This window comes from Electrona antarctica, assembly GCF_951216825.1.
Source record: "Electrona antarctica genome assembly, chromosome: 14".
Taxonomy (NCBI): domain Eukaryota; kingdom Metazoa; phylum Chordata; class Actinopteri; order Myctophiformes; family Myctophidae; genus Electrona; species Electrona antarctica.
Window position 1 is genome coordinate 8,683,056 of NC_136795.1, and position 280,000 is coordinate 8,963,055.

The 280,000-nt window shown below is 43.0% G+C and overlaps 11 protein-coding genes, 1 long non-coding RNA gene and 1 pseudogene across 19 annotated transcripts in view; 6 read left to right on the top strand and 7 right to left on the bottom strand.

The window, feature by feature from the left end:
- Positions 1-37,997: 37,997 nt before the first annotated feature.
- Positions 37,998-39,789, top strand: LOC306936309 (E3 ubiquitin/ISG15 ligase TRIM25-like; annotated as a pseudogene). The gene is made up of 2 exons: positions 37,998-38,247; positions 38,590-39,789. The product of its transcript is annotated as an E3 ubiquitin/ISG15 ligase TRIM25-like (transcript).
- Positions 39,790-51,526: 11,737 nt separating this feature from the next.
- Positions 51,527-83,019, bottom strand: LOC306937300 (ladderlectin-like). Its single transcript, XM_079520971.1, has 4 exons — positions 82,909-83,019; positions 80,324-80,540; positions 52,802-53,049; positions 51,527-51,969 (listed from the first exon to the last, which is right to left on the bottom strand). Exon 4 carries the CDS (start codon positions 51,927-51,929, stop codon positions 51,546-51,548), a length of 384 nt encoding a protein of 127 aa, XP_079377097.1. The 5' UTR covers positions 51,930-51,969; positions 52,802-53,049; positions 80,324-80,540; positions 82,909-83,019; the 3' UTR covers positions 51,527-51,545.
- LOC306936310 (ubiquitin carboxyl-terminal hydrolase 32-like) lies at positions 65,760-70,406 on the bottom strand (the record flags this gene model as incomplete). The annotated part of the gene is made up of 1 exon (XM_079519799.1): positions 65,760-70,406. One exon carries the CDS (start codon positions 70,404-70,406, stop codon positions 65,760-65,762), a length of 4,647 nt encoding a protein of 1,548 aa, XP_079375925.1.
- Positions 83,020-86,939: 3,920 nt separating the features above from the next.
- Positions 86,940-100,911, bottom strand: LOC306936019 (uncharacterized protein). Of its 3 annotated transcripts, none has more exons than XM_079519432.1 (13): positions 100,769-100,911; positions 98,496-98,665; positions 96,461-96,539; positions 96,287-96,370; positions 95,836-95,928; positions 95,185-95,222; positions 94,985-95,053; positions 94,469-94,503; positions 94,295-94,363; positions 91,513-91,607; positions 90,985-91,104; positions 89,527-89,708; positions 86,940-88,506 (listed from the first exon to the last, which is right to left on the bottom strand). In XM_079519432.1, the coding sequence occupies exons 3-13, from the start codon at positions 96,536-96,538 to the stop codon at positions 88,278-88,280; spliced, it is 1,092 nt and encodes a 363-aa protein (XP_079375558.1). In that variant the 5' UTR covers position 96,539; positions 98,496-98,665; positions 100,769-100,911; the 3' UTR covers positions 86,940-88,277. The 3 variants fall into 3 exon arrangements, with proteins under 3 accessions (XP_079375558.1, XP_079375557.1, XP_079375559.1); XM_079519431.1 differs by lacking the exon at positions 100,769-100,911 and adding an exon at positions 99,293-99,393; XM_079519433.1 differs by lacking the exons at positions 98,496-98,665; positions 100,769-100,911 and adding an exon at positions 99,293-99,377.
- Positions 100,912-103,294: 2,383 nt separating this feature from the next.
- On the bottom strand, positions 103,295-118,276 carry LOC306937012 (uncharacterized protein). 4 transcript variants are annotated; one of them, XM_079520688.1, is made up of 13 exons: positions 117,996-118,276; positions 117,665-117,688; positions 116,777-116,864; positions 114,753-114,836; positions 114,100-114,195; positions 111,684-111,730; positions 110,113-110,153; positions 109,925-109,974; positions 107,623-107,668; positions 107,356-107,465; positions 106,761-106,898; positions 105,454-105,638; positions 103,295-104,011 (listed from the first exon to the last, which is right to left on the bottom strand). In XM_079520688.1, exons 1-13 carry the CDS (start codon positions 118,019-118,021, stop codon positions 103,798-103,800), a joined length of 1,149 nt encoding a protein of 382 aa, XP_079376814.1. In that variant the 5' UTR covers positions 118,022-118,276; the 3' UTR covers positions 103,295-103,797. The 4 variants fall into 4 exon arrangements, with proteins under 4 accessions (XP_079376814.1, XP_079376813.1, XP_079376815.1 ...); XM_079520687.1 differs by having other exon boundaries at positions 110,113-110,156; positions 117,996-118,275; XM_079520689.1 differs by lacking the exon at positions 117,665-117,688 and having other exon boundaries at positions 110,113-110,156; positions 117,996-118,275.
- A 355-nt stretch (positions 118,277-118,631) lies between these two features.
- On the top strand, positions 118,632-120,170 carry LOC306936311 (DDB1- and CUL4-associated factor 15-like; the record flags this gene model as incomplete). The annotated part of the gene is made up of 1 exon (XM_079519800.1): positions 118,632-120,170. One exon carries the CDS (start codon positions 118,632-118,634, stop codon positions 120,168-120,170), a length of 1,539 nt encoding a protein of 512 aa, XP_079375926.1.
- A 3,108-nt stretch (positions 120,171-123,278) lies between these two features.
- LOC306936312 (receptor-interacting serine/threonine-protein kinase 3-like) lies at positions 123,279-158,658 on the bottom strand (the record flags this gene model as incomplete). The annotated part of the gene is made up of 15 exons (XM_079519801.1): positions 158,444-158,658; positions 155,387-155,550; positions 154,817-154,985; positions 154,036-154,185; positions 152,189-152,328; positions 151,728-151,756; positions 151,012-151,167; positions 149,232-149,314; positions 148,628-148,694; positions 147,284-147,383; positions 144,915-145,008; positions 143,843-143,944; positions 143,193-143,363; positions 142,288-142,461; positions 123,279-123,413 (listed from the first exon to the last, which is right to left on the bottom strand). The coding sequence occupies exons 2-15, from the start codon at positions 155,542-155,544 to the stop codon at positions 123,279-123,281; spliced, it is 1,728 nt and encodes a 575-aa protein (XP_079375927.1). The 5' UTR covers positions 155,545-155,550; positions 158,444-158,658.
- LOC306936214 (E3 ubiquitin-protein ligase pellino homolog 1-like) lies at positions 124,122-126,311 on the bottom strand (the record flags this gene model as incomplete). Its single annotated transcript, XM_079519707.1, has 4 exons — positions 126,217-126,311; positions 125,793-125,951; positions 124,535-124,699; positions 124,122-124,265 (listed from the first exon to the last, which is right to left on the bottom strand). The coding sequence occupies exons 1-4, from the start codon at positions 126,223-126,225 to the stop codon at positions 124,122-124,124; spliced, it is 477 nt and encodes a 158-aa protein (XP_079375833.1). The 5' UTR covers positions 126,226-126,311.
- Positions 158,659-170,781: 12,123 nt separating the features above from the next.
- On the top strand, positions 170,782-176,930 carry LOC306936049 (E3 ubiquitin-protein ligase pellino homolog 1-like). The gene is made up of 5 exons (XM_079519470.1): positions 170,782-171,372; positions 171,658-171,819; positions 174,409-174,576; positions 176,086-176,207; positions 176,872-176,930. The coding sequence occupies exons 1-5, from the start codon at positions 171,283-171,285 to the stop codon at positions 176,876-176,878; spliced, it is 549 nt and encodes a 182-aa protein (XP_079375596.1). The 5' UTR covers positions 170,782-171,282; the 3' UTR covers positions 176,879-176,930.
- Positions 176,931-181,453: 4,523 nt separating this feature from the next.
- Positions 181,454-192,734, top strand: LOC306936043 (guanylate-binding protein 1-like). Its single transcript, XM_079519464.1, has 11 exons — positions 181,454-181,485; positions 182,311-182,502; positions 182,996-183,123; positions 183,795-183,904; positions 184,336-184,523; positions 184,646-184,879; positions 186,921-187,198; positions 188,831-189,043; positions 190,436-190,538; positions 190,693-190,874; positions 192,290-192,734. The coding sequence occupies exons 2-11, from the start codon at positions 182,322-182,324 to the stop codon at positions 192,449-192,451; spliced, it is 1,779 nt and encodes a 592-aa protein (XP_079375590.1). The 5' UTR covers positions 181,454-181,485; positions 182,311-182,321; the 3' UTR covers positions 192,452-192,734.
- A 9,849-nt stretch (positions 192,735-202,583) lies between these two features.
- On the top strand, positions 202,584-205,140 carry LOC306936913 (uncharacterized protein). Its single transcript, XM_079520578.1, has 2 exons — positions 202,584-202,819; positions 204,192-205,140. Exons 1-2 carry the CDS (start codon positions 202,601-202,603, stop codon positions 204,324-204,326), a joined length of 354 nt encoding a protein of 117 aa, XP_079376704.1. The 5' UTR covers positions 202,584-202,600; the 3' UTR covers positions 204,327-205,140.
- A 4,479-nt stretch (positions 205,141-209,619) lies between these two features.
- Positions 209,620-211,825, top strand: LOC306935960. Its single transcript, XR_013791449.1, has 2 exons — positions 209,620-210,523; positions 210,910-211,825. It is a non-coding gene; the product is annotated as an uncharacterized lncRNA (long non-coding RNA).
- A 150-nt stretch (positions 211,826-211,975) lies between these two features.
- The window catches only part of arhgdig (Rho GDP dissociation inhibitor (GDI) gamma), a 70,736-nt gene continuing 2,711 nt past the window's right edge, over positions 211,976-280,000 (bottom strand). Inside the window, exons 1-6 of one of the 2 annotated variants that reach the window (XM_079519337.1) lie at positions 262,630-262,725; positions 239,341-239,514; positions 235,717-235,800; positions 220,455-220,534; positions 215,743-215,806; positions 211,976-212,717 (exon numbers count right to left, since the gene is read on the bottom strand). In XM_079519337.1, the coding sequence (XP_079375463.1) occupies positions 212,518-212,717; positions 215,743-215,806; positions 220,455-220,534; positions 235,717-235,800; positions 239,341-239,514; positions 262,630-262,702 (675 nt within the window). In that variant the 5' untranslated portion in view covers positions 262,703-262,725 and the 3' untranslated portion in view covers positions 211,976-212,517. Of the gene's footprint in view, positions 212,718-215,742; positions 215,807-220,454; positions 220,535-235,716; positions 235,801-239,340; positions 239,515-262,629; positions 262,726-280,000 lie in introns of those variants that run through there. The other variant, XM_079519338.1, reaches the window with a different exon arrangement.

Genomic DNA, 280,000 nt, shown 5'->3' on the forward strand with positions numbered 1-280,000 from the left:
AGATGGAAGAAGTATAGGGAACTGAAGAGATAATGTGATGGACAGGGAACGTTTGTCACTCAGTGTTTTGCATTGGTACTGTATAATGATCTCGAGACAAGAGAGGAAAACAGGAGGATGAGGTAAGAGAGAGAGAGAGGGAGAGAGAGAGGGAGAGAGAGGGAGAGAGAGAGAAAGGGAGGGAGAGAGGGGGAAGATGGGATCCTAGGAGTAGGAGGAGGAATCAGGAGACAGGAGAATCAGGAGTGTGTATCTTGTCCCTGTTTAGTACAGGGGACAAGATACCTTTTTCAGGATGGGACAGTGAGTATAAATAACTGCGTGCACTGTGCAGCCTATTCACATACGCGTTTGCGTGCGCGCACACTTGCTGTGTACACGCGCGTGCCGGCGTGCACACAGTTGCAGAGGGAGGTTATGGGTGAGCTATAGTCGGTCCATGACATGACCCAGTTGGAGAAAAGCAGGCTATAAAAAAACTTGAGAAACACATGCACACACTGCATTAGGTCTTTGTCCTCAGCAGGTAGTTCAGTTGGTATTTTATGGCTGACTCGGGACAGTTAAGAGTTAGCATGCTGTGGCCATACTTCTCTCAAAAGAAAATGAGCTTCCATTTACATTTGAAACATTTAATTGTCCAGAGTGATTTACGAGTGCATGAATAAGCCCTCCGTGTTTCCTCCAAACCATTTGAGGCTGCTATTATCATCGCAATCATTACGCTTACAGTGGACGGATTCTAAATGAGAAGTCGACCATGTCACATTCAAGATTTTCAAGATTGAGATATTTTAACTTCACACCTTGTATAACTACAAACTCATACTCTTATGTCCTCCTATCTGGGATTCCAATCCGGGTCTCAAGAGGCAATCCCTTGGCCAGGAGAACTTGCAGTTATGAGATCCAGGCAATGCCACTTGTAAACCAGTAGCTGTCCTACCCGACACCATGGGGTCTGATTTCTCAATGGAAGAGTAGACCTGTCACCACCTAGACTAGAGTGCAGGGTGTGGCCACATAAAACATCATTTTAACACTTTCTGTACACTTTTTTTGAAAAAGAAAAAAATCTTCCTCCTAGTATAATCATACCTGATTATAATGTTTTAGGGGCGGGGGGGGGGGGGGGGGGGGGAGAATACGGCACTCCATCTTTAAAATAAGTTCAGTTTTAACATGAGTTGATAATATGGCAGGAAAGAAAAACATTGTAGTTTACATGAATACTGTAAAAACTGCACAAGTTAATTTAACTATTTGTTGTTGTTAAATTAAAGTGGTAAAATCTATAGGGTTAAGGTTAGCTACAGACAGTATCCACCAGATCTGGTCATGTCATATCTTGTGGATATGACAGAGATCTATGACGAGTTGTTGCTGGAAACTATACGTGAAGCGCACCAGGTCACGTGCTCTCCTGTTGCGTATACTTGGGTTTGTTACTATAAAAATAGGAAATAAGGAATTGGTGTGTGTGTGTCTGATGAAAGTAGGTCACAGCTGAGCTTGGGGTGGTGTTGTAAAAAAAAAAGAAGAAAAAAACGGTAATCCATTATCGCTCCATGGTTTGCAGGATCTCGTCCAACTGCCCTGAAGCATTGGACAACCTCGCCGTCTCGTTCTGCTTCTACCTCACTGTGACTCTTCAACTCAACTTGTCTTCATCTGTCTGTCTGTCTGTCTGTCTGTCTGTCTGTCTGTCTGTTTGCAGAATTACAGTACATTTCAAGCACAAACTCAATACAAAGGCTGTTAACTGTGAGTGGACGACCCAATTAAGCATTACACTTGTTTACAAGAGGGTCCACCATGTTCAATTCATCAAAACATTTAGAGACGTACAAATACACTTCTATATGAAGAACAGAACAGGAATTCATCATAATGTCTGTCTGTCTGTCTGTCTGTCTGTCTGCATGACAGTCTTATCTAACTCTCAGTTTGTACATTGAGGTGTTTCGCTCTGTCTTTCCATCTCACACTCATAAAACACGTGCTCACACGCACACGCACACGCGCACACACACACACACACACACACACACACACACACACACACACACACACACACACACACACACACACACAAGTTTGGCTGTACAGTTCACCTTGGAGTAGCCCTTTCATTTCAACCATGTCAGTCAGTATTCCTTCTCCACTGGGAGCTTACAGTCTTATTTGTCTAGCCTCTGATGGAGTCACTGTAGACCCCCACCTCTCTCTCTCTCTCTCTCTCTCTGCAGTGCTGCCTCTTCGAAAGAAAGAAAGAAATAGCAATAACAATTGCCATCTGCTGGTCAAAGTGTAACACTGCATCTCTGCAGCCGCCACTGTTAAAAGCAGTGATTTACAATGAGGTAACATTGCCTTAATGAAAGCTTCAGGCAGCATGTCATCTATTTCCCTGGCTTGTTGATCATCAACAAATATCATACAATGCAGCTGTAAATGCATTAGTAACTAATGGTGACCATGTGTCAACACAGAAATAATGTTTAACTACTGCTTTTCTCTTGAATAGGTAGCACCATGTTCTTCATAGAACTTCCTACCTAATATATTTGCCAGATCTTTCATACTGTAGGCCCCCTCCTTGTATCGCTCTACACTAAATACTTCCGCTGAAAATAACCAATAGAAGCTCACAACGCGTTGCAACATATGACACAATATTTTTGACTTTATCTATTTTTTTGTAATTGTTATGCATTATTTGTTGGATATAGGATAGTGCAGAAAGACAGGACGTCAAGGGCAGAGAGAGAGAGAGAGAGAGAGAGAGAGAGAGAGAGAGAGAGAGAGAGAGAGAGAGAGAGACATGCCAGAGACATGACAGTCATATTTGCAGTGGTGGAAAAAGTACTCACATTTCTTACTTAAGTAAAAGTATCAATACTGCAATGTAGATGTAGGCCTACTCTGTTACAAGTAGAAGTCCCGTATTCAAAATGGACTCCAGTAAAAGCACAATGAGTACTAAAAGTACTCATTGTGCAGAATGTTCCGTTTGAAGTTTTCAAATGTATAAAAATCTTTTGAAAATAACAGATCTACAAGCTCACAATGCGTCGCATCGCGGCGCATTGTTGAGCTTGTAGATCGGCTATTTGTTAGCTTGTAGATCGGCTATTTGTTGAGCTTGTAGATCGGCTATTTTCAAATGGCCAAAATGTATATAGGGCTGAAGTGGTTACCGTTAATGTATGTTTTGCAATAATAATCAAAATCTACAAAGTAATTAGTAACTAAAGTTTTCAAACAATATTTGCCTCTGAAATGTAGTGGAGTAGAAGTAGTCGCAATTGGAAATACTAAAGTAGGCATACATATACCTCAAAATTGTACTTAAGTACAGTGCTTGAGTAAAAGTAATAAGCTATACTTCCACCACTGCATATTTGAACACGGGTACACAGGCTATACCTCATGTCTCAAAAGGAGCACGTGGTCTGTGCACTATAACTGGCTGAGACTGCAGGTGTAACGACCGGGATTCAAACTCGGGTCTCCCACGTGAAAGTCAAATATCTTAACCACTAGACCAAAGGGATATCCCATATGGACCATGAGATATTAGACTTTTGAGGCCATCAGGCAGAGGCTCAGAGCCACTCTGCTACACTCACCCCCCCTTTTGACCTCCTCCCACGGGGAAACCCGATCCGGGTCACAGCACCAATGTAACGCCCGGGATTCGAACTCAGGTCTCCCACGTGAAAGGCCAATATCTTAACCACTAGACCAAAGGGATATCCCATATGGACTGGGGGAGATATTAGACTTTTGAGGCCATCAGGCAGAGGCTCAGAGCCACTCTGCTACACAGGCGCCCCACACACACCGAGGCATCGTGATAATACATACTGTATTATCATCCTCAAGAAAACCTCGAATGAATAAACAATATGAAATGGCTTTGTAGGGCATTTTCACACTCGCTGGGTTAAGTGAACGGAGCAAAATGTCACCGTACGGTTTGCGTGAAAGCCTTTTGAACCAACACAACACCTACGGTACACAGAACAGGTTGATTCAACCGCGGATCTGCAGCGACTTTGCGAGCGAGCTGGTTTCGGGAAGAAAAATGTAATAAATGCTTCCAAATACAGTATGTCTTGTTGCCAAACAAGAGAATACATCCTGCGAAATACAATATAATTTGTCCAGAATGTGTATAGGCAGTGTGCCAACAGTGCAGAAGAATTATGTGCATATATTTGCTAATTTGCACATACTATACCAGGTAAAAGTACGTTGTCGTCTTTAAGTTGTCTCCCAATATGATTGAATAACTCATGATGCACTCATGTGTGCATCTGCTCTATAAACCTGACAATGGGGATAGACAAAGTTCTCTGTATTCTAATCTGACAGTGTTTTGACTTCTGAGATATCTAATTATCTCTAATTACTATTACTATTACTATCTAATTATCCTGACTTCCTGCAATGGATGGATGAAGGCTATATGTTGTCGTACCTCATCTGATCTTATCCAAGTGCATACTATTTAATCTAATCTAATTTGATCCTACTGTACCTAAAAATGTCAGTCCAATTAATGCTATTGTATCTCTTCTCCTCTCATCCTAATTAAATTTTATCTCATCCCAACTAATATTATCTAATTTAATATCAACATAACTAATCCTATTTTACCTAATAACCCTAATCTAATCCTATCTCTCATCCAAAATTGCATGGGTTATGAGTTATGACATGCCAAAGACGCCACTAAACGGCAGGTTAAAAGAACAGCTGAGTCTAGTATTGTCTCTGCATCGGGGAAGAGTGGGTGGGTATAGTGGGTGGACGGGTGGGAAATGAGGGGTATCTAATATCTATGTATTACAAATGTACACAAATGTATGTTGACATGAACAAGGACCCCACATGGGAGGGGAAAAAATGTAAAAAAAACAAACAATAAAAAGATTTATTAAAAACAAAAACAAAACAAAAAAAGAACAGCGGAGTACAAAAGGGCATAAAAAAGAGAAAAGGCGCATGGCGACGCTTGGGAATGACTGGGTCATGTTTTGTGGACCCGGACTGGTCATGGGCAGGAGGAATATGACGCAGTAGGTGCTGTGATGTAAGGTGAAAGAAATGGGGTTTGTGGGGGTGGGGGAGACTATGGATTAGACAATACAGAAAAGACGAAGAAATGGATGTTGAATCAAGTATGGTAGAGAGCTTTCGTCGAGGGAAGAAAAATCGTTCCCTTCCTTTCTCTGTATGTGCTCTCTCAGTCTATACTCTGTCTCTCTCTCTCCTGAATTCTCTTCTGCTTTACAGAACAAACATGTTACACACACATCACATCTCTTTGCTCACTGAAACCACTCACTGGTGCGGAAACCCATTCTCGTGTGGACATAACTAGCGTGTGTGCGTCCGTGTGCGTGTGTGCATGAGAGTGTGAGCGTGCGTGTGCGTGAGCACTGCAAGACAACACTTGACGCAATCAAACACATTATCTTTTCCTCACCTCCCTGTGTGTAGTCACTCACACACACCCACACGCACGCACGAACGCAGAATACATTATCTACACTTTCTACACACAAACAGGAATTTAAAACGGAATATCTCAAACCAGAAGTCACAACAAACTCACCAGGGGGTTTGAAACTGAAAGGCTACTCAGAAGCAAAATACTGTACATTTTGGCCCAAAGCCTTCGTCTCCGTATGTGGATTTGTGCATATTCCAGACAATCACCGTCCCTGCTTGCTATTCAGAAATGCATCTACATATGCAAGCAGCCTTTCAATCTGATGCATATAATATATGTATCACATTGAAATATGATGTTATACATTATACATATTCTATTAGTACACGTACACACTCAAAGGTATATACGCATCAAGGTTGAATTACTTTCAGGAAATTTGTATTCACGGCAATGCTACAAAAGTGAGATTAAAAGTGGACATGACAGATAGATCGATGACCAAATAAAGTAAACACCTTTCTGCCATTCCTTTACTTTACTAGCTACCAGTGAAAGACAACCATGCACGGTACTCTGGAAACATGTACAGTATATTGTAAAGTGTCTTATTTATTAAACATACATAAATAGATAGAATAAGACCTGGATGTATAACCGGGATAGGATATGAGTCAGCCTTCTGGAAATTGCATTTGCTTGTACACATGGACAGAACACGTGGACAGAACACACTCTCTCTGCACTGAATCTGCGCACACACTCCCTCTTTCTGTCCGACGGAATTCTTAGCCACGTGAACTCTACCATTCCTGTTCAAATGTCAAAAAAGCTTAAAGGACCACTTCACCACTTTTCAACATCTCTTCATATAATTGGTCCTCACTAATGTTCATGATAAAACACAACCATTTTGTTCTACTCGGTCTGTGTCTCATAGGAGGGCTGTGGGCAGTTCAGACACCCGTCCACCAGTGACATCATCGTTAGGCAGATTTTTTTTTAAACAAGATTTGTTTTAAAATATATTTAGATTTGTATTATCGTGAGAACGATGGCTTCCATTTTTGCATTGCAACTTTTCAGGAAAAGAAAGCCTGCAGTTTCTATTAGCTTGAATTCCCCATCGATGATGTCAGTGGTGGACGGGTTTCTGAACTGCCCACAGCATTCCTATGAGACACAGACTGAGTAGAAAGAAATTGTGGTATTTTATCATGAACATTAGTGAGGACCAATTATAGGAAGAGGAGTTGAAAAGTGGTGAAGTGGTCCTTTAACATTGGCAATATACAGTAGCCGATCTACAAGCTCGCACTGTGTCGTAACGACAATGCAACACAGTGAACACACTGTGAGTCTGAGCCCAGCAGCAATTTTCGGCGAGGGGATTTGGACACCTGGTTTAAGAGTATTTAATATTCATGTGTCCTTCATTAGATAAGCTTTGACCTAGCATTACTGTACGTGCAGGCATAATGTTTCACACATGGTGAAATATTGATAAACGAGGTCTTATAAGCGGAAGCCACGGTGAATCTGTAAATGAGCTAGATGTTGGACTGAGTGACCACATTATCAATTGATAATGTGGTCACTCACTCAGTCCAACATCTAAAAACGTTCCATCTGAAAGAATATATATTCATAGATTTGCACCGCATTTTCATGATTTTTCAAAAATAGCAGATCTACAAGCTCGTAGTGCGGCACTCGGTGCCGCGCTATATGAGCTTGTATAGATCTGCTATTTTTCAATAGCTTAAGTATAACATAATCCTTAAAACACCAAAAGGGGTTCCCGTACTGAATGGGTTAAGATGGTATAAATATAAGCAACACTTTTAAAAGCAATTTTAAAATCAACCATGACCAAATCATGGGTAATTTCAGTCATAAAAACCTTGATTCTGTTTTGACCACCCAGGCAAGCATTTATAATCTGTTGTAATTAATTCAAATAAACGTGTATATCAAAGAGGAAAGAAATTCTCACAAAGAAGACTTAACTCACTCAATTCCCTCCCAGGCCGCCAGGCTCCGCAGATCTTTCAGTAGTTTGAATGGCCTCAGTACTTTGCACCATGATGAACTCGCCCTTTTCCCATTCTGACCTGAAAATTCAGAACATTTCATTAACCCATTTAGACCTGACGTCGAAATTAAAAAAATGTCTTCTAAATCCTAACAGTTTTCTGAAATACGCAGCATGTTTCTATGTCAGTGGTGCTCAATATTTCATGTCAAGGACCACAAAAATTATATGTAATTGGCCACCGACCCGCATCTGAAAATATGTTGTTCCAGGAACCACTCAGAAGCAAAGATTTGAGTTAAAAACGTTCGTTCTGAAAGAATATACAGTTTATTCAAAGATTTGCGGCACATTTTCACGATTTTTCAAAAATCGTGAAAATGGGCTGTTTTTCCAATAGCTGTATAACAAAGTACAACATGTACCAGCTCAGTGACCTTGTGGTTAGAGTGTCTGCCCTGAGACTGGGAGGTCGGGGTTCGATCCCCGGCCGGGTCATACCAAAGACTCTAAAAATGGGACCCAGTGCCTCCCTGCTTGACACTCAGCATCAAGGGTTGGATTGGGGGTAAGTCCCTGCGTCATGTCCAGGGGGTGTACTTGTACATCAAGCTGCCTCACTCTACAGAAACAGGAGATAGGCTCCTGCCCTATGGGCCTCATGGCTCGACAAGGCTACTTTAGTACTTACAAAAGGGGTTGATACTTGTTCTTTTGGCCCCTAAAATGCATCCGGCGTCATCATTACACCCTCCACCTGGCAAAAGTAGGCCTATAAAACATTTAAAGTGGTATTATTTGACTTTTCAAGATGGCGGCAAGCTAGACGGACGTGTGTCTCTCAACTCCGCAGCTTGTTACAAATTATTTAACAAAAAAAACAGACTAATGGAAAAGTGAGCAGTTTTATTTAAGCAACCTGATGATGAATAACAAAAGAATGCCCAAACGAGGTGGCAAAAACCAAGCCAAGTTGAGCTTTGGTTCTGCTGGGTCCAAGGAAAGCGGGGAAGCTAATGCTAGCAACATGGCTGGGGCTGAGAGCTCGGGAGCTGAGGGGGAAGACACGGGCCGTCGCTCAGAGAGTGCAAGTTGCTCTATTCTCGAGGCTATCAAGGAGATGAAATCCGAATTCTCACAAAAGTTAGATTCAGTCATGTCGGCGATTGAAGGTATGAAGAAAGAGGTCGGAGATTGCAAAGAACGAGTCAAGGGTGCGGAGACTCGCATCTCTGGCACTGAGGACATTGTTGCTAGCTTACAGGCTAAGGTCCAGGACCTGGAAAAGAAGTACAAGCAAATGGAGCTAAAGGTTCTGAGCGGAGAAACAAGGTCCAGAAGATCCAATGTGAGATTGGTAAATTTGCCAGAGAAGACAGAGGGTTCTGATGCTTGTGACTTTCTCGAGCAGTGGCTGGTAAAAACATTGGACTTAACGTCGAAGCTAACCATTGAAGTGGCCCACAGGATTGGGCCGAGAAGAGAAGACAACGCTCCTCCGAGGACTCTCATCATGAAATTCCTGGACAATAGAGACAAGGTGAAGGTGATGAGGGCTGCTCGAACCAAGGGCCAAATCAAGCACGGGGATACATCTATAAAACTTTATCCCGATTTAACCGATGAGGTGCGCAAGCAGCAAAAAGTTTTTGACTCTGTCCGACAAAAACTTCGAGAGATCCCTGGGCTACGTCAAGGAATAATGTTTCCAGCTAGGTTATTGGTGACATATAAAAACAAAACTCAGTCCTTTGACAAACCAGCGGACGTGGATGACTTTATTCGACGAATAAAAGACGTGTCTGGAGCAGTCAGCAGTGGAGCCGCGGAGAAGTGAGGATGTGAGGTAGGCTGGCTAGCTAGCTAGCCCGAGGCAGCTAAACCAACACGGGGCACAGAACTTTTTATATATCCCTTTAATGTATTTTTTTCTATACAGTAAACCGTGATATAATTTTGATATGTTCAGATCATAGTTGTGCTCGGCACGCGATATTATTTTATACTGAGTTGTACTCTGAATGACGTTAAATGTTTTGGTTTTAGTGTCTCGATTTGTTTTGAATGATATGCTAGCTTGTTGTTATCTTGGAGCTACTGTTAGCTGAAGGCTAATATGTTGGGGGCCGTGGGGGTTCTTTTTTTCTCCCCGTCTTTGTTTATGGTTCAGGCTGATGTTGTTTTTTGGTTGGGGAAGCTTTATATTATTATTATCCTATAACTAGATCGTGTGGTTTGTACTTATTATAGTAATTGGGGATAAATGATGACACTATAGTACCGTGTCTCGGCACGGGACTCAATTTCCCATGATGCATCTGGGTCCCGGTTTTGTATTTCAGTTCCGGATCATTGTACAGACCTAAGGGTCATCTTAATTTTGAGGGAGCACCACTGCTGGTACCCTCCGGTACTACACCCGGATTTATAGTATAGCATTTTGTGTAGTGTCCCCTGCCACAGGGCTTTCATGGCACAACTTTGAAGGGATAGATTGCAGAATAGTGTACTCTTTTGGTACACATTTATATTTCGTTTTACATTAAATACACAATCTAAATTTAAAAGAAGGCAATGGGTGGGGGGGGGGGGATTTAATAAAACCAGGAAAACTATGTTTTTGGATAGTTCACTACTAAGGGTTGTGTGTGCACATGTATGTATATGCATGCATGTGCGTGTATGTGCATGTGTATATACGGTATTATTATACAAAAAATAATTTATTAAAAAATAAAGTATAATTATATTATATATTTAAAAAAAAAAAAAGAGAGATGGGGGAAGGGAAAAGATTAAACATCGGTTGTAAAAAAAAAATATATATATTTTTTTTATTTATTTTTTATTTTCTGCTCAAGGTCTAATACTATGGTTTAAATTCTGTTTTCACTTATATTGGGGGAGGGAGAGTTTATCACGAGGCGAATGGTGATGCTGGGTCATTCCTCACATTGTGTGGAGTGGTCTTTAACCTTTTTGAAGTGGGAAGCAGGGGGGGGGGGCAAGCCTACTCGATGGGCTCAGGGGTTTTGGGGTTTTTGTTTTTCAGGCTCACTGTCGCAGCCTTTGTTTTCATGTTATGTGTTTATTTGTTTGTTGAAGGCACTGCTCTAAATTCAGGTTCAGAAAAGTCATTTGAGATATGTGATTATGGCTAGAGAATTGGAGGTTAAATTCACTTCATGGAATTGTAGGGGTTTACAAAAAATCAAAAAGGTTAAGCAGGTGATGGGAAGGTTAAAAGATATCCACTCGAGTATTGTCTTTCTCCAGGAAACGCATTTGATACTGAATGAGGATATTAGGATTAGGAAAAGATGGCGAGGGGAGGTGTTTTCAGCACCTTTCACTTCCCAGGCTAGGGGGGTCATGACTCTTATACACAAATCTATCCCATTTAATGTTACTAAGGTAATTGCCGATAAAATGGGGCGATATTTGATAATTCAAGGTAATCTTTTTGCAGAGTGTCTTATTTTGGTAAATATCTACGCACCGAACAATGATGACCCAAAGTTTTTCAGTAACTTATTTATATTATTGACATCTCTTGGGGGTCATTATCTGATAGCGGGGGACTGGAATGTGACCCCTAATCCTACTGAAGATAGATCTACTCATTCAGACAAAACTCACTCTAAAAGTAGGGAAGTTATTCACCAGTTTTCCAAAGACTTAAATCTTAGAGACATATGGAGAGATAGAAACCCTGGTGTATCTGCATACTCATGCTATTCTAGTACATACAAAACGTACAGTAGAATTGATTTATTTCTGGTTTCTGCAAGTCTTGTAAATAGAGTTAAGGACTGTGTGTATGATAGTATCCTAATTTCAGATCATGCTCCTAATAGTTTGATTTATGTAGACCCAGGTCGGATGCGGGACCCCCCTAAGTGGAGGTTTGAGCAGAGATGGCTCCAGGACCCTGAGCTGATAACTTTTTTGGAAGAACAAATAGACACCTATTTTGCTACAAATACGGATGAAACATCGGCAACTATAAGGTGGGAAGCATTTAAGGCTTTTATTAGGGGACAGATTATAAATTTTACGAGCTCCAAAACAAAGAAAAACAAACAAAAAGTTATATTACTGGAATCAAAAATTAAAGCTATGGAAGGTTCTTACTTTAAGAAGCCTTGTCCTAAATTACATCAGGAAATATTATTATTACGTGCACAATATAATGAAATATCCGCTTCCAAAGCAGCAGCTAATTTGTTAAAGCTCAAACAAACTATCTTTGACCAGGGTGAGAAGTCTGGCAGGGTTCTAGCCTGGCGCATTAAACAAATGCAAACTGAAAGAGCAATCAACATGTTAAAAAATGATGTTGGGGAGACGATAGAAGACCCTATCCAAATTTGCGAGGCATTTAGAGATTATTATGGTAAATTATATAGCTCCGAGACAAATCAAGAAGATGTAGTTGAGAGCTCCTTTTTGGATGGAATTAATATTCCTAAAATTCGAGAGGAAGACAGTAAAAAGCTGGGGGCAGATGTGAGTATTGGTGAGATTTTGGAGGCAATGAGTAATATGAAGTCTGGAAAAGCTGCAGGGCCTGATGGTCTGCCGATGGACATTTATAAAAGATTTGCGGGCAGATTGGCGAGACCCCTCTTGGACATGTATACTGAATCTTTTGAAGAGGGAGTATTGCCTCCCACTTTGAGAGGAGCCCTCATTATACTTTTGCCAAAACCTGGTAAATCAAATGATAGATGCGAAAATATGCGTCCAATCAGCCTCTTAAATTCTGATCTTAAGATACTTTGCAAAATACTTGCAAAGAGACTAGAACTTATTCTACCTGAAATTATAGATGAGGACCAGAATGGGTTCATGGTGGCCCGCCAGGGTTTTCACAATGTAAGGAGAGTATTGGATTTATTGCATGTCCAGGAGGGGGCGCCAGATACAGCCTTTTTATCTCTCGATGGGGAAAAAGCTTTCGACCGCGTAGAGTGGCCGTTTCTATTCGAGCTTCTTGGTCGATTTGGCTTGGGGGAGAACTTTTGTAAATGGGTAAGACTGTTGTATAACGATCCATATGCAGAAATACTAACCAACAATAATATATCTAGACCGATTAGGATCCATAGAGGCTGTAGACAGGGATGCCCTTTATCACCACTCTTATTTTTGATCGCAATTGAACCATTTGCAATTGCTGTAAGGGAACATACACTAATTACAGGTATTAATATAGAAAATCTAGAGCACCGCATATCTTTATATGCTGATGATGTAATATTATTCCTGAAAAATTTGGAGATATCTGTCCCAGCTATTCTGGATCTAATAACTTCGTATGGTCGCATATCTGGCTACAAAGTAAACAACTCTAAGTCATCCATTATGCTTCTGAACTCGGAAGAAAGATCAAACCCTCCCGGTCATGTTCGTCACTTCAGACCAGTAAATGCCTTTACTTATTTGGGAATCCAAATCGTGCCAAGGTTGGAAGAGGTTGTGAATGCCAATTATGACCCAATTTTAGCCACAATCGAAAATTCAATTAATAGATGGTCAAGTCTTTCAATATCTTTGATCGGCAGAATTAATATACTCAAAATGAATGTACTTCCCAAGCTATTGTATTTATTTCAGAACGTACCCTTGTCACCTCCACCAAACTTCTTTTCTAGAACCAGGAAATTGTTTACCAACTTTATTTGGAACAATAGACGTCCTAGACTTAGATTGTCCTTACTTTATCTACCCTATGATAGGGGAGGATTACAGTGTCCTAACTTGCTGTGGTATTTTTGGGCAGCTCAATTGAGAACACTAATGTTCTACTTTACAACGGATGCGGCGCCGGCATGGAAAGATGTGGAATCAAGCTCCTTGAAGTTACCACTCCCCCTTTATATTTACTCAGATACTTATAAAAACCTAAAAAGAATTACAAGCAATCCTATAGTTAAAACAATGATTGAAGTCTGGCATGAGGTTAATATATTTTTGGGAGAACATCCACGTCTCTCTCGCTTCAGCCCAATATGGGGTAATAATCAATTTGTGCCAGGTAGAGCTGATGGGGGGTTTAAATTGTGGGCTGATAGGGGAATAGGTCAATTAAGGGATGTATTTGAGAGGGGTCGGGGGAGTATGCTCTCGTTTGAGGAACTGGTCATTAAATATGATATCCCTCGCAAACACTTCTTTAAATATCTGCAACTGAGGGACTTTATTAGAACTAATCTGGGGCAATCCATGCTGGCCCCATCCATGTCTGTGCTGGAGAAAGCTTTGGTTAATGACCCATTCGGAAGGGGGTTAATATCAGATTTCTACGCCCTATTGGTTGACTTTTCTCCGGAATCCTCGGAAGATAGGCTTAATGCCTGGAGAACAGATATTCAGGAGGATTTAACAGTGGAACAATGGAGTACGGCTTGTGCACAAGCTCAATCCCAGACTGGGAATACTCGTCTAAAACTTCTACAATACAATTGGCTTATGAGAGTGTACATTACACCAGTGAAACTTAATAAGTATAATTGTAATATTCCAGATGTATGCACCAGATGCGGTGAAGATAGAGGCACATTGTTCCACTGTCTATGGTCCTGTCCAAAATTGATTGAGTTTTGGGGGAAGGTCGGGCAGGAAATACAGAAGATTTTGTCAATAAATATTGTACCAGAACCAAAGTTCTTCCTGCTCGGTCTATATCCGGAGGGACACAAGATAAAGCGTAATGAACAAATGTTTATAGATATATGTCTTTTACAAGCTAAGAGAGTGATAGCATTGACCTGGAAGAGGCCGGACAAACCAAGTATTACACAGTGGTTCAGAGAATTGTCTTTATGTCTACCTTTGGAAAAGATTGCATACATTCTTAAGGACAAACAAGAAATGTTTCAGGAGGTGTGGGGCCGTTTTATGAGATACATAAAGAACAATAATTTGTCACATCTAATGGATGGAGCTGAAGAGGAGTAGTGCTGTTGTTGTTGTTGTTTTTTGTTTTGTTTTGTTGTTTTTGGTTATTGTTGTTTTGCTTTCTTTATATCAGTAATTGTCTTGTACTGTTCATTGTTGTTTTTTGTATATGTGTATTGTCATTTGTGTGTAAAAAGGAAAATAAATATATTGTTGAAAAAAAAAGTGGTATTATTTACAGTATCCAGGTAATCATGACCACTAATCCAGATTGACTCCAAAACAAATTGAGCCACTAGCTTGACTCATACTCCTTTGCCACCTCAGAGGGATATCTTGCTTCCATGCCAAATATTAAATAGAACCGATTATGCTGGGTCGTTTTATGGTCCTGAGGCCAAACATAGTGGCCTGGAGGTATTCTATTGTTTGGCATTTTATGGGCAAGTGCTTTCAGGGACCTTACACTTTTCAATTTAGATAACAGCAGCAGGCATTTTAGGTCTTAAATTTAGTATACTAGAGCGGTGCCCATTGTGGGCACTGGCCTACTTGGAACGATGCCCCACACAGTTATTATGGCTGTGTCCCTTTTATGCCCATATATGGAGTTCTTTGTCAGGCATGCCCAAATATGGAGTCTATATATGCAGATGTCAGAACATCATTGTGATGTCAGAACATGGCCAGCTCCATATATGGAGATCGAGGGGTGATCAGGTGTGATCAATTGGATAAATTGGGTCCTGTCCAGAGCCTGGGCAGGGGCTTTTGTGGCGGTTCTGGACAACCGTGGGTCCGAGCACTGCACTCCCTGTGGTGGTGTGGAACGCGCGTGTGTCGAATTTGAAGTCGGTGGGGCGAACGGTTCTCGAGTTACATGGATTACAGATGTACGTACAGACATACAGAGATGTGGTGCATTTATAGACAGATAGCATTTTGTCTTATCTGCCAATTTAACAATATTATTAAATTGGCAGTTGTGTATAATATTATACAGCTTATCTCTGGTTCTCAACCAAGCCAATTGGTTTGAGGGAGATACGGTGCAGAAAAGCTTCGATGAATGTCAAGGGCTTATTTCACAGAGTCTAGCATTCACTGCAAATTCCATTTAGCATTCAACACGTCAGTATTTACCACCAACCTAAAAGCCATGAACCACTCCCAACTCTAAGTGTATGCAAGCAGGCTGGAATGTTTTAGACTAAGATGGATACTGAGAGTAGCTTATCAGGACCAGAAGACTGAATGTGCCTACACAACACAGACATATGAATTCTAATAGTTCCAAAGAAAAGCATGCATACAGTATGAACATGACAGGATGAGAGACTACAGAAACTAGTCCATACCCGTTCGGGTATATATACCATACTGTACCCAATCCCTATCCCTCTCTCCCTTCTGGACTCCTATTGGTTAGATGTGCAGAAGTGCACTTTTAGGACTTTGGTGAGAGAGAGAGAGAGAGAGAGAGAGAGAGAGAGAGAGAGAGAGAGAGAGAGAGAGAGAGAGAGAGAGAGAGAGAGAGAGAGAGAGAGAGAGAGAGAGAGAGAGATAGAGAGATGAGAAGCAACTGGGAATGGAGGACAAGCTTGAAGTCATAATGTAATACACACTGAAATATTGAAGTGGCCCTCAGGGCCCACACACACACACACCACACTCTTGTTCTCTTCCATATTGAAAGAGAACAAGAAAACAAAATTCCTAACCAAAACTGTGCGTGCGTGCGTGCGTGCGTGCGCTTGCCTGGGTGCTTGGATTCAAAAACTATATGCATGTTCACTTACTATAGCATGTGGAGGAACAGATGGCCTGTGAGTTAGGTTAAACGCCTTTTATCCTGCTCTCACATATATAAACAGAAAGGAAACTGTCTTGCCATGACTTTACAGAACTCCAAACTGAATTTAAATGGTTGGTTTAAGTGGTTCATTGAACTTGAAGTATTAGGTTATTTTCAGTCATTAAAAAGAGAGGAAAATAAGTGACTAGGTCACATGATCACAAACACATGGGGAGACTTATTATATATACAGTACATTTGCAATTTAACTTAATTTGGAATATGTACAAAGCTTGTCCCCGAAACAAAATATTTACAGATAGTCCTTGGACAAATGAATACACAGGGGTTCTTTACATGAAAATGTGTGAGAAAAAAAACAGCAACTACGCAACAACAAACAAGCCCCAAAACAACCCAATATCTATATTAAAGGTGACTTCATAGAAAAATAAGCACATATCATAATAAGTGGACATGACAACACTGCTTTCTTTCTGATAATCTAGAGCTCCCACACCCCATACATAGCTCTCGCTCTATAATAAGTCAAAAATAGGCTATGCACATCAGCTATATTATTGGAAAGAAATTGGGCCTCTCCTTACTTCCTTCATAGGTGTTAGTAACTAATTAAGTCTCTGTTCCATTCCAGTCAAATGGGTCATGGGTGCTGATATTGCTGATATTGTGCATGTTGGCTCACTGGAAACGCTCTGGGTGCATGCACACAGTAGAGTCACAAAGATGCTTCTTGCCGCCAGCGGCAGGAGTCTCTTTCTGGTTTTTAGACAGCTGGTGGATGGAATTGAAGCGTTTCCATCCAAAGGAGTTTTCGGTTTTCTGGTCGACGCGTCAAGTTGCAGCGTGGGTGGAGCTTCATTTCCATCCACCAGCTGTTTAACAACCAGGAAGAGACTCCTGCCGCTCGCGGTAAGAAGCATCTTCGTGACGCGACTGTCTGGATACAGTCTCTGCTACACCAGTGGGTTCTCAAATTGGGGTTCAGGGACCCTCCTGGTCCCTTAAGTGGTTTTCAAATGGCCCCTTTACTGGTGTGTAACTCTGAGACTGTGCAAGTGGAACCAAATGGACCCATGCAGGGTCAATTTGTACACTTAGAGTTATGGAGGTCCTTAAAAAGCGGCACAGTGGTACAGTCGGTGTCTCACAGCTAGAAGGACCTGCATTTGATTCCCGCTGGGGGTGTGTCCTCTCCTCCGCGTCATCAGTGCCCATATAGTCTATAGGTGGGGTTGGCGAAAGGGACTTTCTTTGTGTAGTTTGAGTGTTCCCTATAGGGTATACCCTTGTGTGTGTGTGTGTGTGTGTGTGTGTGTGTGTGTGTGTGTGTGTGTGTGTGTGTGTGTGTGTGTGTGTGTGTGTGTGTACCCATATACTGTATGCCTACTTTCCTATCCTTTAAGCCTATATACTTAATTTACTGGGATACCCCAGAGGTCTATACATGGTCCCTTTCTTTTCTCGCTACACCAAATCTTTTCGCCGAAAATAGCCAATCTACAATAAAGCTCTTGCTTTGTCCCTTGTAGACCTGATTTTCGCAGAATGTTCACCTACGTGGAGAATAAGGACGCAGGACGCTAGTGTTCATGTGAATCCTGTGCATACAGTTGGAGGCCATCGATATTGTCCTTTTCTTTTTGCTGAGGTTTGCATGATCTGCGCAAAAGGACAGTTAACCCATTTTGGGCGGGAACCCCTTTTGGTGTTTTAAACATTATGTTATAATTTAGCTATTGAAAAATAGCAGATCTACAAGCTCATAGCGCGCCACCGAGTGGCGCGCTACGAGCTTGTAGGTCTGCTATTTTTGAAAAATCGTGAAAATATTTATTTCAGAAAACTGGAGGATTTAGAAGGATTTTTAAATGTTGAGGTCAGGCCTAAATGGGTCAAATAATAAGGGACAATATCGGTGGCACCCAACTGTATGACTCCAAACATTTGACAGCTTTATAACAGCTTTGTAAATGCATGATGTCCCACCAGCCTCGCTGAAGGAAAGCTCTGAGCACTCACCTAGCAGATGGCTAAAGATATGGGAATTAAAGGCAACCAGCCTCGCAGAATGTCCATATGGCAGTATTAAACTATATTAAGCAGACAGACTCAAACCAAAGAAGGCCTTGAAATACAATGCACTCATTAGCACTTCCATGCACAAATGAATCAAGGGACAGAAAAGGTGCAAATATAATGGAATAAGAAATGACTCGAGTCATATCAGCGTGCATTCCATTCTCTTGCATAGTGTACCTTAGTGGGGCTTTCTGTAGTCGCGTTTGCATGCAGTCTATAGTCATGGTGCGGTGGGGGAGACTGGGAGAGGAGAGCGGGCTTAGTTTCCCATTGGTCGTGGGGCTAGTGTCCCATTGGCTTAGAGGCCGGCCAATCATGAAAATCTTGCTTTCTTTCATTTTAGCTATTTTTGACAGGGGGGCGGGGGCATTCGAACATGGGGCTAAATATGTGAGCAATATCCACCGCTTAGATTATCCTGTGGCTACTACGACTCCTGATTAAGCCTCAAGGTCGACTGGTGGACAAAGGACGTAGGCTATAGCTGAATATGTCAGTTTGTCACATTCAATAGATCTCGTGATCTTTTGTGGCCAGGTATAATTTCTTGGGGTCTAGTAGGACTATAGTAAATCATTTTAAAAAATCACAGTGGGGTGCACGTTGGCACAATCGCTAGTGCTGTCACCTCACAGCTACAGAAGGTCCTGGGTTTGATTCCCGCTGGGGACGCTGTGGGCGCTGGGGGCGTGTTCCCTCCTCCGCGTCATCAGTACCCATACCCGAGGCGGGGTTGGCGAAAGGGCCTTTCTGTGTGGAGTTAGCATGTTCTCCCCGTGTCCCTTAGGGTATAGGTATACCTCACAAAAACATGCAGTAATCCTGGTCTCTAAACTGCCTCCCCCTGGCCAGCCAGGGTGCCTGATGGAGGGGAAAGGAACTGGTCGGAATAACGTGTTCCTTCCCCTGTCAGGTGAAAACAAGCAGCTTGGAGTCCTCCTGCATAGAAGGAAGCATGAGGCCAGTCCGCGCCCAGGATTACATTAGATAATTGACACTGGGTGAAACAAATGGGTTGCAAAATAAAAAATGGGATTAAAAAAAAGAAAAGAGAAAAAGCACCATATTTTTGGTAAAAAAAGTACAGTACATACAGTATTTTGGACCATGTTCAAATGCCCCCGCCCCCCTGACAAAAATAGCAAAAATCGCTAAAATGAAAGAAAGCAGCAAATAAATAAAAAATAACACTCATCTTTTACTTTCTCTAATAACAACCTAAATGAACCTTGGTTGAAAAAAACTAGAGTTGTCCTTTAAGCTAGCGGACTCAACTGCTGTGTTCCAAAATGTCCGGTCAGTGCTGAGATTCCCGAGCACTGTGAGCCGTGAGCCGTGCAAGTGGTGTTTCTGATGTGGGTGTGTCAGCAATATATCTTGCTGACAAGGTGCAGGTTTGACTAATGACAGCCAAATCTAACCACCAAACAAATATTTCATCCAAACTGGATAGGGTGCACAGACTGATACCCTGACAAGGGTAAATAAAATGCAATAAAAGCCAGAGTTCTCGTAGTGGTGTTTTGATGGATGGGGGAGAAGGGTTGTACAATGTTCTGGATATTAACTCTTGTATAAAGCTGCAGATACAACGAGGGCAGTGTGCAATGGCTTACCAAATAAGATTTGGTTTGAATGAACTGCACTGTATCACCATTACATATTGTGGAATGTAAAAGAACAATTATGATTTATTAGTTGTGGAAATTATCCGTTTTTCTTGTGCATTATCATATGACATGTACAGTATGTAACGGATGCCCATGGGTTGCCAAACCAAATGGCAAAAGGACGATTGTACACACAAAGAATCACACCTGTGTGAAGTGAGCGGTGCAACTGTACCATGTGGGGGTCCGCGGGGGGTCCCGACAACATCGATACCCCCAGGAACGCGCCCAGGGGGGGGCGGCCCGGTTCTGGCGAGCCACCCCGGGGGGGGGTGTACTGTTATGTACAGTACATGTATGGTGGAGCCTCGCCTAAATACCCCCGATCAGGTGAGAGGTTATACAGGGTGAATAGAGCCCAGCACCTTGCACAACGCCACTGTGTCCTTGATGGAAGGTATTCCCACATTTCATTCTCGCTCAGTTGGATGTATTGACTGACACCCATGGGCTGCCTGATGAGCCAAACGCAGCTGCATCGAATTTCGTGATCAATTTGTTGGAGACAAAATGACAGGGCTCTGATCGTCACTGTGTGGCTGCATGGCTCTCCTTGCGGAAGGACCTCTCCACTCATCGGGCGGTAATCGATTATTCTCCACTCTTTCCCTGTCGAACATTTGTTGTATTTTGATAAGGTATACCTGATATGTCTCCTTTGTAGGCAACCTATATGTGAGCGCCTGAAAAATCGACGTTACAAATCACTTGTTTGTCAAAAGCCCTGTCTTGGGAAGACATGAAGCCTGCGATAGTTCATATAGGGGCATGTTAGTCTGAATGCCTCAGCTGTAATCAGGTGTCAGCAGGGACGTGCAGAGAGTGTTAGAGGCAGGGGCTGACATCCCATAAGAAATGGCGTGCGTGCGTGCGTGCGTGCGTGCGTGCGTGCGTGCGTGCGTGCGTGCGTGCGTGCGTGCGTGCGTGTGTGCGTGCGTGCGTGCGTGCGTGAGTGTTTTGTGTGTGTTTTGTGAATTTTGTGAAATGGGTTGAGGACATGGAAGCAAAACAAATGTTTGTGTTAGTTTTAAGAAAATGAAATTATACAGTATACATTTAAATGGGAATGTCCATCAGACTTTATAGGGACCCTAGCATGACGTAAAGTAAGCATCCACACCTCTCCTCTGCTCTCTCCCTTTGTCTAAATCTCTTTAGGAATCCCATTGAGCAATTACAGAGAGGTGCAGAGGTGCACTTTTACCTGATGACTTTGGTCTCAACTCGTTCCTCTTTGTTCCAAGTGGTCGAGAGAGAGAGAGAGAGAGAGAGAGAGAGAGAGAGAGAGAGAGAGAGAGAGAGAGAGAGAGAGAGAGAGAGAGAGAGAGAGAGAGAGAGAGATTAGAGTTAGAGTATAGCACTTAAAGTTAAGTTTAAAGTTAAGTTTCTTATTTCTGATATCCCCTGACCACAAACTGCTGCCTTGGCTCTTTCTGAAAGAGGGAATGAAGGGAACAGAGTATGGTAGTGAACTCACACAGAGAGACTGATAGAGAGAGAGAGAGAGAGGGAGAGAGGGAGAGAGGGAGAGAGGGAGAGAGGGAGAGGGAGAGGAGAGAGAGAGAGAGAGAGAGAGAGAGAGAGAGAGAGAGAGGGGGAGAGAGGGAGAGAGAGAGAGAGAGAGAGAGAGAGAGAGAGAGAGAGAGAGAGAGAGAGAGAGAGAGAGAGAGAGAGGGAGAAGAGCAGTGTACTGTATGTATAGGTTGGTGACTCACAGCCACCTCCTTCTTGTTTCTCTCTCTCTCTCTCTCTCTCTCTCTCTCTCTCTCTCTCTCTCTCTCTCTATCTCTCTCTGCTCCTTCAGGACCCATAACCTAATAAGAGCAGTGGGAGGTTGGTGTTAATGACAGCAGGGGTTGAAGTCTAGCTGACCACATTAAGGCTTATCAGGCTGTAATGTCTCTCTGTGATTCTGAGGCTGAGGCCCAGTGATAACAGCACGCACACGCACAGAATGCAGATGTGAGAATGTATTCGGACACATAAAAGTGTGTCCGACTGTGCGTCCGCACGCACGCACGCACGCACGCACGCACGCACGCACGCACGCACGCACGCACGCGCGCGCACACACACACAGCTGTGAGAATGTATTTCCATAAAAACAAAAAAGTGTGTCTGACTGTGCGTCCACACGCATGCACGCACACATGCATGCACACACACACGCACGCGCACACACACGCATGCACATGAACACGCACACACACGCATACACACCTGAACACAAGTGATTTCCCTATAGGAAGTGTGTGTGTGGGGGGGGGGGGGGGGAGAAACAGCTTGTCCATGCAGAACAGACTTATTACGGGAAACGCTAGCTTCAAACGAGAGAAAGGGGAACGGTGGGATGACAAGGACACGGAGGGATGGGAGAGGATTTTGGTGAGCGCAATAACGGTCTTAATGGCGAGGAGAATATTAACAGGGCGTGGAGTCAGTCTCAAGGGCGATGAAGCCAAAACAGAGAGCGCTGTACTGTAGGTGGACAGATTCGCCCTGTGCGTGTGCAGGGTTGAGTCGTGCAGGCTACACGACAGGCTATACACGACTCAACTGTGTATATGCCCACAAATAAGTGCCTGCATAGTGGATGTTATAACAGTATGTCTGTGTACTGTATAAATTCAAGTCCCCCTGGGGCCTGGGGTGTAATGTGACTACGTAGATTTACTCTTGTGCTGTACAGTACAGTAAACATTTTTGCTTAAATTGTACTTAAGTACTACTTAAACTATAATTTGGAGGTATTTTTTTAATACATTTTTACTATAGAGTATTTTCAATTTACAGTTCTTTTACTCCACTACATATCTCAGAGGCAAATATTGTATGTAAAAAAGAAAAGAAAAGAAAAAAAAATACTAGTTACTTTGTAGATTTTGATTATTATTACAAAACATACATTAACTACTTCAGCCCTATATACAGTACATTTCGGCCATTTGAACATAGCCAATCTACAAGGTCGTTCTGCGACGCATTGTGAGCTTGAAGATCTGCTAAGTTCAAAAGATTTTTATACATTTGAAAACGTGTGAAATGGGACATATTCTGCATAATACTTTTGTACTTTTACTCAAGTAACATTTTTATTCCAACTTAAGTAAAAATAAAGTGAGTGGTGCAGCTCCGTGTGGGGGTCCCCGGGGGGGACCCACCACACGACTCACCATATATACTCATATGACTCACCATACAGTTGGGTGCCACCGATATTGTCCCTTATCATTTGACCCATTTAGGCCTGACCTCAACATTTTAAAAAATCCTTCTAAATCCTCCAGTTTTCTGAAATAAATATTTTCACGATTTTTCAAAAATAGCAGACCTACAAGCTCGTAGCGCGCCACCCGGTGGCGCGCTATGAGCTTGTAGATCTGCTATTTTTCAATAGCTAAATTATAACATAATGTTTAAAACACCAAAAGGGGTACCCACCCAAAATGGGTTAACTGTCCTTTTGCGCAGATCACGCAAAAAGAAAAGGACAATATCGATGGCCTCCAACTGTATATACAGTTAAAATGTGCGTGTTTATTTGTTTATTTGGATCCCCATTAGCTACTACCTTAGTAGCAGCTACTCTTCCTGGGGTCCACACATAAAATACATTACAATCAATACAGTCATATGAAATACATTTTACAAGACTGTAAGAAACAGTTAAAAAAAATAAAATACAACTAAATATAAAACAAGTGATTAATAACATTGCATATATATACAATTTCAGTTTGAGTAGCCTACCGTTACAGTATGAAATATTTTAAACAGTGCTCAATGACTCAAAAAGCAAGTGACATGAGATATTTCTTTAACTTATTTTTAAAATCTGATTTACTTGTTGCCTGTCTGATTTGTGATGGAAGACTATGCAGCTCTTTCATTGCTCTATATATTACTGTGTGTTGCATTGCATTAGTTTTTGAGATGGGAAACGTAAAAAGACCTTGTGCTGAATGTCTAGTATTGTAGGTGTGTTCGTCAGAGCTGAACTTCAGCCTGCAATACAGGACAGCCGGAACTTTAGATGTAATAATACCTTTGACAAAAGACAGCAGGGAAATATGAAGTCTGTCCTCAATCAGTGGCCATCCCAAAGTGGCGTGCATTCTGTTGGTGTTTGTTCTTTTTGTACAGCACAGAGCAATACGTGCAGCTCTGTTTTGGACCAATTGTAATTTCACTAAGTCCTTTTTTGCAGCACTAGACCATACCATTGGACAATAATCCAAATGAGTGAGTGCCAGTGTTTGCACAATTTGGGGAATGCATTGTTGTGGTATATATTTGGAACATCTCTTAATAACAGACAGACTTCTTCCCATTGCTGCAACAGTCTTATCAACCTGCTTTGACCATGTTAATTTACTATCTAAAATGATGCCTAGCAATTTTGTCTCCTCTACCTGTTGGATTGGCATACTCCGTGTGTGTGTTTGTGTGTGTGTTAGGTTGCGCACAGGTGGTGAAAAACAACCACACATAGCTCCGTAAGGGAGTGGTTGCACCAATCAAAAATGTGAGTACCGTTTCCACCACTGCAAGTCCCCCCTGTGTTTTGAGCCAATTATTTCACATGGTTGGGCAGGGGGTTGTGAATCTATCATCATTTTAACATTAATTTACACAGTGTTGACGGTACTTAATTTGCCTTGTGGGTTTAACGAGATATGCAGGAAAAGATTCGACACTTTACTCTTTGGCACAGTGAGCTGGCCTACTGTAGCCTATACGTGTTATAGCTAACTGTCCCGCATAAAAAAGGTCCCAGGTTTAAACCCTAATGCAGCCATAGTGTCCCCTCTAGCAAGACAATGAATCCCACTCGTTCATTGTTATGGATAAAACCAATTATAGTACTGTAGCACAGAGTAGCATTTAGTGGAGGTTTTGATGACTCAGGCCCCTTGCTTGAAAATGTATAAAACCTCTGGGCTTAACGGTAATGAGATCAGCAGAGAAATACACCATCTACTGTACTTGTTTTCCAGGCAAACTACACGGAAAATGTTAATTTCACCGGCTTATGTAAAGCACTTCGGGCTGCATTTGATGTCATGAAAGGTGGCTATACAAATAAAGTTTATTATTATTGGTTTATTGTAAATATGAATCCTTTATAATTCACTGACCGAAGTCCCCCAGGAGCAGAGATTAAAATAGGGTGCATTTTGCATCCCAAAACGCAGTTTATAAGGGACGCTTTTTTATTCTAGTTTATTTTGCTAGCTTTAGTTATAATTCTACATGAATATAACTACATATAACCATATAAAATGAAATGGGAGTTAAATTGTAAAAAAGGCAAAATATGACTCCTAACGTTGTTGAAGTGGGAATCATCAAATGTCCCTGGGACTCATCTAAAAGACCATCCCTGCATCCCGGGACTCATTACATTGAAAACCTATTTACATCACTGCAGGAGTCTACACTATACTATAGTATACTATAGGACCCCTAATCATTTCCTTGTAAGTCAAATCTCTTCAAGCTGCTCAGAAGCTCACAATGTGTCGCTTAGCAACACATTGTGAGTTACTGTAGGAACTGCTATTTTCACTGAATGTTTGCCCCCACAATAAAGGGACATTATGGTTCATGTGGAGTTCATGGAGTGTAAATGTTACATGTGTTACATTTTACACTCCTTTTTTTTTTTGAGTGGTGTAAACCACTCCTACAACTGGCTTTTTTGTGCAGAAAAAATGAGCATGGTTGCTATGTTCACCCGGGTGCTATGTTCACTCCTACAACTGGCTTTGTTAGTCTGTGCAGAAAAAATGAGCATGGTTGCTATGTTCACCCTGTTCACCCGGGTGTGATTTCATTACGTCAGACATGATTTCATTACGTCAGACAGGCTATATAAGACCTTACACCACTCAGTTCACACGGGTGTGATTTTTTTAAATACATTTTATTCAAAGAGTATGACATCATATTATGCAAGTTTCACATGCAGAAAGAAAATACAACTCTTTGTTTTTATATTTTCTCCCACAACTCCTTTCCCAATCCTCCCCACCCACCCACCCACCATCTTTCCCCACGAGGCCAGACATACAAACAACATAAATTATATACAGGTATAAAACCAATAAGTTGAGTACATAACTAAGATACACACAACATATATACAGGTATAAAACCAATAAGTTGAGTACATAACTAAGATACACACAACATATATACAGGTATAAAACCAATAGGTTGAGTACATAACTAAGATACACACAACATATATACAGGTATAAAACCAATAAGTTGAGTACATAACTAAGATACACACAACATATATACAGGTATAAAACCAATAGGTTGAGTACATAACTAAGATACAAAGAAAGGGATCACATGGTTATGTTCACATTTTACACTCCTTCCCTGCACACTGCTGCGTTTTTCGGATTTCTTGCTGCGTTTTTCCGTTTCTTTTTTGGTCTGCAAGGACCTTTTAGTGTTACAAATGGGTAAATGAATAGAGGATTTTACTTACGCTGCCAAATGTGACATTGAAATGTGACATTGGTATTGCAACGTGCATTTCCAGATGTCCTGACCACTTACTAAATTATTCATCAAGCTACAGTCTAAGGTTATTAACCCATTTTGGGCGGGAACCCCTTTTGGTGTTTTAAACATTATGTTATAATTTAGCTATTGAAAAATAGCTATCTACAAGCTCATAGCGCGCCACCGAGTGGCGCGCTACGAACTTGTAGGTCTGCTATTTTTGAAAAATCGTTAAAATGTGCCTCAAATCTTTCAGAAAATTGTCATGATTTAGAAAACTTTTTTTTTTTAATTTCGACATCAGGCCTGAATGGGTAACCGTTAAAACAATATGAATATTGTTCATATTGTGATTGGACTTTTACTCCCTATACAATAATCTCTCAAAACAGATTCTGCAGTTAGCAGAATATGCCAGCACTAACATGAAATGTTGTTGTTAGTACAAATAAATGAGCCTGGGAAGCATTCCCTTTTCCGGTTTATGATCCGTTCGGAAGCGGATGGTAACTTATGTCAAGTTGTAGTCACATAGGGCAGTATTATGCGTGTCTTAAGTACCAGGTCTTATTACTTAACTTAAGACCTGGAGGCGTGATCAATGCTGTTTGGCCACTCAGAATAGCCAAATGGCATTGATCACGCCTCCAGGTCTTAAGTTAAGTCATAAGACCTGGTACTTAAGACACGCATAATACTGCCTTTAGAGTCATCAGGCAGCCCTAGCCTAGCCCCTTAGATAGCACACTATGTAGACTTAGATAGTATTTTAAACAGACTTATAGCTTGTTACGTAGACAGCTCTAGAACTGCACTTTATGTAGTCATAGCACTTTATAGTACACATGTATAATATATTATATAGTATAGTATGTATAGTTTACATAGATACTCCACTGTTACGTTCTTAGTTTACGCATGATTCATGATAACTACTTTTTATATATGTGATGTATGCCATGCTTTTGTTATTGCTTAATGTAAGTCGCTCTGGATTAAGAGCGTCTGCTAAATGCCTAAATTGTAAATTGTAGGCAGGAAACCACTAACTGGAATCAGAAGTATACGGTACCCCAAATTCCCCGTGATCAAGGGCATCATAATTTTAGGGCCTAGTTTGTACCGACCCAATAAAAGCCTTGCTGCGGCACATGAATCCAACACGTTTCTTCAAGTATATGTCTTGGAATAGTTTGTTATCCATATTCTATTCCAACTTGTAGCGACTGGCGAGACTAAACACAAACAGGGGGACAAAAACAAAGTGACTACACCGAAAAAGCTGGAAACCACAAACGGGAAAACAAGTTTTTTTATTTTACCATCCGGTCTAGATCAGATCACACAGCGATTTAGAAACACTGACCAGGCTTTTTATTTTACCATCCGGTCTAGATCAGATCACACAGCGATTTAGAAACACTGACCAGGCTTTTTATTTTACCATCCGGTCTAGATCAGATCACACAGCGATTTAGAAACACTGACCAGGCTTTTTATTTTACCATCCGGTCTAGATCAGATCACACAGCGATTTAGAAACACTGACCAGGCTTTTTATTTTACCATCCGGTCTAGATCAGATCACACAGCGATTTAGAAACACTGACCAGGCTTTTTATTTTACCATCCGGTCTAGATCAGATCACACAGCGATTTAGAAACACTGACCAGGCTTTTTATTTTACCATCCGGTCTAGATCAGATCACACAGCGATTTAGAAACACTGACCAGGCTTTTTATTTTACCATCCGGTCTAGATCAGATCACACAGCGATTTAGAAACACTGACCAGGCTTTTTATTTTACCATCCGGTCTAGATCAGATCACACAGCGATTTAGAAACACTGACCAGGCTTTTTATTTTACCATCCGGTCTAGATCAGATCACACAGCGATTTAGAAACACTGACCAGGCTTTTTATTTTACCATCCGGTCTAGATCAGATCACACAGCGATTTAGAAACACTGACCAGGCTTTCCTCCGAGGTTACAAATAAATAAAGAAGCACCCAGGAGGAAGTGGACTACAAAGGGGGAGGAGCCAAACCCAAGTACTCACATTTTCAGAGAAAAATAAATAAAAAAAATGGCTTCCCAGATTACCTACATATCCACAGATAACATATAGTTTAAGAAATGTAGTTGTCATACAACTACATTTACATCTTTAAATCATTGGCAAGTCTGAGAAATTTGTAACATAAGAGGCTCTTCACAAAAGTGTTGCACAAAGTTTATGCTACATATAGTCTGCGCGCGTTTGTTCGTACAAACACGCCTGTGAATAACCTTTTGACAGTAGATAATGGAACACTTCTCACTTCTATTTCTATCAAGGAGTGAGAACAGTTTTTGATTGAACAATGAAAGTGTCATCAGCATTTGCATGGGAACCTTAAACTGGGCCTCTTGATGATCAATAAATATTGATGACGGCAGCGTCAATCATTTATTAAATCCTGGAGAAGTGACAGACAACGTAAACCTTCAGAGGTAACAAAAAAAAATCAATTCTGCTATGTCTGTTTCTCTCTCTCTCTCTCTCTCTCGCTCGCTCTCTCTAATGAAACACATCCTGTTTTTGTGCGTTACGAGTCTTCACGTTGACTGACTGGCACCTTGATAATCTCGCGTAGCCAGACAACTATTCCACAATCTCTGAATGCTTCTCTGGAACTACACCTCCTGGAAGTTTATCTGTTGCACAGAGATAACTCAAGCATGTGCCACTGCCACACATAGACAAGAATACGCACCACACACTGTGGTAAATGATCGACATGGCATAGCCTGAGCCATATACTGTACGGTATAGCCTCGGAAACCCAGACTTTTATTATATGTGACCAGATTTGACTGAGAGACTGCCATCGCGCAAATTACAGCTTTTCAACAGAGGAGAAAAACTTTCTTTTTTTTTCCAAAATGAGTTAATAGCACAGGCAGACTCTTCACATACTAGAGCAGTACAGTATGTGTTGTTTGTTGTTGTTGCTTTTGAACAGACTGTGAAGACAAATATCCCTTTGGGGACAATAAAGATTATTATTATTATTAGTAGTATTATTAGTATCATTAGTATTTAGTATTATTAGTATTATTACAGTAGGCAAGGGCTGATTCAGCTGTGCCCAAAGAATAATGAGCGAAATGGGCCAACACGTCCCATACTATCAATGTGCCAACACATCCCATAATATCACTGTAAAGACATCCCATAATCTCTTCCCATAAGCCCCTAGCGCAGGGCCCATGTTCATGTGTGTTGCAAGCTGTGCCTTTGTGTTTAATTAGTGTAATTAGTTGCAGCGTAATGTTGCAATCAGCTGCAGCTCTTTATGCCATGCTCATATGGACAGACAGACAGACAGACAGACAGACAGACAGACTCACAAAGTCACTTGAAGAAGTGTTGTATCCATCCATCCATCTTCAACCGCTTATGCGGAGTCGGGTCGCGGGGGAAGTGTTGCAGGCACCGCTTAAAAAGAAGAATAAAGGCACTTTCAGACGGACATCGGTTAACGCACACATTGTCACCTGGATCAACTCCAGGTCTGCTCCAGGTCTGCTCATGAGGGGCGCAGCAACGCAAGCGTAATATTAAAAAAAATAATAATTCAGGTCTAGCCCCTCGACTTCTCCGCACATACTGTACAGAAAAAAAACGCAGGTCTCATTGAAAATGAATTACTATACTCGTTAATCGCCCATTTTAAAAGACCCTTAGAGGGAGTGATCAGTTGGTAACTTTTTGTCAGAATTCTCTATCCCCAGAATCAATCTACCCGTGTGTGTGTGTGTGTGTGTGTGTGTGTGTGTGTGTGTGTGTGTGTGTGTGTGTGTGTGTGTGTGTGTGTGTGTGTGTGCGCGTGCGTGCGTGCGTGCGTGAATGAAAAGAGACATGCATGCTTCTCCCAGTTACCCACAACCAAAACCATCCACCACTGGACATGACAGCTTTTATTAATAGCTATGTCATGTATTTCTGTGGAGAGTTCATAGATGCATGCTCATATGTGCTCATGGCGCCTTCTCCAACCTCCTATACATTGTAAGGATAAGAGCATGATAAATTGTAAATTGCGTACTGTACATAGGGAATACTGTATGAGTCATGTAGTAGTGGGAGCCCAATTTAAAACCTGGTCTTTCACTTTGCTTACCTTGCAGCTGTTAAAACATATAGATAAGGAGTTGAGTTTCTTACAAGTGCCAAGCCTCTGACTCTGGCATTAAAATTCAACAGTTAAGTCATCCGTGGCACATTTACATCCTCAACTTCTAATACCTTCATTGTGTGCTGTGCAGCGGTGGTGGTTGTGCGTGCGTGTGTGCGTGCGTGTGGGTGAGAGAGTGCACATGGATGCGCGCACGCGCGGGTGTGTGTGGGTGTGTGTGTGTGCTGTTTACTATTCTGTAGAAAAATCTATTATCCTGATGCTGTCAGCATTATGTCATTGTCATTATGCCCCAGTCCCCAGCAGTCACCTCGGACATAATAGATGTATGTGCGTGTGCGCGCGCGCGTGAGAGAGAGAGAGAGAGAGACAGAGTGAGAGAGAGAGAGAGAGAGAGAGAGAGAGAGAGAGAGAGAATGAGAGAGAGAGAGAGAGAGAGAGAGAGAGAGAGAGAGAGATGGGTCTCCCGCAGCATTCCTTACCTTGGATGACCTGACATCAAAGTGATGTAATGAGATGGAAGATGTATTATAATATATCAGTCAGAATAGTGTTCGCTGTTCTCTTGCTCTCTGCATTTCTGTGCATGTTTTTTCTTTTAATCATGGATATAATTTAGTTTAGTTTTGTCATTTTCTCCCAATGTAGTCATTGCCAATTCACCCCATGTTAACCTGTCACTGCCAAGCACTACTTTGGTACACGAGTAAGTTGTTTTGTTCTGATTTCACAGACAGAAACATTAATGTAGAAACATTAATAATAATAATAATAATAATAATAATCATAAAATAATGTCTTCAATGATTGCAAACACTTGGACCTCCAAGTATTGCTTTGTGAAAACATGAACACTGAAAACAGCCATATTGATAGGTAAATTGAACAAATGTTGCGTTCACACAGGCAGATGCAAATTTCCATTTCCAAGATTCCATTTTCAATGGAAGCCAGCAACATGAAGATACAAAGCTACAAATATGCTGTGTAGTTTTGTATCTTTGAATCTTTTACATCTGCCAGTGTGAACTAGGCCTAACACTGGGCATGACCACGGTATTATAATGGCCGAACTCGACTCGTTTCAACTTAACTATAGCCGTTGGTATGAGCTCTGCTGTTTTCAACTGATTGAATTGAATAATCCTCAATGTAGCTAGCCGTAAGACTCGATCTAAACCCTCTGCGTAGCAGACCGCTAAAAGTTCAATAGTGACTTATCAGGAAACAAGCTCAATTTCACTTCAGTACAGTACAACACAAACACTTTCGGATAACAGTTGCTCGATTCATTTCACATTCACAACGTCCGTCATGATGCAACAATAAGCCTATCTCACAGAATTTCCCCGCCCCCCTTAATACGCCCCCTTTCGGGGTTAGTGGTGATAGCGTGACGTCACTCCATAGACGCTACATGTTAACAGAGGTAATTTAAGAAGTATACAACTTTTGTTTTCTCAAGGTAAGGTTTGTTCTATCTGTTCGAGCTGATTTACCATCTTGTTTGCTTCATAATAATATTGGTCTGTCACATTTTTACATTAGAAAATGTACTTAGATTCTCCAGAGAAAAAAACGTGTAAATGCTAATGTTAAAGACACCACTATTTACCGGAAGTGGGCGTGGAAAGCGGGTTGTGAGATAGGCCTATTCTTTCTGACCTGTACGTACTCTACGGTTGGTATCACTGTAGCTACCTGGGAAGCTCGACGGAGGTGATACCAAAAGGTCATTGGTTCCAGGTACTAGGTAAGGGACCAGGTACTAGGTAAAGGTAATTGGTTCCAGGTACTAGGTAAGGGACCAGGTACTAGGTAAAGGTAATTGGTTCCAGGTACTAGGGAAGCTCGACGGAGGTGATACCAAAAGGTCATTGGTTCCAGGTACTAGGCACAACTTATTTTCCCCGATGGGAAACCAAAAAAGCCCATGCATGCAGTCAAATCAATGTGAGCTAATTCTATGCAGTGGAGAAGCATCTTAACACTTAAGCCGCTATCATTTATTGAAAAATTAGGATCTAATTCACGCCAGCATTTTTTTAATTTGAGCTCTTATTTTGAAAAGGAATAGGAGATACAGGCGATTGAAAGAAATGGATAGAATGGATTATTATGGCGACGACGATCTAAGATGGGCGATCCCGTGCTGTGCTAACAACACAGCTAGCTAACCGGCTAACGTGAGTAGCATTATGGCTCGAGCAATCGAACGCGCCATAAAAGCGCAATTGCCAAAGGCCGTCGGCAATGGCGTTAAGAGTCAGTATCAAAATTAGGCGTCAATTGACTTTAATCGTCGGCAATGGTGCTGAAAGTATTAACAATACGGATTTCACAGAGTAGGATGGCCCAGAACGGATGGTCCATCATGTCATTAAGAGGTCTCCTGGTCCGTGAACCATCTTGCCCTTCAGCGCATAGCTTCTCCGGCACACACTGTTCTCTGGGCCAATTCTCCCTCCCCACACTGTCCACCATCGATTCCACACTTGCAGGAAATGGAAAATATGTTTTATCTTCCGACCATATGTTTTTTTTAATGGGAATAAATTGCCCCACTGGTCCCACCTCATAGTACTTTATAAGAAATGCTGTGAGGACAGTTTGGTTAGTTCAGCAGCACAGAAGAAAGCCTCGCTTCAGTAATGAATCATAAGGGGTGTGCGTGTGTGTATGTGTGTGTGTGTGTGCGACGTGCGTGCGTGTGTGTGTCATTACATCCCCATTCCTTCCATGATCTATCCATTTTATTTTCATTTTATTTTCACTATCCATCTCTCTCTTGGTCTATATCTGTCTCTCAACGGTACCTCTCTCTCTCTGTTTGAGCTGCAGTAGAGGAAATGACAGTTGCGATTGAAAAAAAAATCAGTTTAGTGCAGCAGTAGATGGCTGAGCTCATTCTGCATAATGGTTCAGGTACACCCCTCGGTGACTCATTCTAACAGAGAGAAATTGAGTATAGAGGGGCTACTCAATAAGCACTTACACCACAGGACGACGACATATTCTCTGGGGTTAAAGTAGGTAGACTTGCACGCACACACGCACGCACACACGCACACACGCACACACACACACGCAAATGATTCACACATTGCTGATGAATGTAATTGCAGGGGAGGGTTCAATTGCTGCATTTATGAGTGGAACAAAGGTCCTCCACGGCACATAACATATTACACTTGACGTGCTATTAGCACCGTCTCTCTCCCTCTCATTGTTTCACGGACTCTAACACACTCCTACCGCTGTTTGCATATCAACTCTTTTCCCTCAATGAGTCGTTCGGTGTGAGAAGTGAGGACACTGGTGTCAATGGTATGAACCATTGTAAAGGCTTTCAGCACTTGGAAAAGTGCTACAAAATGCCATTCATTATTTCTCCTAAACAGACATTACGCATTACACACCGGTCACAGATGGAGAGCCCAGTTAAAACCTTTACACTGTCTCGTCTCTACATTTCTGTTTCTTATGGCGTCCAGTAGCCATTGCATTGATAGTTAAGAGATGGGGGGGAGGCACTACTTTTAATTCTGGTGGCTGTACAGGCTAACAATGCAATCTGTGAAATCTGGTACTATACCAGTGAAAACTGATGCTAAATGACCAGTGAAAACTGCTAGAAGCCTAAATAAATATGAGACCAGTGAAACAAGTAGTCAGGGAGTTGATAGTATTGGTAATTGAGCTCATCTACATATTTTTTCCATATAGATAATGTGCAGGCTATCAAGGCTCGGCCTTAACTGGATCTGTAAAATCTTTTAGGTGAAAATCTTTTAAGTCGAAACAAAATCTATGTAGTCCCTCACTCATTGAACAATTTGGTTTTGGTTTCAGACACCTACTGTATAGGCTATATTGTTGAAAACTATTATGTTGTCAATGGGGACACACAACCCATGAATGTGGGGGAGGAGGATTCATATTTGGAGGATAGTATACTCATCGCTGATGATCCTTAACTGGAACCTCTAATGTGCCCACATTAGAGCAACAGTTTTCACATTTAGCCTCACCCTCTCAATTACTGTACTTGACTTTTTTTCATTACCATTTTGTTTGGGATGAGAAAAATCCATCTCCTTCAATAATCTGACTCATAAAAGTATATTAGCATTCATATCCTGTGGAGGCCCATATCAGAAACAGGCTTGCTGTCCATTTTTGGATCCTGGTCCTGGTGGTAGTCATTATAATTATCTGCCGATGGTAATTATATGAATTTTGACACAATACATTATAAATTCAGCTTAGTTTCAGAGAGAGAGAGAGAGAGAGAAACAGACGGACAGATGGACGACGGACGGATAGAGTTTGGCATTGAATGTTTAACACATTCTGTGCGTTATAGCCTAATTAACATGGCACGGTCACTGCCAGTATTGTTTAATTACCTTCGGAGTAGACGCCGAAGTATTTTGCGCCTTTGATGAAAATCCCCCTGAAAATAGTCCCATGGTTTGTTGCCTTGCCGGAAAATAATCCACCGTCTTGATGCGGAAAAACAACAATGGATCCAAGCGTAAAACCCTGTTCACTTGCATTGAACTCATTTTCCCACAAGGCCTTGCAGCCCAGTGCATGGTTCGATTTCCGGTTACGTCATCATAACGCGTCGGCCTCGTCACGTTGTCCGTGACAAAGACGTTTTTTTCAGTCATTACAAAGCGGCGAATTAAACATACTAGCCCTTACCCGTTGTGAGATATTGCCCCCCCCCCCTTGTGGACGCCGGGGGTACTGCACCCTGGGTGCGTTTTCGCATTTTTAATTCACTAATAAATTCATTATTAATCTATAATTTGTTAAATTGAAAAAAGGGCTTCGTTAAGACCTCCATATTGTTATGGTCAATGCCTGTGTGAAAAGTGGGAGTGATTGGTGCAGGCAGTGAGGAGCTACGGCGGTGTTTCTGACACACATTCAGACATTCAGACACACATTCAGACATTTGGTTAATTATAGTATGATGATATGATGATGATGATGATAAAACAAATAGCGGGTTTAGCATATTACACAATAGACAATGGAATAAAAGGTGTGAATAGTGGGTTACGCAGGGAAACTGTTAACAGTCGATTATCGTGGTTAATGCATGTACTGCACTGTGTCCAATCTTGTTTCTGTCCTTGTTAAAGTCTGTCCCCATTTGTCCAGACTTGATCCTCAGCTTGATACTTCTGTCTTTCTTTGTCTCACTCTTGTTTTCTCACTCTCTCTTCCTGTGTTGTCATGGTGATTGATTGAGACCTTACGTCCACAGTAGGGAGCAACAGCAGCGATTAGTTGAGACTTTACTTGTCAAGCGCGCGCACACACTGTCTGTGTGTGTGTGTGTGTGTGTGTGTGTGTGTGTGTGTGTGTGTGTGTGGGGGGGGGGGGGGCAATGGCAATGGTGCTGATAAGGATAAGGCTTTGATCTTGTGGGTTTGTGTAGGGAGTGTGCGTGTGTGTGCGGGGCGGAGGGGGTTCTGGTCACACATGCTTTCACATTTATAAAGACCTAGATTTAATTTGTACGTCAAGTTCCTTGCAGATAGCCTGTTTTATTATCCATTATAGTTGGACGTGGGTTATGTTTTCACCCAATTCCATCCGTTTTCCGATGCTAAATAGATAGGGCAACAGATGGAATTGGGTAAACAGCAGAATATCTCCAACAGATAGGAATAGGATTAAGGATTTGCTTAAAACACTGTGGAAAGGGGGAAACGATGTGGAAAAGGGGAAGGAAGAACAAATTAACTTCATACTGGTTGGCCCAAAAGGGCCAGATTGATGGCAGCACTCTGTCAACCTCTCTGAGCCACAGCCACTTGTCACTGTCTCCTTCAACAGTGTTTATCAGATTATTAGTCTTGGAGATGTACTGTACACGTTTTTGGGAATGTGTCCGGAAGGGGCCTGTAGAGTGTCATCAAACTCGACTCGGAACTATATTGACTTGCAGGTTTCGAATCTGAGCAAATTCTTCAAGTTTTCATGTTCTCTGTCATATACAGCACACACGTGTGCACGCGCGCGTGCGCGTGCGTGCGTGTGCGTGTGTCTCTGTGTGTGTGTGAGATAGATAGACAGATTATTCCATGCAGTGAAGATGGATCTCTGTTCCTTAGAGGTGAATCTCTATGATCCGTATAGGATCCTATACATCTACGCCTTAATGAGCCATCGACCGACATGCTCTGTGACTGCACCACCTGCACCGTCCGCGCCCTGCTGTGTGTGTGTGTGCTATACGCTATACGCTAATGTTCGCGCCGGAAGCATGAATGGGAGGAGAGAAGACTGAAAGATAGAAGTATAATACAAATGAAATGCTTTTTAAAGGGACAGAGAGGGCTGGTAAAGAAGGCGCGGGATCATGTTGTGCTCCTCTGTAGGGGAAAGAGTGGGAGGGCGGAGTATCTAATTAAGGATAAGAGTCTCTCTCTCTCTCTCTCCTTTTGTGTGCCTCAGCATCTTTTACAGCTCCTTTCTCTCTCATCTTTCTTTTTTTTCTACCCTGTCGTTTACTGCAGTGGCAAGCACATTCCCCCACTCTCTGTTCACAGCCTGCAGCACTATAGAGTGACACACAGACACACACACGCGCACACACACACACACACACAATCGGTTGTCGGTGTATATAAGTGTAACCAACTGACAGTCTGTCGCTGACAGAAATCCTTTCCTGGTGGAGTCATGTCTGTGGTGTATATGTGTGTGTGTGTGTGTGTGTGTGTGTGTGTGTGTGTGTGTGTGTGTGTGTGTGTGTGTGTGTGTGTGTGTGTGTGTGTGTGTGCGCGTGCGTGCGTGCGTGCGTGCGTGCGTGCGTGCGTGCGAGAGAGAGAGAGAGAGAGAGAGCAACAGTGGCTCAAGAGATACAGAGGTGTATGCTTTGGCACCACCTGTAGCATTCGCTAATAATAGCATACAGAGGCCATCTGGAAACCTAAAGGTTTGTGTCCAAGTGTCCTTGAACAAGATTCAAGATTCCTCAGATGTTGCAACAGTAATAACATAAGCAGTAACAAAGAAACTTCAGAACTTCAGAACATCAGAACTAACCCTTTAATCTCATGTACAGTACCTGAACCCAAGACATAATAAATATGTTAATAAAGACAAACCGAGTGTCAGCAAATTCCTGCCAAGCCTTTTCTTATCAGCCCAATAATTCAAGGGACAAGGTTGGCTTTGTCTGTACGAACCAATCTGAAAGGATCTCTCATATCATGTCATCTCTAAGGAAATTAAACCAACCTTAACTCAATCTGTTAGTGAGTCAGACAGACAGACAGACAGTCATACTGAAATGGCGCAGCAGGGAGTTCAACTGGATCAGGAACAGTTCTGCTGTTCTATCTGTCTGTATCTACTGAAGGATCCTGTGACTGTTCCCTGTGGACACAGCTACTGCAGGAGGTGTATCGAGAGATACTGGAACCAGGATGATCAGAGAGGGAGGTTCAGCTGTCCACAGTGCAGACACACATTCACCCCAATACCTGTTCTGAAGAAAAACACCATGTTGGTTGAGGTGGTGGAGAGCCTGAAGAAAACAGGTTAGAGACCGTGAGACCAGTTCTCTTGTACTGTAAATACAGCTGTCTGTCTGTCTGTCTGTCTGTCTGTCTGTCTGTCTGTCTGATATTATAAAACAATAAAGAGATGAAACATCTCTTTATTTTATACAAGAATATAAAAAGGTGGCAGGCTATTTTGAGAGGAAACAAAGTTAGTCCAACACAGATTGGTGGTATGGCAGATAGACGGTAAAAAAAACAATAGTTATCAGGCAGTCGAGACATGCTGGCTCCTATTAGGCTACCAAATGTGAGGGTACAGGCACATACAAATTAAATCATTTATCAGATTGATAAATGCATGTATCAATCTATCAACAGGACTCCAAGCTGCTCATCCTGCTCACTGCTACGCTGGACCTGGAGATGTGGCCTGTGATTTCTGCGCTGGGAGGAGATTGAAAGCTATGAAGACTTGTCTTCAGTGTCTGGTCTCTTACATTTGTGACACTAATCTCCAGCCTCACTATCAGTCTCCTGCCTTTAAGAAACACAAGCTGGTCAAAGCCTCCGGCGAGCTTCAGGAGAACATCTGCTCTCGCCACAACAGGGTGAGTGAGCTTTTCTTTCGCACGGATCAACAGTGTATCTGTTCTCTGTGCTCCGTGGACGAACACAAAGGTCATGACACGATCTCAGCTGCAGCAGAACGGACTGAGAGACAGAAAGAGCTCGGTACGAGTCAGCAGAAAATGCAGCACAGAATCCAGGAGAGAGAGAAAGACATGAAGGTGCTTCACCAGGAGGTGGAGTCCATTAATCACGGTGCTGACAGAGCAGTGGAGGACAGTGACACCATCTTTACTGAGCTCATCTCTTCCATGGAGAGAAGATGATCTGAGGTGAGGGAGCTGATCCAAGACCAGCAGAAACGTGAACTGAGTCGTGCTGAAGAACTGAGGAGGCGTGTGGAGCAGGAGGTCACTGAACTGAGGAGGAGACATTCTGAGCTGGAGCAGCTCTCACTCACAGAGACAGTGAACAGAGTGGATGTTTCACTGTCAACACCACCAGAACCCAAGACCAGAGCTGAATTCTTACAATATGCATGTCCAATCACACTGGATCCAAACACAGCACATCAACTACTGTCTCTGTCTAAAGGGAACAGAAAAGTAAAACTGATGGACAAACCACAATCTTATCCTGATCACCCAGAGAGATTCACTGGAATGAGAGGGTCTGGCTGGACGCTGTTACTGGGAGGTAGAGTGGAGTGGACGCTGGGCTTTTATAGCAGTCTCAGATAAAGATATCAGCAGAACAGGGTTTGGTGATGAATGTAGATTTGGCTACAATGATAAATCATGGTCTTTGCAGTGTACGTGCACGTTCATTCACAGGGGTATTTATACTCGCATCTCAGGCCATGTGTCCTCCAGAGTGCAGGTACTCTGTCCTATGTCTGACACCATGACTCTCCTCCACACAGTCCACACCACATTCACACACAACCTCCATGCTGGATTTGAGCTTTGTTTATCACCTGAAGACACTGCTGAGTTGTGTGACCTCAAGTAGACCACACTTGTGTTTTGTCTCTCGTGTCACGAGTGGAGCATAATTTCATTATAATGGTCCTTGTTTTTCTCTCAGCCTGAGCTTAGTAGATCAGCTATTTTGCTCTGCGTCTTAAAGTGGTTAATAATCTGTTTTTAATATACACACTCTTGCCAACATTTGTCTTGTTTTGATGCAATCATCAATTTATGTATTTGATATATTCCATGTGAAATATTGATATAATTGCTTTCCAGATGTTTTATTCTAATTAATTTTAATGTCATAAAGTGTAACTAAACATGATATTAGTATAATACATTTGATTAATAGTGTGTATATTACTGTTTCATGAGAGCACTAAATGTCTTTGTATCTGTCACTGGACACTGGAATACAACAGAGAGGTGTTGTGTGCTTGTAGATCGGCTATTTAAAAAACTTTCTTAGTCAATATAAACTATTTGGCCAATGTTATAGTTTGTTGATTACCTTTGACTCAGTAATGGACCTATGCCCACTTTAGAAACGGGCAGATATGGCCTGTATGCACTCGCGTGTATGAGTTTGGACCAGATGGCGTCAAAAGACGATCTCTGCGGTAAATGAGTTCAAATGATGTTTGGTCTGGCACAGTCAGAGCACAGCACACTGCGCTATCTTACAGTCAGGACACAGCACACTGCTATCTTGTTCAGACTAGTCAAAGACTACTTAAAACTCTCATATTGCAACAGACTAGCATTTTTTTATCTGCACGAAGCCAGTCTGCCGACGAAACATTATTTTCCCCCATGCAAATTGCAGAACTTTCGCAGCCAGTAGAGCTGGTGTTGCCAGGTCTGATTATTATAAGCGACTTTGGGCTAGTTGTCCTGTAACATAGCTTAATATTCATAGTTGCCCGTTGCTTTATAGTTTGGGCTTATTTCTGAAGTGTATTTGCTTATTTGGGCTTGCTTTCATGATTCTTTAAAAAAAATAGCTGATGTCATAGGGCTCAAGTAGTGAAACTGGTTGCTTCTTTTGGATTTGTTGTTTTCATAGACCTGGTCGCTTGTTTCACTCACAGAATCTGGCAACATGGAGCTTCACACCAAAACAAACAAAGATAGCATTATTTTCGCTAGAGAATATGGTATCTATAGTTCACACACTACACCAGTAGTCAGCCCTGAAACATGACGAGTACTAGAAAAAGTGCCCTTCTGGGCACAGGTCTCCACCAGGAGGATAGGACTGTGTGAGATGTTTGGCAAAATGTTTTTGAGGCATTTTGTTCCAAAAATGTGTTTTGCAAAAATCAACCTGTTGGTGGCGCTATAACAGGCCAATGTGAAAAGGGTGGGATATATTCCTCAGCCTAGTAAGAAAATGTGTGAAAGATTTCACGTAAATTGCATGCTGCGTTCATGATTTGAGGCTTTTGTTCAAAACGGGGCAATCTTGCAAACTGTGAAAGCTAATTATAGCCAATTAGGATGGAATATGAAATATCGGACACATCCGACTTGAGCACATGACCATAGAGATAGTGTGGAACGATTTGTGAGATTTTTGGACAGAATCTGGAGGAGTAATATCAAAAAATGTGTTTTACAAAAGTCGGCCTCCTGGTGGCGCTATAAAAGGCAGATGCGGAAAATGCAGGTCAACGGTTTGTCCTTGGCCTCTAGGGAGTGTGCATGCAACGTTTCACGCAGATCGGTGCAGTTTTAGGTAAAACATGTGAAAAGCTGCCTCATGGTGGCGCTATAACAGGCCGTTCTGGAAAATGTGGGGCAGAGGTTCATCGTTGGCATCCAGGGAGTGTGTGTGCAAAGTGTGGCATCGACCGGGTTAACGGTGCCGGAGATTAGCTGGTAACGGACGGACGGAAGGACACACACACACACGGACACACGGACGGACACACACACGGACGGAGTGCAAAACATACTCTCTCCCCATGCCTTCGGCCTGGTGGAGACAATAACTACAAGTCAGGAGTAATTTACCCCCCCTCATCACAACATGGATAGGGTCACCCCCGACATCGGCAACCGACCGGACATGTTCGGTTCTTCATCAACGGGTTCCGATGCGTCGATAAGGTGATATGGACAGCAAGCGACGGGAGCTTCTCGTCGGGAGACTCCTGCCGACAAGCTCGCGACGCTTTCAAACTGGCCGACAGCCGACCGTCGGTGCAATGTGGAGGTAGCTTTACAGTCAGGGCACAGCACACTGCTATCTTAAGCACAGACTCTGCACTCTTCACTAAGACCAACTTCGAGGTAGACTTACAGATATTTCCTTACTATTTAGACAGCAAGATTAAGTGTGCAGCAGCGCCTAGGTGGGTTCACAATGCACACACACTGATTGCTATCAAACTGTTTTTCTCTCAGAAATGGCACTTAAATTGTTTTGTGGACATCTGAGGGACTTTGATAATCAAAGACCCTCAGATGTCCACAAAACAATTTAAGTGCCATTTTTTAGAGAAATACTTTAATGAACACACATGACAGTCTGTTGCTGACAGAAATCCTTTCCTGGTGGAATCATGTCTGTGGTGTATGTGTGCGTGCGCGCGTGCGTGCGCGCGTGCGTGCGTGCGTGCGTGCGTGCGTGCGTGCGTGCTCATGATTGCAATCAGCCAATTTGCTATATCCTTTTTTGTGCTCAAACGGCAGATAAACCATTTTTCAAGTAGGGCCTACTGTACTTGATTCTTCACTAATCCTAAATCAAACAAAGCATTACCGTTGTTAAGCATCTTCTCCATAGGCAAGTGAGGAAAGAGAGGGAGAGAAACCAAATGGAAATGTACAGGTCTGTAACACGTAGTGTCCATTTGTACACTCTCGGAGTTAACACTGAGGCCTAGTTCACACCTACACAACAAATGTTCGGTTCGATTTTCAATGGGAGTCACATGGTTTGACCAAACATTTTTGTTTGATGAGAGGGGAGCAATCAGCGATCAAACACAAATGTTTGATCAAACCATGTGACTCCCATTGGAAAAGCATTGTGGTGGCCCAAAAAAACAAAAAAACGACCAAACATTGCTTGATTGGTGTTTGGTACGTGTGAATGAGGGCTGAGGATTTTACCGTAAACGAGGGAAAAGTAGGAGAGGAATGGAGGGGGTGGCGGTGAAGAGACGGAGACAAAGAGGAGAAGGGGAGGTGATGTCATGTGAGCTTATAGAGGAGAACATTAGCATTCACTCCATGACACCTCCCCGTGTTCTCCCACCTTCACCACTACCGTACCTCCCCTCTGTCCATCACCTCCTATTTGGGCACATGTCTCATATGCACACAACAACTCACACACCATCACACACACCATCACACACACACACGCACACAATGTGCGCACGCATCAATTGCACATATGCAGACATTTTCTTCCATACATTATGTTAATCCGGCATAGTATAGTTGTGCACACACGCACGCACACACACACACTATTAACTCAACCCTCGTGACCTCCATTCTTATCGTTACCCTATAACCCTATGACCTCTCTTCTCTTCGCACGCGCGCACGCACGCACGCACACACACACACACACACACACACACACACACACACACACACACACACACACACACACACACACACACACACACACACACACACACACACACACACACACACACACACACACACACACACACACACACACACACACACAGTTTACAGCTGATTTACGGCTAATTGATACTAATCGCATAACGAGTGTCATTAATGGCGGCTTCTAATCAGGGTTAGGCATGTATTAACTCTGCTTCTAATTAACAGCACACTTACATTTTGTTATCAGCAGAAGTCAATCAACACATGACCTTGTGTCCAGGGAGGGGCATGTTGGCTGTGTTCAAAGGTTCAATAGTCGCCTCATTATGTTTAATTGATTTTTGTGTATAGAAATACAGATAGCACTACACAAACATTAGCATTGAACACAATTAAGTCATTGAACTTAGCGTAGGCTGCACTGTGCAACACATTCTCAGTAGTTCTCATAGGTTAGCTACATTAGCTTTCCATAATATATCTCACAGTTGGCCTCAAAGTGGGGTCCAGGGACCATCAGGGTTCATTGAGGGGCTTCCAAAGGGATCCTTACAGGTCTGTAACTCGGAGTGTACCAATTAACCAAATGGTCTGGACGCATACGGGTTCATTTGGTTACATTTACTGTACACAGTAAATGTCAAGAGTTTGAGAACCACTGATCTACCTCATCCATTTATGGGAACTATAAGGACTTGATCTCCAGTGGCGTGCACAGATACACTAGGGGGTGCTAGAGCACCCCCTGCCCTTTTGGCAATGTGCCCTTTTGAAAAAAAAAAAAAAAAAAGAAACTTTTTTTTCTTCTTTTTTTTTAGATTTTTCAAAAATAGCAGACCTACAAGTTCATAGCGCGCCACTCGGTGGCGCGCTATGAGCTTGTAGATCTGCTATTTTTCAATAGCTAAAGCATAACATAATGCTAACACCAAAAGGGGTTCCCGCCCAAAATAGATTAAGGCAACCGGCCGGTTCCACGCGCTGCACAAGGTGTCCTTTTTTAACTTGAGCACCTGCCCCTCTAAATGTCTGTGCACGCCACTGGTTGTTAATGAGATTAAAGAGTCAGTTCATCTCTGCAGGGCTGCCTTTTCTTTCAAGCGGGTTGAGAGGAAATGGACGCTTTCAAGAAAGGAGAAGCTTATATTCAAAGAGCTCAAAACAATAGTCACTCTTACCACAGATGAATGCAAATATTGCCACTGAGGCATACTTGGGCATCTATATTAATGAAGACTGGGAGGGAGCAGCATATAGCCTGACCACAATGCCACTTGAATACTAACCACAAGCTGCTCAAAATATTGCTGCTTGGATGGAAAAAGCAGCAGAGAAATGTGATATAATGATTATATCATCGTGACTAGCTAGCTGAGCTTCTAGCTCTGGTATTTTCAGCGAGCCAAATTATTTGTATGTATACTACAGTATGCAAAGTCATTATTTTGAGAAAGCATCTCATTATTATAACGTTTCTCATTAGTTGCAAATTCAGTATGTTCTTCACATTAAAATACATTCTTTATGTTGCGATACTTAAGCTGGCAGTATACTTTGAAGTCAAAAGTTTTATACAGACAAACAACATTTTATACTTGATGCAACTCTGTGTTGAATGCTGAAAGTTAACCCTGCCACCTGGATCACTGGACAAATGTAATGTATGTCACTGTATCTCTCAATGTATTCAATGCCTTTTGGTTGGGTTTGTCACTCAGAAAGGGATTGTACTGTGAAGGATTATGCCTACTAACCTCCTCAGACAACTTATTTTAATGATTGTCACGATTACCAAATTTAAGTTGACGATTAATTGTACATACTTACTATACTTAACATACTGAAGAGTTGAGATGAAGAACGATTTAAGTCCATAATAATAAAGAATCAGGACAGATGGAACTTTTTGGGGAAGTAAAGGGTTAGAATAAATTATGGACTTAAATGGTTCTTCGTCTCAACTCTTCATTATTGCGATTAACAATTTAATTGTGTTTTTTGGCATTGAACATATTTGGAACATATGAATACAAAAACAATGTCCGTTTGCCTTTTAGTTAGGCTTCGAAAATAAAAATTGCACAGGGCAGATATGACGAATAACTTAAATATATATATATATATATCGAGTTATAAAGGATAGAGAGCAGACTGGGAGCAGCTATTCATTTCAATGGAAGTTGCTCGGTGGCGTTTTGAATCACCCGGAAGAACGCTCTACTTCCAGCTGGTTTACTCCTGCTAAATGCACGGGCCTGCCTGCAGTTACAGCTTTGACCAGTAGGGGCGACGGCTTCAACGTTGGCCAGCTGTTCTGGGGGCTGGCTTAAATATACAAAGAAATGACTGACATATTTAATAATTAAAACTTTATACAGTACTATACAAATGTAAAAATAGCAGAAAATATTTGAAAATGTATGAAAATCTTGTGACAAAATAATTGCAATTATCTCAAATAATTGCGAGTATAGGCGATTGTAAAGAGCCTAGTTGCCGGCAGATAGCGGAAATAAAACCACATAAATAAGGAGCACCAGCTTGGTTTTCTGAACATTCACATTGGTGTCATCTGTGGTGATGTTCAGCTAGGAAATCCTGGAGGTGCGAGAACTGCCAAGACAAGACAATGTTTTCCCCAAAATAATGTCACGTTGTTCTAATTACCTACAGTAGTTTAAGGCAGCAAGATGCATGCTGCAGCAATAAGTCATTACTGAGAGAGACTTTCTCATTATAGATATTTCTTTTATCACAGTGGTGTAAAAGGGCTTCCATAGAAGTCAGAGGAAGAAAGAGATAGAAGGAAATAATTGAGACAGAAGAGAAACAGAAAGGAAGGAGCACTGAAGGGAGGCGCTGGGGAAGAATTGATAAAACAAAAAGAATATATAATATATAAAGAATTGGCAGTAAAAAGAGGATAAAACTGTGAGAAAGAAGGGAAGAGAGAAGAGGAAAACGAAAAGAAATGAAAAGCTAAGTGAATAGGAAGGGCTGGGAGAGAGGATAGATCTACACACTAAATGGGGTACAGTCAAAAGGGTTAGAGAGGGAGAGAGACAGAGAGAGGGAGGGAGAGAGAGAGAGGGAGAGAGACAGAGAGAGAGGGAGAGAGAGAGAGGGAGAGAGAGAGGGAGAGAGAGACACAGAGAGGGAGAGGGAGAGAGAGAGAGGGAGAGAGACAGAGAGAGAGAGAGAGGGAGAGAGAGAGAGGGAGAGAGAGAGCCTGCAGGAGAAATCAATAGACACAATGTTGACATAACCTTCTGTTCATCCTACATTAATGACACCCTTATGACCTTTATCTGGGGTCACACACACACACACACACACACACACACACACACACACACACACACACACACACAGTAACAAAAGCCTCAGCATATGTCCCCTCTTAACCTGCAACAATCCCCTGTGAACTATATCCATTACTGAGCACCCCTACAATTGATGTGTGTGAGTGAGTGCCCATGCATTTATGTCCACGTGTGCGTGCGTGGTGCGTGCACAAGTTTGTGCACGTGTGTATTACAGTATATATGCGTGCTTCAGCTCTTTTTCACTATAAATCTGGCATCTCTCTCTCCATCCTCACTCCTATCCCTTTCTTTTCACCAATTCCTTTTTGCCTTCCTTCTTTCCATCGCTATACCTTCCTTCCTCCCCTTTTTTCCCCATTTAGTAGTAATTTGCCTTCGCCTTCCTGATCCTGCACGCACGCACGCACGCACGCACGCACGCACGCACGCACGCACGCACGCACGCACGCACGCACGCACGCACGCACGCACGCACGCACGCACGCACGCACGCACGCACGCACGCACGCACGCACGCACGCACGCACGCACGCACGCACGCACGCACGCACGCACGCACGCACGCACGCACGCACGCACGCACACACACACACACACACACACACACACACACACACACACACACACACACACACACACACACACACACACACACACACACACACACACACACACACACACACACACACACACACACACACACACACACACACACACACACACACACACACACACACACACACACACACACACACACACCTCCCTCTGACCTTGTTGACTAAATCATATGTTGGCATCAGCAGTTTTATGCATTATTAAGTATATAACCATGGCATGTTGCTTTTCTATAATGTTAACGTTAAACATACGCACACATTAAATCATGCATGCCTTTAGTGCTTTAAGTACTTACATATATGGACTGTACTGTATATAACTCACACACATGCGCGCAGCACACACACGTAGCAGCATACGCTACACAAACACCACATGTGTCTCACCTCCTACTAGGTCCCATGACAGAGGGAGAGTGTACATCAAAGTGCATGCTTGCTGCATTCATTGGGCTGTACATGTGGAGTGCGTGTGTGTGTTTTGGTAAATACTTGTGTTTTACCGTCTACTGTCGGTGGTCATATTCTGCTCTATTACACAACTGGGAAAACAATGTCACAATGTCCATCCATCCATCCATCTTCAACCGCTTATCCGTAGTCGGGTCGCTGGGGCAACAGCTCCACCAGAGAGCTCCAGACTTCCCTCTACAACATTAGTAACTTCCTCCTGGGGGATCCCGAGGCGTTCCAAGGCCAGTGAGTCGATGTAATCCCTCCATCTCATCCTTGGTCTGCCCCGGGGTCTCCTCCCAGTGGAACGTGCATGGAGGACCTCCCTAAGGAGACGCTCGAGAGGCATCCTAACCAGATGGCTGAACCACCTAAGCTGGCTCTTTTCCAGGCGAAGAAGCAGCGACTCTGCATGTGGCTGAACTTCTCATCCTATCTCTAAGGGAGATCATGATGCCAGCACTCCGTCGGATAAAACTCATTTCGGCCGTTTGTATTCGCGACCTTATTCTTTTGGTCATGACCCCATGACCATAGGTGTTTACCGAGCAATCTTCGTTCGTACTCTCAGAGAGCTTTGCCTTCTGGCTCAGCTGTCTTTTCGTCACAACAGTGCGGTACAGTGGTGTCTGCCCATAGATCGGACTGCCCATAGATCCGAGTCCGAACGCCCCCGGAGGAAAAATATTCTCTATGAGGGTTTTCTCTGGGCAATATCAGTAGAGGGCGCAGCGGAGTAACAAAGTATTTTTTTCCCGGTGGAAACAAAATCCCTTTCTGGCCAAAAAGTACCGTTTATACGTGTGGTGGGGGGCTCAGAGTGCTTCCACTAAGGAAAGTAGGCTTTCTAATGGCACAACCCGCCTTTGTTTTAGTGAGTAGCAAAAACTTATTTTTATTTACGCATTCATGCGAGCCCCGGAAGTCATCGGTAACATATAGCTCTAAATGCAACGAATTGGAGCTATGGACCAGAGCTATATTGGTACATTGGTAGATCATTATATTTCCTGAGGTTGTGGGGCTGCTCTCAGCTACTGAGCACACAGTTGTTGGTGACAGCTAGAAGGTTAGCGCTCCATTACGGACCTGCAGTATGGGTTCCATCCACTCAGACTGTCCCATGTAAAGCCTGGTCTCGTCTGACTGAGTGGTGACAGGCAGCAGTGTTAGACGATGCTGTTGCTTTAATTAACAACAGCTGCTTGAGTCTTCTATAATGAGGGCTTCACTCTACTCAGCCCGAATTATTCTGTTTCACTGCCACACACTTTCAGTAGGCTACTGTATGTGTGTACTGTACTGTACTGTACTGTACGGGCGTCGGGCACATACTGTACGTGCGTGAACACAGACACTCACAATACAGTTCTAAACACACACAGTCACCCCTCCCCCCCATACACTGAGCCGTTTTCAGGACAATTGAGAAACGCACGCACACACGCGCACACACACACACACACACACACACACACACACACACACACACACACACACACACACACACACACACACACACACACACACACACACACACACACACACACACACACACCAGCAATAGGGAGATTACAAAGGAATTGTTTATATCAAAAAGTGAAGGATTATTACATTAATAACATCACTGTAGTGTGATTTACAGCTGTCGGTGTTTAAACACATTTAATAAATGTGTCTTGACTCTTGTGTGAGTAACTGTCCAGTTGAATAAATAAACGTCCTCTTGGATAGCTAGCTACTCTATAACTTTGCTGTCAGGCAGGAGACACCGATCCCCATATTTTAACTGTATATTATTTTTCCGTAAAACAATGTCCAACTTCATCATACAGCATGTATCACACACAGTGAGACTAGCTGATCTAAGCTTGTAAGCGTATAGACCAGGGTTCCCCAATTAATTTTCCTCAAGGGCCATATTTTGACTAGGGTACCAGGCTGGGGGCAGAGTCCGCACGCATAAGGGCGAGGTCTTGCCCTGAAAATTCATTTTCAGGGCAAGACCCCATTTGAAAAGGTTGCCCAGTTTGACATGCATAGGCTACTGACCCCCATTTAATGCCATTTATATCTGGGACCCCCTCCAAAAAACCTTTTGGAGGGGGTCTTTTTTTGTAATTCTTCCAGGGGCCACAAGGGGGCGCTCTGCTGGCCGCAAATGGCCGGCGGGCCGCCTATTGGGGAACCCTGTTGTAGACTGGCATTTTATATTAAAAAAGAGATAATAAATACAACTCGATAATAGATTTTGGAAATACAAGGTTTCCATCCGACAGAGACGACATGCTAGTGGTTCATTAATCTAGCACCTGTGGAGTTCACATTGCCAAGTGCACGCGCACACACACACACACACACACACACACACACGCACGTGCACACACACACACGCGCACACACGCACGCGCGCGCACACACACACTCCAATCCAGTACTTTGACTGACTCTACAATTACACCCATACTTATACTCCAGTACTTTTACTCTACACATTATATGCCCACACTTATACTCTAGTACTTTTGCTGAAAGTATGTGGAGTTGAGTACCCTGTCCACCACTGCCTGTAATCGTGACAACACAAACAAACGGTTGCAGACGGCGGGCATATGGCATGCATGCACTGTAGCAGGTTTAGGATGGCACTATGAGGATGTAATTGCAACATGGACCCCCAAACACTTGGCAAAAAGCAGTATTATTTTGTATGTAATGTGTGATATAATGTAATGTAACATTACAATTACAAAAATAATGTAAAAGCATATGGCATGGTGTTCCCCCCCCCGTATACAGTATGTCATGTCCACCATAGCTATTATAGTTGTCTCCAACAGGCCGAAGGCATGGGGAGAGAGTATGTTTTGCACTCCGTCCGTGTGTCCGTCCGTCCGTCCGTCCGTCCGTCCGTTACCAGCTAATCTCCGGCACCGTTAACCCGGTCGATGCCAAACTTTGCACACACACTCCCTGGATGCCAACGATGAACCTCTGCCCCACATTTTCCAGAACGGCCTGTTATAGCGCCACCATGAGGCAGCTTTTCACATTTACCTAAAACTGCACCGATCTGCGTGAAACGTTGCATGCACACTCCCTAGAGGCCAAGGACAAACCTTTGACCTGCATTTTCCGCATCTGCCTTTTATAGCGCCACCAGGAGGCCGACTTTTGTAAAACACATTTTTTGATATTACTCCTCCAGATTCTGTCCAAAAATCTCACAAATCGTTACACAGTATCTCTATGGTCATGTGATCAAGTCGGATCTGTCCGATATTTTCATATTCCATCCTAATTGGCTATAATTGGCTTTCACAGTTTGCAAGATTGCCCCATTTTGAACAAAAGCCTCAAATCATGAACGCAGCATGCAATTTACGTGAAATCTTTCACACATTTTCTTACTAGGCTGAGCACCCTTTTCACATTGGCCTGTTATAGCGCCACCAACAGGTTGATTTTTGCAAAACACATTTTTGGAACGATGCTATGAGTGATCTGGCTCTGCATTTCCTCAACAAAATTAAGAAATTTGTTGCAAAAAACAAATAAAACAAAAAAACATGTTTATATTACTCCTAAACATTTTGCCAAACATCTCACACAGTCCCATCCTCCTGGTGGAGACCTGTGCCCAGAAGGGCACTTTTTCTAGTTCTAAGTCTTTAAATGTGCTTCACAGGAGACAAGAGACTGAAATGATGGCACCAGTTAAACACATATTTCATGCTCTTTTATTGTGGAGACTCAGTACAAATCAGCATTTTGAATCACACATTCCACTCAACAAAAGGACATGTTCAGCATGCGCGAAGTACACACACGGAGGGCAATCCGTCACGACACGGGTAGTCACACCATTGACCTTCACTGGAGCAGCGGGTCACCACACAGTTACCGCCCGAACCGTTTGGCTCGCCGCTCATCCACGTGGTGTAGGTCACCCCGGAGCCATCGGTCCACGACCATCCGCCGTCGAAGAAGAGGTCGTGCAGTCCGATCCAGGTCACCGTCTGCTGCGGCTGCTCGTTCTGGGTCAGTTTCAGGAGGAACTGGTGCTCCTGTCCGCTGTGGACGGATGCCAGGTTGGCACCTTGAGACTGGCAGTTCTTCTCTGCGTCACGCCAGCCCAGGTGTGGTTTGATGTACTTGTAGCAGCGGCCGTTGAAGCTGAACCAGAACATTGGACAGCTCCCACGCTCCAGCTTCAGCTCAGCGGAGGGACTGGCGTGCAATACCGTGCACGCACGCACGCACACGCACACGCACACGCACACACACACACACAGACACACACACACACACACACACACACACACACACACGAGTCAGAAGAATTTTTTTTTTGTTCGAGAAATACAAATGTTCAGCCAAGGTTCCCAAACCTTTCAGCTAAATTATTTATAGTTAAGAACCACATGGACCTGCACTTCTGTGACTCTGAGTGTGTCTACAGTGATTGGATTCAGAGGGCTTGGGCTAATGTACAGTACGTCAATCTGGGGTCTTTAAAGGACAACTTTAGTTTTTTTCAACCAAGGTTCATGTTTTAGAGAAAGTAAAAGGTGAGTGTTAATTTATTTTCATTTGCTGCTTTCTTTCGTTTTAGAGATTTTAGCAAATTTTGACAGGGGGGCAGGGGCATTCGAACAAGGTCCTAAATATGTATTTTTTTACAAAAACAAATATGGTGATTTGTTTTTAATGTTTTAAATTGTTGTGACAAACCGACACATTAAACCTACAACACACTGTATGGTATCCCCCCCTAGTACCTCTACCTTCACATTCATGTTCTTTTGTGGCCAGATGTACTTTCCTGGGGTCTAGTAGGACTATAGTAAAAATTAATAAAGAAATCGCAGTAACATTTTGTAAAAAAGTTGTTCGAATGCCCCTGCCCCCTGTCAAAAATAGCTAAAATCACTAAAACGAAAGAAAGCAGCAAATGAAATAAAAAAAACCTAAAACATGAACCTTGGTTAAAGAAAAAAACTAAAGTTGTCCTTTAAACCATATGGAACCATATAAAACAATAAAAGAACAATTCTATTACCTAGTGCCATGAGGCCCAGCAAGCACAGGAGGTGAGGACTCGGCAGCATGTCAGCCTGAGGTGGTCTCTGTGTCGGTGGAGCTTGGGTTCGGGTCTCCTTGAAGGGTGTGTGTCGGTGGAGCTTGGGTCCGGGGTCTCCTTGAAGGGTGTGTGTCGGTGGAGCTTGGGTCCGGGGTCTCCTTGAAGGGTGTGTTGCTGTCTGCCTGTGTCTGTCTTTTTATGTGCTCCACACGAGGGTGTCTTCAGAGCTGGCATCATTTGATTACATGATACATTAGCAGCTGTGACAGTTCTCATGATGCCATGATGTCAGCTGAAAACCTCATATTATATGTCCAAAACTGTTGCTTTTCAGGATTCAGATTCTAATTCCACAAAAATAGCAGATCTGCAATGCGACATGGTTTGAGTTTGTATATATCGGCTATTCTTTGCTACTCTTGTATATGAATGACCGCCATATAGTGTGATCTAGGAGCGCATTCATTTATTTAAAAAATGAAGTAAAAGAGTTAGTTTTAATATGGAGATATGAGGATTCTGCCCGATACCTACGATACTCGTTTGACCAACCTTTTCACACACACACACACACACACACACACACACACACACACACACACACACACACACACACACACACACACACACACACACACACACACACACACACACACACACACACACACACACACACACACACACACACACACACACACACACACACACACACACACACACACACACACACACACACAGAGAGCGGGGGATGATATGACGCAATACATTCTTCAAATGCAGTTTACATATTCATGTCACATTTAATACATAAGTAAGTAATCATAAACATGTTTAATGTACTTTTATCATGCTGACCAGCCTGCGTGGGGGCATACTGACGTGTAGTTAGGCAGCTGATGCTCATTACATTTAAAGTATTAAAAATCACTCCAGTAAATCATCATTATACCCGGACGTTATGCAGGAAAGTCCTATATATGATTGCATTAAACAACGTTAAACTCGACTTTGCCATGTATAGTTGATCACTTTGATCAACTATACATGCATACCATCTATGACTGCATTGCCTGGCTATTGCACAGTTCACACTCACATACTGAGAGAGAGAGAGAGAGAGAGAGAGAGAGAGAGAGAGAGAGAGAGAGATACACTAGCACATACATGGGCAACTGGCGGCCCGGGGGCCACATGCGGCTCCCACCTTCACTTAATGCGGCCCTCAGGTTAATATCAGAATACTGACATACTATAGATTTCAGCTGTTAAAATTCCAAACATGCAAACATGACCCGCTTTCGTATGTCCAATGTGTTTGGATTTAGTTCATAAAGTTAACAGGATTCAGGATTTCAATTCAAATATAGCAAAAAATAGCTGATCTACAAGCTCAAAACACGTCGCATTGCGAAGCGTTTTGAGCTTGTAGATCGGCTATTTTTTGCTACGACAGTAATATGCAACGTGGCCCTCTGGAGTGAGTGTGGAAATATAGTGGCCCGCTCCATCGTCAAAGTTGCCCACCCCTGCACTAGCAGCTGTGGAGTTCACACACAGTGCCATGATGTCAGGTGAAAACCTCATATTGAATGTCCCAAACTGTTGCTTTTCAGATTTAGAAAAGGGGGAAAAAAATGCAGATGTGCAATGCAATGCGTTTTGAGCTTGTATATCTTCTATGTTTTGCTACTCTTGTGCATGTGACCACTGTAGTATGATTAAGGAGGGCGTTCATTTATGGAGAAAAAAATGGAATATATGTGGATATGGAGATATGAGGATTCTGCCCGACAGCAAAGTTACCCATTTGCCCCACCTCTCTCTCTCTCTCTCTCTGCACAACCTGATAGTCATAAGTTAAAAACAAGTAAGTCGCAGTATACAGTAAGCCACATATAATAAACACAGTAAAAGTGATCATTATAATATGCAGTATACTGTATGTCCATCTGAACTGATTGGTGCTGTACTGTACTCCTGCTATACGGTACAAGTCCTCCTCCCTGGCCTGTGTGTGTGTGTGTGCGCGCGTGCATGTGTGTGTGTGTGTGTGTGTGTGTGTGTGTGTGTGTGTGTGTGTGTGTGTGTGTGACGCTGTGCAACAGTGCCATACAGTGGTATTGCTGAGGTGTTGTCCGTGTTCAGACACAGGGCCACGCATACATAGGGAGGGACGGACACACATAGCCACGCAATGGAGAGGCTGCACCACTCAAAAATCGACTTTGTCAGCCCCTGCCTGGAAAAAGACAATGACTCCTCAATGCTCTATACAGTATGTGCAATTTCAGATTGATTGTCCAATCCATTGAGGTGAAAAATGGATACAGAAGGATAGAAGGACAGCGTTTTCTCAATTTTACTGTAGGATTTTTCAGAGGTCATAAAAGTTTATGACGCCAGTGTTTCCGTGCGCTGTGCACGGAAACACTGATTTGTTTTTACGGCTGCTGAAGGTCAGACCCATTCATACTCATGCATAAATATAGCCCTCTAGATCTTTGTTTAGGCTCCTGATATTTAAGGGGCTAATGGACTGAACAACTCATACATAGTCAGATAGGATGTTTACGGAAAAGACCGCTTGACCTTTTTGTATTTTTCTTTAAAATAAATTAGAAATACAAATGAAGACAGGAAACAACCAGGAAAACGACTAGGTAATAAATTGCTTTGGAGTGCACACTTCACACACTGCAAAAATACTCTTGTTACTTTAGCTCAAAGGATTTACATGTTTACACTCCGAGTTTAATATTCTGATTGTAAAAGTCCAAAGGCTGAACTGCTCATCTAAACCGGAGCCAAGGCCCACTGGCTAGTACACGGTAGGCTCTCAGGGAGAGCTTTGAGGATGTGGGACGGGGCTCTGTAGTCAACAGCGTATCTGGGTTGTAAGGCCAGTTAGGCCAGAGATAGAACATGGTAAGCTCATGGGGAGAGGTTTGAGTAGCGTCTCTGGGGTCCTCGTTGCATCTCCACTAGCCTCGGAAACCCAGACGTTTTTATTTCCAGGGAGAAAAAAAAAGTCTGGGTCCGAGTCCACTTCAATTCGGCAGAGTAGCGCAAACGTCGATCACTCTCTGCTGATTTCTGATCGTCTGCACCTTTGTTAAATTGACGCACACACGCACACCCGTACACACACACACTCCTCTCTCTCTCTGTCGCTCTAATTAATTAGTCTCATGTCCAGCAGCTGCGCACAGTTTCTGCCGACAGATCCTGCCGGGAGCTGCCTATGTCATAGAAAGCATAGGTGAGTTCCAGGCTACATCTCCACTAACTCCAAGATTCCCTTGCCTTATCGTTGGCTTCGCTTCGACACCGCTATGTATGAGTCAGTCATATGCATTTAACCAGTAAGTTACATTGAGAATAAACCTATTTTTACCAGTGAGAAGCTAAAAGAAAAATGTGTTTATTTTAACCACCATCTTTGAAATATATTTTTTTTACATTTGAAAGTTGCACTTAAATATGGGTCTGTAGCTTAATTCAGGTCAAACCGGGAGCACTTCCTTGGAATGAAAATGGTTGAAAATCACTGCTAGAGCTGTTAAAATCTTCTCTTATGGGGCTCCTTGGCATATATTTTCAAATAGGGGGTCCACAGGCTAATTATTTTGGGGGTCCTTGACATGAAAAAGTTTGGGAACCCATGCCTCTAGTGTGAGGGCAGTAAATGTGTGTATTTATTGTCAGCACAGCAGACGGGTTTGCGTGTTTTACCACACAGCAGAACCAATACGGCCTGGCACTTAAACTGACATTTCAGCCCCTGAAATGTCCATTTTCATTTCAGGGTCTGAAATGAGAATGGACAGCCCACGTACTGCCCACCGCAAGCCAAGATAACTGGCTTTTATAGCAATTTATACCACCATTTTATTATCGGTTTGTGGTCCCTATCTAGACTGCATGGTTCTTCCAAATAAACTGGAAGAGGAACATTATATTAGTTAGGTAGATTTGGCTTGGCTGTCATCCTATATAAAAATCGCACCTGTGCGAACTGAGCGGTGAAACTACAGCCTACTTGTATTGTTATAGTCACTGTGTGTTATAGTTACATATAGTGACCGTGTGCTATAATACTGTGTTATAGTGCGTGTGGTTCCTTGGAGTGCCTTGGAGCCAAACACAGTTGTTGACTTATATTAAGCAGCTGCAGGTCCCACTCAGACAGGGGTCAAAGATCCTACTCATACAATTCATTCCGTACTCAAACGGACGGACGGACACACTTAGCTGTGCAATGGATATGGTGTGCTACCACTCAAAAACAAATTAAGGGTGGATAGGCCTGCGGACCGGCCGGATACAGGTATCTTCATATATGGGCATAATGTACAATGCTTGACAAAATATACTGCCTTACAAAGCCAAAGTGAAGCAAATACAGGGGGACGATAATGGGTTTAAAAGTTTTTCAACTGGTCAGCCAAATGAGATATCGGCAAATATTGTGATATTTCATTATTGTAAATATGTTCTTTTTATCCCCCAAAATCACGAAGGCTAATTTGACCTTTGGGATACACAAAGAAGATATACTGATGACATATGGGCAAAAAAGGGACAAGAACTGACAGATACAGAGATATCCATATATGGGCATATCAGTCAGTTCGGTGGAGAGACGTATATGTGAGGGGTGCAAATCCGAACTTAGCGGATTTGTCGCGTTTAGCGCGTTGTCCGACTACTAACCTCATTTATAACCCTAACCTTCAGTCTTAACCGGCCACGTAAGTAAACATAAAACAAAGTTGTTGTTTCACAGCTTCGAGATGACTTTGCTCTGCCATTGCGTATGTGTGACGTACCATTCGAGTCACAATACTTGCCACGGTTTCAGTAGCGTCTGTGTGGAACTCAAAGAAAAAACTGTGCAGTGTATTCTGTCTACTCTAAAATCCCCCTAGATTATGGTGAAATATTAGGTTGTATAGGTCACATTCACATACTGAGTAGACTGGGGACCACCTATGCTTTCTATGGCATAGGCAGCTCCCGGCAGGATCCGCCGGGAGAATCTAGACGCAGCTGCGCGACATGACAAATTAATTAGAGCGACAGAGAGGGAGAGGAGTGTGTGTGTGTGTGTGTGTACGTGTATGCGTGTGTGCGTCAATTTAACAAAGGTGCAGACGATCAGAAATCAGCAGAGAGTGATCGACGTTTGCGCTACTGTATGCCGCATTGAAGTGGACTCGGCCCCAGACTTTTATTTTCTCCCTGGAAATAAAAACGTCCGAGGCTACGTACTGAGAGATAACGTGCAAGTTACAACAATGACACGTTACAAAAGCGGCGCGTCTCTCCCCTATATTCCAATACAATACAAGTCGGTTTATATATGTTCAAATCAGTACCATGGAAGAGCACAAGCCCTTCCACAAGAAAATCTGGTAAAATCCACTCTGGTAAGAGAAAAGATTTAGCTATTTGCTGCTATTCAGTTTTATTTTTGAGCCTATATTCAGCTATTAGTTAATGGGAATGTAATGTTTGTGTATGACGAATATAGCCAATTTGCTCAGACAAATAATGCCATAAATTCTCCATTCATTGTCAATAGAAATGTACGATGATAAGAGCACCCCTCACTTAAATGGTAAATGGTGCATTTATATAGCGCCTTTATCCAAGGCGCTTTACATAGATTGTGCATTACATTCACCCATTCACACACACATTCATACACCGATTGCGGCAGAAGCCATGCAAGGTACCAACCAGCACATCGGGAGCAATTTGGGGTTCAGTGTCTTGCCCAAGGACACTTCGACATGTAGCCAGGAGGAGCCGGGATTCAAACCACCGACCCATGGATCATTGGACGACCTGCTCTACCTCCTGAGCCAACATTTTTGCCCTTTCTGGGTCGGGCTCTAAAGTGAAAAGAAACTAGAAATAAAAAAATCATAGTCACCTGACACAGGGCGAGTGGAGGAGGCACAATGGGCATGTGAAGGGAGAGGAAGAGGTTGGAAGGGTGGGAGAGAGTGTCGAGAGCAAATTAAAAGGTAAAGGGGAAGGGAGCGAGGGATGAAAGGAGAATAGAGCTGTGGGGGGGGGGGGGGGGGTAGGGAGGAGGGAGATGGATGGATAAAGTGAGGGAGAGGACGCAGAGAGGGGAGGGAGGTACAGAGAACATTGCCTCATCTGTATGCATCAAAACACAGCTCCCTGTTTGGAAAAGTCACATTTGTGCATAATGTAATGCCTGCCTCTTATCCCCATTAAACCTCTCCTACCAGTCTCTCTCTCTCCCTCTGTCTCTCTCACCCTCCCATACACCCACACACACACGATCGACAGTTCAGAAAGGACTGTTTCAATTATCATCATCATCAATCATCCCCTCTTCTATTTCCTTTACTTAACTTTTCTAAAAAACAGTTCGGGGTGCTCCACAGAATGTGGTTTAAGGACAGGTTTTTGTTCCAATTAATCCACTTTCTCTGCCCTATCTTTCAAACCCATTGAAATATCAAAGCCTTTTCTTGAAGCATCTCCGCACAGAAGCGCACGCACGCACACACACACAATCCTCATTAAATACTCCGGCCTCTACATCTCTTTGTTTCCCACATTCCTGACAGGTTTTTGCCACCAATTGAAATGACTAACGACGAGTAGACCAACACACAGAGAAACGTGTAAATGACTGACAAGAACACAGTCATCAGACTCCATCTGCAATCCTGAATGCTCCATCTAGAACTTGGAGCCGTCCAAATGTTGTGCAAAACCCAACAAAAGACAATATGAATCAGTGTCTGTTTCCATCAACCATTACTGAACAACATGTGCTGTAGTGACAAATCGGCAGCAAATTGTCCAAAGCAACTTTAGCAGTGTTGTTCTGGTATAAAGCAGCATTGTAACTGGAAATGTAACGTACTGTACGTAGATTTTATTTTTGTGTAATGCCTAATATACACAATTACACATACAACCACCCATACAACAACCCAGCTGTATCAGAGCACTGTCTTGCAGTTTTGTGTGTGTGATGTGTGGGGTGGGAGGGCATTTAAATAAGAAATACAATTTACAACAGCGGCCCTTTTTTGTAGATTCAAGTAATGTGATTGCGTTTCTATGTTTTTAGGTGTTTCTATTTGTGTAGCAAGTGGCTCTACAAGAATGCATCCCAAAGTAATGGGATTGAAATGTATTGTCAGAACAATACAGCAATGCATTGATATTAAAGAAAATACAGATTTTGAACCTCAAATACTCAAGTACTTTAAAGGTGTAGTGAAATGAAAAATACGTTTTTCACACTTTTAGACCATATCCGTGGTCATCATATGGGCATACCTAACAATAGATGCCAAAAAAACGGGAAAATTCTCATTTTTGTGTGTTTTTATATCAAACGTCCATAAAAATATTTTTTTTATTACTTCCTGAAAACAGAAACGTGCTGCGTGATGACGTGTCGAGGCCAACATCGATAAAAGCCAATAAAAATGAAGCTCACCCGTTTAATTCCCCATATCTCCGCATCCGTCCAGCACAGGCTGCACAGCTGCTACTGATTACAGACATCTTCCGTTTTTATTCCCATTCAAGATAACATCCAGGGAGTGTATTACTCGGTTTCAACTTAATCATCACGCTAAAAAATGTATCTGAAAACATTATAGGGTAGAAATAAGCCACATAAGAGTAAACTGGTAAAGCTGGACGACTCTCTGATTTGTAAACAAACATCCACACGCTGTCCTGCGTAGCATAGCAGCAGCATAGCTACGGCCCCTAGCTACCGTCCCATCCCCTGAAGGGATGCGACGCTCTGATTGGTTCAGAAACTTCATGGCGGTGTTTCAACTTGAAACTTCACAATAAATGTCCACCATTTCCGTTTCACTAAACCTTTAACGCACTTTAAAGCCTATTGCCCATTTGCAAACCGCGGCCATGTTTCCATCAGAGTTTGGAAGCACTCTTTTTCAGTAAAGTAATGTCCTGCTGCCTCTTGCATTATGTGATAATTCAAAACAGGTGGTACACATGGTCAGTTGAGTGATATCTAACGATATCAAACTCCAGCACTTAGACACAAAGTAGCTCATAACATGTCTGCAGTGGATTTTTATGAAACAAACACCTTGAGGATAGAAAGAGAATAATTCAAGCTTTCCGTACAGCTGCAATGTTGGTGAGTTTGACGTTGTTTAATACAATTAGATGGGACTTTTCTGTTTGGATGAATGGGCTGCCATTGGAAGTTGCACCTAGGTAGCACCTTGCCATAAACTTAAGATGGCCGCTGTCTGCATATGGAGAATAGACTCCATGCATTCCGTAAACTTCCGGTTCAGGCCTTTGTCACTGTTCGCCAATGTAGAAGGAAAAACGAATGTATTTGTTTCCTTTGTAATTCTGTTTCTTTTGTTTCTTCTTTCCTTAAAAGGCTAGGCAAAAAAAAAACTTCCGCTTCAGACGTAAAAGCAAAAGGAAAATAAATGGATTGAAGTAACCAAGGACTAACAGTTACCTCAATAGGGCTGATTTCCTGTGCTCCATTAGAGCATATCATTGTTTTCTGGATGAGTATGACGGGCTCTGTCATCATAATGATGACATCAATATGATATCATCATTATGACACCCAGTGGACAATATACTCAGTACTTGAGTCAATATAAGTTATTTGTATTGAACAACAGTTTGACTAAACTGCAAGTGAAAGGTGCAAGTCTATACTTTGAGGTAAAGGTTAGTAGGCCTATACTGCTTTTAGAAATAATATATAATCACACCTGTGTGAAGTGAGGGGCGATCTTATCTTATATCAACATACATCATCTCATTCTGGCCAATCAGAATTTGCGTCCTCACCTTCATCTTCAATGTTTGTGTGTTTTACATACTAATGGAATTTAAAGGTGTGGTGCAATGAACAATACGGGCCTTTTATTTTGAAGTTTCACCCTGAAACAGCAAACTCAATGATTTTGAACCAATCAGAATGTCGCATCCCTCCAGGCTATGGGACGTAGTTCTGCTGCACGCACATACATCTGTTTGTAAACAAAACAAAGTCACAGAACGACAGGGAGCAAAGCTCATGGATTATTTCTACCGTATAATGTTTTCAGATACATATTTTAGCGTGCTGCTGAAGTTTAAACGAGTAATACACTGGATCTTGAATGGGATTCAAAACCAGAGGATTCTTCTGTAATCAGTAGCAGCTGTGTTTGGACGGACGCGCAGATATGGGAAAACAGGTGAATTTAATCAAGCTTCATGTGTACCTCTACACGTCCTCACACATCACGTTTTTGTTTAAAGGAAGTAATTAAAATTAGATTTTTATGGACCTTTCATATAATACATCACACATGTGTGAAGTGAGGGGCGCTAATATATTAAAGTCTAAAGGTCTCCACACACCGGGCGCGAATCGGATGCAAATTCGTATTTTTAGCGGCGTTTCTCCATCGGTTCTCCGAAAAACGCGGCCGGTGTGCAACCACCTTCACTCATGTTGATTAGGTGATGTAATGGTGATGTAAAACAAATGGTGCAAACACAAACATTAAACGCCATTAACAATAAAGAGACAATATGACGTTTTCCTTTTTTTTGGCATCCATTGTTACTAACAATGGATGCCAAAAAAAAGGAAAATATCAATTTGTGTTAGGTATGCCCATATGATGACTCCGGATATGGTCTAAAAGTGTGAAAAACATATTCTCTTACGTAAGTAAGTAAGTCTTTAATGTTTGTGTAGGACAAAGTTTGTGTTAGCACATACACTAAAAGCCGGACATAGGACTATCGCCCCTCAAAAATAATAGTTACAACCCCTGCAAGTTAGTGTAGTGATGCGCAAGAGCAGGGATTGAACCCTAGTCTTCTACTCGCCAGACCGACACACAACCTATGCCAACCTGTGCCAATTGGGCTGAGCACGATTGTCAGGGCTGTTGTTGGCCGCGTCTACAATCACCCCCCTCCCCCAGTCTTTCGAGTGAGTCCATGCGCTTCACACGTCACGTCGCGGACCACCGCACACGACATCCCTCATGTCCCTCACGCAAGGATCCCCACGCTGCCAGTCCTGCCGACTATGCCAGATTTTAGTGATGTGCAAGAGCGGGGATTGAACCCCAGTCTCCTACTCACCGGATCGACACACAACCTGTCGTGCCAATAGGGCTGAACCCTACATTAGCTATCTGCTATATTAAAATCATTAACACTAATATTACACACAGGACATTTATGTAAACAGCCACGCTATACCTGTAGCTAAGATTATCTTCGCCACCGGCAGCCCTAACCATCATGCAAATAAACTTTGAAGTCTATTAAGTGTTAAAATATGTAACACTTATTTTAGCAAAACAATAACCAGGTGGTTTATCCTTGGCCTATAATGATGATTTATTATAGGCCCTCTGGGACGTTTGGCCCGTCGTGCTTGGCATAAATATAACTGCAAGCAGCGATAAGACAGGGTCAAGCCATATACAGTAAGTAAAGCAATAAAGAAAAAGATCATGAAGTGAGGGGCGCTCTTATCATCGTACATCATCTTATTCCGGCACACTATGATGTAAAATTGTCCATTCATTGTCAATGGGAATTTAATGTTTGTGTAGGACAGTTTGTGCACATACATCAAAAGCCTAAAAAAAACTATGCGCAATGCCTGACTTAGTAACGGAATACTATACTTGATAGGCTACTCAATACAATGATAACTAGAACTGAACTCTGTCGAGTGCCTACTTGCACGTTACACACAAGTAGGCAAGTACTGTCGACCGCTACGAACTTTCAAATCTCAGCCTCTGTAAAACATTGAAATTAAATACTAAAGTCGGGTTATAACTGGCTGTCAATGGTGACGTAATTACGATATGTTTCAATATAGGTTAGGTAACAGGTAGCCTCGGAAACCCAGACGTTTTTTTTTTCAGGGAGAAAAAAAAAGTATGGGTCCGAGTCCACTTCAATTCGGCATAGAGTAGCGCAAACATCTCTCACTCTCTGCTGATTTCTGATCGTCTGCACCCTTGTTAAATTGACACACACGCACACATGTACACACACACACACACTCCTCTCTCTCTCTCTCTGTCGCTCTAAGTAATTAGTCTCATGTCACGCAGCTGCGCATAGTTTCTCCCGGTGGATCCTGCCGGGAGCTGCCTATGCCATAAAAAGCATAGGTGAGTTCCAGGCTTGGTAACAGGTAACGTATGCATGTAAGTTGTAAGTTGAAAGTACTATGCTGTGGTCGGCTGGCTTTTTTATGCGTATGCTCGGAGGTATATACTAGATGTTGATGGTGACGTAATTAAGATATGTATCAATGCCGGGTTATAAGTGGCTTTTGATGGTGACGTAATAAAGATAGGTTTCAGATTACAAACATACAATCTGTAATCTGAAGTAGGCACTCGACAGAGTGCAGTTCTAGTTATAACGGTATAGTGGACTTGCTAATCGAGCTCACAATTATTATTGTGTGAACCAATAGGAAGACAGAGGAAGGGGTTGTGATGTGGGTCAATACATCATCATCAAGTAGAAAGCTACTCGAGCCCACACTGTTTCTTCAGGAACACTATTGTCTTATTATTATATCATCATTATTATAGGCCACTGACATAATGTTAATGTTTTGTTAAAATAAGTGTTAAATATTTACACTTTAACACTATTGACACTTTATTAGGCTAAACACTTTATTTGCACGCTGTTTAAGGCTGCCGGTGGCGAAGATCATTTTAGCCCTTTATGTAAATGTCATGTGTGTAATGTTAGTGTTAATGATTTCAATAGAGCAGATAGCTAGATAACTTGCAGTAATTGCAGGGGTTGTAACATGTGGGGTGGGTGAATGCCCATATCCAGGTTCCTGAGAGAATGTAGAAGAATTGTCGTTTTAATCGTTTGCCTGTCATCTCCAAGTTTTAGGTCTGCATGGCTAAATGCCATCAAATGGTGGTCCGTGGCTCAAATGCAGAATAAATAATGGGCCGTCATATGAAAAGTGTTGAAAACCACTGATATACATTAATATCTTCAAACCAAATTCATAGTGAAATATTTTGTGTTATAGCAGAGCTTGCTATCCCAACAAGGACCAGAAATACCTCTACGAGTCTGCATACAGTATAGAATGGAATATCATAACAATTGTACTTTCCTCATATGACAAAGTATGCTTTGAGACAATTGTGTAAACTGTAAATAATGCTCATATGATATGAGTAATGATAACTTCTCTGAAATCAGAGCAGTTTCTCAACACATTTTACAAGAATAGGGCATGTTGTTGTTTTTTTGACACTATGCTACTGATGATGAGAAGTACAAGTCAAACCTTGGAGAATTGTATAGGGATTCTATACTATCTCAATATGAGGTAAGCACAATGCCAATACTCAGGGTACTTCAACCTTTCCTTTCATTCAGACAAAACTATGTTTATGAGAAAGCAAAAGAGTTTGACCAGACTGTTTTGCTTTCATGGGCTCATCAATGTGTGCCACTTTTAATTTGTTTATTGGGGAGAGAGATTGTTCCCTTAATAGAGATATTGTTCTCTTGGCAAATTTGTTTGATTTTTCATCAAAAAAAACGTTCTGTATGTCGCCAAATTTGGTCAAGGTTTCAGCCCGATCCAAGCCCCATATCACTTCTGTTATAAAATCTAAGTAAAATCTTTCAAAAAATATAAAACATTATTGAAAATGGGGAATGAGGAATTTACTACTGGAAGTGAGCACAAGAAATCTGGCAGCGTTTTGCAAGATTAGCTGTGGACAAATAGGCCTACACATGTTTTGGCATAGTATGGCATATGCCAACAGCCAGCCTAAGAAGTAGGCACAAGTCTGACCCAGGACCAGCGCCTTTTCAGCGTTGTCTGGTGGAAGACAAAGTGTGATTACTGGAGGGAACAGAAAGATTTCATCCATCCGAAGCCTTCATCCATGCTACTGGTGTCGGCCATCTTCCTGAATTTGAAAGGCTCGAAGTCATCCATGCTACTGGCGTCTATCTTCCTGCCAACCGTCTTTGGCAGGAACTGGGAGTAGTCGACCCCCTGCTGCTGGTAGAAGAGGATATAGGCAGAGTCCGTGTCAATCTCCTCAGAGTGCACCTCCTTGCAGCTGCTGTCATTGTAATAGTACCATTTGTCATTGGGGTTCTTTGCGTAGGTCACATAGTGACCTCCTCCCATGAATCCTGAATGACAAGAGATTGCATAGAGATCGTACATGGCCTCCTGACATCCGTTGTCCCTGTGCTGCGGTGACGAGTTGTCAGGATCCATGCTGCTCTCTGTGGTGCAGTCTGAGGTCTGCCCGTCGCTCTGACAGCTTTCCACGCTGTCTCCATTAGTTAGGATCACATCACAGTGGCTACTGGATACCATCAAGGACTCGGAAGGCAGCCTCAATACCCCTGCTGCATTCTCGTCGGCCTTTGTTGTGCCTTCTCTAGGTTCGTACTCTGGGTTAGTGGCCCCCTCCTTGGCACTGCTGTCCAGGTTCTCCTTGCTGTTGGAGAGGTGGTGTCTGCTGTTCAGCTTCCAAAAGCAGCCTCCTGTTCCACTTTTGGGAGAGCTGCTTGAAGGGCTGCTGTTCCCACTACGCAAAGGAGACAACTTTGTACTTGAGGGTGGCGAGGGTTTGGGGATGTTGTTGAGGTCAGCTAGGGTGGAGATGGATGACATGTCGTCTTCCTTGACAGTCAGTAGCTCCTCCCCCCCACTGCGTGAGTGGAGATTGTATTGTTCCAGGTCCCTGGGAGCCAAGAAGGCGGTGGGGTCGAAACTCCCACGGGGAAACTTGACAATCTTCTGGGATTTTATCCAGCCACCATTCACAAATTGGAAGCGCTTCAGGTGGACTATCAGGATGGGAGGGAGCCTCCAGAGGTCCAGCTTCTTGGTGGCCAATCGATGGGTCTTGCATTTGGAGCAGCAGTAGAGCTCATCCTCACCCAGTTCCTCCTCACTGGTGAACGACTTCAGACAGCTGTCCAGGCTCATGGGCTTGGCATGTGCCCGACGAGACTCCTGCACACTGCAGTGTTTCTCCACAGTCCTCTCCTGAGAGGTCTGGTAGCGGAGGAGCAGTGCAGTGGGGTCCCAGTCCACAGCGATATAGGAGTCCTCAGTGCACTCTTTAGCACAGCCCTGACAGAACTTGTACAAGCGACACCGGGCACACAAGATGGCTCTGTCCTCAGTGCACTCTATAGCACAGCCTCGACAGAACTTGTACCAGGGACACCAGGCACATGAGATGCCGTCCTTGCCTACCACTCTTAGCGTGAAGGGGTACTGGAAGCCCTTACTATCAGCATAGTCCGGGGTGTGGTTACCGGCCTCCTGTGGTGGAAGAGGGCTAACTAGTCTAGACACCTGGATCCATACAGCATCATAGAGGTCTTTCTTACTGGTGTGCATGGTGCAGGGGACAATCAGCGGCATTCCGAAGAGACCTAGCCGATTCTTCTGTGATGACAGGAAATAAAGTTCTGCCTGCGTCATTTTCCTGTGCATGGCAATAATGTAAGCTCTCTCCAGGACCAGTGTGATGTGTCCATCGGGTATGCCATTAGCCAGAGGCATGCCTGGGCTACAGGATTCCACAGTGCTGGGCACATCATTGGGGCTGAGGACAGGTTTTGTGCCAATGTCACCATTAGCTGGCATGTCGTTGCATATTGGGCTGATGTTTAACACTGTAGGTGAGCCAGTCACAGGGATCTCGAATGCACAGAGAAAGCTGAGTGCCACTTTATGGTTGTCCTGTGGTTTTCTCTTGATACGGCAGTTGTCGACCTCAGCCAGCAGGATCCGATCTGGATTCAGGCAGCAGAGTTCACTCAGCTGTTTCTTCAGACCATTGTACTTCTCATCCATGTTCAACCTCAGGCCGTATCTTACCGGGGTGGAGCCATCTAGCTTAATGACAATGATCTCCAGGTGCATGGATCTGTCCATGGGCAGGGGCAGGGACAGGACACTGAAGGGGTCAAATCGGGCACTGATGTGACCACACGTTTTACACTTCACCTGGGACCTGAGCTGTCCATGGAACAGGTCCACCACGATAGAACGGTTCCTATGCAGGTGGTTCTCCCACGCCTCGGAGGCAACGGAGCTGTCAGGTCTGCCATCGCTGTCCTTCAGCTTTATGTATGGTTTGTCATGGCCACGGTTCAGGTCTTCATGCAGACCGTCCAGGAGGAAGGCCAGTAGCTCCTGGGAATCATGCTCCTGGAAACCACTGAACCGTGGTTCATACTTTGCTATCATCTGCTTAAGTTTGAATGGAGCTACACTTTTTTGTGTCCCACTCCACAACTCCATCACCAGGTCACCGTAACACTTGGCCATGTGACCTCGCATCCCATTGGGATTGGTTCTGTTGAGCTCATACAAGTGTCTCCCTGAGGTGAAATAGTCAGTGAGAGGCTTAGTGTTGCTCAAACACTGGATACTCGAGTTCATAAAGCAGGTGTTACCGAGGTTACTGAGGCCTGTGGCTCCTTTCTCTGTGTGGGCTTTGTGTCTATACATCTGACCGCTATTGCCAATGAAGGACAGCTCTTCTGGCCAGCTCATATCTTTGTTTCTGATCTCAATAAATAAAGACTGTTCATCCGTGATCCTCAGATTATCCAGTGTGTGGTCTTCATCCTCCAGGAGGGTGTTGATACGCTCGCTCTTGTACAGCCACAGTCTCATGTCTTCCTCAGTGATGCCGAGTCTCTGGGACAGGCAGAGATGGATGTCCTTAATTGTGGCCATGCAGCTGAAACTGCCTGAACAGATTACCCGTTTACTCCCTACCCGACCCTGGTAAGGGTACTCTGGGTATTGCATGGCCGGCTGCTGCCTCAGGAACAGCAGGTAGCGTGGGAAGAGCTCCAGATGCATTTGGCCTGTCTTACTCTGCTGAATCACAGTTCGTGGCAGGCTAAGGTTGGCACCGTACCAGTCATGCAGTGCCTTCCACAAAGGTTTTGGGACCTTCACAAAGTCTTGGCCTGGCTCCAGCCTCCCACCCTCCTTGGTTATAGTGTGGGCGGCCATAGCCTTCACCAGAGGCTGGTTGTCGATGGCTCCAGGTCTCTGTGCTACGAGATGGGATGGCAGGTAGCTGTTGGCCTCAGAGAAACACGAGCTCCCCGTGGCTGAGAGGGATTTGTGGAGGCTCAGAGCAGTCTCTGTTGTCCCAGAAGAACTGGACATGGTGTCTGAGGACCAGTCAGAGGGGCCGCCCAGGTTGAGGTCACTCACAATGGATGGCGGCTCCACCACAATGCCCTTGTTCTCATATTTGACAAACTCCTTCCACTGTTGCCACCAGGGCATAGAGATAAGGAACCATTCCTGACCTAGCTGGAACCCATGTCTGTTCTCTCTCTCCAACCAGCCCCTGATTATCTGGCCCTCCTCCTCAGGGGTTGCAGGCCTCAACCCCAGGGCTATATGGCAAACTTTAAAGAGTAGGTTGAGGAACTCATTGGCCAGAGGGCTATTCACACTCCAGATCTGGTAGTCCTCAAGGGTCAGGTAATCCAACTTGGTGGTGTCATACATCTTCAGAATGCCTTCAACTATGTCCGACACACTGCTGTGCGATTCAGGCAGAGCGTCCGTGCGATTGTCTTTCCATATCTCCAGTAGTGCCACAGCCATCTTGCAGAGCTCTTCTCGAGACAGAGCCCCGTCTCTGTCCACATCAAACACTTTGAAACAAAATGTCTGCCTTTCAGCGATGGTCCCCCTGCAGCAAGCATACAGACCACAAGCGACCTCTTTCAGATCAATGTGATTGTCCTGATTCTCATCAAAGGCATTAAACAAACCTTCAGCCATTGAGGCGTGGATGGGTGGAGAGACCAGTGGAATGAAGGTTTCCAAGTCAAAGTGACCAGTCCTTGACTGGGCTTTCAGTTGCCAGTAGTGCTTTTCCAAGACACTTATATCTGACTCCTTCAAGTGTGTGACACCGGCTAGGGTCTGGTAGATTGTGGGTGTGTTGTTGTCAGCCGTCAGAGTGGCAAATGAACCTCCTGACAGCAGCCATCTGGAGAAGGTGAAGGCTTCCTTGTTTTGCAGGAGCCAGTTTCTGAACCGCTCATAGTTCACCTTCTCCCTCGCAGAGAAGAACTTCCTGAATGAGGGCGGGACGTCCCCATCCACATCCTTGAGAACTTTTTCCATGACATCCCTGGTTGTATAGCCGCCTGGTTCGCTGGTAAACAGACTGAAGAGATATCGGGCCTTCTCATCCTCTCGCCCCTTGGTCAGCAGCACCAGACCAACGATCAGATTGTTGACGCGCAGGCCTTTGTTTGAGCCTACAAATGATGTGTAAATCACCTCTGCGACATTAGCTGGAACTCCAGCTCCCAGCACTTCATTGTAGAACAGCTCCTGGCTCATGTACTCGGAAAGGCCACAGGTTCGCTTGAAGGCATCCTTCAGCCTCTTCAGCTCCACATCTTTGACTCTCTTGACAGCTTCATCATACGTCAGGGGGCCTATAGTTGACCCGTGGGCCCCCATGATGCTCATTACATTGCAAGGTGAATGGCGTTGTAGAGCAAAATAACAATGTAGTGTATTGGGAGAGCCGTTCTTGATGATGTGTGAAGCAGGAACGTCTGTCCTGGCTGTGTGTGTACCTGTGTGAGCCGTTGTTATTTGGCGCGCGTGATGAATGTAGTTGCTGGCAGAGAGTTCTGTCTTGTCTTTCCAGCCATTGTGACCACCTTGGTTTTATGCCCAAATATTGAGATGACTGATGTCACAGTGCTGAGGTCATGGTGCTGATAAGTGCTTTGTGGAACTCTGTAATACTGTACATGCATACTGATGTTTGGGTTTCCTTCTGAACTTATTGTAGAGACTAGAGGTTCTGGCCGATACACCGGCCTCACATATAAGGACCATATGTTGTGCTGCGGCACTTGTTTGTTACTATTTAAAAAAACACATTTTAAAGTAGTTCAAATAGCTGTTCTACAAGAAAGAAGTAAAAAAGCGACAATGTTTCGATGTATCGGTCACATCTTCGTCAGGTCATAGACATATAGCCGTTCTACAAGCTCACAACGTGTCGAATTACATGGGCAGATAGTTGAACTATTTTAAAATGTTTTTCAAAATAGTAAAATATGGCTAACTACAGGTACATCTAGCAACCTAGGCCTGCACATCCCACTACGCATCCTCTCTTCCCCCCCTCTCCTCCCTCTCTCTCTCTTTCTCAATCTCCTCTTTCTTACTCCCTCCCTATACCTCTCCCACCTTATCTCACTCATTTGAACAACCAAAATGGCTAACGCATCCTCTCTCTCCCTCCCTCTCTCTATTTCTCTCTCACTTCCCTCTTTCTCTCTCCCTTCCTACCTCTCCCCCTTATCTCACTCTTTTGAACAACCAAAATGGCCAAAGGTGAGTTTGGGGGCCGCTACGTGGCCCTAAATCCTATACGTCACTCTGACTACTATGCCCATATATGGATATCCCTCTTTCAGTCCTTGTCCCTTTCTTGCCCATATATGGAGATCTCTGATGCCATGATGACACATTGAGGTGACTCTGCATCCTAATGAATAATCGGCAGTAGCCAATATAATCGGGGTACTTAATTTCGCCAAAGCGACGCCACCAAAGACAATACACAATCCCTGATTGGCCAAAGGAGTCACGGACATACGCGAAAACAGTACTTGCGCAGCTCGCACAAGTAATAACTGGGTGGGGCATGCATTTCCAACTTGCATCGTTCTAAGTAGGCCAGTGCCCAACGTGCACCGCTCTAGTTTATTAAATTCTACTACGATGCTTGTGGGGACAATTGGCGCGCGCGCGCGCACACACACACACACACACACACACACACACACACACACACACACACACACACACACACACACACACACACACACACACACACACACACACACACACACACACACACACACACACACACACACACACACACACACACACACACACACACACACACACACACACACACACACACACACACACACACACACACACACACACACACACACACACACACACACACACACACACACACACGATAAACCATTGTCGACAAGAGCCCATGCCCTCTCACACCCTCAGTGGTTCTTTGACATGCCTCGCTCCATCTTTCTCCGCTCCCCACATCCTCCCCATCCTGGCTCTATATTTGTCTCAGCCCTCCTTTAAAACCGCACTTGCTTGACAGACCAATTTGTACTTTAACAGCAAACCTGCCTCCCATTGGCACACATTATGTTCGCTGGTAGAGCGTCTTAAGCTTCCACTGAACCTTGCATTTACCTCCCTGTGAGACGCACACGGTAACAAAGCTCACTGTTCATTTCACTCCTGGAGCTGCAAATGGATGATTGAACCAGATTTGACTGTGCAGGGTTTAGACCTGCTCATATCCATATCCATATCCTACACAGCAGCTAGTTCGGACTGTGCAGGGTTTAGACCTGCTCATATCCATATCCATATCCTACACAGCAGCTAGTTCTGACTGTGCAGGGTTTAGACCTGCTCATATCCATATCCATATCCTACACAGCAGCTGGTTTAGACCTGCTCATATCCATATCCTACACAGCAGCTAGTTCTCAACCTGTGCAGGGTTTAGACCTGCTAATATCCATATCCTACACAGCAGGGTTTAGACCTGCTCATATCCATATCCTACACAGCAGGGTTTAGACCTGCTCATATCCATATCCTACACAGCAGGGTTTAGACCTGCTCATATCCATATCCTATACAGCAGGGTTTAGACCTGCTCATATCCATATCACTGTGCAGGGTTTAGACCTGCTCATATCCATATCCATATCCTATACAGCAGCTAGTTCTCAACCTGTGGGCAGTGAGAATGATTTTACATATAAAATAACAAGCAAGCAAGCAAGCAAGCAAGCAAGCAAGCAAGAAAGAAAGAAAGAAAGAAAAAGAGAAGAAAGAAAGAAAGAAAGAAAGAAAGAAAGAAAGAAAGAAAGAAAGAAAGAAAGGATAAGATGTTATGGTATTTGTTTTCTTTAAAACCTTGAAAAGTGGGTTTTCATTGTAACACTGCTTAAATAGGAACTTACAGTATTGTACTACGGTATGTCAGTTTCATTGATCCAAGCTGGAATACAATCGATTGCTCAAAACATGCTCCGAGTCTGAAAACTGAAAACAGAGGTTTTTGCCCTCTACACCTAGATATCTTTGCCAAAAATAGCTGATCTTGTGAACTTGTAGCCATTTTTGCAGAATGCCCCCCCCCTAAAATAGGAATGGAAAAGCCACAAGGGTCAACAAAAGCAGTAGGGTTCATCCATGTTATACAACATGATATTGTGACAGAGGGTTGGTTTTTTGGCCAATGCGTTCATCTTCTGGGGAGCTTGATGTGCTCATCAAGCTTCATGGCAATTTGTCAAATGTCATTTGAGACTAGCAGTACGTACTAACAAATGTCTCCGCCAGCTCAGGTATGTTGGGCCAGCAATGTTCAGAATGCATCAGGATGGAATATGAAAAATCAGACAAATCCGTCTTGATCACATGTTCCGATTTGCATGATGTTTGGTCAAAATCTGTAGGAGTAATATAAAAAAAATCTATTGCAAAAATCTGCCTCCTGGTGGCGCTATAAAAGGCGTGCAAAGTTTCATGCCGATCAGTGCAGTTATAGGTAAAACACGAATCAGCCTGTTTTAGCGCCACCATGAGGCTGATTTAAAATGTTAGGGTTCCTTGGCCTAGTGAGAATGTAAACAAAGACATGTTTTGCAAAAAAAACTAAACGTTTTGGGCAGAGGTTCTGACCTGTCATCCAGGTAGTGTGTGCACACTTTCACGTTTATCCAACAGTGCCGGATATAAGCTGTTCACAGACGGACGGACGGATGGGGTGCAAAACTTGGCCACGCCTTCGGCCTGGCGGGGACAATAACTTGGTACAAGTGGAACGTTTTGACCTTTGTGTGGTGCGTATGGGTCACACACATAGGGTTTATCGTTGCTGAGCATATTAAGTGGCATGGCAATCTGCCAATTAGGTTTCAAGACACCTTTTGTCTGCAGTTTGTGTGCAGTTTGGGCATAATGCTGGAGAGGAAAGGTCATGTGGTCATCTAAAATTCTAAATCAGCAAGGTTCATCCACTGGGGTTAATGAGGGTGCCCAGAAAATGCCATGGCAATCCAGCCAGCAAGTTTCTAGATATGCTGCGGTGGACAGACTCACAGTTTCCAGAGCAGTCGTTCCCAACCTTTTTGATATGCATTTGGCTGTGGACCCCCATCTTAAAGAAAATAATGTGTGCCAGGGACCGCCAGAAGCAAAGATTTGAGTTAAAAATGTTTGCTTTAAAGAACAAAAATGTATTCAAAGATTTGCTCGAATTGTCATGATCTTTCGAAAATAGCAGATCTACAAGCTCATATAGCGTGGCACGAAGTGATGCGCTATGAGCTTGTATATCTGCCACTCTGGCAGATATAATATGCTTGGAGTGGTTAAAATAAACACACACACACACTCTCTCTCTCTTTATGGGCCCCCCTTTGAAAACCACTGAGCTAGCCCATCCCAGACTAGAGGATCAAAGATCTTAAAATGTCAAATTGACACTGAAGTGTCATGTCATGGTGTGTTATGCATGTATATCGGTTATCTGATCTCCCACTGAAAATGTATGCCAACCTGTCTGCCCTCTGTGACCCCTGATGTGGATGCAACTGGGGAACAATGACAGAGACACGCACGCGCGCGCACACACACACACACACACACACACACACACACACACACACACACACACACACACACACACACACACACACACACACACACACACACACACACACACACACACACACACACACACACACACACACACACACACACACACACACACACACACACACACACACACACACACACACACACACACACACACACACACACACACACACACACACACACACACAAAAGTGCCTTTTCTGTTTAAAAGCAGAAATGAAGTGAGAGGGAAAAGTGAGAGAAAAACATGCCAAAAAGAAGCAAGGGAGATAGCGGAGCTGAAAGAAGAGCAGAAGGGATGTGGAGAGAGTGGAGATAAGAGCGGCAGAACAAAAAGTAGTAAAATGCATGCAGAGTGGAGTCATTAATCTTTGAGATGCCCCTTCCTTCCTTACTTGTTCTAAATTGCCTTCTATTTATAGGCTGTCACTGTGGCAGCACTGGGGTGTTTGGGATGTTCTCATTGGTCCAGAGAAGGGTCAAAGGTGAAGTGATTTAACTCCAATTGGAGCCTGTGTGTCTCCGTCTCTCGTGTGTGTGTGTGTGTGTGTGTGTGTGTGTGTGTGTGTGTGTGTGTGTGTGTGTGTGTGTGTAATGATTTAACTGTGGTCTTGAGAGTGTGTCTCCAGCGACTTCATTATCCAAGCCAAAGCATCACACACTGAGGCAGCAGAATCGCCTATTTAATGGGACTATATTCTCAACAACAGCGAAAGGAAGAGAACGTAGGGCCCACTCACACACTCATTAACACACATGGCGCGCACACACACACGCACACACACACACACACACACACACACATAGCAAATCTACTTGGCGAAGTTATTTGATGTAAAGGGAATATAAGGGGTAGTGATCTGTATGGAAGCAAATATTGAATGTTCTCTAGAACAGACGGGTCCCCAAATTATTGTTTTGGGGGTCCCCACAGAGGATTAGGTCAACGTGCAACATTGATTTCTCATGTATATGATACACTGTCCCAACCCAGTCTCACCCAAACACACATACACTACTAGAATACCCCAAAATCTGTCGTCTCTAACCCAACTTGAGCCACGAACGTGTTGAACGTTGCGAAGTTCGGTAGAGCCGACCGACTCAGCCCTGTCCGAGTTGCAACCCAATAGCACAGAATCGCAAATAATGTCAAACCCGATCTCACCCAAACACGGTGAAATAACACGGATTGGGTGAAAGCCACACGTCCGTCAGTCAGAAAACAGTAGTAGTGTAATATGTACGGATTTTGGAGGTTTCTACTAGTGCAGGGGTGGGCAACTGGCGGCCCAGGGGCCACATGCGGCCCCCACCTTCACTTAATGTGGCCCTTAATGTGGCCCTGATATAATATTGGTTTCAGCTGTTACAATTCCACAACATGCAAACATGAGTGACCCGCTTTAATTACTTCAGTCTAAATTAGTAGCTCATTGCTCAACACAAGTATAATTAAAGGCATTTTGAAATGACATAAAAATGTTAATTTTCAGGATTCCAATGCAAAAATAGCAAAAAATAATTCAAGATTTCAATTTGAATATAGCAAAAATAGCCGAAAATAGATCAGCTATTTTTGCTACGACAGTAATTTATGGCCCTAGGGAGTGAGTGTGGAAATATAGTGGCCCTCTCCATCATCAAAGTTGCCCAGCCCTGTACTAGTGTATATGAAGGGAATTGCCAATTTGTGTTATTTCGGTGAGCACTGTCCTCAAGCAAAAAAAAAACAAGTACTGTCCCTATTACTGGAGTTGTATTGTAGTTGTACAAAACTACAGTTATTGCATTCCTTGAATTGGTCTACTCTGTAGTTGTACTGCAGCTATGCACCTCATCATCCGAGTTTTGACTGCTATATTTATACAGTGCAATCAATGTCTGCTGTCTATCTTGAAACAGCATGCTCAGTATTACCATTCCCACCCTAACATCTTGGCAATGGTGCAGGCACTCTCTCAGGCACTCCTGGGACAATGTGGGCCCTCGTTTACTGCATCAATCCAACACGGAAAGCAGTGCAGATCCAAGCACAGAAATCAGCTCATGACAGGGTTCAAAATTTCTCGGTTTAGAGGCCTCGCCCCTAGAGTTTACGACATTGAGATGTGTAATTCATCAAAGAAAAGAAACTTCTCCAACCTCGAAATAGAAACCAACGTCACAGGTCCAACTGGCAGCCTGGAAAGTGGCATCAAAGGACGTCAGAAGAATGCAGTATGGAATTGGGAAAGAATCTTGCTGCTGCAGTCAACAATCAAGATTTAATTTATGCATCCGTGATATGTACTGTATAGAGCGTTGCAGTCCCGCCCCCTCGAGAGACCCGTAAAAGGATTCCCCATTCATTTTCCTCATAGACTTTTCAAAAAGTATTTATTTAAAGACGTTTACGCCGCGGACAAAGCCAACTCTTGTCGTGACAAATCATGACAATGAACACAATGTTTTGGGCCAAACAAAGAATTAGAAAGAAGAAAAAAATGGCAGGTTACAACACCTTTTTTGTTGTTTTCTTCTTGTAATTAATTGTTTGGTCCAAAATATTGTGTTTGTTGTCATGATTTGTCACGACTCGAGTTGGCTTCGTACGACGCTAAATAAATACTTTTTGAAATGTCTATGGGAAAAATGCATTGGGAATTATTTCCTGGGCCTGCCGTCGTCATGGAAGGGGGCGGGACTGCGACGCTCTATAGCATAGGGATGTTAATAGTTTAACCGTGTATGATGTTGTCCATGTTATCCTGCAAAATCTATGTTCTGCAACACAGTATGATGACACTATACATCATCTGTATTATGCATGCAGGGTTGTCACTGCACCATATCGTCCCTGTCGGGTCCAAAACTGTGACTTTTCAGGATTAAAAGTCAAAAACATCAAAAGTAGCAGATTGACAAGCTAAAAAAAAACATGCGAACTTGTGGATCTGCTACTTTTGATACTTTTGGAGATAAGAGGTTTATCCCCAACAGAAACGATATGCATTTTGAATTGAAAACAAAGTAAGTCTCAGCCGTTTGCGTAATTTGAAGCCTTACTTCATACTCGAGGGGAAAGCCCACCTGAGAGCATGAAGTAGGAGCTGCCATGTGATTATGCTCTCTCCCTCTCTTTGTGTCAGAACTCCAGTAAAGTAGGAGCTGCCATGTGATTATGCTCTCTCCCTCTCTGTGTGTCAGAACTCCATGTGATTATGCTCTCTCCCTCTCTGTGTGTCAGAACTCCATGTGATTATGCTCTCTCCCTCTCTGTGTGTCAGAACTCCATGTGATTATGCTCTCTCCCTCTCTGTGTGTCAGAACTCCAGTAAAGTAGGAGCTGCCATGTGATTATGCTCTCTCCCTCTCTGTGTGTCAGAACTCCAGTAAAGTAGGAGCTGCCATGTGATTATGCTCTCTCCCTCTCTGTGTGTCAGAACTCCAGTAAAGTAGGAGCTGCCATGTGATTATGCTCTCTCCCTCTCTGTGTGTCAGAACTCCAGTAAAGTAGGAGCTGCCATGTGATTATGCTCTCTCCCTCTCTGTGTGTCAGAACTCCAGTAAAGTAGGAGCTGCCATGTGATTATGCTCTCTCCCTCTCTGTGTGTCAGAACTCCAGTAAAGTAGGAGCTGCCATGTGATTATGCTCTCTCCCTCTCTGTGTGTCAGAACTCCAGTAAAGTAGGAGCTGCCATGTGATTATGCTCTCTCCCTCTCTGTGTGTCAGAACTCCAGGAAATACAGTAAATACAGAATAGATGTAGGGAATGCTGAACTCATACAATGGATAGTGGATAGTTACCACTGCATGTTGAAGAAGTACTAACTACAATGACCATAATGCTTTGCTGCCCGTCCTTGTGGTTTTTTTGTGGACAAACTTTGGTCATGAACATGGCACAATGGGGGGAAAAAACATATTGCACACATAAAAACCCCAGGAAAGTGATGTGTGTGTCCTAAACGTCTTAAGTTCCCGTCATCCCGTACAAAAGAAGTACTGTACTCAAGTAAATTTTGCACGTACTTTTACTATACACTGACATCACGGCGCGTAAACAGCGCCTCAAACTGTGACTCCACCCACAAACGAGGGAAGTTGTGATTTTCGCTCGTTCACTGCAATGCAATTTGCGGCATTTTCAAAACAATATTGAGCAGAGTAGCGATTATCAAACGTATTTGCAATGCCATACGTTGAAAGATCTGTTGCCCGTGGACAAGGCACGCTACCTCCGCAAGTTAGATAGCATCGGCATAGATGTTTGTCCGTATGTGATTAAGGATTGGACCAAGTTGCATTGGCAGCCATAGAAAATTCTGGGGTAAATTCTTACCCCGGATGTGACGTTTTTGGGCGTTCCTGTCTAGCGTGGTGTCAGTGTATAGCCTACTTTAGTATGTCAATATTCCCAATACATTATACTCTGCTTCATCTCAGAGGTAAACAAACATTAACATTTGTATTCCACTACAATATTTTTGACAGCTTTAGTTAAAGTTAATTTGTGGATTTTAATTATTACAAAACATACTAATTAAGCCCGGCCTATTTTATACTTTGTTGTCTATTTTCTGTTAAGTTTGACACATTATCCAAGATGTTAGTACTTTTACGTTGGTACTTCTACGTGCATTTTGATGCAAATACACAAGCCTGATTTTTTTAATGAAAACGGTTTGAGCATCACAGAAGATGGTAGAATCGGCCTCAGGTCTTAACCCATTTAGGCCTGACGTCAAAATTAAAAGAATGTCTTTTTAAAATGTATTTTTTTCTGAAAAAAACGTTTCTATATCAGTGGTTCTCAATATTTCAAAATATGTTGTTCCAGGGACACCCCAGAAGCAAAGATTTGAGTTAAAAACTGAAACTCTGAAAGAATATATATTCAAAGATTTCAGGCACATTTTCACGATTTTTCAAAAATAGCAGACCTACAAGCTTGTAGATCTGCTATTTTTCAATAGCTAAAGTTAAAACACCAAAAGGGGTTCCCGGGGTTCCCGCCCAAAATGGCTTTAGTGTAACATGGGAGTACTTCTTACACCACTGGGGAGCTGTGTGCTGCTGGCATATTGCATTAGTGCATGTTGTGTGAAACGTGAGTGGCAGTGTGTCTACATATGGGTGCTTCTCATTGTTGTTTTCCATTATGTGGATGATGTTGTTTTAATTGCAGCTGTGACAAACGCAACATGACAACATAACCAATCTGCTTCTATAATATCAATTAAACATGTGCTGGGCAAATAAAATATGGATTGTTTGTACTGTGTGTGTGTGTGTGTGTGTGTGTGTGTGTGTGTGTGTGTTTACTATTACTATCTACGACAACCACAAAAAAACAGACAAACTGACATTGTTCTAGTCCCCTTGAGGGAAATGGTCTAAGATTGCAACTAAAATATTCAGGTTGAGGTCAGGGTTAGGACAATCCCACATCGCATGATAATAACAATGTTCAAGAATCGGTCACATCACAATTTGTCACATCACAGTTGTAATGCATGTAAGGCAGCGGGTGACATTCTTTTTTCGGGGCAAACTCCATAATTTTTGTAGTACTTTGTGAGAATAGAGAGGATAGAGGTAGAGTGAGAGCAAAGGTTAACAAGTTAAATAGAACAAATAAAAAGATACATACAGTGTATGTGAAAGCAGATTGTGGGATTCAGTGAGGCAGGCAGCAGCCGCAGCACAGCATGGATCAGATGTAATCTCTCACCACCAGCCTTTCAAAGCATTTGCTGACGGCAAATGACGGTAACAGGTCTCCAGTTGTTCAGTTACGTTGCAGTGCTTGAGAATGGCCTGGGCAACATTTTTAAGCCTGTGCTAGATTTAGGAGAATTCCTCCTTTGCTGGAACAGGAGAGAGAGAGAGAGAGAGAGAGAGAGAGAGAGATCAATGATATATGATATGATATCATGATAATGAGAGTGAGGTAGATGCAGGTGAACTCAAAATACTACACAACAGCCTGGGGGAACACTTAAATAAATGACTGATAGCTGGGGTCGCACTTGGAAAGATTCAGCTTTTGGTGACTAGTTTTTGAGTTTTGGCGTGGTGTTAGGTATGGGTATAATGATTTCAAAAAGCTGTGCAAACGTATTGGGAGCGCCCCCTAGTGGTCTGTTTACACAGACTCAAATATTAGACACTTAGGATAAAATAGATTTTATCTCTTTCTGTTACTACTGGGTGTGCTAAATAACAACAACAAAAACGAACCAGAAAGGCATCGTTTTCAAGATGGTGTCCACGGTGGCTAAAATGAGCTAAAATGCCTATAAATTGGGATTTAATATGTACAAAATCATAACAATTATGCACTTGGTAACTACTTTTTGAATTTTGGCATGGTGTTAGGTATGGGCATAAGGTTTTCAAAAACCCTCGCAAACTAATTTGGCTCGCCCCCTAGTGGTCGGTTTGCAATGAAACCACTATTAGATATGTCAGTTTATGGTTGAAAACTCAAATAATTGATAGAAGAGATTTTTCAATGGATTATGTTACTAGTGGGTGTGCTAAATAACATACAAAATTCTTACGAAAAACAAACATCTAGAAAGGCATCGTTTTCAAGATGGCGTCCACGATGGAGCTGCCGGGAGCTTAAAATGCCTATGGTTTCATTGCAAACCGATCACTAGGGGGCAGGCAAAATTAATTTGCAATGGTTTTTGAAAACCTTATGACCATACCTAACAGCATGCCAAAATTCAAAAAGCAGTTACCAAGTGCATAATTGTTATGATTTTGTACGTGTTGCTGCCAGGAGCTAAAATGCCTATAAACTGTATAAACTGTGATTAATGTAAAAAAAATTAACAATTATGCACTTGGTAACTGCTCTTTGAATTTTGGCATGCTGTTAGGTATGGTCATAAGGTTTTCAAAAAACATCGCAAACTAATTTGGCTCACCCCCTAGTGGTCGGTTTGCAACTTTGGAATGAAGCAGGCATTTTAAGCTCCCGGCAGCCATCGTGGACGCCATCTTGAAAACGATGCCTTTCAAGTTGTTCGTTTTCCGTACAAATTTAGTATGTTATTTAGCACACCCAATGGTAACAGAATCTCTTCTATCAATTATTTGGGGTTCCAACCATATACTGACATATCTAATAGTGGTTTCATTGTAAACCGACCACTAGGGGGCGAGCCAAATTAGTTTGCATATGGTTTTTGAAAACCATATGCCCATACCTAACACCATGCCAAAATTCAAAAAGTAGTTACAAAGTGCATAATTGTTGTGATTTTTTACATATTAAATCCCAGTTTATAGGCATTTTAGCTCATTTTAGCCACCGTGGACGCCATCTTGAAACCGATGCCTTCCTTTGTTCGTTTTCTTACATTTTTAATGTTATTTAGCACACCCAATAGTAACAGAATCCATTGAAAAATCTATTTTATCAATTGTTTGGGTTTACAACCATAGCTATAGCCTACGTACCTAATATTTGAGTCTGTGCAAACAGCCCACTAGGGGGCGCGCCCAACGTGTTTGCACAGCTTTTTGAAAACCTTATACCCATACCTAACACCACGCCAAAATTCAAAAACTAGTCGCCAAAAGCCAAATTGTGGTGATTTTTTACGAGTCTGCCCCCAGCTATGAGTCCATATCAGTGTGGTTTGATTTGTTCCTTTTACTGGACCTTCTGCAACAAGACAGTTAAACACATAGGGTAGGGTAAGCTAAGAACCGTTTCTGTCCAGCGCATCATCATTCACAATGCATGCAGGATGTAATTGGCTTCCTCGTTGACTGACAGCTATAGCCTATACTGTTTGAAATTCTTTATTTAGGAATACCCCATTGAGATATAGTATCTCGTTTTCGAGAGGGTCCTAAAACTGGGACTTGACATAAACAGGATAATACATAGGCCTAACAACACACATTTGTTTTAAACCATGTAACAAAAATACATTACACCAAATAGTTCTGTTTCCAAAATAGCATTTTACTATTACAGTGAGTTGGGAATATTGCATTAATAGCAAATAGCATCATAGTCAAGTCACACATAGTAGCAGCTGCATGTGGGTCTCAGTTTGCAGTCACCACGTTAGCTTTAGCTGCTAAGCTAAACCACTAAGCAGGACATTACTACACCAAACTTTGTGGAGACACACAGCCAACTTTTCCACTATCAACCCCCTGGCTATACTACTTCATGTGTCTATGTGAACCCACTTCATGATATCTCACCTGTGTTATGACCCTGGGCCATATCGTGTAGTTGTAGTATGTGTAGTTTTCCTATGTATGTTTCTTCCCTCATTGTGTGTGTGTGTGTGTGTGCACTGATTGGTAGGTGAAACCTCACAGGTGATTGGCTCCTGGCATCAGGGAGAGTATAAAGCGGCCTGTCTGCTCATCATCAGATGTCTTGTCTTCCTCCTAGCCAGCCTCCAACAACACTGTTGTGTTGTGCATTTCAGTGTTTTTAGATTTACCCAATGTTTTTAGAGGTGTCACTGTTAACATAAGGCCCAGTCTGGGTAGTGTAGGGGTGGGTGTCCTTTCGTTTGTGTTATTTGTTTGATCCTGTGTTTTTAGGCGATGTTGGGTAAGATAGCTGTACTTTTTGGGGGGGGGCTTGGTAAAGGTAAGAATAGGGTTTTGTTTATTTAATGATTTATTGTTCAGGAGCCCCACCCCTGAGGTAATTTACCTAGGCCTCAAAATAAAACACTGTACTTTAGATTTTATACTGATGTTGGCTGGATTACATTTGGGGACTGGGTAGATTTGGGTGAAATATTTAACATTTGCGAGACCTGCCTTTTTTCTTCCTGTTAATTTCACACCTACGACGCACCGCCGATACAACCAATATTATGGTCCCCAAGGGGCGTATCAGAGTCAGTCACCCAGGGGACAAATAGGTGTTGTTCATTATTATCGTCATCTTTTCCTTTTTTGGCTTTTGTGGTTTTCTTTAAGACAACTCCGATAGATGGATAGAGATACAACATAGAACAAAACCGTTATAGGTGAAGGCACGCTCTACTCAGGGAGTCAGGTTGATAGTCTCTGTAGCTGATGGTTTTGGCACGCAGGCCTTTCCTCAGCGTTTCAAACAGTTTGAGTTTTGAAACGCTGAGGAAGGCCTGCGTGCCGAAACGCGTTCGTTTCTCTAGGTGGACTGCTGCTGCATGTGTTTTCATGAATTAAAGAAACTCAAACTTTATACAAGAGTGCGTATATCCCCTTTTTCTAGAGATACATGACATGGGTGCATGCTCACGTGCACACACATCAGACTAGATTGATGGAGGTATTTGCTGCTGTTGGTGTCATTTTAGATTTCATTTGAATGCAAGCATCTGCAGTTGGTGACCTGAATCAAATATTCATGATGCCATGGAATGGAAACTAAACTGCACAACCAACCCAACCACACAGCTCCAACCAGCATCAAACAGCACGTGTGTGTGTGTGTGTGTGTGTGTGTGTGTGTGTGTGTGTGTGTGTGTGTGTGTGTGTGTGTGTGTGTGTGTGTGTGTGTGTGTGTGTGCAAATGATTACTATTGGAAGTATTCCAAGCAAAAACTTTTCAATGCACGTGAAGCTTTGAGATGATATGAAACATGATGTGGAAAGAGAGGGAAAATGCTTTAGTTTATTTAGTGCTGACATTGGGAAAGAGTCAGGCTGGTGCATTTTCATTTGTTTTCTTTCCATTCCAATGTATCTGATTTGGTGTACAATGGTCTGCAATGGTGCAATGGTCTGAGTCATCCAGAACAATCTAACCCTTCTCACAGGACAAGAACGGTTTCCAAATGGTGAGGGATAGCAGTTCCAGTGTTGGATTTGCTACAAAATCAAAATGCTATTTTTATAGCAAAAAACCAGCAACAATGTCTATGCAGCAGCATAATGCTTGGCAGCATGTTGCATAGCATTAGATAAAATGCCATTACGGTGTATTCCAGTTATTTACGTTTACCATATAGGCCTACAATCATCTGAGTTTTATTTTTTTTTGTATACCGTACCGTTACTGTTGGAAATATACAGTGAATAGCAGTGGTGGAAAAAGTGCTCGTTATTTACTGCAATAATTATAGAACTACTCCGTTACAAGTAAAAGTCCGGAATTCAACATGTACTTGAGTAAATGTACAAAAGTGTGCATCAAAAAATGTAAAGTACCAAAAGTAGAAAGTACTCACTATGCAGAATGATTTCAAATGTATAAAAATATATTGAAAATAGCAGATCTACAAGCTCATAGATCTGCTATTTTCAAATGCCCAAAATGTATATATTGCTGAATCTTTTATAATGATGGTTCGAGTTCTAGTAACTTTTAACTGAAGATTTCAACTAGTGGAGTAAAAGTACATTTGCCTCTGAGATGTAGTGGAGAAGAAGTGAAAATATTGGAAATCGGAAATACTTAAGTAAAGTACAAATACCTCAGTACTTATGTAAATGTACTTTTTAATGTAGTTTCCACCACTGGTGAATAGTTTAAATAATAAAATTCCATATTGTGGCTGGTTCTCATCCATGTTGGCTGTGGTTCTGCACATGATACACAACATTGCACCCACACATCCTTCCACTTGTGCATTTACTTAGACTAAAGTTGTTAATTGCTTTGGTTGAGTGAATCTCCCTCTTTTGTAATGGCCGTGCAGCTAAGTTTGTGAAATCATAGAATCATAGAATGCTGAAAATAGCTATAGCTTGCTATACAAAGATCCAGACTGAATTGAACGCAGTAAACCATCATAGCCACTAGAGGTCACTCAATGGACGCAGTATTTCCAATACATGCTGTAATTATACCATTCTGTATCATTGATTGATTGATTGAATTTATTAACAGATTGGAGAATTACAGTACATTTCAAGCACAACTCAATACAAAAACTGTTAACTGTGGACTACACCACAAAGTATTACACTTGTTTACAATAAGGCCCACCATATTCAATTCATCATAGCATTCATCATAACACCTGGCATGCCGCATGCCTGGTGTTGCAGACTGGCATAATTACAGCATGACTTTTGATGACATCATAGTGACGTCAGATTCTCAAAATCAGTGGTTCCCAAACGTTTTCATGTCAAGGACCCCCAGATTGACACTAATAATCCTGCGGACCTCCATTAGAAATGATATGTCAAGGACACCCATAAGAGAAGATTTTTTACGGCTCCAGCAGTGATTCTCAACCATTTTCATTTGACCTGAATTAGGCTGCGGTCTCCCATTTCTATCCCTGGGACCCCAATGTATATTGTAAAATTAAAAGTTAATTTAACTCCCGAGTCTACAAATGGACCCATTAGGTACAGAGTAGACCCATAAGGGTCCATTTGGTTCCTAACTATCATTTAGCTGGGGACCCCCTGGAACTCCCTCAAGGACCCCTAGGGGTCCCCGGAACTCACTTTGGGAACCACTGCTCTACATAACCTATGCTCGGCTGCACCGCGCCTGTGACTTATAAGGGCACCGTAGACACTGGACTCTTTTAACCCATTCAGGCCTGACGTTGAAAAATAAAAAATGTTGGCTCTGAAAGAATATATATTCAAAGATTTGTGCCGCATTTTTACGATTTTTCAAAAATAGCAGACCTACAAGTTCATAGCGCGCCACTCGGTGGCGCGCTATGAGCTTGTAGATCTGCTATTTTTCAATAGCTAAAGTATAACATAATGCTTAGTTAAAACACCAAAAGGGGTTCCCGCCCAAAATGGGTTAAAAGCTATAATATGACACAGATGCGTCCTCAGGTCTAAATGGGTTAACCCATTTAGACCTGAGGACGATTCTACAACAAAAAACATGTTTCTATGTCAGTGGTTCTCAAACATTTTCATGTCAAGGACCCCTAAACATTATATGTAATTGGCCGCCGACCCCCCATCTGAAAATATGATATTCCAGGAACCACTCAAGCAAAGATTTGAGTTAAAAAACGTTCGCTCTGAAAGAATATATATTCAAAGATTTGCACCACATTTTCACGATTTTTCAAAAATAGCAGATCTACAAGCTCGTAGCGCGCCACTTGGTGGCGCGCTATGAGCTTGTAGATCGGCTATTTTTTAACAGCTAAATGATAACATAATGCTTAACACCAAAAGGGGTTCCCGCCCAGTATGGGTTAAGACAGGCCTAAATACCTTTCTATTTTAGGAAGGCCTTTTCATGAAACATTTTGTGTGAGCAATAACCTTTTGTGCTTGAAACCCGTTTTTTTATTTTTATTTTTACCTTTTGCACTCTGAGCTTACTTGTGAACAAAGAGAGCAATACAAATGAAATGCATTATTATTATTTATCGTGTATAAAAGGAGACCATGAGAGATCAAGCCTTTACACTACAGACTACAGTAATGTAATTTGACTTCCGATCCAATACACTGTATGAGCTAAAAGTCAGAAAACAGCTAAAAACACAGTAAAAAATAAACAAAAGGAGACATCACTGAAGAATACAAAAGACAGCAGCATCAGCGGACAGTGAAACAAAACCAGAGACCACAGAAAGTCTCAAACGGAATTAAAAGCCAAGTTACAGTATAATGGTGGGCCTTTCTTTTTTTTTCTTTTACTATTATCCCACGATTTTGTAACATTTCTTTCACCCAGTGTCAATTATCTAATGTAATCCTGGGCTCTACACTCTCTCCGCCAACCTGGGAAGAGCAACGGAATGACTTCATGCTTCCTTCTATGCATGAGCGTCAAAGCCACTTCTTTTTCCCCGGTTGGATGTAGCGCGTGGAAGGAACATGTTATTCCAACCAGTTCCTTTCCCTTCCATCAGGCGCCAGGGGGAGGCAGTATAGAGATCAGGATTACTTCATGGCACCTACCCTAAGGGACATGAGGACACATGCAAACTCCACACAGAAAGACCCTTTGACCAAGCCCACCTAGGGTATGGGCACTGATGACGCAGAGGAGAGAACACGGCCCCAGTGCCCACAGCGGGAATCGAACCCAGGACCTTCTAGCTGTGAGATGACATCGCTACCGACTGCGCCACCGTGCCCCCAATGGTGGGTGTTAAGGCGAGATTTAATTCTCGATGGTGGGGGCCAGTTTGATATTCCATATTTCATTCCATATTTTTACTTACAGGAGCGTTAAAAGTAACGACAGAAAGGATCAAACTTTAAGACTTATTGAACAACATGGTTCCACAACATGGTGTTCGATGGCAAGATAAAACTATTAAATCAAAAATTGGGTCGCATTATTACATAGACGAATTAAGATTTTATAAAATATTCCAAATATTACACATCTATTCATTTGGTGATACCTCATTTATACATTTATTCGCTGTGAAAAATCAACCTAGATTCGAAAAATGACACACACACACACACACACACACACACACACACACACACACACACACACACACACACACACACACACACACACACACACACACACACACACACACACACACACACACACACACACACACACACACACACACACACACACACACACACACACACACACACACACACACACACACACACACACACACACACACACACACAGAGAGAGGGGGGGGGGTAGATATTTAGGGAGCCACTGCCGGATGTGTTTCGAATATAATGTTGCTGAAAGGTCCATAGCGTCCAAACCTGTCTTTGCCAACCACGGTGAAGCCGACCTTGTAGTCAGGTCTACATGTTAAGAGTTTAGTTTGACTGAGATACATGGGCACGTCTCTAGCTGCCACCTCCTTCACTTTTTCCCATTCCTTGAAGACGCCGCTGCCCTTCGCATCCTCTACTGTCCTGAAGACACTGCACAGCAAGGAGAGAGGAGAGAGAAGAAACATCAAAAGATAAGATAATTGATGATGATGAGGAGGAGGGAGAAGAAGGACAAGAGATGTAAAGAGGGAGGAAAAAGATAATAATAATAAACTTTATTTATATAGCACCTTTCATACATAAAATGCAACCCAAAGTGCTTCACATAAAACAAGTAACATACAGTAGTCCCAATTTTTAGATCTCTGGGTTCTGTTGGCTGTGCCTTTTGGGTACCAGCCTACTCGGGAGCAAAGCAAGTGGGGAACGATGCAAGTTGGAAACTTGGAAATCCATGCCCCACCCAGTTATGCACACCCATTGTATCGTCTGTCTGTGTCCCCATTATGTCCCCATTATTACCATATATGGAGTTCCGTGTTAGGCATGCCTGGAGTCCAGGCCAAACTATGATCATATTGATCACATCAGGGTAACTTCATAAATGGGGATTTAGGTACATTGAAAAAGCATTTTTGCACAATCAAATGCAATCAGAGCCTGAAGGATCAATGTCTCTGCCATGGCATTCATAGTACTTTCTCTCAATAAAAAAGGAAAAATGCAATTTGTTTGGAATATTTCATTGGTTGAAACTTGGGTTTCACCTTCAAAGATATGACGACAACGACGGGGCAATCATGTCTCTGCCAATACCTGTAGCAGTCTATAGTGAGTGTGTCCTTCTCCTCTATACCTGTAGCAGTCTATAGTGAGTGTGTCCTTCTCCTCTATACCTGTAGCAGTCTATAGTGAGTGCGTCCTTCTCCTCTATACCTGTAGCAGTCTATAGTGAGTGCGTCCTTCTCCTCTATACCTGTAGCAGTCTATAGTGAGTGCGTCCTTCTCCTCTACTGTAGCAGTCTATAGTGAGTGCGTCCTTCTCCTCTATACCTGTAGCAGTCTATAGTGAGTGCGTCCTTCTCCTCTATACCTGTAGCAGTCTATAGTGAGTGTGTCCTTCTCCTCTACTGTAGCAGTCTATAGTGAGTGCGTCCTTCTCCTCTATACCTGTAGCAGTCTATAGTGAGTGCGTCCTTCTCCTCTATGCTCCAGTAAATGTTCAGGCCAGCGGGGTTGTTGATGATGGCCGCCTGTATGGCGGGTGCCTGGGGGATGTTGTAGGAGGCTGCCTCCCAATTCAGAGCCAACGGAAACGGTGTGTCCGGGAAAGGAGGGTAGTTGTAGTCATCCTGTGAAAAAAAGATGAGGCACAGGGTAAGAAATATGAATCAGAAATACAAGGAATGGATTGTGTGTGTGTGTGTGTGTGTGTGTGTGTGTGTGTGTGTGTGTGTGTGTGTGTGTGTGTGTGTGTGTGTGTGTGTGTGTCTGCATACATAATGAAAAAAAACTGCCACGATGAATATATTGCTGTGTGCGTGTCTGTCTGTGGCTAATCTCATAAACTAGTAAAACTACTATACCGTTATATTTCTTGTGCACACTGACTCAATTCTCTATTTTCTGTTTCCTATCAGACAACATGCGCACATGTGTGCATTTTTACACCATACAGCACACATATAGAAAGGGAGAGACACACATTAGTAAGGTGTGCTGGACACGGACAGAGAGAATTTGAGAGAAACATGCAGTTTGACGTTACTGTGTCATACAGTGTAAGCAGTAGACTTATTATCGGGGCGTGCCTCCTGCAGAGATTTGTTCCCCTTTCATGTTTGTGGTGTGTGTGTGCGTGCGTGCGTGCGTGCTCATGGAGAAAATCCATGCAGGAAGGAGCAACACATGAGATGGAACTCCAGTGCTCCACTGTGTCGCAGAGACAAAGCGACAGCATCGCTCCACCACCACCACCAACAACCAACCACCTCCACTTTTCTCTGCCCACACTGCACCAAAATATGTGGGTCATCGATCGGCCTCTACAGCCATCTCAGAACCCACAAATAGACGACCCCACGCAGGCCAATCATACTCGTTTAGAGTGACCGCTGATGATGATGGTGGTGTGTCTACTATCCTGACTCGGTATCTTTAGGAGTCATCATTTATTTGCGCGTTGTTAATAAATGTGACTAAATTTGACTGAGGGACTGCCATTGGATTTTTTTGAATTTTCGTTTTTTCATGTCATATGAAAGCAGGGAATCATAGGTTCAAATTGACACATTGGTTGTTCAGTTTGACCCACCAGTTTTGGAGATATGGCTTATAGAGTAATGTCTTGCAAAAAAAAGCAAGTTGAGAGAACAGGCTTGAAAGGTTCACTTCTGTGGTCTCTAACATTACACCCAGCTACATGTTCAAGCATTTATTTCATATTTATATGTCGATTTCAGCCCTGACACTTATTTCAGACATGCTCTAGTATGTGAAGAGTCTGCCTGTGCTATAAACTCATTTTGGGGAAAAAAAATATTTTTCTCTGGAATTTGCGCGATGGCAGTCTCTCAGTCAAATCTGGTCACAAATGTGCATGTGTGTGGCGTGCATGAATACTAGTACCCTCTGTGCTGAATGTTGCTGAATCCAGAGAGGTTTGCGGTCCTCGCCCTCAACCTGCATCTCGTCGTGGGTTGGTGAATGTCCTGGAGACGGGTTTTCTGTCTTTATCCAGCCCTGAAACTAACAACAAACCAAACAACGGATGGAGAGGTAGGTGAAAATGGTAAAGCTTAATGTGATATAATGACAAGAAAGCCACCACTACAAAACATCTACAGTAAATCTACAACTAGCATAATATAAATTATTTTATTCTACAATACATTACGGAGATAATCCTACAGGCAGCTTTAAAAGGAGGATTGTTGTGCAGCTTTAAAGTTGGCCAGGCTGTAAACAATAACAGCTGCCCTATAGATGTTACAAAATGTGTGAACTTAGAATAACCGTTGCCCTGGGAAACAACAAATGATTGACGGAACAACTCTTAGTTTTCTAGTTAGCTGTTATGCCGGAAAGCTTATTATGTACAAAACATGTCATTTATATGCGTTTATGAAGTGTCACTTTGACTGAAGGGGTTCCTACGTTGCTCTGCGGAGAATGGGAAGTATCAGAAAGGGTGGACTGTTTTGTAGGCGAGAGAGGCTCTTCCTTCAGTTTGCGTATGATGCTCTTCATGGCTTTGGTAAACAGGAGGGAGGAAAACAAGAACAATTTGTCAATTATTCACAACAGAACTGGATGCCTGCATCCCTATGGGGAAATGAATAGTTAGAGCAGATGGTGTAGGTCTGCACTTTTGCTCCCTTTACACAGCTACTGTATGGCTCCTGTCTGGGGCAAGGGTTCCCACATTTTCTTTTTCAAGTCCTTAAATAGTGGCTTTATAAATGTGCAGAGACCCCGTATACACTGAAACTGTACCGTATGTTGGTTTGTTGACTGGAGTAAGAAAACAATGTTGCACATTAAGCTAATGATCTGGGGACCCCCAAAATAATTTGGGCACCCCCCCCTGGGGTTCCCGACCCCCAGTTTGGGAAGCACTGGTCTAGAGCAACTGGCATGCAACAGTAGAATAATTAAATGCATTCATCATCAATCAGCTGTAATGAATGCAAGGATCAAGAACATAGTGCCATGGTTGTTATAGAAGACAGACACCATTAAAGAAAAATAATGTCTAAAAGTACACATGATATAGCGTACTTGAAACTCAGGCTGATTTTGTATTGTGCTCTTTTTTCCTGTTCAGGTTAAAAACACCAAAGTCCTTAAAGTTGTGCCGGGCCACAGGAGAATAAACTGAAGAGGGAATCTTGAAAAAAAACACTGATAGCCAAAGTAATATTTTATTAGGACGCAGAGAAAGACATGAATCCAACGTTTCTGCGGTTAAGCCTTCATCAAGGAATTAACTGATGAACAGGTTAAAAACAAAAGCAAACAAATGGCAGGCTAGTAAGGAACACAGCCAAAGAAGATTGTTCATTTAGGAAGATAGTCCATCCCGATTGGAGCCACTAGAGGCGACATGCTACACAAATCCTACAAGTGGCCTAAAGTGGGAGACGGAGTCAGACGGCAAATCTCTCAAACGTCCTATGGTTCCTTGTGCTAGATCCCGCGAGAGTGTGTTGCTGGGACAGAGAAAGGTCTCCTAATTTTTGTGGCGATCGGATCAGATCCCAAATTTAGTTCAGTGACCATGGAGATAAAGAATGATTCAGAAGCTGTGTTCACTCTCACTCATCCATTGGAACGCATAGACTCCAACCTGCTTCCCATCTCCTAAAACGGTGTCCGCCCACTTCACACAGATACAGGAAGCAGACCGGATATGGTATATCTTGCTATTTCCGTCTTGCACACAGCTGCATTTAACCCATTTTGACCTGAGATCAGATTCTATAAATGTCTTCTACATCCCGACAGTTTTCTGAAAAAGCTATGTTTCTATGTCAGTGGTTCTTCGATTTTTCAAAAATAGCAGACCTACAAGCTCGTAGCGCGCCACTCGGTGGCGTGCTATGAGCTTGTAGATCTGCTATTTTTCAATAGCTAAAGCATAACATAATGCTAACACCAAAAGGGGTTCCCGCCCAAAATGGGTCAATAACAAAATTAATAATGCGAGTGTTGTATTTAGGTGTGCCACTGCCCAGGGTTAGTTATAATGGGGCCAGTCGAACCAACGGGACATCGGAATAAATTGTGTGTGTGCATTTAACACATCAAAATCTAGCAGTATTAATGTTATATTGGTTGCAGCTGTGTTGCTTACATCACAGAAATCTTGCAGACTGTCATCCTATATACACTAAAATTGGCTAATGGGCAGGCCGACCATGGCCACGACCAGATGGAGTGCAGTGCCCGCCGCGTATTGATCCGATCAATATGCCCATAGATAGGGGCACAGTGGCACAGTCGGTAGAGCTGTCGCCTCACAGCTAGAAGGTCCTGGGTTAAATTCCCGCTGGGGACGCTGTGGGCGTTGGAGGCGTGTTCCCTCCTCCAGTGGCCATACCCGAGGCGGGGTTGGCGAAAGGGCCTTTCTGTGTGGAGTTTGCATGTTCTCCCTGTGTCCCCTAGGGTAGGTACCCTCACAAGAATGGCTCAGGGCAGGCGGGTTCTCATGCTTTGATCCTGGAACACTGGGTTTGATGGGTGCAAACATGCAGTAAAACTACCTCCCCCTGACCAGCCGGGGCGCCTGATGGAGGGGAACGGAACTGGTCGGAATAACGTGTTCCTTCCACACGCTACGTCCGGCTGGGGAAATTCTCCCCCGTCAGGTGAAAAGAAGCAGCTTGGACTCCTCATGCCCCCCCCCCCCCCCCCCCCCCCCCCCCCCGCAGGTTGGCAGAGGAAGTGTAGAGCCCAGGATTACATTGGGTGAAAGAAAATGGGTTGCAAAATCTTGGGATAAAAAAAAGAGAAAGAAAAAGAAATGCCCATAGATAAGCATATGGATAGGCCTGTCCAGTTGTCCAGAACTGCCGATCCGACTGATATGTCAATATGCATGCCAATGCAGGGTATGACCATACTGATGATATTAGGGATTCTCTATACAGTATATGGGCACAAAAGACACGCACACACATACAGACAGGTACAGTACGACTACTCTGACAAAGCCCCCAACACTACGACTCAGACATATGTCAGATCGGCAGTGCAACATACTCTAGTCTAGGTGACTGTGAGGGCCACGTAGCGGCTCAAACCTGGAGTATTTTTTATCTGCAATAGTTTTATAGTTTTAACCCGCACTGGAAAACAAACAAAACAGAATCTGCCTCGTATCTCATCACCCTTTAAGCGTTCAGTTGGCCGTGTTGGATATACAAAGACACCTTACCTTCAGTATCTGCTTCCATTTCTTGTATTGATTCTGTTCTGTCTTCTAGGATCTTTATGTGTTTCTTGTCTGAAATAAATTATATTATATTATATTATATACTGTTCACTAACAAGAAATGTGTGTCCACAAACAAAATATACACATACAGACCGAAAGAGGTCAGGCCCTTACCATGTAACTCCATTTTCATGGGGTCATCCTCTGACCTGAAGATAGAAATATCACACTGCATTAAAATGTTACAGCAGTATCACCCCCAGTATCACAAATGCCTGCTGCTGGGACACATCTGACTCTGTCATCCGAGTTCTTGAGCTTGAGAAAACCTTCAAATGAATAGACAGACTTCTAGAAGACAAAGGCATGAACACGTTTCTATGTGGTTTAATGTTTTTAATAAGCCTCGTTAATTAACCCACTTGTCACATTGAAGCAGCAGGCATTAGTGTTGAAATGACCACTGGTCTAAACGGGGTCCGCACGTAATTCCGACGGAGCATTAGTCCGACATGCACTGCTCCCGTGCTTGCAGTTATGGTTAGGTTAGGGTTTGAGGTAGGTTGTCGTTTGTCGGGCCAATGACTAGTCTGAACTAAGTACTACACCCGTCTAAACGTCCGCTGAGAAGGGGGGACATGTATTATAGCGTAACTGCTTCCAGACGTAAAGAAGTCCAAAAATGTTTACCTTTTAGTGCAGAATTCCGAGGAGTCTGGGAAGGTGGGGAGGTGGAGAGGCAGGGGGCACAGCACACTTCTGAGACACAGAATGGGTAGAGAAATAGTACCATAATATATTGAACATTAGCACGATAATAATACTATAAAACTAAACTCATTTTCTCTATTCATTAGTTGAAGGGAATTTGATGGTTTGAGTAAACATACCGGTCCACCTTGACGTCCACTGCAGGAGATGGCAACTGCTGTAAGACACCACAAGTCTGCTTACAAATCTGTCTGCTTTTATTTCAATTCTATGGGCTCTAGTTTGAGGGCGGTAAACAATGTTTATCCGCATCACAAATGAGGGCTTTGCGTTAAGGGTCCAGCTGGTGCTGATAAAGGTGGGCCTAATGAATGGCAACCCACAAATTCACCAATAGCATTTCCTTTAGCACTGATGGGATATTTTGTTAGTGCCCACCCTCAAACTAGAGGCCTACATGTTTGAAGTGAATGTGTACAGATAAATAAATAAAAAACTAATATGTGTTAAGTTCATCTAAAGAAGGACGCTCTTTAGTGGTGCTCAATATTTCATGTCAAGGACCCCAAACATGATATGTTATTGGCCGCAGACCCCCATCTGAAAATATGTTATTCCAGGAACCCCTCAGAAGCAAAGATTTGAGTTAAAAACATTCGCTCTGAAAGAATATTCAAAGATCTGTGCCGCATTTTCACGATTTTTCTAAAATAGCAGACCTACAAGCTCATGAGCTTGTAGATCTAATAATTTTCAATAGCCAAAGTATAACATAATGCTTAAAACACCCACCCAGAATGGGTTAAGAATAATATGTGCATGTGACCAACCTCCTGTTTGTTGCCTAGATCGCCGCTGATTCCCAGCTTCCTAATATATGCAAAAGCAGCATTCCCCCTCCTCTTCACCTTCTTAATGTGCTCCTAACAGAAAGGAGAGAGAATGCAGACATTAGTCCAACAATAAATATGCTTCAATTTTATGTAATGATTCAAATGGCTTCAACCTGGTGTCCCCGTAGAATGTTAAACATTTTTAAATATTAAAAATAGTCCCGACCTACAAGCTCACAACACACTGCGATTTGAGGCAGCAAAGCACCAATTATTGTCTTGATACCGCTACATTTTATATACAGTATCACTCTGCTTAGCTAGCTAACATACCGCTGTGATTTACAAAATAACACAAAAAAGATGGAATATGGCGATAAGAGGTTTCTACTTTCTGCCCGACAGCAATGATGTACCACAATGGTACAAATAGACAATAATCACACACCTCTAGTTTGTACAGGGCAGATTCATAGCGTTCCTCACGAGCATTCCCTGCACTGAGGACTGCTTCTTCGATCATCTTCTTCAACTGGTGACATATATAAATATGTTATACAGTTATACACACATGCATAAATGCACGCACATAAATGCACAGACACACACACACACCCCTTACCTCTGATCTGGAAAAAGTCAACTTCTCTATATCACTGTCTCCATGAGGAGATGGGCAAGGGGACCTCCTTCTCTTCATTCTTTAATTTGACACAAAAAAAAGTATTTAGATCCAGACAGGATAACTAGCAGACAGCCATGGAGACAGTTCATGTGTGCTACAATGCTACTGACCCTGAGGTCACATCTGGCCCCATTCTCTCTCTCTCACACACACACACCTAACTCTGTGCACAGCCAACATACATGCATACATATATGGCAGTACATGCACACTAATTCCACCAAAAGAGATTGGCCCTGTTACCCTGTCCCTCGCATCACCGGACAAATCATGTAACAGCAAGACTGCAGCGACTAATAATGTAATAATGCCTCATAATGTAATAGCGGCTCATAATATTATTACATTATAGAAAAATATGTTATTACATTATGCGCTATTTTTTATTACATTATGAGTTCATTATTACATTTTGAGTTTTTAATTACACTTCATGTATTACATTATGAGCCGTTATTACATAATGAGGCATTATTACATTATGAGTTGCTACAAGCCAGAGTGGTCTGTAACTTCTAATAAACTAGGTTTACTGAAGAGAAGTTATGACCCGAGTCTCACATTTGTCTCATTCTGCTTACTACAGTGGACTAATGGAGATTTCATTCATGTAGAGGTTTATTCATTCATTCATTCTGGTAAAGTAATACTATGAATTTAGCGTTTGTTATGTTAAATGACAATGTGTTCCTTCTGAATGGTGTAATGTTATCATGATTATGTGATGCAGCCAGTTAACAGTAGACCAGGATCATCATTAGAACAAGGCTGTTAACACAGGGAGAGATGACCCCAGTGCACCATGTAGGCTACACATGTGTTGTCATGTTAAATGAGAGATGTTAAATGTCCCTCTACCCCAGTGCACCATGCCCCCTGTAGAGCTGTAGGCTACACATGTGTTGTCATGTTAAATTCAGTTACCCATCATTTCCACCTGGCTGTGGAGTTAGGAAGTGCATGGTTGAAGTGGTATTAGCACACACAAAAACAGGGTTATGCTGGTCAAAGGAATTTCTTCTATGTGTCAGTTATAGAGTGTTGTAGTCCCGCCCCCTTTCATGACAACGCTAGAACCAGAAGTGAATTTCTCATTAATTTTCCTCGTGGACTTTTCAAAAAGTATTTATTTAAAGACGATTACGCCACGGACAAAGACAACTCGAGTTGTGACACATCATGACAATAAACACAATGTTTTTCGCTGATCAAATAATTTGTAAGAAGAAAAACAAAACAAAAATCGATGTATCCTGCCATGTTTTTCTTCTTACAAATTATTTGATCGGCCCAAAACATTGTGTTTACTGTCATTTGCGAAGCTCTATAACCGTTATGTCAAAGCAAATGTATCCAGGTCTAAAACTATATAACATACATATTTGTTATTTGTCAATGTATAAGACCAATCAGTGTTAGCTAGTATTAAGATTTTCTCAAAAATGGTTTACATGGAGAACCAAATGCTGTGGGGTACATTTAGCCAATGGTTCAACTTCCCCAGTATTTATCGTGATTCGTGGGTGCCTTGAAAATTCAGTGCACCACTTTCTAGGTGCACCTGCCCAGAGTCAGATAGCCGGGTTGTCCAGTCTGTTTGACTGACTCCAAACAAACACTGATGAAAACAATGCTGCATCTGCAACGGAGCTTGGAGGGAATGTGACGGCAGCCAGCTCAGTTTATTTAAGGTGAATGTATTATTTGTCAAATGTCTTCTTGACAAATGCCATGGGTGTTGAGCAGGCCTTGAAAAGGTTACTTCAGGGCCAAAAGGGTAGGTGCTCAACACCCCCCACCCCCCTCCTCTGTCCCAAGACTCCAAGTATGCAACATTATAGTACTGTGACTGTATGACATATTACTTAGAATGTTCTAAAGCACATCAAATCAACACTAATAACAACCACCGGTAGTTTACCAAAAACATGAAAAGTCAATAAATTACACGATTAACATATAGGCGTTTTACCTTTTTGTCCGTGGAAACAATGCAGCACAAATGCAATGGTGTTAATGTTTGAGTAGTAGCCTATCGTGGTGCCTGTGTGAAACCAAAGCGAAACCGATGAGGGCAGAGAGGGAAGTCTGATTCCTGTGGGCGGTCCCAGGACTTGGCAGTAGTGGTGCAGTAAGTTGTAACTGGATTGTGCAAAAGACAGAGAGATCCTCTTAAGTTTCAGTGTTATCTTTATGACGTTTTATTATGGGTTATCTATATGCACACAGATGTGTGTGTGTGTGTGTGTGTGTGTGTGTGTGTGTGTGTGTGTGTGTGTGAAGTGAAAGTCATGCAGGTTCAAAGAATGGGAAGTTAATTGCACAATGGTATGCGTATGTTAGTATCAATGGTGAATGAATGGTATCTGGAATACTGGAATAGTAGGATAATGAGAAGATGTCCTATGATAACTAGTGTACGTACAGCACAAGTAGCACAGTAGTTGCATTTAGCACATTTGTACTATTAGACTGGACTCAATGAATGTACTTGTATATTACTACTAGCGTAGACAGTGCACACAACTGCACAGTACACATAATATGCCTAGTGCGTTCAAACTTTAGTTTAAGACCACCTCAATCAATGAACTATAAAGAATTAAACGGCACTATTTGTATGGGAATGATCGAGTCATAGATTCAAACCCCATTGACTTGAGCTAACGTAGCATGCTAACACAGTCCCTGCAGAATTCTGCATGGCAAATGCAGGCAAAGAAACCGCATGAATTCATATTACACTATTTAAACCGAAAATGAACTTACTTGCTCAAGAACTCTTTCTGAATGTATGCTGTCTGGCTACTGTAGCTCCATACAGTGGACTACACTGCACAACAACTGCAGCTTATATGTCTCGCGTGCACAATGAATGGCAATGCTGCACAGTGTGCACACCAACTCGCAGTTGCAGCCATGGGGGGGGGGGGGGGGGGGGGGGGGGGGTTGCAGCACAACAACTGGGGTCCTGTAGCACTAGGAGTGCCCAAACAGAAGCCTAAACTAAAGTGCAAAAACGGGGCCCTCTAAACTAAAGCAGGGGTGGGGGTTCCCACATTTTTTCACGTCAAGGACCCCCAAATTGACACTCATTAGCCCGAGGACCCCCGTTTGAAAATATGACCTCCATAAGAGAAGATCTTTGCAGCTCTAGCAGTGATTTTCAACCATTTTCATTTCAATGGCCCCTGGTTTTACCTGAATTAGGCCACGGTCCCCTATTGAATGGTATTTCTATCTCTGGGACCCCAATTTATATTGTAAATCAAAGTTAATTTATCTCTGAGAGTGTACAAATGGAACCAAATAGGGTCCATTTGGTTCCTAACTATCATTTAGTTGGTGAAACTCCCTTAAGTACCCCTGGGGGTCCCCGGACCCCACCTTGGGAAACCACTGCTCTAAAGCAGTGGTTCCCCTAGCTCTGGTCCATAGCTCTAATGCCGTTGCATTTAGAACGGCATTAGAGCTATGGTTCCCCGCCGGTTCCCAAACTTTTTTCATATCAAGGACCCCCAACCAAATTGACACTAATTATCCCACGGACCCCCATTTGAAAAGATATGCCAAAAGATACGATTTTTTTTTTTACAGCTCTATAGTGATATAGATTTTCATTTCAAGGACCCCCAGTTTTACATGCATTAGGCTACAGACCCCCAATTAATGGCATTTCTATCTCTGGAACCCCAATTTATATTGTAAAATCAATGTTAATTTAACTCTGAGTGTACAAATGGAACCATTTTTTTTACAGACCCAAAAGGGTCCATTTGGTTCCAAACTATCATTTACCTGGGGACCCCCTGGAACTGCCTCAAGGACCCCTTTGTGAACCACTGCTTTAGCCTACCATCACTGTCGGGTGGATTCCTTTTAGGTCCAAAACCGTTACTTCTCAGGAGGAGGAAAAAGAGAGAAAAAAGAAAATAACTTCAATGTTTTAAAGGCCAAGGACCCCTTAGTTGAAATGAAGCCATGGATGAATCACATAGCTGATAGCTAGCCTACTCTACTGTATTGTCTAATATTTCACATTTACAATTTTGCATTTTACCAGTGGCAGAGGAAACTAGCCTAGTAAAGGCATTTCATGTGAATTCTGCGACCGGGGTTGTTTACCAGGCTAGGAGGAAACCATGCAAGGCAACAACATGCTCATCACAAACAGTTTGGGGTTCAGTGTCTTGCTCAAGGAAGGACACTTAAACGCATGCACATCCAGGAGAAAACCGCACTCACCTGTTAAAAATGCTTTTCCATAGGCTCTTGTTTTAGTTTTACCGTTTTTATTCTTGTACTTTTTTCCTTCCCTCCTTATGTAAAGCGTCTTTCAGTAGTAGGCCTACTTAGAAAAGCTGAGGTATTATGATGCAATGGCGTTTCTACACACTGGTGTGTACTCACATGAGAGGCAGGCCAAGGCCACTTACAATCCTGGCATGCTCATATTTTTACACGGGACACTACACTAGACACAACACAAAAGTTCACACACAATGTTTACATTCTTGACATCGACAATCTAGGATAAAGAACTTTAGAGAACCTTAGAGCTCTAGACTGTTCCTTTCCTGTAACTGATGTATGATACCAGAGTGCTGCTGAACAAATGTTATGCCGTTGGTGCATAAATCATGTTGACTACTGTCATTTGCTTTTTCTTTCCGTCGTTTGCCGCTTCGTTTCGCCTTTTCTTTCATTACTTTGATTATCTATGCTGCTGCAATGCCTGAAGGAAGCCGGACAAAAATAACTTTTATGTAACTCTTATCAATATTATTCTGCACACATGATTTAACAATAAAGAAAAGCCTTGAACATTGAGACAGTTATACCTGTAGAGATGCACAATATTGGAATTTTGGCCCATATCAATATCCGATAATATGCAGGGTCAAATCAACCGATACCAATGTATAATAGCTTATTCGTTGCTGTCGGGAGGAAACCACCTAACTATTTCTTTTTTTGCATGAATCAGTGATATTGGACACCCTTTACGTCTGTGTGTTGGTTAAGAAAATATCGAACCAATGAAAAGTAGTAAAAAGAGCTTCGGACAAAACCTCAACTCCATTGGACCCTCAAACTGTCTGCTAAAGCAGCTAGCTCCACCACCTCTCCCCCTTTCATGCAAGCAATTGACAATATATAAAGTTACAATACCAACTTTGATGAGGCAGTATGCTTTTGTTTTTTTGCATTTCCTAAAGAATGAACATTTTGGAGTTACAGGAGGTTAACAAACATCATTATTATTGAGTCAATATCTGAAATATTGGTCAATATCGGAGGGGGAAAAAGTCAATAAAAGGTGAAAACTATCAGAATTATTTTGATAACTGTCAATCGATTTAATGAAATATCGGCCGACGCTACCAATATTTTTGTGCATCACTAAGTCCTGTACAGACAGGCCAGCATCTAAATGAGTATGTGAAGCAAGCAAGTAGCAATGCAATGCTCAGGAGCACCCAGACAAATACACACAAATACACCCTCTGTCCAGAAATATGCAATACACTAAACACATGATTCAAAAGCACTTCAAATCAATTAATAAGTTACATTACCAAAAACATAAAGTCCATAAAGTCTATAAAGTAGCCTAAATACTACCACAGAATGTTTTCAGGCAACTGGCCTTCATAGGAGACACACTGAAATGGCATAACATGGAGAATTACTGTTATTTATACTTTATACATTCAACCAAAACAAATCACAGATGCGTTTCAGATGAGATTCTCAACCCATTGAAGGATGACACTATGGGCTTAAGATTGGACCAATGAAGCCATTTCACAACTACAGAGAAAATTGTGTCAATTAAAAATAAAGCATATTTTTCCCTGACTTTTTAAAAGCATTTTACTGCCATGTACTGTAAACTTTTCTAAAGCCAAGTTCAACTGGTAAACGGCCCGTTTTATTGATGGCTTCTGAATGGTCACAAGAGTTACATTTGTATCAAGCGCTCTTTCCTGTTACATTTGCTGCTTATTAATCTGACATATCTGCTTCATGAGCCGTGATAAATTGATCATGCATAATACATTGTCGTTTGACACTTTATAACAGACATCATTTGACTAACGAAACGTTCGCGTTTCATTGACTCTTGACTGACTCTGTAAGGTAATAGTTGTGCTAAATGAAAGCTAAAAATAAACTATTTTTTTTTCAACCAAGGTTCATGTTTTAGGTTATTAGAGAGGGCAAGTTGCTAAATATGTTTTTTTTTACTGACTTTATTTACTATGGTCCTACTAGACCCCAGGAAATTACATCTGGACACAAAAGATCACGGGATCTATTGAATGTGAAGAGGGAGGTACTAGGGGGCTGCCATAGGCTCAATCGTCAGTTTATCACATTCAATAACAATCCTGTGATCATTTGTGGACTTTTTTTAAATTTGAATAAATATTTGAAGTATTTCAGAAAGGTTGGACAGTTTCTTTGTAATGCTGTGCAATGCCTCCTATTGATGTACAATGTGTTAAGTTGCCAAATGTTTTTACAAGTCACTCTTTTGATGTAGTTTTTCTGACATGGATTAAACATAACCCAGCACAGATTTTAAAAGAAAGTAGCAATATCAACATCTCAAAAAATCTTTCCTTGATACACGAGTCAAATACATACTTTTCATTGCAATTTGATTGTAGTGAACACTTAGGCCTGCGCAGAACACAGTATGCCTTTTAGAACCACATCCAAGCACAATGGCATGGAGGACAGAGCGGAGCATAAGTTAACAAGTAAATCAGACAGAATTTTATTTCATATAAATGAGCTGGTGTAATGATGTACAAAAATGGTACAAAATCAAAGAATACATTACACAAACACACTGGACAGACTAAAGCAATATTACATTGGGTAAAAGTCATCGAGATGAGAAGAAAGCAAGAAACAAATGGTAGGAATAGTGGGGGTTGCAAAGAAAAGGGGAGAGACAGAGTATATAGATGTATAAAGATCTAAACACATTTACAGTATATATTTATTATTTAGGGAATTGGTTCTCAAGGTGGGGTCGGGGGACCGCCAAGAGGTCCTTGGAGGGGTTCCAGGGGGTCAAAAATTGTTAACATGGCTATTTAAAAATAGCAGCTTCACGGTGCTGTGCTGCAAGCTTGTACATCTGGTAATTTTGAACATTTTTAGAAAAATTGTAAGTATGTTGAAAAACTTGAAATGATTTAACACAAATCTTCTCTGCTGGGGGTCCTTGGCACGGAAAAGGTTCGAGAACGACAAATTTAGGAAGCCGGAGGTGTTGCGGTTGCAACTTTGCTGTAGTTTCCGTAGCGTCCAAAAGTGTCTTTACCCACCACAGTGAAACACACCTTGTATTCAGGTCTATACTTGTTGACCAACACACACATGGGCAGCTCTCTGGCTTTCACCTCGCCCAGGGATTTCCATTCCTTGAAGACGCCGCTACCCTTCGCATCCTCTACCGTCATGTAGACACTGCAGAGGGGAGAGGGGAGAGAGAAGAAATAGTTAAGATAGAAGTGGACAAGGGAGGTAAAGATGGAGATGGGGGAAAGAAACGTAGGAAGGTAGAGAATTAAGGCCAATACGTGTGCCTTCCGATGTAAAAAGATTCGGACAGGCTTTCCAAACTAGTTTGGGCAGGACATCTGGGATGCACAAGTTCTGAGAAGAATTTCTGTGAATTTCCCATGCTACTCAAAACATGGTTAGAATCTTCTCACCATCTCCAGGTGAATGGAGATGGTTGTTGAAAGCCTGTGCTGGTTCCATCTGGTGGCCATGAGAGGAAGCAGCAACCTCCCTGTGCCCACTACACAATATACATCATTGACTGGAAAGATTTGGCACCCTGCCTGTAGTAATTGGCGTCATTCAAACCCCCGATAGGGTTCCGTAAAGACCCACCCCCACCTGCCTCTTTGCTCCGTGGTTACCAGACAGTCCAGACTGTCCCCCGAGGTGGAAAGTCTGGTGACACAGTCAATGACGCGAGCTTACTACGAGTCCGTGGTGGGAAATATTGCTCTGTGTTGGCTCTTAATTCAAGATTAATTAACTAAACCTAACCTTAAATCAATAACAAACACTAATCCTACCAAACATGAAGAATTATTGTTACATTATGATGCCCTGCCCTGACCAAAAGACGTTTACAAAAAGCAAGCTCCCATACTCTACTTTGTAACATTATCATCATTATGTAACATTATCACTACTGAGGCAGAGAAATATCTACAACTCGGGGTGTTCCAAACTTTTAGAGTCCCAGAGTTTTGACACGGCAGCAGCCCCCTGGACAGCGTGTGCAGTGCACACAGTACAGACAGGCAGGGGCGGATCTTTATATGCAACCCTATAAATGACGATTGTTCTCCTTTTTGAAGACCCATGCACTAGCTTTAAATAACTGAAGCTATTATTATCATACCAGACCTTGAAACAACAATAAGTTGACATTGAAATGGTCTGATCTTTTAAGTTGAACTTGAGTTGTAATCGGTTCATTATGTTTTATAAACTATAATTTATGTCCAAGTTAAAAAAAAATATATTTTTTTCCTCAATCAGAAGAGTTTCTCATTTTATATGGAAGTAGAGCACAGTAATTCGATGTCAATTCTGTATAGCATACCTAATACTTTGTCTCACTAAAAAAGGAAACAAAATGCCTATTTCTTAGTTCTAAGTTAGAACCTTGGTTTCACAGGTAGCCTTCAAAGAGATCCCTAAATAAAAGACAGGACAACTATTGTGTCTGTAAATGGTAGATGGTGCTTTTAAGCGCTTTTATCCAAGGCGCTTTACAATGATTGTACATTACATTCATACACCGATGACAGAGGGGGGGGGGGGTTGGGATCGTCCTAAGCGGCCACTCTACCTCCTGAGCCACTGCCACCCCTGTGTTGTCATACCTGTAGAGGTCCATTGGGGGAGCTGATGGGTCCTTCTCCATGTTCCAGAGCACAGAGAGGCCAGGGGGATGCTTGATTCTGGCCAGCTGTATGGTCGGCGCCTGGGGGATGTTGTAGGAGGCTGCCCCAATATCAAATTCCAATGGAAACGGTGTTGGGGGGAAAGGAGGGTAGTTGCAGTCATCCTGTGACAATAAGAGCACAAGCCCAGAATGGATGAGACACAGGGTCAGAAATATAAAATCAGAGATACAAGGCATCCGCTGCACTGATAATACAAAATGTGTTGTGGTTGTTGATGTTTTGTTTAGGGCTGTCAAAATAACTCAGTTAACCCATTTTGGGCAGGAACCCCTTTTGGAGTTAGCATTATGATATGCTTTAGCTATTGAAAAATAGCAGATCTACAACCTCATAGCACGCCACCGAGTGGCGCGCTACGAGCTTGTAGGTCTGCTATTTTTGAAAAAAAAAATAAAAAAATATATAGAATCTGATCTCAGGTCAAAATGGGTTAACAGAGTTAATTAAATTGTGAAATTAAAGCAGATTAAATTTTTTAACGCAATGAATCCATGCTTGGACGACCCGCCCCATACATCCCATCCACTATCTAGTCCTATCTGGATGAGGAAAAAACACAAGTTGGTTATTGCCATAAAAGGCTGCACAAATCACATCACGACAACGGGGTGACAGGCAGAGACACGTCCTGTCACACTTTTTTTGTTATATATAGAATGTAAACATACATGCATGCATACGCATGTTAAACGTATACTATATATCCGCCTTCTTTCCATAATACACAACAATATACAGAAAAGCATGGCATATTTTGGACATTCGAATGGTGATTAATTATGATTAATGAATTTTTAAGCTGTGATTAATCTGATTAATCGTTTGACAGTCCTAGTTTTGTTATCTCTGCCAGGCTAGGGCCAGAGTTATTGTGGTTGCTCCTGCCTGTGTGTTTTCCTTCTGTCCGTGGCTAATCACAGATCAGTGTCAACTTTCTTATGAGTATTAATTAGACCAGAGAACTAAATTACAGAATATTTAATATTTTCTCATGTGTTCCACGCAGTGCAACACACCTGCAACCTGTTTACATGTGTACCATACATAAAGGGAGAGACTGAGAGATACACAGAGAAACAGCATAGCTAAGACGCCGGCATGCAGATGCATGTACGCACACTCGACAGACTGAGATAGAGACGGAGAGACATGCAGTTTGGCGTTGCTGTGTCAGAAACGTGCATGCGTGCATGTGTTTATGCATGCGTGTGTGCGAATAGTACCATATGTGAGTCTGGGTCTTCGGAAACAGGATGTTGCTGCACTTGATTCCTGAGAGTTTTGCGTTCCTCGTCCTCAACCTTCATCTTCTCATGGGTTGGTGAATGTCCTGGAGACACTATTTCTTTCTTTATCCAATTCTGGATATAAGAACAAACGGAAGAATGGATGGAGGTAGGTGAAAATGGCAACTCCGTGACTCAAGGTTCATTTATGCTTTGGGTGTGTTGACTCTTGCGCCAACACTTTATATAGTTTTATAGTATTGCCCAAAATTAGGATTAATGTTAAAGGTAAAAAGACAGCGAGATTATATAAAAACCCTGGGAAACAAAACACGCTCTTTATAGGCTAGTTCTAGCCTATACAATAATTCAATAACATTGTTTACCCATTATTCAGGCTCAGGTTTACTTTGAGCCATCCCAGTGGTGTAAACGGCTGACTGAAGTTGACAATGGGTTGTCTATATACAAGCCGTTACTAGCCACTGTAACAAGCCAATTTCCCCTCGGGAATCAGTACAACTTTATTTTCCCATTTTGGACGATGTAGGGGCTAATGTACAAAACATTTCTATTTTCAAGTGTCACTTACAGGACTGGATCCTACTTTGCTCTGCAGAGATTGGGGAGTATGATAAAGGGGGGACTCTTTTGTAGGCGAGAGAGGCTCTTCCTTCACTTTACGTATGATGGTCTTCATGGCTTTGGAATACGGGAGGGAGGAAAACAAGAGTAGAGAATTATATGTAAATTATTCACAACAGTGATTGTAAGGGAGGCAATAGCTATAACTGGCCATAAGTGCAACATGCAATCAGTTGGCAGTGTACAAAGAACATGTACAAAGAAGACACCTTACCTTCAGCATCTACTTGCATTGCATGCACAGAGTTTTGTATGTTTACCTGGGGAGAGTAGCAAGAAACGTTCTGTCATTAATGGAGAGTTCTTCACAACTCTGGTGCTGTGATGCAATGTAATTACATTAGACCTGATGCACCAGGTCAATTCCTTTGTTTCAATCATCTATCCCATAGGCGGCAATTCCATGGCTGCTCATATGCGCCTACGGCCGTGACCAAATTTACTTTCACTTGATCGCAATCTCCACCCAACAGCAGTCTCGCATAAGTGGCGTGGCATGGCATGGTCCACACTGGTAATGTGATTGGAAATAGGTTATATGTGCACTACGCAATCAAGTCAAATCAACCGCTAAGGGCGATAGCACGGCAGGAATTCTAGTCTTGAGGAGTACTTCAAGATATTGTGCACTTTCTGAAAAACGACCAGGGAGCATTTCAGAACCATGTTGACTCCGACTCTGACCAAACTAGTACTCACTCAGTCAAAAAAAACTTCTACTCAGTCAAATCAACATGGTACAGTCACGGCAAAACAACAAATGATTCTCTCCCCACCAAACTTTCTCTCTTCTCCTCCTCCCACTCTCTTCACTTCCTCTCCTCTTGCTCCCCCTACTGTTCTCCCTAGAAACTGTTCAGTCTTACAATCACTCCCCCTCCCATCAAGAAATGTCCACATTTCACAGTGACTATAACAGCAAAATTACAACCAAACACATTAACCTTAGCACCTACAGGTTAGCCTGTGCAAAACAAAATTGCAAAATAGAAAAAAAAGCCGCAGTAGCAAGAAAGCAGTAACTTTTTTTCCCGTCTTTTTTTGTTTTCGTATACCACCTAAAACGACTCAGTAACCCCTGCCTAAACTAGAGAGTACTACAGACACCCATCATGCATAGCGGGGTTGCATTTCCTTTTGTTTTATCATAGGTGTCTTTCACGCCTCTGAGTGTGACAAGTCTTTGTTTGATGATCTCTGACTGGAACCAAAAGGAAAACTAGCATAAACACAACAGTTTTTACAAAATCTCATTGCTTATACATCTTTCTTTGAGATTTACATTAGACAATTAAAAATCCGACCTTTTCTTCCCGATTCCGATCTTTTGAAAATCATGTGATCGGAGCCGATTTCCAATCTCCCGATCCGATCGGGACAACCCTAGTTTGCGTGGCCGTGCTGTAATATAGGTCTGGAACGTTGCCAAAACCTGCACCCGGCCAAACACTGCAGCTAGACGTTCCTTAATTCTCACATAATCATCGTTGATGTCAGTAGGGAGGCTCTGCCAATAGGCGAATGCAGGTCCACACAATTTAGCTGGTAATAGTTTTGCCTTATTTACCTGCGCTGAGGACACATTGACCGCCACCTCGAAGCGTGTAATCCAGTTGTTAAATGATTCCTCTCCTTCCCCCGTAAAAGCGGCAGGTAATTCCAGCCTAAACGGCAAATCTGCTCTTGCTTGAACAGCCTGGTTTCGGTCCGGGCTTGACATTGTAGCTTCTTGTCGCTTTCCTTCTTTCTTTCTTTTCTTTTTTTAGCCGGCAAACTTGCTGCGGAGTAGCCTACCTAGTGTTTCTAAACAACAGTAAGCACTCACAAGTCCTTTTCCTGACGACGTTGAAACAGAGTTCAAATATTCCTTTGGGCTGGTCCTTTAGCACCGCTGCCACCAGTATAACACTTGGGTGCTATCACAAGAACGAGACGTCAGTTTAGAACAAACTTTTACTCAGTCAAATCAACGTGGTACAGTCACGGCAAAAGAACAACAATGAATCTCTCCCCACCAAACGTTCTCTTTCTCTCTTCCCCTCCTCCCCCAACTGTTCTGTTCTCCTTAAGAACTGTTCAGTCTTACACTAGTCAAACTCATACTTACTGTCCCCATCACCACCTGCAGTAATTGCAGCATCTTAAAGCTTATCGGTGGTGCACATTGGTAAGACAGGACTATGTTGCTGTACCAGAAGGATTCAAAAAATGTGAGCTTGCATGTGATCACAGGTGAAAAGAATGCACTGTGCACAGACTCCAGGAAACCCCTTATTGGTATTGTAAATACGATAGGCTATACCCTACGAGTGTGCTGTGTGTATGGAACAAGCTTCTATAAAAATATACAATAAAATTGGCGCCTTATGATATAGCTAGTCACATTACATGATTATCTTATCAGAAACCGAAATAGCCTGGCAAAAAAGATAATAATTAAAATGTGAAATTAATTCTGTGGGACAATTTTCTGATTGAGTAATCAAAAGAGTGAATGTATGATTGATTGCGTTTACCATTTTCTTTAAGATAGCTCCTTTGTCATCTATGCTCTGTCCGTGTTTGTCTGAAAGAAATAAGATATACTGTTCACTGACAAGAAATGGGGTAAATCAGGAACATACTGTGTTCCTAACTTCCTAACAATGCGTGTTGTGTGTGTGACTGTGTGCACAAATAGAATACACATAAATAGGGCCCTTACCGATTAAATCCATGTTCATGGTTTGATCCTCCGAGTCTGGCCTGCTGATGAAAATATCACACTACATTAATTTGTTCCTTTGCACGCTGCCGCCACGTACAAGCTTCTGACAAAAGGTAAACAGTGTGTGCTTGTTCCAATGTGTAGCGAGAGTGTGTGTGTGTGTGTGTGTGTGTGTGTGTGTGTGTGTGGGGGGGGGGGGGGGGTAGAGATAGAGTTAAAAGAGCCTTTCAATCAGTTTAATTTCCAATAGATTTTCATATAAGGGGAAGCGAGTTTGAACCAGTACATTTTATGTTTATCTGGACCCAGAGAGTCATACTCCCCCCCTCGAACAGAGATAAACAAGCTCTTTCATAGAATAGGAGCTCAAGGTCTTTTCCTGGATATGGAGAGAAACTATGTGAAACGCATGCCTATTCACTCTCAACTTGTAAAAAAAAAAAGGCAGTCGGATATTGTAAATCTTTTACAACATAATTTACAGTGCCAGATATTATGTTTTAAGCATTATGTTATACTTTAGCTATTGAAGATCTGCTATTTTTGAAAAATCGTGAAAATGTGGTGCAAATCTTTGAATATATATTCTTTCAAAGCAAACGTTTTCATCTCAAATCTTTGCTTCTGGGGGGGTCCCTGGAACAACATATTTTCAGATGGAGGTCCGCAGCCAAATACAGATAATTCTGGGGGTCCTTGACATGAAAAAGGTTGAGCACCACTGACAGAAACATAGGTTTTTCCGAAAACTGTTAGGATTTAGAAGCCTTTTGTTACTTATTTTTAATCGGCCTCAGGTCTAAATGGATTAAATCCGAAATGTGGATGGCAGAAAATCCACCAAGGACAGCGATCCTGGAGTCCGATTTATAGAGGTTTGAAAATCCTCCTTTCAACTGGTTTGCACTGAGATTATATTTGCAATCCCATAGTTGGAACGGTGGGGCATTGCTATAGGAACCGGACCAATGTAGACCGTATGGGGTACGTATATTGGGGTACGTATATATATATATATACGGACCTGGTATATGACGCCACCTAGCGTCGCCGTCCGTATATATACAGACTTGGGAAAAAGACTTAATTATGCAAATCAGATGATCATCTGATCTGAACGCTTGTATGTTCCATACAAGCGTTCCATACCTCTGATCATCTGATTTGCATAATTAAAAGAGCCTTTCGATCAGTCTAATTTCCAATAGATTTTTGTATAAGGGGAACTGACTGAGTATTGTTTCATGAATGGATGACTAACCGAGCAAAAATGGGGAGAGAGAGAGATCAGGCAAAAGTGAGGGGGTGGAATCCTGTTTCTGTGCTTCAACATTGCATGTTGATGCATATATAGAGGGCTGTATTTCTGTAATTTGTACTCATAGACCCATGCCAGCAATAAACAAACTTGCTTGCACCAAATGATCAATTTTCTTATAATAAAAAAACATTTGATAATGAAAATAAATAAATACATAATAATAATCTCACAACAGTCATTTTCAGGAGTCATTAGTTGACCTTACATATACACACGGTCTCTCACAAAGAACTGAGAATAAACATACCTGCAGTTGCCCAATTTGGCTGCCACTGCAGGAGATGGCAACTCACTCTGTAAGACAGGAGACAAGTTGGGTTTTAAATTATATGACCTCTAGTTTGAGGGCAGTAAACATGTGTCCAGCTGGTGCTGAAGAACCAAAAAGGTGGGCCTAATGGCAACCCACAAATCCACCAATTAGTTTTATAGCATTTATTTTGCCGGGCACTAGCGCTGCCGCTGATGGGATATTATTTAGTTAGTGCCTGTGTGGAGCTTCAAAGTAACACTGCCATTTTAACACCCTCAAACTAAAGGCCGACATGTTTGACCTGAATCCATCTTGTTTCAATGAAATGTGTATGAAGTGAGTGTGCACAGGTGTCGGGTGTGTACAGCTTTTCCTTGATGAAACTTCATCTACAGATGTATGTAAGATGTAGCGATGTTAAGATGAGTCGTCTCGTTCTCCTGGCGATTCTAAATATATATATCTTTTTTTTTTTTTACACAAATTGTTTTCCAAAATAGCCAGTTCAAAATGTAAAAAATGATTTCCAAATGGGAGAGGAGCTGGGAGAGGAGCTGTGTGTGTGTCTGTGTCATAGAGTTAGGTCTTTGTGCTGCGTTAGTGCATGATGTCCGGTCTGGTTGTGTTGTGAGAACGCTGACTAGTTTTGTTAACGTCCTGCTTGTGCATGCTTGAAAGCCCGCTTGGAAATGGGAGCTTCACATAAGGGCGTGGTGTGTGGGGGAGATTGTCCAAAGTATGCGTATCAATCGTTGCCGCATCATTAACGTAAGTTCTCTCTCTCGTCATCATTTGGCGACAGGGCGAGGTGTATTCTGGAAATGCCATCAGCTCGCGGGTAACCGGAGCGATCGCCCCCAAAACAAAACTCACTCCCATTTTTAATTATATATTTTTTATCGCAAGATTTTTGCAACCCATTTTTTTCACCCAGTGCCTGACAGGGGGGAATTTCCCCAGCGCATGGAAGGAACACGTTATTCCGACCAGTAGTTTTAGAGATCAGGATTACTACATGTCTTCTGTGAGGCTACCTACCCTAGGGGACACGGGGAGAACATGCAAAGGCCCTTTCGCCAACCCTGCCTCGGGTATGGGTGATGACCCCACTGATGACGCGGAGGAGGGAACACGCCGCCAGCGCCCACAGCGTCCCGTGCGGGAATCGAACCCAGGACCTTCTAGCTGTGAGGCGACAGCTCTAACGACTGTGCCACCGTGCCCCCTAAACTCAATCCCATTTTTGGGATTGAGTTATGTTTAGGAGTACCTGGTGGCAACTGTTTCCAGGTCGCCAGATTTGAGGGTGACCTCGTTTTGGGGCGAGCATTCATGCGTTCCATACGCTGAGGTAACCGGAACGCTCCATAAGATGTTATAAAAGTTTATATCCAGCCCATACAGCTACATATTGTTGAACGTGCTGTGTCATTACAATTATTTGGCATCAGGAAGGAGAGCCGAGTCCGACATCATTCTTCCTAATTTGTCAAACGTAGGCCTCGTTTGTTATAGTCTTTAGTCTGTGTAGCATGTCTACGGATTAAACAAATGTTTGGTGATATTAAAACACATGTTTACTAAAAAAAAGTCTCATTTCCAGTATCATTAGGGCTTTGGTGCAAATTCTAAGCATGAAGGCTGCAGTTGTGGTGCTTCAACAAATAAATAAAGCGATCGACACAATGATAAATGCCCTTTCTCCATTTGGATGATACAAATACACTGTTAGGGGTTCGTTGAATAACTTCTACAGAACCTGGGACCCATTCCTCACATACATTAATTCCTTAACCACAATTTAAGTAGGAACTAATTCCAATATTCCCCCTCTACTGTGAGTATACTGTGATCATGCGTATATGTGTACGTGCATGTATGTACATATGTGCACGGGTATGCGTATGTGTGCGCATATGTATGAATGTGTATGTATGTGCATGTATGTATGTATATGTGTGTATGGATACATGTAGGCTATGTGTGTGTGTGTATATATATATATATATATATATATATATTTAAAAATGAAATAGTTCAATTTGTTTTCTTTACATTGCTTCCATTATTGCTAGCATTTAATCTTAATTACTTTAATGCATGAATCTCAAACTTAGTAACTTATTCTGTTTCCCCCGGGGCATGGGAGGGTGAGGGCGGGTGGATACTTGTGAGGGTCTGTTTTGTTTTTGTTGTTGTCTGTTGTCTTGTTTTATTTCCTATGTTTTGTTTGGTCATGTATGTCTGTCTGTCTTGTATTTTAAAATGGAAAAAACCTAATAAAAATAAAGATAAATGCCCGCGACACGTCAACGCAAAATACGGAGTTGTTCACATCCCTACTGAGTTGTTCATATCACACAGATCCATGGTTATTGCCAACATATGATATGATGTGCACGTGACCTACCTTGTCCTGTTTGTTGACTTGAGCGCTGCTGATTCCCAGCTTCCTAATATATGCAAAAGCTGCTTCCCCCCTCCTCTTCACCTTCTTAATGTGGTCCTAACAAAGGGAAGGGTATAGGGGGAGAGAAGGGGAGAGAGAAGAACGCAAAGTAAGGTTAGAAAAAAATGTCATAGAATCAGTTTTCTTCACAGAATTTACTTTAATGATTCAAAACTGTGGTCCCCAACCTTTTCCAAAATCTTGGTTCACGGCCCTCCTATCTCACCACTTCAGTAGCTAATCATTGCGTACTCTGGATTTTGATAAACAATGGCATTCCTGCCGGGTTGGATGAATTGAACCAACATTATAATATACTTAAAACGTTCCCATCCACTCCCATGTTTTCACATGCGTTATGCTGCTCTCCTTGGGAGCTCCTCTTCCAGGTCCGCCATTAATGTTTATTGTCCCGAAGGATATTCAATATCACAGGTCTGTTCAAACACGCACAACAAAAACAACACATAGCACAGAAAAACATAACACCAAGACAATACAAAAACATGAGGTCCACACTGTATACATAACCATACTCACTCTGCTTAGGTAGCCAACTCTGTAACGTAGTTAGTTACCCAACCACACAAAGGTACAAATACACAATCACACACCTCTAGTTTGTACAGGGCAACTTCATAGCGTTCTTCACGATCAATCCCTGTACTGATGACTGCCTCATCGATCATCTTCTCCACCTGGTGAGTGGTGACACATACACATGCATAAATGCACAGCACACGCACAGTCCAATTCAATCACAAATGTAATTTCATATACAATTAACATGCACATGTCCTATGCGTCCTATATGACAGAGTGGGCTGGCCTTCCTTGGCCGACAGGCGAAATAAACATTGGTATCCATTTATTTTTAAAGCAATTGATGGGACTTTACCGTTGTATATTAAAGCTCTGCTGGATTGGAATCCTGTAACATATAGGACACGCTCCAGTCACTGGCTCACACTAAAGGTCCCAAATGTAAACACAGAACTGGGGAAAACAGCCTTTTGTTTTAGTGCCCCAACCACGTGGAATGACTTACAGCTTAAATTAAAGATCTGCTCTCCCATTACATACGGTCAATTTAAGATTTAAATTTTAAATCTTTACCCCAAGTGTCTGCAACTGTTTTTAAACATGCATTAGATCAAAATGAGGAAATGCTTGTTGCTGTTCAGTCTTTTCAAAACAACAACAAAACACTGTTTTGTTGTTTTTGTTTATTGCTTTGAAAATGTTGTACTGTATCTCGGGGCCTCTACTGTTCCTAATATATGTTAACGACATGACTTCAGCTTGTGACTGCAACTTGTTCCTGTTCGCAGATGACTCGGCACTGCTGGTCTCGGACAGGGACAAACTGCAGGTTGAAAATGCCCTCAGCTCTGAACTCGGTAGAATCTGCACCTGGCTCGCTGATAAGAAACTATCTTTACACCTGGGAAAAACTGAATCCATTCTCTTTGGATCCAATAGTAATCTCAGCAAGGCAAATGGCTTCTTGGTTAGAGTGGGTGACAATGTTATCACACGTAAAGATGAAATTACCTACCTAGGTTCCATCCTGGAGGCTAATCTTTCCGGTGATAAAATGGCCACCAACGTAATCAAAAAAGTCAACCAAAGAACAAGATTCCTTTACAGGATCTCCTCACTGGTCAACAAAAACACCTTGAAGACCTTAACAGGAGCCCTCGTACAAGGGTTCTTTGACTATGCATGCACCTCCTGGTACCACAGCACCTCAAAGGCCCTTAAAACTAGGCTCCAGACTTCCCAAAACAAACTGGTCAGGCTCCTACTTGGCCTCACCCCCCGAACCCACCTCACCCCTGCCCACTTTGACAGACTGGAATGGCTTAGGGTCGACGACAGAGTACAGCATCTTGCAATGGGTCTGGTCCACAAGATTCGATACTCCACCAAGATACCCATGTACCTGTCTAGATACTTCCTTAATGTTAACAAAGTCCACACCCACAACACCAGAGGGAGTGCAACGAACCATGTACAACCCAGATTCGGCACAAACAAGGGACTAAATACTTTTCGCTCCTATGCCACCAAAATGTGGAACGCCCTACCAACAGTCATTAAGACATGCAAATCCCTTGACTCCTTCAAAACCGCTCTCAAAGGGCACCTACGGATGGCTGCAATTCGAAACTGGCCCCCGTAAAATCTGAATCCCCCCCCCACCGCCCCCCTCCCCTTTTTCCCTCACTGTATATGTTTCTTTTCCCTTTTTACCTCCATTATGATGAATTCCTGTTCTGTTCTTTGTCTATATAGAAGTGTCTATTTGTACGTCTCTAAATGTTTTGATGAATTGAACATGGTGGACCCTATTGTAAACAAGTGTAATGCTTAATTGGGTCGTCCACTCACAGTTAACAGCCTTTGTATTGAGTTTGTGCTTGAAATGTACTGTAATTCTGCAAACTGTTAATAAATATTTCAATCAATCAATCAACACTGCAAATGTGGGAAACCTCAATGTCTCGAGAATAAATAAAGGTTTGAATGAACATGCACATGTAAAACCAGACATGTACAGTACTACATACAGAATGGGCATATGTGGCTAATAATACTTTTTTGCTCTCTCTCACACACACACACACACTACTACCTCTGATCTGGAAAAGCTCATCATCTCATTCTCTGTACCACTGTCTCCATGAGGAGATGGACCTGGGGACCTCCTTCTCTTCTTCATTCTGCACACACACACACACACACACACACACACACACACACACACACACACACACACACACACACACACACACACACACACACACACACACACACACACACACACACACACACACACACACACACACACACACACACACACACACACACACACACACACACACACACACACACACACACACACACACAATAAAACATTTTAAACATAGTCAATGTCCCTAGTTAATTTTACAATTACTCTATGGTCAAATAATGGAGATATAATGTAATAAACGAACAATTTTAATGTTCGTTTTATAAATAAACAAATAAATAGCCGTAACAACAAAAGTTGCAACTTGTTTTGCTTTTTCTCATGGTTAACGTTATCGTCGTGATCCAGCTTACGGCAGACAATAGTTATTAAAACGCACCAACTCCAAGAGGTCCCGTTATAATGATAAATATAACGTCATTGTTGTAATGTTTTAATTTACGGTAAACTCGTTTTAGTTTCTAAATTCGAATGCGAATCAACCAGTGTGATCCGGTCTAGAGCCCGCCTTCTGTATCCGGTCCCTTAGCACGCACACATACACGTGCAAGAAACGTTTCCGTGTCCGGTAAAGACCCAGACCGGATCGATTCCAGTCTATAAAATGTTTGTTTAGATCAGGACGAACGTGAAGCTAACGTTAGCCACAGTAGCTAACTACAAAGTTGCAGTGGGTTGTTGGGGAAAATACAAACACATTTTTTTCATTCTACCTCGCTCGATTCGATTGACAGACAACATGCGAATCCAATTTGATGATATACTGACCTGGTCGCAGGTAGATTTGTACGACTGTGTTGTGCCAAAGCAAGATAGCGATCTCAATATGACCGCGCGTTGTTATAGGAAGAGAGGAGGGACAAATATAAGTTATAACACGTCATGTGATTCCAGTGAACATCCACTTGGCGTACTACTGCAGCCATAAAATATAAGATTTACATTTTCATTGTACTATTTTGTTGATGTTGCTCTGTTAAATACACTGACAGTTTGAGTGTCTATAATTGTTCTGTCTTTAGTAGGCTTTAGTAGTACGCTCTTACATTTCAATTGTTTATTTTTTTTGTCACTGTCATTAAAAACAAAAGTAGCCTACTGTACAGTTCTTCTTGCTCTTGGCATATTAGCTGCAGCTGTGTTTAGAATATGATGGGGTGCCAACTTCAAAAGTGTGACAATATTGAAACTGATTGTCTCTCAAAATTTACTTCTGAATTAATTGCTGTTTGTTTGTCAATGAAGTTCGATTTTAAAACGTGCATTTTATGTACACTTTAGAGTGGCAGGGCCACATAACTGTAACGTAATGTTAGATTAGATTAGAAATTAAATTAGGTTCGTTGGGGAGCGCGTCGCGTCTAGTCTACTCCAACTGTGGACCAGGTGGGGCGGCGTTACAAATGAAGCACTATCCAATGAAAATCACCTGAGAGGTGTCGGGGGCGTGGTCATGCTCTTGGAAAACATAACTGCAGTCTTGCAGAATGCAGAACATTGCATCCGGTCTAGAGCGGACATGTAAACGTCCGTTTGGAAGCGTGTCCACATGACAGGATACAGTAGGCGGGGCTCTACACCGGATCCGTAAAGAGAAATCAGTTTCCACCTTAGAGTATATTATGAAGGTTTCCACCTGCTGTGAAAAAAGATACCTGTTGACGCCGGTTGTGGTCACATCAGAGAGAGGAAATCAGCTGTTGACTCGAGTACTACGCGCAGCAACAACAACATCATGGCGCCCCGTTCGAATTCTAAGAGGCAGAAAAGCCAAAGAAAGTATAAAGAGGACATCAATGTCGTCAAGCTTGTCACACGTGGGAAGGTTTCAGGCCAGTTTTGGCAACGCAGTTTCGGGAAAATCAGACTCTCGCCCGTTGTGCGCATCCCTTTGAAATGCATCGGCGAAGGGCTTCTGGAAGAGGGACACGTTTTTCTCGGATTCATCAAAAGCGGCCGCTACATTCTGTCGTACACCAAAGAATCGGACGCGGGAGACTCGGTATCAGAATCGAATTCATTAGAGCCATTGGTGGGCTACACTCTGTATTGGTGGGAGTTTAACCTGCACAGAAAACTCAAGCTGGCACAACAGGTGAAACTCTTTGCAGGGGAGACTGATGACCACCTGAATCTGCATGTGTGTGAGTGGCCCAACGACGACTCCAGCATTGCCATCTTTGGCTTCGATGCACCCATCACCAGCGCAGATCAGCATCAGCTTATGATGAGCATGCAGAATAACAATCATGCCTGGGACTGGTTCAACTGTTACGTCGTCACCATTGCCCCCAACCCTCCATCCAAACCCTGTTCTCACTGCTCAGCCACGACCACACGCACAGGTAGTGGTGGCACTAAGTGCCTGGAACACAGCTACGCGTTCCACGGCGAGTCTGATGCGGGCAGTGCCTTTCCCTTCCAGCCGGCCTTACAGCTGAAAAAGGACAAGGTCATCTTGTTGAAAGAGAACCTAACGTTGGTGGCCTGTGCCATCTACCTGTGTCCAGCAGGTGAGCAGAGCCAGTCGTGTCAGTTGCTTTACACCAAGAGAGCAGGTCAACCCTCTTCTTCTCCTTCCACGCTACCTCAGCACTGTCAGCAGGGAACCCCATACTCCTCATCTTCACCAACCCTGCCCACGTCCTCATCTCAAGATGCAAATCGCTACGTTGACTATAGACGCCTCCACTACCACCCACAGCCAGGGACAGCGGGAGGCGGAGGCTGCGTTGAACATGGTTTTTTACCTTTCTTATCTGCTACAGATCTGAAGGGAAGGGACCAGAAGTTGTTCCCCGGTGGTCCACGTGACGGACAGAGCTTGTGCGTGGAGGAGATGTATCTACACGTCGGTCGGCTTCTCCTGGTGTTGCTCCACGCCGATGCCGTCTGGGAAGCTCGGGATGACGCCACATTTGACTTTGTCATGCTGGACGTGTCTCCACAGACCGACAACGTTTTGATCGGCATCTGTCTGTTCTGGAAATGTGAGGAGCGCGACATGACTGTCAGTTGGGACCTCGGCACCGGGTTGTGCAACGTCCTTGGGGTCAGTGACCTCACAAACGACGCCCCTTTTGAGGGTCGACTCTCGGGGAATTATGACGCCACAAAGTCTTACAAGAAGTCCCTTATGGACACAGTGATGGAGCACTCTGTTCCAGAGAGCAGCTCCCACTGCGTCAACGTCATAGATGATCTGCCACCCAAAAGTGTGTTGGCAGACCCTGAGCGATGCACCTGGGTTACAGAAGCACTGTATTGGGCATAAATCGAAGAGATATTTCAGTTGTTAAAGATATTTCTGTTTTGAGGCTTTTTGTTTAGTTTTGTAGCCTACTGCATTACATTACTGCAGATGTCATGTCAACCAAGAGTTGGACCATTGTTTATACATAAAGCTGTGCAGAGTTATTAATGTGAGTGTCTTACTGTCTTCTTTGCAATATCTGCAACTAATCATTGAAGAGATCATTTCGTCAACAGAGCGATGGTCTGTCAGGTTGTGCGTACATGCATGTTTATCTGGCATCCCAATTTGGGGCATGTCATAACAGAACAGAATATATAAATAATCTCTCATCCAGTCTCAACGGTTCAGGGTTTTGAGCTTGACCTTTGGCTATTGTATAAATTATTTTGCGGTTTCGTTTTTGCTATGAAAGAAAATAAAAACTTAAAGTATATTCTACTACTAGGGGGAGGAAGAATAACAAGAGAAACTCAATGCTCATTTTACTGATTGTGGCTTTTAGGGATGTTAATTGCTGTTAAGAAGCCCCCCCCACCCCCTCCACCTTGGTAACCACAGAAACGTTTCTGATGCACACTGCATGAGAAAGGACAACTCTAACACTATTTATTTAAAGAGTTGTTAGTTGTTTTTTCTGTATTATAATTTGCTGGCATGTTGTTGATTCTGTCTTTTGTTTTGTTTTTGTTTTTTTGTTTTGTTTTGTTCTATGTCTTTGTAATGTAATGTATGTCAATAATTGAGAAAATCAAATAAAGATTATGAGACGGACAAAGTGTTTATTTCCATCTATTGTTATGTATAATAATTACAATTCTGGCTCAGGTGGATCTTGTCTTGTATTGTCTGTTTAAACAGAAATATGCCTTAAATGTGCACAAAATGGTGCACTGTGCATTATAATAAACAATATAATATAGGCTCCAAGCAAACAAAGCCTACATTTTAATCTAATAACCTCACTGACTGACATACACATCGGTCCTCCTCTGTAAAGTTTCCCACCTTAATGAAGTAAAACGTGATAATGGACTGTTCTCCCGACTCAGCATCTTCATCTAGGGCTTTATTGTTTGAATGACTGACATATTTATTGTCAAAGTATATTCATGAACATACTGTATTTGTACATAAAGTATCTGTCATCAAAAGGATAAAACAGTCCTTGCAATACTCTTTTTCTGTTGTGGTTCTAGTGTAAGTGTGAATACTGTATGCTAAGAATTACATTTGTTGAACTAACTTGCAGTGCAGCTGAATTTATTTAAATGTATATTGTAATTCATTTTCGGTGTGTCATAAACAGGTGATCCTCCCCAGCTTTGGCAAGCTGGTAAAAAACTCAGGATAAGGTGTAGTTTTGTATGTGTCCACAAGGTGTAGATAGCTGACCATTACTTTACTTGCTGTTTAATACAGCAACTTAAATAGCATCTTATAGAAAGTACATATCTATCTATCTAGACTAAGTATTTATGAAATATAGTATATCATATAATTAAATATAAAAGTGATTGTCTTCACAATCAAATGTGTTATGGTCATTCACCGGGAGTCTGGATGGCTTGATTCTAGGCTTAAAATAATTGATTGGCCACCACTGCCATTCCCTATTCCTATTGGACTATGATAAGTTCACATTAATGGTGACTTCACTTCACAGGTTCAAATCGGACCAGAGATGCCTCCTTTCCTTGCCATGTCTCCATTATTATAGTCCAATGGTAAATGGTGGATTTATCCAAAGCGCCTTGAATTACGTTACACACTTAGATTCACACATTTTCACACACGACGGCTAGCTGCCTCAGGAAACCAAGGCACAAATCTACTCACCGGTCCCGGAGCAGTTGGGGGTTCATGCAGTGGCTTAAGGACAGCCAGGATGAGCTGGAGATTGAACCAGGAACCTCTGATTCCAAGACAGCACAGGAGGAGACACACATGTATTTGTTTTCTGCTGACCTCATCCCATTTGGGCAAGCTAGTGGCTATGGTCGTTTTTAGCCCAAGGAGTGTTTTCCGTGCAAAACCAATGCTTGGAATGGATTCATGGATCATGAAAACCCCCTAGTTTGACACATTACATGCTTAAAGCATAATTAAAATTATATTTATTTTTTGCCTTATAGGTTTTTAATGGTACTCCAACTTTCAACCCCTGAATTTACCATGATCCACAATTTATATAATACTCTATTTTTAATATGTTATTTGGATGAACCTAAGGATCATAAAAAACCTTGAACGATTACTTTTGCAATTTCTAAATCTTAGATTGACTGCATGGCCTATGTGCCTGCTCTGAGTGATGTTTGTATTACCTTTTGAATTGCCAAATCAAATGTGCTTCAGGCTTAATGGCAAATTTATACAAGGTTTAGTGTATGTCGTGTACAGTGGGTATAGGAATTCAGGCAGTATAGCATTACATTTTTGAGTGGTGAAACCACTCCTATAGACAGCTATGTGTGTCCCTGGGTCCCTGGCTGGGTCTGTCTGCCTGTCCGAGCACGAAATAGCGTTTTGTTGCTTTTCACAACCAAGTGTCACTGTTGTGCAGCCTAACACACACACACACACACACACACACACACACACACACACACACACACACACACACACACACAAATCAAATCAAATCACCTTTATTTATAAAGCACATTTAAAAACAATTTCCATTGTACCAAAGTGCTGTACAGACATTTCATTAACACCACAGATATAGAGAACATAGCAAAAGAAAAACACAGTTAATAAAAGCACAATTATAAGCAAACTATAAAAAATCAAACAATGTACTGTTTAAAGAAAACACAAACAAGGTCACGGGCAATCAAATGCTTGGGAGTAAAACAGGGTTTTAAGTCTGGATTTAAAAACATCAATGGAGGGGGAGGTTCTGGGATGGTGTTCCACAGCCTAGGGGCTGCAACTGAGAAGGCACGGTCACCTCTGAGCCTCAACTTGGTTGTCGGGACATCTAGAAGCTCAAGGTCTGTGGATCTGAGGTGCCTAGCCAACCCCGCCTCGGATATGGGCACTGATGACACGGAGGAGGGAATACGCCCACAGCGTCCCCAGCGGGAATCGAACCCAGGACCTTCTAGCTGTGAGGCGACAGCACTACTGACTGTGCCGGGGCAGATTCTTGAGCAAGGCATCCAGATCTTCGATGGGTCTCTCGGTCGTGCGCCACAGGAGGGTCACACCACACAGGTCGATCAGCGTGCCGTCCACCAGTTCCTGCTTGCTGCCCACCTGGATGGAAAGATATATGATTTGATTGTTGACAAGAATGCACAAAATGCATGAGTTTAAATTGAGTGCCATGTGTTTGGGGGAGGAGGGTACGAGAGATATATACATCTATCTATAAATGCACCAAGTCTCTGTATGTGTGAACAACATTCTCTCGCTGTATATCCTGTAACCTGCAGTGTTTGTGTGTAACGTTCAGCATTTGATCTTTACACTACGTAATAATGCCTTCTCCTTCGTGTGCCAAATACCAACTTCTTCATCCCACAATGGCTAATTATTTGGTTTATCCTCGATATTTAATGTGTTTGCAATCACACCTAATCCTAATCCGCCGTCTGGTGTAATTCGAAACCCCCATTTTTTGGTGAATTACAATGCCTGTGTTTGATCCGCACCAGAATTCAAATGAGCCTTCACACCTGCTCAAATGATGCACACTACGACAAAACGCAGCAGTAGCACGTCCTGGTGTGAATGCAACCATAGTCTATATTTAGTTTTTAGCGATGGTCCGACTCGCCCCCTTACTAACCCTGTCCCTAAACCGCCCGCGAAGCCACATTGTCAGACTAATGAGCGTCGCGCCTGTCACAGACAAGTGCAGAGCAAGTTCAGTCAGGAAACTGAACAGTTTCCGGTGGCCGTTCACTGGGCTGCCTCAGCATCACGTTCTCATTCAGATGATTCACTCATCCAATCACACACTCATTCCATTCTCAGACCGCTCCATTTAATCTGGAAGTTGTCACTGCTCATTCCTGCTTGCTTTGCTGCTGTCATGCTGTTGCTGCTGCTGCTCTCACCACTGCTCAGACACTGCTGCTCACCCGCCACCACCCCTGCTACCACCTGTTGTTTTGGATCTGCTGTTTATACGGGGGATTCGGAGTCCCTATATGGTTGGGACTGATGCCCTTGATCAGAGTATACTAAAAGGTTTTTCGGTAAGTAAGTTTAGAATTGGATCTGCTTTTTAGTGAAAAGCAGATCCAATTCAACAAACCATAATAAATAAATTGCTCATTTTATATTCAATAAATATATATTCCATCCATTGATGAGTTGTCCTGACTGAAATGCACCGTCGGAATTACGAGCGGATCCCATATAGTCCTCACCCTCTTCCCCTTCTCCTTCCCCTCCCGGGAGGCGAAGACGTTGCCACAGACCGAGATCTCCCTCCACAGGCCAGGAGTGAAGCCAGGCAGCGGCTGCATCACCAGCACTCCGTTGGTGGTCAGTCCGTCCATCTGTCCATTCGACTCCCATTTTATTGCATCGGGCTACAGGGAAAGGAAAGCAGTGGTATGAAAGAATCCTAATATTTGAGCTGCAATCCCACTAAATACTCAAGTACATTCCCTGTATTCAAAATTATACTTGAGTTAGTATTGGCATCAAAATATGTAGCCTATTACGTAGTAACAAAGTAAAAGTACCAAACCTTTTCAAAAGTAGCAGATCTAAAAGCTCACACAACACATCACATTGTGACGTGTTGAAAATGCCAACCACTGTGCTGCACTAAATGGACTAGAGCCTTCATTAGAATCATTGGTAACACCTATAAAGAAGTAAGGAAGCAGCCCTATTTATGTCCAATATGGCTGCTGTGCATAGAGTCTATTGACATTATGTTCCCACTGCAGCCATGTCACTCATCAGTAGGTCACCCCCGGGTTTGACGTACAATAAGAGCTAAATGGCTCATTCTTTTCAGCAATCTTTATAGTCATTCCACACAAAATATTATTAAAATTAACTTAAAATTAACTGGTGACTTTAACCTTATGCTCAAAATTCCTGGTTGAGGCCCTATAGGAGGGGTTCACATGGACCCCCCTTATTTGTATTTCTAGTTTGGATTTTTGGCATCCATCTAATATAAAGATTGATGATCTATGATGACTATAAAGATTGCTGAAAAGAATGAGACATTGGCTGATGTCATAACCCATGGCAAAGTTGATTTCTATTCAATTAAAGGGGTGCATTTTCTGTACAGTATGGCCATATAATAGATCATTTTGGAAAGGTTTAGTCAATGTATTTCTTAACTTGGTGTTCACACATTTGTTCTGTGTATCTGGGAATAATTTTTCGACAGCCTTCACAACCTACTGTGGACTTAAATGAAAAAAAAAAATGAAAAAAATAGTTCATATCACATTTGAACTATTTGAATTTGAAAAATGCATATCATTTTTCGCGTTGTTTCTGCAGAGCAGGCCTCTCATTCTGTGGACCTTAATGACAAATAGAAAATACACAACTAAATAGTATGTCATGATATCACAGTTCCACTCAAATTTTGAACATTTCAGCAACCCAGTCAGACAGAATTTAATTTGACATTTGTCACATTTCATAACTTACACCCAGGAAGATGTTCTTGTCGGAGTCGAAGCCGGCAGCGTAGATGTGTGCTGTGTAAGGCGGGCTCCTCTGGCAGATGATGCGGCAGGCGTACCGCGAGACCGTAATCGACGCGTCATCCAACGAAAAGTCAATGTCGCTCCCCGTGGCCCTCCCTATCTGTTATAGACAAACAACACAATGCATTTCACTGTATAAACCACTTTCACCCTAGCAGAATATTTATATTTTAATGATCAATCAATTGTGTTCCACCTTGGATCAACTAATGTAGTATGCTATATTTATTGGCATATGTATTGGTTCATTTATTGGTTATATTTTCAATACTATCTTTGGCAATTATTTGGGGAACCCGGTTGCAATACTGTCACGGCCAACAGGTTATGAATTGCTGATGTTATGCATAATGGATCGTACCGACCTGAAACATGTCCGTATTTCTGTCATGTGCGTATTTCACTATGACCGTGGTGACTGGGGTGACGAAAGTCACACTGTGCTGGCTACATATGTTGGTAGGCTATATGAAACACAGAGAAGTTCACTGTTAGAAACCACCAGTTCTGGACAAAGGACTCAACCTCAGTAGGCTACTTGAGTCAAAGCATAGATTTTCCTCAAATATTAATAACAGAACATTAATATCAAGGCATTGCTGTATTGCAATTTAGACATTTCCCAAACAATCCCAAACAATAAATCATTTTCAGGAATTAAAATAGTTGTGGACTGGCTCCAGCGATCACACATTAGTTCTCTACAGCCGCCTTGTTTGGTATCTAACTACTACCACATACTTTGCTAGAAACTGTTCTAGAAATCTACGTTTGTAGTTCAAACTTCAACATGTTCAGATTTATGCATTTGTTTTGCTTGTATTTTTCTTTTACATTTTTTACATGAGGAAGGGTCAGATCTTTCTAGGCTTACTTCACACAGAGGTGCTATCTGTGGTTGCTATAACATGAGTCAAGAATACAAAATACAAATAAATACTTGTAAAGTACAGACACACAAAATGTACAGTTCTCTAGTGACCAGTCAATGTACTTTGGTACTGCTCCCACTGGACACCTCCAGGGCGTCCCCAGGTAAATGATCGTTAGGACCCAATTTAACCCTACTATTTTACGTGTCTTAATTATTTCCAGGTCTTAGGCAGAAATTAAGTAATAACGCCACTATTGTTTGCACCATCGTTATTTTACAGGTTGTGTTGAACTATGCCATAATGGGCCAATTCTAATGTGAGTATTATAATTATAAGTTCTCTGTGAAGTATCTATATTAATTTGGTGAGGTGTAGATTATTATTTTATTTTCCCTCTATCATTCGCTAAAGGGTGAAGAGTAAGTGGCGGCGGCTGGCACACATTACGCATGCATGCACAATTTCTTTTTACTTACTACTGTGGTATTATTTACTTTTACTTAAGTCCCAAATCTGAGTACTTCCTCCACCACTGATTGTACCTCGTCCTGAGCTGCCTGTGCATTGCTGCACTTTTGTACAGTGCTTGGTTTCACACCGTTGGCTTCGGGTCTTTGCCTCAATTCGAAGTTACTGTAGCTGGAGTCACTGTGAAGAGAAGATGGAACTGTGATGGAAGCGCTGTTTCGGTTCAGATCTTTGGAACAGCAATGCATGGGCATGTAGGTCATGGTAAAGGGTCATAGGATCAACCTGGCCAGATTATATGATGTATATAAACCATCAAAACACATTTGGCCTGCGAGGTTACATGTGCCAAGAGTTCCACAAGTCCATGTTTGTTTATTTTCACTGACAATGCTTCGTCTTTGACGTGATTTTGCACACTTTTGTAGATAGCAACAATAACCCCAAAAGGGGTTCCCGTCCTGAATGGGTTAAGTTTCACAAAAAAGAAAAAATCCGGAAAAGCAATGAATGTAAAACCAACACAACTTGTGTCGTAATTCTTGGATCAAACTTATTCCTTTCTTCATAGTTATATATTTTTCACATAGGAATTGAAATGCCCTTAGTCACAAATTCCAATCAGTAAAGCAAAGTTACTATATTTACCCAGGGTAACTGGACTAAGCATCAGATACTTGTTTACAGCCAGGCCCTGCTCATAGAACATTTCATGGTAGTGGTTCAATGCCTTGCTCAAGGGCACTTCAGCGGTGGTAATTTTAACGTGCCGGTCCGGGGATACGAACTGGCGACCTTCCGGTATCAAGACCGCTCCGCAAACCGTTCGGCCACCGCTGCCACTTGATATGAAGGTCATCCAGTATACCAAGATGAAAACATATAACTTACAACCCTTCAAAGTTAACTCTAAAATTGTCATTGTTCCTGGTAGAATAACTTTTACTCTGACTGTAAGGGCCAATTCATACTCCTATTTTACGCTGTAGCGCCGAAATGATTTCGGCTCGTCAGAAATTTTCAGTAGCACCGAAGAGCCGACTTTAGGACGGTACCCCCCCCCCGAACCTCAAATGACGTCACATTGTAGGCTCTACAGAGCCGAACCGACTTTTATTCGGCTCTAAAATAGGAGTATGAATCGGCCCTAAGGCAGAGCGATGCTGCAAATGAGCCTTTGTCTTTCAGCAAAACCACTAACCATATTCACACAGTGGCCATTTAGCTCTTATTGTACGTCACTCACACCTAATGATGAGTGACGTGGCCGCAGTGGGAACATGGTCAATAGACTCTATACACAGAACAGCAGCCATATTGGAAATACAGTAAATAGGGCTGCTTCCTTACTTTTGTTTTTATAGGTTACCAATGATTCTAATTTAGTGAATTTAGTGCAGCACAGTGGTTCCCAACCTTTTTTCATTTCAAACCCCCCATAATTTTCAGTTACAGACCTGTAAGAGGCCATTTGGAACCCCTTGGAGGAACCAAGAGTTGAGACCCACTGGTTTAGCAGAGTGTTTTTTGTGAAGGAAGTAAGGAGGAGTGGAGACCCAATGTATTTCCAATATGGCTGCTATTCAATGGATATTATTAAATGAGTGTTATATACCCCACGACAATGAGCTCCCCATATTTGACTGGACCGTTGGAGTCCCTGGAGTCCTGGCTATTTCCTGACCCTGTAGACACAAGAAATCATTAACATAATTACTGAAGTATACTTTTTTATCCCACAATTTCTTCACCCAGTGTCAATTTGTCTATTGTAATCACACTCCCTCTGCCAACTTGGGGGGTAGCACGTGGAAGGAACACGTTATTCTTATTCCAACCAGTTTAGTTACCCCTCTATCAGGCTGACCAGTGGAGGCAGTTTAGAGACCGGGATTACTGCATGTTTTTTGACCCTAGGTGACACGGGGAGAGCATGCAAACTCCACACAGAAAGGCCTTCGCCAAACCACATATGGGAACTGATAACGCAGAGGAGAGAACACGCCCACAGCGTCCCCAGCGGGAATCGAACCCAGGACCTTCTAGCTGTGAGGCTGAACTTCAAGACTCAACCTCCATATAGTCACGCCTCATGACATCACGCCTCCATATATGGTCACGCCTCAAGACATCATGCCTCCATATGGTCACACCTCGACCTCGTGACATCACCCCTCCATATATGGTCACACCTCGTGACACATCACACCACCATATATGGCCATTTCCATATATGAAGATCATAACACTTCGTCTCAACCCCCTAACTGACATGACCCTGAGGACAAGAACTAGTAGGGGGCCTGAGGGCGGTTCCCACGCTCCTCAGCAACTTGCAGGACTGCATGAGCCAACGAGAGCTCAGTAACGTCCAGGTTGTAATACCTTGCAAACGTTGAAGGCGACGACCAGTTCGCCGCTAAACAAACATCCTGTACCGGTATGCCCTTGTATAGAGCCCAGGATGCTGCCACACTGCGGATAGAGTGAGCCCTCAACCCCACAGACGGCAGAGTACCTCTGCTGGAGTAAGCCATCTGGGACAGCCTGACCTTAGTCACTGGCTTCCCCTTGGCTCTAGTACCCCATGCCACAAACAGCTGACTTCCTTTCCTGAAGGAAACCGTTCTGGCCATGTACACCCGTATGGCCCTGACCGGACACAGGGTGTGCAACCTCTCATCCTCAGCTGACGCGAAAGGAGGGGGGTGGAAGGTCCACTGGCACAATAGTGGCGTTGGAGTTCTTAGGGTAAACGCTGGGTTAGGCTTAACCGTCACCCTAGTCTTGTCTTCGTTAAACACGTGCAGTCCGGAGTTACAGACAGGGCCTGTAAGTCACTGGCACGTTTAGCCGTCGTGAGGGCCACCAGTAGGATGACCTTCAAAGACAAGGCTTTCAGACCCACCGTCTCCAGTGGTTCAAATGGGGTCTCTGGAAGAGCCCTCAGAACCACCGACAGGTCCCAAGGTGTAACCAGAGACCGGGTCACCAGGCGTAATTTCCGCACACCCTTCATTCTTTGTGGCAGCGGTGGCCGAACGGATAGCGGAGCGGTCTTGATACCGGAAGGTCGCCAGTTCGAATCAGCGGTCCGACACGTTAAAATTACCACCGCTGAAGTGCCCTTGAACAAGGCATTGAACCACTACGATGAAATGTGTTCTATGAGCAGGGCCTGGCTGGAAACAAGTTCTTGAGCTTAGCCCAGATACCCTGGGTAAATATAGTAATCATTTCATTTCATTTCATTTCATAAACCGCCTTATGAGGGTGTCCTCACTCAGGGGCCTTGCAAATTTCAATGGATTCTGTTACTATTGGGTATAACTACATAGAATTTAGGAAAATCTAAGTACTGGAAAAGCATAATTTTCAAGATGGCACCCAATGGCTGCCGGAAGCTTAAAATGCCTATAAACTGGCATTTAATATATAAAAAAAATAGATTTTTGGCATGGTGTTATGTATGGGCAAAAAGCATGGCAAACGGCCTGGGCCGTGGCTCAGCGGTCCAGGCACCTTGGCTGGTAATCCAGTCTGGCAGTGTGCCGCGGGTTCGACTCCCGATCCCGACGGCCTTTACTGCATGTCATCCCCCCATCTCTCTCCCCATTTCCTGTCAGCCTACTGTCTGTCCCTCCATAAAAAATATAAAATAAAGGCGAAAGCCACAAAAAAAAAACATTAAAATAAAAAAAAAGCATGGCAAACGAGTTGGGTCACCCCCTGTTTCCAATGAATCCAGTATTAGATAAGTCAGAATATGGTTGAAACCCCAAATAATTGATAGAAGAGTTGTTTCAATGGATTTTGTTACTATTGGTGCTTGATGCTAATAAATAATATAATAATAATAATAATAATCATTGCGATTTCAATAGGGGCTTCGCACTACTGTGCAGTGCTCGGGCCCTAATAATAATAATAATAATAATAATAATAATAATAATAATAATAATAATAATAATAATAATAATAATAATAATAATAATAACTACACTTCAAGCATTATGAAAGCTCACCAGAATAACCAGAAGAATACATCGTTGTTCACTGAAGGGAGAAAGAGAGAGAGGGGGGGGGGGGGGTTAATTTCAGCTCATTCACCCAACATAAATTAGTGGTGCTATGGTGAAAACCAGGTATACTTAATGAACTGGTGGGTGTGGCACTGTGGCCACATAAAACAGATTTTTAACAATTTCTGTATCATGTTTTAGGGGGGGGGGGGGGGGGGGGGTTGGAGAATCACGGCACTCCGTCTTTAAATTGATTATGCATTAAGCATTGAGTGTCATTATATTATTTTGATTGACATTTTCTGAATATTTCATCATTGTATTATAAGTGGTATACTATACAGCACATGTACAATACATTTAACAAATCCCATGGATCATTTGGGATCTGGTTTGACTTTGACTTTTCACAACAATATGGTTTGAGAGAAAAAAAAGGAAACCTGGCCCTAGATGTGTAGCCTACTTGGTGGCATTAAAAACACCAGTTTACCTAGAGGCATTAAAAACATTGTAGCCTATTGTGAACTCTAGGAAGTTGCCATGTGGTGCATTTTCCTCAAGTATAGGAGTCTCAAACATCAATAAATAACAATATTGTATCATTTAATTAAAACCTTTGATTTGTCTTTTTTTCTGTGTTTGGATTTCCTGCCAATTCAATTCAACGTGATCGTGTCTAGAGTCCTTACCTGTCACAAGTCCTGATGAATCCAACGTCCTCACCTGTAGAAATGTAATTGCAATGGATGAAATTACCTTCAAATGTAATTGTTGAATGTGTTGTGGTTGCAGTGCAGTCACAGTGTCAGGCAGGCACTAAAATACTAAAATGTGTTTCTATTTCCTGGTTATATACTGTACAGAGCCCTATGAGATACAAACAAAATAGCTCCTCCGACTTGGAGTCTTGGAGGCGAAGCTCCTTTCCCTACCGAGGTGGGAGGGGCCTCGGGAGGGACTTGCCAGAAAACAACATTCTGGTAGCCAGTGTGCTAACGTGCATCTTTTAGCAACCAAGCTTAATCTCATCTGCTAAGCTAAGCCTAGACCACATTTGAATCATAAAATTCCATAAAATGTAATAAAAAAACATTGGTTTATTATTGAATCTGAGCCAGCACTCAATAAATGTTTTTCAGGTCCCCCGAGGATAGTCTACCTAACCAACTGGTCAGAGCTGTCCAGAGAGTGTCCAACCACCAAGACACTTTTTACTAGACACCCCCCAGGGTTATTACAGTGGCCGCTGCACACAAAACTACTACTTTTACAATATTAAGGGACTGATCACATGCAACACCAACAATGTTGTCTATATGCTATTAAGTGCCCTTGTGGTTTGGCCTATATAGGCAAAACCACCAGACCCTCAGAGCATAGATCCAACATCCGTAATCATGATCCCAAGAGCCCATAGATATCTGGTGCTACTTCATTCCTTTGCACCAACCAGACATAGCTGGTACTACTTCATTCCTCTGCACCCTATAGCCATCCCTCTCTATCTGCCTGCAGGGGGATCACAACCTCGACCAACTATTGAATGCGCGCGCGCGCGCGCGCGCACGCACGCACGCACGCACGCACGCACGCACGCACGCACACACACACACACACACACACACACACACACACACACACACACACACACACACACACACACACACACACACACACACACACACACACAGACAAGTGAATTGACAAAAAACTCTATAGGACACTATAGGCCTCTAAATGTTAAATTAATGATCCAAGCAAAGGTAAACCCTATCCCTTTCACACTCCTCCGCCACCTAGAGACACCAGTAGTCACTGTATAGGTTCTGACAGTTGTACACTGTGGTCTCCAGGCCCAGCCCATAAGGGGCCATATCTCTTCACTGTATCCCTAACTGAGGAGACCATCTTCCCTATACACCTGCTGGCCAAGCTCAGTCCCCCAATATGGAGCTTATCGAATATGGACAGCCTGGTGATAGAGGAAAAACCCAGGACTTCCTCTTACCTCCAAAAAGATCTCTTGCCTTATGTCTGTTAGAAAAGTATTGTATGTAAAATGTAGTGTAAGTGATATTTTTATTACATACATTTGCATTTTCTGTTTAAAGAGCTGAAGATCATAATTGTTACAGTACTATTCATAACAAAAAGCCATTTAACACGTACATCAATGAATGGTTGATTTAATGATAGGCAATTTGTAACTTTTGTCATCTTCATTTAATTTTAGATGGTGGTCTGGTCAGCAAGATACCAGTTCTGTTTGCTGAGGAGATCCGCGAGTAGGGCTAGGGCCCGGCGCGCGTCCAGAGTCGGCGCCAACCGCCGCAGCCTGACCCGCCCGGCTTTAGCTCGGCGGCCCTCGCGGGGCGGGACAGCCGCGCGCCCGCCGGCACCCGTCGCGCCGCGCCCAAGAGTCCATAGATATCTGGTGCAGTCACTGGAGGGCAATGGAGGGCAATAGCGTGTGAAAACGTGTACGTCACCAAGAGGGGGCGGCGTCTGAAAAGCTAGGGACGGCCCTCTCGTGGGCATTAAATTCTAGCCCACATCACTCAGAATAGAGTGACGGTGGTATGTTTTTGTAAATATTGAGCTCGTTCTTGGCGACAACATAGTGAACCAACACCAGGATGGATAGAAAGAACGTCGGGCCCAAATACATTACAGCCGAGATCCAAGCCATTCTACGTCTTTTTGTAAACTCGTCAATCTGGGTTCCTTGATGCTGTCTCCATGCTGGAAAGCTGAACATCTAATTCCGTTTTCTGGCTCATTTCCTCGACGCGACCTGCTGTGGCACTTATTTACTGAGCAAGTCTACTCTGCACCAGTGTGAGGTCAGTTTAAAAAAAGACACAAGCACACGTATAGTCGCTCAATGTAAACAAACCAGACAAGCCAGCAAGTATGGCGGCCGCTACCACGTGACACATATGTTGACGCCCCCTCCAGGAGTTTTGGTACACCCTATAGAGACAGTGTTTCAAAGTGTCCAATAATGGGTCCAGTTCAGAGATTTGATCCCCTTTGTTAAGTATGCAGTTCATACAAACACGCTTGGGTTGATTTGACAGCGTGAGAAATAGCATGTGTGCCGTGAGTGCGTGTGGAGAGTGTCATTTGCGTGTGTCGCACACTCATTGCGTGAGAGTATAGCAGCTCTGGTTTAAACCCTACCCAAATGCCGAAGATACATAAATTTGGTTTTGACCACACATGACACCTGATCTGTTTGTCAAACCTGAAATCACTCATCATGAATATATAATTAATAGTCAAGCTTGACATGCATGACCAGATTAAAAGGAATGCAGTCACAACTACAGCAGTCAATGACTAGCAAGCAGCAGCTATATTTCAAGAGAGCTGAGATTGTCTAGGTAATAATTATGTTTCATAGTAGATTACCTCACATAACCAGTGCCGGCTCTATAGGAGTCAGGTGGCCCTATGCAAGATTATTTTATGTTATGTATAGTTACTTATTACTTAACTTTTTTCTCTCACCCCCAGTAATTGCATATTTTGTCCCCAAAAGTCTTACTTTGCATTTTCACCATTAGCAGTCCCCCCTCCCCTATTCTGCAGTGTTTATTTAACTCTAAAAAGTGTACTGTATAGTGTACACATGATGATGGGTCCATTTGTACACATATTTGAAGTAGATGTTCGACGTGGAATATAGCTTCTTCCCTATGCACAACTTGCAGCGGACAATAATGTTCATCTCGTCTTGATCGCGGACATACTTAATGCGAATACTTCCAAGTATTGAATGTTATAACGCTTTGTTGTGCCGGTGTCTCTGTCTCCTCCACCTCCTCCATGGTTAGTTTGTTTACGTCTCTTCTCTCTAACAGTGCAGTCTAACGAGTTACACACACTAGTTTAGGTTGTGTGTTCCGGACGGTTTAAGGCCCGCCCTTCTGCATCCGATACTTCACACATACGTACGGACAAGTGTGCATCGTTTCCATTTCCGCTCTAGAGTCTAGATCTAGAGTGGATCAGCAGTCTGCAAAGCAACTCCACCCCAACCCAGTCTACCATTATAAATAAAAACTCAAACCCACAGTTCCACCAAGGCTTGTGAAAATAGCAATAATATTACTTTTGGAAAAAAGTAAATGTAATATTATTACTCAAAATGTGAAAGTAACTAGTTAAGTTACATATTACTGGAAAAAAGTAATAATATTACTGAAAGTAATATATTACTTAAGTTACTTGACAACACTGCCCGGAAGTTAGGCAGGAATGCCTACTGAGTGGCAAAAAACTACTTTCTGGCCTTGACAACCCATGCATCCAAACATAAAAGTCTGATCTGATTGCATTAAACAATGTTAAACAATGTTAAACTCACTTTGCATGTTGCTTTGCCACTCGATGTGCCATTCACTTTAAGCATGCGCATACCCTCTATTATATAGTCAAATAAGTTATTTGTGCCAGGCATTGTGCGGCGTGCGCGATTCCATGCTCGTTTAGTTCATCAGCAAATGGGGTTTAATCCGATTTACAGAACTTTCCTTTTCGCTTCATACCGTTCCGTAGTGTTTTTTGTGCAAAACTAATGCTTGGAATGGATTCAGAATCATGAAAACCCCCTAGTTTGAACCCTAGTTTGGAAATAGCCAAATATGCTGACCTCATCACATTTTGTGATGACGGCTATGGCCATTTTTAGCCCAAGGAGTGAAATTTAGAACATTTTGCCTTATAATGGCTGTATGGTACGCAAACTTTCAGCAGCTGTCAAAAATTCCCCTAGGGTGGTTGAATAGAAACCAATGTGGGATATGTTAGTAGACACCTTTACAAACACATTGGTGAAGAAAATTCTTGGTAAGAAATGTATTCCAAGATTTTATTAATATCCTCTGACTACTGGTGTGGAACACAATTATTTACAACTACTCTAGTAGTAACTGGACTTTTTAAGGGACCAAGAAGTCACGAAGTGACTTTGGTCACTTATTGTTTTTGTGTTTTTTTTCCTTCTTCTTCTTCTTCTTCTTCTTCTTCTTCTCCTTCCGCCAAAAATAGCTGTTCTGACCTTTGACCTCTGACCTTTAGATCAGTAAGCTCCACCCTCAGATCTTCTGCCACTTTGAGCAGCTTCGGACCACAAGGTTGTGTGTTCAAATCCGGGTACTGTCAACTCAGCTCGTCAGTCGTATTTGTGCATATTGTTCTTATTGCGTATTGTCTTCTTTCTTGGTCCCGCCTTATCGCTGTGTGTGTGTGTGTGTGTGTGTGTGTGTGTGTGTGTGTGTGTGTGTGTGTGTGTGTGTGTGTGTTTGTGTGTGTGTGTGTGTGTGTGTGTGTGTGACCCCAAGAGAGAACTTTCAACTATCCGCCTGCTCTCCTGTGGAACCATCTTGGAGGTTTGGTCCAGGAGGCAGACGTTTGGTCCAGGACGGCAGAAGTTTACTAATAATAATAATACATTTTATTTATAAGGCGCCTTTCAGGGCACTCAAGGTAGCCATACAACAATATACAAACAGTTAATAAAAAACACAGTTAAAAGCACTAGCAAAACATATATAGTACAGCTTGCAGCACAAAACAGAGGTCAGCCATAAGCCTGCCTAAACAGGTGGGTTTTGAGGTGGGTTTGAAATGTGGTGATTGAGTCCATGGTTCTGATATCAGGGGGGAAGGAGTTCCAGAGGTTTAAAAACAACTACAGGGGCTGCCTGTCTAAGGTGACGTTGGAGTTTATTCCAGGTCGTATAAGAGCCGGTTCTTAAAGACGTACGCAGGGGAAGCAGCTTTCAAGACCTGTGGAGGGGCATTCCATACCTTATTGGTTTTTGACACAAGTAGCCTACACAACATATTATAATGACATAGTTCAATGTTGAAAATGAGCTCACGGATAGTTTGACACAAAAATGTGGAAATTCAAGCTGGGCTGAGAACTGAAGTTCCCCCCCGCGGGATGGAAGGATCAAGTGACAAAAACCAAAAGGTATACGGAATGCCCTCCCACAGGTCTGGAGAGCTGCATGCCTCTGGTGACATCTTTATTAAGGGACCAAGAAGTCACAAAGTGACTTTGGTCACTTATTGTTTTTGTGTTTTTAAGGGACCAAGAAGTCACGAAGTGACTTTGGTCACTTATTGTTTTTGTGTCTTCTTCTTCTTCCGCCAAAAATAGCAGTTCTGACTGAACCGTGCAGTTGGTTTTCGTGAAACGCGGGAATCTGGTAGAGGTCCATGCCAAACGGTGACTATGCAAAGCCCATGACCATTGGCCAAAGGGTGGTGCTATAGCACTCAATTGAAAATGCAAACTTTGAACGTGCATATCCCATGAACCATTTGACCGTTGGCAATGACACTTTGATAAACATATGTATCTCCTCATGCCGTACAACTCGTGTTCTGACTTTTGACCTCTGACCTTTAGATCACCTGCCATTTTGAATTATATGAGAAAAAGTTAAAATGTCTCTCCTCCCAGGATCTTTGATCAAAATGGACAAAAACGTCTACACGTGAACTTTGGACCTATACGGACAATAAAAAGTAGTAATTTATTTTTAAGTGAAAAAATGTTTTTATGAGCCAATGAAAATTGCTGGTTTGTGAAAGTTCTTCTTCTGCCTCTAATACATACATGCAGTGTCATATTCTTATGTCACTTTACAGTATAGTAGAGGGTCATGCCAAATAGCACTAGAAGCAGTCTTACTCCAATTGGCCAAAGGGGGGCGCTATAGCATTTATTTTTTGAGATTTTAACCTTTGAACAGTCATAACTCATGCTTTGTTTGGCCAAAATTCATGGCACTTGTTTCCACATGTTCCTTGACTCAGGGGGAACACATCTGTCACTTTGACAAGTAAGCTCCGCCCTAAGATTTTCCGCCATTTTGAGCAGTTTGAAAAATGCTTATACCTGATTTTCTGCCCTGATTTTTGAGCAACGTTCTCCACACAATCTATGGACCAGTAACTGAAATTCCAGTTGAAGAGAAGTTTGTACGTGAACACATGAACAGCACACACACTGTAGAAATGGATAATGACATGCCCAAAACGGACACATACTTGTTACCAAAAACACTGAATGATGTTACTGTTTACAATGAGAAAACTGTGTCTGGATAGCTCAGTCAGTAGAGCTCTTGCCTTTGGAGCACAAGTACATGGGTTCAAATCCGGGCACCGCCAACTCAGCCCATGATTCTTATTTGTGCATATTGTTCTTATTGCATATGGTCTTCTTTCTTGGTCCGCCTTATCGCTGCTTGCAGCTATATTTTGTATTCTTTTTTGAGAATTAAAAAAAAGTGTTTATTTTTAGGGTTTGAGTTACTGTTTTTATGTAGTAGTATTTCATTTAAAATCTCATCTCTCATCTTTGACTTATTTATGGCGGTGCATTTTTGGTGAAATGGGACAGACCTAAAGACAGTGAAAGAACACTTTTATGACAGTATTGTGAAGACAAAAAATAAAATAAAAACAAAGTTTAAAGATAATAGGGGGGATCTTCTTAGCAACAAGTAAGAAAGCGATCACACGACGCTGGTACCAACAGGACCCACCAACGAAAGAACAATGGATGGACATTACTGAGGAACTGTATGTTATGGAAAAACTAACATTCATACTTAGACTACAAGAGGATAAGTTCTATAAAAAGTGGGAAAAGTGGGATCTCTTCTCTCAGCCTAGCAATAATGCAAGTGGATTTCAGTGAATGTATCTTGTAATATGAAAAATGCAGCCTTGTCTTTTGTTTTTTTTCTTCCTCCTTTTGTTCTTTTTTTTCGTATTGTCTTTTTTGTCTTGTTGTCTTTGTCTTTTCTTCAATAAAAATTAAGTAAAAAAAAAATATATATATATATAATAGGGGAGGGGGGCAGAAACCATAGCATTTGTTCAAGTATGACCACCCTGCGTGGACTGCTTGTGGGCAGGAGGGTATAGACAATCAGCTTTCCATGCCACATATGCAATGTCCCCATGAGCACGGACAGCTTTCATAGCAGGCAAATGTTCCTTGCGTCGGAGCCCTCACTGCTTCCTTAATAATGAATATATTGGTACCCTTGAGTTTGTTTGCCACAAGCAGTCCACGCAGGGTTGTCATTCTACTTGAGAAAATGCTACGGTCTCTGCCCCCCTCCACCTATTATCTTTAAACTTTGTTTTTATTTAATTTTATGTCTTCACAATACTATCATAAATGTCAAAATTATTTGAAGTGTTCTTTCACTGTCTTCAGGGTGGGGAGGATTGAGCATAACAATAAAAACTAGAAAAAGTGCCCTTCTGGGCACAGGTCTCCACCAGGAGTGTGTGATGTTTGGAAAAATGTTTAGGAGTAATATAAACATGTTGTTTTGTTTGTTTGTTTGTTTGTTGCAAAACATTTCTTCATTCTTCATTTTGTTGAGGAAATGCAGAGCCAGATCACTCATAGCATCTCTGAGGATAGAATTCTGGATGAGCAGGACATGTGCAGCATTTTGTACAAAACGGGCTACTCCTGAAAACTTTGGAAGGCAATCTTAGATAATCAGTGTAGAATCTGAGAAATCCAACAGGCTCGTCTTGATCTCATGACTACAGAGATCATGTGTACCGATTTGCGTGAGATTTGGATGAAATCTGTGCGACTAACATAAACAATGTGTTTTGCAGAAATCGGCCTCATGGTGGCGCTATAACCGGCAGATGTGGAGGGATGCAGGGAAACTGTTTTTCCATGGCCTCTAGGGAGTGCGCATACATAAGTTGTATACAGATCGATGCAGTTATAGGTAAAACAGGAATTGGCCTGTTATAGCGCCACCGTGAGGCTGATTTGGGGGAAAAAATAGTGGCATGTCATCCTCGGCCTAGTGGAAATGTGTGTATAATTTCATGGAAATTGGACACCGTGTTTGTGATTTGTGGCATTTTGTTCGAAACGGACCAATCATGTGAGCTTTGGAAGCAAATCTTAGCCAATCAGGATGGAAGATGGGAAATGGTGCAGATCCGTGTTGATCACATGACTATGGAGATAGTGTATACCGAATTGTGTGATGTATGGATAAAATGTGTACGAGTTATCTACAGAAATGTGTTTTGCCTAAATCGGCCTCATGGTGGCGCTATAACAGGCCGTTGAGGAATATGTGGGGCAGAGGTTCGTCGTTGGCATCCAGGGAGTGTGTGTGCACAGTTTGGCATAGATCGGGCCAACGGTGCCGGAGATTAGCTGATAACGGACGGACGGAAGGACGGACGGACGGAAGGAAGGACACACGGACGGACGGACGGAGTGCAAAACATACTCTCTCCCCATGCCTTCGGCCTGGTGGAGACAATAAATAGTATAACTATATATACTCTCCATTCTCTGAACTTTGACCTTCAACCAATACACATTCTGTAATGGTGCCTTCACCAGTGCTATGGAAAATAATTAACAATGGAAATGGGGAGAAATATTAATTCTTGAGGAATAGTCTCTTGTTATAACTGGGTGCAGATTCTTGGAGATAATCAGAGAAAATAATATCCACACTCACTTGAATATGAACTTAGTTTATTTGAACATGCACAGCAGAAGCAGTGTATCTAGAGAAACGGACGCATTTCGGCACGTCGGCCTTCCTCAGTTCCATCTGAAGTCACACATGAATACTGGAGTGAAGTGGAAATACTTTTACTTGTACAGTTTGGGTTTTGCTCAGATTGATCTGAAGACACACAAGAGGACTCATACAGGGGAAAAGCCATATACTTTGTGGTAAAGGTTTTGGCGAGATGGATGATTTGAAGAAACACATGAGGACTCATACAGGGGGAAAATATTTTTTACCATGGGCAGATCCCTGAGCAGGGCATCCAGGTTTTCGATGAACATGCACAGAAGCAGCAGTGTATCTAGAGAAACAGACGCGTTTCAGCACATCGGCCTTCCTCAGCCTTTCAAAAAGTTTGAAGTTTGAAACACGTCCGTTTCAGCATCTGAACAGACACAATGGTTCAAACGGGTACAGTTTGTAGCAAAAAAGCTTTTATGACAAGTCTCATCTGAAGTGTCACATGAGGACTCATACAGGGGGAAAAGCCTTTTCACCGGGGCAGATCCCTGAGCAGGGAATTCAGGTTTTCGATGGGGCTCTTGGTCGTGCGCCACAGGAGGGTCACGCCACACAAGTCTATAAGCGAGCCGTCCACCAGTTCCTGAGGCTCGCTGCTCACCTGGATGGAAACATGAGACGATTTGGTTGATGTTTTTGTTGACAAGAATGCATACAACACATGATGGACATAAATTTGTACATATTTGTCAAAAGGATAAAAGAAAGCTTGAGAGTTTATTTCTATGTTGTGGTCCTTTGTTGAGTGCATGCGTTTAAATTGAGTGCCATGTGTTTGGGGGACGAGGGTAGCAGAGATATACATTAACCGGCATAGATAGAACACTAAAACAATTATATTTTTGTAATTTCCATAATGTTGCTGATGTCTGAGGTGGGTGGGTACCTTCATGATGCTCAGTGATATCATTGAAGGTAGGTTTGTTTCCCTGCCCACATCCCTGTTTTTTTCTACAGGCAGGTGTTTGGATGAATTTCACTGTTTAGTTTGAAAATCCCATACACTCACAATAGCCTTTTTCTTTTTCTTCTTCTCTTTTACTGGACCATTCGAACATGTCCCAGGAATGGGTGGACCAAAGGAATGTTCCCAAACCATTTTATTTTATTTTATTTATTTTTAGGAATATCTCTCATGTATTTACATCAGTGAGTAGAGCAACATTTCTATTATGTGATCTTCTACCGCTGCGTTTATGTATGAAATGAAATGTGGTGCACTAAATCGTCAAAACGTCTTTGTTTTCGTACAACCTTAATGCCAGATTATATGATGTAGCCTACATAAATGAAAACCTACCAAATACAGTAGTCTATATTTCGTTTTTGGGTTGGTCCGACTCGTCCCAATGCTAACCATGTCCCTAACCATAACAGCACGCAAAGCCATGTTGTCGGACTAATGCGGCGTCGGAATTACAAGCGGATCCCATAGTCCTCACCCTCTTCCCACACTCTCTCGAGGTGGGGGAATCCCGGGGGGTGAAGGCGTTGCCGAACACCGAGATCTCCATCCACGGCCCGGGAGTGAAGCCAGGGAGCGGTTGCATCACCAGCACGCCGTTGGTGGTCAGTCCGTCCATCTGTCCATGCGACTCCCATTTTACTGCATCCTTCTACGGGGAGAGGAAGGCAGTGGTGAAAGAATCCTAATATTTTAGCAGCAATCCCACAAAAATGATACTTGAGTTAGTTTTCGCATCAAAATATGTATAATTGCGAACGCAGTGATTGCGAACGCAGTGAGCATTTACTATGAGACCCAGCAGATCATGTCTGTGTGTCTGTCACGCTGTAACACCACCCGCCCACCACCAGAGGGCGCAGCTGTATCACACACAAAAACACACACACACACACACATGCACGCACGCACGCACACACACACACACACACACACACACCCGCACGCACACACACACAAAAAACTTAACTTAAAAAAAAACTTAACTTAAAAAGGAAAAACTTAAAAAGGAAAAACTTTAAAAAAACTTAACTTAAAAAAAAACTTAACTTAAAAAAAAATGAAAAACCTTAAAAAGTACGTAATTTATTCTAATTGTTGTTATTGCAATTTACGAGCTGCGTTCGCTTCCCGCGTTTGCGCGTCTTACTTGTTATAGTAACAAAGTAAAAGTACCAAATGTTTTAAAAAGTAGCAGATCTAAAAGCTCACACATCACATTGTGACATGCTGAGAATGCCTATGTTTGACCTCAAACATAAACAAGTTGAATCCCTGTTTTGTTTTTTTACACCTTTATTTATGCTGAGCACGAGTGCTCTTTTTCAGCAACGCCCTGCACAGTCACACAGACAGAATTTCATTTGACGTTTCATAACTTACACCCAGGAAGATGTTCTTGTCGGAGTTGAAGCCGGCAGCGTAGATGTGTGCTTTGTAAGGCGGGCGCCTCTGGCAGATGATGCGGCATGCGTACCGTGAGATATCGGACACTGAGGTGGACACTGTGTCCGTCACCCTGAAGTCAATTTGGCTATCCGTGGCCCTCCCTATCTGTTATAGACAAACACACAATGCATTTCACAGAATTAACCACCTTCACCCTAATGGTCCCATTTTGGGAATTCCCTTATAGTTATGTATTAGAGGTTGGCGACTGGCGATAGCATGGGTAGAGAGGCCGTGTGAGAAACAGAAGGCCCCGATTTAGCCCCCCCTTATCCCCCCGAACAGCTCAGTGGCCTCGAAGTTAGAGTGTCCGCCCTGGGACTGGGAGGTCAGGGTTCAAACCCCGTGCCGGGTCATACCAAAGAGTCGAGAAATGGGACCCAGTGCCTCCCCACTCACCATCAAGGGTTGAATTGGGTTAAGTCCCTGTGGCATACTAGTGTCATGTCCGGGAGGTGTGGTGTACGTACATCAAGCTGTGTCACACGGCCCGTGGAGGGAGATTATTTGGGGAACTCAGTTGCAAAATTGTCACGGCCAACAGGCTGTGAATTGCTGATGTATGCATAATGGATTGTACCGACCTGAAACATGTCTGTATTTCTGTCATCTTCGAATTCCACTATGACCGTGCTGACTGGGGTGACAGTGAAAGATATGCTGTTCTGGCCACATTTGTTGGTACCCTATGGAACACAGAGAAGTTCACTGTTAGAAACCACCAGTTCTGGACAAAGGACTCAAGCATAGATTCCCCTCAAATATTACTCAACAGTTAATTCTGTCTTTGTACTCAAGTTAATAACAGAACATGTTGCAGAACATTAATATCAAGGCATTGCTGTATTGCAATTTAGACATTTCCCAAACAATTGAAATATTTTTCAGAAATTAAAAAGTTGATAATAGTTAAAATAGCATATAAGCTCACAAGGCTATCTGGTTAATTTATAGTAATAGTGGAGTTGAGTGAAAGTACAATATTGGTCTTGTAGTGGAGTCAAGAATACAAAATACAAATAAATACTTGTGAAAAGTACACAAAAAATGTACAGTATTATAGTCAACGTGCTTTGGTACTGCTCCCACGGAAACCTATAACGTATAAGGTAAAGGTAAATGATCGTTAGGAACCAAATTAACCAAATTAACCCTACTATTTTTACATGTCTTATTTCCAGGTCTTAGGCAGAAATTAAATAATAACACCACCATTGTTTGCGCCATCGCTATTTTACAAGTCGGGTTGAACTACTAAGCCATAATGGGCCAATTCTCAAGTGATTGTTATAATTCAAAGTTCTCTGTGAAATATCTATATTCATTCAGTGTGCATGGTGTCATTAGCAGTTTATTGCTTTGCTGCTAATACATTTATTTTACTCTGTGGTATTGTTTACTTTTACTTAAAGGTGAATACCACTCATGTTCAACATTTTACTATGTCATTAATATACCTTAGAGCTGTGTGGAAATAATAATAAAAAAGTCCCCCCATTCTGTGTTTTCTAGAACTGAAGGTATGAAAAAAAAATCATTAACATTGTGAATCACGTCAATCAAGGTATATTAATGACATAGTAAAATGTTGAAAATGAGTGGTATTCCCCTTTAAGTCCCAAATCTGAGTACTTATTCCTCCACCCCTGATTGTACCTGATTGCCCTTGTGTACAGTGCTTTGTTTCACACCGTTGGCTTCGGGTCTCTGATACAAAGTGAAGTGGCTTTTGGTGTCGGAGTCACTGTGCCTGTGAAGAGAAGAAGGAACTGTGATGTAAGCATTGTTTTGGTTCAGATCTTTGGAACAGCAACTATGCGTGGGCAGAATGTCATGGTAAAGGGTCATATATAGCAGGGGTTCTCAACGTTTTTGGCCGGGGACCCCCGAAAATGCTTTGGCAACGTCTCGGGACCCCCGCCCCGCCCCCTCCCGACCCCCAATATAAATTGACTGCTACAATAACCTTAAACCATTTTGGGCGGGAACCCCTTTTGGTGTTTTAAGCATTGTTATAATTTAGCTATTTAAAAATAGCAGATCTACAAGCTCATAGCGCGCCACCGAGTGGCGCGCTACGAGCTTGTAGGTCTGCTATTTTTGAAAAATCGTGAAAAAAAATTAAAAAATAAATCTTTTTTTTTTTTTATATAATTTGGGGACCCCCTAAAATAATTTGGCAACCCCCCGAGGGGTCGCGACCCACGGGTTGAGAACCCCTGATATATAGGATCAAACTGGCCAGATTATATGATGTAAACCATCATAACACATTTGGCCTGCGAGCTACGTAGGTTACGTCTGCCAACAGTTCCACAAGTCACTGTTTGTTTATTTTCACTGACAATGAAATTGTTCTTTCATGTGATTGCACACTTTTATCCACTTTAACCCTAACCTAACCAGGGTCCCAGGGCTCCAGGTTAGGTCCAACAGTAGGCCTACTGTATTTCCCTTAAGTATCTTCACCAAATAAATACCTGATCTACAAACGTTAAGCAGAATCACAAAGAGACAGCAGGAGCTATTTCGTGTACATTTTTGCACAGCAGAGCTGGCAGTAAATACAAGCAGAGCTCACTGTTGTTTTACCCACCATGATGGCTTGTAAACCACTCTCTCAAAATAGTGAAAACAGCCGATCAACAAGCTCACAATGTGTTACATAGTGACACCTTGTGAGCTTGCAGACCGGCTATTTTCTTGTATGACAACGTATGGCATTCATTTACACACAAATAATGTCCCGACAGCGACAGCAATGGTTGTAAACACAACTTGGGTCGTAATACTTGGATCAAAGCAACAATTCAACGTTTTGAATAAAACTGAACTGTAATTGGTTGCAAAAGACACAGTGCTTCTGCAACCAATAGCAGTTCAGTTTTATTCAAAATGTTTAATCTATTTGAAGCCAACAATCTCGATAGCTTCATTGCTTATTCCTTTCTTCTTCATAGTTTATTTTGTTTTGTTCATAATGGAATTGAAATCCCCTTAGTCACGAATTCCAATCAGTTGTTGATATGAAGGTCATCCAGTATACTAAGACCAAAACATACTGTATAACTTTAAACTCTAACAACCCTTTAAAGTCTAACTCTATAAAATTGTCATTGTTCCTGGTAGAATAACTTTTACTCGATGCTGCAAATGAGCCTTTTGTCTTTTAGCAAAAGACAAAATGCTCCTGATGTGCTGGTTGGGGCCTTGCATGTAAAGCGCCTTGGATAAAGGCGTTTTTTTTGATTGATTGAAATATTTAACAGTTTGCAGAATTACAGTACATTTCAAGCACAAACTCAATACAAAGGCTGTTAACTGTGAGTGGACGACCCAATTAAGCATTACACTTGTTTACAAGAGGGTCCACCATGTTCAATTCATCAAAACATTTAGAGACGTACAAATAGACACTTCTATATAGACAAAGAACAGAACAGGAATTCATCATAATGGAGGTAAAAAGGGAAAAGAAACATATACAGTGAGGGAAAAAGGGGGGAAGGGGTGGGGGGGGATTCAGATTTTACGGGGGCCAGTTTCGAATTGCAGCCATCCGTAGGTGCCCTTTGAGAGCGGTTTTGAAGGAGTCAGGGGATTCGCATGTATATAAATGCACCATTTATTGTACGTTACACTTGAGGGTCAATAGACTATACACAGCAGCCATATTGGAAATAAATAGGATCAATGAATCTAATTTAGTTTAGTGCAGCACAGTGGTTGCCAACCTTTTTTTCATTTCAAACCCCCCCATAATTTTCAGTTATACACCTGTAAGAGGCCTGTTATACACCTGTAAGAGCCCATTTGGAACCACCTCGAGGAACAATGTGAGTTGAGACCCACTGGTGAGGAGTGTTTCCAGTGAGCCAACCAGCACCCTGACTTTGTTTGACCAGAATGGAACAGAGCCTTAGTCTTACCATTGGTACGACCTGTGAAGGAAGTAAGGAGGAGACCCAATGTATTTCCAATATGGCTGCTAATTCAATGGATATTAATAAATGAGTGTTAAATACCCCAGGACAGTGAGCTCCCCATATTTGACTCGACCGCTGGAGGCCCGTGAGGAGTATCTTGGTGCCTGTGGGGTGGAGCTATTTCCTCCATGGAAAGTCACTGTATAGACACAATAAATCATTAACATAATGACTGATGTACCCTATTTTATTTATTTTTTCCTACATTTTAGCCCACGATTTTTGTCGATTGTCACTTTTTGGCCAGAAAGGGATTTCTTTTTTCACCAGAAGAACTTAAAAATCCCTTTCTGGTCAAAAAGTGACTTTTATACATACATACATATAGTGTGGTGGGGGCCTCAGAGTACGTCCACTAAGGAAAGTAGGCTTTCTAATAACACAACCCGCCTTTGTATTGGTGAGTAGTTAAAACATTATTTAAAATTTCGCTACAGATGAGAGGTGAGAGGCTGGTCTGCATTGCATGCATTTCATGCGAGGAACAGAAGAGTATAGTAGCCTATACCTCTAATGAAGGCATTAGAGCTATGGACCAGAGAGTAGTAGCCTATACCTCTAATGAAGACATTAGAGCTATGGACCAGAGATAGAAGAGTAGTAGCCTATACCTCTAATGAAGAGCTATGGACCAGAGATACTGCCGGGTGTACGCTACACTGGAATGTTCTCTGTCCAGTCAAGTTTATTCGACTGATGTAGGCTAATTGTCAGTGCGAGAGAGAGATGTGCAGAAATCACCATAAAGAGGCATAAAGAACACATTCAAAACATTACATCTGTAAGGCCAAATCTCATTTGAGTATATGAAAGCCATTTCAAATGTTTATCATTGGAAACTAACACAGATGCTCCCAATTAAAGTAATTAGCCTACATGCCAGTTACGCAAACGTCACTCCATGCAGGGAGCAGCTCCTTAAAGTTTAAACCGATCTTCAGACAAACAGTTATGATTTGGCCTTCTGTGCATTCTCCGTTCGCAACCCCTGGATTAATTCTTCAAATGACCGGATCAGAAGCAAAGAGATAGAACAAGCATGACATTTGTGGTCGAATGATGTGTTTGACCATGAGAGAGCTAGGACTGCATAACCCATGGTGAGTGTAACTAGAACAGCGGGAATCGAACCCAGGACCTTCGATCTAGCTGTGAGGCGACAGTGCTACCGACTGTGGGCCACCGTGAAGTATTACATGTTAATCTACAAAGTATGCGTGTTGTTCATCTGGATTGGACTGATTGTTGGACAACTATGATTTCACTCTTCGCAGTTCTTCAAAACTATTAACTTCAAGCGTGTTAACTTCAAGACCGATGATTATCATAATAAGGATGGACCAACTCCAACTCCTATCAAGGATAGAGTTTAGAGTTTAGCACCTCTATATCCTGAATACTCCGAGCTGCTTGCAGCACCCTGTGAATTCCTCGCGCTGCTCACACCATCCTGTTGAACACAGTCATGTTATTTCTATATCAACAGCATTAGAATTAGAAGAAAAAAAGTACAGTATGGTGCTGTGTACAGTATGAGCTCTATAGAGGGTATGCGCATGCATAAAGTGAATGGCAAAGTGAGTGGCAAAGTGAGTTTAACGTTGTTCAATGTTGTTTAATTTAATCAGATAGAACATTTCTCTTTGGATGTATGGGATGTCAAGGCCAGTAGGCATTCCTGCGCACAGACAGACAGACAGACAGACAGGCAGGCAGACAGGCAGGCAGGCAGGCAGACAGACAGACAGACAGACAGACAGGCAGGCAGGCAGGCAGGCAGGCAGGCAGGCAGGCAGGCAGGCAGGCAGACAGACAGACAGACAGACAGACAGACAGACAGACAGACAGACAGACAGACAGACAGACAGACAGACAGACAGACAGACAGTATTGCAATACGGTGTCATGAAACAAGAACTTTCTCATAATAGAGTTTCGGCACAGTAAAATGAGTGAATGAGTTTAGAATGCATTACGACTTCTTTACCAGCTTCCCTTTCATTCGGCGGACGGCATCTTTAATCCCACTCTTGTGCATCTCATACAGGCGTGCAGTCTCACGAGCGCATTCTGGGAACAACGCAAACAGATTGCAGTTAGTTCCTAGACCCATGGCTACACGTGATAGTATTCGTTTTTTCACCTTACAGTACGTCTAATGTACATGTTGGCGCTATGTGGACCTATATGTCTATCCTCATGTACATGCCTGCTGCTACTGTATGTGGACCTACCATATTGTCTATCCTGAGGTATACTTAGGTGCTGTGGAGCTACCAATGTGTTACCACTTTCACACCTTATGTTTTTACCTCGATCATGCTCCCACATACTGTACCTGCTGGTTTTATGCTACGTGTACATATCTTAGATTACAATACATGACTACATGACTGCTATGTGTGTACGGTTGCAAGTTGGTCATCTCTGTCAACTTTTTGCAAGATTCTATAACCTGGACGTGACGGAGCTGGCTATGGCTCACGTAGTCCTGGTGTCGCCTCTAGACGAGGCAGGTCACGTACATAGACTTTTAGGTTCGGGTAACTTATGTGAGTTGACCCTGCCTGGTACCTTGGGCATAGGGCATACCGCGGAGCATAAAGGTGGACCAGGACTGTCAGCTCAGTTAGCCCTTGGAGCATATAAGGCATATAAAGTTTTCACATGGCGAGTATACGTGCATTTATACCCTCGGGCAAGAGGGCATGTACTGTGTCATGGCGCAAAAGGCCCATTCATAGTGGAATGAAACTGTGTGCCTGTGGCACCCAGGGGAAGGGCCTCTGCTGTGTTTATATGCTGGTAGAATCTAAAGCAGCAGCATCAAATATTTGCAAGAAAAACTAAATTGGTCAAAATGGGCAGATTGTTTTACAGCCCAAATCGTCTTCCATTGGCCTTCATTGAGTTGAGTGATTGACAGCTGACATGACAAGCCTCTGTTACGGGTCTCAGGGCTGCTGAGTACCTCATTAACAAAACTGAACCTGAATAAACAGGGATAAAGACGGAGCAATGAAAAGATTTGACATGTTGCTTTTCTTTCCAGAATGTAACTGAGGGGAACCTGAAGCTGCGCTCCTTATATTAGGACCCCAGAGAACAAACGTTCCGTCCTCACTGCATGTTACACTTTGCTAATGATGCGAAGCCTGCAGAGCTAGTTCAGGCAGGCAACTCGTGAGCGCGCCTACCTGATCAGGTGACTAGTCTCATGCACTCTTTACCTGATCAGAGCAGCTATTTAAACCTGCCTACCTGCTCTTTCCTGGCTTCTCTACCGATGCTGTGCGGTCGTGCGCCGCTGCTGCCGTCTCCCTGCCTCACTCGCTGCTAACCTGCTGCTCATGAAGTTTTTGCAAATCCCACCGCCTCCCCAGCATCCACCTGTATACAGGCTCTGTCTCTAGATCCCCCTGCATGGGGGCCTTATTCATTCCCTGTAATTCTACTTGGCTTATAATTTAACTAAAATGTTAATGTTACAGGGAATGAATAGGGACAGTAACCCTGATGCCAATCTATGCTTCATATATCTATGCTCAATTATGCTCAATAAATATATATTCTAAATTCAAAGAGTTGTCTGACTGAAGTGCAATTAATTCACAGTAATTAATGTAAACCATAAAACGAAATTATTAAATAATTAAACAGACTCTTAAAACACATTAAGTTGGGTCACACTCTCCTAACACTAACATTTGTCTCCCATTGGTAATCCCAATTCCCAAGTGATTGTTGTTGCATGGTACTCTCCTCACCTGCAAAACTGGGTCTTTGTTCTGGAGTCTGGTCCCAGCACCTCACCATGAGTTTTACCAGCTCCTTCACCCCTGGGGCCTGCAGTCCATTAATTACCTTTAGGGACGGCCTTTCTCCCTCGTTTTTATCAAAACTTTCTGGTTTGTGGCCAGCATCTGAGAAAGTGGAGGGGAAGATGGATGATTGTATAAGGATAGGAATTGTAATACATATAGGAGAAGGGGTACTTACAGCTAATGTGTTTCTAATTATTCTACCAAGAAAGTATCCACCAAGACATTTTTTATTTTTGGTATTGTTTGTGGCTTTTGCCTTTATTATATTTGTTATAGAGGGATAGGTATACAGTATCGGCTGACAGGAAATGGGGGGAGTGACACGCAGTAAAGGCCGTCAGGATCGGGAGTCGAATCCGCGGCACACTGCTAGACTGGATTACCAGCCAAGGTGCCCAGACGGCTACGCCAGCCGCCCGGACCACCACCAAGACATTTTGTATCTATTTATCCCTGAGCAGCTGTATGTTTTGATTTTCATAATAGGAGCACCAGCTCCGTACACCAGCAGCGTATCACGAGTCTATGCTATGCATTTCAGATAATGTTATATTATCAACTTGTGGGGGGTGGGGAATGTGTTGGTGGACACAGAGAAGGAGAGAGAACAGAAAATGAAGACAGCAAGGACAAATAATGAAAACGAGAGAGAAACTCACTTAAAATGACGAACACCAGCATCGCATAACTGAAATAAAAAGAGACATTGATCAGCAATTAACGTACATATCCACCTATCCACAAAGGACAGATTAATAACAACTAATTAATCAGTGTTATAGTTTGCCAAATAAGAACACTTAAAATTAACAAAGTAGCAAATGCATGGATAAAACCACCTACTAGGCCTATAGGCCTACTGCATGTGGTTGTTTTGGGGCATTTGTGTTTAAAATCTACATCTATTGACATCAATCTACTGTCTGTAAAACAAAACATCTAATGAAACAGAAATATCAACATGACTATTGAATGTTCTACTTGCTGGTATGGAGTCTACAGCTAAGCAGCAGAAGTCAAATGCATTATGTTGGATATTCACAGGACTTTGCAGTGACACACAGCTGACCTGTTGACTTCCAATCACACAGAAAATGGCAGAAAAAGGAACGATGAATACCTGTAGACATCAAAGGCAGGGGTGGCTGACGCACCGTCCGCACCTCCATACTCTGGAGGTGCGTAGAAGATTGTTCTCCCACCCTTTAGATGCATGACTGTCTGATTGTCGGCATACTTGGCAAGGCCAAAGTCAGAGATCTAGATGAATGAGAGAGGACAATGCAGAGTTGTACGTACGTGTACCCAGCTTACTTTGTCAGATCCCCCCCAGCGGCCACACATTCTCAAGGCTGCAATCCACACCAGTGGCGTAAATATCGGCGGTGCAACCGGTGCATGGGCAGAAACCATGGAGCCCATCAAGAAAGACAAAAAACTAAAAAGGCCAAGGCCTACGTTCGTCCTCGAGTTGCAGTTTGCAGTTGCAGTTTGGGAACCCCTTGATCTACGCCAAGCTTATGCAGTGGATATACTTTCAACTCCATATATTTCTGTATCTGTCTTTTTGTATTCCTTTATTCCTAGTTCAGTCAGATAACTCACGAATAGATTTAACCAATATTTATTATAGAATGAGAATACAAGTGTGCATATAATATTTTATCTTGGCGTTCGGCTCTGCTACACCATCATTAAACATTAAGAGCAGGGAGATAGATATACAATAACAACCACCCATGGGGAACAGAAATAACAGAGCCCACCGGTGGTGCTGCGGTGGCCGTGGGAGCAAACATCACATAACAACAACCAGGAACCGCTTCTCGAGTTACGTGGATTACAGACTAGCTGGGTCCCAATTCGTTATAATTGTGCACTTGGTGACAAGTTTTAGATTTTTGGCATGGTGTTAGGTATGGTTATAACAAGGTTTTCAAAAAGCATCAGCGAACGAGTTGGGCTCACCCCCTAGTGGTCCGTTTGCAATGAATCTAATATTAAATGGGCCATATGGTTAAAAACCATAATAATGGATAAAAGAAAAATTTCAATGGATTCTATTAGTATTGGGTATGCTAAATAACATATTCAAAATGTAGGAAAGAATAACTTCTGGAAAGGCATCATTTTCAAGATGGCGTCCACGGTGGCCTCAGTGAGCTTAAAATGCCTATAAACTGGGATTTAATACATACAAAATCATAACAATTATGCACTTGGTGACAAGTTCTTGAATATATTTAATATTATAAAATATTTATAATGTTATTTAGCATACCCAATACTAATAGAATCCATTGGAAAATCTCTTATCAATTATTTTGTTTTTTAACCATAGGCCTATAGTTTAATATTTGATTCATTGCAAACAGACCACTAGGGGTCCAACTCGTTTGCTGTGTTTTTTGAAAACCTTATAACCATACCTAACACCATACCAAAAATCAAAAACTTGTCACCAAGTGCACGATCTTGTTGATTTTGGACGAATTGGGACCCAGCTAGACGTACAGATCTACGACAGATCTAAACGTACAGAGACTTTAATTTTATAGATAGAGAGATAGATAATGTATGCACATTTTACCATCCAGAGAATTAGTAGAGATTAACTCCAACTGTCGATTGTGTTGTGTCTATTCATTTGACAGTTTTCTGTAGCTCAAGCCACAATAACCAACAATCCACAGTCTCTGCCCCCTCTCGGGGAAAGGACGATTTTAGTGTGTCACTAAATTGGTGTATTATTGGGCTTTCAGCCAGGAAGAAACCAAAAATACACAGGGAAGACCTTTTTGAATATTATAACCACACCTATAACCACACCAAAACTATGGCACTCCATCTTTCAAAAATAAAACAAAAAGCAGAACAGAACAGAGATTAGTTTGAACAGTGCCAGAGGAGGGACATGCCTTGACCCTTTTCTAATCACCCCAAAGAAGTGGCTGGGAGTCGACTCACCTTGACATTTAGGTCTGAGTCCAGCAGTACGTTGTCAGGCTTCAGGTCCTTGTGTATGAGAGCTTCAGGTGTGAGACTGTGAAGGTGGTTCATGCCCAGAGCCACTTGATGAGCCAGTCGAAAGACCAGAGGCCAGGGCGGCACGTTGGACTTTGAACAGAAACATTGAATTCACAATCACAGCCACAAATACAAATAAAGGCTTAGTTAAAGTTATAATCCTTCAATAGAGTACTTAACCCATTTTAAAACTCATCTTCATCTGACAATAAATGCACAGAATCACTGTACGTATATGTCTGTAGTTCACATATCTCAAGAACCGTTAGACTGATGGTCGCACCGTTTCAGACTGCAGTCTGATGTTTTCAAACTAAAGTGTGTAAAGTGCACTGACTAATCAAAGGAGGAATAAGGAACGAATCAAATAGCAGGTGTTGGGATTTTGACAGTTAGTTAGTAGGTTAGTTAGTAGGGAATCTGTCAAATCAAGCTTAGGCTGTGGTTACCATGGTAATCAATTGGCTCATTTGGGCCACAGCCAGAGCCTTTTCTGGTGTTACAACTGCCTATCAAACCAACTTGACGCTGTCCTCTAGTCTCAACTCCTTCGGGTCGTCTGCGACATTGGTGTCAAGTTTGAAGTCGATTGGTTGAACAGTTCTCAAGATACATGAATTACCGACGTACGTACAGAGTGTACAGTACTGTGCATTTATTGTAAGATTATTATTACATTATTATATAAATCATTGAATTGGTAAAGAGTAAAAAAGCTGACCAGCAAGGAGGTGAGGGATCCTCTCTCCATCAGCTCCATGACCATACCAACATGTTCGATGTTATCGGGTAAACGGCCCCTGAAGGCCCCCAGTACCTTCGTGACATGAAGGCTAACTGCACGTTGCATCATTTCAGCCTCACGTTTCAAATCCTGATCTGACATCGATCTGAAGATGACACATGATTGATGAGAAATGATGAGACCCTGCTCCATCTGGTTCATAATCTATTGGATAGTGGCGTTCCGATTAAGCATTCACCATGTTTAAAGTATCAAAATATCTTCATGAAAGTTTGATTGCAATGTGCAGTGAAGAGGGAAAAAGCTCGCTGTTCCACGCAAATTAGCTACGTTTCAGTTATATTCTAGCGAGGTTTTATACAAAACAAAGTTTGTGTGTGAAAGAAGTGTTGAAGAACAAATGCAGTGAAATTTAAACGTAAATATGTATCCTTTTAATCCTCATCAGCACCCACCTAGTAACTTTTCCACCTAGCCGTCATTAAGACATAACATTTTAATATGAATATTTATCCTATAAATAATCAGCAGCACTTTTCCACTCACCCGGCACGAGCATCGTTAATGACTTTAATGGCCACTGGTCCCCACTCATCATGTGTGGCCTTGTAGACTGTACCAAATCCACCTACACCAAGTTTCTTCCAGTCGTTCAAACCGTCTTCACTAATCACACGGGGGCGGGACCATGAGGGCCGTGCCATTGTTCACTGGAGGGAGAGAGAGAGACAGAGACAGAGAGAGAGTTAATTACAGCTCATACATCCAACATCTAACTAATAATTTTAGTAATGTCCTTTTTGCAAAAAGAATAAGAATAAGAATATATATATAATATTTAGAACACTTTCCTGGGTGTCTTTATGTGTGTAATATGTGGTTTTAGATATTTTTGATTTTAGCAGTGAGCCCAGTGTCGATGATGTCAGGCGTTATTATTTATCCCACCGCAGTTCTAGGAAAGCCCTGCTGTGATTGGCCAGTAGTCGTTGTGATTGACAGTTCTCGTTTTTGCGACCAGTCATTACTCCTACAACTACAACCTATCTCAAACCCTCACCCTAAACCTAACCCCCCACGGGGCAGCACACCTAAACCTAACCTTAACCCATGTCTAACCAATGACTAGTCTAAACTAAGTATGCACCCCCCTAAACCTAACCCGAACGGCCTAACCTCAGTAAAACTATGCCTTCCCGGGAGCCAATCAGACACATGGTGAGGCGGGTCTACCCTAGAACGTTGGTGGGATTCATAATCAAGCGTCATTGACACTGGGCTCACTTCCATCCTGGACTACAATTCCCATAATGCTTTTGTGCACTGCTCCTCCTTGTGGATAGGGGGAGGGCTGTCTTATTGAGACAACACGTCCAGTAAGTAAGTGAGCCCACTGCCCAGTGTCGATGACATCAGAGACACTCACTCACTGCTAAAATCTAAAATATCTAAGACCACATATTTCACACATAAAGACCCCCAGGAAAGTGTTCTAAGACCATCACAGCTGAGACCACTAATGTCTTAGAGGTCTCTCCCCATTGGCTTAAAGGGCAGCCAATTATCAAACAGTAACTAGACACTCATTTGTATTCACGTTTTTCCCCGCCAAGGTATTGGGGCTCCTTGTGTGTGTGCTTTGCTTCCTTCAGGCCGTGTTGCCATGTCTGCTTAGTATAAGCAACCTTTGACTTGTTTTTTTCTGTAAAGTCACTTGCAAATAAATGAATGGTAGTTTCTGGTTGATGTTTTTTGGGGCTTGATTCTAAAGTGTATAGTAGTTGCTTATTTGGGCTTGCTTCCACATTTCTTCACATCAAGGAACCCCAGATTAATACGATATGTAATTGTCCACAGACATCCATCTGAACATAATTTGTGCCTTTTTTTTGTTTTAAAAATATTCAAAATATATGTGTTTTTAAATAGCTTGTAGATCAGCTATTTTCATTTGTGCTTGTTTTCATAGACCTGGCCACTTGTATCTCTTGCAAAACTGGCAACACAGCAAGAGAAAGAGGAACTTGTGCACAAACGTGTTCTTTTTGAGTGGTGCAACCACTCCATTACACAGCTATGTGTGTCCCTGGGTCTGTCCAAGCACGAAAATAGCTTGGTTGGTAACTCTGTCATTTCTCGGGGTCTGGATGTTCCAGGGACCCCCCAGGGACCCCCACATGGTAACTCTGTAATTTCTCGACCGTTTCGGGCGTGGGACAGCTCGCCGGAACCGGGCCAGCCCCCTGGGCACGTTGCTGGTGGACTGGATGTTCCGGGGACCCCCAGATAGTAACTCTGTCATTTCTCAACCGTTTCGGACGTGGGCAGCTCGCCGGAAACGGCCCGGCCCCCTGGCCGCATTTCTGGGGGTCTGGATGTTCCAGGGACCCCCCAGGGAATCCCGGGAACCCCCACACGGTAACTCTGTCATTTCTCGACAGTTTCGGACGCGGGACGGCTCGCCGGAACCGGGCCAGCCCCCTGGGCACGTTCGTGTGGGTCTGGAACTTCCGCAGACCACCCGGGGACCCCCACACGGAGTTGCACCACTCACTTCACACGGGTGTGATTTTTTAAAGATGGAGTGCCATAGTTTTGTACTTTTTCTGTTTTGTATGTGTCTATTGAGTTAACATGACTCTATATGCACTCTAGACTACGTCTGTACATGTGAATTATCGGATGCGGAACAAACTGGGTAGTGTGAGACTATAGGGGACAAATGATGCAATTAATGGGGGTGAGAAAAAAAGTAAAGTAATAAGTAACTATTTACCTTTGGCAGGGAGCAATAAGTAAATTAAAAATATTACTTTCTTTTAACTTTTAACTACTAGCTAGTAATAATGCACATTACCAGATGTAAATGTTTATGGTAATGTGGGGCTCCGTAAAAATTGCATTTTGAATTGCAGTTTGTTTTTAATGGCAATAATTAAAGTAGCTATAGTCTTCTTCATAATATATTTTTGAGTGGTGTAAACCACTCATACAACTGGCTTTGTTAGTTTACGTGTCTGTCCGTACCAAAAAAAATGAGCATGGTTGCTATGGTCACCCAGTTCACACGGGTGTGATTTCATTACGTCAGACATTACGTCAGACCACAGCTGATCAGTCTATATAAGACCTTACACCACTCAGTTCACACAGGTGTGATTTTTTAAGTATATACTGTATAGTTATAGCAATGAGTGAGACTGAAAAACAATGCTGTATAAGTGAATGTGTGTGAGTGCACATGCAGTCGTGCACGTGCACATGCAGTCGTGCACGTGCACAGCATCAGCAGCTGGTGGTGGCCCACATCAAGTCACATTTTGACCAATGTGGTCCCCACTCCCCATCCCAAAATTATTTGGGATTTAGTACATGCTAGTGATTGCATCATGTATGTTAGTGGATATTTAAGTTCATGCTTGAGTTCATGCTAACGCCAATATGTTTATTTCTGTTCTTATTGTTTCAGATAGCATTTCATGTAACTTAGTAAGTTAATAAATAACAATATTTTCAGTGAAATCATTTAAAACCTTTGGTTTGTCTTTCTGTGTTTGGATTTCCTGCCAATTCAATTCAACGTGATCGTGATAGAACCCTTACCTGTCACAAGTCCTGATGAATCTAACGTCCTCGTCAATTTGCAATGGATGAAATTACATTCAAATGTACATGTAATTGTTGAATGTGTTGTGGTTGCAGTCGGTCACAGTGTCAGGCAGGCCTGATACTAAAATGTGTTTCTATTACCTGCTTAATATATACAGAGCCCATGAGATACAAACAAACTAGCAAAGCTCCTCCTGCAGTCCTCCCACAGTCTGTTGTGCTACTTATCTCTGGTGCTACTTAATTCCTCTGCACCAACCAGATATATCTGGTGCTACTTCATTCCTTTGCACCAACCAGACATACATACAGATATCTGGTGCTACTTCATTCCTCTGCACCCTGCACCAGCCATCCCTCTCTATAACCTGCCTGAGGGCTCACAACTTCAACTCAACTCAACTCAACTTTATTTATATAGCACATTTTACATGACCAGGTCAACCCTGGCTACTCAACTTAAGATGGCTCAGGGGCCACTTAGCAAAATCCAGGTCCGCAAGCTAAAAATGTCAGTATTATTTTGAAACGTTTAAAAAGAAAAATTGTAACACGACTAGTCTACAAATTAAGGAAACACACAGTAAAAAGCCACCTATAAGGCCAAACCTCAATGAACAAAAATTAGGCCTCATTCACAAAATGTGAAGTGAACATAGTAATGAACAGTTTATCACAGGTGAGCCTGATGAGCTGACATCAGGCTAGAGGCTATATATCACTTCCTCTTGGAACAAACAAAACTATACCTACAATCGTATTCAAAACAATGAAAATAACACATTTTATCTTCATTGGTATGACCATGACGGGCCGCAGATACATTAAGCAGGGACCGCAAGCGGCTCACGGGCCACGGGTTGAGTAGCACTGTGCTAAACTGAGAGCTCCAAACCCCACAAAACAATCCCAGTGCAACTACCACATTGAATGCATGCACGCACGCAGAATGGGTTAATGCATGCACGGCGACGCACGCACGCACGCACGCACGCACGCGCGCACGCACGCACGCACGCACACACACACGCACACACACACACACACACACACACACACACACACACACACACACACACACACACACACACACACACACACACACACACACACAAATTAATTTATTTTTTATCAATTGGGTGGTACTAAACCAAGACCAAAAGATCGGTGCAATTTTTGCCATAAAGTGTAGCAATTTTAGGTATAGGTTTAGCTGGTATAAGGTATATTCAGGTGTATGAATTCTCAAAGGAGCTGTGCATGGGGACATGAGAAAACAAATAAAAACAACTTCATTAGGGGGGACACTGAGACAAAGAAATAAAATAAAATCACAACTATGGAATGCAATATTGAAGTGTTGGGTTTTGAAGGTTTGAATGGTGGGGTTATCTTGCTGGGAGTTTTGGGGAGTGCATTCCACATGGTTGGGGCAGCAAGTACATTCCAGAACAGTGGAAACCCTGACCATTAGAAAACTGTTATGTCTTCAGAGGACATAACAGCAATTACATTAAAATGTACATGTAATTGTTGAATGTGTTGTGGTTGCAGTCAGTCACAGTGTCAGGCAGGCCTGATACTAAAATGCTACTAAATGTGTCCCCCCCCTAATTCTGCACCAACCAGATATATCTGGTGCTACTTCAAGGTTCAAGGTTCAAGGTTGTCTTTATTTGTCTCCCTTGGGAGAAATTTGTCTTGGAGACAGAGTCACAGCTGCATACAATTAACAGACACGTTCACATACAAAAAGGAAAAACATCATGAAACACCCAACATACACAAAACAGAGATATTGCACACATTCCCTTGATAAAGTGCAACTAGTCAATAAAGTGCTTTTGGCAATCCCTGAATCTCTGAGTCAGTAAAGTGCATTCGGCAATCTCTGATTGAGCATTTTGATTGACCAAATTAAATCTATTATACACATACCGTGGAGTTCTATACCTCCTACCGGATGGCATTAGCTCGTACTCTCGGTACAATGTATGCAAGGGGTCAGATACAATATTCCGAGCTTGTCTCAACACTGCTTGTTCAAAGATGGCCTGGGGAGTGATGGGGGGGAGGGGGTGGACATGCCCATGATCTTCCCAGCCATGTTTCAAAGCAACAGCCATGTTTCAAAGCAACCAAAGGTATGGCTCCCCCATATCTTGCAAGTATGATTGAACCCTACAAACCCTCTCAGATCAGCAGGGAAGCTGGTACCCTCACTAAAACGCCGGGACAAGTTGGACAACGCTCCACACGTCCCAAGCTCTTCTCCCTTCTGGCTCCAAAACTGTGGAATGCACTTCCCGTTGCAGTCAGAACTGCAGCATCACTCCCAATCTTCCGCCGTAGTCTGAAAACCCACCTTTTCAGACTCCATCATGGCCCATAGCACTTACCCTACCCCCTTAGATAGCATTTCTGTAGACTTAGATATCATTTGATACAGACTTATAGCATGTTATGTAGACAGCACTATAATTGCATTGTATGTAGTCATAGCACATCATAGTACATATGTATAGCATAGTATATATGTATAGTTTATATGTATAGTTTCATTATATAGATATTCCACTGTTACGTTCTTAGCTTACGGTACGCATGTATCATGATAAATGCTTTTTATGTGATGTATTCCCATGCTTTTTGGTTCTTGCTTAATGTAAATCGCTCTGGATTAAGAGCGTCTGCTAAAAGCCTAAATTGTAAATTGTAATGTTTGCTAGCCTACTTATTTGAGATTTGTACTTCACAGTTAGATTGCCAAACCAGCTGGACACACCGTATTTTAGGATTGACTCTATACTAGCTCTGTAAAAGGTCAACATGATATTTACACCAACTCCAAAGAGCCAGATATATCTGGTGCTACTTCATTCCTTTGCACAAACCAGACATACATACAGATATCTGGTGCTACTTCATTCCTCTGCACCCTGCACCAGCCATCCCTCTCTATAACCTGCCTGAGGGCTCACAACCTCAACCTGCTAAACCCAGGCTACTCAACTTAAGATGGCTCAGGGGCCACTCAGCAAAATTCCAAAAGTCCAAGGTCCGCAAGCTAAAAATTTCAGTATTATTTTGAAACGTTTACAAAAAAAAATGGTAACATGACTAGTCTAAAAATTAAAGAAACACACAGTAAAAAGCCACATTTCCATCTATAAGGCCAAACCTCAATGAACAAAAATTAGGCTTCATTCACTAATATGAAGTGAACATAGTAATGGACAGTTTATCACAGGTGAGCCGGATGAGCTGACATCAGGCTAGAGCAGGGGTGCCCAAAAGGTAGATTGCGATCTACCAGTAGATCACAAAGGCTGTGCAGGTAGATCACATGACATGCCCCTAAAGAGTATTTCATTTAAATATATTGAAGAAAAAAAACATTTCTCCCCCTCTATTTCCCATTCCAAGTGCATTTGTCTTATACTGTACAGAATGTAACACGAACTCTACTATTCCGAAGCCCCCTCAGGTACATATTTAAACTATTTTCAGCAATGGTATAATAATTGATTTGGTGGGTAGATCTTGCCGAGCTGGTCATTTTGAAAGTAGCTCTCAAGTCAAAAAGTGTGGGCACCCCTGGGCTAGAGGCTATATATATCACTTTCTCTTGGAACAAACACAACTATACCTACAATCGTAAAAAAAATAACACATTTTATCTTCATTGGTATGACCATGACGGGCCGCAGATACATTAAGCAGGGGCCGCAAGCGGCTCACGGGCCACGGGTTGAGTAGCACTGTCAGCTAAACTCTACCTGCCCTCCAAACCCCACAAAACAATCCCAGTGCAACTACCACATTGAATGCATGCACGCACATGCACATAAAACTGTTATGTTAGAGGACATAACAGCAATAACAGATTTACCAATACCATTTTTTTTGTTAATAGGCCATAACCCATTGATGAAAGCAAAATCTAATCTCACAACTGAAAATGATTGTAGATGAAGTCCTATAATGTGTGATTTGTGAAACCACACTATATAGCGCCGTTTCCTAAACAATTAACACAAAATGTAACATTATGATGTTTTAGTATTGCTTCTGCTGTTACATACTGTACTGCCAAACAGGTGAAGAAATCAAAGACTGAGGCTAGCCTTTGCTTTTATATGAAAAATCCCAGACTATTACCGAAATATTTCATGGAAAACGCTTTGTGAGTTTGACCACGTCAAATATTAAGGTCGATTTTGAAAAAGTTTACCCCTGGATGAAAATAGGGGAGGGTTAACAATTAATCAAAAATACTGCGGTTCTATCACGCAAGCAAAAAAAGACACGAAAAGAAGAAGATTCATGTAATGTGAATGTGAATGTAATGCTGTCTGTGCACGCATGTGACCGATGAATGCACATGTGGGCCTGTTAAAAAAAGTCTCCCCCACCTTGATAGCCACAGAAACGCCTCTGCTATAGAGCATAGCAGTGGGCGTGGTTTTCTGGACCCATTGAAAAATCGGCAATTAATTTGTCCCAAATTAATTTAAAAAATATATATATATTTAATTAATTAAAAATATATATCAATTATTTTAATCTTAGAATTCAGCCATCCAGGATCCTGGTGAATCATGCCCATATAAAGCTTTGATTCTGTGGAGAGAAAAAAATGGGGGGGGGGTTATGGGGGGGGGGTTTATGGGGGGACGCATGTGTGGCCCTGTATCTCAAATGGTCAAAAGAAATTGATCAAGGAATATAATATGCCTTTTGTATTCTTTCTGTATATCAACAAAATGTAGATTTTTATGTTAGACATTTAGGGAAATTAGCATGCTGACTGCCAGAATGTGGTTCTCTGGCTAGTCCCTCCCGAAGGGCTTCGCCTCCAAGACAGAGTGCGGGAGGAGCTTTGTTGGTTTGTTTGAATCTCATGGGCTCTGTATATAAGCAGGTAGTACACATTTTAGTATCAAGCGTGCCTGACACTTTGATCGACTGCAACACATTCAACAATTACATTTGAATGTAATTCCATCCATTGCAATTACGTTTCTACAGACGAGGACATTGGACTCATCAGGACTTGTGACAGGTAAGGTGAATTGAATTGGCAGGAAATCCAAACACAGAAAAAATACAAAAGATTATGTAATTTCACTGAAAATATTATTTATTGTTGTAAGAAACAACCTTGTATGAGACTCCTATACAATGCACCACATGGCAACTTCCTGGAGTTCACACTAATCTAATAGGCACAATATTTGTAATGACTCCAAGTACACATTTAGGTAAACTGGTGTTTTTAATGCCTCCAAGTACACATCTAGGGCCAGGTTTCCTTTTTTTGTTTGTTTTTTATCAAGCCATATTGTTGGGAAAAGTCAAACCAGATCCCAAATGCATATCCATGGAATATTGTACACGTGGGCATTTTCAGTTGCATTACAGTTGCAGCCTACAAGAAATGTGGTATGAGGTGCTATTCTTGTTTAAGAAGTGCCATTAGAACATTTGAAAATAGAATAATGAAATTCCAAATACTTCGGTCTTTAATTTGTAAATAGCTGCACAACCTTTTTTTTGTTTTAATCTGTCTTGTTTTCACTTGCCGCTTCCAGAAAACCTGAATATCAGGGACCAGTTTCTCACACACACACACAGACTTTGTATGTAATCCAGAAAACCTGAATATCACGCACGCACGCGCGCGCGCGTGCACACACACACACACACACACACACACACACACACACACACACACACACACACACACACACACACACACACACACACACACACACACACACACACACACACACACAGTCTGCGCCAGGTCGCACCACTCCCGTTCAGGTGATAAAGTTGTAAGACATTGCGAAAATAATAATCATAATGTGGCAACCTGTATAATGACATTATGTGAGATCTAAAATCATGTCGCAGGCCGGATTGGACCTCTCCTTGGGCTGCAAATGGCCCGAGGACCGCCAGTTTGACACACCTGAATTAAGCAAACAAAAGTCACAAAATGTAAAATCCAGAGTCAAGGATATAGCTGAACATCTAAACGAACAGTTCTGACTAATGTAAAATAATGGGAAAGGGATTGTCTGTAGACAAATACCCTGTCAGGCCACTAGGCATCGCTGATAGGCTTTCTGACACCTATCAAACAAATATGATAATTATCATACCTCGGTCACATCTGCCAATACTGATGGAGTTAGCCCTAGAACAGCGGTTCCCAAACCTTTTTGGCCATGCACCACCTGTTACCTCCCGACCTAGCTGACGCCCACCCCCCCCATGGAAATATAAATTGCATACGCTATATAGAGACAAAGACATATGTTTCCTATTTATCCACATATATGCACATATATGAACCTGAATATGGCATGCAGCATAGGCTATATTCTGCATATACTTGCCATATATAGGCATAATATATTTAAAATAACATGGCACCACCATTAGCCTTTTTCATGTCGCGCACCCCCAGAAGACGCTCGCGCACCACAAGGGGTGCACGCACCACAGTTCGGGAACCACTGCCCTAGAACACTAAACATAGTTTTTGTTACACCATCACTAAACACGAGTATAATTTACTGTGAAATATTGCATAAAATATATTTCTCGTACGAATATATTGAAGTACAGCAATACATGGCAACTTTAGGTACTCTTCTTTAATATTTCATCATGACTTTTCATAGGGGGGCAAAATAGGTGAAAAACATGCATATTATTTTTTTAAATATTCATTCAAAAAAAGAAAGAAAAATAACTAAAGAAATTGAACTGGGAACTCCTCCTTTTGTCCACCCATTCCTGGGACATGTGAGAATGGTCCAGTGGAGAAAAAATAAAGTCCATTGTGGGTGTATGGGATTTTTCTCTATCACAATTTAGGCATTTAGCAGACACTTGATCCAGAGCGACTTGCAAGATCAAGCAAGAACACAAAAGCAAGGCAATACATCATATACATAAATAAATAAGTGCATGGTTATCATGAAGCATACATAAGCTAAGAACAGTGGAGTAACTATATAATGAATCTATGCATAATACTATATAGTGCTATGTCTAGTACATAAAATGCTATAAGTCTACATAAAATGCTATCTAAGTCTATATAAAATGCTATCTAAGTTACATAAGTTCGGCCTTTGCATATGCCTGTAAGGCCATCGGGGCTATAAGGATAACTAAGTGCTATGGGCCATGATGGAGTCTGAAGAGGTGGGTTTCCAGACTACGGCGGAAGATAGGGAGTGAGGCTGCAGTTCTGATTGCAATGGGAAGTGCATTCCATAGTTTTGGAGCCAGAAGGGAGAAGAGTTTGGGACGTGTGGAGCGTTGTCCCGGCGTTTTGAGCAGTAATGATAGTGCCAAGAGATTTAGTGTACAGGTAGAAAAGGAGGGGACCTAGTACAGAACCCTGTGGGACCCCAGTTTGGAGGATCTTCATCATCATCATCATCATCACCTTTATTGCTAGGTTGTTCTGTGAGAGATGGAGAGAAAGCTGGTTAGAGACAACACATTCTAGAGTTTTGGAAAGAAAGGAATGGAGTGATACCGGTCTGTAGTTCTTGACATCTGAGGGGTCAAGAGTTGGTTTCTTGAGGAGTGGCATTACTCTGGCTGACTTGAAGGCAGATGGGATAGGTCCCATCGGTAACCTCAGGCTAGGGCCTGAGGTTACCGAGGTGTTGATGATGGAGGTGATGAAGGGGCGGAGATCAGGTGTCTGGAAGATTGGAGACGGGGCGGGGTCGAGAGGACAGGTGGTAGGTCTAGTGGATGTGACTAGTTTTAGGACCTCGTCTGGAGATAAAGGAGAGAAGGAGGACATGCATAGTATGTTAGGGTTAGTATTGGTTGAGTCAGGTGCTTTAAGGGGGAGGGGGGGGAAAGGAGCTGCTGATATCATCAACCTTCTTCTCGAAGTAGGAGACAAAAGCATCAGCAGTGATGCTTTTGTCCCACTATCATTAAACACGGGTGAAATTCACTCGAACACCCTGCCTGTAGAAACAATGTCATGTCACTGAGCATCGTGAAGGTACTGAAAGATCCACCCACCTCAGACATCAGCAACATTATGAAAATTACAAAAATATAATCTTCCGGGTTCTAGGGTTAGTAATGTAACTAACCATAGAACACTAAACATGGGTGATTTACAGTTGTATTGTGCAATGTACGTACTGTAGCACAATACAACTGTACGAGGTGGAAGAGGTAAAAAACCCACAAAAAAAACATTTTACTTGTGTTATCCTTTTAGATTTCTGACTAAGTCTTCAATCAATCAATCAATCAATCAATCAATACAAAACAACTCTCACAATGTAATCACTGATGAGCCTATACTGATGATCCAGGTTCAAAGAGAATGTTTTGAATATGGTGGTCTCCTATTAACTTAATTTATAACACACAATTAAAACACACAACTTAGCTGGTTACAAAGTGTCCTTGTTATAAGTTGTTATTATCATCATCATACTATAATCATCATCATCATACTATAATCATCATCATCTTCATACTATATCATCATCATCATCATCATCATACTATAATTAACCAAATGTCTGAATGTGTGTCAGAAACACTGCCGTAGCTCCTCACTGCCTGTACCAATCACTCCCACTTTTCACACAGGCATTGACCATAATAATATGGAGGTCTTAACGAAGCCCTTTTTTCAATTTAACCAATTATAGATTAATAATGTATTTATTAGTGAATTAAAACGCACCCAGGGCGCAGTACCCCACATATCTCACAACGGGTAAGGGCGTTTATTATAGTATGATGATGTAGTGTTGAAGTGTCCTTGAACAAGACTGAACCCCAGATTGCTCCCAATGTGCAGGTCGGTGTCCTCCGACATCTGTGTATGGGTGAATGTAATGCACAATCCCCCCCCCCCCCCCCCCCCCCTCTCTCTTCCTCCCTGCAGTGAACAATGACGTCCCGGTCCTCAATGAAGTCACAGGGTTCTGCTAGCACCAAGAAGAGCTGCACAAATGCTGCGTGCAGCTCGTGCAGCTCGAAGAATCCACAAAGTGGTGAGCTTTCATAATGCTTGAGGCGTAGTTATTATTATTATTATTATTATTATTATTAAGGGACCAAGAACTGCACAGTAGTGCGAAGCCCTATTGAAATCGCAATGATTCTGCCCTGCCCGAGCACTCCATTTAACTAAGTGTAAACACAAACAAGTCACATACAACTTGTCACATGGAATCTGATTTAGATCAAGTTACTGCGTTCAGACTGAGACAGATTTGAAACCACCTATGCATGTGACTCAAGTCACATTTGTAAAAATCGGATTCCACATGACTTGTTTGTGTTTAGACTTATTATTGTTTGTAAGGCCAGGTATCCTGCATCATACAGGAGGTGCTAAACTCTATCCTTGTTGGTATGGGGATGGGAGTTGGAGTTAGTTGTCCTGATTATAATCGTTTTGGAGGTTGAGTCTTGAAGTTCAGCCTCACAGCTAGAAGGTTCTGGGTTCGATTTCCGCTGGGGACGCTGTGGGCGTGTTCTCTCCTCCGCGTCATCATTGCCCATAGGTGTGGTTGGCGAAAGGGCCTTTCTGTGTGAAGTTTCTCTAAACTGCCTCCCCCTGGTCAGCCTGATGGAGGAGAAAGGAACTGGTTGGAATAACGTGTTCCTTCCACGTGCTATATGTCCAATCGGGGAACTCGACTTGGTCTACTTGAAGTAAGCATGAGGTCAATCGGTTGCTCTCCCCAAGTTAGCAGAGGGAGTGTAGCGCCCATGATTACAATAGACAATTGACATTGGGTGAAAGAAATGGGTTACAAAAACTGTGGGATAAAATGTAGAGAGAAAAAAAGTACTACAGTCATTATGTTAATGATTTCTTGTGTCTACAGGGTCTGTTCAAGGAGGAAATAGCTCCGTCGCACGAGCACAAAGCTACAACTCACAGGCATCAAACTCCGCCGCACAAGCACAAAGCTACGACTCACAGGCATCAAACTCCGCCTCACAAGCAAAAAGCTACGACTCACAGGCATCAAACTCCGCCGCACGAGCACAAAGCTACAACTCACAGGCATCAAACTCCGCCGCACGAGCACAAAGCTACAACTCACAGGCATCAAACTCCGCCTCACAAGCACAAAGCTACGACTCACAGGCATCAAACTCCGCCTCACAAGCAAAAAGCTACGACTCACAGGCATCAAACTCCGCCTCACGAGCACAAAGCTACAACTCACAGGCATCAAACTCCGCCTCACGGGCATCAAACTCCGCCTCAAGGGGACCAAGCTCTGCCTCACAGGCATCAAACTCCGCCTCACAGGGACAAAGCTCCGCCTCATGGGGACAAAGCTCCGCCTCACAGGCCTCCAATGGTCCAGTCAAATATGGGGAGCTCAGTGTCCTGGGGTATGAAACACTCATATTAATATCCATTGAATAGCAGCCATATTGAAAATGCATTGTGCCTCCTCCTTACTTTCTTAGTCATACCACTCTGTTCCATTCTGGTCAAACAAAGTCAGGGTGCTGGTTGGCTCACTGGAAACTCTACTCACCAGTGGGTCTCAACTCACATGGTTCCTCAAGGTGGTTCCAAATGGCCTCTTACAGGTGTGTAACTCAAATTATGGGAGGTTTGAAATTAAAAAAGGTTGGCAAACACTGTGCTTCACTAAATGGAAGGGAGTCTTCATTAGAATCATTGGTAACACCTACCTATAAAGGAAGTAAGGAAGCAGCCCTATTTATTTCCAATATGGCTGCTGTGCATAGAGTCTATTGACCATGTTCCCACTGCAGCCATGTCACTCACCATTAGGTCACCCCAAGTATTACGACCCAAGTTGTGTTGGTTTTACATTTTTGGGGTTCTTGTTGTTACAGTATATAGCAAACATCGGCCTCAGTCCGATGGGTCATATGTTAATTGTCATACAAAAGTAGAGAAAATTGCCGATCCGCAAGCTCACAAGGTGTCACTATGTGACGCATTGTGAACTTGTTGATCGGTTGTTTTCGCTATTTTGAAAGAGTGGTTTACCAGCCATCATGGTGGGTAAAACAACAGTGAGCTCTGCTTGTGTTTACTGCCAGCTCTGGTGTGCAAAATAGCTCCTGCTAGCTATTTGTGATTCTGCTTAAAGTTTGTAGATAAAGAGCCCTGGGGACCCTGTTTAACTAACTAGGGTTTAAGTGGTTAAATGAACTTGTCAGTGAAAGTAAACAAACAGGGACTTGTGGAACTGTTGGCAGACGTAACCTCGCAGGCCAAATGTGGTTTACATACATCATATAATCTGGCCAGGTTGATGGCCCATGCATGTATACTAGCTGTTCCAAAGATCTGAACCAAAACAGGGCTTCCATCACAGTTCCTTCTTCTCTTCACAGGCACTCCAGCACCAAAAGCTTCACTTTGTACAAGAGACCCAAAGCCAACGGTGTGAAACCAAGCACTGTACACAAGGGCAGCGATAAGGTACAATCAGGGGTGGAGGAAGTACTCAGATTTGGGAATTATTTCACTTCAAAAGTTTGGTCATTTCATCGTCTACTCGTAAGGGAGTGGTGCCCTTACGGAGCTATGTGTGTGGGTGGGTGCCTGCCTGGGTGGGTATGAGCACGAAAACAGCATGGTTGTTTTTCACCACCTGTGCGCAACCTAACACACACACAAACACACACGCACAAATTAACTGTATATATGATGATTTTGGGTGTGCCAGTACAGTACAGTACAGTACAGTACAGTACAGTACAGTACAGTACAGTACAGTACAGTACAGTACAGTAGAGGGACCCCCACACGGTAACTCTGTCATTTCTCAACCGTTTCGGACATGGGGCGGCTCGCCGGAATCGGCCCGGCCCCCTGGGTGCGTTCCTGTGGGTCTGGAACTTCCGGGGACCCCCCGGGGACCCCCACACGGAGTTGCACCACTCACTTCACACGGGTGTGATTTTAATCCCCAGGAAGCGGCAGAGGTTTGAATGCGTTGTTATAGCAACCACAGATAGCACCTCTGTGTGAACCGAGAAAGATCTGACCCTTCCTCATGCAAGAAAAAAAATGAAAAAATGAAAAATACAAGCTAAATAAATGCTTAAAGCTTAACATGTTGAAGTTTGAACTACAAACATAGATTTCTATCACAAAGTATGTGGTTGTAGTTAGATGCCAAAAATAGTGGCTGTGGAGAACAAGTGTGAAAAATTCTGAAAAATATAAACATTGTTTGGGAAATGTCTAAATTGCAATACAGCAATGCCTTGATATTAATGTTCCGTTATTAAAGGTTTCATGACATTAATTTTATTATTGTTATTTTTCGATTTTCTTTTAGGTTTAATGACCTCAATTATACACCCACACAACCTGAACTTTGAACATTCAGTGGAGTTTCTGTGGTCTGAGGTTTTCTCTGTGTGTTCTGAAGCCCTTTGAGCTGCAATAAAAAACAGGCAAACAGGCCTCAACAGTGACAACTGCTGGCAAATTCCTATGTCATATGGGATTTGTGGACTCCTACCTCACAGCCTGGAGCCCTTGTAGTCCACAGGAAAAGCAGAGTACTTGTTTGAGCCAGAAAACCCCAGACCACAGAAAATCTACTGAATGTTAAAAGTTCGTTTTTTGGGGGTTTGGTGCAATTGAGCTCAGAAAACCAAAATAAATAAATAAGAAATGTCACGATCCCTTTAATATTTGAGGATAATCTATGCTTTGATTCAAGTACGGATGTTGAGTCCTTTGTCCAGAACTGGTGGTTTCCAACAGTGAACTTCTCTGTGTTCCATAGTCTACCACCACCATGTGTGGCCAGAGCAGCATGACTTTCGTCACCCCAGTCACCACGGTCATAGTGGAATACGCAGAAGACAGAAATACGGACATGTTTCAGGTCGGTACAATGCATTATGCATAAATCAGCAATTCAACCCAAATAATTGCCAAAATGCTAAGATAGTATTGATAATAATTATAACCAATAAATGAACATAAATGTACCAATACATATGCCAATAAATAAAGCATACTACATAGTTGATCCAAGATGGAACACAATTGATTGATTGATCATTAAAATATACATACTCTGATGTGAAAATGCATTCTATATTCTGAGGAACATTAGGGTGAAAGTGGTTTATACAGTGAAATGCATTGTGTTGTTTGTCTATAACAGATAGGGAGGTCCACGGGGGACGAAATTGACTATGTGTTTGATGACTTTGATGGTACTACAGTCTCGCGGTTCGCCTGCCGCATCATCTGCCAGAGGAGCCCGCCTTACACAGCACACATCTACGCTGCCGGCTTCGACTCCGAAAAGAACATCTTCCTGGGTGTAAGTTATGATATGTGAAATTAAATTGTGTCTGACTGTGCAGGGGGTTGCTGAAATGCTCAGCATAAAAAAGGTTTAAAAAAAATCAGTGGCATCAGTCCGACACTCTACCCCAAATCCTAACCCTAACCGCAAGCACGCCGCAACGCATGTCAGACCGCTGGGCGAGCGCTGGCGCTTTGGCAAGGTCAGAACAGGAAGGACGGGTGGGGAACGATCAACATATGGAATGTCAGAACAGGTCAGCTCCATATATGGAGATCTAAGGGTTTGAGGTTTCAGGTCAGATTTGGAGTTGCTGGCCGGCTCCATATATGCAGATCTAGGTGATGATCCAGTCTTCTCCATGTATGACTTATCCAGGGTTAGAACTTAGATGAGGTCAGTGTTGTGATCTTCATTATGGAGATGGCCATATATGGTGGCATGACTAACGAATGGGAGATTCATAGTAAAGATTCATAGTAAATGCGACCTACGGTCGCAATTATTGTGACCGTACTAGGTAGGTCGCATTTACTATGAAAACCTGCATCTCCGTGTGTTAGTCACGCCTCCATATATGGTCACACCTCGTGACATCACACCTCCATATATGGTCACGCCTCGTGACATCATGCCTCCATATATGGTCATGCCTTGTGACATCGGATCTGGCCAGCAACTCTACATCATTCTGTCCTGAAACCCTCCATATATGGAGCTGACCTGTTCTGACATTCCATATGTTGATGCTTCCCCACCCGTCCTTCCTGTTCTGACATTCCATATTCTAACCTCATCAAACCCTGTACACTAAAGACACGCTCCATATATGGCCAGTACAGAATTCATTCCATAATGTTGATCCGACACCCCATGTCAAAGCGCCAGCACTCGCCCAGGAGTCTGCCGTCACCCATGGGCGGATGTGTGCAAGTGACCTCGCCCGCTTCTCGCCCTCAGGGCATCTTACTGGTATTAACACAGTGGCCATTTAGCTGTTATTGTACGTCACACCCGGGAGTGATTTTATTTAAAATGCAATTTTAGATTATTTTTAAAAGTTAATTTACTGTAAATGCAAACACAATTTATCTATGAATAAAACCAGGAGGTTTACTGCGTATGACTGACTTGAACAGTACAAGTGTATTAAAAGAGAACTTATTCTCCACCGTAAGCCAGGAGAGGCTGCATGTGGCTCACATTAGACCTAAAGCCCTAACCACACCAAAGGGTCGGGTTGGTAGACCACACCAATACAACTCATTGAGTTGCATTGGTGTGATCTACCTTAAAACCGTTTTGTCCCAACCTGACCCTTTGGTGTGGTTTGGGCTTTAGTGAGTTGTTCTGGACAACCTGGAGCCTCCTGAGGTCACCGCTGGCAGCAGATGACCACACCGTAGAGCTATTATAAACTATTATATTGTGGTCAACCTACAGGAACAGAACTGTCCGTAGAGCATTGTTCAGAAGCGTTTGTATAAATATGGTCAATGCATGTCCCAGAAATAACACCATCACTACCTAGACTTATTCTTGTGGGAAATGCATCAATTTGAGACAGATTACAAGCATTTAATAGAGTAACTTATTTCTGTTGGGACACGAGTGCACCAACCAGTCTATTCATATCAGTCTACATCAGCTATCTTGTCAAACATCTCACACAACCCATTCATATACTGTACATAGCATCAGCACTATAGGCGGCCTATAGAAACAACATACTAAAAATAAAATGAAAATCACCCAACATACTCAATCTAATGAGTGACATAATGATGAGTGACATGGCTGCAGTGGGAACATGGTCAATAGACTATACACAGCAGCCATGTTGGAAATAAATAGGGCTGCTTCCTTACTTCCTTCATACGTGTTACCATTGATTCTAATGAAGGCTATGTTCCATTGATTGATTGATTGATTGATTGAAGAATGTATTAACAGTTTGCAGAATTACAGTACATTTCAAGCACAAACTCAATACAAAGGCTGTTAACTGTGAGTGGACGACCCAATTAAGCATTACACTTGTTTCCAATAGGGTCCACCATGTTCAAATCATCAAAAACATTTAGAGACGTACAAATAGACACTTCTATATAGACAGAACAGGAATTCATCATAAGAAGTACGCTGTGAGCAGGGTGACCATTTAGTGCAGCACAGTGGTTGGCGTTCTCGGGAGGCATAGTTTGGTTAGACATAGCATTGGTTAGACATAGCATTGGTCCGACTGGATTAAGGTTGGTGAGGGGTGCGTTAAGGGTTGGGAGAGGGTTAAGGTTAGGTTTAGGTGTGCTGCGCCATGGGAGGTTAGGGTTAGGGTGAGGGTTTGAGATATCGGACCAATGGTATGTCTAACCAAAAGCATGCACCCGGCGTTCTCAGCATGTCACAGTGTGATGTGATGTGTGAGCTTTTAGATCTGCTACTTTTGTAAAGATTTGGTACATTGTTATTACATTATACATGTTGATGCCAGTACTAACTTAAGTATATTTTTTGAATATGGGGCATTTACTTGTAACAGAGTATTTTGTGGGATTGCTGCTATAATATTAGGATTCTTTCACCACTGCCTTCCTCTCCCTGTAGCCGGATGCAGTAAAATGGGAGTCGCATGGACAGATGGACGGACTGACCACCAACGGCGTGCTGGTGATGCAGCCGCTGCCTGGCTTCACTCCCGGGCCGTGGAGGGAGATCTCGGTCTGCGGCTCGGTCTTAACCCCCCGGGAAAGCCCCAAGACGAAGGGGAAGAGGGTGAGGACTATATGGGATCCGCTCGTAATTTCCGTTAGGACAACTCATCAATGGATGGAATATATATTTATTGAATATAAAATGAGCAATATAAGTATTATGGTTTGGCAATGAATTGGATCTGCTTTTTACGAAAAAGCAGATCCAATTCTAAACCTACCTACCGAAAAGCCTTTTAGTATACTCTGATCAAGCGCATCAGTCCCAACCATATAGGGACTCCGAATCCCCCGTATAAACGGCAGATCCAAAACAACAGGTGGTAGCAGGGGTGGTGGCGGGTGAGCAGCAGTGTCTGAGCAGTGGTGAGAGCAGCAGCAGCAGCAGCAGCATGACAGCAGCAAAGCAAGCAGGAATGAGCAGTGAAAACGTCCAGATTAAATGGAACGGTCTGAGAATGGAATGAGTGTGTGATTGGATGAGTGAATCATGTGAATGAACGGCCACCGGCAACTGCATTGAGTTTCCTGACTGAAGTTGCTCTGCGCTTGTCTGTGACTGTGACTCATTAGTCTGACAATGTGGCTTTGCGTGCGGGTTAGGGACAGGGTTAGTAATGGGGCGAAAATCGCTAAAAACTAAATGTAGACCATGGTTGCATTCACACCAGGATGTTTTACTGCGATTAAAACTGCTGCGTTTTGTCGTAAAGTGTGCTTCATTTGGGCAGGTGTGAAGGCTCATTTGAATTCTGGTGCGGATCAAACAAATGCATTTTAATTCAACAAAAAATGGGGGTTTCGATTCGCTTCAAAGCACACCAGACGGCGGATTACCACAGGTGTGATTGCAATCGCATTAAATATCGAGGATGAACCAAATAATTTGCCATTGTGGAATGAAGAAGTTGGTATTTGGCACATGATGAGGAAGGAGATGGCATTATTACGTAGCGTAAAGATGTCCAGTGGACAGACGTGGTCATCATATTTTATTTATCAAATGCTGAAGGTTACACACAAAACATTGCAGTGTACAACGTGAGAATGAGGCGATTGGGTTCCATCGCACTTTTGCACAATGATTAAAGTGGTAGGTTTGTTTGTGTAGACAGTAGACTACTCCCATTGACCTACCAGGTTTATTTATGTACGTAGGCTAGACGCTACTTTACAAAACAAGTTGGTAAAGTTGTAGCGCTCATCTATATTGTGCACACGCACGCACACGCACACGCACACATCCTAACTATTACTCAAAGTATAATAAAACTACAGAGTTTACTGTGTAGTTTATGAATTGAAGGCATTGATAAAGTTCCCTGCTGCGGTTGACAAAGCGCAGTGTGAATGCTAAACGTAGAAAATTATAAAATGCAGCAATGACGCAACTTCACCCCTCAATCGCACCAAGTCTACCAAAATACAGGTGTGCGACATATATTTGGCAGGTCTACATTTATGTAGGCTACATCATAATTCAATGTTTGATTTATTTTTTTATTTTTTTATCCACAAACAAAAACAACAACATCAACCAAATCATATATCTTCTCATGTTTCCATTCAGGTGGGCAGCGAGCAGGAACTGGTGGACGGCACGCTGATCGACCTGTGTGGTGTGACCCTCCTGTGGCGCACGACCGAGAGACCCATCAAAAACCTGGCTGCCATGCTCAAGAATTTTCCCCGGTAAAAAGGCTTTTCCCCCTGTACGAGTCATCATGTGTTTCTTCAAATCACCCTGCATCTCAACAAAGCCTTTACAACAAATTGTACAAGTAAAAGGTTTTTACCCTATATGAATAATATAGGGTAGTCTTCAAATGGGACAAGCTTTTGCTTCAAACTGTCTATTGTGGCAATCAAGAGATGCCACCTACAGTATATCAGCTCAAAGTCGATTTGGCTTCATATGTCCTGAAATATAACTATTTCCTACTTTTATGTACAGGTTTCTGGCACAGGTATGGGTTAAATTTCTTGCGCCAAATTATGCTAACTTATTTATGGGCTATTTTGAGGGGGAAAAAAGTATTTTAACCCTTCTGTTAACATATACACATCTAAGTTTGTGAAGTGCTTCCGCTACATTGATGATATATTTTGTATCTTTAAAGGAAGTGTTGATGAAGTAAAATCAAAAGTTTACTTTTGACTATAGCCTTGAAAGGGTTCCCTCTTATGTGGATTATTAACAATAACGGTTGTCTACCATCTGTATTGTAATTTGATGAGAAATATTGTTCGGGTAAATATGTCAACCCAAAAAGTTGGGTTTAGTGTTCTAGGGTTAATGTGATGCTGTAATCAAATGGATTCTAATTCTTGCTGTTTTTCCCATTTCTCTTCTCAGGTACTAGGAGATAATAATGTAGCTGTGGTGGTACTACTAGCTGTCAGCAGATGCCTGAAGAAAGTCTATGACCTACAAGTCTATGACCTACAAGTCTATGACCTACAAGCTCGACCTACAAGCTCGTAGAGCTTGTAGATCTGCTATTTTTCAATAGCTAAAGCATAACATAATGCTAACACCAAAAGGGGTTCCCGCGCAAAATGGTTAAGGAGTCACTACTCTGCGTTCACTCTACATGCTATAGCTGAGACAGTAGTTGTTCAGATGTCGGCGTTCAAATTCCCTCCACCTCCCCGGCCTGCTCCCTGTGGCATTTAGTTCAGTAATGGGTGATTCTGTGATTATATGTGATTTATGGGTTGTACTTCTATGATATGTAGTACAGTATCTAGTTCTGTAATGGGTGATTTGGTGATAATGTGATTTATGGATTGTTCTTATATGTGATATCATATGTATCTACGTGGTATATGGCATACATTGAAAGTCGTTATGTTGTTCATGTAATGTCTTTATCACATGCTCTGCTCTGGGGGGTTTGTGATCTCAGATTCTGTATGTTGTACAGGTAATCTGTAATATCACTTGATTAGAGCCACACCGCCAAACAAAATGCAATATATTTGCAATAAATGGTAATGGTCAATCCTGAACTGAAGAGTAATAAAAGTGTTCATATTGCAAGTGCAGATGGCGTGGGGTAGAAATGCGCGGGCCAGCTTTTTTTCATAACCGGCCCGGCCCGCCATGGGAGCCAACCAAGGGGCCAGTGAGGCTATTCAACGTTGAAGCTCTGGGCCCTAGTGGTAGGAGGAGGGACTACAGGCGGACCCGTGGATTCATGACCGGGAAACCCCGTGTAGCTGGGCTTTAACATTGAGCGCTCGGTTGCACTTCCGCATTTGACCACCAAAATGTGGTGGTGAAATGCGGAAGTAGACGTTCTGAGACGGTACTTCCGGCAGTCTTCCGGGTGCTTCAAAACGCCACATACAAAAGCAACTTCCACTGACATGAATAGCTGGGGGGGGCGGAGCTTCGCGCCAGTTCAGTCTCTATGCTTTTATATACTCTATGGAGCCAACCCGCAGCAACCTGACCCGCAAAACAATAATCAATGACCCACCTACCCTGCGGCCCGCAAAAACAAGTCTGCCCTGGAGCCCAAATTACTGGTTATCAAAGTAAAATGAGAAGTTGCTTGCTTTGCTGTTATTTAATAAGTAAAAGTATCGCATTTGCTTGATTGCCTAGAAGTGCCTGTCAGTCAGAAAGTTTGTGTGATCGAAATGACACTTGACTGACGGTCCCTCGTTCCTGCATGAGTTGTAACAAATTATTTGAAATGAACCGTATAAAACGGTATTGCATTACTGTGTCCTTTTAGCATATACCAAGTTAGGTCATGTAAGATGCAACCAATGTTATTTGTCAACCCATAATTGATAATAGTGATATTGAACTCCAGCTCGCTTATAAAGCTTTGTAATGTGTTCTTGGATAGTTTTCACTGTAATCTGACTAAACACATGGAGTAGGCCTAATACTTCTTACACTGTTATGAAATGAGACTATTATCAGACCATTTCTAATGAAGAGGTTCAAACTAAGGGACACTTCACATTACAGTATCAGTGCTGAAATGCTAGCAAATGGGTGTCAAACTGAAACAGTTGAATTACTGGTAGAGTAATACATGTACAGTTATAGGCATACATTCAAATTAATAATTATTGCAACCAAAATGTGAAGCTCAAAGTTTTATTTACAGAACAAAATAAAAATATATTGCAGCTGGATTTAGGCTGTTATAGCTGTGCAGACGTCCTGGAATCCGTTGGAGAGGGAATTTTGGACCGGGACGACCTTATACAGTAAGAAGGCGTTTTCCAGCACGAAGTCTCCTTGCAGAACCGACTCAAGAAAGTGTCTGTAGACTACCAAGTGATTTTGACTGAAAGATATAATTGACAATAAAACAGACGTGATTAGTTCGGTAGAAGTCACATAGACCAGAATATTTCACTAATATAACAGCTCGAAAAAGACTACATAGCAGTTGAGTAGAATTGACTCCAATACACCGCGGTGAAGTTGGTTTCAGGTTGGATATTCACCCAGTTGGATATTCGAAGATTTTAGGGACCGTCAATAGATTGCAATTTTTTTTAAATGCAATATCTCCTAGACAAAACCACCTGGACACACCAAAACACATCACAATGTTCATTGGCCATGCCTACACGATGCACACCCTTTATTTTGAAATTCTTCCTCAAAATGTATTTATGATTTTCTAGAAATGTAATAACTTTTTGGTCAGGTGACCTTTTCAACAAAATCATTGTTCAAATGATTTGTCAGTAATTGCTACATTATGACAGTGACAGGTGGGGAGTTTGAAAAGGTCATGTGACCAAAAAGTTATTCAATTTCTTAGATTTCAGAATACATTTTGAGGAAGAATTTCAAAATAAAGGGTGTGCATCGTGTAGGCATGGCCAATGAACATTGTGATGTGTTTTGGTGTGTCCAGGTGGTTTTGTCTAGGAGATATTGCATTTAAAAAAAAAATTGCAATCTGTAATTTATTGACGGTCCCTAACGAATATCGAACTGGGTATATCCAACCTGAAACCAACTTCACCGCGGTCTCCAATACTTACAGTTACAGTGAATATATACCGTCCTAAAGTACTAGCCTAATATGGACATGTAAAACGAACACTATTATGCACTGGTAGAATATTATCAATTCGGAAGCTACAATTACAAGATATATATAGCTATAGCATACTGTACATAGTAGGCTATCAAGTCTACAAGGAATGCAAGTGCACAAACAATCTAAACAATAACACTTTACAGCTGCGTGCTATGGCTCCAGAAATCCAACAATAGATTGATGCCATAACGTTGCGTCGCTCAAGTAGGATAGGCCAGGATTTTATTTAGAAAAGAGGCAACAATGCACTCCGATAAGGACCACGATTAGCCTGGTTTAGCATACACAAAATACACAACGTAAGAAGTTGGCAACAGCTACAATAGGCCTACTACATTTCTAGCAATATACTTACTCGTGACTGGCGACAATATTCCATCCACACTACACCCGCTTGGTTCTGGTTGTTCCTCCCAGTTAGTATGTTTCCAGGACTTCTACCGTCTACAGTGTCCAACGTTGTTGTGGAGAGTTACAGATATTGATTCTCCCTCTCCTCCCATCTAACAGGAATTGTGCACGGGTGAATTCATGGCGACACAACAAGTCTCTTTAGTTTCCGTCTCTTCGCCGGAGTTGTTTTTCTGTGTACTCTGGTCCTGGTGACGGCTAACCTGACTCCGCCAGATGGGGCAGCAGAGAGTAACCCAGTGTACTCTCTGCTGCCCCATCTGGCGGAGTCAGGTTAGGTGGCTGCCATGATACAAACAAAGTAACAATAACAATGCAGCAGTGGGGGTGGGGTCAACGAAGGTTGTAGGAGGTGGAACAAATCTTTTTGACACCCCAGTCTGACAACCATGTAGTCCGGAAGTGTAATGAAAACAGTGTCTCTGACGTCAGAACCACTCGGAAAATCTAAAATATCTAAAACCAGAGATTACACACAAAAGATCCCCAGGAAAGTGTTCTAAATCTTATAAACGTCATTGATATATATATATCTAAGGGGAGAGTGTCCCTTTAAGGCCACCATTTATCGCAAACCCACAGACCAGTAGAGTGTTTTACATGCACAGAGCCATCTGTGCATGGGCAGTAACAATCAGTTTTTCGCTCTGTACACAAGTAATAATGTCCGTAGTTCAACTAAATCCATGATTTTCAACAAGCCTGATAAGATAAAAAGCGTGTTAGTGTATGCTCTGATATACTCTTCATAACATAATCAAAGAATTGATATTACTCTTATGTGTGTTGCCCTACGGCCTACACACCTACACAAATATAATATGGTAAAATCAGTGTACAATACAGTACAACATCCTCAATATATTCATGTCTAACTCATATTGTACTTTGTTCATGCCACCTTGGCATCAAAAAAGCATGTAAATGTAGAATGAAGCAGTACAATATGTAGGACACTTTCGGAAATAGCGCACTGAGCGCACTGTGCAATACCCATACAGCCAAACTGAAAAGTCCTATATGATTGTATTAAACGATGTCAAACTCGCCAACATTGCAACTGTACAAAAAGCTTGAATTATCCATCTGCAAAGTGTTCGCTTCATAAAAATGTTATGCTATGAGCTACTTTCTGTCAAAACATTTCTTGCAGTGATAACTGCACGCACGCAGTTATCACTGCACGCACGCACGCACGCACGCACAGCCAAGTGAATTGGCGCATGCACGCACGCACCCTCTCTACCAGGCAGGTAGAGAGGGATGTCTGCTGTCCGTAGCAGAGGAATCCAGTAGCACCAGATATCTGTATGTATGGCTGGCGGGTGCAGAGGAATCCAGTAGCACCAGATAGATCTCTCTGTCCGTCTCTCCGCCCCGCTCACTGCATATAAGCTGATTCATTACCTGACACTGTGTGACTGCAGACTTTATTTCTACAGACGAGGAGTGAGGATCATCAGGACGTGTAACAGGTAAGAACTCTAGCAGGGAAACACACAATACAATATAGTGTTCGCCAATAAGTTATTTGAAACACAGGGAAAATGCACTTTTTTTAATTTTGTCTCCTATTCTTTCTTAGACCTTTTCCATTCTTGTTTTTTTTGTGTGTGTTCTTAAAAAAAGGCGAAAGAAATTAGACAAAGTAGATGTTTTTATCACTGCCCCCCCCCCTAACCTGACTCCGCCAGATGGGGCAGCAGAGAGTACACTGTGTTCCCCCCTCCTGCTCCCATCTGGGAACTCTCAGGCAGACTTGATGCCCGGCCACCAAACGGCCTGGCCAATCAGCGGCAGCTAGAGGCGGGATAGCTGCTGCTCCTAAAAGGGACACATACTGGATGGGGCATGCATTTCCAACTTGCATCGTTCCAAGTAGGCCAGTGCCCAACAAGCACCACGATAGTGTACCTTCATAAATCACTACGAGCATTATTAAGCCCAGATGGTACCGACCAACACCCGGTCTATAATAGTGTTTAGAACATCTAGAGACAGAGAGGGGTTGATAATATCAGTGATAATCATTGTATTTTCTACGATTATTTCAATGCAGATTTTGTTTATCATAAGCCTAGTAGGATGCATGCCATCTACGCACGTTTTATGGCTTTTTAGGTTTTTGTTGGGTCCTGTCCTGACAGCCACAACCCACGACTTGTGTTGTGGCAACCACGCTTGGAATAATATATTTGATGTCCCCCTTTAAAAGGAAGCCTTAATACCATATATGCTTTAGTTTGCAATGCACATAGGATCCTCATGTCCCTCTGTGTTTTTTCTATTTTCTCCACTAGCAGTGACCATCATGGCAATGAAGGAGCCAGTATGTCTGATTGAGAGTGACAGTGATGGGAGACTGCGTATGGTTGCCAGTGCCCAGAAGATTTTAGACAAGATTAAGCAGAAAGTGGTGGTGGTGTCAGTAGTGGGCCTGTACCGAACCGGAAAGTCCTACCTCATGAACAAGCTGGCTGGGAAAAACAATGGTGAGCATTTTATTCATTAAGATAGATCATTAATGGGGAGCCCGCTGGCCAAGTGGTCCAGGCGCATGCCACATATAGGCTTTGGCCTGACAGTGCATTGCGCGTTCGAGTCCCGTTCATGACGACCGTTGCTGCATGTCTCTCCCCTTCTCTCTCTCGCCCTCTTTCTTATAGAGAGAGGGCTCGATCCTCTTCTTGGAGCTAATAGCAGAGGGTGAGGTTCCAAACGGGGATACATGTAGGCTAGTTTCTGACACGCAAATCGGGAGTATAATGCAGTTTGTATTATGTTCTCAGTGCAAATTATTTACACTGCCCACCCCAAAATATAACATATTTTCCGTTCTACACTTTCTTCTAGTTTAAATAAATGATGATGATGAATGAGTCAGAGACATTGCTCTCATAGTGGTGCTTTTTCATCTAATAATGCATGACTTAATAATGCATGGTCTTTAATTGGTTTGTTATTGTCCCATATTCCATCCTCAAGGATTCCCCCTGGGATCCACCGTTCAATCCAAGACAAAAGGCATCTGGATGTGGTGTATACCTCACCCCAGAAAGACTGACCACACTCTGGTGCTGCTGGATACCGAGGGACTGGGAGATGTTGAGAAGGTGAGACATCATTTAGTTTCATGTTAAAATCACATTGCATTTAATAATATGAATGCAACCTATGGTCACAATAATCAAGTTATTACAGTAAGGGATGGGAATGTGACATCAGAACCTAGTGGTTATATTAGTGGAGTTGGACGTTCAGCCCCACCACACGACGCCATTTTCTATGCCTCTGTAAATAAACTTTACCCACATGTAAACAGTTTAATGTGGCTATGATGACATGCATGGTTATGGGTTGTCCCAAGGTAGTTGGGTATGAATCTCTGTGGAATGAATGTGTGTGTGTGTGCGTGCGTGCGTGCGTGCGTGCATGCATGCGTGTAAAAAAAAATATATATATATAAATATATGTGAATAATTGTTGTGAGAATACTAAGAAATTTAATAAACATATGTTTAAAAAAAAAGTTCACATTAAAAAGCAGACCTCTTGATTGTGTCCGAAACTCACATAAATCAGTACACATTCTCTCTGAAGTCATGTGATCATCATGTACCGTATCAGTCAGGAGTGCACTCAGAGGAAGCACATTTTTGGCTGTCTGTTAAACAAACGAATAACAAATGGACAATTTAATGGTGGCAAACTATGAACTACATGTGATCAGAGTAATGTAAGCAATTGTAAGCAATGTAATGTGAGCAATTTATTTTGGTTTCAGGGAAATACGAAGAATGACAACTGGATCTTTGCCATGGCAGTTCTGCTCAGCAGCACCCTGGTCTACAACAGCTTGGGCACCATTGATAATAAATCCTTGGAGAACCTTCAGTATCCTTCAAATTATTCACTCATTCCCTCTTTTGCTCATTATATATTCATATTATATCTGTGACTTTTGAGTCCTATATTTGGCATGTTTTCAAACAAAACATTTTCATTTTTTGTTTGACACACATGTATTCAGTATTTAATACTAAATACATGTAGACATTTCTGTTTTAAAAACTAAAATGTTCAGCTTCATATCCCCCACAGTAGGTGTTCTAGGCTCCAAACAACACCCAACCATTTGTTTGTGGTCATCAATAGATAGATACTCCCTGCGAGTCATGACATGTTTGCCCAGCTGAGAGACAATTTAGGCTATGTCTCACGGATGTGAAATAGCAGCAAAAGTGACTTATGAAACAAATATACCTCAAGTACAAACCCAGTATTGTGTGAGATTTTTCTGTCATCCTTAACACCACCCCTTACAGCTATGTGACGGAACTGACAAAGCACATCAAAATGAAGTCCAGTAAGGATGAGAATGATGACCGTGCGTTTGTACGTTTCCTTCCCTCCTTTGTGTGGGCTGTGCGAGATTTTGGACTCCGTCTGGAGGTAGATGAGAAACCCATAACTGCAGACGAGTACCTGGAACACGGTCTTAAGGAGATAAAAGGTTTCACAAACTGCTGAAAATGATTTGAATATAATTGAGATTTCAATCATTTAAACTAGGCATTAGAAGCTCTTTACACTAAAAGGTATAAAGTGTTCTGTATGTGTTTCATTTTGTCAAAGGTCAAGATCGGAAGTACAACGAACCCCGTGCCTGCCTTCGTAAATTCTTCTTGCCTCGCTCATGCTTTGTGTTTGAGAGACCGGCCAAGCCTCAGATAATGCAGAAAATGGAGAAAATGACTGATGCTGATCTGGACCCAGAGTTTGTTGAACAGGCCAAAAGGTTCACTGAACACATCTACACTAAGTCTGAGACCAAGACCGTCGGGGATGGCATTATGGTCACTGGCAAAAGTAAGTGGGATCCAAATAAAGGGTACACTGCAGGCACTGGGTGTCTGCATTTCTGTCAGTCAAGAACATTTGAGGAATTGAAATGAATGACTGTACTGCCTCCCCCTGGCCAGCCAGGGGCGCCTGATGGAGGGGAAAGGAACTGGTTGGAATAACGTGTTCCTTCCACGCGCTACGTCCAACCAGGGAAACTCCCCCCTGTCACGTGTAAAGGAGCAACTTGGACACTCAGGCAGGAAGGAAGCATGAGTTCAAGTCCGTTGCTCTCCCCATGTCCCCCATATATGGGGACTAGGTTGGCGGAGGGTGTGTAGAGAGCCCAGGATCACATTAGATAATTGGCACAGGGGTGAAAAAATGGGTTACAAAATCGAGGGATAAAAATTTAAAAAGAAAAAGAAATGAATGACTGTGCTCACTTTGCTGCATGGGTCATATGGTCAAAATATTTGAATAGATTTTATTTTGGTATTTTTGTGGGTGTTTTTGTTTTAGTGCAGGGGCCAACGCTGATAATTTCATTAATTAAGGTGACCGTAAGAAATGTATTTTTGTATTCCTACATGTTTCTAGTTTATATTGTGGTATGATAACTCTTCCAATTCAGTAGCTTAATGACAGTTATCGCCAGTTATATGTGACCATACCATCAACATCCTATATAGGCTATAAGGCAAAACCTTCATTATGCGTTAAGTAGCATGTGACGTGACGTGTCAAACTAGGGGGTTTTCATGATTGAAATGAGTCCTGATTCTGAATCCATTCCAAGCATTAGTTTTGCACGAAAAACACTCCTTGGGCTAAAAACAGCCATAGCCGTCATTTGTGAATTGTGATGAGGTCATCACATTTGGGAAAGTGGCTATGGCCGAATGTAGGTGTTTTTGTGCAAAACTAATGCTTGGAATGGGTTCAGAATGGGTTCATGATGCCCCCCCCTAGTTTGACACATGCTAGTTAACGCATAATGAAATTTGGACAATGTTTCCTTATATGTAAGGGATAATATCTGGCTAGGTGGTCATTGTCGGGAGATAATTCACCGACGAGGGAGTTTAACCACCAAGGCGAAGCCGAGGTGGTTAAATAAATAGCGTGGTTAATCTGCCTAACCCCTGGACTATTATAATTAGTGTTGATTTTGTTGACAAAAACTAAGACAAAATATATTGACAATTTTGTCAACAAATACAAATTAGACTAAAATGTTAGGGAAGGACTAGTGGAGGATCCAGTCATATTTTTGTTTGGTTGCATGCTGAAAATAGCAGATCTACAAGTTCACAAGGTGTCGCAGTGCGTCATTATGATGACATCAAGGCCCGCCAAAATACATTTTAGTTGACTAAATCAATTGTAGATTTAGTCAACTAAAATCTTATATTTAGTCGACTAAAACTAGACTAACACTAAAACAGTTCAGATGACTAAAATAAGTTTTATTCAAAAGACTATGACTAAACTAAAAATCAAAATTTGCTGTCAAAAACACAAATTTGAATTGCCTTTTTTAATGAAAATGAGCATTTGTTTATTTGATACAATTTACTCACTGACGATGGAATACTATAAGCCATACCTTTGTAAGGATGACTGAGCAACATCTGACATCTTTTGTCTACTTAAGCAATATTACACTCGAGGGTGTACTTTATCGTCATTAATGCACGCCTGCGGTGCATTAATGTAATATTGAGTAATATTGCAATTATACAACAGTTACCCTTAAAACTAAGAGAATCGCTGAAAAATATTTTTTCAATGACATGATGTAGTCACTATACGACCACAAATGTCCCAAGAAACTATAGCTAGCTAGCTTAGCCACCGAGTCTGCTGCGCTCTGAGAGAAAAGCACGGCTGAATTCTTTGTTTTGATTAACCGTTGAAATAGCGTGGTTCAAGCACGGCTAAAAAGCTGTTTCAATCAATCAGATTGCTTCCTCAAAATGACCTGTTGTATAATTCAAGTTAAACAATCTCTGAACTATCATTGCTATAGTTGAACAAACTTACTGAATGGGCCTTCCTTCCGCAGTGCTTGGTGAACTGGCAAAGACATACGTGAAAGCCATTCGTAGTGGAAAGGTGCCCTGTCTGGAAAATGCTGTGGTGGCACTGGCTGAGATCGAGAATGCCAGAGCTGTTGAGCAGGCCCAGGTCCACTATGGCCAGAAAATGAAGTCAGTGCGCTTTCCCACTAAGACCCTGAAGGAGCTGTCTGCAATCCATGCATCCAGTGAGAAAGCGGCCCTGTCACTCTTCATGAAACATTCTTTCAAAGATGAAAACCAAGAATATCAGAAGAAGCTTGTGGTAAGTTTTTAAAAAGCATCACCCATTCATTTCATAATGAGTGTTTCCATCACATTATGCAACATTTTTAAAATACCTTTAACTACATTAATTGCGTAATGCAGTTGTTTAACTGCTGCTTTCCCTATTCGTATCGGGAGCGTACTCAAGTTCCCTCAGCCCTACAGGTATGTTCCCTCAACCCTATGTTCCCTCATCCCAAAATAGACCCTATATATGTTCCCTCATCCCAAAATAGACCATATGGCCACTTCACCCCTTTTGTAACCAGATATTATTTTAATGATGTTTGGGAGACAAGAAACACTTTCCTGGGGGTTTTTATGTGGGATGTGTTTTTAGATATGTTAGTATTTCAAAGTGTCTGTGATGCCATGGACACTGGTCTCACTAACTTCCTAGACTACATCAAGGAAGCTTTGAGAAGGAAAGGAAATGGTCACATGACTGGCCCCTATGACACTTTCATGTACACTTTCATGGGAGCCAAAACTCACACCGGAAGTTCAATAAATACATGGCAGTGAATGGAGCCGGCTGGACCAGCTCATAACAAACATTATTTATGAACAATTGAGACCTTTGTCATATAATCTGTTCAGGAATATGAAAGAAGACATATCACAGGTTGTTTTCTAATCACTTGCTTTTCGATGTGCACAGTGCACAGCACAGTATATCATTTTATTTGAGGATCTAAACAGCAGCAGGTATCGTTTCTGGCTCCGCGGTATCGCGAGATTTGACTGACAGATGGGAAACGGTGGGAATAAAGCGATTACTTTACAAAAGGTCTCAGTCATTCATAAATAATGTTTGTTCATGAGCTGGTCACTGAGCTCTCATTGACTCCAGTGCATTCTGCCGAACTTCCGGGTAGTTTGGCTCCCATGAAAGCATCCATGAAAGTGCCATGGTGCAGCCCAGTCACGTGACCATGTCCTTTCCTTCTCAAAGCTTCCTTGGACTACATGTTGTATCCCCCTCTGCACAAGGTGTGGTGAGTGCAGCAAAGCATTATGGTAATTGTAGTAATCCAGCAGTGAGACCACGTACCTTTTTTTGTGAAAAGTCATGATGAAATATTAAAGCGCACCTCAAGTTGCCATGTATTGCTGTACTTCAATATATTTTGATGAGAAGTATTTTCATGGAATATTTTGGGTAAAATATACCCAAGTTTAGTGATGGTTTGACAAAAAGGATGTTTAATGATCTAGGGTTAAGTTGAAGTTGCCCGAATTTATTTGGGCCAATGGTGGTGAGCATGGCACCGCAACGTTTTGTGAACAGGCTGCATTCTGATGGCTGTCTGTGAACATACTGTAGGGCTGAGGGAACATAGGGTCTATTTTGGCTACAATAAATGTTAGGGATTGAGGGAACATATAGGGCTGACTGAACATAGGCATGATGACCCCTTTGTATCTTGATGCATCATTTCTGTCTTTTGACTGGGAGCCCCTACCACGTATTTGTTACACTCCTCGCCAAATCATAATCATTTTTGGGATACACTGCAGTGAAGATCTTGTTGTAAAACAGTGACTTCTTCTAGACAATACATGTTGGAGCACACTACACATGAACCCATTTTGGAATATAAAGGTACCTTTCGACCTGTGTTTTTAGATTGTACTTAAGAATAAATACAATGAGATTTGTGAGAAGAACTTCGAAGAGTCCAGGAAGGCATGCAAACAAATCATCAAACAAGTCTTTAAACCTCTGGAGAAGAAAGTGGAAACGGGTCTCTACACAGGCCCTGGAGGATACAAGACGTTCTGCCAGGACCTCCAGATGATGACTGATAAATACAGACATGCAGAACACAAAGGAGTCAAGGTACGTTATATTCCTCTCAATTTCAGATCTGAAGTACTTGGATTCAGAAATCAGGGAAACCTATCCTTAGCATTTATTATATTATTATATCTCTTCTGTGCCCTATATGTTCCCTCAGCCCTATGTTCCCTCAGCCCTATGTTCCCTCATTCCAAAACAGACCCTATTTTGTGGGGGCTGGTGGTGATTTGGGGTGTGGTGATTAGCATTATTATACTATAATGCTACCCATAGTTCACCCTGCAGCAACAGCATCACTATTGACGCGGACCTGTTCACTTTGTTGTTGTGGAGCATTTGCTATAACAAAGTAGATAGACAGTAGTGTCATTGCTGTATAAACTTGGTATCTGTGGATTTGGGCTGTAAAACAATCTGCCCATTTTGACCAACCAGTTTTTCTTGCAAATATGTGATGCTGCTGCTTTAGATTCTACCAGCATATAAACACAGCAGAGGCCATTCCAGGGACCCCTGGGTGCCACAGGCACACAGTTTCATTCCACTATGAATGGGCCTTTTGCACCATGACACAGTACATGCCCTCTTGCCCGAGGGTATAAATGCACGTATACTCTCCATGCGAAAACTTTATATGCCTTATATGCTCCAAGGGCTAACTGAGCTGACAGTCCTGGTCCACCTTTATGCTCCGCGGTATGCCCTATGCCCTAGGTACCAGGGTCAACTCACATAAGTTACCCGAACCTAAAAGTCTATGTACGTGACAAGGAACAAGAAAACAAGTGCCTTTAAGGACAGTTCCGTGAGTGCTGGTATTCTCTTGTTTAACAGGTTCTTCCCAGGCCGTGCACCTGATAAAATGCTCAGAGACATTAAGATGAATTGCAGTCGTGCCTGCTTCCTTGATTTAGATGCGTGGTGACAACGCCTGACTGGCAAAAAGACGAGACGAGCTGTTTTTTGGGGAAATGGTGCCATCTAATGACTAAAAGCGAGATTATAGTACGAGTGGCTTTTTTCAGCCAATTTCATTGGGAAAGAAATGCTCTCTGTATTACACTATTATACTTATTACACTATTACATTTATTACACTTGCACTTATCGGATTGAGGGAACATAGGGCTGAGGGAACATAGGGTCTGTTTTGTAATGAGGGAACATAGGGCTGAGGGAACATAGGGTCTGTTTTGTAATGAGGGAACATAGGGCTGAGGGAACATAGGGTCTGTTTTGTAATGAGGGAACATAGGGCTGAGGGAACATAAAGACGAGGGAACATAAGGGTGAGGGAACATAAGGGTGAGGGAACATAGGGCTGAGGGAACATAGGCATGACCCCGAAAAGAGACATAAATACAATAAAATAAACGCTTGTGTGTGTGTGTGTGTGTGTGCGTGCGTGCGTGCGTGCGTGCGTGCGTGCCAGGCTGAGGAGGTGCTGAAGTCATACCTGGATGAGAAAGCGAGCGTCGCCAAGACCTTACTGGTAGCTGATAAAAACCTCTCTGAGGCACAGCGGAGAGCAGAAGGTAATAAATATTTACATTTTGGCAGGCCTTGATGCTGTTTTTATTTGATTTAGCTGATGGGACATGGGTGGACTCCTGTTAGCTGTCAGTAATTATGACTTTGTGTGATTGTAACACTTTTTTCTGACATTTTAATGGTTCTGGTTTCCTACAGGGGAGAAAAGAAAATGCGAGAAGGCAGAGAGAGATAAACTGGCCATGGCGGAGCAACAAAAGATACAGGAGCGGAAGATGGGTGATCAGCAGAAATCCCTAGAGGCGAATATTGAACAGCTCAAAAAGAAGATGGAGAGAGACCAGATACAAGCCAGTGGAGAGCATGAGAAGCTGATAGCTGTGAGTATAGTGTGTACCAAAATCTCCTGGAGGGGGCGTCAACATATGTGTCACGTGGTAGCGGCCGCCATACTTGTTGGCTTGTCTGGTTTGTTTACATTGAGCGACTATCCAGTGTGCGTGTATACGTTCTTTTTTTAAACTGACCTCACAATGGTGCAGACTTGCTCAGTAAATAAGTGCCACAGCAGGTCACGTCGAGGGAATGAGCCAGAAAACAGAATTAGATTTTCAGCTTTCCAGCATGGAGACAGCATCAAGGAACCCAGATTGACGAGTTTACAAAAAGACGTAGAATGGCTTGGATCTCGGCTGTACGGCGCACAGGCTCAGAGACATAACGTTCAACAAAGTATAGAAGCAGAGCCGTGTTTGTTCACAACATTTTCCTTGTCCTTGTAATGTATTTGGGCCCGACGTTCTTTCTATCCATCCTGGTGTTGGTTCACTATGACTATGTTGTCGCCAAGAACGAGCTCAATATTTACAAAAACATACCACCGTCACTCTATTCTGAGGGTTGGATTGGGGGTCAAATCTACTAATCAAATGATTCCCGAGCGCGGCGCACGCTGCGGCTCACCGCTCCTTGGCTGTGGCTCACCGCTCCAAGAGATGGGTCAAATGCGGAGAACAAATTTCACTGCGGTAACGTGTGTGACAAATCGTACGACTTTGACTTTGACTTTGAGTGATGTGGGCTAGAATTTAATGCCCACGAGAGGGCTGTCCCTAGCTTTTCAGACGCCGCCCTCCTCTTGGTGACGTACACGTTTTCACACACAGTTTTCACATCCATGTAAAAGGGCCAGTGTTAGCCAGAAGCTAATTTCCATGTGTAGTAGAAAAATCACACCTGTGTGAACTGAGTGGTGCAACTACACATGTATCTGTGATGTCAGTGACGTCACATACTAACCATAGCAACCATGATCGTTTTTTTGGTTGCTGACCATAGCAACCATGCTCGTTTTTTTGGTACGAACAAACACGGGTACACGTGTACACGGGTACAAAGCCAGTTGTTGGAGTGGTTTGCACCACTCAAAAATGATGATAAAACTATCCATACAAAAGCATATACAATACAATGCAATACAATACAAGGACAACAACCGCAGTGATGTGATATGCGACACCATTAAGCACATCTTTACACCTCATCACTGATTAGCTACTGTACACCTGGCCTATGGTCCACTGCTCCATGGATTTGTCAATATGAATAGTGTATGACTGTGGAGGGGGAAAGAAAGTTTATTAAATGTTCTATCCTTTTGGATCTTCACATACATCACATACAGTCTAGTTACTGTACATATCTACTGTAGGTGCATGATTATTTACCTTGCTTATTGTACAGCATTGGATTTGATGGTATGTGTAATGTGCCTGCTGCTAATGTGTTCTTTCAGGATATTAAGAAACAAAGGGAAAACGCTGATAGGGCGGAGGCACGTCGGTTGGATGATCAGCAGGAGGCTCTCAGGAGGCAGAAGCAGTCGGGGGAACGGCAGAGCAAACAGTGGTATGAGCATGCCATCGATGCTGTTGCAGGTTTTTTCGGTTTCTGTTGAAGTCAATACTGAACTGCACTTCATCATTTTAGTTTGATTTGATGTGATGGATCTGTGGCTCTGCACAATTAACCGGATATCTATATTTGTACTGTATGTATGTATGCTGTTCGTGTTTTTATGGGACCCTCTTGAAAATGAGATGCTGCGTCCCAAAGGGCCATCACTGCAATTTAGAAAAAGGCCGATGCACACCTTGAAAGGTTGGTGACATGCAGGTACAAAAGGGGATCTCTTGTTAAATTGCCATTGGCTGGGTTTCCCAAAGGACATTATGCGTAGGGATTATTTTTGAAACCTTTATTTATTCTCGAAAGAGTAATTGAGGTTCTCCCTCATTTTCTTTTTTACGCATCGTAGCACCTGACTGATAACATTACTTGCACGCTCTGCTTGCGCAAGTAATAATGTGTAATCTAACGGTTATGTAGTGCTATGTAACTCATATGGATCCTGGTGGATCTCTACGGTGACACGGGGGTGGGTTTGGTGTAGGGTGGAATTCTCGTATCTGACTTTTGTTTTGTGAATCTGTTAATGTTAATGTAATGAGTATTACGAATCATGTTCTGTTGTAAGTAGGATAGGCATTTATAAGCTTTTAGCTTCTGCCTATTCCATGTTTTGTTTTTGTAACAGCTTCCATTCATTGTCTGTAAATATTGTATTTGAAACTGAAGGATGATCAAATAAACAAACAAAAAAATAAACTTTGACTGTACTGTTGCTGTTTATACATTTGTGTTCAATAAACTAATCAATCAATCCATCCATCAATCATCAATCAATCAAACAAAGGACCATGAGAGTAAAGCCTGATTTATCCGATCTACAAGCAAGAATAACCTTGTATGCCTCCGCCAACCAGTTGCCATTTACAATCACATCTGTGTCTTTAAGGACTCATATTAAGGAATCATATATATATCATATAATATATGTAATGAATGAACAATGAAGACTTTGACCGTGACCTTTTACCACCTAACCAATTCATCCTCGAGTCCAAGTGGACCTTTCTGTCAAATGTCAATTTGACAATTTCCTCAAGTCATTTCTGAGTTATCTTCACAATGTTGGGATAGACATGAGATCGCTGTGACTTTGATCAACTGCTTATCAGTTCAGCTATTCCGATATCTTTTAATTTATTTTGTGAGCTACAGTATTTGTTTTGTACAACTTTATGCTCTCCGCTTTGTATGAATGGTGTATTTCATTTTTAGCCTTCATCTTCTTTCCCCTCTCAGCTGGAAGACTCATACCCATAGTCTCATACTGCGTTGACGCCCGTTTCTATGGCAACATCAGCTGGTTCATTAACCACATGTGCAAGCCCAACTTGTGTCCCTGTCGAGTGTTCACAACTCACCAGGACCTGCGGTTCCCACACATTGCTTTGTTTACCTGCACAAACATTAAGGCTGGAGAGGAGCTTGGGTACGTTTGTGATTTGTTTTTTCTGTTGTTAAACACATGTGTATTTGGAGTACACATGTACACCTTTAATTTATTAGGTCCGAGTAGTGGATAACAAACTATCTTTACACCTGGGAAAAACTGAATCCATTCTATTTGGATTAAATAGTAATCTCAGCAAGGCAGATGGCTTCTTGGTTTATAGAGTGGGTGACAATATTATCACACGAAAAGATGAAATTACCTACCTAGGTTCCATCCTGGAGGCAAATCTTTCCGGTGATAAAATGGCCACCAACGTAATCAAAAAGGTCAAACAAAGAACAAGATTCCTATACAGGATCTCCTCACTGGTCAACAAAAACACCTTGAAGACCCTAATAGGTTTCTTCGACTACGCTTGCACCTCCTGGTACCACTGCACCTCTAAGGCCCTTAAAACAAGGCTCCAGACTTCCCAAAACAAACTGGTCACGGCCGGGCTCCACCGGGCGCGTTGCGTCTCCGTCAGCGTCGCGTCTCCGTCACCGTCAGGGAATGTTCCCTTTTTAATCAATGAAGGGTGGCTCCACTGCCCGCGTTGCGTTGCGTTGACGGAAAATTGAACCGGTGCGTTTTTTGACGCACGCGACGGAGACGCAACGCGTCCGGTGGAGCCCTGGCGTCAGGCTACTCACCCCTGCCCACTTTGACAGGCTGGAATGGCTTACGGCCGGGCTCCACCGGGCGCGTCAGCGTCGCGTCAGTGTCGCGTCTCCGTCACCGTCAGGGAATGTTCCCTTTTTAATCAATGAAGGGTGGCTCCACTGCCCGCGTTGCGTTGCGTTGACGGAGACGCAACGCGTGCATTAAAATTGAACCGGTGCGTTTTTTGACGCACGCGACGGAGACGCAACGCGTCCGGTGGAGCCCTGGCGTTAGGGTTGACGACAGAGTACAGCACCTTGCAATGGATCTGGTCCACAAGATTCACTACACCACCAAGATACCCATGTACCTGTCTAAATACTTCCTTAATGTCAACGAAGTCCACACCCACAACACCAGAGGGAGTTCAACAAACCATGTGCAACCCAGATTCGGCACAAACAAGGAATTAAATTAATTTCGCTCCTATGCCACCAAAATGTGAAACGCCCTACCAACAGTCATTAAGACATGCGAATCCCTTGACTCCTTCAATACTGCTCTCAAAGGGCACCTACGGACGGCCGCGCGCGCGTGCGGAGTCCCCGCCCATGCACGCGCGCGAGGGGGGGCGCACTCTACAGATCTCGCTTATAGCGCCACCTAGGTGCCAACCGGCCCTGGCGGGCCCTATTGTAAACAAGTGTAATGCTTTATGGTGTCCACTCACTGTTAACAGTTTTTGTATTGAGTTGTACTTGAAATGTACTGTAATTACCGGGGGACTAAACAGCACACACGCACACAGCGAGAGAGAGAGAGAGAGAGAGAGAGAGAGAGAGAGAGAGAGAGAGAGAGAGAGAGCGCTCCGCCTCCGCAGCGTTACAACCAAGTGGGCACTGCCGCACTGAGTTTGAGAGAGGATCGGCCAGTGAGCACCAGCCACAAATTCACAACAACCATAGCGCATAGCCAGCGCCCAGCCGGCCCGGGTACTAACGTATAATTAGTTTTTCTCTTCAACCCGGACCCGGCCATAAAACGATCAATAAACTGCATCGTATCGCATCGCATGTAATGTTTTCTCATGCCAATAAAGCCCTTTGAATTGTAATAATATCCTTACCATGGCTGATCATATCATGCCGACCCTTCTTGAAGTCCTTCTTTCTCGAAAAGGGCTTTGACTGTAAATCCACCACCACAGTTTGTTCTCCTAGACCAGCCATTTTTGGTGTTTGTTTGTGAGTTAAATCTGTTAATTTAGCGAGCTCAATCAACCCACAGATGGGAACTCACAGAATGTTTCAAACACACAGTTCTCTTTTCTCATTGGACAATATTTCCCCCCCAGCGATGGGATCCAAGCAAGACGTCAACGTCACCAAAGGCCAGCTTGAAAGAAAACGCCCAGCAGGGCAAACTCGAAATCTGATTGGCTAAGGAACCTCTCAATCACAGAATGATTCAGGCAACAGAATGGAAGCAGAGCATCCAGCCTGTCTGAGTGAGAAACAGTGCAGTGGCAGCGAAATAAATACAATATTAAATACAATAATATCTGTTAAAAAGAAAAACGTATTATTCTGCATCAGGCAAGTGCAGGGCCAGCAGAGAAGGCCTTGCTGGCCCTGACGGCCCACCACATGTATTGGATATTATGCTCTCCAGGGACATGCTTTATTTAAATTGTCCAATATTCATTTGTTGCCTCAGTCAGTACACCTTAACCTTAAAGGTATTACATTTTTATTGTGTATATATATTGCCTTTCTCTACTGATTGATTTATTCCATTGTAGCTATATTTATTCTATTTGGTGTACATTAAGGAAGTATCTAGACAGGTACATGGGTATCTTGGTGGTGTATCGAATCTTGTGGACCAGACCCATTGCAAGTTGCTGTACTCTGTCGTCGACCCTAAGCCATTCCAGCCTGTCGAAGTGGGCAGGGGTGAGGTGGGTTCGGGGGGCTAGATCAAGTAGGAGCCTGACCAGTTTGTTTTGGGAAGTCTGGAGCCTGGTTTTAAGGGCCTTTGAGGTGCTGTGGTACCAGGAGGTGCATGCATAGTCAAAGAAACCCTGTACAAGGGCTCCTGTTAAGGTCTTCAAGGTGTTTTTGTTGACCAGTGAGGAGATCCTGTAGAGGAATCTTGTTCTATGGTTGACTTTTTTGATTACGTTGGTGGCCATTTTATCACCGGAAAGATTAGCCTCCAGGATGGAACCTAGGTAGGTAATTTCATCTTTACGTGTGATAACATTGTCACCCACTCTAACCAAGAAGCCATTTGCCTTGCTGAGATTACTAATAGAGCCAAAGAGAATGGATTCAGTTTTTCCCAGGTGTAAAGATAGTTTGTTATCAGCGAGCCAGGTGCAGATTCTACCAAGTTCAGAGCTGAGGGCATTTTCAACCTGCAGTTTGTCCCTGTCCGAGACCAGCAGTGCTGAGTCATCTGCGAACAGGAACAAGTTGCAGTCACAGGCTGAAGTCATGTCGTTTACATATATTAGGAACAGTAGAGGCCCTAGTATGCTTCCTTGTGGAACGCCACAGCTCACTGGGAGGGGGGGGGGACAGTGTTCCGTTCACTTCCACCATCTGTTCTCTCCCCTCCAGGTAGGATTGCATCCAGCTCACTGATGTGCTATCGAAACCAATTGCTTTTAGCTTGTTAACCAGTATGGAGTGGTTCACGGTGTCAAAAGCCTTTTGGAGGTCCAGCATGACCATGCCGCAGTATTTGCCAGCGTCCACCTCTTGTTTGATGTGGTCGCTCAAATAGAGAAGGCATGTGTCAGTGGAGTGGGATGTTCTGAAGCCAGATTGGAACTCGTACAATAATTTATTAGTGGCAAGATACTTTTCAACCTGTTCATAGACTATTTTTTCCATCACTTTCGAGATGGAACTAAGAATAGAAATAGGGCGGTAGTTGCCGGGGTCTAATTTACTCCCTTTCTTGTGCAGGGGGGTTACTTTGGCCAGTTTGAAATCTTGGGGGACCTGTCCCTGTTTGATGGAGAGGTTTACTATGTGGGTGATGATTGGAGCTATAGAGATGGCTGAGTCTCTGAGAAATTTGGAGGGAATGTTGTCATGGCCTGTGGCCTTGTGGGGTTGGAGGGCACTCAGTTTCTTAATTATCTCATCAGTTGTTACCATAACTAGTTTAAAATCGTCTTTACAAACACCTAGGTTTTTGTAGAAGGTTGTAATGTGCTCTACACCAAAGAGCCCAGAGTGGGAGGGCAGTTTGTTAACCAGAGTTGTTGCTATGTTTGTAAAGAAGATATTCAAGTAGTTGGCCACATCAAGGTTGTCAGTGATGAGAGTGTTGTCAGATTTGATGTTTATGTTCGAAAATCTGGTTTTTAGTTTCTGACCATAGCTTAGTTGATTGTTTAGTAGCTTCCAGAGCTCATGAGGATTGTTTTTGTTTTCCTGAGCTTTATCATTAATGAAGTTACTTTTAGCTGATTTGGTCATGGCAGTTACACTGTTTCGTAGTTTGATTCGTTGTGTATTTAGGTTGTTCAAACGAGCTTGGCGAACACTGTCGAAGCGCTTGGCTAGCTTTGACTTGCATTTTAGAACTTCAGAGCATTTTTTGTCTCTGGCTTTCATTGCAGCCAGTATGTCCGAATTCATCCATGGTTCCGAGCGGGTTTTGCCCCTGGTGGTTCTCAAAGGAGCCATGTTGTTCAGTACTGATGTAAATTTGGTTTTGAAGCCAAGCCAAGCTTCTTCGACAAGTGTGCTTTTAAGCTCATCGGACCAATCCAGACTCTCCAATACTTGGTTAAAGACCTCACTAGAGTAGGTTTTGAGGTCCCTTGATATGACTGTTTTGTGGCAGCCGGTCTTAAGTTTTTGTATTTTGCGGGTACAGAATATCATAAAATGATCACTAAGCCCACATACAATAACCCCTTTCTTGGAGATTCTGGATTTGTCCGAGGACAGAATGAGATCAATGACAGTTTGAGTAGAATCACACACTCTAGTGGGTTGGGTAATTAGCTGACTGACACTATGTAGATCACAGAACTTACTGAATGACTTAAACACAGGTGCTTCCTTACGTTGCATGTCTGTATTGTAGTCGCCAATCAGGATTTTCTCTACACATTCCTCCTCAGCTAAGCACCCCTCAAGTATATCATAGAACCCATGTTGGTCAGGCGGTCTGTAGACGGTGCCCACTAATACTGATTTAGCCTTTTTGAAAATTAATTCAACCCACACAGTTTCAATTTCATCATGCTGTAAGTCAGTACGAGTAACATATTCAGTGTCACACATCTCCACTCCACTCCAGGCTCGTGCAGAGGGGGTGGCTTTTGGGGCTTAAATGGCAGATTGTAAAGAAAATCCTTGATCAATATTATATATTTGTTAATGTTTACATTGTAATGAGAACATTATTGCTAATTTTACTGTCCAATGACATGGGCCAAGTTAGTGTGGAGCATCTTTATTCCAGGCCGGAGGAAACATGGGTGTCTTCATCTCACTCAGCCTCTTGGTGTTGCCATGACGGAGGTTGCCTGCCTGTGTCCCCCGGGACCTCATGTTCTCCTTCCTGTGTCCCCCGGGACCTCATGTTCTCCTTCCTGTGTCCCCCGGGACCTCATGTTCTCCTGCTTGTGTCCCCCGGGACCTCATGTTCTCCTTCCTGTGTCCCCCGGGACTTCATGTTCTCCTGCCTGTGTCCCCCGGGACCTCATGTTCTCCTTCCTGTGTCCCCCGGGACCTCATGTTCTCCTTCCTGTGTCCCCCGGGACCTCATGTTCTCCTTCCTGTGTCCCCCGGGACCTCATGTTCTCCTTCCCATCATATGGGCAGATTTTTGATATCAAGATCAAGTCTGCATGGTCTGTTGTGTTGTTAACAATTAAACAAATCAAAAGGATATCAATCATATATCAAGATGTGTGCGGCAAAGAAGCCTAAAACATATCACTTCCATGCAGAGTGGGAAGAAGATTATGTTTTCACGATGTCGCATTCCACATACTCTGTTACCTGTTGTTTCATGGCTTATTGGTGGTGTGCTCTTTAAACAAGATAAGGGTTTAGTATTCCTATAAATAAAGAATGTCAATCATCAATCACCATCCATGTATTCAGTAACATTGTTTAACATTCATGTTATTCCTGAAGCTAGTGGAAGGCAGTCCAGTCCATTCATTCATCCTTACAATCATGTATTCAGTAACAGTTACACACCTCCCCCACCAGGTGGCAGCATAGAGGCAGCGGCGCATGCTCGGTGTGACAGTGTCACACATCGACTTCCGGTTCGTCGGTTGAACCGGAAGTCGATGCGTGTTGTGTGAATGTGTAATGGCGGAATCGGAGAGAAGCTCTTTGTTGATCCTCATCTAGAGAAAAGAGACATTTTCCACATTTTATAAGTTCTAAGTATATTTAACAACGTAACGTTTATCACCCTGAGCTGGAATCGACCCCCGACCTCCAACTCTCTGGAGCAGCCACGCCAGGAGAGCTAGCTCAAGGTACGGCCGAGTCTTAACAACTGAAGCCATCTCGGTCTCGGGACTCCAGCGGTGTTTCCTCCTTCATTCAGCCCAGCTTCGAGTTCCATTTGTCGGCGTTGAAGCCAAGGAAACAGCGGTAGTTTGGAAGATAGTCTCTTACACACTATTGCCTATAAGTTATAAGTATATTTAACACACATTCTATATTACAGTAGGAACAGAAACATTTACACATTATATAGCCTATGTTTATATTACATTAAGTCGGTTCTTCGGTGTCACTGAAACGTGACGACCCGAAATCATCTCTTGGCACTCCAGCGGTGTATCCTCACTCATTCAGCCCAGCATCGAGTTAAATTTGTCGGCGTTGAAGCCAAGGAAACAGCGGTAGTTTCGAAGAGTCTATTTTGTGTAAATGTCTCCTAAAGGAGGTAAAACGAGTCAAATGGAGTCTGTACGGCTGAAGATACATGAACACATGACGTCAGTGGTGGGAGAGGACATATTGTGTGTTTTGGACAAACAGCAGCGTGGTCCTGATGTTTGTTGTGTGAAGCTTGATGATCATGTCAGAGTGTTTGTATTGGAGCGCCTCCGTGTGGCCGCAGTGTGGATGTGCAGCCTCTTCCAGAGAGAGATGGAGACACTAGAGATTCTGCTGGAGAAACAAAACAAACTGCTGGACATTGATTTTGATATGGACATCGATCTACACACTGCAGGTATGTGTTAGACACAACACTAAACTACACACTGCAGGTACACACACACACACCAAACTACACACTGCAGTTACACACACACATACACACACACCAAACTACACACTGCAGGTACAATTTATAATTTGTACCGGGAAAAAAAGACCTTTAGTTACTCCACTGCGCCTTCTACCGATATTGCCCATAGAATAAGGGCCTTTCTCGGCCCCACCCTTCTCCCATGTGTTTAGTTTCCAAGATGGCCACAGCACCAGGAGGGGGTGGGGCGGAGGTGAGTGGGCGGGGTCAACATATGCCCTTACTGGGCTGCATTCAAGACACTTGCCTTGTGTCTGAACACAGCTTTGATGGATGTGTTCTGCCCCCCTCCTCCCCATCAAACAAAATGTTTGGTCAAACCATATGGGCTTCCATTGGAAATGCATTGGAGCAGCCATTAAACGCAGACACAAGACTGGTGTCTTGAATGTGTGAACGCAGCCCAGTAAGGACATATGTCGACCCCACCCCCTCACCTCCGCCCCACCCCCTCCTGGTGCTGCGGCCATCTTGGATCCTAAACACAATATAAACAAATGGGAGGGTTGGGGCAGAGAAAGGCCCTTATTGCCTCATAGAGAATAGTTGTTCAGATGAAGAAAAAAACCAAAACAAGTGCGGACACACAGACACAGGCTTGTCTATTCCAGGAGCCTCTACTTGTGTTTTTTAAACAATGTCATCCTGACATGATAAAAAAGCATTTGAGTTGTTGAGCTGATGCTAACCTATTCTCTCCTCCTTCTGTCTGTGTGTAAAGAGGTTTCATCTGAATATGAGAAGTGGAGATCCAGTCTGGTCCAGGAGGAACCACAACCTCCACAACATCAGAGGACATCCAGTCTGGTCCAGGAGGAACCACAACCTCCACACATTAAAGAGGAACAGGAGGCTGATGTGTCATCATTGACCTTACTAGACTGGGAGATGAGCTGTGACACTCTCGCAGGTATTATAAAATCAAATATCACTTTATCGATTCTAATCTAACAAGCGACATGTTATGACCTGCTACTTTCTGGCGAGTTCCTACGGCACCGCAGGCGTGCATTAATGACGATAAAGAACACCCTCTCGTGTAATATTGCTTAATTCAGCCATTGCTCACGCCTGCTGTCAGCTGGTAATGTGTCAAAATCAAATGACTGACAGCTGTCACACAGTTTGGTACAGACTCAGAGCACCCTGCCACCGCTGTGTTCAAAATGCACACTTGCGTATGTGGCAGCTCTGCCCACAGAGGTTGTCGTATTAAAAAATATAGGGGGAGGTGCGTGGGTGCGTGCGCTAATTATACGTCACACTTACGACACACATCAGTGTTTATTTCAATGACTGTCAAGGGTTCCAGCCTCCAGGAAGACACCCTAAATACAAAGGGAATACACCATTGCACATACGAAACACACCAGGGGGTCTAATGAAGTACTGTCACCTCATAGACACGTGAAAAACTGGAAACTCCATCTTTAAAGTATTTATTGTATTCCTTCATTTTAGAGCAGTGTGTGGAGTCCAGTCTGCAGGTGAAGATCAGTTCTCCAGCCACGACTGGTTCTATTAAACAGGAACCTGAAGACCACCTTGAACAGGAACCTGAAGACCACCTTAAACAGGAACCTGAAGACCACCTTAAACAGGAACCTGAAGACCACCATGAACATGAACCTGAAGACCACCTTAAACAGGAACCTGAAGACCACCTTGAACAGGAACCTGAAGACCACCTTAAACAGGAACCTGAAGACCACCTTAAACAGGAACCTGAAGACCACCATGAACATGAACCTGAAGACCACCTTAAACAGGAACCTGAAGACCACCTTGAACATGAACCTGAAGACCACCTTGAACAGGAACCTGAAGACCACCTTGAACAGGAACCTGAAGACCACCTTAAACAGGAACCTGAATACCACCTTAAACAGGAACCTGAAGACCACCTTAAACAGGAACCTGAAGACCACCATAAACAGGAACCTGAAGACCACCTTAAACAGGAACCTGAAGACTACCTTAAACATGAACCTGAAGACCACATGGATCCCAGTAAGTTTAAAGCAATCTGTCTTTATTTATTTTATTGGTGAAAGTGGGTCGGTACTGAGGGTGTAAAGATGTCTTTATTTATTTTATTGGTGAAAGTGGGTCGGTACTGAGGGTGTAAAGATGTCTATTTATTTTATTGGTGACAGTGGGTCGGTACTGAAGGTGTAAATATATGAACCAATATGAATCGGTTATCGACTTAAGCATTAACAATGTGACTACATCGATGCATTGATCTAAATGTATTCTGAATGGGACAATGGTTTGGTTGTAAATGTATTAATGCGTTCACTGAAGCTTTGCAGTTAATTCTACTTCAGTATACTATTAACTATCCCCGGCCGGGTCATACCAAAGACTATATAAATGGGACCCAGTGCCTCCCTGCTTGGCACTCAGCATCAAGGGTTGGATTTGGGGTAAGTCCCTGCGATATACTAGCGTCATGTCTAGGGGGTGTACTTGTACATCAAGCTGCCTCACGCTACAGAAACAGGAGATAGGCTCCTGCCCATGGGCCTCATGGCTCGGCAAGGCTTACTATTAACTTTTACTACTACTTTTACTTTCTAAATAATAATGACCATAGACATAAAGGCTAGATGGAATAAATATAATAATAATATCTCAAACTTATATAGCGCTTTTCTGAGTAAACAAAGATGCTTTACATGGGGGGCAGGGGTAACAACAAAAATAAAAACTTTATTAGGAAAAAGAAATAAACACTAAGAGCTAAAAACATTAAAAACAGTGAAAAGGGTTAGCTGGGTAAAGCAATTTGCACCACCAAGGGCAAGGTGGAGCCTGCGGAACCGTTGCGGCTCGAAAATCCACCATTCCTGAATAAAGTGCCTGGTGCTGGGAGTCTGGTGCAACGCACAGGGCCTGACCTGGTGAGAGCAGGAGTGGACCTGGTGAGACGTAGGAGGGGCCCGGACAGGAGTCAACCCACAGAGCCTAGTCCTTCCACGCGCCAGAATGGTACCTCCCAGTCCCGGCAGAGTAGTTCAGGAGGAACGGATTGTGTGGCCCTGGATTGTCCCTAATGGGACTGATCGAGGGTAGCTACTGGGACGTAAGTCGGGACTTGATCACCCCGGCTGGGTCACCTGAGTGAGGGGTATGATGTTGGGAGACCCGAAACCCTGATGACCTCTGATGACCTCTCATTCAGCTCGTCTCACATCTTCTATGAGAGTGCTGCAATGTAAACAAACAACGGCCACATTATTTACAGCACAGAGCGCAGTCAGTTCACCGTCACATTTCAATATTCAATTTTTCAATCTGTTAATACCTCTTACAGCCACTACTCTGCACTACAAGATTCAAACCTTTTATAGAGTCTCTTTGTATTATTTTTTCCTAGACCTTCTGCACCTCCCTGTGTGTAAAGAGGAGGCTCCACCTGAAGAGGAGAGGAGCTCCAGTCTGGCCCAGGAGGAACCACAACCTCCACACATTAAAGAAGAACAGGAGGAGCTACTTCAAAGACCAACATTGACATTACTAGCAGTGAAAAGTGAAGATGATGATGATGAAAACAGAGAGACAGATCCTGTAGCCGGCACCTCAACTGAACACATGAAAACACAAGCTGATGTAGAGGACTGTGGAACATCACAACCAACTAGTGATGAGCAGCTCCTCTCTTCACACTGTTCTGAATCTGACACTGAAGACAGTGATGAGTTAGAGGCGACTAGGACAGATCAGTCAGCTTTAAACACACTGAAATCACAAAACACACAAAATGTGGGAGGACAGCGCAAGCTGTCCCAGGACCTTAAATCATCAAAACAACCTGACTCCATGAGGAGTCACACAGGGAAGAAACCTTTTAGTTGTACAGAGTGTGGAAAAATGTTTAATCAGAAGGGTGTCCTAAATAGACACACAATAATTCACACAGGGAAGAAACCTTTTAGCTGTACAGAGTGTGAAAAGCCCTTCTCTTGTACAGTATGTGGTAAAGGCTTTATTAAGACGGGTCATCTAAAATTACACATGAGGACTCATACAGGCGAAAAGCCATTTCCTTGTACAGTATGTGGTAAAGGCTATAATGTGACGGGTAGTCTAAAAGTACACATGATGACTCATACGGGTGAAAAGCCCTTCTCTTGTACAGTATGTGGTAAAGGCTTTACTATGACGTGTAGTCTAAAAGTACACATGAGGACTCATACAGGCGAAAAACCCTATACTTGTACAGTTTGTGGTAAAGGCTTTACTCAGAAATGTGATCTAAAAACACACATGAGGACTCATACAGGCGAAAAGCCATTTCCTTGTACAGTATGTGGTAAAGGCTATAATGTGACGGGTAATCTAAAAGTACACATGATGACTCATACGGGTGAAAAGCCCTTCTCTTGTACAGTTTGTGGTAAAGGCTTTACTCAGAAATGTGATCTAAAAACACACATGAGGACTCATACAGGCGAAAAACCCTATACTTGTACAGTTTGTGGTAAAGGCTTTACTCAGAAAAGTGTTCTAAAAACACACATGATGACTCATACGGGTGAAAAACCCTATACTTGTACAGTATGTGGTACAGGCTTTACTCGGACGGGTAATCTAAAATTACACATGAGGACTCATACAGGTGAAAAGCCCTTCTCTTGTACAGTGTGTGGTAAATGCTTTACTAAGACGGGTCATCTAAAATCACACATGATGACTCATACGGGTGAAAAGCCATTTCCTTGTACAGTATGTGGTAAATGCTTTACTAGGACGGGTCATCTAAAATCACACATGATGACTCATACGGGTGAAAAGCCCTTCTCTTGTACAGTATGTGGTAAAGGCTTTACTGGGACGGGTCATCTAAAATCACACATGATGACTCATACGGGTGGAAAGCCTGTAAGACATATGTTACCAGATTTGACTGAGAGACTGCCATCGCGCAAATTACAGCTTTTCACCAGAGGAGATTTTGTTTTAATAGCACAGGCAGACTCTTCACATAATAGAGCATGTCTGAAATAAGTGTCAGTCAGAGCTGAAATCGACATGTAAATATGAAATATGAAATAAATGTAGCTAGGTGTAATGTTAGAGACCACAGAAGTGAACCTTTCAAGCCTGTTTTCACAACTTATTGTTTTCTGTAAGACATTACTCTATAAGCCATATCTCCAAAACTGGTGGGTCAAACTGAACAACCAATATGTCAATTTGATCCAAAATCCAATGGCAGTCCCTCAGTCAAATTTAGTCACATATGATCAGGCAGTCTAATCTAGGATGACAATGATTCAAAAGCAGAGGAATTACATAATCTGACAAACATGACTGAATAAAACACACGTTAATAGTTTCTTGTGATGTATTTTTGTTTTATCTTGTGTATGGATCTTATTTTCTATTCAACATTGTGGAATGTCATGTTTATTTTCTCTTGTATTATTCCCTCCAGCTCATAGGTTACTGGTAGTACAATATGAGCATCAGTGTGTGTGTGTCCACATTGGTCAGGATTTTAACAAGTCATATTCATTAATATTTATGCAGTAATTATTATGTTCATTGATATGCAGTAAATTATGGTGCAGTAAAGTGCTGACAAGCTGCTGGGTTTGTGTAGCTGTTCACTGTGTGTTGACATGTGTGTTCTTTACATTGTTACATTATCATAGTACATAATATGGTCGATTCCAGAGATGGTTGAGTTAGTTTTTTTTTTAATTACTTTGATTGTTTATAGTCTACAGAGATTAGTGTGTTTATTGAGGTGTTTTTTTTTCCGGAACTTAAAGGGACACAGAAATATATGTTAATGACGTTTAGAAGATTTAGAACACTTTCCTGGGGGTCTTTATGTGTGTTTAGATATTTTAGATTTTATCAGTGAGCCCAGTGCCCAGTGAGGCCATCGACACTGGGCTCACTTACTTCCTGGACTACATGTTGTCTCAGTAAGACAGCCCTCCCCCTATCCACAAGGAGGAGCAGTGCACCAAAGCATTATAGGAATTGTAGTCCAGGAAGGAAGCGGTGTAGTCCAGTGTCGATGACATCAGAGACACTGGGCTCACTGCTAAAATCTAAAATATCTAAAACCACATATTACACACATAAAGACCCCCAGGAAAGTGTTCTAAATCTTCTAAACGTCATTAACATATTATTATTATTTGCAAAAAGGGTGAAGTGTCCCTTTAAAGAAACCCTTTTATACCTGGGTTAGGGTGATGGAAATATTGATAATGTGTTTGTTTTCTTGGTTTAATAAAGGTTTCAACACTACAGGTCCTCTATGTGTGCTTTTTATCATTACAGAAATGTTATCAAAGATGTGTTGTATTTACCCCATAACTACTGTGAACAATACATCCTATATCTACATCTGAGTGTGCCTATTTTTGTCCTACACAAACATTAAATTCCCATTGACAATGAATGGATAATTTTTGTTATTCACTGATTATCTTTAAAACACAAGCATTGAGGAGTATATTGAGAGTGAAAACAGATATGGGAACAGATTATGTCATTAACCTAAAAAACCCAAAAAAACAATGTTGATGGCACTCAGAGATGGTGGTAGGAAATGGGTACACATGGCATCGCAGAATACTTTGGTTGCCTGAAGAAGGTCCGGAGGGAACGAAACATTGCCTTATTAAAAGTAAAAACTCATGTAGGCTACCGAGCAGATTCTCAGTGTGTATCATTATTCTTATCATTGATGTCCACTAGCCTACGCAGTTATTTCTAGCTGTGCGAAAGCTTTTTTCTAGAGAATACATTGGCAAATAGGCAAGGAGGAGAGGTGCTGAAGAGTATAGAAAGACATTTGAATATAGTGGACTAGAAAGTGCTAAATGCCCATCAACAGACAGCATGCCTCAGATTATGAAACGGACAAAGTGTTTATTTTTTATATTTATTCATTTGATTTATTTATCTATAATAATTACAATTAGGCTATGGATCAGATGGATCTTTTATTGTCTGTTTGTTTACCGTATGCTATATGAAATGTGTTTGTTTACCGTAGGCTGTATGAAATGTGTCTGTTTGTTTACCGTAGGCTATATGAAATGTGTTTGTTTACCGTAGGCTGTATGAAATGTGTCTGTTTGTTTACCGTAGGCTATATGAAATGTGTTTGTTTACCGTAGGCTATATGAAATGTGTTTGTTTACCGTAGGCTATATGAAATGTGCCTACATTTGAATCCAATAACCTTCCACTGACTGGCATACAGTATATATCCACACACATCGGCCATTTGTATAGTAGCCCTCATGAAGTAAAACGTGATAATGGACTGTGTTTTCACGACTCAACATCTTCATTCAGGGCTTTTATTGATTGAATGATTGACTGACATCTATATTGTCAAAAAGTACATGCATGAACATATTACTGTATTTGTACAATGTATAGCTGTCATCAAAAGGATAAAACAATAATCCTTACAATAGGCTACTCCTTTTTTCCGTTGTGGTTCTAGTGTATAAGTGTGAATACTGTATGCTAAGAATTACATTTGTTGAACTAACTTGCAGTGCAGCTGAATGTTTTATTTAAATGTATACTGACTGTTATTCATTTTCTGTGTGTCATAAACAGGTGATCCTCCCCAGGGTAATTGGCAATCTGTTAAAGGACCACTTCACCACTTTTGTTCATATAATGGGTCCTCACTAATAATCATGATAAAATGGCACAATTTTTTTCCTACTCAGTCTGTGTCTCATATAGGCTGTGGGCAGTTCAGAAACCTGTCCACCAGTGACATCATCTTTAGGCAGATTTGTTTTTAAACAAGATTTTTATTATCTTGAGAACGATGGCTTCCATTTTCGCATTGCAACTTTTCAGGACTAGAAAGCCTGCGGTTTCTATTAGCTTGGATTCCCCATCGATGATGTCACTGGTGGACGGGTTTCTGAACTGACCACAGTCCTCGTATGAGACACAGAAAATCGTGCCATTTTATCATGATTATTAGTGAGGACCTATTATTATTATTATATGAAGATGGGATGAAAAGTGGTGAAGTGGTCCTTTAAAGAACACAGGAAAAGGCTACAGTACGTGTATGTGTCCACAAGGTGTAGATAGCTCCCCATTACTTTACTTGCTAACAACAGTTTATACTTTATACAGCAACTTAAAAAGCATCTTCAGAAACAGTCTAACAGACAAGTAGCCTACAAAGGGTATTTATTAAATATAGTATATCATATAATTAAATATTCAAATTATTTTCTTCACAGAATCAAATGTTTTATGGTCATTATTCACTGGGAGTCTGGATGGCTTGATTCTAGGCTTAAAATAATTGATATAAATATGTTTAGAAATCTGTGGGAAAAATGTATGGCAACCACTGCTATTCCCTATTAGACTATAAGTTCACAGGAATGGTGACTTCACTTAATCACTTCACATGTTCAAATTTTGAGGAATTCAGAGATGCCTCCTTTCCTTATTGCCTTGGCTCCATTATAGTAAGTCCTATGGTAAACGGTGGATTTATCCAGAGCGCTTTGAATTACAGATTCACCCATTCGCACATATTCACACACTGACGGCTGCCTCAGGAAACCACGTAACCACGCAAATCTACTCACCAGGGACTGGGAGCAGTTGCGGGTTCATGCATGCAGTGTCTTGCTCAAGGACAGCCAGGAGGAGCTGGAGATTGAACCAGGAACCCTTCTGATTCCAAGAAGGCAAACATCTATTTGTTTTCTTCAGTCTTGATTCTTTTGACCCACCAAATATAGCACTAGTACAAAGGCTTCACTGCTCAGACGTCTATGGACTGTTTAAATCATCTTTATTAAAAGATACATGATGCTTGAATAGATCTGACAGCTGTTTTATTGATTTTTCTTTTCTTCAGATGCAGCATGTGATGGTTAAACCCTGGGGTTGTGATTAAACCCTGGGGTTGTGATTAAACCCTGGGGTTGTGATTACCTAAGCACAGACTGCCATACTGGTACAGCGGACAGTGCCTTTTAAAAAAAGAATCCCTCTAAATATCTGCAGAATCCCGGCAACCATCAGCAGTAGAACTACATCAAAATGTCATCGTGTCATTTTCTTTTTCAAAATCACAGTAAATATTTTTTACAGCAAAGTCGTAAAAAAAGGAAGAGAGGATCATGATATACCATGCAACACTCAACAAGCCAACATTTACAGTTATTAAATCGAGACCATTTTAAAATGGCATTTCAATGCTCAATATCATGTTCAGCAACAAGGACAATATAGCCAAAGACTTTATACGAGGGTCTTCTTTTTTTTCCTTCTTTTTTTCATTTTTTAAAGGGGACGTAATTGATCACTTTGTATGCTTTTCTGACAGGCACTACTGCAACATTATCCAGCTAAGTTACAATACTTCACTAAAAAGGTAGAATTGTATTCACATCTCGCGCCCTTGGTGTATAAGAGAAGTTTGCTCAAAGGTTGTACATTTGCCACTTTGGTATCAAATACCAAAGAATCCACATGCAACTTTTCCTATAATACGCACAGTCAAATTACATTATTAATTGGTTTGCAATAAAACAAAACACTTCTAGGAGGCTCTTGTCTCCTTATACAAATGATTTTTGAAACAAATTTGCCAAACATTATAAAAGTTTCCATATCTACGGTATGTTAGGACAAAGCACACTTGCTACAGAGTCAATCCTCCATGCTGTACTTAGAGCAGGGGTTCTCAACGTTTTTGGCCGGGAACCCCCGGAAATGCTTTGGCAAAGTCTCGGGACCCCCGCCCCGCCCCCTCCCGACCCCCAATATAAATTGACTGCTACAATAACCTTAAACCATTTTGGGTTAGGGACCCCTTTTGATGTTTTAAGCAGTTATAATTTAGCTATTGAAAAATAGCAGATCTACAAGCTCATAGCGCGCCACCGAGTGGCGCGCTATGAACTTGTAGGTCTGCTATTTTTGAAAAATCGTGAAAATAAAAAAAATAAAAAAATCATATATATATATTTTTTTTTTGAAAATATTTTGGGGACCCCCCAAAATAATTTGGCGACCCCCCGAGGGGTCGCGACCCACGGGTTGAGAACCCCTGACTTAGAGAGAAGAGGTTAGGATCTGTGTTGGATCTTTTCATGTCCATGTCACAGTTGGAAAGGGTGATGTCATTCGGAATCTTTTCTTCTTCTTCTTTTTACAACTGAAAGTACACTTAAAAGCTGGAAAACATTCATTTACTTCCGGAATAAAAAAAAGAAAGCCTGCTACTTCTACTCATAATTATATTCTTCTCATACTCTCCTAAAAGTGAGGGTTTCCTTGATGTATTTATGATAAGGATACTATTTCTGTTGTTTTTTTAACTGTGGTAAACAAACTTGCAAGGAACAAAATAGGTCACAGGCATTCAAGTGTCAGAAATGACATTAAACGAAAAAAAATAATAATTGAATGAACAAAAATACATTAAATCCATCTTATCTCAACTCTGCCTTCAAAACCGTCGTCAATGTTAAGCATAATCAATCAACAGCCAAATCAATCAGTTAATACTCAAATTGGACTGAAATGGCATGAAACAGAATGTAAGACTAAGTTACTCTGAATGTCATACAGTAGGCGGTAGATATGAGTCCATCATTAGATAGCTAATGGGTAAGTTAAAATGACAATACATACAGAATACATAGAATCTATACAGAGTATCAGATTTACTATACAGTTTGCAGTCCTTGACAACAGAGCACATGGAGGATTTATCACAAAGGTGATTGAAGGTGAAAATCAAACATGGTGTTTCTATTTTTCACCTCATGTCTAGACAGGAAAAATACAGTATAAGGGTTTACTTTTAACTGTTTTGTCTCCAGTACACTTTAAATGTCTAACATCCTTGACACTCCTATAATTTTAAACGGCTAGGAAACCTCTCTAGCCAATTACGTTAGTATGATTTCACCCGTGGCAATCATAATAATAATAATAACAATAATACAAAATAAAACAAAACCTTGCTTTGTTACATTCCTATTTTAAAATGTGTACACCTCTCCCTGAACTGTGCCATAACTAACTCCCTGTATCAATACCTGCCATCGCTGAACATTTCCTGCTGTTGTGTAGGTAGGGGAAGGTAGAGCGAGGAAGGAACGTAGAGAAGAGAAAAGAAGAGAATGGATGGAGGAGAGGACAGAAGGGATCATGGGGGTACAGAGAGAAAAGACTTAGTCCTGTACTCGGTTCACCCCACTGCACCTTCACACCCCCCGAGCAGCTGGAAAAGGTGAAGTGAGAAGATGAAAGAAAAGAACAGATGGATAGAGGAGCAGAATATGATAGAGGGATAGGGGGGCAAAGGAGAGGAGAGGTGAGGAAAGAGAGTCCCCTCTGTTTTGTAACCCTGCAAAGGTTCCCTTTTTTTAGGATTTAAAGAACCAGGCAGAACAGACGGACAAGGAGGGGAAGACAAGAAAACAAGAATTCATATTTCACCCTCGATGCCATCTTTTTTTGCCCCAACCCTTATTCAATACCATGGTATCTCTCACAGGGGAGAGGTAGAATGGGGAAGAGGTGGTGAGGGGAGGGGGGAGGGGTCTCTGAGGACTATGCACTGATGGAGAAGAGAGGAATGAGGGAGGGGTGAAAATGAGGGAAGAGAAATGAAAGAAGCATCACCCTGCTCTCTCTCTCTCTCTCTCTCTCTCTCTCTCTCTCTATTCGTCCCAGTCCTTCTTGATGTTGAGGTTCCACTCCCAGGAGAGGTGGTCCGTCTTGTCGTCGTCGGTGAAGTAGGACTTGATGTGGTAGGTGCCGCGGACCATCATTCCCTTGGGCGCCTCCTCCACTGGGGTCATGAATTCATGCTCCTCGAGCCGAGGACCATAGCTGCCCACCATGTACGTTGCCTTGTCCACTGGAGGGAGAAAGAAAACAGGCAATGGGCTATTATGTAATGTTTATACAAAAATAGACTCTCCAATGAATTCTCATGGCCCTGCTCGTCATATTCTCATGTTTTGTCAGGTACCGTTGTTGTCCACAGGGCATTTATTTATTTCACGTACCAGGACGGGGCCAATGATGTGGATTGTGAACCATGTAAACCACGCTGTTCTAAAGGTTAGGCTAGTGGTAAGGTTACCGTTTGCTGTAGCGTTAAAGTCAGTATAACTTAAACATTTAAAAACAGGCAGTAAGTGTTCCAAAATGTTCAAAGATCTTTCAAAAATAGCAGATCTACTGTACAAGCTCGCAACTCATTGAGAGCTTATGAGATATTTTCAGTTATTTTATTTTTCTTTTAGAACATTTTGAAAATGAGGCTTAAGTTTGGAATCGCTATACATAAGTCAACATGTTTGACATTTCATCAGTGTCAACATGGTATGTGAAAGGGACGAGTGGCCTCTACGTCAGCATGTGTACACTACCTGACAAAGCATCAAGCATTAACAAACATTATAACCTTTAAAATGAAACAGGGTTCCCAGTCTACCCACACATTTTTACGAAAACTTTCCCAAATCCAATTTCCAGGCCTACCCGTATATAACAAAGAGAGGCAGTGTAGCAAAAATAAAGCATAGAATCCCAGTACACATTAGGCTGCAACAATCATGCAGCCTATTTGGCAAAAAATGATGTAATGTTACATATTTTGTGTAATGTTATACATGTTTTGGAAAAGGTTTTTTAAAAACTAAATCAATAGCCCCCCCCAAAAAATGCATATCCAAATATGGTTTCCAGGACCTTTGATTTCCTACCAAAAACGTTTTTTTTCTAATTTCAAAATAATTCCAGGAATTGAATGACTGTTGGGAACACTGATGAAAACTCCCTCGGTAGACAGTGTTTGTGTTGTGGGAACCCTGATGAAAACTCCCTCAGTAGACAATGTTTGTGTTGTGGGAACCCTGATAAACTCCCTCGGTAGACAGTGTTTGTGTTGTGGGAACCCTGATGAAAACTCCCTCGGTAGACAGTGTTTGTGTTGTGGGAACCCTGATGAAAACTCCCTCAGTAGACAGTGTTTGTGTTGTGGGAACCCTGATGAAAACTCCCTCGGTAGACAGTGTTTGTGTTGTGGGAACCCTGATAAACTCCCTCAGTAGACAGTGTTTGTGTTGTGGGAACCCTGATGGAAACTCCCTCAGTAGACAGTGTTTGTGTTGTGGGAACCCTGATGAAAACTCCCTCGGTAGACAGTGTTTGTGTTGTGGGAACCCTGATAAACTCCCTCAGTAGACAGTGTTTGTGTTGTGGGAACCCTGATAAACTCCCTCGGTAGACAGTGTTTGTGTTGTGGAACCCTGATGAAAACTCCCTCAGTAGACAGTGTTTGTGTTGTGGGAACCCTGATAAACTCCCTCAGTAGACAGTGTTTGTGTTGTGGGAACCCTGATGAAAACTCCCTCAGTAGACAGTGTTTGTGTTGTGGGAACCCTGATGAAAACTCCCTCAGTAGACAGTGTTTGTGTTGTGGGAACCCTGATGAAAACTCCCTCAGTAGACAGTGTTTGTGTTGTGGGAACCCTGATAAACTCCCTCGGTAGACAGTGTTTGTGTTGTGGGAACCCTGATAAACTCCCTCAGTAGACAGTGTTTGTGTTGTGGGAACCCTGATAAACTCCCTCGGTAGACAGTGTTTGTGTTGTGGGAACCCTGATAAACTCCCTCAGTAGACAGTGTTTGTGTTGTGGGAACCCTGATAAACTCCCTCAGTAGACAGTGTTTGTGTTGTGGGAACCCTGATAAACTCCCTCAGTAGACAGTGTTTGTGTTGTGGGAACCCTGATAAACTCCCTCGGTAGACAGTGTTTGTGTTGTGGGAACCCTGATAAACTCCCTCAGTAGACAGTGTTTGTGTTGTGGGAACCCTGATAAACTCCCTCAGTAGACAGTGTTTGTGTTGTGGGAACCCTGATAAACTCCCTCAGTAGACAGTGTTTGTGTTGTGGGAACCCTGATAAACTCCCTCAGTAGACAGTGTTTGTGTTGTGGGAACCCTGATAAACTCCCTCAGTAGACAGTGTTTGTGTTGTGGGAACCCTGATAAACTCCCTCGGTAGACAGTGTTTGTGTTGTGGGAACCCTGATAAACTCCCTCGGTAGACAATGTTTGTGTTGTGGGAACCCTGATGAAAACTCCCTCAGTAGACAGTGTTTGTGTTGTGGGAACCCTGATGAAAACTCCCTCAGTAGACAGTGTTTGTGTTGTGGGAACCCTGATAAACTCCCTCGGTAGACAGTGTTTGTGTTGTGGGAACCCTGATAAACTCCCTCAGTAGACAGTGTTTGTGTTGTGGGAACCCTGATGGAAACTCCCTCAGTAGACAGTGTTTGTGTTGTGGGAACCCTGATGAAAACTCCCTCAGTAGACAGTGTTTGTGTTGTGGGAACCCTGATAAACTCCCTCAGTAGACAGTGTTTGTGTTGTGGGAACCCTGATGGAAACTCCCTCGGTAGACAGTGTTTGTGTTGTGGGAACCCTGATGAAAACTCCCTCGGTAGACAATGTTTGTGTTGTGGGAACCCTGATGAAAACTCCCTCAGTAGACAGTGTTTGTGTTGTGGGAACCCTGATGAAAACTCCCTCGGTAGACAGTGTTTGTGTTGTGGGAACCCTGATGGAAACTCCCTCAGTAGACAGTGTTTGTGTTGTGGGAACCCTGATAAACTCCCTCGGTAGACAGTGTTTGTGTTGTGGGAACCCTGATAAACTCCCTCAGTAGACAGTGTTTGTGTTGTGGGAACCCTGATAAACTCCCTCAGTAGACAGTGTTTGTGTTGTGGGAACCCTGATAAACTCCCTCAGTAGACAGTGTTTGTGTTGTGGGAACCCTGATGGAAACTCCCTCAGTAGACAGTGTTTGTGTTGTGGGAACCCTGATGAAAACTCCCTCAGTAGACAGTGTTTGTGTTGTGTCCTACTGTACCTCTAAGGCCTTTCCTGTATGTCAGATGGACGTACTTCAGACCAGCAACAATTTCTCTGTTCACCTGTGAAAAAACACATTTTACAGAAACATGTATCGGAAACATGCAGATCCATGCAGATGGCATACAAGATTATTCTCGGACTGGAAAACTCCTGTTTATAGCCTCCTTTGGACAACAAGTTGTCCAAAGAAGGCATGTCAAAATAGCTCAATAGGAGAAAGCAGCACTGGACCATTTTTTACTCAGTGGATACCTCTATCCTAAACCATGTGCTAATGTTCACAATCTCACCTGACGGCTGCAAAGCTAGATGTGGTGTCCATGAAGGTGTTCATGGCATTAGAGCAACATTTTAATGAATGCACTACAAATGGTTATTTTGACCTACCCAGTTTGGAAAGTGGAGCTTGCCATTTCAAATGGCTCTAGATATTTACAGGTACTACAGGTATGAAAAAGGCAAGGTCTAAAATTGCCAAAGTTACTCTTTAACCCATTTGCCATTAGATCAATTACCCTGCTGGCCTAAACTCAAGAGGAGCAGTTTTGTGTATTTTTTGCACCACCAAAACAAGATTTTATGTTCAGTGATTCACTGTATATGCACGGTTTACATTATTCTTGTAATGCATCTAGTCTAAAATTCAGTTCACTGTGTATCTGTGATGTAATGTGAACTGACAATAATACTAATTAAAGTAAAGTACTAAAACAACTTAAGGGACTCTGGGGGAGGCCCCTGGCCCCTACCCTACCCGGCCGCTGATTGAAATTAACTGACCTGAATTTCATTCACTGAACTGCAATTTATAGAACCAAATTGAACTAAGCTAAAATGCAGTAGCAGACAATGTTCTACCAGCAGGTGTCCTCATAGAGCTTAATTAGCCGGTCATTGGGCCTTTTGGTAATTCTCAGCACATCTCCCTTTTCCTTCAGGGCCAAGGCCCTGGAGTACTGCCTTCCCATTCTGTTGTACCGATGCACGTATGCACGCACGCACGCACGCACACATGCACGCCTTCCCTTCTAACGCAGACACCCATGGCCTAAAGACATTTTGTTTAATTTCTCTTTCATATTACATTTTGGACATACTGCCTCTGTTCGTGGGTTCTAAATCATCTTTCATTATATATGTTTTAATTTGTGTTCGCTTTGTGAGCTTCTGTATCTGCTACCTTTGATACTTTTGTGTGATCAAGTACAGTAGGGCGCTAATTTACGAAAAAACACAAACCGTTAAAATATGACGATAGGAGCTTTCCAACTGACAGTGACGATATATCATTTGAGTATATATACTTTGATTCTATCTATCTATCTATCTATCTATCTATCTATCTATCTATCTATCTACATCCATCCATCCATCCATATACAAACATTTGGTCAGTTCTGTTTAAATGTTGTTGTTTTTTTCAATTAGTATGCATGTATTGACACGCTACTGTAAGTTAATGGCATTGTACCATACAGAGTGCACGTTTTGCGCACACTGAAGCAGAACATTACACCCCCGCAGTAGTTCTGCCCAGATTTGAGACGGAGACTTTCTGTTCTGTTTCAGATCACGCTGTCACTTATGTGTCGTTACTAAAGCTTTCTTGTGGCTTTGGCCAAATACTGTAGAACAGTGGTTCTCAAACCTTTTCATGCTAAGGACCCCCAAAATGACATACAGTATACAGCCCGCTGGCAATTTAATTTTTTTACAGCTACTGTATAGCACATACATGGGCAACTGGCGGCCTGCGGGCCACATGCAGCCCCCACCTTCACTTAATGCGGCCCTCAGATTAATTAATTAATTAATGTTATTGATTTCAGCCGTTACAATTCCAAACATGCAAACATGACCCGCTTTTAGTTACTAAATTAGCAGCTTGTCGAGTAGTATTACAAATAATGTTATTGTCTTTTTTATGTCCAAAATATTTGTATTAGTTAAAATGACTTTTCAGGATTTCAATTCAAATTTAGCAAAAATAGCTGATCTACAAGTTCAAAACTTACAAGTTTTGAACTTTGGCTAGATCGGCTATTTTTGCTACGACATGCATGCAATGTGGCCCCTCTGGAGTGAGTGTGGAGATATAATGGCCATCTCCATCGTCAAAGTTGCCCACCCCTGGTATAGCAGGACCCCCAGTTTGATATGCATTAGGCCACAGACCCCCTTTTGATACCATTGTGATCTCTATGGGACCCCAAATACGCACTGCCGTATCGTCAGTGTTAGTTTAACTCTACAAATGGAACCATTTGGTTCCATTTCCATTGGTACACTCTCATAGTTACAGACACATAAGGGTCTATTTGGTTTCTATATTAGTCATTTGACATAGGACCCCCTGGAACCCCCTCAAGGGCCCTTGGGGGTCCCCAGACCTCACTTTGAGAACCACTGCTGTGTAGAGCATCATAGTCTCAGTTCTTATAATATAGTATAGTTTACTATAGTAGTATATCATATTGCTTTCTTAAGTGAAATGATTCTCAAATATATCCCCAAATAAAATAAATGATAAAATAATGCTTCTGATTGAATTCTGCGTGATATTCTGGACGGTGGACCCTAATGGCATTTCCAACCAAATCCCCAGAGGATCTATTCTTGGACTACAACATGGTCCAATTCAGTCACACGTCTCTCTAGTCCCCAGTGTGGAGTCAACCTGTATGCATCCCCTCTAAAAGGTACATGACTGAGATATCTCTAGTCTAAAGCACATCCACCGGAGAAAAACAAACAAACAACTTCCCTCAAAGTTCAGACCTTTCCACGCTGGTCCCTGGGCACTTCCTATTTGTCTGTTCCCGATTTATAGTCAAGAGATATTTCAGAATCTACATTCTACAGCTATTTATAGCGCACGGCATGGGAAGAACACTGTGTTTATGCGTGCCGTATGGGCAGTGTTTGCTGATTTGTTTAGGATTGTGAAGGAAGGGGCCGTGAGAGGATAAAAACAGAACAGTAGGTATGAGAAAGCACAAAAAAGAGAGAGCAAAAAAGATATGAGTGAGAGTTAAGGAGGACAGAGAGAGGAAATGAGTCAATGAGAGAGAGAGGAAGGAAGACTGAACAGAAAGACCCCTTCCGTCTTCGTGAGCGTGCATTCTGTCTAGGATGTGCCGTTTTAAATGATGACTCAACTGTGTTGTTTGTTTTGTCTGTAGGCTACTTGACCCTGACTGCAGTACAGAACCACATGTCACTCTACAGGGACAATATCATGAACTGAGCCGAGAGAGAGAGAGAGAGAGAGAGAGAGAGAGAGAGAGACAGACAGACAGACAGACAGACAGACAGACAGACAGACAGACAGACAGACAGACAGACAGACAGACAGACAGACAGACAGACAGACAGACAGACAGACAGACAGATGGACGGACGGACAGACGGAAAAGCTACTGGAATTGAGAGACAGACAGACAGACAGACAGACAGACAGACAGACAGACAGACAGACAGACAGACAGACAGACAGACAGACAGACAGACAGACAGACAGACAGACAGACAGACAGACAGACAGACAGACAGACAGACAGACAGACAGACAGAAGAGAAGGGAGAGAAAGAGAGGCAGAGAGAGATAGCCAGTGAGAGAAACAGAGAGAGAGAGAGAGAGAGAGAGAGAGAGGGAGAGAGGGAGAGAGATGAAGTGAGGGAGAGACAGGCAGAGAGAGAGGAAAAGTAGGATTGCAATTTGCAAGTGGGGGCAAGCTAAAGTGGGGTGTGGGGCAGAGAGATACAGAGAGAACGATAGAAGGGATGGACGGGGTGAGTCAGTGATGCTGGGAAAGGTCTGATTACGAGAGAGAGAGCAACAGGAGGAGGAGTGCCATAAAGGGCCAGGGATGAAACGAGAGAATGAATGCAGGGAGGAGGGGACGTGGGGGACAGAGGACACAGCGGGGACGTGGGGGACAGAGGAGAAGACACAGAGGATGTGAACTCACTCACTACAGTGCATCGCTACATCCTCCCGTGAGCCGTGCTGTTGCAGTCAAATACAATGATTCAACATGCTCGTCATCCCTGCTGACATCACGGCTCAGAGGAACGTTGTGTGCTACTTGAAAGCGGGTGTCTTGTTCCAGGGAGGGTGGAGAGATAGGGGAGAGATAGGGGGCGGGTGACAGAACTCTGTCACCCGCCCCCTGTCTGTCTGTCTGTCTCTCCCCTATCTCTCCACCCTCCCTTTCTCTTCTCATTAGTTATCTGCCCGTTTTATCCATGCAAACCCCCCCCCCCCCCCCCCCCACAACTGTTTACTGTATACGTATATTTCTCTCTTAAAGCTACTCGTATGATGTTTTTGCATAGTATTATTGTTAGTATTGTCGTCTTTTAAATGTCTCGATGAATTGAATACACAGAACCCTAACGGAAACAAACTCTGAGAGCTTATCTGGGTTATCCTTTTAGCATTCTTTTGTATAAATCGGTGCCACCTTGCATGGCCCGTTTTGCAAACTGTAAATACATTATTAGTATTCAATCATTTCAAATCAAATCAATGCATCCATCCAGCGACTGATCCATCCCTCTGTCCATCTATCTATACTTCGATCCATCCTTCCAACATTACATTCACCCACCCACCCACCCACCCACCCACCCACCCACCCATCCATCCATCCATCCATCCATCCATCCATCCATCCATCCATCCCTCCCTCCTTCCATCATTACCTTGAAGTGGATCTTAACCCTGTAGTCCACTCCTTCCTTCATGGTGAAGCTCTGTTTCTTCAGAGCCTCCAGGTCTCCTCCTGTGAACACATGACATCATGCTCACATCATCACAGGCTAATGACATCACATGCTAGTGCAGTAGTACATACTGTAGTAATGTACTGTACAAACATGGTCCCCAGCCCAGGGACGCGTTATTATGTATCCCACCGCAGTTCTAGGAAAGCCCTGCTGTGATTGGCCAGTAGTCGTTGTGATTGACAGTTCTCGTTTTTGCAACCAGTCATTACTCCTACAACTACAACCTATCTCAAACCCTCACCCTAAACCTAACCTCCCACGGGGCAGCACACCTAAACCTAACCTTAACCCATGTCTAACCAATGACTAGTCTAAACTAAGTATGCACCCCCCTAAACCTAACCCGAACGGCCTAACCTCAGTAAAACGATGCCTTCCCGGGAGCCAATCAGACACATGGTGAGGCGGGTCTACCCTAGAACGTAGACCCGTAATCACGCCCCAGGGACCCCTGGCACCGCTGGCTGTGTCTCCTATACCAACCAGCCCAGGGACCCCTGGCACCGCTGGCTGTGTCTCCTATACCAACCAGCCCAGGGACCCCTGGCACCGCTGGCTGTGTCTCCTATACCAACCAGCCCAGGGACCCCTGGCACCGCTGGCTGTGTCTCCTATACCAACCAGCCCAGGGACCCCTGGCACCGCCGGCTGTGTCTCCTATACCAACCAGCCCAGGGACCCCTGGCACCGCTGGCTGTGTATCCTATACCAACCAGCCCAGGGACCCCTGGCACCGCCGGCTGTGTCTCCTATACCAACCAGCCCAGGGACCCCTGGCACCGCTGGCTGTGTATCCTATACCAACCAGCCCAGGGACCCCTGGCACCGCTGGCTGTGTCTCCTATACCAACCAGCCCAGGGACCCCTGGCACCGCTGGCTGTGTCTCCTATACCAACCAGCCCAGGGACCCCTGGCACCGCTGGCTGTGTCTCCTATACCAACCAGCCCAGGGACCCCTGGCACCGCTGGCTGTGTCTCCTATACCAACCAGCCCAGGGACCCCTGGCACCGCCGGCTGTGTCTCCTATACCAACCAGCCCAGGGACCCCTGGCACCGCTGGCTGTGTATCCTATACCAACCAGCCCAGGGACCCCTGGCACCGCCGGCTGTGTCTCCTATACCAACCAGCCCAGGGACCCCTGGCACCGCTGGCTGTGTATCCTATACCAACCAGCCCAGGGACCCCTGGCACCGCTGGCTGTGTCTCCTATACCAACCAGCCCAGGGACCCCTGGCACCGCTGGCTGTTTCTCCTATACCAAGCAGTGAACTGCATTCACCCTGGTGTTCCATGTACTTTCATTCCACTCACAAGAAGGTGAGCGCAATCAACTTCCTGGTAATATAGAAACTCGGTTGTGCATGTGGAACAGCACCCAGCTGTTCATACTGTACCATGATGATGACATACTGCACCATAATGACTCATTATAAGATCACACTGCAGGGACTCAACTTCAACTTTCTTTTTGAACAGTTCAAATAAATAGCTGAACACTTTTTAAATGTTTTTCAAAATAGTAAAAAAAGAAAAAGAAAAAAGAAAAAGGCAGAGAACTTTAGGGATAAGACACTGATGAAAATATGCCCCCCCAATGTATTAGAAAGCTGTAGCACAATCATTATTATCCTTAATCTAATATGAATAAATAGACACTAGTCCATACCGGGGGATGTGCACAAACAAAGTATGTGCAGACTTTGGGTTATGCACTGCAACTGAACAATCCCTAAACAAAGTAGTAGTAGTAAAAGTAGTAGTATAGTAGCAACTATTAGCACCATTCAGGTGAATGAAGAAGCTCTGCTGCATGTCGCCGGGCTCCGGGGATGTTCCGCAGTGAAAGAATTTGCAGACTTTTAGTTAAGTATGGGCAAGGTGTGTGTTCCTATGAGTCGATGTCTGCCTAGCTGCGACAGTTACAACACACAGGGCCGGCACCCTGGCTGTGGTCCTGTGGGTCTGGAACTTCCGGGGACCCCCACACGGAGTTGCACCACTCACTTCACACGGGTGTGATTTTTAAATCACCCATTGACTGAAATACATTATTAGTACTGTGGTAATGGGCACTGCACTGGCTACAGTGAGTACCCAACTTACATCGTTCCCGACTTGCATGGTCCGCGAGTAGGCCGCTGCCAAAAGCAAACCAGCCTAGTAAATATCAATAAATGAATATACAGGCTCTAACATTTATGCAGCTAAAGCAAATTTTAGTACAATGGAATCGTCTTCTCTGTGTCTGGGCCAGAGGGGGTGAATGAGTTTATAGAAAGGAGAAAAAAATATATAAACCATCCCGGGCCATTCTAATAGCACAGCATCACAAAAGCATTGACTGGCTAATCGCTTTATAATGTCAATTCAAAGCCAGCACTCAGCCACGAGTGCTTTGTAATGGAGAGAGAGAGAGAGAGAGAGAGAGAGAGAGAGAGAGAGAGAGAGAGAGAGAGAGAGAGAGAGGAGGGGAGGAAAGGAATAAGGGGAGGAAAGAGTGGAGAGGACAGGATAAAAAGAGACGTACACACGTTTAAACTAATCAAAGAGAAGCTTCTCTTGTCTCCTCCATCTGGTTCCTCCTGCTCCTTATTCTAATCTAAAGAGAAGCTCCTCTTGTCTCCTCCATCTGGTTCCTCCTGCTCCTTATTCTAATCTAAAGAGAAGCTCCTCTTGTCTCCTCCATCTGGTTCCTCCTGCTCCTTATTCTAATCTAAAGAGAAGCTGCTCTTGTCTCCTCCATCTGGTTCCCTGCTCCTTATTCTCCAGAGAGATGGAGACAGGAGGAGACAGCTCCTCAGGGACCATCTGGACAAGGAAATAGGTCACTGGTGGAACGCTCTACTGGCTTCTCAGACACACACACACACACACACACACACACACACACACACACACACACACACACACACACACACACACACACACACACACACACACACACACACACACACACACACACACACACACACACACACACACACACACACACACACACACACACACACACACACACACACACACACACACACACACCTCTCTCTTTCTCTATCCCTCTGTCTCAAACACACAAACACTCGTGCACTCGTAGACAGACATATACGCATACAGCATAGTACAGAGCGCATTACTCATACTTATACGCGCACACGGATGGATGGATGGATGCACGCACGCACGCACATGCACGCACACACACACCTCACCTGGATATTGATCACAAATCGCTGACACACTGCTTAATTACACAAGCAGATGTTTGTAAATCACACAGTTAGATGGGAACGTCCTCAAGACAGGAAGTGAGAGAGGGAGAGTCTCACCTCATACACACCAGTGAATGGCTCGCTCTGTGGCTATTTTTCTAATTTATTAAACCTTTATTAAACCAGAACAAGGTAATTAAACACCTGAACCCCCAGCATCGTGGGGTAACGTGACACCTTGTGGACTTATAGTCTAATTTTGGCGAAGATATTTGGTGTAGAGTAGGAAAGCAGTGCACCAAGAACAGTGCAACTCGGGTCCATTATGACGACTAGAGGGTGCAGGTGGTTAAGAACACACGTTCTTATTTCCAACTGAGGCCTGGCAAAAGGCAAGGACTCTTGAGGGAGAGGGGAAAGGGCACTTGAGGCTCTCTACCCGGCAGCCACAAGTATTGTAATATTAATACCATAATATCATGTAATATTCATAGCTATAGTATAGGCTACTCCCCAAGATCAAAGTCAATAATTCATCAATCAATCAGAAAAGTGGGACAGGCTGGGCGCCAGGTAATATTTAGGTAAACTCTGCCTTACACTGAAAAGAATCTCACTTTGGAAACACAATTCACTTCAATTAATAAAACCTATAATGAATAACTTTAGGTGCAGCAATTTTAAGTCACACCTGCGTCGCCACACTGGAGAAAAACCATACCACTGTCAACAGTGTGACAAGAGTTTCAGTCAGTCAACTCACCTGGAGTCACACCAGCGTATCCATACTGGAGAAAGGCCTTTCCACTGTAAACACTGTGACAAGAGGTTTACCCATCTAGGTAATACAGAAACACCTACGTGTCCATACCGGAGAAAAAACATACCACTGTAAACTGTGTGGCAAGGCTTTCAGTGTGTTAGATGCCCTTAAGGCACACCTGCGTATCCATACTGGAGAAAAACCATACCACTGTAAAGTGTAAACTGTGTGGCAAGAGTTATTGCACATCAGCTAACCTATAGTCACACCAGCGTATCCGCACAGGAGAAAAAGCTTTTCAACTGTCAACAGTACAATTCATCTAACCTGAAGAGACGCCTTCTGCGTGTCTGAAGAGAAACCTCACCACTGTCAACAGTATGACAACAGTCTCAGTGTGTCACGTGACCTGAAGAGACACGCAAAAAACATTTCCAGTCTTTCTAAATGTGTTTACGATTTATACATAAGCTGTAGTGGTACTGGGTACAGCTTATGTATTTAACAAAATCACACCCGTGTGAAGTGACTAAGTGAGGGGCGCTCTTATCATCATCATACATCATACATTCCGTGCTCAACCAATCAAAACATCACAAATGTCATTCCGGCCAATCACAATTTGTGTACTCACTTTTAACTTCAATGTTTGAGTTCACTCAAACCCGGAAAGCTGGGCATAGGAGGGGCTAGCCTGTGCATAGAATTACCTCCGGGGTTAGGTTGGGGTCGCGAGTCAATGGCAGCATTATTTTGGGGTCGTGGGCTGAAACGTTTGGGAACCCATGATGACATAGAGACACCATGTAGCATGTGCTCATGCGTTTGAATCATGTCACTCCCCCCTAGCTTCACTATAGAGAAGTATTTTAGAAGCACACAGCAGCTCATAAACTGGTCTGAAATTAGCCAAAGAGCTGTTCCCTCTGTCACAGAGCTGGCATTTATGTGAAGGTTAAGTGATCTATTTATTGTTAGGCCTAGAGCACGTTGTCACAAAGGTAAAGACAACGCTGATATGCTGGTGATTTATGTCATCTCACAGAGGAAGTTATAATAGCATTGAGAAAGAGATCGTGAAAGAGAGAGACAGTGTGTGAGAGCGTGAGAGAGAAAAGCCTCTTAAGAGATAGAGAGGGAGAATATATACAGTGAGGAGAAATATGTCTTTTCTTTTGCAAAAGATATATATATATAACACATATGTTTGCTAAAATGACTGATTTCACAACATTGCTGAATTAATATTCATTTTAAGTACAAGTTATAATATTATTGGCATGTTGGTGTATCCTCGACAACCCTACTGCAAAAAAAGAATAGTAACACTAAAATAGTCTACAATTCCCGCTAACAATCCCTGCTACATGCACCCACCCAACTGGAAATTGGCCAAGGTTGGCGCTAGAGCACAAGCCATGGTAATGGTAAATGGTGCATTTATATAGCGCCTTTATCCAAGGCGCTTTACATAGATTGTGCATTACATTCACCCATTCACACACACATTCATACATCGATGGCGGAAGAAACCATGCAAGGCACCAACCAGCACATCAGGAGCAATTAGGGGTTCAGTGTCTTGCTCAAGGACACTTCGACACTAACTCTGGGGGAGACCGGGTTCAATCTGGCAACCTTGTGGTTACCATCCAGCCACTCTACCCCTGAACCACTGCCGCCCCGATGGGTCACCAAAATCAATCAGGGTTCATCGTGGAATCTGCCCATTATAATATGATATATCTTATTTGAAATGTTGATATTTTGGTCTGAGGGTAGGTCATGGGTTAACTCTTCCATTAAACTTTTCGAGTTTAATGGAATTCCGCTGGCCATTAGATTTGATATACTGCATCTTGTGGAGGCTTGTGGCAATTTTGGCCTGATGGTGGCAGTACAGAGGAAAGGTAATGGGCTCACCAAAATGAGAAGGGGTCATCCTCTGGGACTCATGAATGTGCACATACGATTTCATAGGAATCCAGTCCGCAGTTTTCAAGATAGAGTGGTTTGGGACCAAAGTGGCAAAAGGAAAAAAGAAAATGTATATTGTATGGACGAATAGGCCATTCAAATGTTTTACAGATTCGCGTGCAGTAGAATGTGAAATATTTAAACATTTCATTGCGGTTTTGATGGACTAATGTAACATTTTACATTGAACACTGGGAAAACCCTCCATTTTCAGGGAGTGGCTCAAGCAGCCAGGACGCTGAGATGTTTTGTTCACGTCATCGTCAGAGAAAGGGCAGCAGTGCATGGAGCAGGACGGCGAGGTTGCGGCGGGGGGCACACGCAGGAACATTGCAGAGGTAAGGGCTTGTGTTGAGGCCACAGGTCAGACACAGAGGTAAGGGCTTGTGTTGAGGCCACAGGTCAGACACAGAGGTAAGGGCTTGTGTTGAGGCCACAGGTCAGACACAGAGGTAAGGGCTTGTGTTGAGGCCACAGGTCAGACACAGCGTGCAAACCCAGAGGCCTCCGTCTCCTGCTCTCGTGCACTATATAGTATAGACCACAATCTGTTTCAGTCAATTCCACTGTTTTGCTGCATCTCACACTTTCTCTCTCCATGCTTCTCTCTCACACACGCGTGGGTGTGTGTGTGCATGCACGTACGCATGCACATACACTCGCTGTCCCTCACACACATTTAAACAGAAATGAACTCTTCCTCTTTTCCCTTACTGCCGCTGTTACCCCCCCCCCACACACACTCACACTCACACTCACACTCTCACACACACACACACACACACACACACACACACACACACACACACACACACACACACACACACACACACACACACACACACACACACACACACACATCGGCTAGTCATTACTTAGAGTAGCATGCTGAGCTGTTAACAGCCCATATAGGAGGTATAATGAGGTCTCTAATGCGCTCAGCCACCAATGAAAAGTCCATTGCCCATCCAGTCTGGTGCCGGTCAGACTGACTGCAATATGATACTCCCGCATCATTACACTGCTGCTTACTGGAGAGATTTGTGATGCTATACTGTACATACTTTCTCTCCCAGCATTTTCCCTTTCTCCCTCAATCTCTTTTCCCATGCGCACACTTACAAGTATGCAATCTATGCATGCATGCACATGAAACAAATAGCCTACATGAACTGGAGGCAGAAAGACATGCACAAGCACACAGATACAACAAATTGGTTCCCAGATTGCAAATACTGCAACGGACTGAGCTTAAACATTGAATGACTGTAAATATGAACCTAGCATTTCCCCTAGCACACCACACATACGGCAAATGATAGATTTCCCTATAGGCTAGTGCACTACTACACGTACATTACACAAGATGTACGATTTCACCATTCTGAGACAACAGGCAGTGTTGCGTTCTTAGAGGATGTCTCTGATCTTGCCAAAGAGCATTTCCTGTACTGCAGCGACTGTTTCCTTGTCAGCATGCTAGAGGGAGACTGTAGCATTAGAGACATTATTACTCCAGCATGGCTCAGTGAGCACTTGGACAGCCCAGGAGACCAACACCTGACTGACTTCAAGGTGGATGGACAGGAGACCAACACCTGACTGACTTCAAGGTGGATGGACAGGAGACCAACACCTGACTGACTTCAAGGTGGATGGACAGGAGACCAACACCTGACTGACTTCAAGGTGGATGGACAGGAGACCAACACCTGACTGACTTCAAGGTGGATGGACAGGAGACCAACACCTGACTGACTTCAAGGTGGATGGACAGGAGACCAACACCTGACTGACTTCAAGGTGGATGGACAGGAGACCAACACCTGACTGACTTCAAGGTGGATGGACAGGAGACCAACACCTGACTGACTTCAAGGTGGATGGACAGGAGACCAACACCTGACTGACTTCAAGGTGGATGGACAGGAGACCAACACCTGACTGACTTCAAGGTGGATGGACAGGAGACCAACACCTGACTGACTTCAAGGTGGATGGACATTGATGACACAATGACTCAATTGACAGCAACACTGTGGCATTATATTCAACAAAGACTTGGGCAGACATCACACACACACACACACACACACACACACACACACACACACACACACACACACACACACACACACACACACACACACACACACACACACACACACACACACACACACACACACACACACACACACACACACACACACACACACACACACACACACACGATACGCCAGGAAAGGAACCAATAGGCCACAACAAAGATGATTGAAAATAGGGATGTCCAGATACACTTTTTTCGCTTCCGATCCGATCCCCGATACCTCAATTTCTGTGTTAGCCGATACCGATACCGAATAACGATACCAGTGTCCTGATCTCATGTTGTGTTTATAGCTATCTAGCTACAGTATATCTCGTGTTGTGTTTATAGCAGACTCCTCACTCAAATGTGCACTTGCAGTTTGGGCAACTCCACATGTCCCAACATTTTTATTTACCTGCTATAGTGTCAACCCCTTACCCCTGTGTCGGATCGGTGGTTAGACTGGCATATTCACCGATACCGATATGACCCGATATGACAAATAAGGGCCGATCCGATACTTTCCCCGATACCGATACAGTATCGGGACTCAAATTGAAAATGTGTGGTTGTAAATAAACAGCAAATTGTGCAAAAGGTTTAAAACTATGGCGACGACACACCACGAATACACTCAACACTCATTTTGGTTTAATTGTAGCCCAGCTATTCCCGTGACCATGGTTTATATCCTCCCCCCAGATGCAAACTGTAAGATGGCCACAGAAACCTGTTACCAATATCTCCCATGCACCAAAAATAATATCGGTTGACTTTAATGTTTGCTCAGATAGATCTGCAACACTATCTGCAATATGGAAAATGTTTTAACTAGAACTACAGGATTAAAAACTATTGGTATTACATTATACTGTATATGTGCTATGGTGGCGATATTAAGACTAAGGCTACTAGGCAACCAGTAAAACTCTTGGTTAGGTGAATCGAACCATGACGAAAATCTGAAAAACACAAATCAAGATCAGTGAATATGGGAGAGTATATTGACGTTACAAGGTTGCTTTCAATGTACGGACTGGGAAGTGGAAAAAACATATATCCGCTAATAAATCCTGAATTACTAAAATGAATGAAAGCTGGGATGGGAAAATAAATGCAGAGATAAATACGGACACAACTAAACCAAGCAAAGAGGGACTACAAAGCAAGAGGGGAACAGCAGCTACTCAAGGACAATGACGCAGGGGGGGGGCGTGTTGTGGAATAAAGACAATGGTTGGCCAGAGGCAGACCAACTCTGTACAAACAGCAGAGTTTGTCAATGACTTAAATGGCTTTTTTTGCACGTTATAAGACTGACAGACCATGGCAATTGGAGCCCACGGGGGACTGAAGAGAGGTTGGCACACCAATATGTGTAACACTGCAGGAAGTGTGATGCACCATCTCCGAGATAAATACTAGGAAATTCAACGGCCTCCAATGGAATGGATGGGAATATGCTACAGGCGTGTTGTGAGCAGTTAAGCCATTTAGGCCTGACGTTGAAATAAAAAAAATGTTCGCTCTGAAAGAATATATACCGATTCAAAGATTTGTGCCGCATTTTACGATTTTTCAAAAATAGCAGACCTACAAGTTCATAGCGCGCCACTCGGTGGCGCGCTATGAGCTTGTAGATCTGCTATTTTTCAATAGCTAAAGTATAACAGAATGCTTGAAACACCAAAAGGGGTTCCCGCCCAAAATGTGTTAAGCCCCAGAATTCACTAGACTCTTTCAAACATCAATGGACTCACAAATAATTCAGAGGTTTTGGCAAGTATCTAAACTAATCCCACTACCTAAAAAGACAAATCCCTCTGAATTGAATTATTTTAAGTGACAGCCTTTGCTGTTCAATTATTGTATACCAATAGTATTTAGGTTAGACATCAGGATACATGTGTACAATGACATACAATAATTAGTATCTGATGATGTTTCTTAAATGCATGAACCACGTCTGTACAACCTTTTTTTTTTTTTTTTTACCTGGCATTCAAAACGGAGTTCAGGGTCAAATTGGACACCTCCCAGGTTTCTCACAACGGGGGTCAGACTATATATATATATATATATATACTGTACAGTATGTACACAGACCTAATATTAATCTTATTTTTCTCTCAAAAAGAAACTGGGTAGCACAAGATCAGTATCCCCTAGCAACCAAGTGACCTTTCCCATTTGTCTTTGCAGCCAGTGTGTGTGTGTGCGTGTGTGTGTGTGTGTGTATGTGTGCGTGCGTGTGTGCGTGCGTGCAGGGAATCCTAAGACAAAAATATGTGTGTAGATGTTGCTGTCCTATATTCAACAAAGACTTGGGCAAGACATCACACACACATACACACACACACACACACACACACACACACACACACACACACACACACACACACACACACACACACACACACACACACACACACACACACACACACACACACACACACAGGACGGAGGCAAAGACAAAATCACAGCTTTGACGTGTCCATGTACAGTTGGGCACACCCTAGTGTACAAGTCATCCACAGGTGAGGACAAAAACATCCACAAAAAATCCACACACACACACACACGCACGCGCGCACACACACACATGCACGCGCGTGCACAGTTGCGCACACACACACATCGATCCTCTCTCCTGTTGCATCCTTGGAGGAGATGACATCATCTCCTTGTAGCTAGGGGCGTCGACACCTGATTACCATGCACAGCAGACCAGACAAACACACAAACACTCGCACGCACCCACACGCGCGCGCACACACCTCACCCCCCACCTCCTGCATGTGGCTCTCTGGCCCCTTCTCCCAGGGGGAAACGTCAATACTGCCCAGTAAGCAAACAGTACACACACACTCACACACACACACACACACACACACACACACACACACACACACACACACACACACACACACACACACACACACACACACACACACACACACACACACACACACACACACACACACACACACACACACACACACACACACACACACACACACACACACACACACACACGCACGCACGCACGCACACACACACGCACACACACGCGCGCGCACACACACGCACGCACACACACACACAGAGAGAGCGAGAGCTGCATATAAATAGCAGGCACACCCACTTACAGTACAGTACACTTGGGCATGCACACACAAATCTTCCCCTGGTGGGAACAAAAGCCCTATCTATGGTCCGCAAAACACCGCTACAGCCCTGCACATACGACACCGCTACAGCCCTGCACATACGACACCGCTACAGCCCTGCACATACACACCGCTACAGCCCTGCACATACGACACCGCTACAGCCCTGCACATACACACCGCTACAGCCCTGCACATACGACACCGCTACAGCCCTGCACATACACACCGCTACAGCCCTGCACATACGACAAAACACCGCTACAGCCCTGCACATACGACAAAACACCGCTACAGCCCTGCACATACACACCGCTACAGCCCTGCACATACGACAAAACACCGCTACAGCCCTGCACATACGACAAAACACCGCTACAGCCCTGCACATACGACAGAACACCGCTACAGCCCTGCACATACGACAAAACACCGCTACAGCCCTGCACATACGACAGAACACCGCTACAGCCCTGCACATACGACAAAACACCCAGCTACAGCCCATGCACATACGACAAAACACCGCTACAGCCCTGCACATACGACAAAACACCGCTACAGCCCTGCACATACGACAGAACACCGCTACAGCCCTGCACATACGACAAAACACCGCTACAGCCCTGCACATACGACAAAACACCGCTACAGCCCTGCACATACGACAGAACACCGCTACAGCCCTGCACATACGACAGAACACCGCTACAGCCCTGCACATACGACAAAACACCGCTACAGCCCTGCACATACGACAAAACACCGCTACAGCCCTGCACATACGACAAAACACCGCTACAGCCCTGCACATACGACAAAACACCGCTACAGCCCTGCACATACGACAAAACACCTCTACAGCCCTGCACATACGACAAAACACCGCTACAGCCCTGCACATACGACAAAACACCGCTACAGCCCTGCACATACGACATCCACAGAATGAATGTGTTCAAAACACCGCTACAGCCCTGCACATACGACATCCACAGAACACCGCTACAGCCCTGCACATACGACAAAACACCGCTACAGCCCTGCACATACACACCGCTACAGCCCTGCACATACGACAAAACACCGCTACAGCCCTGCACATACGACAAAACAGCGCTACAGCCCTGCACATACGACACCGACAGAATGAATGTGTTCAATAGCCAGTGTTCGGGCAGGAGATCATGTATCTTTAAACTTCACCCAAGGGGGCATGCTGGCTGAGCACTGCACACACACCATGCATGTGCAGCATGGTAATATACTTCACACCTGGGAGCTGCCCCGCTCGCTACGACTGCATTGTTCTATATTGCCAGACACTGAGCAGCTGTACTGGAGCGGGCTGCGACGAACTGCCTTGCTCAGGGGCTGGTTTTTTTGTGGCAGGGAGCAGTGTTGTTTTTGGTAGCAAATTTAGATTTTAGTTTTAGTCATAGTCTCTTGAATAGTTTTCATTTAGTTTTAGTCACCTGGAATGTTTTAGTGTTAGTCTAGTTTTAGTCGACTAAATGTACAGTTGATTTAGTTTTTACACTTGCTGAAAATTGCCGGTCTACAAGCTCACAACACGTCGCACTGCGACACGTTGTGAGCTTGTAGATCGTAAAATGACTTATACTGGATCTCTTGTCCACTAGTCCCTTCCTGATATTTTAGTCTAGTTTTTATCTGTTGACGTAATTGTTAATACATTTAGTCTTAGTTTTAGTCATCGTAGCTTATTTTTCATTTAGTTTACATTTTGTTTTTTAGTTTTTGATTTCTTATCTCTTATTCTTCTACCTGCACTAGATGCGACCAGACCTCCGTTTATGCTATGGTGTCTCTTGTCTGTTGTTGTCCTGTATTGTTTTGTATTTGTATGTCGGAAACCACTACTGTTGCTGTAAACACAATTGCCCTTCTGGGACATTAATAAAGACCTTGAACCTTGAACCTTGTCAGTGAAAAAAGGTAGTCAACGAACATTTTTCGTCTCAGTTTTAGTCGACAAAAACAACACTGGCAGGGAGTAGCGCTGGGGGCATTTCTGGTACACAAGGACAAAAGAAAAGGGTAGGGAACGGAACACACCAAAACAAAGCTGTCATTGTGCGTGCAGGTTTGATCACAACTGTTCTCACCAATCCCGGATAAACCGTGACATCTGCTCACCCTATGTGCAATGTATTTCTATGAGAATACGTATGCGGACACATGTCTTTTTATTTATTTATTATTTCATTGTTTTGCTCATTCATCAACATGCAGCGGGAAACACGAAGCATATGCTCACACGTCCTTTGGGGTTTCTTTTGCGTAAAGCTTGTTTCTTGCCAGGAATTTCCCCAATCTTGAGCCCAATTGCAGATTGGTGATTATTATAGAGCCAATCGAGACTGATGGTTGGAGCCAATTATCCTCTAGTATGAATGGGCTCAGGCTCAAGGGCTTTATCTGCAACTGTGCAGAAAAACCTGAGTATTTTATCAATTGAAATCATGTAAGGGATTGAATACTTATAAGATGCTGGTCTTATAAACACATTATGATCCATAAAGCAAGCTTCACTGGGTGGGAAAGACCAAACTTCTTGGTTAAAGGGACTGAAAGGGACCTGAAATTACCTTCTAAGCTCAGCCATACCGGCTGTGTAACACCGGCAACTAAATGTTTTGTGTTGTAGAGGGCTATAAATGGTTTTGTGGTTAGAGTCTGCTAATTATTGAAGGTGTTGGGATGTGTACAAGCCTGAGATGAAGTAATGCTTTGGCTTAGTCAGGGCCAAAAATGTCCCGTCTGCAGCCCGCTCCCCACCTGTGATGGAGTGTTTGCGCAGGGCAAATCCAATCATTAAACAAGGTTGAATGTTGGCCAGGAGCCACTCGAACAGAAACTAATGTTACACATCATGGGAAATGGGTTTAAAGCACTACGTACTGCTTGTGATGAAAAATAAATAAATGCTACTATTGTGCCAAACGTTGAGAACTTGCATAGTCTTCTAGGGCAGTGGTTCCCAAACTTTTTAGCCCGTAACTCACAACGCCATAAGGAGGGCGAGCTCCAAAAGTGGTCTTTGGTATATATCACTGCTTACTGTAGATATTAGTCTGGAACTTCGGTGTGGAAGATTTATTTCCAAGGGGCGGTTACAAACAGATTCCAACGTCACAGCAAAAAAAGTCTCACTTTGAATAGTAGGCTCTGATTGGTCACCCACAACTCTGGGGTGAGCGAGGGATAATTTCAAGGAAAAAAGGAGTGACAGAGCCAATTTGCCCAGGGCAATTTTAGGCCGGGTGATTGAAAAGCACCTGGACTACATTTGCTAGTACCTCTACTAACGACCGTAAAGATACCGTAGTGGACACTTTTTCATGATTGGCTGCCTCTAGGTTGCCTCTAAGCCAATGGGAGACTTAACCCATAAAACCCATAGATCTGAACGGCATAAAAACCATACTCTGAATGCCAACGCGGCGCGAGTGGCAACAGAAGCTAATGTTATGAGCTAACTGGAGCTACAGGAAAGCCCTAACAAAACACAGTGAGCGAACCAACAAAAGAGCATCGGAAACCAATGCAAACAAGGCTACAAGAGCTTGTTGCACCTGGCAACAAGGCTAGACAATTGATTGAGACTCGATGTCCATATATGGCTCTATCTGATGGTCTTCTGTCTAGTCCAGTGGTTCTCCAACTTTTTCATGTCAAGGACCCCCAAATTGACACTAATTAGCCCGCGGACCCCCATTTGAAAAGATATGCCAGGGACCCCCATAAGAGAAGAGTTTTACAGCGCGAGCAGTGATTCTCAACCCGTTTAATTTCAAGGACAACGAGTTTGACATGCATTAGTCTACGGACCCCCATTTAATGGCATTTCCATCTCTGTGACCCCCAATTTATATTGTAAAATCAATGTTCATTTAACTCTGAGAGTGTACAAATGGAACCAAATGGACCCGCGATTGTACTGCACCTGTGAGGTCCATGGAGATTGGTCCAGGGGCTTGGTCACACATCAGCGTCAGTCTGGTCACCTGGAGGTTCGGGATGTTGGGATCTGGAGAGAACATGGACAGAACATGGTGCGGTCAATACGGTTATAGGGTTGGTGAAACTGAGCGCTGAAATAAAAGATAACTGCTGTAGGAAAAGAGGGCCCAGGTTGGAAAGAAAGAAAGCAGAATTATCTCCAGCATGATGGTCTAATTGCAGCAGAGTGGGTGGAAACTGCCTATGACGAAGGGGGGATCCATCTACGGAAAAGTCATCCCATTTGGTATGAATAGGCCTTTACTCGCCTCAATTAACTGCCATTTGGCATTCATGTGCCATTCACATGCTAGGCTTAACCCATTTTGACCTGAGATCAGATTCTAAAAATGTCTTCTACATCCTGACAGTTTTCTGAAAAAGCTATGTTTCTATGTCAGTGGTAAGTCATTTTTCAAAAATAGCAGACCTACAAGCTCTACAAGCTTGTAGATCTGCTATTTTTCAATAGCTAAAGCATAACATAATGCTAACACCAAAAGGGGTTCCCGCCCAAAATGGGTTGAAGTAGGGCAGCCTTCTGAAAACTACGGCACCATGACCAACTGAAATGACTCTATACTATACCGAATCAGAATGGTTGCAAACAAACTGGTAGGCAGTATTTGTCTATGGACATCTATTCTACACAATATAGGATACGTGTCTGTCTAGTACATTAGCTACTGTATGTCTACTTTGTCAACCTGTGGAAATGTTTAACAATATAGTACAGTAGGCTATACAATACAGAACAATACCACAGGTGTTCTGTTCTTCCAAAAAGAAGGTCAATGGATAATACTGCCCCAATGCAGCGATGCCGGACATATATTTGTGGTTGTGTGTGACATCATGAAGACCAAATTGTGGCCTTTTGTCCTTCACAATACCGACTCTGATACCCGACTCTGATACCCGTACCAATTAGATTATGATTTTTAAGAGCTGAATACTACAAACCCCGTATGGCTGTGATATGATTGCTATAATATCATTGTTGAATGGCTTAGAGTAAAATAAATTGTTAAATAGCGACAGAATTCCATTTTGACAATGGCATTTTGCTAAGAGACTGTTGTGTTTGCCTGCATGTGTACAAACACCCTGTGTAGTGTAAATTAGCTTTCATAACCTCTCATAAGCCTCTCCAATTGATCCAGAATGCCGCAGCACGCTTGGTCTTCAACCAGCAGTGATGTAAATAGGTTTTCAGTGTAATGGGTCCCGGGACCCAGGGGTGGTCTTTTCAATGGGTCCCAGGGACATCTTATGAGTCCCACTTCAATGACGTTTGGAACCATATTTTGTGATTTTTACAAATGACAGCATTATATGGTTATATAATGGTTATATTCACGTAGAAAATATAATAATATAGCCAATCCAGAATTGTAGGCTGTATGAGGACTTTTGAATTACGATACTGTTCGGTATCAATCAAATTCTATACTACAAGCCATGATTTTATGAAGCCTGAATAAAAATGTCGCGTTAAAGTTTAATTTGATCTTGAAGAGCAATCTTAATGGCACAGTGAGTTGTACAACCAAACGCTGAAATAAAACATAACCATGTTGAGAACCAATTTTGATTCTGGAAAGTTATGCAAATTCTGGCATATTTTCATATAATGCTCAGAAGGAGCCCAAATTTGGAGCTCTGGCTCATGGACTTCCGACTTATTTTGGTATTGCCATTAACACCTGAATGCAGCCTGACTACTGACCAGTAATGTAAACCAACCAGAATCTCAACTGAGAATACAGGTTCTGTTTCAAGCTCCTGGCCATGCAGTTCAAACCTGTCACCCTGCACTGCAGAGCCACTATTACATAGACTTCATAGACAAGCACTTACCTGTTGATGCCCTTTTAGGATGACCAGAATCAAATCCAAACTGTTAATTTGAGTGAGAGTAGTATTTGTGTGGAACCGGGGGGACGTTAGCAATTTATTACTCAAATGCGTTTATGTCATATTCGACCATATAGGCCTAATAATGCCTATCATTTTATTATTAAACCCCTATGATCTCACATTTGGTTTTAAATGCAAATTTTGGTCATGGGTAGTATGGCTGACTTGGTACCGTAGCCTAGGGGATATTTCTCATGTTATTTTAACAGACTTAATAGTAGGCTACATTTCGCAGGAAAGAGGCAATGAGAGCTTTACAACAGGGCATTTGAACACTGCTAGTCACAATGTGGGACATGGTCTCAATGAGAGCTTTACAACAGGGCATTTGAACACTGCTAGTCACAATGTGGGACATGGTCTCATTTGAACACTGCTAGTCACAATGTGGGACATGGTCACAATGTGGGACATGGTCTCAATTTGTGGGACGCCTGAAAAGTCCAGGCAATGAGGGACTGTCCCACTGTATACCTCATGAGGTATAAAGCACAGCAGCCTTGTGTTCATAAAACAGAAAGATTGGGTATTGGTAAGACTGACGTTATGTATCTTTCAGGACCTTTCACTGCTTCGTCTCAACCATTACTCAATGGCTCTGGTCTCAGACCCCACGGTGGATATTTTGACATTCCGTTTTTTTTTTTTTTTAATGTTGCCACTACTGTTGGAGCAGCCATAAACTAAACAGGTTCATCTCGATGTTCTGGGCATCTTTGTAATGTTAGTGTTAGTAAAAAGCAGGTAAAAGAGTAACGTTTGAGGCAGACTAACATCAGTCACTCTACCGTTCACTGTAGTAGAAGAGGTGCGCCTGGTGAGGGTTTAAACCCTGCAGCTATGTCGAGTCCGCCTACAGGAAATACGTAAGCTGCTACCATGAGACCCGTTTCTAAATTCGTCTATAGGATAGGATTTAGAGAAGACATTTTGTAGAATGGGGTGTTGAGGTCGTAATGGGTTAGTTCATCCCTGCCCTACCATCCTTCGGTAAGCCGATCCAGACGTGCTGGTGTAGCGTTCCAGTGGGGAGCGGGTCAGAGCTACACAGGAATGATATCAGCTGTATCACGGCCCGCCTGCTGCTGCCGGGACAGAGATGCTGAGACTAGCAAGACTGTGCCAGCCCAGCGTGCACGTGCGTGTGTGTGTGTGTGTGTGTATTTACAGTGTGCATGTGTGAATGTGTACAATGCGTCGCTGGCTGCATGCATAATATATCTGTATAATGGGTGCGTGCGTGCGTGCGTGCGTGCGTGCGTGCGTGCGTGCGTGCGTGAGTGGCTGGGTGGCTGCGTGCGTGCGTGCGTGCGTGCGTGCGTGCGTGCGTGCGTGCGTGCGTCGTGCGTCACAGAGAGAGAGAGAGAGAGAGAGAGCAGGCGATGACTGTGTATCTCTCTTTTCTAAGTTGTTGCAAATTTGTGTGAGAACTATTATTAGGAGCCCCAATAACACTGAATACAAGCATGCATCACCAGCATTAGTCACCCTGGGGAGAACACACACACACACACACACACACACACACACACACACACACACACACACACACACACACACACACACACACACACACACACACACACACACACACACACACACACACACACACACACACACACACACACAGTGAGTGAGTAGGCCTTACCTGACACTACGGGCCCTGCTCCCAGCAGGGTCTGCTTGTATTTGTTGAGACTCTCGTCCTCCTTGTCCAGATCCTGGATCTCGGATAGAGACTTCTGTGCCGGGGGAGTGTAGTTGAGGTTGGCCTCCTCCTCCTCGTCTGCCATGGGCTTCTCCTCCTTGTCAGCCATTAGACCTGCATGGACAGACCATAGGCATAGGTTTATCTTTCATTGTCTTCACTTCATTTTGGCATAATGATATCGTTGGGCAGAAACGTTGTGGCTAGAGGTGCGCCGATCGATCCGCCACCGATCGGTGATCGGCTGATATTCACTCCAATTTACCCCGATCTGGAGAAACCAATCTTTTATAGCATAAAAGATCCTTCCTGTTCTGACATTCCATATGTTGATCTGACCTCATCAAGCCTTGTACACTCAAGACACGCTCCATATATGGCCAGTACAGAATTCATTCCATTATGTTGATCTGACCCCCCCCATGCCAAAGTGCCAGCGCTCGCCCAGCAGTCTGCCGTTACCCAGGCAGATGCGTGCACGCTCGCCCCCCAGGGAAGTCTTTCTGTTATACAATTATAACTAAGATATTCGCTAAAACAACTTTTAATGACAGTTCAGTCAGACAACTCACGGAAAGATTTAACCAATATTTATTATAGAATGAGAATACAAGTGTGCATATGATATTTATCTTGGCGTTCGGCTCTGCTGCATTTACTCCCTGCTCGGCACGATTAACCATCATAAACATTAAGAGCAGGGAGATAGATATACAATGAACCCCCCATGGGGAACATAAATAACAGAGCCCACCGGTGGTGCTGGGGTGGTGGTGGGAGCAACATCACATAACCGGGAACCATAGCAGAAGGAAGGCAGGAAGAGCATGCAGACTAGTGAGCTTAAGTAGCCCGCCCAATTGGTCAGTTGACTGCCACATCAGCGAATTACGTGTGGGACTTGCACATACTTATACACCCACATAGAAATTCAGCATGTTAACCCCTTGAGTATAGACGAATTCAGAAACGGGTCTCATTGTCGTAGCTTACGTATTTCCTGTAGGCGGACTCGACATAGCTGCGGGGTTTAAACCCTCACCAGGCGCACCTCTTCTACTACAGTGAACGGTAGAGTGACTGATGTTAGTCTGCCTCAAACGTTACTCTTTTACCTGCTTTTTACTAACACTAACATTACAAAGATGCCCAGAACATCGAGATGAACCTGTTTAGTTTATGGCTGCTCCAACAGTAGTGGCAACATTCCAAAAATAAAATAAAACGGAATGTCAAAATACCCCCACCGCGGGGTCTGAGACCAGAGCCATTGAGTAATGGTTTAGACGAAGCAGTGAAAGGTCCTGAAAGATACATAACGTCAGTCTTACCCAATACCCAATCTTTCTGTTTTATGAACACAAGGCTGCTGTACTTTATACCTCATACTTGTAATGCTTAGTATGAGGCTCTGGTCTCAGACCCCGCGGTGGATATTTTGACATTCCGTTTTTTTTTTTTTATGTTGCCACTACTGTTGGAGCAGCCATAAACTAAACAGGTTCATCTCAATGTTCTGGGCATCTTTGTAATGTTAGTGTTAGTAAAAAGCAGGTAAAAGAGTAACGTTTGAGGCAGACTCAAACTGCCTCAAACGCAGACTAACAAGGTGAGGGTTTAAACCCTGCAGCTATGTCGAGTCCGCCTACAGGAAATACATAAGCTGCGACCATGAGCCCCGTTTCTGAATTTGTCTATAGAATGCGCCTTTGAGCACGGCATGAACCCCCTCGAGTGTGACTGACTGAACTAACTCCACAAGCTACGTGTCATATGTATCCACTACGACCGAAAATGTCCCTAGAAAATCGCTAGCCTGGCTAGCAACCCTCTCCGGGAGAGCAGCAAGACTAAGCCAGGGCCAAATTACCCATTGAGCCGGTGGGGCCGCGGCCCAGGGGCCCACTGGACTGCGCGGTACTGGGTTTGAGGCTCCTGGGGACCTTCATTGGCTTTTGAATGGGTTAAATTTAGGTAAAAAAGATAATAAAATAAATAAATAATAATAATTGCCCCCCCCCCCCCCCAAAAAAAAATACTGGCCCCGGGGCCCTCGTGGGGGTTAATCCGTCACTGGACTCCGTCACTTATGTTTTGATTAGGTGTTCCATCATGCTCATTTGAAGCACGACTAGATGGCTGTTTCAACCAATCAGATTGCTTCCTCGAAACACCCGTTGTATAATCAGAGATCTGCACCTACCAATACGCATTGGGGAAAGGCAATAATATATAGGCTGCACAAAACGACCGCCACCGCTTTAAAAACTATTTACAATTTAGGCATTTATCAGACGCTCTTAATAAGTAGCCTGCCGCCATTAATTAATCCCTCGATTGCGTATTGCCATGGTTTAATCACGCGTGACACTTACTTTGAAGAGCCAAATATCCGTAATCGCATTTTACTATGAAACCATTCCGTGTGTGTTGACGAAGCTGGTGCTCGTTCTCTCGGTCGGTGGTGGAAAAAGTGGACCGCGAGTATCACAGCGCCTGCTACAGGCCGTTGAAAACGCTTGTCTGGGACAAAGCGTCCTCTGCAATGTCGCTTCTGTGAGATAAAGCCGTCTGAAACCAGAGCCGGCAATGTAAGTGGATGCGCGCGCATTTTCAAAATGGCCGCGCCCATTGTGTCAGAAGCATAACAAAGCTAACTGACGGTAGATTTCGATACGATCGTATTAAAACATGCATTAATGAATACATCGCTGTTAAAACGGCTTTTCCGTTTGTGGCAGGCTACAAGATTCTACGTTTTAAAATTCCTATGTTCCTGGCGGGTAAACGATTAATCCAGAGCGACAAAAACAAATCATAACACAGTAACACACACACAGGTAGTATACTGTTTATTTACGGCTCTATAACAGTGGTATGTAATAGGCCAAGGCACCGTTTATCTGCCTATAATGAGCCTGCTGCGTATACAGCAGCCCTGAGCTTTATACAATACAAGCGCACGCACGCACGCACACGCACATGCACACGCACACACACACACACACACAGAGAGTAAAATGCCTGCATAAAAGCCACACCCTCTAACACCCCCCCCCCTCCTGTCCCCTCCTCCCCCAAATGACCTAGGCAAGCACCCAGGCATATTGGTAGTGTACAAATAAAGAACATATACAAGCAGTTTCCTCTTTACTATACCCACACAAATGAAATGCATCACCACACACGCACGAGCGCACGCACAAGCGCATGCACGCACGCACGCACGCACGCACGCACGCACGCACGCACGCACGCACGCACGCACGCACGCACGCACGCACGCACGCACGCACGCACGCACACTCACTCACTATGAGTTGTGAGAACGTGTTCAGGTGGTTGTCAGACAGAGAGAGGTCTGGTTAACATCGCATGGGGAGACAGCAGAAGAACAAGGGAGCGAGACACATCAATTCTGTGTTTGTGCGTGCAAGTGTGTCTGTGTGCGTGTGTCTGTGTGCGTATGCGTGCGCACGTGTGCGTGTGTGCGTATGTGTATTTCTACGTTATTTACAGCGACACTCTTGCCACAGCCAAACACAGCTGCCTTCTTCCCGTCACCATGGCAACCCTTTGAACTTATCTGTGCGATGACATCACCCAGTCTGGGGATATCGCTTCTAAACAAGCACCGAAGACACCCACATTAATTATGTGACACATCTACAACAAGCATATATCTTTTCAGAGTCAAATTATTGAGTCTTACACCAACACTGGCTCCAAGGCTGACCAAGCCGACTTTAATTATTTTTGAGGGGTGCTAGCCCCTCCTATGCCCAGCTTTGTGTGAATCATAGTGATGATTTGATTGGCTGATCACCCCATAGCGATGATTTGATACAAATTGTGACACAAATTGTGATTGGCCGGAATGAGATGATATGATGGTATGATGATAAGAGCGCCCCTCATTTCACACAGGTATGATGTTTTTTTAAACAGTTATAGTGTTACGACAATACCTCAACTTTAGTTTCCGGAACCATTTCTCTGACAGCTGGTTTCCCCTCAACCCTGGTCCCCAGGCTCACCTGTACTGCTGGTTATTACTTGCGCAAGCAGAGCGCGCAAGTATTGTGGTCGGCTGGACCAAAAGAATCAGTTCAACCACTTTACAAGCTTGTAGATCAGCTGATTTCCAGATGTTTGTCCTCTCACAAAAGACATTTGAACTGTAAAATCTTTCCTCCAAACATACAGACAATTAACACATCTTTGATAATGCTTCAGTTAGGCTACCTTCATTTACACTTATAGCATATCAGTTATTGTCATTATTCTTTTTTAAAAGAGGGCACCACCATCATAATGTAATGGACTATTTTAGTTACCGTAAGCAAATCATTCCATTGTGTGCCAATTTATTAATTTCTTTATTAAGTAACCATGTAATAAGCGGGATAATTAATGGTGAGCCAGTCATTGTTGAGAAATAAACCCCTTCAGGGTGATACAGAGCCCTCTGCTACGCATCAGGGTCTAATCACTCTGTCAGGGTTTATTCCTCAACAATGACCTGCACTATTCATTATTAGTCTACTTGCCAGCCCATAGAGCCCCATTGGGGCATTAGTTTAGCAAAAAGAACACTCATTGGGCTAAAAACGGCCATTGCCGACATCACAAATGTGATGATGTCAGCACAATTGGGCAAGTGGGCATGGCCGTTTTTAGTCCAATGTGTGTTTTCTTTCGCAAAACTAATGCTTGGAATGGATTCAATATCATGGAAACCCCCTAGTTTGACACGTCACATGCTACATAAAGCATGATGACATTTTGAATATGTTGCCTTCTATAGGTTGTTAATGGTATGGTAAGTTAGCATCCGGCAGTTTCTACATGCTGGGGACCCATACTCAACATTTCTAACATAAAACGTACGTTTTAAAACATGTACTCAACATGCCTGGGTTCACATTCTGGTGGACTATATCCGTTGCTTAGGTTTAACTGGTGCACAGTTCATACAACTGGCTCAGGTGAATTCAATGAGGACAACGACTCCTTCCACAGGTAATCTTTTTAGACCTATACCGACTTTTCTCCTTTGTACATCTAGTGCGGTGATTCCCAAACTTTTTCATGTCAAGGACCCCCAAATAGACACTAATTAGCCCCGCGGACCCCCATTTGAAGAGATATGCCCTGCAGGGACCCCCCTAAGAGAAGATTTGTAATGGCTCTATAGCAGTGATTCTCAAGCATTTTAATTTCAAGGTCCCCTCCAGTTTTAAATGCATTAGGCTACGGACCCGACATTTAATGGCATTTATATCTCTGAGACCCCAATTTATATTGTTAAATCAATGTTAATTTAACTCTGAGAGACCCTAACGGGTCCGTTTGGTTCCATTTGTACACTCTCAGAGTTATAGACCCATAATGGTCCATTTGGTTCCAAACTATCATTTAGCTGGGGACCGCCTGGAACTCCCTCAGGTACCCCTGGGGGTCCCCGGACCCCACTTTGGGAACCACTGATCTAGTGTTTGCATCTGTCGATGACATGTACAGTATTATCGTGTGCATTTTCTATGCTATGTTGATGAATTGAATTGAATACATAGCAGGATCACAATGAAACAAGTCCCCAGGACGTTTTTGTTTTATCCTTTCACATGCCATTTACATTTCCGACTAATACGTCATTCAATCAATCGATCAATAAAAAATCACACCTGTGTGAACTGAGTGGTGCAACTACACATCTGTGATGTCAGTGACGTCACATACTAACCATAGCAACCATGCTCGTTTTTTTGGTTGCTAACCATAGCAACCATGCTCGTTTTTTTGGTACGAACAAACACGGGTACACGGGACACGGGTACAAAGCCAGTTGTTGGAGTGGTTTGCACCACTCAGAAATGAGGTGTTAATGTTCCCTGAGTCCCTGACTCCCACCTATGAACACTCTGACTCCCACCTACTGTATGAACACTCCAATTATAAAATCAAGTAAGTAAGTAAAGTCAACAAAAAAGGCAGCCCTGCTGCAGTTGCCAGTCTAAAGTTCTCACGTGGGCCGATACACAGTCTGAATGCAGATGTAGATCTTTGAAAAGACATACATTTATCTTATATTAAAATTGGTTTAAGGAGGGTGCAATGTATAGTGTGAGGGCCGCATATCAGCCCGAACCTCTAGTGTAATAAATATAACTATACAAGGAGTTACTACTTACTAGCGGTCTCTCTCTCATTGCGTTGGTTTTCCACCTTATGATGAACATAATGCGCAAAAATGCATATTTGAAACTATAATGTATATATATATATATATATATATTTTTTTAAAACATCATTCAATTAGACATAATTCTTGGCCAATTTTGACAGCTCCACTCCATCCACACACAAGCCTTCTTCTGGGGATTGCATGACAATATCCAAACATTATAATACATTGTGTTATTTTCCCTGAAGAATGTGATTATGCCGTGCTAGCTTCTGAACAGCCAGGGGTGGAATGGAACTAAGTACATTACACTGAAGTACAATTTTGAGGTATTTGTACTTTACTTGAGTATTTCCAATCATCAATACCTTTACTTCTACTCCACTACATCTCAGAGGCAAATATTGTACACTTTTACTCCACTACAATTATTTGAAAACGTACTAGTAGATTTTGATTATCATTACAAAACATACATTATTACACACTTCAGCCCTATATACATTTTATTTTATTTGAAAATTGGACTTAGAGGGGACAAGACCCAGTGGGCGGCCTAAGAAGACCTGGCAGACGACCGTGTTGGCTGACATGAAAGCGCTCGGCATCAATCGCGAGGTGGCCATGGACCGTTCCCGGTGGAGGAAAGCCATATCGAAAGTCAAGTCCAACCCAGCGGTGCCTGGAAAGCGGACTTAAAACGATGATGATGATGATGAGACATTTGAAAATAGCCGATATACAAGCTCAGTGTAGATCTGCTATTTTCAAATGATTTGTATACATTTTAGACATTCCGCCCAATGCGTACTTTTGGTACTTGATGCCAATACTTCTGTACTTTCACTCAAGTGCATTTTGAATTCCGGACTTTTACTTGTAATTGAGTATTTCTATATTGCCGTATTTGAGTACTTTTTCCACCACTGTGAACAGCAGAAGGAGAACTGCTGTGAATGGTCCTCAAGGCGTATCACGATTAACCAAGGGGAACGGGATCTGAGTCATCCGACACAAACCTGGCTCGTTCCAAATGACGCTGAGAATGTATAATCGTTTACTGTGAATCCAAACAGAGCAGTCCATATAGATTACTATCACTCAGGCATTCATCGTCGTCGCCCGAGGTTAATTTACAACCAAACGATTGTAAATCTTCACCAATATGCTTAGGTTTAGCTTCGTTTTAGAATAACCTGTGGTGTCAGCAGTTATCAGTACCCTATCAGCCTAACTGTCCATTTATCACTCACCTCACCCAGGGCTACATAAAGGCTGGATTTATGATTAAGTAGTATATCGTGTATGGTCTGACGCTATACTCTAACAGTGATATTTTTTACCGTACCTATACAGCCAAGGAAGATGGCAGACCCCACTGTCTGTGTGTAAAGATATGGTATGTTTAATTGAGTCGCACACACATGCACGTACGCATACGTATCCCTGTATGCTAAATCTCCATAAATGATTCACTTCCATATCAAATCCTGCATCCCCTCCCCACCCCACACACACACACACACACACACACACACACACACACACACACACACACACACACACACACACACACACACACACACACACACACACACACACACACACACACACACACACACACACACACACACACACACACACACACACCTATACATACATACTGTACAATACTGTAGTAAGCCAATTTAGTTACTAAATCCAGAAGCAACTTACTAAAGGACACCAGTTTCCTCTGACAAATAAGAGCCATAATCCTAATGGCATTTTCTTTGCTGACCTATCAGAATCGCCATGTTAATTCACATTCATATTTAAAGAGCAAGGTCCAGCCCACTGACACACAAGGCATAGAGTTCACAAGACTGCTGAGCTTATTCAATTTAAGCGTATTTAACTCCACATTTATTTGACCTTATCTTTTTTCTTCTTCTGATTAAAATTATGGTAATTGTCCCTCTCATCATGTGAAGATGGGTTATTCTGCTGGCTTTGAAAATAGGGATAAACTGAAGCACCACCTCCTTATGTATAAATCTGTAGGCTACTGTATTGTCTCTTTAGAATAAAGATAATGAAAATAATGAAGCTGCTATTAATTACAGATATTTCCCTTTTATTACACGTATGATGCTCCCCCCCACCCATGAAAATATAAATTGCATAAACTATATAGAGACATACAGTTGGAGGCCATCGATATTGTCCTTTTCTTTTTGCTGAGGTTTGCGTGATCTGCGCAAAAGGACAGTTAACCCATTTTGGGCGGGAACCCCTTTTGGTGTTTTAAACATTGTTATAATTTAGCTATTGAAAAATAGCAGATCTACAAGCTCATAGCGCGCCACCGAGTGGCGCGCTACGAGCTTGTAGGTCTGCTATTTTTGAAAAATCGTGAAAATATTTATTTCAGAAAACTGGAGGATTTAGAAGGATTTTTTTAAATGTTGAGGTCAGGCCTAAATGGGTCAAATGATAAGGGACAATATCGGTGGCACCCAACTGTATCCTATTTATCCACATATATGCACATATATGAACCTGAATATGGCATATATACTGTATGCAGCATAGGCTATATTCTGCATACTTATTATATATATTGGCGTAATATGTTAATATATTTAAAATAAAACCATAGCACCACCTTGTGCACCTTGTGTTCATGTCGCGCACCCCCTATAAGACGCAAAGGGTGCACACACCACCGTTTGGGAACCACTGCTTTATGGCCTAATATGAGGTCATTATATCTCTTTATAGCATGCATTAAGCTCTTATGTACAACTATTGTATTAATTTATGTATATGTAATAAGCGGGATATGTATATGTACAGACACAATATTAACTTCTGGTACTCTGTGTCCTGAATAAAGTATTGGAACTTTGACTATCAGTGTGTGCGGCGGCTGCGGCCACTTTCTTGTTTCTTCTATCCAGTTTACTCCCCTATGGACCGGCACCAAGGGCTTTGGTGTGCGTAAGCATCCTCGTGCACAGAATTAGTGCTGTATATAACCACTCCTATTAGTGCAGAAAACGTGGAACTGCAGTCTTCCTGTGTTCCTTCTGCATATGTTTCCTGGTTGTTGTTATTCGCTGTTTGCTCCCACCACCACCACCACCGGTGGGCTCTGCTTTTTGTTTGTTCCCCATGGGGGGGTTGTTATTGTCTCCACCAGTCCGTGTGCCCGTGTATCCGTCTAGATGCCAACGATGAACCCCCAACATTTCCAGGACGGTCTGTTATAGCGCCACCAGGAGGCAGACTTTTTTTTTTTATATTACTCCAAAAATCCCGCAAATACACACTATCTCTATAGTTATGTGTTCAAGATGGATCTGTCCGTTGCAGGATTTTGCAGGATTGGCCCTTTTGAAACAAAAAGCCTCAAATCATGAACGCAGCGTGCAATTTACGTGAAATCTTTCACAGACTTTCATACTAGGCTGAGGAATATATCCCACCCTTTTCACATTGGCCTGTTATAGCGCCACCAACAGGTGGATTTTAGCAAAACACATTTTTGGAACAAAATGCCTCAAATCATCCAATTGCCATCAATGGTATGTAAGAACAAATGGCACCCTTTTCACATTGGCCTATTATAGCGCCACCAGGAGGCCACAACCTGACCTGGCCAGGTGGAGACCTGTGCCCCGAGGGGCACTTTTTCTAGTTCTTGATGGTTAATGATGGCAGAGCCGAACGGCAAGATAAAATATTATATGCACACTTGTATTCTCATTCTATAATAAATATGTATATAAATATACAAAATTAAAACACATATTGCCTTTCCTGCTCTTCTATCTGCACCTCTGCTTTACTTGCCAGAGCACAGAAATATTTTCCCCTCCATTGTTTCGTGTTCAAGGCCATTTCCGCACGGAGGTAGCTATCCTTCAGCAGTAAGGCGTGTGTGGCGTTTGTGTGGAATTTTGACGTCAATTCATTCATCTTTTATATCACAAATGAATTATTTTCATCTCAGGAAGAAAGAGAAGGAAAAAAAATAAATAGAAAGATTTTTAACCATTAAATGGTTTGAGCTGCACCACTTATGAGCTCTGTGTTTCAACACGGCACTTTGCCCCAAACTTGCTTATGATTCTTGATGACTATTTCTATGTATTTGATGTATTACCTTGTATTGTTCTTGCTTACTGTAAATCGCTCTGGATTAAAAGCATCTGCTAAATGCCTACATTGTAAATTGAACTGCTTACTGTATGCATTGTTCTTTTTGATTTCTAACCATTTAACATGATGTTTTTGCATAGTAAAGTATTTTTGTATGTCAATGATGAATTGAGTATGAAGGACCCCAATAGAAACAAGCCAATAGCCTTTCTTGGGTTTAAATCCTCTTAGTAAGTAAGTAAATTTTATTTATAAAGCACTTTTCAAAACAAAGTTACAAAGTGCTGTACAGTAAAAACAACAATATAAACAATCAAGTTAAAACAAGGCACAAAGGAGCAAACACAACAAAGAATAAGAGCAGAAACACAAGTTGACAACAATGATGGTCAAAATAAAAGTTCACAAGATAAAATGTAACCTAAATAAGTGAGTTTTCAACAAGACTTTGAAACCCTCGACAGACTCTGTATTTTTAATTAAAAAGGGTAGGGCGTTCCACAGTGTGGGAGCAACTACTGCAAAGGCCCCTCCCCCTTTGTTTCCAGCTTTGTCAAAGGGATATGCAGGAGTCCTTTGTCAGAGGACCTGAGAGGTCTTACATTTGGTTTTGCCACCAGTAAGTCGGTGATATAAACTGGGGCTAGGCCATGTAGTGCTTTATACGTTGTTAAAAGGATTTTAAAATTGATTCTGGATTTGATAGGGAGCCAGTGGAGTTCAGCCAGTACCGGTGTTATGTGTGCTCTGCGGTTTGTATTGGTGAGAATTCTAGCGGCTGTATTTTGTACTAATTGTAGTTTGTGAATAGAGGAACAGTTAAGGGTAGTATAAAGTCCATTACAATAGTTGAGACGGGATGAAACAAAAGCGTGAATGATTTTTTCCAGATCTTGAAAAGTGAGGATTGGTTTGAGTTTTGAAATATTCCTTAAGTGGTAAAAACATGATTGGGTGACCTTCTTTACGTGGGGCTCGAAATTCATGTTTTTATCGAAAAAGACACCCAGATTCTTGGCAGTGTCAGTCATGTTGGAGGCCAGTGGGCCCAAGGAAAGACGGATTGCGTTCGTGATGTTTTCAGGGCCTATGACAAGGATCTCTGTTTTATTAGCATTCAATTGAAGAAAGTTGAGTGCCATCCAATTATTTATTCCAGCTAAACAATCACGCAGGATATCGAGTTTGTTGATGTCGTTGTTGATGTTGTTGATGTCGGTCTCTTAGCAGAGACCTTGTTTTGAACTGTACTTTTACTTTCCTGTGCTCTTTTTTGCAAACTGTTAATAAAGTATTCATGCAATCAAAAGAACTAGCTGTAGTAACAGGCTAACGGCGTGTCACCAGATGGCAACATGACAGAAAATATTAAGTAAATATTATGCATACACATATTGTATCTACACCTACACACACACATTCACTTAACATAATCAAACACCGTATGCAAATGTGTGCATATAGCATGCATGTGTGCGTGTGTCAGAGTATCTGTGTGAAATGTGCGCGTGTGTGCATGTGCCTGTGTGTCTTCATGCACGCCTCCATGATAATAATGGTGGAGTGTGTTTGTGTGGACAGTAAAACTTGCTCATTACCAGCTCAGCTTGTGAAAGACACTGTCCCCGGCGTCGTTAAGACAGATGACTGGTATAAACTACACACACTAGGTGCAAATTGAGCTCTCCGTGGCCTCATTACTGTGGCTTAAAATGCCATTTCAGTCAAACGTTGCTTTTTTTTTTAACACTAAAACTAAAAAGCAAGCTGATAAGTGGGTGAGAGAGTGTGCCTGTGATCCTTATTGTGCGTTTGCCTTTTTGTATTTCACTCACGTATGTTTTTTCGTCAGCAGTGGTTTTCAAACATTTTGTGCCGAGGCAGTGAAGGCACACACCAACGGGCAAGTCAAAGGGTCCCATCTTACACTGGGTGCTAAATGTCGCTGGGCACACATTTATGACAAGGTTTTCCACCACAACAGAAACTTGATAAAAAGCCAGGGCCGGCCTAGCGGTCTGGGCACCTACCTTCGGATTAAGATGCTTAGGTGGCATGTATTTACGACCTCCCATAATTCCGAACTAACACGATCCAAAACCCTAACCTTAACCCTAACCTCAGTCTTAACCGGCCACGTAGGTCACTAACCCTAACCTCAGTCTTAACCGGCCACGCCTCAGTCTTAACCGGCCATGTAGGTCACTAACCCGAACCTCAGTCTTAACCGGCCACGTAGGTCACTAACCCTAACCTCAGTCTTAACCGGTCATGTAGGTCACTAACCCTAACCTCAGTCTTAACCGGTCATGTAGGTCACTAACCCTAACCTCAGTCTTAACCGGTCACGTAGGTCACTAACCCTAACCTCAGTCTTAACCGGCCACATAGGTCACTAACCCTAACCTCAGTCTTAACCGGCCACGTAGGTCACTAACCCTAACCTCAGTCTTAACCGGCCACGTAGGTCACTAACCCTAACCTCAGTCTTAACCGGCCACGTAGGTCACTAACCCCAACCTCAGTCTTAACCGGCCACATAGGTCACTAACCCTAACCTCAGTCTTAACCGGCCACGTAGGTCACTAACCCTAACCTCAGTCTTAACCGGCCACGTAGGTCACTAACCCTAACCTCAGTCTTAACCGGCCACATAGGTCACTAACCCTAACCTCAGTCTTAACCGGCCATGTAGGTCAGACTAAGGGGAGGTCAGAGTTGTGGGCAGTCCCCCTGCGTACTGTAGATGGGTTCATAATGCATGCACACTGCTTGCAATCCAAATCCATTTGAATTCAACACGTTGTTCTTCATTGTTCAACATAGTGGATGACATTGAGCTTTTGTTCCCCCGCGTCTCCTGACATGATTATATCACATTACTAATGCTGCTCCAGTAGATTATATCACATTACTAATGCTGCTCCAGTAGATTATATCACATTACTAATGCTGCTCCAGTAGATTATATCACATTACTAATGCTGCTCCAGTAGATTATATCACATTACTAATGCTGCTCCAGTAGATTATATCACATTACTAATGCTGCTCCAGTAGATTATATCACATTACTAATGCTGCTCCAGTAGATTATATCACATTACTAATGCTGCTCCAGTAGATTATATCACATTACTAATGCTGCTCCAGTAGATTATATCACATTACTAATGCTGCTCCAGTAGATTATATCACATTACTAATGCTGCTCCAGTAGATTATATCACATTACTAATGCTGCTCCAGTAGATTATATCACATTACTAATGCTGCTCCAGTAGATTATATCACATTACTAATGCTGCTCCAGTAGATTATATCACATTACTAATGCTGCTCCAGTAGATTATATCACATTACTAATGCTGCTCCAGTAGACGATGATTATATCACATTACTAATGCTGCTCCAGTAGATTATATCACATTACTAATGCTGCTCCAGTAGATTATATCACATTACTAATGCTGCTCCAGTAGATTATATCACATTACTAATGCTGCTCCAGTAGATTATATCACATTACTAATGCTGCTCCAGTAGATTATATCACATTACTAATGCTGCTCCAGTAGATTATATCACATTACTAATGCTGCTCCAGTAGACGGCCCAATGCAATTTTCCTCAGCAGAAAATTGTTTGCATCTCCTCCAATTGCCGTCATTTAAACTGGGCAACGCGTTAACGAGCACGGAGCAGGCACACCTTACTATTTAATAGTAATGGGAGCCGGCAGTCTGATTGATTGAATTAACGTAACACCCAAAACACAACCACCCCCACGACTAATGAATTCAGAGTCTAAATAGGAGCCCTTTGCGCCGTGCATGCGCCTCACTCTGCTCACAGTGAGGAAGGATGTGAAAAGACCAGCAAGGTCAAGTGTGTTTCCAGTGGTGTCTCAAACACGCTGCCAATGAAAGGCAGATAAAAATATGAATAGGCCTTCATTCTGATAATCTCACACTCGTACATTGTCAATGTCGGACAAAGTTATTATTATGGTAAAATGTGAAATAATTGTATGGATCTGGCATTGGTATTCAGTGGAACCAAACGTGAAGCAGCACAGCCACACCTCTCTTGCAGGCAGATAATAAGCCAATTTGCATTTAACCCAAACTTTTTAATCTCGAGGAGCCCCATAATTAGATGTATTTGGCTGCCGACCAACAGATATAGTTCCAGGGACGCCCCAGAAGCAAAGATTTGAAATGTTCCCTTTAAAAAATATGTATAGCCTTAGGGCCCTATTTACCCTATTTATCCTTAAACTTATTTGCAAAAACATTTTAAAATAGTTCAACTAGCCGACTAGACTATTGACACGTTGTGAGCTTGTAGATTGGCCAGTTGAGCTATTTTAAAAGTTTTATCCAAATAGTAAAAAATGACAAATAACTTGAGGGATAAGGGGTAAGGGGTGGCGCAAGATAGCCTATAGCCCTTAGCCCAGGGGTGGGCAGCTTTGACGATGGAGAGGGCCACTATAGCCCTTAGCCCAGGGGTGGGCAGCTTTGACGATGGAGAGGGCCACTATAGCCCTTAGCCCAGGGGTGGGCAGCTTTGACGATGGAGAGGGCCACTATAGCCCTTAGCCCAGGGGTGGGCAGCTTTGACGATGGAGAGGGCCACTATAGCCCTTAGCCCAGGGGTGGGCAGCTTTGACGATGGAGAGGGCCACTATAGCCCTTAGCCCAGGGGTGGGCAGCTTTGACGATGGAGAGGGCCACTATAGCCCTTAGCCCAGGGGTGGGCAGCTTTGACGATGGAGAGGGCCACTATAGCCCTTAGCCCAGGGGTGGGCAGCTTTGACGATGGAGAGGGCCACTATAGCCCTTAGCCCAGGGGTGGGCAGCTTTGACGATGGAGAGGGCCACTATAGCCCTTAGCCCAGGGGTGGGCAGCTTTGACGATGGAGAGGGCCACTATAGCCCTTAGCCCAGGGGTGGGCAGCTTTGACGATGGAGAGGGCCACTATAGCCCTTAGCCCAGGGGTGGGCAGCTTTGACGATGGAGAGGGCCACTATAGCCCTTAGCCCAGGGGTGGGCAGCTTTGACGATGGAGAGGGCCACTATAGCCCTTAGCCCAGGGGTGGGCAGCTTTGACGATGGAGAGGGCCACTATAGCCCTTAGCCCAGGGGTGGGCAGCTTTGACGATGGAGAGGGCCACTATAGCCCTTAGCCCAGGGGTGGGCAGCTTTGACGATGGAGAGGGCCACTATAGCCCTTAGCCCAGGGGTGGGCAACTTTGACGATGGAGAGGGCCACTATATTTGCAGAAAGAAGGTAGGATGTCCGCACACCGTTCTTAAGCTCCCAGTAGTATTTTCTTTTCAAAATGTCAAGTCACAGGTTCATAGAAAAAATTAAAATAAAATATCAGATTTTAGTATCAGTGACTGAGGTAAACAAATGTACTGTATGAATCACAGAGATCGTGGGCAGACATAATGAAAAGACTATGTTATTGTGCAAAACATGCCCCTTCAAGACAAAAGAGAAACATTTTCTCCCCTTCAAGTCCCAATTTTCCCAGTAGTATTTCATTAGTAGGATTCAACGTTTCGACCCCTTCGGGTCTTCATCAGGAATGATTCCTATTGTAGTATTGGTCCTTTTTTTCCCACCACTGTATTTCTGACTGTATGCCTTTACAGCACGACAAGTATTTTGCATGAGTCTCTATATGTGCACACACCCAGGATCAATGTTCCTCCAATGTTCCAATTACAGCTAAATCAACACATTTAGAGAAAGCCAAGGAGAGGGAGTCTAGGATGAAATGGGATTTGTACAGTATTGTCACACTATTCCTTTGAGAGTTATCGCACACACACACACACACACACACACACACACACACACACACACACACACACACACACACACACACACACACACACACACACACACACACACCACACCACACACACACACACACACACACACACACACACACACACACACACACGTTCCAAATTTATGAGGCAGAAATTATGTCGATGGATAATTACACTGGTGGGTCTAGTGTCAATTTACAGCTCATATCTCTAAACTACACACACACACACATGCAAAATCCCCCAGTCACACATTTGACATCCACCCACCCATCCATCGCCTCAACTCCACAAACCTCCGTATGCGTCCATGCGTGCAGTCTGCACACACGTGTGTGTGCGCGCACGCACGCACACACGCATACACACACTAAACTTGATATACCATTTAATGAATGTGTTAAATTCCCTCTCATATACTGTAGTGTCCATACAACAGCTCACACATCCATACTGACTTCCTTCTGTCTTTTCTTTAGCTCATTCTCGTTTCCTATAACCTAGATAACTCACTGTCAGAAGAAATACTTTGTTCTTGTCCTGTGTGATGTGCGACGTGCTGCATGTGTGTGTGTACAGCCTGGTACATGTGTGTGTGTACAGCCTGGTACATGTGTGTGTGTACAGCCTGGTACATGTGTGTGTGTACAGCCTGGTACATGCTGTAAGGGCTAGTTTCCAGTTTTTTATAGTCCATTGAGACCTGCTGTCAGTACCCTGCCCTGACGCTATAACAAGACCTCTGGGATGCCCAACACACACACACACACACACACACACACACACACACACACACACACACACACACACACACACACACACACACACACACACACACACACACACACACACACACACACACACACACACACACACACACACACACACACACACACACACAGCTTGTGAACTGGCTATTATCTGCAAAGAGATCTGTTGTGGAGGGTGAAAATAGGCAACCAAATAGAGCCCTGGTGAACTATAATGTGTACTGTAGTACCTTTTTGAATAACTTTTTTTAACGGACTGGAATGGCTGATGGGTGGGGGTGCGTTGTGGTCGCGCTTCGTACCAAAACACGGAAGACAGTTGACTGGCCTCAAGTAGCCTATACCCGCTGCGATATTATTATATCACAACATAATGTTATATCGTTGTCATTGACCATATTATTGATCCTGCTGACGCACGGTTATAGATTCACGGTCGGGAAAACTGCATGGGGTTCCCAACTCGCGTACCAGTGGGACATGTCCCGCGTACCAGTGGGACATGTCCCGCGTACCAGCACAGGTACACGTACCAGTGGTTGGGAACCTCTGTTTTAGATGTCCCAGAAGACACTGTACTGGGATATGTTTTTATATTGACCATTATTTCATTTAGTAGGCCTACCTACTTAATGGACTTCTTCACTGGTGAATGTTTAACAGACACACATTACACACAGCAGACGTCGACACACGCGCACTCACATGCATACTGTGCCCACGAACGCACACACGCACACACGGTCACATGCGCACACAAACTAAGTGGGTTAGAGGAACAGCAGACATACAGCAGAAGTGCTGATGGAAGGATACACTGGACCGGAAGAGAGAGGAGACTAGTAGAGGAGGACCGGAAGAGAGAGGAGACTAGTAGAGGAGGACCGGAAGAGAGAGGAGACTAGTAGAGGAGGACCGGAAGAGAGAGGAGACTAGTAGAGGAGGACCGGAAGAGAGAGGAGACTAGTAGAGGAGGACCGGAAGAGAGAGGAGACTAGTAGAGGAGGACCGGAAGAGAGAGGAGACTAGTAGAGGAGGACCGGAAGAGAGAGGAGACTAGTAGAGGAGGACCGGAAGAGAGAGGAGACTAGTAGAGGAGGACCGGAAGAGAGAGGAGACTAGTAGAGGAGGACCGGAAGAGAGAGGAGAACCGGAAGAGAGAGGAGACTAGTAGAGGAGGACCGGAAGAGAGAGGAGACTAGTAGAGGAGGACCGGAAGAGAGAGGAGACTAGTAGAGGAGGACCGGAAGAGAGAGGAGACTAGTAGAGGAGGACCGGAAGAGAGAGGAGACTAGTAGAGGAGGACAGAAGAGAGAGGAGACTAGTAGAGGAGGACCGGAAGAGAGAGGAGACTAGTAGAGGAGGACCGGAAGAGAGAGGAGACTAGTAGAGGAGGACCGGAAGAGAGAGGAGACTAGTAGAGGAGGACCGGAAGAGAGAGGAGACTAGTAGAGGAGGACCGGAAGAGAGAGGAGACTAGTAGAGGAGGACCGGAAGAGAGAGGAGACTAGTAGAGGAGGACTGGAAGAGAGAGGAGACTACTAGTAGAGGAGGACCGGAAGAGAGAGGAGACTAGTAGAGGAGGACCGGAAGAGAGAGGAGACTAGTAGAGGAGAGAGGAGACTAGTAGAGGAGGACAGAAGAGAGAGGAGACTAGTAGAGGAGGACAGAAGAAGAGATGAGAGAGGATGGGGGGAGGGTTGTCCACTGAGACGCGCGCGCACGCACACACGCACACGCACGCACACGCACACGCACACGCACACGCACACGCACACGCACACGCACACGCACACACACACACACACACACACACACGTCGTACATGTCTGCCTGCATGGTGAAGGCAGTAGGTTGTCTAATAATTGATTGACTTGTTACTACATGTGTCCACTCAGCCATAACACCTAATTTATCACAGACGGACATGCGGCAGACAGGACAGGAGGATTTTTTAATGCTGTATCATTACAATTATGTTCATCTAATTGAAAAGTGTGATGTCAGGTTTTGCACAGAATTTAATTCATGGGCCAATAGTATTTTTTATTCAAATTGATTATGTACTGAAGTAGCCTGTATTCCGTTTATGTTATATATACATACAGTTGGGTGCCACCGATATTGTCCCTTATCATTTGACCCATTTAGGCCTGACCTCAACATTTTAAATAATCCTTCTAAATCTTCCAGTTTTCTGAAATAAATATTTTCACGATTTTTCAAAAATAGCAGACCTACAAGCTCATAGCGCGCCACTCGGTGGCGCGCTATGAGCTTGTAGATCTGCTATTTTTCAATAGCTAAATTATAACAGTTTAAAACACCAAAAGGGGTTCCCGCCCAAAATGGGTTAACTGTCCTTTTGCGCAGATCACGCAAACCTCAGCAAAAACAAAAGGACAATATCGATGGCCTCCAACTGTACACATGTATGAGTACTTACACATGTGGTAAGAACATGCTTATCGGTGTTTTGCGAGGATGAGGGGGTACATCTCCCCTCCAAGGGGTACCTGGGCCAAAGATGTTTGAGAACTGATGTGCTAGACTCTCCTCTTCTCATCTCTCCAATCTCCTATACAGTGTCTTCTTTCCTTTTCTACCTCCTAGTCTCGTATCTCCTCTCCTATCTCCTAGTTGCTCCTCCTCTCCTCTCTCCTAAGCCTCTTCTGTTCCCCTATCTCCTTTTCTTTTGTCTTCTCCATCTCCTATAGTTTCTTCCGTCACTTTTCCCAATGGTATAAACTGTAAAGTAATTTAGTACACTTACTTAAGTACTGTATACTCAAAGTACAAATTTGAGGTATTTTTATTTTACTTGAGTATTTCCAATTTCCAGTACTTTTACTTCTACTACATCTCAGAGGCAAATATTGTACTTTTTACGCCACTACATTTATTTTAAAACATTAATTACTAGTTACTTTGTAGATTTTGATTATCATTACAACGCATAGGCTACATTAACCACTTCAGCACTATATACATTTCGGCTATTTGATTTTTTTTTAAATACATTTGAAAACTTGAAATAGGACATTCTGCATAATGAGTACTTTTACTTTTCGAACTTTATTTTTGTACATTTACTCAAGTACATTTTCAATTCCAGACGTTTATTTGTAACACTTTTTTACTTATACTTGTACTTCTATATGGCAGTATTGGTACTTTTACTGTACTTCTATATGGCAGTATTGGTACTTTTACTGTACTTCTATATGGCAGTATTGGTACTTTTACTGTACTTCTATATGGCAGTATTGGTACTTTTACTGTACTTCTATATGGCAGTATTGGTACTTTTACTGTACTTCTATATGGCAGTATTGGTACTTTTACTGTACTTCTATATGGCAGTATTGGTACTTTTACTGTACTTCTATATGGCAGTATTGGTACTTTTACTGTACTTCTATATGGCAGTATTGGTACTTTTACTGTACTTCTATATGGCAGTATTGGTACTTTTACTGTACTTCTATATGGCAGTATTGGTACTTTTACTGTACTTCTATATGGCAGTATTGGTACTTTTACTGTACTTCTATATGGCAGTATTGGTACTTTTACTGTACTTCTATATGGCAGTATTGGTACTTTTACTGTACTTCTATATGGCAGTATTGGTACTTTTACTGTACTTCTATATGGCAGTATTGGTACTTTTACTGTACTTCTATATGGCAGTATTGGTACTTTTACTGTACTTCTATATGGCAGTATTGGTACTTTTACTGTACTTCTATATGGCAGTATTGGTACTTTTACTGTACTTCTATATGGCAGTATTGGTACTTTTACTGTACTTCTATATGGCAGTATTGGTACTTTTACTGTACTTCTATATGGCAGTATTGGTACTTTTACTGTACTTCTATATGGCAGTATTGGTACTTTTACTGTACTTCTATATGGCAGTATTGGTACTTTTACTGTACTTCTATATGGCAGTATTGGTACTTTTACTGTACTTCTATATGGCAGTATTGGTACTTTTACTGTACTTCTATATTGCAGTATTGGTACTTTTACTGTACTTCTATATGGCAGTATTGGTACTTTTACTGTACTTCTATATGGCAGTATTGGTACTTTTACTGTACTTCTATATGGCAGTATTGGTACTTTTACTGTACTTCTATATGGCAGTATTGGTACTTTTACTGTACTTCTATATGGCAGTATTGGTACTTTTACTGTACTTCTATATGGCAGTATTGGTACTTTTACTGTACTTCTATATGGCAGTATTGGTACTTTTACTGTACTTCTATATGGCAGTATTGGTACTTTTACTGTACTTCTATATGGCAGTATTGGTACTTTTACTGTACTTCTATATGGCAGTATTGGTACTTTTACTGTACTTCTATATGGCAGTATTGGTACTTTTACTGTACTTCTATATGGCAGTATTGGTACTTTTACTGTACTTCTATATGGCAGTATTGGTACTTTTACTGTACTTCTATATGGCAGTATTGGTACTTTTACTGTACTTCTATATGGCAGTATTGGTACTTTTACTGTACTTCTATATGGCAGTATTGGTACTTTTACTGTACTTCTATATTGCAGTATTTAATCCACCACTGATTTGGTTCTCCTCTCCTCTATTATCTTCTCTTCTGATCTCCCTCCTCTGCGCTCACGTGTTCTTCACCTCCCTCTTCCTCCTATCCTTCCTGTTCTCTTCTCTCACGTGTTCTTCACCTCCCTCTTCTCCTCCTCCTCCTCCTATCCTTCCTCTGCTCTCACGTGTTCTTCACCTCCCTCTTCTCCTCCTCTTCCTCCTATCCTTCCTGTTCTCTCACGTGTTCTTCACCTCCCTCTTCTCCTCCTCCTCCTCCTCTCCTTCCTGTTCTCTTCTCTCGCTGCCTCTCCTCCTCCTGTGCTCGTTCTCCCCCTGCTCTATCGTGTTTCCTGTCCAGACTCATCTCTCCTGTCAGACTGCGCGTCTGCTGTCAGATCACCCTGATTACCTCAAGCTGTCCATCAACCTGATCTCTCTCTCTATCTCTCTATCTCTCCCGTGCACTTTCTCCCTATAGTCTGTCTCTCTCTCTCTCTCTCTGTCTCTCGCTTTGTGTGTGTGTGTGTGTGTGTGTGCGTGCGTGCGTGCGTGTGTGTGTGAGATTAATTCCCTGTGTGTTTGTATGTCAGCTCCGTCTCTCTCTGTGTCTCTCGGACACACACACCTGTCAGAGGGGAAACCCCAAGGCTGTTCCACCATCTGTAGCAGTCAAGTACTACTGCAGTGTGCACGCGCGCACACACACACACACACACACACACACACACACACACACACACACACACACACACACACACACACACACACACACACACACACACACACACACACACACACACACACACACACACACACACACACACACACACACACACACACACACACACACACACCAATTAAAAGCGAACGCAAAAAAAGTGTTGATGACACAATCTGGTGACATCATTTGACATGACCTGCATACAGAACACACACACCCGTAAGTGTGTGTGTGTGTGTGTGTGTGTGTGTGTGTGTGTGTGTGTGTGTGTAAATGTCATTCAAAACCTGGTATGACAACAAACGCATACATTTACACACAAACAATCAAGACATACAACATGGGATGGATACGTGATCAATAGCTATCGATCGTCTAGCTTTGGCTTGGCAGCATTTCAGGTCACACATAAAAATGTTCACACGCCCAAGAATATATGGCTCACTCCGCACACGCGCACACACACACACACACACACACACACACACACACACACACACACACACACACACACACACACACACACACACACACACACACACACACACACACACACACACACACACACACACACACACACACACACACACACACACACACACACACACACACCCTATATTTCCTTTATATTACCATAGATTTTAAATCTGAAACACAGTCACAACAGACGGCAAATAAATATTTTCTTTGATTTAACTTCACTGTGGAACATACACAGACTTAATGCACGCACATGCAAATACCAGCGTACTGATGGATGCACTCCCTCACACACACAACATGCACGCGCATGCACGCGCACGCGCGCACATGCACGCGCACACACACACACACACACACACACACACACACACACACACACACACACACACACACACACACACACACACACACACACACACACACACACACACACACACACACACACACACACACACACACACACACACACACACACCGGAGAGATCGCCCTCACCTCTGTAACACATGGTCAGCCACAGCAGCTCCAGAACCTGACCCCCAAACTCACACACATCCAAGCCCAGCATGGTGCCTCGCTCCGGGGCTGCGATGGCTGGCTAGAGAGAACCAGAGAGAGACCGGGATAGACCTCCACAGGTTGCAGCGAGCTAGAAGTAGCAGCAGCGGGCTCAAGTGTTACACCGTATCCAAAAAGAGTCTCTTTTAGAGCAGAAAGCAAGTCAGACAAAACATCTCCTCTCCTGCTGAGATGAAAATGCCCCGAAGGTAGCAAGGTTGGACTGGGAGAGGAGTTAGAGGGAGAGAGGGAGGGGGACAGAGAGAGATAGAGAGAGGGATGGAGTGGGAGAGACTGAGGCAGAGGCAGGGTATCCTTGGGTGTGGATGATACAGGGTTGGAGCGCAAGTGTATGAGTGTGTGCTTGTGTGTGTGCGTGTGTGCGTGTGTGCGTGTGTGCGTGCGTGCGTGCGTGCGTGCGTGCGTGCGTGCGTGCGTGCGTGCGTGCGTGCGTGCGTGCGTGCGTGCGTGCGTGCGTGCGTGCGTGTGTTGGAGGGGGGGGGGGGGAGAGAGAGGAGGCAAAGAGGAAAAGACACCGGGAGAGAAATAGAGAAGGAAGGAGAATGCGAAACACAGAGTTGTAGAGTGAAAAAGAGAAACAGAGAAAGAGACAGAGAGAGAGAGAGAGAAAGAAAGGAGGGGGGAGGGCAGGGCGGGAAGAAATGCAGACACCACCAGACTATACCGGCTTTTCCCTTCTTCTTTTTTAGCCGTGTAGCATTAGCTTTGTGTGGCGGCGTGGGGAGAGATGAAAGTGAAACGCTGTGTACGCGCTACAACAATGAGGTCATCTGTGAACCTCCACTCTACCGTGGCTAAGATACAAGCTAACGCTGATGTGGAGGCGCGTTCACACAGGGGCGTTCACACAGGGGCGCTAACAGCAGGCAGCATCACACAGGGGCGTTCACACAGGGGCGCTAACAGCAGGCAGCATCAGGGGCATGCAGAGGCAGGCAGCGCACGCTGCCTTAGATGGTATTCTAGGACGCCAGACACAGGCTATCGATTCACAGACGAGGGGAGCGAGCCCCTCCCCTGTACCTCCACCCAGCCCAGCCACCCACCCCCCTTCCTCCATCGCTCTCAGTCATCAGCCCAGAGACTGCAATGAGCTCATCCTTTCCTCACCCCCGCCCCCCCCCCCCCCACCACCACCCTTACCCTCCCACATTCTCTCATTCAGGCTCTCACTTGTCTGTCTCTCTCTGTCTCTCTCCTTCACTTCAAATCAAACCATGGCATTTTAATTATTCCATCTTCATTTGTCATTGTTCTAATATCCCCCTGCACATTTGTTTTTGTCTTATATTGTATAAGTCCATTATTCCGTTGACTCTGTATCTTTCTCTCCTTATATACAGTACAGTATACAAGCTGTGCATCACTGCCATGTCATCTCACTCTGTCTGTATACATTCATCATAGATGTGCTTTCTATCCCTCCATCCTTCCATCCATCCCTCCATCCCTCCATCCATCCATCCCTCCACTGCCACTGTGCTCTTCAATTTCTCTCCCTTTCAGTGACCACACCCTGTCAGCGATATCCTTCAATCAGGACTCTCTCTCTCTCTCATTTTATCCCTTCTTTCCTGTGTGTAGCTTTATCAAACCCACACATGCTCTTTTTATTTCTTCCTGTTCTCCCTCCCGTCCCCTCTCATCTCCTCTCCTCTCCCAGCATCTTCTCTCCCCTCCCCTCTTCTCATCTTGTGATCTCCTGTTCTCTCCATATCCACCCTGTCTTTGTCTGTCTTCTCTTCTGTCTCCTCTCCTTTCCTTTTCCTCTACTAACATTTTCTCTCCCCTCTTATAACTCTTTATTCCTCTTCACTTCTGCTCTCTCCTCTTTTTTCCCTGCTTTCCCCGCCTGTTTTGCAGATGGGAAGAAGATTGTAGACTGTATCAAAACACACACACACACACACACACACACACACACACACACACACACACACACACACACACACACACACACACACACACACACACACACACACACACACACACACACACACACACACACACACACACACACACACACACACACACACACACACACACACACACACACACACACACACACACACACACACATTCCTAATATTATCAGGCTAATGCATTTAATTTACTCGATCAGTTTCACATTCAGTCCTTAACTCTTAACAGGCGTAAAGTCTATAACATGGCTGTGATGAATCATAATATACTAAGATAATTCATATGGTAACGTTATTTGAGGGGGAGGGAGGGGGGGGAAACGAAACAAGGTTTGTATTGAGGTCATTCTTATTACTGAAGCAGCCCTTTGTGATGGATGAAGGCTGTCTAGGAGTGATGAAGGAAGTAACCTATCTTATAGTAATATCCCCCGGGCCCCGGCTTCACTGTGTGTGTGTGTGTGTGTGTGTGTGTGTGTGTGTGTGTGTGTGTGTGTGTGTGTGTGTGTGTGTGTTAGGGCATTAAGCAAGTGTAAATCCACTAGTCGACCTTGTTGGTACTAGCTGACTAGTTGATAAGAAAAAGGAAAAAAATAGTTTATTTTTTTCCCGATTTTGTAGGCCTCAAAATCAGGTAGATTATAGTTATAGTCAACATGTACACAGTTTTTCAATGTACAAATATTTATTTCCCAAAAAAATAAAATAGGTAGTTAAACAACTAGTCGACTAGTCGACTAGTAAACTAGGCAACTAGTCAACTAGTAAAAATGACTAGAAGTGAATGCCCTAGTGTGTGTGTGTGTGTGTGTGTGTGTGTGTGTGTGTGTGTGTGTGTGTGTGTGTGTGTGTGTGTGTGTGTGTGTGTGCAAAGGTCGAGTGAGCAAGTGACTGTGTCCATCCATGTACATTTATACACACTTTTCTCCACATGCATTACTACTTATTAAAATAATATACCTCTGTCCTCTGGAGTGCTTTTTCCTCCAAAGAACTATAGTTAGAGACACAAAAAAAACTGGAGGCTGAAACCTTGACAGTCAAACATGCAAATGAAAAAAAAAACTGAGATATAGTGACATCACAATATCATCCCCGCCCCTAACGCCTCCCCCTTTATCATACAACAACAGCTGTGGGTGCGGCTTCAGTTCAGGTTCAGGTCCATGGACGAATCCCAACCCTAATCACCACCCATCACCATGCACCACCAGGCAAACCAGACCAGGCAAACCATTGGAAGTCTTGTGGCCAAACATTTGTTTGATTGTTTGATACGTGTGAATGAGGCCCGAGGCCTCATTCACACATATCAAACGAACATGCTGTTCCGTCTGTGTGTTATGGCCGCCTCAATGCTTTTCCAATGGAAGTCTTGTGGTTTGACCAAACACTTGTGTTTGATGGGGGGAGGGGGGCAATCAAACACAAGTGATTGGTCAAACCATGTGACTTCCATTGGAAAAGCATTGAGGCGGCCATGAAACACAGACGGAACAGAGCATATGAGGCCTCAGCGAACGCCTGCTTACTTTTTCCAATCACACACACACACACAGTCAAATTCTCAGTGTTAATTAACTCAGAGAGTGTCCATCCATCCATCCATCCATCTTCAACCGCTTATCCGTAGTCGGGTCGCAGGGGCAACAGCTCCACCAGAGTGCTCCAGACTTCCCTCTCCAGAGCAACATTAGTGACTTCCTCCTGGGGGATTCCGAGACGTTCCAAGGCCAGTGAGTCGATGTATTTCCTCCAACTGCGCCTTGGTCTGCCCCGGGGTCTCCTCCCAGTGGGACGTGCGTCGAGGACCTCCCTAGGGAGGCGCCCGAGAGGCATCCTAACCAGATGCCCGAACCACCTCAGCTGACTCCTTTCCAGGCGAAGGAGCAGCGGTCCTACTCAGAGAGTGTACAAAATGCAACCAAATCCAGTTGGTTACATTTGTGCACTACGGACAAATACATCTGAGTATTTTCACTGCGCATATAGATTGAGCAGCTGAATTCAAGGGGAGTCTCTGACCCAGTATTGATTTCACTTAGCTTGTTCAAACCATTTGTAACTTGTGAAGCAGAGCGATGGATATAGTACACTACACGGATGGGAGAAGACAAGTTAAAAGAATGATTGTTAAAAGTCACCGAGACAAACAAGACAAGTTACTACACATCAAAACCCGGAGCGTCAATTTAACGCTGAAAGTGTCAAAACAATACTGCGGTTCCTAGACAAGTCATTGGCTATTCAGACCATCGGCGATAATTATTAATGAATTATTAAAACGTTGTTTTACGCTCGTTCAAGCCAAGCACATCCAAGCACAAAAAACAACAAGATGCAGAACAACTATCGCATTTATTACCTCCAGGCTGGATTATTGCAATTCCTTATTATATCAGGCTGCCCCGACAAGTCTCTAAAGATTCTCCAGCTGGTCCAGAATGTTGCTGCACGTGTACCGACAAGAACTACTGTAGGAGGAAATATCTTTCTCCCTTGTTGGCTTCTGTGCACTAGCTGGCTCCCTGTGAAATCCTGAATAGAAGAATTTGAAATCCTCTTAATGGTCAGCCACCATAATACCTTAGCTCATTGTAGCATTGTTTAAACGCACACTAGAAACTCACTGTGCTATACCAGAATGCAGAATAGAGTGCTATAGCCCTTACTTATACAGCTATAGGCACAGACGGATGATGGGAGACTTCCCCTGACTCACTGAACTCCTCTCTCCCTCTCTCTCTGTACACATTCATGTCCCATGATCAATGCATGGCAAGCTACTTAACTTTAGAGTTTTTGTGCTTTCTCGTCCAACAGGCTTCCATGGATCGTACGGATCGAGGATTTCCATGGATTACTGTTGTCTACTGTTATTATATTGTCTGTCTGTCTGTCTGTCTGTCTGTCTGTCTGTCTGTCTGTCTGTCTGTCTGTGCCTCTCTCTGTCCGTCGTCTCAACCCGACCGCCCACTAAAGGGGATTGTGTCCTTGCTGCTGTCGCCAAGTGCTTGCTTCCTCTTTTAAATGGAGCGCTCTATTAGCGAAGTGTGTATGTGATGAGATAGACCAATGTTTGGCCGCCAGCTACTGCAACGTTTCCTGACTGAACTTACGCTGCACATTTCATGGTGCTCTTTCAGTGTATACAGCAATAGCCTTTCTCAAGAGACTCAAATTACTCCCTGCATTAAGTCCCTGCAACTTGATTTTTTTTAATTATTTTTTTATCCCACGATTTTGCAACCCAGTTTTTTCACCCAGTGCCATTATTATCTAATGTAATCCTGGGCGCTACACTTCCTCTGCCAACCTGGGGGGGCAGCGGACTGTCCTCATGCCTCCTTCTATGCATGAGGAGTCCAAGCTGCTTCTTTTCACCTGACAGGGGGGAATTTCCCTGGCCGGACGTAGCGTGTGGAAGGAACACGTTATTCCGACCAGTTCCTTTCCCCTCCATCAGGCGCCCCGGCTGGCCAGGGGGAGGTAGTTTTAGAGACCAGGATTACTGCATGTTTTTGTGAGGGTACCACACAGAAAGGCCCTTTCGCCAACCCCACCTCGGGTATGGGCACTGATGGGAAGTGCCCATATGGAGGAGGGAACACGCCCCCAGAGCCCACAGCGGGAATCGAGCCCAGGACCTTCTAGCTGTGAGGCGACAGCACTACCGACTGTGCCACCGTGCCCCTCCTGCAACTTGATTTTAACATCATACTGAAATTAATAAATGTTTGGCTTATACTTTAGGGACCAAACAAACCGCAGCATGATTTGGAAATGTTCGGCAGTACAGGTCAAGTATCGTTTAAAGTGGCTGTGTGACATCCCAAAAAGGGGGTAATCGGTTGGTTAGATCTGAGGGGAAATGTACAAATACAAAACATTTTCATGTTGATAGTACATAGTTCCTCATTTCATGTTGATAGTACATAGTTCCTCATTTCCTAGTGGAGTGTGGGAGTAGCAAGTTCATACGCCAGCTCGCTCTGTTTTCAGACCGTTTTCACTGAGACCATGCACGTGATGTACAGTATGATGAGGTTTTTTCGGCCCTTGTCATAGCCACTTTAACAAGGCGGCCATAGCTGAGTGGGTAGAGAGGCCATCTGGGAAACAGAAGGTCCCCGGGTCGTGCCCCTGGTCGCTGTCTATGTGTTGAAGTGTCCCTGAGAAAGACACTTAACCCCCAACTGCTGCCCAAGCGCTGTATTAATAACGCCCACCCACTGCTCCCAATAGTTAGGATGGATTCAACGCAGAGGACAACATTTCATGCATGTGTAAATATACAGTGGGTCGGGACCAGATTATTATTATTCAACACTCCGGCCTTGTATCATGCCATCTGTGGATGCCAACTCGCACGCTGCCTCATGGTGTGTGAAACCGTTGACAAACAGGATGCCGGGGTCTACAAGCGCTGGGCATGTACTTCCTGTTTCAGAGAGCACACAGACTGTGACGAGGAGGAAGCGGGCGCACAAAGAGTCAGAACGAAACCAGGACTAACTGAATAGAGCAGTGGTTCTCATTAGAAACCAGGACTAACTGAATAGAGCAGTGGTTCTCAACCAGCTATAGAAACCAGGACTAACTGAATAGAGCAGTGGTTCTCAACCAGCTATAGAAACCAGGACTAACTGAATAGAGCAGTGGTTCTCAACCAGCTATAGAAACCAGGACTAACTGAATAGAGCAGTGGTTCTCAACCAGCTATAGAAACCAGGACTAACTGAATAGAGCAGTGGTTCTCAACCAGCTAGAAACCAGGACTAACTGAATAGAGCAGTGGTTCTCAACCAGCTATAGAAACCAGGACTAACTGAATAGAGCAGTGGTTCTCAACCAGCTATAGAAACCAGGACTAACTGAATAGAGCAGTGGTTCTCAACCAGCTAGAAACCAGGACTAACTGAATAGAGCAGTGGTTCTCAACCAGCTAGAAACCAGGACTAACTGAATAGAGCAGTGGTTCTCAACCAGCTATAGAAACCAGGACTAACAGAATAGAGCAGTGGTTCTCAACCAGCTAGAAACCAGGACTAACTGAATAGAGCAGTGGTTCTCAACCAGCTATAGAAACCAGGACTAACAGAATAGAGCAGTGGTTCTCAACCAGCTATAGAAACCAGGACTAACTGAATAGAGCAGTGGTTCTCAACCAGCTATAGAAACCAGGACTAACTGAATAGAGCAGTGGTTCTCAACCAGCTATAGAAACCAGGACTAACTGAATAGAGCAGTGGTTCTCAACCAGCTAGAAACCAGGACTAACTGAATAGAGCAGTGGTTCTCAACCAGCTAGAAACCAGGACTAACTGAATAGAGCAGTGGTTCTCAACCAGCTAGAAACCAGGACTAACTGAATAGAGCAGTGGTTCTCAACCAGCTAGAAACCAGGACTAACTGAATAGAGCAGTGGTTCTCAACCAGCTAGAAACCAGGACTAACTGAATAGAGCAGTGGTTCTCAACCAGCTATAGAAACCAGGACTAACTGAATAGAGCAGTGGTTCTCAACCAGCTATAGAAACCAGGACTAACTGAATAGAGCAGTGGTTCTCAACCAGCTATAGAAACCAGGACTAACTGAATAGAGCAGTGGTTCTCAACCAGCTAGAAACCAGGACTAACTGAATAGAGCAGTGGTTCTCAACCAGCTAGAAACCAGGACTAACTGAATAGAGCAGTGGTTCTCAACCAGCTAGAAACCAGGACTAACTGAATAGAGCAGTGGTTCTCAACCAGCTAGAAACCAGGACTAACTGAATAGAGCAGTGGTTCTCAACCAGCTAGAAACCAGGACTAACTGAATAGAGCAGTGGTTCTCAACCAGCTATAGAAACCAGGACTAACTGAATAGAGCAGTGGTTCTCAACCAGCTATAGAAACCAGGACTAACTGAATAGAGCAGTGGTTCTCAACCAGCTATAGAAACCAGGACTAACTGAATAGAGCAGTGGTTCTCAACCAGCTAGAAACCAGGACTAACTGAATAGAGCAGTGGTTCTCAACCAGCTATAGAAACCAGGACTAACTGAATAGAGCAGTGGTTCTCAACCAGCTAGAAACCAGGACTAACTGAATAGAGCAGTGGTTCTCAACCAGCTAGAAACCAGGACTAACTGAATAGAGCAGTGGTTCTCAACCAGCTAGAAACCAGGACTAACTGAATAGAGCAGTGGTTCTCAACCAGCTAGAAACCAGGACTAACTGAATAGAGCAGTGGTTCTCAACCAGCTAGAAACCAGGACTAACTGAATAGAGCAGTGGTTCTCAACCAGCTATAGAAACCAGGACTAACTGAATAGAGCAGTGGTTCTCAACCAGCTATAGAAACCAGGACTAACTGAATAGAGCAGTGGTTCTCAACCAGCTATAGAAACCAGGACTAACTGAATAGAGCAGTGGTTCTCAACCAGCTATAGAAACCAGGACTAACTGAATAGAGCAGTGGTTCTCAACCAGCTATAGAAACCAGGACTAACTGAATAGAGCAGTGGTTCTCAACCAGCTAGAAACCAGGACTAACTGAATAGAGCAGTGGTTCTCAACCAGCTATAGAAACCAGGACTAACTGAATAGAGCAGTGGTTCTCAACCAGCTAGAAACCAGGACTAACTGAATAGAGCAGTGGTTCTCAACCAGCTAGAAACCAGGACTAACTGAATAGAGCAGTGGTTCTCAACCAGCTAGAAACCAGGACTAACTGACTAGAGCAGTGGTTCTCAACCAGCTAGAAACCAGGACTAACTGAATAGAGCAGTGGTTCTCAACCAGCTATAGAAACCAGGACTAACTGAATAGAGCAGTGGTTAGAATTATATAGCATTTGAAACAGACTTATAGCATGTCATGTAGACAGCTCAATAAGTGCATTGTATGTAGTCATAGCACTTCATAGTATATATGTACAGCATAGTATAGCACATATGTGTAGTTTATATGTATAGTGTCATTATATAGATATGTTCTAGTTATAGTTTATATGTATAGTGTCATTATATAGATATGTTCTAGTCACGGTCTTAGCTTACGCATGTTTCGCGATAAATGCATTTTGTTACATATGTGATGTATTCCCATGCTTTTTGTTCTTGCCTATTGTAAGTCGCTCTGGATTAAGAGCGTCTGCTAAATGCCTAAATTGTAAATTGTAAATTGTGGTTCTCAACCAGCTATAGAAACCAGGACTAACTGAATAGAGCAGTGGTTCTCAACCAGCTATAGAAACCAGGACTAACTGAATAGAGCAGTGGTTCTCAACCAGCTATAGAAACCAGGACTAACTGAATAGAGCAGTGGTTCTCAACCAGCTAGAAACCAGGACTAACTGAATAGAGCAGTGGTTCTCAACCAGCTATAGAAACCAGGACTAACTGAATAGAGCAGTGGTTCTCAACCAGTGGTTGAAACCAGGACTAACTGAATAGAGCAGTGGTTCTCAACCAGCTAGAAACCAGGACTAACTGAATAGAGCAGTGGTTCTCAACCAGCTATAGAAACCAGGACTAACTGAATAGAGCAGTGGTTCTCAACCAACTAGAAACCAGGACTAACTGAATAGAGCAGTGGTTCTCAACCAGCTATAGAAACCAGGACTAACTGAATAGAGCAGTGGTTCTCAACCAGCTAGAAACCAGGACTAACTGAATAGAGCAGTGGTTCTCAACCAGTGGTTGAAACCAGGACTAACTGAATAGAGCAGTGGTTCTCAACCAGCTATAGAAACCAGGACTAACTGAATAGAGCAGTGGTTCTCAACCAGCTATAGAAACCAGGACTAACTGAATAGAGCAGTGGTTCTCAACCAGCTATAGAAACCAGGACTAACTGAATAGAGCAGTGGTTCTCAACCAGCTATAGAAACCAGGACTAACTGAATAGAGCAGTGGTTCTCAACCAGCTATAGAAACCAGGACTAACTGAATAGAGCAGTGGTTCTCAACCAGCTATAGAAACCAGGACTAACTGAATAGAGCAGTGGTTCTCAACCAGCTATAGAAACCAGGACTAACTGAATAGAGCAGTGGTTCTCAACCAGCTAGAAACCAGGACTAACTGAATAGAGAAGTGGTTCTCAACCAGCTAGAAACCAGGACTAACTGAATAGAGCAGTGGTTCTCAACCAGCTAGAAACCAGGACTAACTGAATAGAGCAGTGGTTCTCAACCAGCTATAGAAACCAGGACTAACTGAATAGAGCAGTGGTTCTCAACCAACTAGAAACCAGGACTAACTGAATAGAGCAGTGGTTCTCAACCAGCTATAGAAACCAGGACTAACTGAATAGAGCAGTGGTTCTCAACCAGCTAGAAACCAGGACTAACTGAATAGAGCAGTGGTTCTCAACCAGTGGTTGAAACCAGGACTAACTGAATAGAGCAGTGGTTCTCAACCAGCTATAGAAACCAGGACTAACTGAATAGAGCAGTGGTTCTCAACCAGCTATAGAAACCAGGACTAACTGAATAGAGCAGTGGTTCTCAACCAGCTATAGAAACCAGGACTAACTGAATAGAGCAGTGGTTCTCAACCAGCTATAGAAACCAGGACTAACTGAATAGAGCAGTGGTTCTCAACCAGCTATAGAAACCAGGACTAACTGAATAGAGCAGTGGTTCTCAACCAGCTATAGAAACCAGGACTAACTGAATAGAGCAGTGGTTCTCAACCAGCTATAGAAACCAGGACTAACTGAATAGAGCAGTGGTTCTCAACCAGCTAGAAACCAGGACTAACTGAATAGAGCAGTGGTTCTCAACCAGCTAGAAACCAGGACTAACTGAATAGAGCAGTGGTTCTCAACCAGCTAGAAACCAGGACTAACTGAATAGAGCAGTGGTTCTCAACCAGCTAGAAACCAGGACTAACTGAATAGAGCAGTGGTTCTCGACCAGCTAGAAACCAGGACTAACTGAATAGAGCAGTGGTTCTCGACCAGCTAGAAACCAGGACTAACTGAATAGAGCAGTGGTTCTCAACCAGCTAGAAACCAGGACTAACTGAATAGAGCAGTGGTTCTCAACCAGCTAGAAACCAGGACTAACTGAATAGAGCAGTGGTTCTCAACCAGCTATAGAAACCAGGACTAACTGAATAGAGCAGTGGTTCTCAACCAGCTAGAAACCAGGACTAACTGAATAGAGCAGTGGTTCTCAACCAGCTCTAGAAACCAGGACTAACTGAATAGAGAAGTGGTTCTCAACCAGCTATAGAAACCAGGACTAACTGAATAGAGCAGTGGTTCTCAACCAGCTAGAAACCAGGACTAACTGAATAGAGCAGTGGTTCTCAACCAGCTAGAAACCAGGACTAACTGAATAGAGCAGTGGTTCTCAACCAGCTATAGAAACCAGGACTAACTGAATAGAGCAGTGGTTCTCAACCAGCTATAGAAACCAGGACTAACTGAATAGAGCAGTGGTTCTCAACCAGCTATAGAAACCAGGACTAACTGAATAGAGCAGTGGTTCTCAACCACCTATAGAAACCAGGACTAACTGAATAGAGCAGTGGTTCTCAACCAGCTAGAAACCAGGACTAACTGAATAGAGCAGTGGTTCTCAACCAGCTAGAAACCAGGACTAACTGAATAGAGCAGTGGTTCTCAACCAGCTATAGAAACCAGGACTAACTGAATAGAGCAGTGGTTCTCAACCAGCTATAGAAACCAGGACTAACTGAATAGAGAAGTGGTTCTCAACCAGCTATAGAAACCAGGACTAACTGAATAGAGCAGTGGTTCTCAACCAGCTATAGAAACCAGGACTAACTGAATAGAGCAGTGGTTCTCAACCAGCTATAGAAACCAGGACTAACTGAATAGAGCAGTGGTTCTCAACCAGCTAGAAACCAGGACTAACTGAATAGAGCAGTGGTTCTCAACCAGCTATAGAAACCAGGACTAACTGAATAGAGCAGTGGTTCTCAACCAGCTAGAAACCAGGACTAACTGAATAGAGCAGTGGTTCTCAACCAGCTATAGAAACCAGGACTAACTGAATAGAGCAGTGGTTCTCAACCAGCTATAGAAACCAGGACTAACTGAATAGAGCAGTGGTTCTCAACCACCTATAGAAACCAGGACTAACTGAATAGAGCAGTGGTTCTCAACCAGCTAGAAACCAGGACTAACTGAATAGAGCAGTGGTTCTCAACCAGCTAGAAACCAGGACTCTCAACCAGTAGTTGCCCGTAGCAGGCTGCCCGTAGCAGGCTTGGTGACCTTACAGGCAAAGGCTCTACTATATGTAATTTAGATAGCATTTTTGTAGACATAGCACTATATAGTGTACTATACGCATAGTGTCATTATATTCTACTGTTAGGTTCTTAGCTTATATGATTCTTGATGACTATTTTTATGTATTTGATGTATCACCATGTTTTGTTCTTGCTTACTGCAAATCGCTCTGGATTAAGAGTGTCTGCTAAATGCCTAAATTGTGGTTTGGGGACCACCAGTGGTCCTTGAGGGGGTTCCAGTTGGTCGCCGGCTAAATGATGGAGAGTTGGTAACCGAATGGACCCTTATAGATCTTTAACTATTGAGTGTAAAATGACGGGTCCATTTAGTTTCATTTTACGCGTTAAATTATTGTTAAACATCTGGCATTACTTAATTTACAAAAAGACTACACAATCAGAGAATGCAGAAGAATTGCTATTTTGATCAAAGTTTGCCTGTCATATGGTACCGACATCAATATGGCACGGAATTGTGGACAAAATCTTATCCAACAACAATAACAAAATGTTCTTTAGTTATAGTTTTGGGTCTGCAAGGCAAAATCCCATCGGTGGTCCGTGGCTCTAATGCTGAATACATCCCATCGGTGGTCCGTGGCTCTAATGCTGAATACATCCCATCGGTGGTCCGTGGCTCTAATGCTGAATACAAAATGGGCCCAGATGTGAAAAGGGTTGAAAACCACTGGAATAGAGAAAAACCTTCACTCTCTCCTCTCGCCCCCTTTTTCTCCTCCTATTCTCTTCTGCCATGGCCATAGCTTCTTCCTCTCTCTCCTATTCTCTTCTGCCATGGCCATAGCTTCTTCCTCTCTCTCCTATTCTCTTCTGCCATGGCCATAGCTTCTTCCTCTCTCTCCTATTCTCTTCTGCCATGGCCATAGCTTCTTCCTCTCTCTCCTATTCTCTTCTGCCATGGCCATAGCTTCTTCCTCTCTCTCCTATTCTCTTCTGTCATGGCCATAGCTTCTTCCTCTCTCTCCTATTCTCTTCTGCCATGGCCATAGCTTCTTCCTCTCTCTCCTATTCTCTTCTGTCATGGCCATAGCTTCTTCCTCTCTCTCCTATTCTCTTCTGTCATAGCCATAGCTTCTTCCTCTCTCTCTTTTCTTCTGTACTGCTATCCTCATTTCTCTCATCTCCTCTCAAAACAGATCCTCGACAGAACTGCCTGGTGGGATTTCTACTAGGCCCAATTACCCAGAAACATTTTAGGAACAAAAGGTCTTTGCTTTCTCAGAAAGCGGATGATGATACTGTATAAAAGCAGTCAGAAGGCTGTGAAAACACAACCGACCACTATAATCAAAGCCAGGGACAGACAGTGGTGCACATGTCATGCAGCGTATACTCTACCAGTTTAAATAATATCTACCGCTTCACAAATGCAATACATAAAGTATGCAATAAGTATGCATAAAGTATGCAATGCAATACATAAAGTAATACATAAAGCAGAATGCAACTCATATATCATACAGCACACTGCCTATGAATAGATATACCATTTAACCATTATGTTCCAAATCCAATCAGTTCCCGAAGTCCCGAAAATAAAAGCATATATTAGTACATGCTGTGCTCTTAGTGTACGTGCGTGCATGCGCGCACGTGCGTGTGTGCGTGTGTGTGTGTCATATTGAGGACAGACACATTCCACTGAGCAACAGAATTTACAGAAGTAATTATTTCATTCATTTTCATGAAGTCATTGACTAAATGGAACCTGCCTAGCCTATAGGCTATTCAACTGGGTTTTCTCTCACAGACCCACTCATAAAAGATAGTTGGCCTCCATCGTATCATTTGTATGAATCCATCACGCTCAAGTTTATCAGAGGATTTCTATAGCTTTGGCGCCTCAGAAAACTGAAACCAGCTCCACAAATTGGTATACAATTACTGGCACGCAGCCCCTGGTGGTGAGCACACCTATCCAAGTCAGCTGTGGGTCTTTCTGCTATTTGTCCTAAAGCAAGCAGTGCTATAAACCCATTATGTTCATACAGCTTTATGGGGATATAAATCAGCGACAGCTACGAGTCCCGCCGGGGCAGAGGAGGGGCTCTATAAAACGTATGTTTCAACACAGAGCCAAGGACAGTGTCGTAGAGAATGTGTGAATATAAAGCTAAGGCCCTTCAAGGTTCCATCCGATCAGTACAGTAGCGGGGAAAGTACTCAAGTAAAAATAAAAAGAGTCAGGAATTAAAAATGTCATTGTACAAAAGTATTGGCATCAAAATGTACTTAAAGTACCAAAACTAAAGTACTCATTATGCAGAATGTCTCATCTTCAAGTTTTCAAATGTAGCGAAATCTTTCCAAAATAGCCGATCTACAAGCTTTAGATCTGCTATTTCCAAATGGCCAAAATGTATATAGGGCTGAAGTGATTACTGTATGTTTTGGCATAATAATCAATATCTACAAATTAACTAGTAACTAAAGTTGTCAAATCATTGTAGTGGAGTAAAAGTACAATATTTCCTTCTGAGATGTAGTGGAGTAGAAGTAAAAGTATTAGAAATTGGAAATACTCCAGTAAAGTAGCCTACAAATAATTCAAAATTGTACAGTACAGTACTTAAGTAAATGTACTTAGTTACCCACTTCTCCCCAAGAGCAGACAAATTGGTAGGCAAGCAAGAAGGGCCACATTTTAACAGTGTTAAGGGCCTTTCAAAACGTGAAGCGATTTAACACGCCTATAGTTCATTTCCAATGAGATCTGCGTTTTTGCGCGGAGCAGTCTGACAACGCAAGCGTATTTACGCGAGCGCGGTCCTGTGAATTTGTTGTGCGCGTGCTCGTTTCGTGCACACGTCCACGACTCACCAGACCTGGATTCTGTTTAGCTTTCTTTTTTTTTTTTACACTTGCGTTGTCGCGCCCCTCTTGAGAAGACCTGTAGCAGACCTCTCTGCTACAGGTTGATCCAGGCAACAACGTGTGCGTTCCTCGCATCCCGTTTGAGGGCAGGAGTACGGAGGTGGTCGTAACAGTGGCAGTGGCAGTAATCCAAGTAGTAAATTTAATACAGCAGTAGTAATACTAGTATAATACTGTAGTAGTAACGATAACAGTAGGCTATTGGTCATAATAGTCAGGATAGTAGTGATAGTATGCAGTCAATTTAGTACTGATAGCAATACGGAACTGTGACTGTAGAACCTTAATATTAATAATGGTAACTGTTAACAGTAGTGAAGTGAAGGCAATTCAAAATGCTTTAAAAATCGCATAAAAGGCATTTTAAATATCAACTCAACTGCCAGCATTTCATTATAGGCGAAAATTGCCAAACAAATGACAAATAAATCATAATAATTATAGTGGAAAATAGGCGATCTACAAGCTCAGAACACGTCACATTACACGAAGCCGGCAAGCGTCACATGACAAATACTGTATAAGCGGCTGAAGTGGTTTAACACTCAAAGCCACACCCCCAGGGGGACTCGAACCCCACAAAGTTGGTCGTGCAGACAATGGGAGTAGTACAGTACAGCAGTGGTTCCCAAGGTGGGGTCCGGGGACCCCCAGGGGTCCTTGAGGGAGTTCCAGGGGGTCCGGGGCGGCGGTGGCTCAGGGGTAGAGTGGCTGGATGGTAACCGCATGGTTGCCAGTTCGAACCCGGGCTCCCCCAGAGTTAGGGCCGATTCATACTCCTATTTTACCGCTGTTTCGGCGCTGTAGTGCCGAAATGATTTCGGCTCGTCAGAAATTTTCAGTAGCACCGAAGAGCCGACTTTAGGACGGTACCCGCCCCCCCCCCCGAACCTCAAATGACGTCACATTGTAAGCTCTACAGAGCCGAACCGACTTTTAGTCGGCTCTAAAATAGGAGTATGAATCGCCCCTTAGTGTCGAAGTGTCCTTGAGCAAGGCACTGAACCCCTAATTGCTCCCGATGTGCTGGTTGGTGCCTTGCATGGTTTCTGCCGCCATCGGTGTATGAATGTGTGTGTGAATGGGTGAATGTAATGCACAATCTATGTAAAGCGCCTTTGCACCATTTACCATTTGTCCCCAGCTAAATGATAGTTTGGAACCAAATGGACCCTTATGGGTCTGTAACTCTGAGAGTTAAATGAACATTGATTTTATAAATTGAGGTGCCAGAGATGTAAATGCCATTAAATGGGGGTCTAGCGGCCTAATGCATGTCAAACTGGGGGTCCTTGAAATTAAACGGGTTGAGAATCACTGCTAGAGCCGTAAAGATCTTCTCTTATGGGGGTCCTTGGCATATCTTTTCAAATGGGGGTCCGCGGGGTAATTAGTGTCAATGTGGGGGTCCTTGACATGAAAACGTTTGGGAACCACTGCAGTACAGACAATGTATAGAGTGAATGGGAATAGCAGTTCTACTGTAAGTATACTACAGGTTAGCTTTTGGCCATGAAGTTCCCAAGCTCAGCTAGCTGGGAGAATCTAATTTATGTGGGGAGCCAGAATGAATAATGCCGCAACCCCCCGTCCCCCCGTCCCAAGAGGACAACAGGTGTACTGCACTTCAGCTCAGTTAGTTCCGTACTGCTCGCTCTGCAGTCGACAGTTGAATATTATGTATGCACTTGGGACGCTCCCAGGTGTGAATGTGTACTGTACTACAGTGTATGTAACTGTGCATGAAATGTATGAAGTGTGGTTTTGCTGGGAAAGAAACTGCAACGAACCATGTACAACCCAGATTCGGCACAAACAAGGGACTAAATTATTTTCGCTCCTATGCCACCAAAATGTGGAACACCCTACCAACAGTCATTAAGACATGCAAATCCCTTGACTCCTTCAAAACCGCTCTCAAAGGGCACCTACGGATGACTGCAATTCGAAACTGGCCCTGTAAAATCTGAATCCCCCCCCCCCCCCCTTTTCCCTCACTGTATATGTTTCTTTTCCCTTTTTACCTCCATTATGATGAATTCCTGTTCTGTTCTTTGTCTATATAGAAGTGTCTATTTGTACGACTCTAAATGTTTTGATGAATTGAACATGGTGGACCCTGTTGTAAACAAGTGTAATGCTTAATTGGGTCGTCCACTCACAGTTAACAGCCTTTGTATTGAGTTTGTGCTTGAAATGTACTGTAATTCTGCAAAC

Excerpts from the sequence above, each read along its gene's own strand:
- LOC306937300 (XM_079520971.1), bottom strand. The coding sequence starts at position 51,929 with ATGTTCTGGTTCAGCTTCAACGGCCGCTGCTACAAGTACATCAAACCA.
- LOC306936019 (XM_079519432.1), bottom strand. The coding sequence starts at position 96,538 with ATGAAGAGAAGGAGGTCCCCTTGCCCATCTCCTCATGGAGACAGTGAT. Across the intron at positions 91,105-91,512 it reads CCCATTCTCCGCAGAGCAAC|TTTCAGGGCTGGATAAAGAC; the intron begins GTAGGAACCCCT and ends GTTTGTTGTTAG. Across the intron at positions 89,709-90,984 it reads AGCAACATTCAGCACAGAGG|GATGACTACAACTACCCTCC; the intron begins GTACTAGTATTC and ends TTTTTTTCACAG.
- LOC306937012 (XM_079520687.1), bottom strand. The coding sequence starts at position 118,021 with ATGCCAAGAGCAAGAAGAACTGTACA. Across the intron at positions 105,639-106,760 it reads AAGACCCAGACTCACATATG|GATGACTGCAACTACCCTCC; the intron begins GTACTATTCGCA and ends TTATTGTCACAG. Across the intron at positions 104,012-105,453 it reads CCCCCAATGGACCTCTACAG|TGTCTACATGACGGTAGAGG; the intron begins GTATGACAACAC and ends TCCCCTCTGCAG.
- LOC306936049 (XM_079519470.1), top strand. The coding sequence starts at position 171,283 with ATGTGTGGCCAGAGCAGCATGACTTTCGTCACCCCAGTCACCACGGTC. Across the intron at positions 171,373-171,657 it reads GAAATACGGACATGTTTCAG|ATAGGGAGGTCCACGGGGGA; the intron begins GTCGGTACAATG and ends TGTCTATAACAG. Across the intron at positions 174,577-176,085 it reads CCAAGACGAAGGGGAAGAGG|GTGGGCAGCGAGCAGGAACT; the intron begins GTGAGGACTATA and ends GTTTCCATTCAG.
- LOC306936043 (XM_079519464.1), top strand. The coding sequence starts at position 182,322 with ATGGCAATGAAGGAGCCAGTATGTCTGATTGAGAGTGACAGTGATGGG. Across the intron at positions 183,905-184,335 it reads AAATCCTTGGAGAACCTTCA|CTATGTGACGGAACTGACAA; the intron begins GTATCCTTCAAA and ends CACCCCTTACAG. Across the intron at positions 189,044-190,435 it reads CAGAACACAAAGGAGTCAAG|GCTGAGGAGGTGCTGAAGTC; the intron begins GTACGTTATATT and ends CGTGCGTGCCAG.
- LOC306936913 (XM_079520578.1), top strand. The coding sequence starts at position 202,601 with ATGAACCTGAAGACCACCTTGAACAGGAACCTGAAGACCACCTTGAAC. Across the intron at positions 202,820-204,191 it reads TGAAGACCACATGGATCCCA|ACCTTCTGCACCTCCCTGTG; the intron begins GTAAGTTTAAAG and ends ATTTTTTCCTAG.